The 277,076-nt window shown below is 42.3% G+C and overlaps 5 protein-coding genes across 13 annotated transcripts; 3 read left to right on the top strand and 2 right to left on the bottom strand.

The window, feature by feature from the left end:
- The first annotated feature begins 14,401 nt into the window (after nucleotides 1–14,401).
- Nucleotides 14,402–43,168, top strand: pou2f3 (POU class 2 homeobox 3). Its single transcript, XM_052039894.1, has 13 exons — nucleotides 14,402–14,534; nucleotides 14,767–14,837; nucleotides 26,283–26,317; nucleotides 28,969–29,004; nucleotides 29,607–29,712; nucleotides 31,125–31,216; nucleotides 31,889–32,083; nucleotides 33,066–33,207; nucleotides 35,907–36,052; nucleotides 36,752–36,913; nucleotides 38,727–38,793; nucleotides 39,367–39,475; nucleotides 40,147–43,168. The coding sequence occupies exons 2-13, from the start codon at nucleotides 14,771–14,773 to the stop codon at nucleotides 40,184–40,186; spliced, it is 1,197 nt and encodes a 398-aa protein (XP_051895854.1). The 5' UTR covers nucleotides 14,402–14,534; nucleotides 14,767–14,770; the 3' UTR covers nucleotides 40,187–43,168.
- A 567-nt stretch (nucleotides 43,169–43,735) lies between these two features.
- On the top strand, nucleotides 43,736–59,699 carry LOC127583714 (TLC domain-containing protein 5-like). Its single transcript, XM_052039987.1, has 4 exons — nucleotides 43,736–43,869; nucleotides 47,236–47,435; nucleotides 49,981–50,156; nucleotides 59,604–59,699. The coding sequence occupies exons 2-4, from the start codon at nucleotides 47,240–47,242 to the stop codon at nucleotides 59,607–59,609; spliced, it is 378 nt and encodes a 125-aa protein (XP_051895947.1). The 5' UTR covers nucleotides 43,736–43,869; nucleotides 47,236–47,239; the 3' UTR covers nucleotides 59,610–59,699.
- A 7,680-nt stretch (nucleotides 59,700–67,379) lies between these two features.
- LOC127583792 (rho guanine nucleotide exchange factor 12-like) lies at nucleotides 67,380–165,333 on the top strand. Of its 7 annotated transcripts, none has more exons than XM_052040146.1 (42): nucleotides 67,380–67,934; nucleotides 105,079–105,102; nucleotides 113,601–113,695; nucleotides 115,563–115,625; nucleotides 117,229–117,327; nucleotides 117,527–117,576; nucleotides 122,486–122,543; nucleotides 124,022–124,218; nucleotides 125,073–125,147; nucleotides 125,664–125,783; nucleotides 126,148–126,208; nucleotides 127,626–127,711; nucleotides 130,248–130,382; nucleotides 130,875–130,964; nucleotides 131,048–131,158; nucleotides 131,402–131,500; nucleotides 132,536–132,578; nucleotides 133,562–133,664; nucleotides 134,257–134,397; nucleotides 135,496–135,528; nucleotides 135,850–135,967; nucleotides 136,914–137,022; nucleotides 137,102–137,302; nucleotides 137,882–138,026; nucleotides 138,561–138,608; nucleotides 139,613–139,803; nucleotides 140,343–140,489; nucleotides 141,589–141,674; nucleotides 143,289–143,414; nucleotides 144,448–144,562; nucleotides 145,101–145,207; nucleotides 146,128–146,205; nucleotides 146,332–146,407; nucleotides 148,139–148,306; nucleotides 149,438–149,525; nucleotides 152,108–152,185; nucleotides 155,974–156,071; nucleotides 156,586–156,828; nucleotides 157,464–157,910; nucleotides 158,232–158,491; nucleotides 159,741–159,804; nucleotides 163,122–165,333. In XM_052040146.1, exons 1-42 carry the CDS (start codon nucleotides 67,903–67,905, stop codon nucleotides 163,130–163,132), a joined length of 4,719 nt encoding a protein of 1,572 aa, XP_051896106.1. In that variant the 5' UTR covers nucleotides 67,380–67,902; the 3' UTR covers nucleotides 163,133–165,333. The 7 variants fall into 7 exon arrangements, with proteins under 7 accessions (XP_051896106.1, XP_051896109.1, XP_051896105.1 ...); XM_052040145.1 differs by lacking the exon at nucleotides 67,380–67,934 and adding an exon at nucleotides 83,634–83,785 and having other exon boundaries at nucleotides 138,564–138,608; XM_052040144.1 differs by lacking the exon at nucleotides 67,380–67,934 and adding an exon at nucleotides 83,635–83,785.
- Nucleotides 165,334–165,480: 147 nt separating this feature from the next.
- Nucleotides 165,481–211,274, bottom strand: LOC127583580 (alpha-tectorin-like). Its single transcript, XM_052039702.1, is given in 26 exon segments — nucleotides 165,481–166,368; nucleotides 167,326–167,445; nucleotides 168,181–168,271; nucleotides 168,796–168,958; nucleotides 169,758–170,006; nucleotides 170,841–171,004; nucleotides 171,783–171,979; nucleotides 173,498–173,614; nucleotides 174,196–174,476; nucleotides 176,189–176,472; nucleotides 181,637–182,017; nucleotides 183,098–183,297; nucleotides 186,537–187,104; nucleotides 189,350–189,948; nucleotides 193,512–194,085; nucleotides 195,143–195,732; nucleotides 198,231–198,494; nucleotides 198,497–198,803; nucleotides 203,183–203,595; nucleotides 204,936–205,101; nucleotides 207,034–207,171; nucleotides 210,488–210,516; nucleotides 210,519–210,539; nucleotides 210,542–210,773; nucleotides 210,997–211,136; nucleotides 211,214–211,274. Coding segments are annotated over 26 exon segments (6,450 nt in total). The 3' UTR covers nucleotides 165,481–166,267.
- Nucleotides 211,275–222,666: 11,392 nt separating this feature from the next.
- On the bottom strand, nucleotides 222,667–273,562 carry tbcelb (tubulin folding cofactor E-like b). Of its 3 annotated transcripts, none has more exons than XM_052040152.1 (9): nucleotides 273,464–273,562; nucleotides 271,642–271,754; nucleotides 264,311–264,471; nucleotides 263,021–263,160; nucleotides 248,308–248,489; nucleotides 245,663–245,919; nucleotides 243,739–243,865; nucleotides 241,890–242,003; nucleotides 222,667–226,057 (listed from the first exon to the last, which is right to left on the bottom strand). In XM_052040152.1, exons 3-9 carry the CDS (start codon nucleotides 264,441–264,443, stop codon nucleotides 225,733–225,735), a joined length of 1,278 nt encoding a protein of 425 aa, XP_051896112.1. In that variant the 5' UTR covers nucleotides 264,444–264,471; nucleotides 271,642–271,754; nucleotides 273,464–273,562; the 3' UTR covers nucleotides 222,667–225,732. The 3 variants fall into 3 exon arrangements, with proteins under 3 accessions (XP_051896112.1, XP_051896115.1, XP_051896111.1); XM_052040155.1 differs by having other exon boundaries at nucleotides 271,642–271,873; nucleotides 273,464–273,539; XM_052040151.1 differs by having other exon boundaries at nucleotides 271,642–271,816; nucleotides 273,464–273,518.
- Between the last annotated feature and the right edge of the window lie 3,514 nt (nucleotides 273,563–277,076).

The following is a 277,076-nucleotide window of genomic DNA, read 5'->3' as shown; positions in this document are numbered from 1 at the left end:
AGGACAAAGCACTATCTGCTTTAAGTTGTGTTATTCTTCGGCAGTACCTCGTGATCAGGGATGGCTGGCTTCAACTCCAGTTCCAAGATGGCTGATGAGACCAATGTGGGGCACAAGACAGGAGTAGGCCATTTGATCCTTTAAGCCTACTCTGTATTTCAGTAAGAGCACTGGCTGATCTTCTACCCAACACCATTTACCTGTTCTTTCCCCATATCCCTGATTCCTTTTATCCAGAAACCTATTGAATGTAAGTGATGACTGGGTCGCAGCCCCGCATTGTTGTAAATGGTCTGCCCTTTTATTTTAAGACTGACCCCCAATCCCAGACTCCTTAGCCAGGGGAAGCCTCCTCCCTCTATCCATCCTGGTGAGCACTCCATGTAATGAAAGGTGAATGATGTCACCTCTCATTCTTTTAAAGCAGTGAATATGGGCTTAGCCTGCTCAATGTCCCCTCGTGTCAGAGCTGCAGACTCTGCTATGGGTGGGGCAGGTGGTGGGTAATTCAGGAGATGATGTGCTCCTTTAGCAGTTTACACTGGACTCAGTTTTCCTGCTGATGAGCTTCAGGTTCCTGTCTTAACAGGCAACACAGTGCCATGTTTTGGTGAAAGTGCCTGTTCCTGGATCAGTAATTGGTCCTGTTGTTCAAGCCCAGTCAAACTCTGCCTTGCCACAGCTGGCATGTGCTCCATGGGTGACAGTTCTTCAATTTGTCCTTGTCTGTCCATTTGAAGGTGGGTGTGGAATTTTCCTCATTGCAATCTTCTCCTGAATCAAACACTGTTGGCCACTCACACTCTGTAAATGAAAATGGCAAGGAAGGAGAACTGGCCCATTGATGCTCACCCCTTCACTGTCCAACTCACTCCCCTGCTCCCTTGTCCCTCTCTAGAGCCACATCAGAGGAGGGGGTAATTGTCTGGCCCTCACACCAGGATTTGCTCCATCTTCAGCTCTTACTGCTGATGAACCTCCTGCTCTGCACTAAACCACACAGGTGATGAGGCAACTGTGCCCAGGCAGTTTAGGTGGAGTTCAGCCACTGTTGCAGGCTCTGGAATGGTGAACAATCCTGGGCTGTGGGTAAAACAATGAGTGAATGAGGGAGGTGAGATGTGATAAGTCGAGTGAGTGAGGGAGAGGAACTAGGTGAATGTGAAAGTGAGTTAAGGCTGTAATAGAATGCAAATGGTAACAGCATAATTGTGGAGGAGGAAGGAAGCTTTCTAAATCTAGGCAAAGGAAAGTTCTTAGCCCAATAATAGGCAGAGAAAAGGGAGACCCCTGGGAGTAAATGGGAACCCACCAGCAGAGATGGATGGTGAGGTGAGTCAGTCAGAACATCAAGGAGTATGTGTGATTGAAGATGCCAGCAGAGGGAGGGTGGAATTGGTACATGTGACTGAGAATCCCAGCGTTGGTTCAGAAAGTTGATGTGATCCAATTGGTTTGGGAGCAGTAGGTAAACAAGGCCCAGGGGAAGGTAAGCAGATGATTTTAGTTCAAGGAAGTATCCAGTTGAGAGGTGATGAGGATTTTGCTTAACATCGCAAGTGGTGTGGGTGAGAAACAGTGTTGGTAAATGGACTTGGTGATAGATAGGACATGGGTTTATTGCTAGACTGCTGGGGGTTGGCCACAAATGTACTATGCGTTTATGAATTGAACTAATTGCTCAGCTTGCATTCAGCTGGAGTGAGAAGCCAGGGAGAGTGAGATTTCTCTGGTTCTCCTGCTATTGAAATTGAGGAAATTCTGACATCGATTGTGTAGTGTCGGACATCTCCAAGTAGAGATGTGATTGTGAAGATATGGGTTGTGGGTGATACCACTGGGTTTCTTCAAAAGGTGCGTGACACTCTGGCTGTAACACATGTTCTTGCCCCATGAAAAATGAGGTGGATCCAGGTGGAATGTAAAAGATCACTGGGGGGATGGAGAATTATCCATTGTTAAATTGGTGACACAGGACTGTGGCTAGAAAGAGCAGGAGAATTTGGGAGAGAATAGAAAAGAAGCTTCCAGGCAGAGAGACTTGCGAGAGAGCATTACCAGAGGAAATAGAGGGGAAGAAAAACTCAATGTTTTACATTTACTGTATTGGCAGTGAATTATTGAAATTAGGCAGAACCGTAGCTTGGGGAAAATATTGAGACAGTTGGCATCCCAAAAATTAGCAAACAGCAAAAGGCAGAACAACCTGAAATGATATAAGATGATAACACAGAGGAAGACAGGTAGCTGTGTCAGCAATCATTTTTAGGAAGGGAGGGTCTACCAGCTGATGGGGTGAGAAGGTTATAAAGTTGATGAAGTAATTATAAAGAGATAGGATTATTCATTGTTGACCATACAGCAACAATATTATGTATGTGGATGGATCTATTTGGCAGAAAAGGGCTATCAATGTCCTACAGATTTAATCAACAAGTTAGATAGTCTAAATCCAAAGATGTGAATACAAATCAACTCCCTGAGGTGTTTCAGGACAGTTTCCTCACACTTTATATGAGGCAGTAAATGAGCTGGCTCTTTTCCATTAAGACTTTGGCAATTTGCCAGCACTCATCAGTAACACTGAAGTTGATTTGCTGGGATGCATTATTCATATCATTGATGTCCACATTTGACAAGAGGTGGCTCCTGAGATATGGGAAGTAGTCCATCTTGATGAGAGATGTTGCAAATTTAGTCAATAAGAAAAAGAAAGCATATGTTAGGCTTAGAAAGCTGAAATCGGACAGGACCTTTGAGGAATATAAAAGAAGCAGGAGATCTAAAATGGGCCATGAAATATCCTTGGTGAGTAGGATTAAAGAGAATCCCAAGGCATTTTATACATGCATTTAAAAACAAGTCAGTAGGGAGAGAGTCAGACCACTCAAGAACAAAGGAAAGAAGTTATGCCTGGAGACAAGGGTGAGGTACTAAATGAGCACTTTGCATTGATATTCACCAAGGAGAAGGACTTAAAGAATAGCGAGATTGGGGAGGGGTGTTGTTCAGTTGTTCCCTGATGTCCTGGGGCATGTTCATATCAAGAATGTGGAGCCATTAGGGCTCTTGAAGAACATTAAGGTGGATAAGTCCCCAAGTCTTGATGGGATCTATCCCAAGTGTTTAAGAGAGGAGATTGCTGGGGCCTTGACAAAGATCTTTATATCCTCTTTAGCCACATTCAAGGACCTGAGGACTGGAGAAAAGCCAATGATGTTCCTCTGTTTAAGAAGGGCATGGAAGATCGCACAGATCCAGAGTGGAAGCAAGTCATCCTTGATGCTACGGGACTGCCTAAGAAGAAGAGCATTCACAAAGTTGGTAGCTGAGACAAAGCAAAGTCTACATGCAAAAATGGGTTGAAGATCTGGAGGTGGGAACAGAGACCTGGGAAATATTGACTGAGAATACAGCAATAGAAAAAAAGTGGGAGTGCAAGTGAGAATTGTATTGGGTGCGTGTGCTGAAGAATGTCAGGGGGATTCTCAAAACAACCATTGGAAATGCTGGAAACACTCAGGGCAGGCAGCCTCTGTGGAGAGAGAAACAGTTAAAATTTTTGGTCCACGACCTAAAATGAAAGCTCAATGAATTGAAAGCAAAGTTACCTGGTTTAGGAATTGTTTGGGAGCAGAACTGGAATTTGTGTTATCAAATTGGAAGGAACTTAGTTGCACAGAGATTGATGAATAGTGGCGAAAGGTCTTCAACCTAAAACATTAGCTCCATTTCTCTTTCTACAGATGCTGCCTGACCTGAATGTTTCTTGTATTGAATTTACAAGAAACATTGATAATTAAATGAGTGGCAAAACTGTGGCAAATGAATTTCCATACAGGCAAGTGTGAGGTCATCTATTTTGGAGCAAAATTTGTTAGATTGTGGAAGAAGGGGCTGAATCCCAGTAGACACAACTGGACAATGTACTGATAAATCTAGGTCCAGGGTTGGGCCTAAAATTAATAAAGAGAGATGAGAATGAATTTGTTCAGCACGTTCTTTTGCCTGACTGTGAAACATTAGGCACCGTGCTGAATCTCTGGAATTCTGTATAATTGGGGATATTAAAAGAAGAAGATAATTTTTTTTGAAAGATGAAGAAATTGAGGGCTCTGGGGAACTTGCACAGATGAGGCATGGGGCAGATCAGCCATGATCGTATTGAATGACGGTGCAGGCTTGAGAGTCCAAATGGCCTCCTGCTCCTGTTTTCTGATATCCGTATGATCTTGTGGGTGTTAATGTTGGCCAGTGTAGCAGATTTTCATGAAGCCCCATTGAGACAAGTCCAGCTTCCAGATGTGTCTTTGAATGTGGAAGATGCTGGAGAAATGGCATTTATTAGCATCTCTAGTTACAATTTAGTTATTACATTTACAACAAAATGTTTCAATTCACCACAACAGAGGGTCCAAGAGTAGGAGTCAATGCCTAGGGTGAGGTCAGCATCTCACTGGGTCATCTATGGATCAGTTGAGTATTTACAACAAAATGGTGCCTTTCACAGTCCATGTTCTTTAGGTGTTGGACACAAATTACCCAGGTTTTCTGGGTTGTATTTCATTGTTTTCATCTGAACAGCCCAAGAACCGATCATTTAGCCCTATAGTCCTGTGTATCGTTTATGTCCTCACATACCTCTCCTCACCCCTCTTTATGAGAACCCATTACCATATTGTTCTACTAACCCCTCCCCCGTGCAAATTTAGCTCCCCTAAATACATCAATGTCATTTGGTATTTAAACTTAAATAAGAGCAATTATACATGCATGAAAACTGAGCTGGCCAAAATGAACTAGGTTGCAGAATTGGTCAGTTGAAACGCAATGTCAGGCATTTGTAGGAATCCTTCAGAAAACAAAGAATAGATGCATTGCAACAAGAAGATAGATTCCAAGGGGAACATGCGCCATCTGTGGTTAACTACAAAGTTAAAGAATGACAGACTTAAAGATAAAGCATACAGTTGCACAAAGACAGTCGGTAGATCAAAAGGTTGGGCAGAATATTAAAAAAAAACAATGAATGACAAAGGTTAATAAGGGAAGAAAAATTAGAGTACAAGGTAAAGTGAGCTAGAAATGTAATAACTGTAGGAGTTTTTATGGATATTTTGAAAGTGTTAATTGAGTATTAGTCTGAAGGGAAGTGAGACTAGGGAATTAATGATGAAAAATATGGAGGCAGCAGATGAATTAAACAGAATTTGCATCGGTCTTAACTATGAAGGATATATGTAATATTCCATAAATTGCAGTGCATTGGGAATTGGAAGGGAGGGAAGTCTGGAAAATTACAATCGCCAGGGCAGTGGAACTAAGCAAATAGTTGGGGCTGTGGGCTGATAGCCCTACATCCTGATGGACATCATCATAGGGTCTTGAAGGAAGTGGCTGGTGCATTGCTTTCAATGTCTAAAGATTCCCATTTAATCAGAAAATGTAACTCCATTATTTAAAAAGGGAGGCAGACAGAAAATAGGAAATTGCAGACCAGTTAGCTTGACATCTGTCAGAGGGAAAATATGTAGCAGGGCACATAAAAATTAAAGCTAAAGGGAAAAGTCAACATGGTTTAGTGAAGGAGTTATTATGTTTGACCAATTTATTGGATTTCTTTGTAACATGCTCTGTGGATAGAGGAGAACTGGCAGATGTACTAAGAATCTTAGAAGGCATTTGATAAAGTGCTGCATCAAAAGTTATTGTGGGAAACAAAAGCTCATGATATCAGTGGGAAGATCCTGGCATGGATAGAAGATCGACTGGCTAACAAGAAGCAGAGAGTAGCCATAAATGCGTCTTTTTTGGCTGGCAAGATGTAAGTATGTCCAGCGGGGTTTGGTGTTGGGGCCTCAACTTTTACAATTTATGTAAATAACATGGAGAAGGGCCTGAAAGTGTGGGTGTGAAATTTGCTGATGACACAAAGGTAGGGAGTTGTGAAGTAAGATATGAAGAGGGCTTAAGGAGGCTCAAAGGTCGGTAGGTAGGTTAAGTGAGTGAACAAAGAGCTGGCAAATGGGGTACAATGTGGGAAAATGTGAAATTGTCCACTTTTGGCAAGAAATATAAAAAAGAAGCATATTGTCTAAATAGTGAGAGATTGTGGAGTTCTAAGATACAAATAGATTTGAGTGTCCCGGTGGAGGATTTACAAGATGCTGGTTTACAGGTACAGCAAACAATTAGGAAAGCCGTTATCATTTATAGGGGAATTAAATACAAAAGTAGGCAAATTATGTGCCACTTATGGTGAGGTCATATCTGGAGTACTGTGTACAGTATTGCTTTCATTATTTAATGAAGGATGTAAATGCATTGCAAGCAGTTCAGACTGATACCTGAAATGGACAAGCTGGGCTGCCCAGTCACTGGAGTTTAAAGAAGTGAGAGGAGACTTGATTGAAACATTTAAAAAAAACCCTGAGGGGTCTTGACAGGGTGGATGCAAAAAAAAGTCAAGAAGTCAAAAGCAGAGTTTATTGTCATCTGCACAAGTACACGTATGCAGAGATGCAACGAAAAACTTACTTGCAAACAGCATCACAGGCACATAGCATCTGATACACAACATTCACAAGAAAAACATACATTAAACATGATTTATACAAAATTAGAACAAATAAGTCCATTGTAGTGCAAAGCGGTCATAGTGTTGCTATACTGAGGTAGTGATTAGGGTTGTGCCGGTTGGTTCCAGAACCATTGAAGAATGGTTGAAGGGAAGTAGCCGTTCTTGAACCTGGTGGTGTGGGACTTCAGGCTTCTGTACCTCCTGCCCGATGCTAGCTGCAGGAAGATGGCATGACCTGGATGGTGGGATCTTTGAGGACAGATGTTGCCTTCTTGAGGCAGCACCTCCCGTAGATACTACCAGTGGTGGGGAGAGATGTGCCCTTGATGTATTGGGCTGAGTCCAAAAAGGATATCTTCTCTTGTGGGACAATCCAGAAGTAAGAATTGCTATTTAAAAATTAAGGGGTTGTCCACCTCAGGCAAAATTGAGGCAAATATCCTTTTCTTTGTGCGTTGAGAGTCTTTGGAACTCTCTTCCCCATAGGACAGTGGAGCATGGACTTTGATTATTTTTAAGGCAGTGGTAAATAGACTCTTGATGAACAAAGAGAAGGGGCAGGGTTGGTGAAAGGTTATGGGTGATGGGTAAGAATGCTCATGTGATGTTAGAATCAGATAAGCTGTGACCTTATTGAATAATAAAGTGGGCTCAAGGGGCTGAGTAGTCTCCTCCTGTTCTCAATCTGTGTGTTCATACCTCAATTGCCAGTGATTAAACGAGTACCACATTGTGACCGCACACTCAGTAGACATGAATCCCTTCAAATCCCAGTTGGATTTATTTATGATTATCTTAATTATGGTCCCTAGTTCTAGTCTCTACCATAAGTGAAAACATATTTTTACAACCCGTAGTCTTTTCCAGAGAAAAGATTCCCAGCCTGATGGGTTTTTCCTGATAAGTGGCATCCCTCTGTTCCGGTTTCACTCCAGTAAATCTTTTTGCTGCTCTTCTAGTACTCCACAAGACTATAAGGTATGGGAGCAGAATTAGGCCATTCAGTCCATTGAGTCCGCTCCGCTATTCAATCATGGCTGGCTTCTTTTTTTTTCACTCCTACAACATGAAGCCCAGAACTATTCACAGATTTCAAATGTGGTCTAACCACGCTCAATGCAGGTTTAACAAATTCTCTGCTTGCCTGTTCTAACTTCCCTACCTTTTAAATTACATTGCTCAAGAGATAGATCCAATTGGGGAATAAAAAACAACTTGAACCTTCAGAGGAGTCTTAGACAGTGTTAAGTATGAGGCTGTTTGAGAGATCCAGCCAGGTTCAGGCTCAAGTAATGTCCCTGAGTTATGTGATTTTAAAAAAAGTGCTGGCTGAAACAAGTTTAGACAAGAATTCAGCCAGATGCCCTGTCACTGTACACATCATTATAAATGGCAGCAATGTGCATGGAATTTGGGTTGGGAGAGGATGTAGAGAATAATATTTTTCTAGTTATTCCTTCACGGGACGTGGACTCACTGGCAATGCTAGCATTTGCTGTTCCTGAACTGAGGAATCAGTAAAGGGTTCACCACAGCAGTGGGTCTGAAGGCATATTTAGACTAGATTTCCTTCCCTGAATAAGAACAAGATGGGTTTTTATAACATTTCAGCCACTTCATGGATATCATTACTGAGATAATCTTTTTTTTAATTACTTGAATTTAAATTCTGTCTCTGCTATGGTGTGGTTCAAACTCAAGTCTCAGGGACAACAGTCCAAAACTCTGGATACTTCTCCAGTAACTTTATCACTCTGCAATAATACCGTATGATAATACAAGGGTGTGAGACTTGATTTACATGGATGTGAATGTTGTGCCTCTAATGCTATGTGCCTGTGATGCTGCTGCAAGTAGGTTTTTCATTGCATCTGTGCATACATATACTTGTGCATATGACAATAAACTTGACTTTGACTTTGAGACAGGAGAAATTGGGGGATTGTTCCCCTTAATAGAGGGAAAGTTGACGATTAATGGAGGCTTTTAAAATCTTAAAGGGGTTTTGTAGATTAAATGGGGAGATACCTTTTTTATCCACTGGCAGGAGAGTTGATTGGTAAAGAGGCCAGATTTAAAATTGATAAAAGTGTGAAAGGGGAGCTGAACATGTTTTTAAACACAGCAAGTTGTTGTGATGTGGAGTGCACTGTCTGAAATTGTGCTGAAGCAGATTTAATATCTTTCAAAAGGAATTGGTTAAATTGTTGAATTGAAAAATTTGCAAGTTTATAAGAGAAGGGGAGTGGGGCATTGAATAGTTCTTTTAAAGAGCTGGTATAGGTACAGTGGGCTGAATGGCCTCCCTTTGTGTTGTATTATTCTATGATTTGATCTCTTGCACATTTGAATTGGGTGAACTGAATTGTTGTGGCCCTGACTGTGGTATGTTGATATGTAGTTCACTGCAACGGACCTACAATCAATCCTAAAATGGGCACTGAGATCTTGCACCTTTCACCTCTGGCGATGGTTGATTCCATTCATTATCCTCAGCCTCGTCTATTAACTTCAACAGGTTAACTACAAAGCTGCTACTGATTGGGAGGGATGCAGAACGTTCACCTGCAGATTCTTGGGAGGTACTTTGTTAAACTTATTTTGGGACAGTCAGTTCCTCAACCAACTCTCGAAACTCTGTCCTAATATCTGGTGAACAAATTTTTTATTACAAATTTCTTCACAAATAGAGGATATCCCAACAACCTTAAATATACTCTGGTATAATCACAACAACCACATTAAATAAAATTCCACGAACAATGGATATTAAAGTTTCATTAAAAGAATGGTCAAGGAGCAAGTAGGTTGTTAATATAAAGCACAGAGATAAGGGTCCTAACCATCTAAGGTTTGCTACTTCAGTATCATCCTCAACTTTACTATTCTGCCTGATCCCTGTATCTCTTAATTCTGCCAAGAGTCCAAAATTCTATCAGTCTCAGTATTGGGTATATTAATAAAGGTGCAATGGCAGGTCTCTGTAATTGAAAATTCAAAAGAGTGTTGGATTTTCTTGTCATTTGTCCCTTATCCAAAGAGTGTGCATAGAAACTTCACCACTTACAAGTTCACTTACTATCACACATCATTTTCTCTTGGCAATATATTCCCAATCTTTCATCATCACTGAGTATGAATACTAGAACTCCACACCCAAAAGCACTAGGGGGGTATCTTCACCACCAGCACTGTAGTGGTCCTTCTCAAACATACCACCTTCATAAGGCTGGTTAGGATGGGCAATAGATGACAACCTTGCCAGCAATGACAACAAACCATCAAAGGCTTGTTAAAAGAAGGCCTACTTCTACACCCTCTAGCCAGTGGAAATCGCTCTCAGTGTCTGATCTCCTGTGTTCTCTAAGAATCCTGTGTTTCAATGAGCCAACATCTCAGTCCTGATGCAGGGTCTCAACCCAAAACATTGACATTTCCTTTCCTCCCACAGATGCTGCTCAGCCCGCTGAGTTCCTCCAGCAGTTTGTTTGTTGCTCCAGATCCTGCAGTCTCTTGTGATCTCATTTTTCTAAACTGCAGAGAAATTGACTTATTCAATTTATTCTCAAACACAACCCTTTTATCCCAGGAATCAATCAATTCATTGCACAAAGTCAAGAATATCTTTGTTTCGCTATGGTGTCCAAAATTGAACTCATGTATCTGGTCATGGTCAAATGTCCACACAACCAGCTAAGTGGTCCTTTATCCATAGAGACACAGCAAGAATTCTTTTCACTTGTATGGTGACTACCTTACAATAAAGGCAAAGACATTGTGTATCTTCATAATTGTCTGATTATACAAGGGTCCTCAAATCCCTCTGAAGACAAACATACAATAGCTTCTCATTATTTAAAAAAAAGTTCTTTTTTTCCCCACTGAAGGAATAACTATGTGTTTCTTTCTGACACGGCTGTAGTTCATCAGTACACTTGGATAGATTCAGTCCTCTGATCAAGTCATTGATGTAGATTGCAATTGAAAGATAATCAGTGTAAAGCAATAACTCAGTTTTTGTCCCCACAGAGGGAACACAGCTTGACTTGCTGAGCATTTCCAGCGTTATCTTTCCAGCACCTTGCTTTTAGAACGGAGTCCAACACTGATCTTTATGGCTCCTCAAAAGTAACAGCCATCCAGTCTAATATAGATCCATTTATTCCTAGTGTTTTATGTCATTTAATGATTAGCAATCCATTTATGCATAGTACCTGTGAGTATTTTGGGTATCAACATTTTATGTGGCACCTTATGAAAAGCCTTTAAAAAATCTGGACGTGTATGCTTGGGATTCCCCTTGTATACCTTGCAAGTTACATCCTCAAAAAAAACTCAAGATTTGCCGAACAAGACTTCCCTTTCACAAAACCATGTCGACTCTGTCCAATCATATGGTTTTCGAAATGCCCTGTTACCACTTCCTTAATAATGGTTTCCAGTATTTGTCCAGCAAGTTATGTTAAATGAATTAACCAATATTTCCCTATTTTCTCTCTCCCTCCTTTTTTTATAGCAGTGTCACGTGCTTTATTCCAATCCAGAAACTAGGGAATTTTGAAAATGCACCGAGCATCTCAGCAGTTATCTTTTTAGAGCTCCAGGAAGTAACCTACCAGGTTCTAGACATTTATTATTTTCTCCAGTACTACTTCTTCACTGAAATTCATTACATCAAGTTTCTCGTTTCCATTGAGCTCTTGGTCTCCCATCATTCACTCAGTTTTTACTGTGAAGATAGAGACAAATATTTAACATTTTAGGCATTTGCTTATTTCTCATCAATCAGGTTCCTAGGAATCCACATTTACCTATGCTGCTCTCTTCCTTTTTACACATTTGTTAGAAGCTCTTACAACATGTTTTTATATTTCTTGATAGTTTCTTCTCATATTCCATTTTGTCCCTCTACAAATTTTGGTCATCCTTTGCTTGTTTCTTAATTTTACCCAATGTTAATGCCTACTCTTAAAAGCAGCTTCTTCATTCAATCTAGTACTACTCCTAATACCCTTGGTTACCATGCGTGGATCACTTTTCCCAAGAAATTTTACTTCTCATTGGAAGTACATTTGCTGATAATTATGAAATATTTCTTTATATATTTTTCAGTGTTCATCCCTTGCCCCTTATACCTACATAATGAGCTTTATCTGAGCTGTGCTCTATTTCACACTTAAATACATTACTTTAAAATTTAGTCTAAAATTCCATCATAATACAGTCACTTTTTCACCATGTGACTCAATAATACTATCCCATTGAGCAAGACATAATCTAAAGTAGCCTGATTCTTGGTTAGTTCCATAACATATTGGTTTTAGACCTGTTTCGGAAGCATTCTATGAACTTGTTCTGCAATTGTTTTATTCACTTGATTTGTCTAGTGTATAATGATGATTAAAAGCCCTAAGATTATGGCTATACCATCATTATAAGTTCCTTCTGTCCTGATCCTTATCTAATAAATTATACCTGGAGTTAGCAACCCATAAACTATTTTCACTTATGTTGTCTCATTTCCACCAATAATAATTCTTCCCGATTTTCCAAGCCAAGACTGTTCCTCATGGCTGCCTTTAGCTTATCCTTTATTATCAGAGCTTCCAAGTGCCCTCTCTATTTCCTTTCCATTTCCCTCAAATATTTAACTCCTAATGAAACCATGTGACCTTGTCTCTGTAACAGCTATTATCGTCAAATCTAGTTATCTCTTTTGTGTCATTAATCTTGTTATGAATGATTTGTGCATTCAAGATAAGATCTTTATTAGTCACATGTACATCGAAACACACAGTGAAATACATCTTTTGCATAGTGATTTTGGGGGGCAGCCCGCAAGTGTCGCCACGCTTCTGGCGCCAATGTAGCATGCCCATAACTTCCTAACCTGTATGTCTTTGGAATGTGGGAGGAAACTGGAGCACCCAGAGGAAACCCACACAGACACGGGGAGAACGTACAAACTCTTTACAGTGGCCGGATTTGAACCCGGGTCTCTGGCACTGTAAAGCATTATGCTAACCACTATGCTACCGTGCCTGCTATCATCTCCAATTTTAACTATTGGTGCTGATTTGAACATATTAACTGATGGACTTTCAGTGTTTAAATCTCTAGCCCATCCTGGAATGCCCTACTTAGCATTTTCCAAATGTGCCCTTCTTCTTAGGATTGAACACGGCATAAATCCCACAAAGCTGGAGTGGAAATGAGGTGACTGATGAGGCAATGAGGAAACGGCAGAGCCTTCACCAGACGGAAAGTGACTGACAGAGCAGGCAGGTAGGTAAGTGATGCACTCCTGTTGTTCACACAGGACTTCTGTGCGATCCCAATACAAAGACTTGAGATTCTCAATACATTCTCAAATGCCCCCTTTTCACCTTGAACAGTCATGAGCCAGAGATTTCCAAGAGTCAGCGGGGATGTTGCATATTTTTCGGAGGCTTTAAGGACATCATTGAATCTTTTCCTCCGTTCATCTGGTAACCTCTTCCAGGGCCAGAGATCAGAATAATGTCTGTTTCTGAAATCTGGTGTTGGACATGTGAGTATTGGTTTATTATTGTCACATGTACTGAGATACAGTGAAAAGCTTTCATTTTACACAGCATCCAGACAGATCATGCCATACATAAGTACATGGAGGTAATAAAAAGAAAACAGAATTCAGGATGTGGAGCCTACTGAGTGTAATTATGCCCTTGATGCTGGAGACATGGGCCTAGGAGAGGACACTGATGTTGGTTTGGTTATCTTTCCAGTGGAGGATATTGTGGAGACAGCACTGGTAGCATCTTTCCATGCCGAAGGTGTTACCCAAATCAACCCACATCCCCCACCCCTGCAATGATGTGACTGTTCTACTTACAGATATAAACATCTCTGTTCAAACCTTCCAATCCTTTACGTTTTGTTTACTGCTCATCCATTTCATCGGAATTCTGGTCCCAGGAATGGTTTTCCAAGGGTTCAACCCCATATTTTGGCGGCAGTTCCCTTTGATCCCCGTGACTCCCACGCCACCCTTGGAATACACATTCTGATCTGCTGGTGCCAATTTACATTGACTCAGGTAACACCGAGTCGGCGCCGACTAGCAGCCCATTTCCACCAACCCTAAATTCATCACGTTTTTTTTCTAAATTCTCCCCAGATTCTCAACTCCCACCAGTGCGCTTTTATTTCGATTTATATAGTGGGTATTCTGAAGATCCCGAGAGTCAACATTTTGGCCGGGCGAGTGGTACAGGAACCAGAAACTTTTTTTTCCCAGCAGGTACCGAGGTCAGGACGTTGCAGGGACTGTTCCTGCCGCTTCGTGTGTCCCCTGTAACACCAACTGTTGCGCATCTGAGAAGCAGGCGAACCGCCCCTTCACTGCTGAGCGATGGGACATTGGACTCCGGTGTCTGCTGAGAATCTGGGCTTCCAGAGTTGAAGTCCTTTCCCAGGCAGCGTGGAAGGAACTTTTGCCAGTCCTGGTCCCAGGAATCGATGACTGTTGAGAGATGCAAGTGTGAAGCCGCCGTGCCTTCAATATTCTAGCTGGGTTAAAACTCACCCAGCAGCTGGGAGTGGTGGTTGGAATATAGTCCACTCCAAACACATGGCAGTACCTTCACGCAATTCTTAGTTGTAATGTTAAACGATAATCTCTGTTTATTCAGAACTGGTACTTGTTGAGTTAAACAAATGAGGGTGGATGGGTAGGCTGTTACTGTACTGCCTCCAAAGATATGCAAATATCTCTTTGTCTTGCACCTAAACTCACAGCGAGTTAGACTGTCGAAAGGCACTGAAACCCACCTGCACTGTCAAAGAGTCAAATCTGCTCAAATTGCATAGAACTCCGGGCTGCCTCTCGCCTCCTGCATGTCCTGAGGATTCGGGATCAGTAACCGGGTGACAGAGGTCATAGAGGGAAGAGGTCGGCCCCAGTCTCTGTGAGGTATTTGTTACTCGATAGTTCACTTATTAGGAAGGAAAACATCCCGTGCCATCTCCACACCTGGAAAAAAATTGGGCTGGGGATTGGGGCAGCGATCGGAGAGCAGTGCGAAAGAATTGTTGTCCATGTGATGGTGTTGCCCGTTTGATCAGGTTGAGTTTGCTGGCAAGCTGTTTTGTGCGTGTGTTTTTAAGCCGCACGTTTTATTAAAAGTCGTTTCCTTTCCTCGCAGTAAGATGAGTGTCGGGACGGATAAATCATCAGATGTCCGAGCCGGGGTGTCACGGCCTCAGGAACAAGCAGGTAAGCTTCCAATTGCAGAGCGTGGCGCTTAATAAGATGCCTTTGGTAAACTCGTGCGGTTAGTGCTGGAATGGGAGTCCGAGTTACAGGAGATATCTCAGCAGAAGGTATCCCGGAGAGAGAACGCCACGCCGTTAACCTATCGATGGGGCTTTAGTGCTGTGGAATGAATTCGGTGCAGCTGATTTCGTGGGCTGCCTTGTAAGAGATGTAATGACCTTTGCAGCTGTTCCTTCTGTAAGATCAGAGGGGCTGGAGTCTGAGAGTTTAGAAAATGCGGTTGTCAATATTTGCACTAATTTCACCCCTGCAGGTGATTGCGGAGTGAATGGCAGAAAGCGACGGCTCTTTGGTTCCCTCCTTGTAGCTCTCTCTATCCCAGTACCTTCTCCAGCCCAATTCCAAACTGGCGCTGGTACAGACGTAGTGGTATCTTCCACAATGCCAGCCTAGATTCGGGGAGCAGTCCCAGCCAGTTTTGAGCCTAATCCAGGTTCTGCTGTTGGGTTTTCCTGGAATTTGATGTTGGCAAAGATCCCAGCCAAGAAAGGGTTGATTGCACTGACTGGTTTGAGATGTCGGTATTTGGACCCGAGTTTTGAACAGAACTACTTGCCCAGATGAAGGGTCCTTGGCCTAAATGTTACCTCTGTTTCTCTCCTCACACATGCTGTTTGATCTCCTCTGAGCTTTGAGTATTCTCTGTTGTTCTTTTGTTTTGGATTTGCACTGGTGATAAGATGCAGTGTGTTGGACTGATTTCATGTCCAGCATGGCTCATTTTTTGCCACAGTCCCTGAAGGGTAAATAAGTAAAGTTAACTCTGACACTGGCTTCTAAATTTCCTACTTAATTGACAGTATTTCTGTCTTGGGCACAATTGGAGATTTAATCTTAAATTGCATTCAAAGTGACAAGTTTTCATGTTTTCCTGTTGAATTTCTGTGAAAACTCGTTTACCCATTGCCAAATGTAGAATCTGCATCTCTCCATTGCTGCTGTCTGACCTTTGCAGAGATGAGGAGTGTTGTTGAACAGAGAGGTACAAGAACCTAGTTTCCTGAAAGTGGCAACACAGATGGATTGGGTGGTGAAGAAGGCATATGGTATGCTTGCCTTCATTGGCCAAGACACTGAGTATAAGAGAAACGAAGGACTACAGATGCAGGAATCTAGATGTACAAGACTCTGATTACAAGAGTTGAGACGTCTTGTACAAAACGTTGCTTAGGCCGTGCTTGGAGTATTGTGTGCAGTTCTGCTCGCCACACCACAGAAAAGATGTGATTAATCTAGAGAGGATGCGGGAAAGATTCACGAGGACATTGTCAGGATTGGAGGCCATGAGTTATAAGGAGAGATTGGATAGGCTGCGTCTGTTTTCCCTGAAGCAAAGGAGGCTGAGAGGTGAAATGGTGGAGGTGTATAAAATTATGAGAGGGATAGATAGCTGAAGTTTGTTTTCCATGGCAGGGGTGTCTAAAGCTAGAGGGCATAGGTTTAAGGTGACAGGGAGGATCTTGAAAGGGAACCTGACAGATAAATTTTTCACACAAGGAATAGTTGGTGGAGAAACAAAGGACTGCAGCTACTGGAATCTAGATGAAAAACACGATGATGCTGGAGGAACTCAGCAGGCCAGGCAGCATCCGCGGAGAAATGCAGGCAATCGGTGTTTCGAGTCAGGACCCTTCTTCAGGACTGAAGATAGGAAAAGGGGAAGCCCAATATATAGGAGGGAAAAGCAGAGCAGTGATAGGTGGACAAAAGAGGGGAGGTGAGGTGGGCACAGGGTGGTGATAGGTAGATGCAGGTAAGAGATAGTGATAGGCAGGTGCAGGGGAGGAGGGGAGAGCAGATCCACTGGGGGATGGGTCAAAGGTAAGAAGAGAGAGGGAAAAAAAGGCTGGGAAGAGGAAAAAGAGAAGAAGCAGTGTGTGTGTGTGTGGGGGGGGGGGGGGGGGGGGGGGATGGGGATGGGGATTACCTAAAGTGGGATCTGGAATGAGCTGCTAGAGGAGGTGGTGGAGGCAGGAACAGTAACAGCTTTAAAAAGGCCTCTGGACAGATATTTGAATGAGCATGGCTTAAAGGAATATAGAATTAATGCAGGTAAATGAGATCAGTGTAGCTAAGCATGATGGAAAATGTTTCTTGGAAGTTAAATAAAAATTCTGATAAATAATTTAAACTTGCCTGTTAGCGCCCTTGCACCCAAAAGAAAAGGTTTGATTTGAGGAGCCTCCGAAGAACTGCAAAGTGCTGTCATTAGTGAGTCTTGCAATGATTGACTCAAATGTGGTTGTTGGCAGGCCTGACGTTGAGCATCTTTTGTCTCTATTTAAACAAGTGCAAATGACTGTGGAAACTTGTTCTGTGCTTAGAATTTCTCAAACATTTATTTTCAAGAATACTGCAGTTTTCAAAATGGTGCAAGTTAGCAGAAAGTTTAGCTCTATTTCTTTAATTTCCTGGTGATCTCCTGTGGTCCCTTCTTAATTCCAAGCGTTCAGTGCTTTATGCAGCAAATACAGCACCTTCACTTTTAAGTGTCTGCTGTAAGCATTATACAGGACGTATTGGTTTGTAAGGGTTTAAAAAGAGGATGTGAAACTCCTATAGGAGCCCAGTCTGTTGACCGCTCCCCTCCCCAGCTGCGTTTCAGCAGAAGCTGTGGTTGTAATATTGTCTGATCATTGTTCCTGTTATTTTGTTTGTTTTACCAACATGCCAGTACTACTTGCACAAATGATGTGAAGTTAAGTATTGGATAGTATTGTTACACTATGATACAGAGGGATGTGGGCCAAAGGCAGATAAATGGGACTTGCTCAGGTAGGCACCATGGTCAGCAGGGATGAATTGGGCTGAAGGCCCTGTTTCCATGTTCTATGACTCTATCAGCTTTGTCTTAGATTTTGATTGATTATGGCCAAGTATCTATTTTTGCCCAGTTTTTCTCTTGCATGCGTGGCTCATTGTGACCATGCTTCATACAAATGGGGGTTTAGGCTTGACGGCAGAAGGTCACAGAACCACTCTGTAGTTACCGAACAAGACGACATCAGCCCATAGAGTCCATACTGGCTCCCTGAAAATGCAATCTAGTTAATCCCACTCTGCAAACCCAACCACCTGCAAGTTCTTTCATTTCAGTACTAATCCAGATCCTTTTTGAACGCTACACTTGAATCTGCTTCCACTACTAACTCAGGCAGTGCTTTCCAGATCCATGCTGTGTTTTTTTAAAATCCCTCATCACTTTTGCTTCTTACCAATCACCTTCATTCTATGCACCCTCCATTAATCTATGACTCTGTAAGACATTTAGACGGTTATATTGAAAAGAAAAGGCTTAGAGGGATATGGGCCAAATGCACACAAGTGAAACTTACTCATATAGTTAGATTGTCAACATGGACAAGTTGGGCCAAAGGGCCTGCATCCATGCTGTATAACCTTATGACTCCATGAAATAGAGTATCTGTGGAGAGAAACTGTTCTATCCATGCCCTTCCATGATTTCAAGTGCCTTTCTCTGATGGTCTCATAACCAATTCCGTTCAAGGAGAACACCCCCAGCTTTTACAGTCTACAACAACTTGGGTTGAGACTGGGAGTTTGCAGTATTTGTGGGTTATAGAACACAGTGTGCGTAATCCAGGGACTGGAAGCACATTGGGTACTTGTTATTGGCAAAAAGGATAGCGGGAAGGCAATGGTCCAACACAGTCAGTCCAATCTGATCCCTTCCAATGGTCACATGCATGTTCACTGGATGATGTCAAGCTGGTGGACCCTTCCCTTGTTGCTACCTTTGCCAAGCTAAGTGCAGCACCTGTATTGCTATTGTTAGCATTGGCTGCTTCGGGACAGAATGCCTCTGGATCACATTTTTTTAATAAAGCTCCTATGAAATGCCTTGGAATGTTTAATATGTTAAACATTTACCTTTATTGGAATCCATCATAAAATTGAAGACTTGCGTCATTCCTTAATCACCTTGTTTCCAATGGGAGGAAAAATATTCAACAATAACAAAACTTCTATTGCTGGAAACATTCTGAATCCAGCCTGCAACTTATCCATAGGTATTTCCAGATGAATTAATCTTTTTCAGTTAGTTGCCCAAAGCAGTGGTGATGCAGTTTACAGACATTGCAGTGCAGAATTAGGTCATTCAATGCAACTGACCCATGGTTGGTGTTTCTGCTCCACTGAAGTCACTGAATAATCACAATAAGTCATTTCTTGGTACACAACAGACCCAGAACTGTCTGCAGTGCTCCAACTGCAGCCTCAATGTAACCCTGAATGAATTCATTATCAAAACATCCTCTGTTGCTATTTACTGTTGAGCAAAATTCTAATGGTGATCCTGGCAATAGTGCAACGAATGCTGAGGGATATATAGAGTCAAAGAGTAATACAGCATGGAAACAGGCCCGACTCATCCATTGCCAATCGAGAGGCCCATCTAAGCTAGTCCCATTTGCCTGCATTTTGCCCATATCCCTCTAAACCTTCCCTATCCATGCTGAATCTTTGCTGCTCAGACTGCAAGCATGCATTGGAAGAAGAGAATTTCCAGTGCTATTTTAAAACATGTTAATGACAACAAGCTGCTTGGCTGGAATCATCAGCTGGCCATGTTGGTGAATGATTTAACTGTCCACTGGAATGTGATTGAAAATCAGGGGGAAAAAACTGCAGATGCTGGAAATATGAAATAAAAACAGAAAATGCTAGAAACAGTCAGCAAGTCAGGAGAAAGAAACAGTCAATGTTTCATGGAGTCGTACAGCACGTACACCCTTTGGCCCAACTGGTCCATGCCGACCAAGGTGCCCCATCCAAGCTAGTCCCATTTGCGAGCGTTTGGCTCATAACCTTCTAAACCTTTCCAATCCATGTACCTGTCCAACTGTCTTTTAAAAGTTGTTATTGTACCCCTGCCTCAATCAATTCCTCTGGCAGCTGATTCCACATAGATACCAACCTTTGTGTAAAAAAAAAAGTTGCTCCTCATGTTCCTCTTAAATCTTTCCCCTCTCACCTTAATCCTATGCCCTCTAGTTCTTGATTCCCCAACTCTGGGGGGGGGGGGAGGGCCAAATGCATTCAGCCAATCTATGCCCCTGATGATTTTACACACCTCTATAAGATCACCTTTCATTGTCCTACACTCTAAGAAATAAAGTCCTAGCCTGTCCAACTTCTCCCTATAAATCAGTCTCTCAAGTCCTGGCAGCATCCTTGTAAATCTTTTCTGCACTCTTTCCAGTGTAGCAACATCTTTCCTATAGCAGGGTGACCAAAAGTGAGCATAATACTCCAAGTGCAGCCTCACCAGCATCCTGTACAAGTGCACCATGACCTCCCAACTTTTATACTCAATGCCCTGACTAATGAAGGCCAGCATGCCAAAAGCCGCCTTCACCACCCTGTCGATTTGTGACTCTACTTTCAGTGAACCATGTACTTGTACTCCAAGGACCTTCTGTTCTACAACACTCCCCAGGGCCCTGCCGTTCACTTTGAAAGCCCTGCCTGGATTTGACTTTCAGGTCAAAGACCCTTCCAACTTTCTCTGTTTTTATTGGGGGAATGTGATTTATTGCAAGGTAAAGGATTTGGTGAACTACCAGAGATGATCTCTGCAATAATCTATTATTCACGACCAAATAGCATCAATGCAACATTGCTTTTAAATGGGTGCTATATTGTTAAACAACTTCAGTTAAATCTGGTTCAGTCCTGTGTGACTCATGCCCGTGACCCAGATTTTATTATTTGTTCTATGACAGGATGTAGGTGTCATTGGTTAAGCCAACATTTATTGCCCACTTCCAATTACCCTTAAGATTTCTGATGTGCAGTCCTGAGGTGAAGGCACTTAAGGTTACTTCTCCCAAGCTCCAGGGGAAATTCAGGAATTTGATGATGCAGCAATTATGATGCATTTCCAAATCAGGATAGTGTGGGACTTCTAGGGGTATTTTTGGGTCTAGGGTTCCCATGTGCCTGGAGCCCATTTCCTATGTGCTGGTGAGTACAGGTTTGAACAATACTATCAAAGGAATCTTGGTGTATTGCATTTATGAAGTGTCAAGACGACCACTTGAATTGCCTAGGTATAGAAGGCTATGGGCCAAGTGTTGGAAGATGGGACGAGTACAGATGGGTGCCCACTGGGTGGCATGGATGTGGTGGGCAAAATGGCCTGTTTCCATGCTGTATGATTCTATGAATTATTGCAGTGCATTTTATGAATGATGCACATCGAAAGAAGATTTGGTGGCAAATATCAAAAGTGATTATCAGAGTGCTTAACATGGACTGTTTTGTTTTGATGTTATTAAGTATCTCGAACATTGATGGAACTATGTGTAATTTGTAGATGGTTGGAATGCACAGAGGAATCAGTGCAAGTGATGCTGTTATTGCTGAAGACTCAAACTCTGACTAGCTCTTGTAGTTGAACTAACAATATACAGCCACCATCACAGAAACTGGTCTCAGGAGGAGCTGAAGATGGATGAAACATTCAATAAGGAAGGTTGCAATCTGCATCTGCAACAGGTAGATTGGTGAGGAAAAGGCTGTAGTTTTCTTTTCGTGTATTGATTTGCTTGTCACCTGATGGTGATTCAGCCTGGCAACTAGGCCAAGTTAGTTGATGCTGGATAAGCCACCCTTGATGGAGGTGGAAGACCCCACCCAAACTTTGTGCCCCCTTTGCTCTGCTGCTTCAAGCGGCCAATATGGAAGTGTACTGATTTGTCAGCTGAAGGTGGGAAGTGAGTGTCAGTAGGTTTCCTTGCCCATGTTTGACCTTGTTGTTCAACTCATAGTTAAGTAATCTTGGAAGCACTCCATTTTAGCTACATAATATCGTGCTGTTACTCCTGGAGTATTAGTCCTCCCAGTAGAATGGGACGTGCCCAGGGATGGTGAAGGAGAAATCTGTACTGCTGGCTATAAGGTATGAATCCCTGCGATATCATGGGATAGATCTCTCATTTTAGGCATATTTCCAGATGTTTATGAGGAGGTCCTTTGTGGGTTCAACTGGGCTGGGTTTGCCTTTTGTAATGTCCAATTTGTGTGTGTAGGTTGATGGGTGAATTGAGCTATTGCATTATTATTATTTTAGGGCAGTTTGACACCGCTGTGTGACTGGGTAGGTCATTTCACTCTGTTGCAGGTGAGGAGTGATTATATAAACTGATCCAGGAAAAGAAGATAGATTTACCTAGATGAGCAAATTAGATTAGTTTTGTAAAATTCCTGCAATTTTTCTTCATTACCATAATTGACACGAGCCTTTCTCCAACCAGCCCCCACCACCACACTGTGTGATTTCTTTTAACTAACTGAGTTTAATGTTCCCAGCTTCTGTGGTGAAATTTGAATTTGTGTGCAGATTATTACAGCAGGTGTTTACAATACTACAGAAACTTAATCTGTGATCCAGTTTGTATTATTTATTCATTCACAGGATGTTTATATTTGCGATGCCAGCATTTATTGTCCATTCCCAATTCCAGGTGATAGCTGTGATCTATCATCATGGACCACGTGGGGTAACTCAGTGTTATCAAGAAGGATTTTGATTCTGTGACGTTGAAGTAAAAGTGATATGTTTCCAAATCAGGCCTTGTGTGACTGAGGGAAGATTAGAAGTGGTGGTGTTCCCATCCAGCTGCTGCCCTTGTCCTTCTGGATGGTGAAGGTCGTATGTTTGGAGGTGCTGTTGATGAAATCTTGGCGAGTTGTTGCAGATGTTGCACAATACAGACACAATGTGCTGCTGGTGGAGGGTTGAATACCTACCCCAATGCATGGGATCACATCAAGTAGGCTGCTGCTTCCTTGATGTTACTGAGCTGCCTGAGTGTTGCATTAATCCAGGTAAATGGGGAAAATTCCGTCATAGTCCAGAAATCGGCCTTTATAGATGTTGGAAAACTAGTGGGGACTTAGAAGGTGAGACACTGCAGAGACCTGGTCATGTAGCCACAATGTTAATATGCTGGTTCATTGAACAAAAACCATAAATGGTGAATCCCTGGAATATTGATGTTGAAGGATTCAAGAATTTTAGAGTTGCTGAATGTAAGAGGGAGGTAGTTAGATTTTCTCTTTTTAGCAGTAGTCATTGATTGGCAATTGAGTGCTGTGAATGTTTCTTGCAATTATCAGACCAGGCCCAAATATTCTCCAGGTTGTGCTTTTGTGAGCTAGGCTCCAGGTTGAGGATGGGAATATTTACTGACCCTCCCTGTTAAATGCCTTATTGTCCACTCTCGCATCTGATTGGATGTGGTGAGTTTCAGAGCCCTGTTCTAGATGCAGATTCCTTGCCAATACACTGTTGCTTTTTGTGTTTTAAATGTTGATTTCGCTGCATTATTGCTTCACTAGACTGGCGCTTAAGAAATGCCCTCTTGCTTTCATTTACACTTGGTGAATTTGGGTTCATTACCTGGTTTGAAGGTAGCGAAGAAGCAAGGTTTTAAAACTGAGGAATTGGAGGACGTCTTCAGTGTGGAGCGGAGACTCTGTGAATGGTATGGTGGTTGTGCCTACTAATGCAAAAATCTCTAAATCTGATCACGTTTATCTGTTTCCTTTTGAGGTTCCCCTCAGAAAGAAGCAGATGTTCAATGTGAAGGAGCAATAATTTATCTCCTGAGGAGGGAACTAGATGATCAAATAGTTTCCTTGACCTAATTTGACTTGAATCCATAAGAGCTTTTGGAGTATGGCTTCAATGTTAAGAACTGTCCATCTGGACTGGTGTAACAGGATGCTAATGGGGATGGTGATGATGATGAAGGTGTTGATAATGAAAAAGACTCTGCCTGGCTGAATTATCCCAACTAGGACACCAGCCCTGAAAAGTAAGGCACGGTTGAGTCGGGATCATCCAAATCTTGTGTTTGTTTGATGCCTCAGGCGTTGTAAATCAGGTGTGGCTGCTGGAGTTTTTACCGTTTGAGGAAAGGCACAGGAACCGGATCCTAAATACATTGTTTTTGCTGAACTGTTCATTATTTGCATATCTTCAGTTGGACTGGCTCTGTTCGTCAGTACTCTGAAAGCAGTTGTGAATAATATGGTGTAAGATACCATCTAGGTCAATTCAGCAGGAAAGCTGCATTCAGCATGGACAAAATGAGACTTTCAATCTCCAATTTGTTTTCTGAATATCTGTAGGTTAAACTATCCTATGATACATTCATCATCTGCTCCACAGGTGCTCTGTTCAAGAGCCAGAACATTCCAAGAATTTTAATTTCAGAAATAAACTTTATTCATAAAAATATGTACAAGGAATAGAGAAAAAAATTCTCCTGGTGAGCCCCTAACCCTCAAACGGCAGCAATTTTGTTTCTAAGCGTTTCTTGTCTGTAACCATTTAACTGGTATCGAATTGGGAATCAAAGTTGAAATCTTCTAGTCTGCGTGGTTAAGCATTGCACACCCACATGTACAGACAATATACATAATATACCCACTCACTCTGAAGCATGGAGAAGTTGCCATAAAGATGGGCCCTCGCTGATTTGCATTGCAAACTATTTCTCATACTAGAGCAGGAAGGATTTACATATTGGGGGAGGGGGAGGTTGCTCATGTATGAGCAAAGGGGAGCTCATTTGAAATTCAAATTGCATGCCCAACAGAACTACAGTGTGTGTGGAGAATTAAATAACATGGAAGCATAACAAAAGCTGCTACCTTCACCAACACTAAATCCTATCTCTGGATCACTTGTGCCTCCGGTGCACTGCACCTGTGCCTAGCAGTCCTGATGGACACAGGCTGATTCCTCACTCTTGCCTGTTCCTCGTAGCAGAGAATGTTTAGAATTGCAGTTGAAAATGTGTCTGTATCCAAAATTGTACGGGACAGTTTACCCCACCACAGATCTTAGGAAGCAAGATGGCATCCCATGTTCCCTTGGAAGGAGGACTATTTTCCTTCATTTTCCACCTCCTTGCTTCCCCTTCCCATCCCACTCTTCCCACCAAGTATGGGTTTTATGTTCTTGCTCTGCAATTTCTACAGTGGTCATAGAGTCGTACAGCATGGAAACTGGCCCTTCAGCCCAACTGGTCCATGCCGACCAAGATTCCCATCTAAGTTAGTCCCATTTGCCTGTGTTTGGCCCATATCCCTCTAAACCTTTCCTATCCATGTACCTGTCGAAGTGATTATAGGAATGCCAAAAGACCCTGGGTTAGTTGAAGGGTGTGGAATACTGTCATAGACTTGTGGAGTGTGTGTGTGTAGTGCTGAGTAGAAGAAGAAGGAAGTAAGGACTGAAAGGAGCAATGCAGAGGAGGAGAAAATCACCACATTTGGCAAGTATGTGTTCAAGGATGAAAGGAATTTGAACTAAGCTTTTGTCCTTTCAGTATTGAACAGCCCACCTACACTGTGCCCTGGCTCATGAGAAAATGGAAAATAGAACATAGAACAATTGCAGCACAATCAGGCCCTTCAGCCCACAAAGCTGTGCCGAACATGTCTCTACCCTAGAAATTTACTAGGCTTACCCATAGCCCTCTATTTTACTCAGCTCCATATACTTATCTAACAGTCTCTTGAAAGACCCTATCATATCAGCCTCCACCACCGGTTGCTGGCAGCCCATTCCACGCACTCACCACTCTCTGAGTAAAAAAAACTTACCCCTGACATCTCCTCTATATCTACTCCCCAGCACCTTTAAACCTATGTCCTCTTGTGGCCACCAATTCAGCCCTGGGGAAAAGCCTCTGACTATCTACCCTATCAGTACCTCTCATCATCTTATACACCTTCTATCAGGTCCCCCCTCATCCTCCGTCTCTCCAAGGAGAAAAGGCCGAGTTCCCCTCAACCTGCTTTCATAAGGCATGCTCCACATTCCGGGCAGCATCTTGTAAATCTCCTCTGCACCCTCTCTATGGCTTCCACATCTTTCCTGTAGTGAGGCGACCAGAAACTGAGCACAGTATCCAAGTGGGGTTGACCAGGGACCATATAGCTGCAAGGTTGGCCATTTGAGATGAATCTTTCATTGTTACTCGGTCTACATCCTGGAACTCCCTACACAAAAACATTGTGGAAGTTCCTTTGCCAGAGGGATCGCACAGGTTCCAGAAAGTGGCTCACCAACCCAAGGGCAGTTGGGGATAGAAAATAAATGCTGGCCCTCACCATGATTGGCCACATCCTAAGAGAATAAATAAAGAACAAAAGAAAATCATTTATTGGACAAGTATGAGCATGGCTCAAATCTGACTTCCAAAGGTTGTCTCTAATAGGTATTAATCATGCTGTAGATGTATGATGCTAACCTCCTCCAGTACCACTGTTATGAGTCTGCAATTCTTGCACTGCTACAGTAAAGTGACTGTTCTGAATATTCATGCTTTATTTTTATGTCAGGTGTTGAACAGAATGGCCTGGACTTTACTCGACAGGTGAGTGTTGGATCTGCTTGCACCAAATTCAATGAAGTTTGTTTTATATTTCAACTCATTAATCTATTTTTTCCCTTATTAACGATACTTTAAAGGTGCAAGCACTAGTATAATCACTGCAAACTATTTTACCATGGTGGGAATGTTAGGTTAGGTTCAGGTTTGGACCTGGATTAGGAATACTGGTTCTAGTTTAGTAATTAAGATTAGTGATGGAGTGGAGTTGGTGCTCAATTTGGTCAGGGTTAGAATACAGGCAAAATTGGGTTCAAGTTAAAAGCAAAAAATTCTGGAAATACTCAGCGGATCGGCAGCATCTTTGTGGGGAGAAACAGTTAACATTGCAGGTTGACCTTTTATTGATCTTTTGTAGGAGTGAGGTAGTTTTGCAGTAGGACTATAGTAGGTCTTCGGGTTTAGATTAAACTTTAAATTGCCAAAAAATGATTCTAGATTGGACATGTAAACCTATACTGTTAAACGGTGGGGATGGACTCCATAATCTCAGTTTCCTGTTCTATCATCAGCTGAGCTTTAAATCCCAGGACTAGTGTGACATTTAGAGCCTTACCCCAGCTCGCCCTCTCTATTAGCACTAAGATTACATGCACTTCTGAATCTCTGCTCTGGGCACCAACACTCTGCTTTAAACCAATCCACTTTCCTCCACTGCCTACTTCACCCCTTCCACCCACTCCCAAGCATAACTTCCAATTTTCCTGCCAGCAGAAACCCCAAATCCCCAAACTCTGCAGGAGCCTGTTCTGGCTCTTTGGGTCCAACACATCACATGTAAAAGAAAGAAAAACTGCTGGAAAATCTCAGCAAGTCAGGCAGCATCTGTGGAAAGTTTAGGCTCTATGACCTTTTATCAGAACCAAGATGTTGACTGTTTTTCTTTTCACAGTTGCAGTGTGATGTGCTGAGTTTTGTCAGCAGTTTTCCGTTTTTGTTTCAGATGTTAAGCATCTGAGCATCTCCTGCAGTTTTTGTTTTTTTTCCCTCATCACACGTATGTCCTTGTCTGCATCTATTAGTAACTTGCTTTATCTAAGCTTCAGTCTCCACACTGCTGTAATGGTTAGATGGAGTTTAACTCTATACCATATCCATGCTGCATCTCCCATGGGAGTGCTAGATTTGGTGTTGCAAGAGGTTTACTCTGTATTTCAAGTGCCCACCCTTCCCTGGTAACGTAAACACAAGTTTGCTCTACATCTAACTTGCATTGCATCACTCCAAAGTGAGAGTATTTGGTGCAGAAAGCAGATTAAATTTCAAAGCCTAGGCTCCGATGGTGACTAACACCAGGGAACAAACCTGCTAACAGACCAACTGGGATTAGGGATCATGGGATAATTGTTCTACACTGAATTTTATCTAGCAAAAGTCAGCACTTTCAGAATAGGTGAGCAGGAAATGGGGTTTAGTCATAGGTTCCACACTGATATCTCTCATGCTGTGCCCAATTAATTCGGAAAGTTTGGGTTATAAAATGCAAAATAACATTTGGACTATTTAATTACCTGAAGTCTCTTTGTGCTTGAGTTAGATGCCTCTGCCTATTTGTTGCTCACATGGCTAGTGTTTTGTTTTCTTTCTTTTAGAATCGCTTGTGTTGAATCATTTGCTATAGAACTCGAGAGGGAGGGGGTGGAGGGATGATCTCAGTCAGAGGTTTTAGTTAGTGCAGGAAATGAGTGCTCGTGGGAGTGGGAATTTGCATACAGAGGGAAGGTGGGGCCCAACCTACCCAGTCCAACCAGTTTGGTTTCTGGGTTTGTGACTACACATTCAGTGACATTTAACACCCTTGGTGCATCTTGAGCTTCAGCTACAAGTCGAGGGTGCAGACGCCTTTGCAGAAGTGCGTAGTGTTTGTGGGTGAAGTGGGGAGGGGTGCTGGGGTCTTGGGAGTAGCAAGGACAGTCAATTCTCAGAAATGCATTAAAATTCCACTTAGTATCTTGTGGAATGCAGCAGTATCGTAAAACTTCTTATATTCTGGTTACTTATTATAAACTATAATTTATAATTATAGTGCACAGAAAATGAAACAAAATTACTTTTAAACAAAGCATTTATCTTTACATGCATGTTTCCTTTGTCAAGTAGTAGGGGATCTGTGGGCCCTGTTGCCGAGTCCCTAGAGACACTCCCAATTTTCCAAACTTCCAAACTCTCCCTTGTAAACTGAGTCAAGATCTGGAGGCCAGTGGGAGTAGGGAATCATCTCCAAGTTATTGATTCTAGCATTAGAAATAAATTCTAATGGTGTCAACTGTTGGTCCCGAGCCAGGTGATTTGGGAAGAGAACAGGCTTCAGTCCTGGTGTGTGCTATGTTTGTAAGGCTGCAATGGGGATGTTTATATTTAGCTTCCATAACTGTGAATTAGGGAGGAGATGGGCTCCTGACCAGAGTGTGGAAGATCAGGAAGAAAATACTATGATTTTGACATCTGAGAATAAAGGTAGATTGGCTCCTGTTTTTTGGCATGCTGGATATTGGCATAATGTGCTCGGGCCCTCTCTGATGCTAAGGATGAATGTTGATGGGTTTCTGGTATCTGGACTGGTGTAGGTATTTAATGCATAAACAACATTTCTCTTATAGTCTGATGTTTGACGCCAGTTACCTTCTATTTTCTAGATCAAAACTGAGGACCAGAGAGAGTCGCCTCCACAGGTATCAGCAGAGATAGCTCACCATCGGCTGTGTACCACCTCCTTGATTGCACAGATGGCAGTGATATGTATTCAGACACCTGAAAGTAGCCTGTTACACATACCACCCGTCCACCAAGACATCTGTTGCTGCAAGGGATAGCACTTCAACTCGTGTATTTGCAGCCATTTCACAAAAATTTTCCTACAGGAGTATCTGTTTAAGGAAAATGTGTGATTGGATGCTGGAATTACCCTGCTGAGACGGCGAGTAGGATTGGATTGGGAGTGTTTGGAATGGAGTGCCTGAAGTTGCATTAGGAGCAGAGATCAGGAGGGCTGGGGCTGATGATTACATTGGGGGATGGGGTTTGGAAAGGAGCAGCAAGGGAGTCAAGGGATTACATTGTGGGCTGGAGGAATCGAATTGGGTGTGAGTGTTAATAAAACGTGGGATGTGTTTTGGGGGGAGGGGTGTGATATGACTGGATTCAATTCCAAGCACTGCATTGCCTAAGAATCTTGTTTGAGAAGTGAGTGGCTTTTCTGGGGAAGGATTTCTGAGTCAGAGCTGGGATGTTAAGAGAGATAAATCTGAGACTGATGAGTGTTTTGTTTGTTTAGGACCTGCAGCCACTTCACACCTTGCAGCAATTGGTGGTTGTACCTGGCCATCATCTGCAGACAGCAGCAACGTTCCTATTGCCTCAGACGCAGCAGAACCAACAAGGTGATCTATCGTCCTGCTCGCAGGGACTATACGTAACAGTATGTCACAGCTTGGTCCAGAGAAAGAGGGAGACTTGGCGGGATTGGGGCAGGTAGCACTAGACGAATACCAGGGTGGGTTGTGGTGGGCGGAGATTGAGAAAAGCCAGCTCCAGTGGGAGGGGGATGGTTAAAAACTATCCTGTCAGTGTTGGTTTTTGGAGATAGAGCAACAGTGCTCTGGAATAAAAACAGAAAATGTTGAAAGGACTCAGCAGGTCAGGCAGCATCTGTGGAAAGAGAAACAGAGTTAACATTTCAAGTTGAACAACCTGTTCTGTCGAAAGATTTTTGAATTGAAACATTTACTTACATCTCTTTCCACAGTGTTGCCTGACCTTTTGAGTGTTTCCAACATTTTCTGCTTTGGTTTCAGATTGCCTGTATCTGCAGTTTAAGATTTTCAAATGATAATTTGGTTTGGGTTGGGTGGGATCAAGCAATACATCTCCGGGTTGGAAGAGGTGGGGAGGGAGCAATGTGTTTGAGTTGGTGTAGGTAGAGAAATGACTTCCTGAGGGCAATAGAACGCTGGTCTGGATTGGGTTAACGAGAGCTGGTGGGATGCTTGAGTGGTCAGAGTAGGGGATTACATGAGGAGGTTGGATGAGAGGAGATTATGACTATCCCAGTCTGGTACAAGTGGTAAAGGAATGCTTGCCTGGATTGGGGTGTGTGACAGCAGAGGATGCCTGCTTCGCTTAGGTTGGATGGGGGCTGCTAGTGAAGGAACTCCTGAGGTGGGGAGTAGAGGAATATTTATCTGGATTGGTGGTAGTGCTGAGGGGCAGAGGGGGGAATTGGGAAGAGACACACTGCCTACATTGGGGTTGTGATGCGGCAGGAGCACTTGTTGTTTTGGGGAAGACCTATCCAGTTTGTGTTCAGAGGGAAGGTTTGAGGTGTTGATGGGAAAGAGGGGAACTTCTGCTGACCTTAGGGTGTTCTGAGTTGATGAGAATAGAATAACTGGCTACGTTGGTGAGGAGTGGATGGGGAGGGAAATGCCTGTCCAATTTGAGGCAGGAGAGGGCTAAGGGCCCCTTGGTGGGTGGGAAGGGGAATACGTTGGTGACTTTGGGAGGTTGGGGAGAGGGCCCAGGTCACTTGGATGGATTGTGTGAGAGCGAGTGTGATTGACGGAGAGGGACACCTGGAGGATGGGTTCAATTGGGTGTCTGATCAGTAAATAGCTCTGTCTCCAAAAACAAATTCTTAAGTGGATGCCACATCACATTTTCCATCAGCATTGACATTGAAATCCTGGTTGATTTTCCCTCTTTCTGATCCTTGAATATCCTATATTGTCTCTTTGTAAGAGGTTCGTAGTAATTTTGTGACATAGTCATTGCATCATTTGTTAATATATTTCAGGTTCTCTGCAGTCTCCAAACTTGCTCCCATTGTCTCAGCAATCACAGAGCTCCCTCTGTTCTCCTCAGCCTGGTGTTGGGCTCACTTCACAGGTTAGTGTGTCATCCAAAGTGTTCCATTAACATATAATCACAAAGCAACTTCTCATGTAGCTCTTACTCTCTTTAATAACTGGTAGAGTGAGTAAAGACTCCCCAGCTGATCTATAACTTAACAGCCAAAATTGTACCAGTGTGGAAGGTTATAGGAATATCACAGACCACAGTCTAGTCAGACATTGGTCTGTCTTTGCGGAATTGGTATCACGGGATTGAGATTTCAGCAACTGGAAACTTACTGATTATTGTTAAATATATTTATCTTTCCTAATAAACAAAAATGTCCCCTAACTGGGGATTGTGGTATCAGGCTAAGAGTCTGGTCATTTAGCACTGAACAGAGAATAAGTTTCTTCAGTCAAGACTTCTGTATCTTTGGAATTCTGTCCTCCCAGTGAACTATGGAAACACAGTTGCTGATTTACTTAGGTCTGACTCAAAAGGTTTTTGGGAATGATGTAATAAATGAATCAGATGGGAACATACTGTAGGTAGAATTGCAGCTGTCATCTTACTGAAAGGGACAAGGGGATTAGAGGGCTAAATGGTCTGCTCCTCCTCTGACTTATGGTGAGACCTTTGATTGAACAGTTTTTCTGGATAATTTAGTTCTCCAGAATGTTGTGCTCAAACCCATTAACTGAATTTATTTTCATAATTTAACAGGCAGTAATTCGATCAGGTCTCATGGGCTCGACCCTGGAGTCACATCTAGAAGCTCTTCCTCCCCACCAGGTCCCAAAGCACATTGCTCCAAAGCATATCCCCTCTGTGCAATCGGATGAACCCAATGACTTGGAGGAACTGGAACAGTTTGCAAAAACATTTAAGCAAAGACGAATTAAGCTGGGTTTCACTCAGGTAAGATAACAGGATCCAGCAGTTGTTGGGATTCTGTGTGGTGAAGGAGCTCTTTGTGCTTCTCTCCGTCTTTTAACTACAGTCCTGCAGCTTGTGGGGATCAGGAGAAAGTGGCGTTTCTGCAGATATCCATGCTTGGTGAGGAATGTTGGGCACATCCTAATGCCAGAGTCAACCAGCTGGCCAACCACTGACTATCCAGGTGGGCAGATCACACCCACACTGACCAGCTCTGAAACTTAAAACATTTAATTCTGTAATCAATAGCACTCTGTTAGTGTTGATGGCAAATCTGAATTGGATATGACAGTTCGGCAAATCCATCATTCTGTTGGGTGACATCTACAGGGAACTGCCCACCGCCTTGGATCATGTCAGTGACCATGGGTTATCTTCTGTACTGAGTCCTTTCAGAACCCAATGGTCATGTGATCAGCCAGGTAGAATGAACTGTGTGGGGATTTATTTCCTGTCTCAACCCATCGCAGCTTGCTCGTCTTATTTTATTTCGGGGAAAAGAAATAAAAGACTTGCATTTTTATGGTATCTTTCAAATTCCCTTTAGGACCTGCCAAGGTATTTTCCAGCCAATTAATCAATTTTGAACATGTAATTACAGAGGAAATACAGGGGACAAGCTGTGCACAGCAATCTTCCACAAACAGCTATGTGACAATTAGCAAATAATCTGTTTTAATAATGTTGGGTGATGAACATACATTGGCTAGGACATTGGGGGAAAAACACTTTTTCTTTTGTAAGCAGTTTCAAGGGATCTTTTTCATCAATCTGGGAGTGTAGATATGGTCTTGGTTTACCATTCGTCCAACTGGCAGCATCTTGGATGGTCCAACTTTTCTTTTGTCCTTCAGTAGAGTCTCAGCTGAGATATTATGCTTGATTCTCTGGCGATTCTTAAACTCTATCCTGAGTGAAAGTAAACAACAAGTTTGCATATCCCTAAATTCTTGTTTCTTTGCAGGGGGATGTCGGATTAGCGATGGGGAAACTCTATGGGAATGATTTTAGTCAAACTACGATCTCCCGATTTGAGGCTTTGAATCTGAGCTTCAAGAACATGTGCAAACTCAAGCCACTGCTGGAAAAATGGCTGAATGATGCAGGTATTCAGCTCAAATGAGTGTTCCTTCCCTTCCTGCCCCTCCCCAATGCAGCTGAAACTGTGCCTTTCATGCAGTCAGAAATAAGAACATCATCTTGTAACCCCATTCTCCCGTCATGCAGAGTGTAAGCAACAGACGCCCACTTGGTTGATTATTCCAAATGCATGTCCCACTGACTGACAAGTTATTCTTGGGTTAGGTAGTAAGATGCTTCTCACCAATGTGATCACTGAGTAAGGGGGCGGAAATTCAGTGATATTTAGGTTTTCCCTCATTCACCTAATAATCGATATCCCTTTTGATGTATCTCCCTTAACCACATGCCTTTTAAGTTGTGATTCAGAGTTTCCCTGATCTTTGAGAACTACGTTGAGACCCATGTTCTGTCCAAGGCATGGATATATTTTCTTGTCAGTTGATCAGTTTTAACAATGATGTACCCAACTTGCACCCATTATATGACAGTACTCACAAGATGCCCTCATTCTGCCAATGTGACCAGTCAATAGTCTGCCCCTGACGGAGGGTAAATTTACATCCACTCCCTGGTGTGATTCACTGAACAGCATGGGAACAGGCCCTTCAGCCCACAATGTCTGTGCCAACCATGATGCTAACCCAAACTAATCCCATCTGCCTACACAAGGTCTGTATCCCTCTTTTCTCTGACTATTCATGTGTCTGTCTAAATGCTTCTTAAGCATCATATGGGTGGCACAGTAGTGTAGTGGTTAGCGTAACGCTATTACAGCGCCAGAGACTTGGGTTCAATTTTGGCCACTGTCTGTAAAGCGTTTGTATATTCTCCCCATGTCTGCGTGGGTTTCCTCTGGGTGCTCCAGTTTCCTCCCACATTCCAAAGACATACGGGTTAGGAAGTGGTGGGCATGCTATGTTGGCACTGGAAGCTTGGCAACACTTGTGGGCTGCCCCCAGAATATTCTACGTAAAAGATGTATTTCACCGTGTGTTTCGATGTACACGTGACTAATAAAGAAATCTTATCTTGTATCTGCTTCTACATTCCCCCTGGCAGTGCGTTTCAGGCCCTAAACCTGCATTGTAAAGCTCCTTTAAACTTTCCCCCACCCCTACAACTGTTCCCTCAGGGAATCTCTAAAGCACACTTTAAAAGGAATGTGATTAAGGGACACACATCAGAAGGGATATAGGTTATTAAATGAATGAGAGAAAATCTGAATGTTACTGAATTTCTGCCTCCCTTGTCCAGTGATCTTTTGATATTTCTATCCTAGGTAAAAGACTGACCATTTACACTACCTGTGGCTGTCATATTTTTACATAGCCTTTAGCACAGCACAGGAACAAGCACTTCAGCCCACAATGTCTGTGCCAAACACAATGCTGATTTTAAACTAAATCCCTTCTGCCTCAATATGATCTATAATCCCTCCATCCCTGTATATTCATATGTCTATCTAACAGCCTCTTGAGCATCTCTATCGTATTTGTTTCCACCACTACTCCCGGCAGCCTGTCCCTGTGGGTCTGCTCTCACATCCTCCCCCTCACCTGCCTATCACTATCTCTTCCCTGCATCTACCTATCACCACCTTGTGCCCACCCCGCCTCCCCTCTTTTGTCCACCTATCACTGCTCTGCTTTTCCCTCCTATATATTGGGCTTCCCTTTTTTCTATCTTCAGCCCTGAAGAAGGGTTCTGACCCGAAACGTTGACTGCCTGCTTTTCTCCACGGATGCTGCCTGGCCTGCTGAGTTCCTCCAGCATCATCGTGTAATAACGAAGTAGTATTTATGTGTTCATGGACTGTTCAGAAATCAGGTGGTGGAGGGGAAGAAGCTGTTTCTGAGTCCTTGAGTGTGGGTCTTCAGGTTCCTGTAACTCCTCCCTGATGGTAGTAATGAGAAGAGGGCATGTCACAGATGGTGAGGGTCCTTAGTGATGGATGCAAATTTGGGCAGAGAAATGGCAGATGGAGTTTAATGTGGACAAGTGTGAGATGGAGCATTTTGGGAAGTTAAATGCAAGAGGAATGTATACAGTAAATGGCAGGATCCTTTGGAGCATTGATTTAAAGAAGGATCTTGGGGTGCAAGTCCATAGCTAACTGAAAGTGGAAACGCAAAAGGATAGGATGGTAAAGGCGGCATACAGCATGCTTGCCTTTCTCAGTCAGGGCACCGAGTATAAAAGCTGGCAAGTCATGCTGCTGCTGTGACTGCCTGCTTTTCTCCATGGATGCTGCCTGGCCTGCTGAGTTCCTCCAGCATCATCGTGTTTTTCATCTAGATTCCAGCATCTGCAGTCCTTTGTTTCACTACCTCATTATTCCTTTCTTTTTCACTATTATTTATGTAATAATTTTTGTAATTTTATGTCTGCACTGTACTGCTGCTGCAAAACAACAAATTTCATGTCATAAGACAGTGATAATAAATCTGATTCTGATCTATATCCTGGCTATATTCTTTGACAACCTTCCTCATTATCTGCAATTCCACCAATTTTTGTGTCATTTGCAAACTTACTAATCAGACCACCTACATCTTCATCCAAATCACTTTGTATGTTACAAACAAGAGGTACCACACTGATCCTTGCGGTTTCCCTCAAACAGATCCATGCTTTCTCTTGTCTTGCTTACATGCAGCGTGTATCTTGGATTGCTGTGTACATGCCATAATGAATCTCATTAACACAATATTTCTTTGGGTAGAAAATGTCCCCTCTGATTCTACACTGAACAGCCTAGCATCTCTGGCTCCCCAGATGATTGGGTTGGAGGGTCTAGGCCGCAAAAGGAAGAAGCGGACGAGCATTGAAACCAACATCCGCCTGACCCTGGAAAAGCGTTTCCATGAGGTGAGTTCAGTTCAACAATGTTAACCCTCTGTCTCAGTCCAGCTGACTAATACCAGTAATTGAATTTGTCAGACTTCACTCATTTCGCTGTTTATAGATAGAACTTGACAAACTTAGGAATGTGGCCTGTGATTTTTCATCCTTTCCCTCCAACTCCGCTACCTATTGTAGCCATTATTCCCATGTTTGTCTCTGTCTCTTTCTCTCTGTCCATCTCTCCACTATAACAGTTGAAACAGAAGGTGATCCATCATCTGTCTGGGACTGTATTTGGTGATTTAATCTTCATTCCCATCTTTCAGCCATGGTTGCATAACCTTCAATAACTTTGCCCAACAATAATATTATTGGTACTCAGTGGGTCAGGCAACATCTATGGAGGGAAATGGACAGTTGACGTTACGGGTCAAGACCCTTCATCTGGGCTGGGTCTCGTCCCGTAATGTTGTCTGTCCATTTCCCTCCATAGATGCTGCCTGACCCGTTGAGTTCCTCCCGCTTTTAGTGTATTGCCCCAGATACCGGCCTCTGCAGTTTTTTTTTGTGTCATCAATAATTTATCAGTTGTCATTAATCCTCCCTAGGACATCATTCATTACTCTTTCCATAATGTTTGCCCTCGTAGTTGCATTGCAATGCAGAATGTAGCTGCTCAATTCTGAAATGATCTAATTTTATGATTCTCGTGCTTCACATCAGAACTCTAAGCCCAGCTCGGAAGAAATTGTGATGATTGCAGAGCAGTTGTCAATGGAGAAAGAAGTTGTCCGTGTTTGGTTCTGCAATCGGCGTCAGAAGGAGAAGAGGATTAACTGCCCTGTTGCTCCATCCACCAAAACACCAATGTATAGCTCACGGCTGGTGAGTCTCACTGCCTCTAGGGCTATTATATATGGTTATCTTGTTGTCTATCATTCCTCCCCTCTTGGAGACTTTGTTTATGTTGGATACCCACCACAATCACAGTCCACTCTACCCTCCATCTTGATTAAATCTATAGAGGGTAGAATGGACTCTGATTGTGGCAGATAGAATGGGTATCCAACATATTGCCCTAATTAGTTGGGAGAATTGCCAACTAATTGCCCTAATTAATTGGGAGAATTGCCCTAATTAGTTGGAGAATCCTCTGATTGGTGCTTATGTTAGACTTGTCAGTTAAACTGCCAACATTTTTCCCAGCACGTTACAGTAGCCTGGAGTTGGAAATGGCACATCAACCTCTATAGGGCAAGGAACTGCATGGCCTTAACCGGTCAGACTGAAGGATTGTGGAATTCAGGGTGCCAGGACTGAACAAGGATGTACAAATTCAAATGGGTGAATTCAGGTTCACAGAGCAGAAGAAAGATTGAATTGAGACAGGGATAAATATACTAAGTTAATTTGTAAAGCTAGAGCTTGGATGAAGGTGACATGCTCCATGCAGCAGTTATAAACTTGGACAAAGTTTTTATTTTTGCTGGACTGCTGAGCACTCTGATTCCCCTCGTCTCCACGTTGGGTGATGTTATTAATGTTTATCTCTTCCTGGATACTCTCCCCCGCTTCCTAAATTCTGCTGCTACCAGGCACTTTGCAAAATATAAAACCTTTGAGTTTTATTTAAATTTATTTTTATTTAATAAACCCTGCAATGCCCCATTTCCATCTTCCCTTCTCCCCCTCAAACATGATGTGGTGTCTTACACCCATTACCAACTTTCCTGGAACTTCATGTTTGATTCATTGAAATTGCGTTTGCAGCTCAACCACAATACAAAACATCTTATTAATGACTCCATGTGATTTTTAAACTATCCCTCCGTATCCCTCTGAACTTGTCTGCAACCTTTAATGATGCCTTTGACCATCATCTCTCCTTGACTGACCACTCACTTTGTTTCATTATCTGGCAATGACTAGATAATGATAATCACTTAAAGCAAATTCATTTCCTGCACCTACACCAGCGGCTCCGACCAGCACCTGGATCCCTATGTTTTTCAACTATGTGCTGCCCCTTGAACATCATCCAAGCATTGTCGGTATCCACGTGAACTGATAACAGCAGTAGGAGCACAGTGATGAAATTATCAGTCTGGTAACTCAGAGGCCTGGACTAATAATCTAGACACTAGAGTTCATATCCCATCATGGAGATTCAGAATTTAAATTTTCCATAATTCTTACCCAGTCTGACAGATTTGAGACCCTCTGCAGCAACAATATAGTTGACTCTGAAATGGTCCAGCAAACGCTTTGTTCAGAACAACTGGCGATGGGCACGACACTGGCCCTGCCACTGATGCCTGCACACAAAAAAAGAAAAGAATAAATTTAAATAAAATGCCCAGCTCTACCTCCCACTTTCGCTCTTTGCTTCTTCGATTGACCTGTCTGTTTGACATCCAGCCCCGGATAAGTAGACATTTCTGTCTTAGTGAGTGGGTGGATTCTGGGCCCTGGGAGTTAGTGAATGTCAGGGGTATGGTTGGAGTTGGCAGGGTAGGGCAGCCAGGATATTGGCTGGTCCATCTGGAACCAAGGCACCTAGTTATTTGGGGTAGGCGGTCATCTCCACCAGGACCTTGAGTCAAATCCACTTAAGAATTCTTCTGATTAAATTGGCAACTTTCGTCACATAAGTCGCAGGTTAAATGTTGTTTACTGACTTGTGTATTTGTTTTTGTAGGTTTCCACCTCTGGATCCATTGACCCTCTGATCATGACACAGGTGCACAGTAGTATGAATGTGACGGGTAAGAACTGCACTGATACCATTGATTTATCAAACATCAGGGTCGGGAATCAACTGCATGGACACGTTGTGGGGGAAATGGAGATGTTGTGACAGAGGCTGGAAGGTGATGGGTAGAACCAGATGAGCACCAACCAGCCTCTGTCTCACCCCTCTCACTTCTATACGCTGGCTAACTCCCCTCCACACTCTCAGTCCTGATGCAGGGTTTTGTCCTGAAATTTTGACCATCCTTTTGCCTCCACAGATACTGTTTGACCCGCTGACTTCTTCGAGCAGATTACCTTCTGCTCCAGATTCCAGCATCTGCAGTCTTGTGTCTCCATTTTAACCTTGCACTTAGTTGAAGACTGAACATGATTTTTATTGTTTCTTTGTCACCCAGATGCTTCCAAAGTCAAATTCTGTTTTATCAATGAAAGGATCTAATTTGGGGTAATACATGCTAAATCCCAAGATTTGGCCCCTTCATTGTCATAGGTACATTTGCTGTGGAGTGACAAAGGGGACTCTGGTGTCCCTGAACTCTCCATATTAAGAGTGATTCTCTGTATTTTGTTGTTTACTTTTCCAGGAGTGTCTTCCTCCAGTATGACCAGCAGGCCTTCATCACCAGTCACATCATCCACTGAGAGTGCCCACACCTCAACAAGCAGCCAGTCTGGGCTCAGCACTACTCCAGGGTAAGGAACATGGGAAAGGTAACTGTTAATCCTGACATTTTGCCCCAATTTGGAGCAAGGCAAGTCTCCAAATTGACTTTGGAACTGGAAGTTACTTATGCCACTTCCATGATTTACAATAGCATTGGCTATTACACCCAGAGATTTTCTTGCTCTGTGTGTTGTGTTAATGCATTTGTTAACATTCCAGTGTTGTAAGCCAATCAGTGTGCCTGACTGCTTCATAATCATCTCTATTCCTAGGACTGTTGCAGCAGAGGGAGTTAACTGCCAATTGATTACAAAGCAGGAGCTAAGCAGCCAATGTGAGCATGCAAGGCAAATAGACCCTAGGTGGTGAGGGAGGCAACCAGGTAGAACCAAATTTCATAGATATTATTTTTGACTTCTCAAGTTTGTAGATGTTTTATATTTTTGTTCTGGGTTACAATCCCGCATTTAGGATTACCTCTTGAAACCACGAACAGACCACATGGTACACTGTAAACCCTTGTAGAAATGTGAACCATGGAAGGCTTGCAGCTGTCTCTCACCTCAATAACACAAGACACTTATCGCAGAGATTTTGGCTGGTCTCTGCAGATACCTTTTGACTTGGTTATCTTCTGATTCTGTGCCCAGAGACACCAAAGTGCTTGGTTAGCAACTAGCTATTTATTTTTGTTTTGCAGCTCACGATTCTGGTGGAATAGTCCCTCATTTCTTCACTGAAGGTTCTGGGATTTCACTTTCTGATCAGCCGCTTCTTCAGTCCTCAGTTACTGATATGCACTGTACAGGTGCACAGTGAGGATGGACAATGGAAAACAGGCATTTATCAGAGACAACATTTAATGCAAAAGTTTTTGAAATCTTGCAAAGAGAATACAAACATTGCAATTGAGCAACAATGGTCCAATGGATTGACTGATGTGCTGCCTTCAATGTGCTCTCTTCACTGCCAATCAAATCTAATGGAGCATTAAACTTCCACCTTCTGCCATTCTGATCTCTATCCATTGGATTGATTGGTGTCTCTTTTTGTGCACGTTGCAATAATGTTACCATGAATCTTTCACTGTATATGAGACCTGACTCCCTAGAAGTTAGGAAGCATTTACAGGCCCATTTATGTTCATGTCAGATGAATGTCGTTACACTTCCAATCAGAATTTACTATTCAGCATATCGCTGGCCTGTCTTTGTATGTGATTCCATTCTGATTGGCCAGTGGTTGTGTGGGGATCTGCATTCATGCTACTGGTCAAAAGAATAATGGGACTTGAATTTTTTTTGATGATTTCTGTGTTTGCTTAATATTAGGCCCTTTAATTGCATTAATGTATATATAATTCAAGATTGTGAGCAGCCAAAAGACATTTCTTTTAACCCTGTAATTCCTCTTTATAATGTCTGGGATTGTAGCTCACTACCCCTTAGACTGCTGATGAACCAACCCAGCACTGGCTAGCTCTGGGCCTTGGCATTATTGCAAGCCCTCTCCTCAACTAAACTCTGGTGCAACATATACAAACCTCAGAGTGTCTTAGTAATGGGTAACAACCAAAATCTGTCCAATGGTTTCTATATCTCCACAAAATTTATATGGTAGTATAATAATCCATTTGTTGATTAGAGGATTCAATACTTAATGCAGGCTCCTGCCTTGCAGGTTGTCCTAATGACCTTAAAGTAAAACAAAGATCATACAAATATCTGGTTTGACTTTATTAACTTCAATTGCAAGTTGTATTTTCCAATTCTACTTTCTCTGCTTCCCTCTGTTGGATATTGTGATTTCCCACCCAACATACCCATGTTAAGCATGTTCCAATAGTTAGTTTAATTAATTTGTCACATTATCCAGAGAAAGTGATGTTTATTATTACTACTCGGACTTTCTTCTTGTACACTCCACAGTTTTTATTAATTAATGTAGTAAATGTTACATTTCAGTTCACTGAAATTTGTGATTTCAGTGAAAATTGAAAAGGTACTTATTCTTGCCTTCACCAAAGTGCGTCACATTATCATATATAATCACTAAATTGTATCCATTCCATTGTGATTGAGGTTAAAATGATTGTAATAGATTTAATCCTAAATTACAATATATAGGCATCAAATCCTATACAACAGATTGTATATTACATCAACAGAAGTATAATATTCTGGGAATAGTTTGACTGAGTCAGTCTATTTAAGGAAACAATCAAGTGATGGAAGAGTGTTTTGGATCTCAGAACTCCAACAGATTGTACCTTGCTGTTCTTAGTAAAACAACAAGAATACAAAAGAGGGACTTGCATATGTATAAAACTTAAAATTTTTCAATATGCTTTACAGCCAATGGAGTATATTAATGTGCAGTCACTGTTGTAAGAGCAGAATCATGGCAGCTAATGCATATACACTAAGATCACACAAATATGATAAGCATATAATCTATGTTTTGTAAATGTTGACTGAGAGAGCTTGATAAGGACATCACAGCTGCTTGAGCTATATGATTGTTTTTTTACTTCACCTGAAATAGGAAAAGAGGCTGTATTTCACAATATTAAACTGCTCCAGCTGTGGTATTTGAGACCATAGTGCTCTGGTTCAGGTAAGTGTGCTGCCAGCTCAGCTATGTCTACAATAATGGATTTACTACTTTTTATTAACTGTGTCCGATTATTTCATTGGAGGCAGCATCAACTTCAGTTTAGCCTAGAGGCAATTTATAAGCTGGAAAGGAAGGAAATAGGTTAGTTTATTAATTTGATTGCTAGATTTTTTAAACAAAAATCCAATTTGAAAAAGTAAGGGTTCAAAAACATTAAGCAAAATATTGCTGATACTGGATATCTGATTTAAAAAAAAATAGAAATACTGGAAATAAACAAGAAATCAGAAGGCAGTTGATGGGAAAGTGAAGAAATTAGTAAAAAAAAACAAATTGTTAGAGGCAGCATCTGTGGAGAAAGAAACAAGTAACATTTCAGGTTGGTGCCTCTTCCAGCAGAACTACATGAAGTTTTAAGATAAAGCTTGGTACAGTTGAGAGAAGGAAACAAAGTGCAAAGGGGAGAAGAATAGGGGATTTTTTAATATAAAGTGAGAGGTAGTAGAGATTAATTGACAAAAGGGATGACAGTGCAAGCCCAAAGGTAATAGCCAGACCCATAGAATAACTTGTGACTTCCAGAGGAAATAGTTACATACTTAAGAGAATAGCATAATAGAATTTGGGGTGTTGAAACCTGGGGATAATGGGAATAGATTACAGCAGGGAGATACGGATGGGGCAAATAGAATTTCTTTGTTTTATGTCAGTCTCGGCTTGGAGGTTGGCTCCGACTTGCTATCTGGAACTGCACTGAAGGGCTGGTCTTCCTGAAATAAAACAAACCAAATCTAATCAATGTCAAAATAACACTCTATCCATTCCTTGTTTGTATTTATTTTTCTTCCCTCTGATTTCTATGTTATTTATGGCGTTGCTCTGTTGCTAAATCTCGTGAACTCTAGTCTTTCGAAGACTTTACATTGGGCAGATGTGTTTTAAATGCTAGGGCCGGATTTTAATCAAAGTCCATCACTGCTGGAAGGAGTTTAGAGAAATTGCAAACTAGTCGTGTATTTCAGCTCGAACTAGTGTTGATAGCCTCAAATATTTGTATCCAATTCCTTTTTAAATAATTTATGTACGAGGTGGGATTTTGTGAATGATGTGCGATAGTAGATAATCTGATTATTTATAAGACTCCGCCTCAGTGGTCGGGACACCTGCCTTCAACTTTGTACGTTTCGAGTAATAAAGTTTTTATCAAAGCTGACAATAAATGACAACTCGTAGTCTCGTCTCTACTTTCTTGGGTTTGACGTCAAACCGGATCAGAGTCGGATGTGGTTAAATAACAGGGTAACCCGCAAATGTAACCGCAGCTCCTCAAAACAGCCGGCTTCAACTCACAACCCCGCCCACTAGCTGCAGCCCTTCCACTGCAGACCCCCTGCCCTATGAACAAACGTCCTGATGAAGGGCCTCGGCTTGGACTGTTTATTTCCCTCCATGGATGCAGCCTGACCCGCTGAGTTCCTCCAGCACTTACTGTGTATTGCAGCAGATTCCAGCATCTGCAGAATTTCTTGTGTCTCCCTACTGCAAACGTCACGTCCCTGCAAACACCCACTACCCCGCCCCGATTTGTCCGGTCCTTACAAGCCCCAGCCCTTGCTTTATCCATACCCACTACCTTGTTTGTCCCTGTGGACAAGCACCGCCCCTACCTTCAAGCCCGCCCCTGCAGACCGACGGCCACCCGGCCAGTCCTCCAGCCGCAGGCTGCCTGCTGATGGCGCTGCACCCGGAGGCCGCTGGATCAGACGGCGACCGGCGCCAGCAGGAGAAGCAGGTGCCGCGAATGTCGGTGAGTCCGCGTCGGTACTAAAGGAAAGCAGACGGAGCGGGCGTCTGCGAGCAGCGGAGCCGCAACCATGGCAACTGCTGGCGGGGTGGGCGCTCAGGCGAATTGGGGGCGTGTTTGTGTCGTGCGAGGAGGGGCCCGGGTGGAGGGGGCGGGGCCCTCATCCCTGCAGTTGCCATGGTAACCGCTGCCTCCTGATGTCCGCTGGTGCTGATTCCTGGGTCTTCATGCGTTTTAAGGAGTGGATGGGGAATGTGCACCGGGGGTGGATCTGTGGAAGGTCGATGCCCTGCTAGAGAGGAGGAGTCAACGTTCTCAACAAGGGAAGGGGATTATGAGAGGCAACGACATGACCTGCAGAGGAGGGAAGTCAACAATGGTAGGGAAGGGGTCAGTAGTGGGGAGGAGAGGGACAGCAATGAGGGGAGGGTCAACAGGAATTGTTGTTGTGGCCAGGACAATGGGCAGGGGTTACACTTTGAACAAGAGAAGATTTGGGGCAATGGTATCATTTCGGACGGGTAGGTGCATTATTGGTGTTGGTTTATTATTGTCACTTGTACCGAGGTGCAGTGAAAAACTTGTCTTACAAACTGATCGTACAGGTCAATTCATTACACAGTGCAGTTACATTGGGTCAGTACAGAGTGCATTGAGGTAGTACAGGTAAAAACAATAGCAGTACAGAGTAAGGTGTCACAGCTACAGAGAAAGTGCAGTGCAATAAGGTGCAAGGTCACAACAAGGTAGATCGTGAGGTCATAGGGCATCTCATTGTATAAGGGAACCGTTCAATAGTCTTATCACAGTGGGGTAGAAGCTGTCCTTAAGTCTGGTGGTACGTGCCCTCAGGCACCTGTATCTTCTACCCGACGGAAGAGGAGAGGAGAGAAGAGAGAATGTCCCGGGTGGGTGGGGTCTTTGATTATGCTGGCTGCTACACCAAGACAACGAGAGGTAAAGACAGAGTCCAAGGAGGGGAGGCTGGTGTCCGTGATGCACTGGGCTCTGTCCACAACTCTCTGCAGCTTCCTGCAGTCCTGGGCAGAGCAGTTGCCGTACCAAGCTGTGATACATCCAGATAGGATGCTTTCTGTGGTGCATCGGTAAAAGTTGGTGAGAGTCAAAGGGGACAAACCAAATTTTTTTAGCCTCCTGAGGAAGTAGAGGCGCTGGTGAGCTTTCTTGGCCGTGGCATCTACGTGATTTGACCAGGACAGGCTGTTGGTGATGTTCACTTCCAGGAACTTGAAGCTCTCAACCCTCTCAACCTCAGCACCATGAGTTAGCTGGGCAAAGTTGAATCAAAGGTAATGTTTCCATATGGGAGAATGCTGAAATAAAAAGGCAATAAATACATTATAGTTGCTAACAGATAATGAGGAAATAGGTGAAATTTCTTAGCTCCGGATATAGTTAAAATGTGGATCTAACCACCACAGGAAGTGGTTGATGTAAGTAGCTTAGATACTTCCTAACACTAAGTATTGCAAAAGAGAAAAAAAATAGAAAAATGTATTGAATGCTGAGAGGGAATAGATACAATGAGAGGGAATTTATACAAATACCAACACAAAGTAGTTGGGCCAAATGGTGTGTTCTTTATTTCAAAGGATTGAGGAATCAGATAGAGGCAGAAGCTGTGCCAGAGACAGAGACAGGTTTTAATCCCATTCTGATTTTTAGTAAGTGTGACACTGCTAATTTAATAAGCAAGATTGACCCAGTAAAGTGTGTAAGCTGAGTGTTAGAATTGCTTCTAGTCTAAGCCCCAGAGCCAGTGATCACTAAATTACAACATACAGCAGATAAATGGGCATTAACACAAGGGTCTGATTTACACCAACCTGAAGTTAGAAACTGGGCTCAATGTCACCTCTTCTTTTATGGGAATCACAGGACACATGGATTAAAGGTTGTATAAAATCTGTTTCTTGTAGATGATGTATTTACAGTAATAAGGAAATGGAAGTTGTATTGGGGCTGAGGACTAATGACAGACTAATCAAGTTGTTTTCCTGAGAGCAGAAACAGCAAAGAATGCAGAACTCTAGAGGGAGTTCTCTATAGACTCTTGGCAATAGTGGTGCATAAATACAGAGATCAGAGAAGCTTGCAGTGAAGGTAAAGGTTTTATAACAGAAGATTTAAATTTTCATGAGGAGACAGTAGGTTGAAATAGCAATGAATTCCTTGAGATTTGCCAGGGCAGTTTTCAAAAACAACAGGGTTTAGAATAAACAAAATAATAGGCCAGATTAGTTTTCATAATATTGATCTTAAAATTAGAATGAGATCGTTAGGAGCAAAGCCAGGAAGTACTTACATAGGATAATCAGCATAGAAAGAGGTCATTTGGCCAATTACCTGTGTTGGTGTCTATACTCTACCTGAGTCTCCTTCCTTTCCACTTGCTTCATCTCATGTCTTTCTATTCCTTTTCTCTCATGTACTAATCTCGTTTTCTTTTGAAATCATCCAAATTATTAACCTCAACCACTTCTATTGGCAATGAGTTCCGCATTCTAGCTGCTCTGAGAGATATCTGATTTCCTATTGAATTCAATGGTTACTATCTTATTATACTTATGTCCCTAGTTTTGAATTGTCTCACAAATTTCCCCAAAAAAGATAACAGTGTCTAACAGATATACAGTAAAGATGGGTAAGTGGATTAAAGAATTATTTCAGCAGGAACTAATTGAATAGATATATCAGGAGCAAGGGGTGAAATGGCCTTCTCCTGTTCTTAATGATGTTATGCACCTCACAAGATTATCTGCTACAGTTCAAGAATGTAATGCAGCACTATCCTCCCAAGGTGAATCTAGGAATGGGCATTAATAACCAACCTTGCCAACAATGCACACACCTAGATATGTGGGATTGAGTTATGTGCTGTAACGTAATCAAGGAGTTCAGTTGACAGTGCTCAAGTGCTGTCCCTATAATTGTCTGGAGAGTACATTCACCATAATACCTGGAGTTGGAGGCTGCTGCTAGCGAGAGCTTTGTTGACTTTAGCAGGCCTCTGTCTTGAATAAAAATGAACTTTGAACATCAGTCTGAGAGGCTTTTCGTCACTCTCCTCAGCATACTACTGTTGTGGAACTGACCTTATGGGATTTATGAATCTGGATGAATCATTGTTAAATCTGAAACTAGTAAGAAAGTCAGTTTCTTAGCTGAGTGGGAGCCGACCTCTGAATTGGCATTGTCACTGCCTAGAAACTGGCTCCTGGTAGCTTTAATGACTCTAGTGGACCTGAATGCACATTGTGAACAAATCTCTTTCTAATCTCCACTGTGCCCCCAACCCAGCATCTGATTGTACCTGTGTACATGTAATAATATGTTCCTTCTTTCCAGTGAGATGGCTGCGCCCCTGCTCCTGGTGCTTTGCAGTTTGATTTGCTGGGTGTCACTTTACGTCTTCTTCTGTCAGCTAAACTGCCACCGCTGCTATGAGTGGAGCTGTCGCTTGGTAACCCTCGTACATGGCGTTCTCATTGTCTGTCTCTCTGGATACATTGGATTTGTAGATGGGCCTTGGCCCTTTAATCATCCAGGTGGGTTCTGGGAGATGATGCAGTTAGGAGGAAATTATTACAGTGTTATATTCTGAAATTATATTCTTAAATTAATTAGCTGGATGGAGTCAAACATGAGCTCTGAGCTGCTGACAGACTGGCAGTTCCAGAGACTGGTTTGTGATGGGCTTAATCTATACTACTTTTTTTGGTTTATATGACTCTTGAGCCAAGGGCATTTGCAGTCACTGCCTGACTGGTTTGCAAGATCTATACCCAGCCCTGCACTTGACTGCATCATATTTGCCTGTGCTAACCCTGGAGAGCAAAAATTAGGTTCCACATAAATCACTCAGAGATGATGCAGAGTCACGTTCTACCCTTGCTTTCTGAAATGGACTGACCCGGGGGTGACACTCTAATAATGTCTTTAAGCATGCTCACTTATAAATTAAGGTTGCAGTTAAGATATGCCAAATCCTGCTTCTAAGTTTCTGCTGTTGTTCACCTGTCTGTGAACAAAATGATTCATTTTTGTTCAATCTGTCAGGAGTTCCTCTGAGGAAGACCAAGAGCTGACAAACAGTTCAATCTCCAGAGTATGAACATAACTCACGTGCTTTGCTTTCTGAGGATGCTTAGTCAGTCTAATATTGCCAGCAATGCTAGGAGTATTGCCCAAGACAAGGGAATAACAGGCATAATCACAGTGCAGTGGGATAAAGAGCTCAAGCAACAAAGTAATTCAACATTTATGTTGCCATTTGTAGGACATATTTGACTGGGAATTATGCATTTGTTTATTCAAGGATGAATTTACCAATCTGTTGGAGATTTCTTCCTATTCCTCCTCCTTGAGAGAATGACCAAAGCTCTGTTGATGATCCTTGGGTGACTAAGTCATGATGTGTTGAGGTGACAATGTCAGAGTGTACGTGGGCTGTGTCAGGAGATGCAGTTTGTTTCCCGAGAATGCTTATTGCACACAGGGTGAGCAAGGAAAATTAAGTGTAACAGATTTTACAGTGGTGTGAGTGGAAGAGGTCAGAGTGTATGGGGGCAGTGTGAGGTGACAAGATCAGATCATATGAGGGCAGTGTGAGGGGACAAGGTCAGTCTATGTTGGAGCAGTGTGAGGTAATCCTGCCTTTGATTTTCCTTTGTTACAATGGGGTTTAACTTCACCTTGAGTGTTCCTGGATGGTAAATTGGTTTATTATTGTCACATTTACCAAGCTTCAGTGAAAAACTTTGTTTTGCATGCCAACCATACAGATCATTTTGTCACATCAGTACATTGAGGTAGTGTAAGGGAAAAGCAATAACATTGCAGAACGTAATGTTACAGTACAGGCAAGTGCAGCGTAAGTGCTGTGCAGGCAGACAATAATGTGCAAGGTAGATAGGTCAAGACTCCATCTTGTAGTACAAGAGGTCTATTCAATAGTCTTAAAACACTGGGATAGAAGTTGTCCTTGAGCTTGGTGGTACGTGCTTTCAGGCTTTCGTATCTTCTGTCCAAATGGGAAGAGGGAGAAAAGAGAATGTCCAGGGTAGGAAGGGTCTTTGATTATGTTGGTTGCTTTACCAAGGCGGCGAGAAGTGTAGACAGAGTCCATGGAGGGGAGGTTGGTTTTTGTGATGTGCTGAGCTGTTTCCACAACTCTCTGCAGTTTTTGCAGTCTCAGGCAGAACAGTTGCCATACCAACCTGTGATTCATCCAGATAGGATGCTTTCTGTGGTTAAAAATTGGTGAGGGTCAACGAGGACATGCCAAATTTCTTTAGCCTCCTGAGGAAGTAGAGGTGCTGGTGTACTTTCTTGACCATGGCATCTATGTGGTTAGACCAGGACAGGCTATTTGTGATGTTCACTCCTAGGAAGCTCTCAACCCTCTCGAACTCAGCAGCATTGATGTAAATAGGAGCATGTGCACTGCCCTGCTTCCTGAAGTCAATGACCAGCTCTTTTGCTTTGCTGACATTGAGGCAACAGTTGTTGTCATGACACCCTGCCACGAGGCTCTCCATATGCCTGACTAGAGGGGGGAGAAGAGAAATTGTCCAGTGTGGGAAGGACCTTCGATTATGTTGGCTGCTTTACTGAGACAACTGCTGCTTGGTCTCATCACTATAGGAATAGTTTCTCCCTCCAAATACTGCTGCAGTCACAGTGTTTTTCTCAAGATGCCCCTCATAGAAGCTCCATTGTGCATTGCTGCTGACCTTGGTGTTATAGTCCATTGGTTCAAAAGCCTCATCAGTTCTCAAAGGGCTGCAAGCTCTCCTCACAGTTCCGATGGAAGGTTATTGATGGAAACACAAATTCTGTTTCTCTCCCCAAAGACATTATTGAGTATTTCCAGCATTTTCACTTTTTAGTTCCAATTTCCAGCAAGCACATCATTTTTTGCTTATTTGTAGCTTAATTACAGGTGATATAAGGCTAATAAAAGGAACCAATTGTGATGAGAAAACACAAGTATTGGAAATATTGATTTTGTTTTGGAGAGTGTTGGTGAATGGAAATATATTGGTATTGAACCTGGAAGGGTTAAATGCAACCTGTATTTATATTTTTTAGGGTCTCCAAACACACAGCTCCAGACTCAAGTGCTGTGCCTGTCTCTGGGCTATTTTATATTTGACATGTGCTGGTGCATCTATTTCCAAACGGAAGGTCTGGTGATGTTGTCTCACCATAGCCTCAGTATCCTGGGCATCATCATGGTGTTAGCTTTGGAGCACTCAGCTACAGAGGTAAATGCAGTCATCTTCGGCAGTGAAATCACCAATCCGTTCCTCCAGACCCGCTGGTTTCTCCGAGAAGCTGGGTATTACCACACCTTGCTGGGAGACGTCGTGGACTTCCTCTTTGTTGTGCTGTTTTGCAGTGTGCGGATTGGGGTTGGGGCCAGGTTGCTGTACTGTGAACTTTCTTCCCCTGTGCCCCTCCCCATTGTGAAGCTGGGGGGAGTTGCCATGTACATGGTGTCCTGGGTGTTCATGGTGAGCATTGCCAGATTTGCCTGGAGGAAGAGTAGTCACAAATACAAGGCGTGGAGGGAGCGGAGCCGACTCAGTTTACACCCACAGATCAACGGACACACAAAGAAAGCTTGCTAGCTTGAGGAAGTGACGTTAACTGAACTCTGTCCTCGGCTATCCTGGTTCCCTGATTTATTTATAATTCTTGAACCCCCTGGGCAGGTGGGTTATTTTCTAAGTAACAGATGTGTGCAGGTCACCACTGAGTTGAAACCTTTTCTGAACTCAGGTACCATCAGAATTCTCAGTGGTGTCTGACTAGCACACTGTCTCTGCATCAGTTATAATGTCTACCTTGTGCCGAGCTCTGACTTTTACTGGCTATAGTGGTGGCATTTGTGGATCATAAAAACTTTGGTTGCATGGTAACCGGACACCTGGAATTCTGTTCCCCTGCCCCTCAGTTTATTACCTTTGGGTGCAGTCCTACAATGATGATTACCTTAGTGGAGTGCCATTAATCACATGCAGACCTAGACATTGAATGTTGGTAGGGGAATGTGGGGAGAGGCAGTATTTACAATGATCAGGAGCAGGAACCCTGGATGGTATTTTCCATTTCTACTCTGGAGGTACTTGAAGCCAGATATGATTTTCTGTGTCATCCATCTGTGATCAGTGAACTGAATCATCAGGTAGCCATTCTTGGGATTTGTCATTGACCATGGGGGAGAATCTCTATCCTTTTCAAATTTTCCAACAACTGCTCATCAGGAAATGGAAAAACTTGAAAGTCACTAATATCTAACTGGTCTAGAGCAAGGAGTAATGTACAGATGAGAAGCAGCTCTCCAAATGAGATTAGCTGTAAAGGAAGAGGACTGAAGGCATCTAGAAACAGGATGTGATTAATTGGTACAGTTTTCTCACACTCAGGGTAAAGGTTTGACCAAATGGCCTGTCCTGGACTGTGTATGATTCCCACTTGGGTTTGTTTGGAGAATTATTAGCCATTGTGATCAGGGGGAAGCTGTCAGTCCTGATTCTAATTCCACCACTTCAGGAAATGCCATTCTCCTGTTCAGTCACCATCCTTAATGTTGTTCATTAAAAGACTTTCCTGCCCTCTCTCTTGCATTTCTCCATTTGCATTGACCTTATTTCTTCCACTTTTAGATGAGAGGTTATCAACCTGAAACACTAATTCTGTTACTCTCTCCATAGATGCTGCCTGACCTGCTGAGTTTCCCAGCAGTTTCTGTTTCATTGCATCTCTTCCACTAGTTTTTATCTGGAATCATGCTCTGAGTTCTTTCAGAGGGTTAGCATAACTTACAAATGTTTATGGGAACCAGCCTTGTGTGATTTTGGTAAAGGAACATTAGATTCAGGGAATCCTCCAACCAGGGAGAAAACAACCAGATGCCATTTCAGTATTTGTCGGCTAGTGTTTAAGCTGATTGCTGTCCCTTTTGTTACTGCTTCATCCAATGGTGCATATACTCATTCATTATTTATCCCTGCAGATTCCATCATCATTTTAGTGACTTCTGTTAGATCTTCTTGTAAACCTCTCACCCAAAGAAAGCCTCCCATCTTTGGTAATATCATAACGAATTGTGCTGCGTCAAGTACATAGTAATAGTGGAGTCTATTTTGCCCCTCGAGAGAGTTATAGAGGAACAGGCAAAGACTGTTCAGCTCTTAGGCTGAAGGACACTTCTGTTCCAATGCAGACAGCTCATTTCATTGAAATGGAAGTAGGCCGTTCAGCCCACTGCCTGCTATGAAGAAAGCAGAATAGGCCATTCAGCCGCATAAGTCTGTTAGAGAGGCACAAGAGGAGTTAGTTCACTTCCCCAAGCCTATAAGAGAGCAGGGGTAGGCCCCTTAGTCCCTTGAGTGTGGCAGAGAAGCATAAGCAGGGCATTCAGGCTCTCAGGACAGTTGTACTGGAACATTAAGAATTCATCCCACACCTCAAACCTCTTCAACTGGATCAGGAAAAGGCTTTTTCACCCTTGGATTTGTGCAGTGGTTCTCACATTCTTTAACTGAAGTTCCAAAATTGTGCAGTTTACACAGCTCTAACTCATCCACAGTCTGGGACAAATTCATCATCACATCCTTGTTTTTGCATTGCTGCCCCATATATAAAAATTACAATTTCTTTCTCCTCTAATATCACTTTTTCAATCCTTAGTCAACCTTTTCTTCCTCACTTTTGAGAATTTTTATTTCTGATCTTTTCAGTTTCCCCAAATATGCCACCTCACATGTACCTATAGTGAAATGTACCTGCATCAGACTTGCTTCTCTTCTAACCGTAAACTGCATTTCCATCCTGTTATGGTGTTATCAACAACTACTGATGATATTCTTTCTATACAAGCACAAGACCAAGAAGGATTTCAGCACCGTCCCAAAGGCACAGCACCAGACCTGTCATTTTCAAAGCATCCATTTCCCTTCACCACCTTCCATCCTTAAGGCATTGCTCCATTTGTGATGTGAATTGCACACAAGGTGTCTTTGTAAAGTAATTTATTTAGTGACTATTTCAAACATTTTTGTAAATGTAAAACAAATTTCCTTTGTCTAAATCTCAGTAATTTCCTCAGGGATTAATAAAATTCCTGTCTTCAAGTTGAGTATCCTCAATGTGCTCAGAAATTTGCTGACGGCCCGACATACTTGTGCTCTCTGCACTATTGGTGCAGTGCACACAGTAAACAGCAGCAGTTGACTGCAAAGCTGGTAGTGCAGTTTTAGTTGGTTTCCAGCAGGTGGCAACATGTGTCCAGCCTCTCTTCGTTGGGAGCTGCTCAGCACAAGAGCCATTGTAAACCCATCAGTTTGGAGGTCGCTTTCATGTCCAAGAACAGTTCTTTCTGGCATCAAAAGGGGGCGGCAAATAGCAATAATGATAATGCATTGAAAATCTTGCAATTTTTTGATACCAGATTAAATGCTATAGAAAGTTAATATATCATTAAATAACAACAAAATAATTTAAAATTTAGTCATTTAACAATGGAAAAATGAATTTTGCTCAGGTCCAGACTGAGTTCTGAGCACCATTCACACCTGGGGTGGATGGTGAGAGGCAGCCAAATTTGGAGTTTGAAGCTCCCTGTAGAATGAAGGGCTTAAGTTGGAGCTCTATAGGGTGAGGGGCTCAGAGTGAAGCGCTCTACAAGGTAATTGTCACATGATGGAGATCAGCATAGGTTGAAGGGCTCAAGGTGGAGCACTGCAAAGGGTGAGGTGGGCTCAGCAAATTCAACCATACTGTATGTTAAAAGCAATGGAAGGGATGGGATCGCTTCTGATCACCAGGCACAGAAGAGGAAGGATGTAAGAGGAGGGCAGTAAACTCTTTATCGTGCATTACCACAGCTGATGACTGAAAGCAGGAAAATATTTGAGATAACTCTTGAGTACCTAGATAAAGCAGGGAAATGGCTTTTACTGAAATGTTAGACTTGCATCAGCATGAGTGTGATGGTCAGATGGTCTTGTTTGACCACAGTGATTGACGTGTCCTCAAGCTGAACTGCAGCAGGAATTACACACAATGCAGAAACAGGCCACTGGCTCAGCCAGTTCACGTTTACCCTCCTCCTGAGCAAATGGCTTGAATCACATTTACTTTATCTTTTCAATGCTCTTTCCTTCATCTACTCAAATCTAATCTCCCTGATAACCACTCCATGATTGAATCTGCCTCACCAGAAGCTCTAGTAGTGAATCCTAGCCCCACAATACGTTGAGAAGACATTTTTTCATGCCCTCTGTTGTACACTCTCATATCTAATCTAGTATCTTGGGCTCCTCAATCTTAAACCCATTACTGCTGGATACAGTCTGTATCTACAATATAAATGCTTGAAATTAGAATTGATCATTTTTCTTGTATGTAGCAGGATGAAATTTGCCCATTGTGAGTGCACTGGAGTACTGGAGTTCAGTTGCTGAACCACAGGATCACACATGATTCTAACAAAGGACATTCATCTTAAGCCTTTTCTGAAAGCAAAGCTAGGAGGCGTTCTCCTCTTGCCCCACTTCCCTTTCCTCTTCCACTCTAATGTTCCTCTCTCTTTCCAACTGTCTCATTCCTCCTCTCCATTCCTGTTCCTCCCATTTATCCCACTCCAATATTCCACCTTCCTACAATTCCTTTCATAATCCTCTCCCCATCTTCTCCACACCATGCCCCCCTTCATCCTATCCCGCTGAGCCCTCTCTACTCTACCATTTGCTTCTTCCCATGTACCCTTTCTTTGCTGCTACATTCCTATATCTGTCTCTCCCACTCTCTTTTCTGTAGTACACAACTGCATAATAAAAGAAATGTAACATCTTGGAATTATTGGAGTCTAGCTTTTCAACATAATGTGAAGATTTAAACTCAGCCAAAGTCTGGTCCTAGCTGAATCTCAAGGCTCCAGGCTCCTGAGGATAGAAGTGTCTGGTCCTCACTCAATCACAACACCTCATCTTCACTCAGTCATGGACTCTGGTCCTCACTAACACTCTGCAAAGTTCAAACACAGATCTTTCTGTTCGCAATTGGAGAATATCTCCGGAACCCCAGATGGTGCAAAGGAATGATCCATTCATCAATTGCGGCATAAATGGGGTGTTCATTAAAAAGGTGACAGAAACCTGCTGTAACAGCAGTGGCACTTAGTGGAAGTCAGTGGGAGGAGCATTTGGATACAATAAGTATGTTGTAAACCACATTCAAAATATACTTCATCACTTACCATCTTGAGTCTGACAGACGTTTCTACTGTTACGATTATACAAAACATAATCCTAAGCAACAAACAAATCCGATGCAGGTTTCAACCTGAAATGCTGACAATTCCTTCCCCCCCACAGATGCTGCTCAACCCACAGAGTTCCTCCAGTACATTGTTTGTTGCTGTAGATTCCAGCATCTGCAGTCTCTTGTGTCTCCATAATTCTAAGCATTTGTCTTTATGATATCTAAGGAATTGTAGGGCTGTTAAGCGTTGCATATTTTTCACCTGTTGCTTTCTGATTTAAAGGATAGGAAGAGGTGAGAGTTTCATTGTTTTTCTTGCAATTCCCTTGAACGAAGCCTCCTTAACTCTCTTTTTAAAATACATCAGGGCAACTAAAAAACAGAATTGTAAGCAGTAGAGCACTGGTGTCTCTGGCACCAGAATTCTTGTGGGGGTTGAACACTTGGGATCTCAAATATTCAGGGTTTCAAACCTCAGAACACCTGGGGTCTCAAACCGTAGGGGTCTTAGTCAGCAGAACATTTGAGGTCTAGAACATTCAGTGTTTCAGAACACCCAAGGTCTCAAGTATGTTGGGTCTCGGGCACTAGTGTGTCAAGTGGACAGATTACATGCTATGTACTGCAATAACAAAAAGGGGACAGGTTACATAAATTATTGAAAATTATTGTTTTATTTAATGTGTTCATTGGAATGATAAATTATATTCTGTTTCTGTACAGTAAAAAGAGAAAGTACAATTATACTTTGTATAATTGTATCTTCATTGATTTGTAACCTAACCTTTAACTTTCTATTTAAAATAGAATTGGATAAAAGCTTGAAGCAGAAACATTTGCAGAGCTGTGTAGATAAAGTAATAAATTTCCAATGAACTGGCACAAGCACAGTTTGCTAAATTGCCTGTGTCGTATGAGCTCATGCTTTAGTAGCAGTCCATCACACTGAATGAATCCAGACCGCAGCCACATCCTAATCCAGTGCCTAACTATCCATCAATCCCCAATGTTGACAGTGAGGACTGCCAAAACCAAAACTCCAGTGTTCAGTGGAAAGTTGTACCCAAAAGGAGAAGTGAAGGAATTCATCTCCCCCGCTCTTGGAGGAAGTGTTTGAGTTGCTATGCTTGAGGGAAGCAGGGGGTTAGGGGGTTGCAGCCCATCATCCTGGGTATGGGTGGGTAGAGAAGAAATGACCCCATTCTTGTACCCCTTCATGTTTTGGACAAGCTTCTTTCAGAGTTGTTAACATTTTGGAGGCATCAAGGTCGTGACTTTCTATTTAGTTCACTGTTACTGTTATGATTTCTGAATTCACGTTCTGTGCTTTTCCCCCCAAGTCCATTGGAGTGAGTTTTAGGACTGTCCCATTGAAAAGCCATCGAGAGAAATGGATAACTGGAAAGCATAAAAGTTCCAAGGACAGGCCTCAGAAGAAAGGCTGAACTATGCAACCTTAACTTTATTATTCTGTTGGCTTCACTGTCGTTCAGACATGGAGTCTTCAAGTGAATGAGTCACTGTTCCAAAGACAGGTTTTGACGTTTGTTATCTGAGGCAGATTCATTTTTGGATGCCAGATTATGTCAGTTTTTATGCCTCCAAGAACACAGGTGCAAGATGATAAGGTACAAACTACTGTGTGCCTCCATGGCAATCTTTACTGAACATTATTTGATTTAAAAAATGTAAAAATTAAATGCGGCATACTCCCTAAACGGGGAGTCTGTGTTCTTTCTTTGATAAAAATTAGTGCCAATAAGTTGGAAGTAGGCAGTTTTAGCAATAACCATCACATGAATGCACACATATTATGTTACGTTCAACCGATTCATTCACTGTCATCAGTAAATTACCAGATGTATGGCTCAGTGAGTTTGGAGAATAATTAAGTCATGCATTAAGGTGCTCCAGGTTCAATGATCATTTGAACCAGTACCTCATTATTTGTGAGGGAAAATCACCCAGCATCGCTTCTCCTTATCTTTTCTCAGTGATCCCTGGTGAAATGTGTGCATGTGTGAGCAAGGTTTGGCTGTGATAGAATCATAGAATCCTAGGTACAGAAGACTGGTTCAATCAATACTGGTGGTGGCTCTTTGAAATTGCCCTGCAATCAGTCCCTCTCCATAGCCTTGTCCTGAAACCTGCAATGATCCTGTGAAACTACGTCTATGACTGTCCTTTGAAAGTTCCTATGGAATCAGAATCCACCACAAATTCAGGTAGTCCACTTCTTAACAACCTCTGTGTGAAGGAATTTCCTCTAATTTTCCTTCCAAGTTCTGTTGCCAATTTTAGATAAAACATAGAACAACACAGCACTGGACAGGTCATTCAGCCCATGATGTTGTGCTGATCTTGATGCCAATTTATACTAAATGTCCTCTTCCTGTGTCTCATCCATATCCCTGAATTTCCTTCATATTAATGTGTCTATCTAGAAGCCTCTTAAACTCCACCAAACTGCCTGTTTCCACTACTACCCCTGGTAACCCATTCCAGGCATCTACCACTCTCTGCATAAAATCTTGCCCCTCACATCACCTTTAAACTTCCCCCCTCTAACCTTAAGATCATATCCTTTGACATTTCTACCCAGGGGAAAAGATTCTGACTGTCCAACCTATCTATGCCTCTCATAATTTTAAAAACCTCGATCAGGTCTCGCCTCAGCCTCTAACGCTCTAGGGAGAACAACCCAAGTTTGTCCAACCTTTCCTTATAGCCCATACCCTCTAATCCAGGCAGCATCATGGTAAACTTCTTCGGCACCCTCTCCACAGTCTCTACATCCTCCGTGCAGTCAGACTAAAGTTTTATATACTTGCAGCATGACATCCTTACTCTTATACCCAACAGCACTACCAATGAAGGCAAGCATGCCGTACGCCGCCTTTACCACCTTATCCACTTGCGTACCCACTTTCAGTGAACTATGACGGGCCCCGAGATCCCTCTGTACCTCGATGCTATTAAGGGGCCTACCATTAACTGTATACTTTCTCCTTTCATTTGACCTCCCAAAGTGCAACACTTCACACTTGCCCGGATTAAACTCCATCTGCAACTTCTCTGCCCCTATCTGCAACTGATCTATATCCCGTTGTATTCCTTGATAGTCCTTTACACTGTCCATAGCTTCTTCAATCTCGGTGTCATCTGCAAATTTGCTAATCCACCCGTCTACATTTTCATCCAAATCATTGATATATTTCACAAACAACAGAGGCCCCAGCACCGATCCTTGCAGAACACCATTGGTCATGGATCTCCAGCCAGAATTACAGCTTTCCATCCCTACTCACTGCCTTCTATGGACAAGTTCTGAATCCAAACTTGCAGTTCACCCTGGATCCCATGCATCTTTATCTTCTGAATTAACCTACCATGAGGGACCTTATCAAATGCCTTACTAAAGTCCATGTAGATAATGTCCCCTGCCTTACCCTCATCAAGCGCCTTTGTCGCCTCCTCAAAAAACTCAATCACATTTGTAAGGCGTGGCCTGCCCCACACAAACCCATGCTGACTGTCCCTAAGCAGGCCATGCGTTTCCAAATGCACATAAATCCTAATGCTCAGTATCCTCTCTAATAGCTTCCCTAACACTAACGTGAGGCTCACTACCCGGTAGTTACCTAGATTACCTCTATTTCCCTTCCAGTCCTCTGGAACCTTGCCTGTTGCTAATGAGGACACAAGGATCTTTTTCGAAGCTGCAGCAACCTCTTCACTTGCTTCTTTCATTATTCTGGCATATATGCCATTAGACCCTGGGGACTTATCCACCTTTTCATGAGACCCAGCACTACCTCCTCCTTAATCTCAAAATGTCCCAGCACACTGGCATGCCCCATTCTGCTTCACTATCCTCCAAATCCTTCTCCTTGGTGAATACTGACACAAAGTACTCTTTTAGTACCTCAGCCACGTGGGTGAATACTGACACAAAGTACTCTTTTAGTACCTCAGCCACGTGCTCTGACTCCAAGCACAAACTCCTTCGTTTATCCTTGAGTGGACTTACCCTCTCCTTACCCATCCAAGGTTCCCTTACCTTACCATCCTTGTCCTGAACTCTGATCAGCTGGTCTTTAAACAACTCCCACGTGTCAGATGTGGACTTGTCCGACAGCAGCTGCTCCCAGTCAATGCCCCTTAACTCCTGTCTTATCCTGTAATAATTTGCCCTCCCCCAATTTAGTAACTTCCCACAAGATCCAATTTTATCCTTACTCATAACTAGCTTAAAACGTAATGAGTTGTGGTCACTATTCCTTTTACAGCATCTGTTTACTGGCTCTTAAATATAAACAAACTACGAAGGTATAAGGTGTGAGCTGGCTATGGTAGATTGGGAAACTACATTTAAATATACGGTATGATTGGAAACAACACTAACATTCAACTAATTAACACAACAATATACTTCCCTGTAGGAATGAGAAACACAAAAGGAAAAGTGGCCCAGCTGTGGCTAACAAGCTGAAGAAAGTATTGGATCAAAGGAGAAGGTTTAAAATATTGCCAAAAACTGAAGAAAACCTGAGGATTGGGAAAATTTCAGAATTGAATGAAAAAGGACTATTATTTTGATAACAAAATGGAATGTAGAAGAGGATACTAATCTGGGAAATATGGATCCCTTGCAGATGGGAGAGGAGAAATTATATTGGGAAATACAGCAGTAGTAGAGAAATTACACATATGTCTGTCTTCGCTGAGAAAGACACAGAAAGCTTCCAGGGAATTGTGGAGAACAAGTCCAAAGTCAATGAGAAGCTGAAGAAAATTAGCATTATTATGAAAGTAGCATTGGAGAAATTAATGGAACTGAAAGACTATAAATTCCCAGCAGCTGAGGATCTACATCCTGAAGTTTTGAAGGAGGTGCTGAGGAGGTTCTGGATGCAGTCATTGTCATCTTCCAAATTTTCATAGGTTCTAGAGTGGTTCCCACAGATTACAAAGTGGCAAATTTAAGAAGGGAGGTTGAGAGAAAATGGGGAACTGTGGACCAGTTAGTCTGAGGTCATCAGACAGAAAATGCTATAATTAAGGAACTTAGAAAAATAGTAATAGGATTGGGCAGAGTCAGCATAGAGTTGTGAAAGGAGAACAATGTTTGAAAAATCTGTACATGTTTTTTGAGGTTGTAATTTGCAGAAAGTTAAGGGGAAACCAGTGGTGTATTTGGATTTTCAGAAGGCCTCCAATAAAGTGCCACATAATTGGTTATTAAACAAAATTAGAAATATGGGAATTGGAGGTAATATACTGGCACGGATCCAAGATTATTTAGGATGGAAAACAGGATGTAAATAAATGGTTCAATTTCTGACTAGGAGGCTGTTACTGGTAGGGTATTGCAGAGATCTGTGGTGGGCCATCATTGATTTAGATGAAGGGACCAAGGGTGATATCTCCAAGTTCAATGATTATATATCTGGGTGCCAGATGGGTTATGTGGAGACACGAGAGACTGCAGATGCTGGAAATCTCCTGGACTGGAAAGCTCTGTCTGCCGTGCCAGCCAGGATCACCCAGTGGCCAGCCATTTTAATTCTTCCTCCCATTCCCACAACGACATGTCTGTCCATTGCCTCCTCCACTGCCAGGTCAAGGCTAAACTCAAATTAGAGGAACAGGGCCTCATATTCCACCTGGGTAGTCTCCAGCCTGACGGCATGAACATCGAATTCTCTAACTTCTGGTAATCACTCCCCTCTGTCCCTTTCCCCCTTGTTTTGCCTCCCGATCCAACTGGCTCCCATCACCCTATCTCTTTCCCCTCCTCCACCCTCCCCATCTGCACATCATTTGCACATTCCTCCCACTGGTTCCCCCCCCCCCCGCCTCCTTTCCTTTATTCCATGTTCCACCGTCTTCACCTCTCAGATTTCATCTTTTTCAACCCTTTATCACTTCCACCTATCACCTCCCAACTTCTTACATCATTCCTACTCTCCTCACCCCCCTCACCTGCATCCACCTACCACCTGCCAGCTCTTGCTCCACCCCTTCCCCCCCACCTTTTTATACTGGCTGTCTCCCCTCTTTCCAGTCCAGATGAAGGGTCTCGACCTGAAACATCAACTGTCCATTTCCCTCCATAGATGCTGCCTGACCTGCTGATTTCCTCCAGCTCCTTTGTGTGTTGGGTTATGTGGAGGATGCACAGAGACTTCATTCAGATAGATAGGATGTGAATAGGCAAGAACGTAGCAGATAGAATCTAATGTGGTAATAATGGGAGTTAGAAAAAATAGAAAAGTGGACTATTTTTAAGTGGGGATAGATGAAAGGTGTTGTTAAAAGGGACCTGATTACATGAATCACTGAAAGTTAATATGCAGGTATTGCAAGCATTTAAAAAGGCAAATGATATGTTGGCCTTTATTGCAAAATGATTTAGGTTCTAGAGTAAAGCTTACTACAAATATATAGGGCCCTGGAGAGACCACACATGAAATATTGGGCAGAGGTTTGGCCAATAAAACTTAATTCTGAAAAATATGAGGTGATTCATGTGGGATATACACAGTGAAAGGTAAAACTCTAGGAAGTACTGAGGAACAGAGGGATCTTGGTGTACATGGCCATTGATTCCTGAAGGTAGTAACACAGGTAAGGTAGTTAAGAAGGCATGCAGGATACTTGCCTTCACTAGCTGGCATAGAATATAAGAGCAAGGAGGTTATGGCACAACTTAATAAAATATTAGTTAGGCTGCAGTTGGACTACTGTGTGCAATTTTGGTTGCCACACCATTGGAAGAATGTGAATGCACAGAGATGCTGCAGAGGAGATTCATCAGGATGTGGCCTGGGGTGGAGTGATTCAGCTATGAGGAGAGACAGGACAGGCTGGGTTTGTTTTCTTTGGAGTGGAGAAGGCTGAAGGGGAGGATCTGACTGAGGTGTACAACATTATAAGGTGTATAGATAGAGTAGATAGTGAGAAGGGTTTCCCTTAAAAAAGATATCTATGACCTAGGGCACTAGTTTAAGATAAGAGGTTGAAGACTTAGTGGGGATGTGAGGAAGAGTTTTTTTTCAGTTGAAATCTAGAATACACTGCCTGAGGGGATAGTGGAATTAGGTGCTCTCACAACATTTAAGAAGTATTTAGACGGGCACTTGAAATACCAAGGCATGGAAGGCTATGGGTTGAGTGCTGTAAAATGGGATTAGTATAGATAATACTTATTAGCTGGCATGGGCACGATGCACCCAAGGGCCTGTTTCCATGCTATTTGATTCTATAACCAGGGACTCTGTGGCTTTAATGTGTACTATATTCAAAACCACTGCTGTTCCCTTCCAAGACTTCTTTGACAGCATCTTCCAAAGCTGTAACTTCAACCACCTAGAACCTCAAGGACAGCAGATACATAAGAATGCCACCTCCCCCAGGTTTTTTTCTACAAGTGAATTCTATCCTGACTTAGGAATACATGGCTGTTCATTGTTTGATCTAAATCTTAGAATTCACTATACAAAGCACAGTGAGAGTTCTTCTCAGACCCTTGGGATCGAGGATGACCTGCTTCCATCCCAGGTCTGTGGGTTCCGAGGTGACAGATGTGGCCAATGTGGGAACTGTACACTCATCCACAGATGGGGCAGGTGAGTGGTGGCTTATAAGGTGCTGCACTCCTGCCACTTACATAGGACTTCTGTGAGCTCCAGGTACATGGACTTGAGGTCACCAATAGCATTCAAACGCTCCTTCTCCATTTCCAACAGTCATGGGCCAGAGATTCCCAGGAGTCAGGAGAGATTCCCTGGGAGGATTTGAGTGGATTCTTGAATCTTTTCGTCCAACCACTTGGTAATGTTTCCCATGACAGGGCTCAGGATACAGTGTCTATTTCAGGAGTATGATGTCAAGTGACACACACTTCCCAACTTAGCCAACTGATTGTAACTAGGGCCTCAGTGCTGGGGATGTTGGCCCAGGAGAGACACTGACATTGGTTCATTTGTCCTTTCAGTGATTTTGGAATATCTTGCAACACCCCAATGAGTCCTGGGAATCTCTGTCCTATGACTGTTCAAAGTGGAACCAGAGTAATTGGAATGTTATTGAGAACCTCAAGTCCGTGATATGTACACAGAAACCCATAAGCAGTAGAAGAAGTGGATCACCTGACAAACTACCACTCATCCAACTTGCCAAGCATTGGTAGTATTTTTCCAGTGTCTTGAGATGCCTGCTGTAGGTGGAAAATAAACAGGACAGGGATCACTGTTGACTTAATCTTCAAACTCCCTTTTCCTCAGTCAACCAAAGTCTGAAAGCACTGGTGAAGTTCATCATTGCTTTCACTGAGTGGTGCCTCCCAAATATGGGAAGAGGTTCACGTTGTCCAGTTCTCACCATTCACCTTTATTGTCAGAGGACAGTGTGATGCAGCGGGGACAGGTTAGTAGAGGGCGTTAGTCTTATGGATTTGGGTGAAAAGCCCTTCCTCTTGTATGTTTCATTGAAGGAGTTGACCGTGGCTCGGACTTCTGCCTCTGAGCATGCACAAATGCAAGATCTGCAATCTGCAGCTTGACTGCTGAGATTCGAGAGACTTTGATTCTGGAGTGCAGTCACCGGGGTAAAGTTTCCTGTTAGTTCTGAAGAGCATTTCAACTCCTGCAAGGTTTGTTGAAATTGAAGTGCAACATTTCAGCAACAACAATAGACTGCAACAGTTCAAGGAGGTGGCTCACTACCACCTTCTCCTGCTTAATTAGGACTGGACAATAAGTGCTGATCTTCCAGTGATGCCCACATCTTGTAAATTAGTAAACATAAACAAGAAAATCATTAGTCCTGTAGTGAATTTCTGGGAGACTCCGTGGCATTTTTCCTTCAGTCAGAAAAATTACTCTCTACCCCCCATGCTTTATCCAATTTTATGTCCAAGTTGCCACCGTCCCTTTTAATGTGCAATATCTACTGCACCGTTTTCACCAAGAAAGAATTCAATGAGGTCAGGTAGCCATGATTTGCCTCTAACGAATTTGTGCCAGCTGGCCATTGTAAACATATACTTCTCTAAGTGAGAAGTAATCTTGATTTGAAAATGGTCTCTCATATGACAACTGCCCCCCCCCCCCCCCACCTTAACACCACCACTACCAGTGCCTCAATTTTGTACTGACACCAGTTGACATGGTTTATTCATCCTTTCTGATGTAGATGCAGCATTTGCAGTTGGCACACTCTCTGGCCACTTGCCCACGCCCAAGTGTGATGCTGAAGTTCCTTTGGAGAAACCACTTAAACCAGCTGGAAGGGAGAATAGAGAATTTCACCCAGACTTGAAATTCTGGAAGTCAGAAATTGAATGATAATCTAAGGGAAGCTGATTCTCCCCCATTTGCTGCTGTTGATGAGTATTCATTGTAGCCCCAGTATGTCCATTGCTAGAAAATTCAGTGTATTTTTCTTCCCTCATATCCTGAACAGTTTGACTCCAGGCTGGGTAAAGTGACTCATTTCTTTGTGATTAAAGTGGCATACTGTGGCATTAGGCTCTTCATGGATGTCAGGTTCTGTTTTAGGGTTACATTCCTTGCAGGTTTTGGCTCCATATACAACAAATCTTTCATTTATATAGCACTATTAACAAAGGCTTCATTTTTGCACCAAATAATGAGATATTATGGCTGATGATACTTTTATGGGGCATCATAAAGGACAATTAATGAGATTTAGGGAAGGAATCAGGGCCAGGCAGCTGGGGGCATAGTCACCATTGGTTGACCGATTAAATTCAAGGATATATACTTAAATTGGAACAGGATGGGTTGAGGTAAAGAAAACAGAAAATACTAGAAATACTCAGTAGGTCAGGCCCCACATATGTGGGAAGAAAAACAGAGTTAATGTTTCAGGCCAAAAACCTCTGATGAAGAAACATTAGTTTTGTTGCTCTTCCCACAGGTGCAGCCTGACCTGCTGGTGTTTCAAGCATCTTCTGTTCTCATTTCAGATTTCTGGCATCTGTAGTTTGATGTTCACTGAGTGAGATAATGGTGAGACAGAACTGGGTAGTGCTAATGTACATGTGAGACTTAATTTTATTTACTGAGGAGCAAATCAAAACTAGTAGGTGGGCCAAGTAGGATCCGTGTAGACACCAGCGGTAAAGGTCCATAAATGGGAACAGAGAAGTTTTTGGAGCCAAAACCTGCAGGGAATGTGACCCCAAAATAGAGCCTGGTATCCATACAGAACCCAACACCACAGTAAGCCACTTCAATCACAAAGAAATAAGTCACTTTACCCAGCCTGGAGTCAAACCATTCAGGATATGAAAGAAGAAAAGTACACAATTTCTCAGCATTGGGGCTACAATGAAGACACACTAACAGCAGGAAACTGGGGAAAATGATTCTCTGGATACAGTTGGATAGAGAAGAATGGAATCAAGTAAAGGGAGTCACCATCCCCTGGGTAACAGAACAGTTTGGTCAACTTTGTCGAATGCTGTAGAGACGCGGAGTAAGATGAGGAGGGACAGATTACCATAATGAGGTTCAGGTGGAGTACCACTTGTGACCTTGATGTGGGCTGTGCAGTGGTGGAGTTGGAAGCCTGATTGGAGAAATTTACCCATGGCACTGCAGGAAAACGTTATGGACTTGGGTGGTGACACATATTCAAGGACTTGAGAAAGAAAGGGACCCATTGGCCTCTGTACAAGTCTTTGACTTTACCATAATTGACTTGCTTTCTGTCCCTTACCATTTGTGCTTTTACGTGAGGCAGAAAACTCACTGATCTCAGTAGCTCAAAAGGCATGGCAATAGCATTTGATGTCGTCTTGTTTCCTGTAATGGCTTCTGTCCAATATAAACATCCTTATTACTTTATGTCATACTTATAAATAGACTTGTTAATGTACAAGGAATCATTTAAGGGTTAAAGCTGGGGTACCAACTCTATGCATAGTCTTCAGATGGAGAAATGAGACAGCAGGGATAATGTAATGCGTAATTCAGTAGTTATTTTTAGAGCTATAATTTTTGAATGATATATCTATAAAGATATCTATTTAGAAATTGTCATGTATTAAAAAAAAATCCAGTGTTAACGTGTCAGGCTGAAATGACCAACCACCAGCCCCACCTCAGGGGCTTGTAGTACCTTTGTGGGAGTTACCGAATAACACCAGCAATTCCCATTATAAATGTGGGCAAAGTAAGTTACAATCCTCCAAAGTTCTGCGTGTATTTTAACCAGGAAGATCCCAGCTTTTGTATTCAGTTGGTATCCGTCCAGATCCAGAGCAGGGGTGGGACCAGGACCATGTGTGCTGCCCCCCATGTCTGAATAGCTGTCCTGGTTCCCCTCTGGGAACTGACACCAGGTCTGGACGGGGGCTGATCTCCAATTATTTTGTTCGATTCTCATACTTCCAGCAGGCCGCCTAAAGCCGACCTCCTCCCCATTTAAGGCCAGCTGCTGGGGGTTGGATCGGGCCGCGACCAGGAGTCCCTCGGAGGGGGCTGGATGAGCGGGGCAGTCGGCGGCTTTGCTGCCGGCTCCTGTCCTGGGATTACTTTGCGCGGAGGGAGCGGCGCAGGGCCGGGCGGAGCGGCGCAGTGGCGGCGGCGGAGGACGGAGCGGCCGGAGGTGAAGCGGTTCGAGCGAAGTAACAAAGTAACAACCGGAGCGGAACCGGGAGCCGATCCGGAGCGGGAGCGGGAACCGGAGCGGCGGCGAGGCAGAGCCGCCCTCGAAGTCACCCCCTTCCTTCCCTCCCCCGCCTCAGTCCACGGCCCGGCCGCATCCAGCGCAGCCCCGAGGATCAGCGACAACAGGAAGCGACCCCCCCCTCCTCCTCCCTCCCCGCACCGGATTGGATCCGGGAGTGAAGCGAGCGCCGGGCTCGGGATGGAGCCGGGAGAGTGAGGCAGGAGCGGGGGCGAGCGGAGGGCCGGCACCGACAACCCACCACAAGCCGGGGCCCCCCGAGCGGCGCAGGCCTGGCCCGGCGCACCGGGCCTAGGGCGACCGAGCCAGGCGGCTAGGGCCCAGAGTCCAGAGCGAGTGTCCAGTGCGGGAGTCCCCCGGGCGCGCAGAGCCTGCCCCCACCCCCCCCACAAACCCACCGCGGGTCGGATGTGACCCCCCACACCCCACTGACAGGAGGGCGAGACTGGATTGATCCCACATCGGCTTCGGTACCGAGACTGGATTGAAACCCGCACTGAAGATCGATATCATATCGATTTCGTACCGGATGATGAGACTAACTCGATACGTGATAGATGCAGCGCTGGAAAATAAGACTGAATCGATAAGCATCAACGCCTGATCAGTACTGCACTGGATAATGAGACTGAATCAATAACTAATCGATACCACAGTGGATAAAACTGAATTATAAGTATCAGGGTGGGTGAACTGAGAAGTGTCAATACCTGATCAATACTGTACAGGATACAGCAGGAGCTGTACTAACGGGAGCATTGGGGTCCGGGTTGAGGTTGGGCTCAGTTTCTGGAATGGGCTTTAGTCCTGGACGTGGCTGTGAACCCTGATAGCTGGTCTGAGGCTTTCCTGACCTGGGGCCGCGGCGGGACAAACTTGTCCAGGAGTCTGCATCGAGAAATTTTCAGTGTTTTTATTTGGTTTCAATTTCTCCGTGGATTATTGGTTATCGATCAGGTTTTGCGAAAGAAAATGAGAATTGGATAAATTGTAAGAACAGGAATCAGTGAGAGGAGCCAAATGAGCGTTACACCGTCCGGACTGAGTGAGAGGTAAGAAAGCAAAAGGGTAAAAGCTTACTATGAACAATAACCAGCTCAATGCAAAGCCCATCGGTGTGGGGATTAATGGAGGATGTATTGCTGGGGGAAGGGAGGAAATGTAGAATGGATGGGGCTTGAATGTATACCTGAACAACACATTTCATGTCGCATGTCAGCGATAATAAATCTGATTCAGAATAATATCTGGTTTTGTTAAGTGTATTATCGTGCTCTGTATGCGCTGTGTTCAAATTCTGGTGAAACTTTACGAAATCTAAAGGATTCAGAATATATTTACCATCATGGTACCAGAGATGGCTAGAGTTTGGTGGAGAGATGGGAAAAGCATGAGCTGTTGCTGGTGGAGACGAGATTAAGGGGGATTTGATAGGAGTTTCAGAATCATGAAGTATTTTGATAAAGTTAATAGGAGAAACTCCTTCTGACTGGCAAGGTTACTGGAAACCAGAGGATACAGTGGAATTGTCAAAGGAAAAGAGTGGCAATGAGTATTTTTTTAAATGTAAATTGTTAAGATCTTACCTCAAAGAGTAGTAGAAGCAGGCTCAATTGTAAGGTTCAAAAGAGAGTTGGATAGGTAGTTAAGGATAGAAATTAATAGGGCTCTGAGAAGAAGTAGGGGAGTGGGAGTAATTGGATAGCTCTTTCAAAGAGCTGGTATTAGAATGATGAACCGAATATGCTGTGCACTTTAATGAAGACTTACTTGCCCTAGTCCTACAGTCTGTTAACTTTTGCTTTTAATTATTTGTATTTTTCAAGTATAATCTACACCAACTCCATCTTTGTTTCAATGAGGTTGGGGCATGGTACCACAGTAATGCCTGGTAATAGAATTGCAAGTGCCCAGGTATTAAAGACTGCCACTCTAAATGTACTGAATTAAAGTACATCTTAATTATGGTGTTTCGTGTCAATGAGACAGTTATACGCATCATACAGTATCACCCACCATACGGGGTGAGGTGTTGGAGCCTTTAGAGAGAGTTTCTGATCCTTCTGTGGTCTCATCCTACCCTAACTCTGCAATTTTGAGCCCTGTAACTCTGAGATATCTTTACACATCCAATTATGGCCTCCTGAGTGCACTGAATTTAATTGCTCCACATTTGTGAGCCGTGTCTTTACCCACCGATGTCCAAAGCTCCCCTTGCCTCCCTTTCAAGACATATCAGCTTGATTTACTCAGCCCTAATATGGCATTTTGTGGGATGGTATCAGTATTTCATTTGTTAATGCTCCCATGAATTGCCCTTGGCTGTGTTGGCATTATTAAAGGCCACACATGTGGAAATTGTTGTAGGGTACCTGTTATACCGAACGAAAACTTCATTGGGTCTTTAATCAGGAATGTATGAGTCGTAGGTTGGAACATGTTCTAGTGGAGAAAGTTTAGGCTTCATAAACAGTGATGCATTTATGTGAAAATAAGGCGAATGTATCATGATCCTTCATTCTGTTGGGAAGTAATTTGAATAACCAGTAGACAAGTAAAAGTTTGCTGTCTACCAGTTTCTTTAAGTTGCAAAGAACAAACCATTCCTAGGTGTGTGTTTGTGCACCTCTGAACCAAACATCCATACAAAAGTTTGGCTTCCCCATCCATTGAGACTATGGCAAAACTAAACTACAAGAGAGCTGGATGATATTTTGTACCCATTCCCTAGTATATCTCTGCTTTGTAACTATTATTCCATCCAATGCATGAATCTCTTGCAGGGTTCATCACCACAGAGGGGTCACTTGTGGTAGCATGATGACCATGAGATGTGCCTGAGCACATAGAATTGTGTGAGCTGGTATAGATTGCGGCAATATTTTGAGGTCCATTCATGGCAGGTGGGACATCCTGAGGTCAGATTAGAAGGATTTTTTTTAATTCCTAAAAAGTTGTTTAAATTGAGATTTTTTTTTTGTTGAAATAAATGTCCACGTCGAACAAAGTGGGATATGGCAGATTCATCGGAAAACTTGTGTGGACAGATTGATGGAAGTTTGAATCTATTTGTAAAATACCATTTGCATTCCTGGACAGGAAGTTGGTTTTGGTTAACATGTGAATCAATCTGTATTCATTTGAAAGCAGACAATCAGAACGTCAACATAATGAGTGGAAAATAGAAATATGGAAATTCAATGTGTTGAGTGGCACAGATGCAGAGAATAAAAATAAATTATTGCTGTGAGTGATTAGTAATTATAGGTTTGTGTAGTTTGGCATTTAAAGGTGATGGGTGTGGAACACCAAGATGTTGCTTCGTGATGACACCTCTGCGTGGTAGGAAGTAGATTCATGTCTCTCGGATTGAGTGTTCCAATCACAGCATGAGCTGGGTCACATTCGGTTCATTGATTTCTGGGACACTAATAAAAACTTTTGGGGTGAGAATATGGTTAAGTGCATTGTCGTTGCAGTTTGTGAAGGAGCCGTGCAATGCCATTGCTTTGTGCAAGAAAGTTTTGCAAATTTGCTGCAGTGCTTGGTGACCGTGAGATGTGTCTGAGCTAGGCTACCACAAGTGATCCCTCTGTGGTGATGAACCCTGCAAGAGATTCAATGGGCAGAGAGCATTGCCATGTGATTTGAATTGGGGAGAATCTGTCTCTATAGTGGCCTGTTCTCCACAGGGTTAATCTATTGTTTTCTTTTGTGGATGAATGCAGGGATGTGTTGAGAGTAGAAATGCCACTATTTACTCTGCTGTTGTTTTTCAAGATTCAATTTTCACATATTCAAAGATGTCTTTTTGGTTGGATTCTCCCATTTGAACAATTCTCTTTTAGATTTTTTATGGACTGCTCAGTCATCACAGACAGAGAATTAAGAGGCTGCAACAACAGTCAGTATTCAGTGGTGTGCCAATTTTACACATCTGATGGAATAGAAAGACAGACATTTTGGTACTGTACCTACCCCACTTCAGAACTGCTTCCAAATGCTTTCTAGTCAGCTAACTGCTGTGAAGAGCAGTTATAGTTATTATACGGCTTTTGTGCACAACAATATTTTGCAGACAATGATAATGTGATTGACCAGTTATTCTGTTTTTGGTAATGTTGATTGAAGCAGTTCACTGCCCTACTCCTACTTCCCATAGAATCTTTTTGCAACCACCTGAACAAGCAGCAGGAGCATTATTTTTAAAGGACATGTCTCCGATTCACTTAGTATCACCCTATATTATGTGCTTAAAATATAGAATACCTTTCAATGTCAACCATGCCTCAGTAGGGTTTGAAGATTTGTTGGCTCAAATTCCATTTGAACCAACAGATTGGAGCTGACTCGCCTAGTACAATATTAGGATAGTTCTCTGCTATTGGAGGTGATATCGAACATGAGACATTAAATCAAGATCCTATATCTCCTCCTATGGCACTGTTTTGGAGAAGAGCATGAGAATTCTGTCCCAAGTATCTTGATCAGTATTTATCCCTCAAGCAACAGTATAATGCTGTTCGTTGAGCCTTAATGTTCATGTAGTAAACTCCTGGGTTTCTCACATTAGATAACATATCTTTATTAGTCACATGTACATCGAAACACAGTGAAATGTATCTTTTGCGTAGTGTGTTCTGGGGGCAGCCTGCAAGTGTCGCCATGCTTCCGATGCCAACATAGCATGCCCACAACTTCCTAACTTCCTTCCTTTGGCATTTCTTTCTACACTGACTTCCAGTGCTCCCAAGCCACTACCTTGGGAATGACATCCACCCATTTCTCAAGGCAGAGTTGATGACTTTTGGCAAAAATAGTTTTGACAGGTAGAAGAAAAGGGCAAATGGGTAATGTTTGTGATGTTTTAAAATTTAAAAAAAAATTTTAAATTAAATTTAAATTAAATTTTTAAATTTTATTTACAGCGTGGTAACAGGCCCTTCCGGCCCAATGAGTCTGCGCCGCCCATTTTAAACCCCAAATTACCCTACCCGTATGTCTTTAGAATGTGGGAGGAAACCGGAGCACCCGGCGGAAACCCACGCAGACACGGGAGAACATACAAACTCCTTACAGACAGCGACGGAAAACGAACCCCGATCGCTGGCACTGTAATAGCGTCGCACTAACTGCTACACTACCGTGCCTAGGCTTTAGATGCTTTTAGTTGGATGTATTGAACTTTGACATGTCCTGTGGTACTTGTAGTCGATTATAATTGCATGTCTTCTAAATCAGAATTGAGAATGGTAAAATTGAGCCAACCAGTCACTGCTTAGTAAGTACCATGTACAGAGATTGAGGGTATGTCATTTGTAAAGGGTACGTGCTACAGTCTTGGGAGGTTTCATAAGATGAAGGATGCTATTTAAATGTAATATGATGCTTTGCAGCCATGTGTGACTGAAGTATTCTGCATTGTGTACAGTTCTGCTTGCACACTACGGGAAGGATGTGGTAGAAGTAGAGTACAGAAGAGATTCACTGGGATGTCGCCTGGAATGGAGGACTGCAGTTATAAGGAGAGATTGGATAGGCTGGGTTTATTCTCACTGGAATGCAGGAAGCTGAGGGGTGACCTTTTGGAAGTTTGTTAAATTATGAGGGTCATAGGTATGACACATAATCAGAATCTTCTTCCCAGGGCAGAGGTCTAGAACTAGAGGGCACAGGTTTAAGGTGACTGGAGGGATAGGTTTTTTTTGCACAAGTTGGTGAATATCTAGAATGAGATGTCAAAGGAGGCAAATACAGTTACAATGTCTAATAGATGTTTGGACAGATATTTGGAAAGGAAAGGCATAGAGATGATATGGGCCTAATGCAGGTAAATGGATTAGTATAGATAGGTATCATGGATGAGCTGGGCCAAAAAGACCTGTTTCTGTGCTGAATTCTATGATTCCAAATATCTTGGGTCTTCAAATTCTATGATTCCAAATATCTTGGGTGTTCATATTGAAACTGTTTGAATCTTATTGGGTGTAAAATAATGATGTGCCTTCAACATATTCTCTAACTCTAATCTATGACATCCATCTTTAAGATACCCCTTAAAAACTAACAGCAGCTTCTAATAGACTCCTGACTTGAGCTCCTAACCTTTGCCATATCCTTGAGAAAAATATAAATCTTTCCTGTGTGGTGATGTTGCTGACTTTGGGTGTCAAGACTCTGCTATGGAGAGTGACTGGTTGTATAAGTAAATGTTAATGAGTTAACATGGTTGGCAGGAAAGGGAATACTAATTGGAATAGTGAGGATCTTGATGCTTGTAGCTGATTGAATGGGTTTGTGTTGTTAGTTATGTCATGCTGACAATTCTTTGTAGCTGGTTGTACATCTGCTGATTATTGGGAGAAAGACTGTGATGACTTGTCTATGAGGAATCATTTTGGGGGATATGAGTCAAATGTAGGCAAAAGGACTAGTGTAGGAAGGCACCTTGGTTGGCATGGATGAGTTGGGCTGAAGGCCCTGTTTCTGTGCTGTCTGACTCTGACTCTAATACTGACCCCACTATGTGCAAATAAAACTGGGGACCTGATCTAAATTCAGACTGCCACTAGCACCAAACATAATCGTGACTGACAAGGTGCGTGTGTGTATAGATGCTTCAATGCTTGCATGCCCCAGACAATATTGCATTGCATCCTGTTTCCTCAGTCTAGAGTAACTTATCTTACAGTACTAGTGACACCACATTTAGAGTATGGCGAATAATTGCTCTGTATTTCATTGGAGCCAATTCGGAGGAGGTTCACTAAGATGATTCTGAATATGGAGGAGTTGTCTTGTGAGGAAAGGTAAAGAAGGTTGGGACTATACTAATTGGACAGAACAAGAGGTGATCTTATTAAAGCATGTATGATATTTTGGGGGGTTGGACAGGATAATGGGAGATCCAGAGCCATGGGTCATGATCTCAAGAGGGAGGTGACTATTTTAAGGCTGAGATGAGAATACCTTTTTTCTCCCTGAGGGTTGTGTATCTTTGGAACTACCTGTCCTTGAGAGCTGTGGAGGCGGAGACCATTCATATATTTAACAGTGAGATGGATTTTTAATCAGTGAATCGAGGGCAACACACAAGATGCTGGAGGAACTCAGTGCATCAGCCAGCATCTATTGGAGGGAAATGGACAGTCCATGTTCTGGGTCGAGACCCTTCTTCTGGACTGAAAGATAGAGGGGAGATGGCCAGTATATATAAAAAGTGGAGGGAAGGAATGGAGCAAGAGTAATGGGGAAACGGTGGGAGACTAGAATTAAGGAATGTCATGCCATGATCCTTTTGAATAGTGGAGCAGGTTTAAGGGCCTGAATGGCCTACTCCTATTCCTACATTTTATTGTCTTATCCATTCCCTCAGTGTGATAAAACTGGATCCAGCCCTTTTGGGATCCAGCCCTTTTGGGATCCAGCCCTTTTGGGATCCAGCCCTTTTGGGATCCAGCCCTTTTGGGATCCAGCCCTTTTGGGATCCAGCCCTTTTGGGATCCAGCCCTTTTATAAGGGTCTGGCTGAGAAGTAGCTTGCAGAGGGACTTGCCGCTTAAGCACATGGGATTGCCTGACATTGCACTACTTAACCACTCGATATCTGGTAAATGTGTCACAAAATGTTTGGGCTTGCCAGTTTTAACAACCTCTCAGGCTCTGAAAATACACTTCTGTAAACTTGGAGTCTTAATCTTTTAGACTTTAATTATTGTTGAAGTTTTAAAAATTTAAATATATTTATTTGCCTCCTGTTTTTTCTTTCATTGGAATCTGTATCATTTCTTTCTTGTGCTTTTTGTACACTAATTAAAATACTTCTGACTGTATGACTTTTAGTGGAAGTATAAGAGGACACTGCAGATCCCCTAACTTTAATCTTCCAATATTATTTTTGATTTAGACTGTTCCTTTAGATTGAAGAATTACATATTTCACTCTGTTGTTAAAGACTGGTAGAGGGGAAAAAAAAACACTACTTTTTGCCAGTCACCTTAATGTCTGTCACTGAGAAAACGCCAGAGATTATGCTTGTTTCTAAACACCCTGAACATTTTCATTTGATCAGAGAGCGATGACATTGATTTGTAAGGAAGAAGTCATACTTTATAAACCTGAATTAAAGTTTTTGAATAGGAGACTGAAGTAGTGGACAGGGGATCACCTATGGACTTCTAAAAAGCTTTATTTAAACCCTCTGTAGATAATTCAAAGTGCATGGAATTGAAGACAGCTTATCAATCTGGTTTAGAAATTGAGCACCAGGCTAAAAAGAACAGGGATAAAAGGATAAAATTGGCAGGATGTGACCAATGATCTGCTAGGTTGATGAATACATGTTGGGGCCAAAATTTTGCGTTCTTATGATTGATTTAGATGTTATGGAAAACCATGTTTGCTGATGAGACAAAGATGGGTGGCATTTTAAGCAATGCAGATGGAAGCATTAAGTTACCAGTAGACATTAATAGATTAAGTGATGTGCAATACTGCAGAAAATAAATTTTGATGGAGGCAAGCATTAGTTTGTCCACTTTTGACCTAGAAAGAACAGAGTACTTTTTAAATAATGAAAAGTTAGAAGCTTTCCGTGTAGCTAACTACATAAAATGATCAAAGGCTATTGGATTCTTGGTTTATATTTAGGGGATAAAAGTTGTTAGAAGTTGTGCTTTAGCTATACAAAGACCCAGTTAGACCACACCTGTGAGCACACCTGTTAGACACGTGAGCAGTTGTGGAAACCACATCATAGGAGGGTCATAATAACTAAGGAGTCAATGCAGTGTAAGTTTTACCAATGATACCTGGGCACCAATGGCTAGATTACAATATTCCTTTATACAAACTGGGGTTATACTCTGAAATTTAAAAGTTCAGGGATAATTTAATTGAAAGTTTTATGAAATTAAATAGTTGAGTACAGTGGGACAGTTAGGAGAAATTTTAAAAACTGCTATTTCATTGGTTGGGCAGTTTAGGACTGGTCTTAAAAATTAGCACCAAACCTCAGGAGTAGAAAGGAAACATTGTTTTTGTTATGGAAGTTTAGAACTCTCTTCTGCAAATTGCACTTTTCCATCTAAGGCTTTTAGATATAGGGCACAAGTGAGTTGGATCACCTATAATCTCATTAAGTAGCAGAACTCGCTTGAAGGGCTGAACAGCCTGCCCCTCTAGGTTCCAGACTTTCACTTCCTGGTTCAGACTCTGGAGATCATTGGGATTCTTCAATGTGATTTGTTCAGAAGGCATACTGTGATTCTCGCTCCCGCTCTCTCCGTTATTGCAGGTCCAACATCTCCATAGTACTTTGAATTTCTAATTTAAATAATGCAATTCGAAACCCTAGTGCAGAATGCGGACAAGTGCAATGACTGCCAAATCCAGACCATTCAGTTCTTTTTGTATCGGGTTCATTTTAAATCTGTATTTAAAATGAACTTGATTATGAGAAAGGAACTGAATATATTCAAGTTATAAGTATTATTAGCATTACACCTGTTGCAGTTGTGTTTGAACCATGGATTGGCATATGGATCCTTGCCTAGAATCAATGCATTCTAAAGCAGCAAAATCAGACCTTTTATTTATTCATTTTGGGGATCTGGCAAACCCAGTGTTTGTTGCCCCACCCTAATTGCCCTTGAGAAAGTAGCAGTGAGCCAGTTTGCAGTCCGTCTGGTGAAGTACTCTCACAATATTGTTTGAAAGGGAGTGCTAGGATTTGGTGTTTGTACTATGAATTTTACTTGCTTCTTATCTGCCTTTGCCTTAATGTTCTTTGGATCTTATTGCATGCAGGCATAGGCTGTTTCATTTGCTGTTGCAAAGAGAATTTAACATTGTACAACTGTCAGTGAATGTCCCCATTTCTGATCTTTTGATGGAAATTAATTGAAGCAGCTGAAAATGGGTGGGCCTAGGATACTGCCCTGAAGAACTCCTGCAATGATATCGAGGAGCTCGGATGATTGACTCCAACAGCTACAACCATTGACAATTCCCTGTTGATGCCTATTGCCCGTTTTATCAGAGCCCTTGTTGTCATAGTCAAATGCTGTCTTGATGCTGAGGGCAGTCATTCTCATCTTGCTTTTGGAATTCAGCTGTTTGTCTCTGAGGTCTGGAGCTGAGTGGTCCTGGCAAAACCCAAACTGAGCATTGCTGAGAGGTTGATGAGGAAGTGCTGCTTGAGAGTATGATTGATAACATCTTCCATGACTTTGCTGATGATTGAGAGTAGACTTATAAGGCAGTAATTAGTCAGATTGGATATATCATGAATAAAAACTGAGTGCGGAAAATAGTCTGCAAGTCAGGCCACGTGTATGAGGAGAGTATTTCCAGCATTTTCTGTTTTTATTTTTCATTTTTTTATTTTCACTTGGGCATGTCTTGTTTTATGATCAGGACAGAGCTGTGCAATTTTCTACATTGTTTGGTAGGTGCTGGAACTGCTTGGCGAGCAGCACAGTTGGTCCTAGTGCACAGATTTTCAGGATCTGGGAAGTTGGCTGGCCCCATTACCCTTGGCTTTAACCAGGCCTCTTAGCCATTTCTTGTTCCCAAGTAGAATGAATCAGTTTGGCTGGATACTGACTTCTGTGATGATGGCGAGTGATCTCAGGTTGAAGCCAGGGTCGTTTGTGCACTCATGTTCCGGGCATCACAGTTGTGGAGGATAGGGATGCTTTTGGAGCTGCTTCTTCCCATTAGCTGTTTAATTATTTGCCACCAGTCACAAGTAGGTATAGCAGGACTACAGAGTTTTGATCTGATCTGATCTTATGATTGTGAAATTGTTTAGCCCTGTCTATTGTATTCAACCAGCCTGTACACAAAACACAAGAAAATAGGAGGAAGAGTTGGCCATGAGGCCCCTCAAACCTGCCCTGGCATTCAATATGTTCATTGCTGATTTTTCCCCATGTCTCAGCTTTCCTTCTGTACCAGTTCCATATAGCCCTCAATTCCCCATTCTTTCAGAAGTGTACTACTTCCTCTTTAAATACCAACCAGTGATTTAGCCTCCTCAATCATTCGCCTTAGACCTTTACAATGATTCACTGCCAATTGCAAGAAGAAATTCCTATGCACCTCAGTTTTAAATGCCTGCTTTTTCCTTTAGCTATTTCCCCTTATTTGAGACTATCCCACTAGTAGAACCTTCTCAGTATCTATGTTCCCATGCCCTCTCAGGATCTTGCATGTTTCAATAAGATCACCTGTCATTTGTCTAAACTCCGAAGAATACAGATCTGTAGTCCTGTGTTGCAACCTTATCAGGTTGGCAGCACATTGTTAGCTATGCCTTGTGCTGATCCTGATATGCCCTACTGAATTCTGCAGCCAGGGTTGATCCCTGGCTTGACAGTAATGGTGCAGAAAGAGATGTGTCAGGCCATTAAGTCACAGAAAGTGGCGGTGTACATTGCCTCATGAATGTTTTGAGCTTCTGGATTTGTTCTAATTCTCCACCACTTTGCGTGATTGTACTATCACACAACATAATGGAGTGTGACATCAGTGTGAAGATGTGACTTTGCCTTCATAAGGACTGTGTGATGGTAACCTCTACCAGTAACATCACAGACAGATGCATCTGCCACAAGTGAGTTGGTGAGGAGGAAGCCAAATAGGTTTATCCTGTCTGTTGGTTTACTTAATATCTGTTACAGACCCAGTCTGGTGGCAATGTCCTTCAAAACTGTCAGTTCAGACAGGGTGGTGTTGCTAAGACACTCTTTATGGGAGACATTGAAGTCCTCCATCTAGAATACATTTTCCCTTGCTGATTTCTGTGCTGCTTCTAAGTATTGTTTCACATGGGGTAGCACTGATTCAACAGCTGAGGGAAGGTGATAGGTGGTTTTATGAGTAGGAGATTTCCTTGCCCATGTTTGACCTGATATGGCATAATTGTGTCTGGATTCCATGTTGAGGGGGGTCCCAGGACTACAGCCTTGAATCCCCTCCAACCCCCCCTCCCCCAAGCCTGTATCCATACTGTTCTATCCGCTCTGGACAAGTGGGAGAGGAACATCACATTTCTTGTACAGAGCAGAACCTCTGGTCTGTTCCCTATCATTTCTTTCACACCAGGATCTGATGTTGGTTTTTGCTTATTCTTGTTGAATCTGCATTCAAATAATTAAGAACACTGGGTTAAATGTTGACTGTGTAGTGGACCAATCGCTTGTATTGCTGTTGACCTTTCAGAGACAACCTGAGGTGGAATGCATGTTGTTTTGGGACCCACTCGGGTGTGTTGTGCAGAACGCCCTGTCGCCTCGGGCAGGCTGTGTAAAAGCAGAGTCATTTACAGGGTCTGAACTACAGAAGCTGTTACAAGTCTGAACAAGGCTTGAATCAAGAGCAGTGATCTGTCTGCTGTTTTGGGGTGTAATCAAATCTGCAATTTCCACCGGCTGACAGCCCTTGAATTCCAGGATGAGTGGAAGTACCATTCTTTTAATAATTATGGCTGACAGAATTTTTAAAAAAACTATTTACATGATTTGCTTTTGAAATGTTGATTTTATCTCTGAGGAACTCCTGGACTGTTGAGGGAGGAGGGTCTGAATATTGCTGTCAAATATCCACTTTTTTAAAATATAAATAAAAGGTGTAAATCTTTGAGAAGAAGGAGCACTTTATTGTCATCACATTCCTTGACCAGGTTTACTGTCCTGAGCATTAACAATCATGAAGAGTATTTATAATTAAAAAGGCTTTTGTTTTAAGTTTTAAATTTCTGGCCTGGTTGTGTCTCCCTGTCTGATATTTTAGTCTGTTCGGGTTTAGATATTGTTGGTTTGGAGAGGTTGTGTAAGATTTTCTTTCAATGACAAGTGAGAGAGACAGACAGATTCATTGTATGAAGACATTGATCAAAGGTTCATCAAGCCTCATGAACTGGTGGGAGAGGTGCCAATTCTCAACCCTTCAAACCTCAAACTTTCCTCTGATCTCACTGACTGAGGAGTGTCGGTCTGTTTAAGCCCTCTGACCTGCCTGCCTGCTTTCTTGAAGCAAAGGTTGAAGCAGGATTTAACCTTGTGACCACCTGCGCTTCCCTTTGGTCTCACTGGCAGGTGGGGCTTTGCTTCTCTGATCCTTGACCTTCTCTCTTCTCACAGACTGCTACGCTCAAGCTTGAGCTTTGAGCCTCTTGTGTTTCGAGATGTTTGAAGCGTGTGGTGAGCATTGAAACCCGAGTGGTTTCCGGCTGGGAAGTCACTGAGATTTATTTTGAGGTTGAGAAACCCACAGCCTTCAGCTGAGAAATTGTGGCTTGATCAACTCTCAGAATAGCTGTACCTTTTCTAGCAGACGTGGTCTTGGGACAGTTGGCTCCCTGCACCTCCCTTCCTTCTGCCATTAAATGCTACGTCCTCATCCTTCACTCATTCTGTTACCTTCATTCCATCTTAGTCTCAAGACTCAACATTCTCTCTATTTATTTCTCTTTCCTGCTCCTTTGTGCACTCCATCTGTCTGCTTTCCTGTGCACCCTCTCCCTTGGCAGTCTCTTCCCCCTGCTGCTTCCTCTGCACCCCTGCACTTAACTTCCTCCACTCCCCCCCGTACATTTTGCTTGCAGTGGGTGATGGTCGCCTGGGTCTGTCTGGGCTCTTTTGCAGCCTTGCCACAGTCAGCCATGTATTCTAGATTTGGGAGAGTTTGCTAACCAAGGCTACATGCCCATTTTTTTTGTGGGTCCATGGTGTGTGTCTGTACAGAGATATCACGGGGTGGTTTTGGGTTGTCTTTGAAGTGGTAGGTGATGGAATGCTGACAATGTGTCTTTTAATTGCAGCTCAGTGCTTAAACACATGCATTGTTTCGTTGCTACAGCTTCATATTCTGTGCAGTAGATGAAACCTCTCCGCCTGTTAATTACTGAGAGGAGCTGGTGACTACCAGTCTGGGCGTGGACCCAGTCTCTCCCTGCATCAATTTTCTATAAATAGGTGTGTGGGCTGAGAGGGAGAGAGACCGGCCGGCCATGTAATTAGTGTGCCAGTACCAATGTGCTGGTCTTTCATTACAGGCTCATTCACCCTTTCATTGCTGTTTTGATGATTTCTCAAGCCCAGTCTCTCCTCCTGCTGGCCTAGGCTGATAAATCTATGCCGGTTTCTGATCTGCAACACAAAAAAATCTGCTTCAGACTCATCAGCCCCAGCTGCTTGAAAGAGGGAATGTGACATCAATAGCTTTCTATAAAATTTAAATATTGCAAAGTAAAATTGAATGAACTTCATGCCTCAAAACTGATTACATCAAGCTTGAAGTATGTTTATTATTATGGCTGTAGGGGATTTAAATTTAGTATATGCCAAGGTGAGCTATACCAGACTGATGAATGATGTATATTTCTAGATATTTTACATCCGGTACCACTGTACAATATTCCCTTGGCAGGGGTGAGGGCAATGTAAAATTCCAGTTTCGCTATCACAGCAAACACTCAGCCTTAAACTGAGAAATTGTGGCTTGATCATCTCTCAGAAAATACAGAATAAGCCTCCCTGACGTTGCCACCAACAGCACCTTGTACTTAAATGGAAATCAAAGAATTGCAGATGCTTGAAATCTGAAATAAAACCAGAAAATACTGGAAGCACTCAGAGGGTCAGGCAGCATCTGTGAAATGGGAAACAGTTAACATTTCAGGTTGAAGATCCTGTTCTTTGTATTTAAATAGGACATTTTGTTTAAAGCATTAAAATGATTCACAGGATTGTTACTAAAACAAAATTAATGCCAAGCCTGTAAGGAGCTAGAAAGGGTTTGTCAAAGACACAGGTTATCAGGAGCCTCTCCCAAAGGAGGAAAAAAAGACAAAAGTTGGAGCTGAAAATATTGCTGGCAACAGTGGATTGATTAAAGTTGGTGATGCAATAAACCTGGAATCAGAAGTGCGAATATTTTGTGGGGTGGGGGCTGTGAGACCAAGTAGACATTTGAAAATGGATGGGAATTTTAAAATTGAGGGATTTTTTCACTGGGAGCTATTGTAGGTCGAGAGGCTCATGGATGATGAATGATTTTGACTGGTGAGAGTTATGAAGTGGGTAGCAGAGCTATGGGTGAACCCTGAAAATGGGAGGCCAAATAGGAATGTAAAGGAATTGTGAAGCTTGACGGTACCAAAGAAATGGATGAGCATTTCGACAGCAGACTGGCTGCGATGAGCAAAGTTGGATGATGTTATAGAGCTGGTCAGTAAGTGAGCATGGTGATGACATGGAAGCCCACCATAGGGTTATGTACAGCCAGGTCCAGATTTGGATATTTTCGGGGGGATGGGATTTGTGGTGTGGAACAAAGACATGGAATTCTGATCTGTTGGAGCACAGGTTAGATACAGAACTTGAATACACCATCAGTAGAACGGTCCTCTGATGCAGACTTGCCATTCTGTGTCCCTTGGGGTGATATTGCTCAATCAGTAGCAAAATATCGGCCTGGATTGAGTTTACCTATAACTGGTGGTTCCACAGAGGTGTCCGTGGTGAGCTGGATGGCAGATGTTAGTACATCTGACCTTGGGCTGAGCTATTGGACTTTCCACTGAGCCTAGTGACAGAGTACCGATAAGTGAGGCAAAAGACTGGATGCAGTTGGCATCAACCCTGCATCCGGATTGCAGGCCTCAGAACCATTTCCCAATAACTCAAAAAAAGGTAAAGGAAGCTAAGTGGCTCCCTTATTTTACTTAATTTTAATTGTCATAATTTTAATGTGTTTCAATTAAATTTAACTTAATTTTTAAAATTAAAATTAGTAGAAATAAAATTATTTATCTTTTTGAGTAGCTTTTAAATGCCTCTGACTATCATGCTTGAGGAATGGAGCCTACAACAATTCACGGATCTGGAGGGTCATCTTGACTGCCTCTCTGTTTCCGCAACAGGTTTATGCACTCAGGATGATCTAGTCTATTACTGGCATATCAGTCACGGATGCCACTTTCCACAACTCGTGTTCACTTGTCCCCACACTTGTTTCATCTGGAGATCTTCATTTCTTCTCCAAGGAGAGAAGATGACAAACTTGGGCTCAAATGATTTCGAGGTGCCAAAAGTAAAACCAACAGTATCAAAGAAGATGAGGGATTTAAGTAGTTAAATAATGGGTCAGCAGTGATCTTATTAAATGGCAGAAAATCAGCTCTGAGGGACTGCAGGCTTGTTGGAAGAGGGGTTCAGAGAGAGCATGTGTCTTTTGGGGCCATTCAGAGGGAGCACTGGACTAGTGGGGGCAGTTCTGACAAAAATTATATTTCACAGGTGCTAAATAGCCCACATCTGTTCCTATAGCACAGTGAGTTGTGCCACTAAGTGTATTATCTATAGAGTGTGGACTTCAGTGACAAAGGAGATTATTTCATTTCAAATATTTAGTGGTTTAATTTAGTGGTAACAGTTTTGCTTAACCTGATAGGTTTCATTTGTAGTGATAATAAGTAGTTTAAAATGGTAAACAAGTCACCTGCCAAGTAATTAGATAAGCCAACTGGAACTGGTTAACTCAAGTCCTCTAACTTAATGTGGGAGAGTAGGGAACATAAATCTATGGGTTTTGCTAAGGTGCAGTGTGCTTTAGTACAGCATGCAGTGGCTACTGAGTGTGGACCTCTGAGTAAATGTAATGGTGCTGCTTTATGTTAAAAGGTGTTAAGCAACTAAATTCAGTTGATTACATAAATCAATTAAATTAAAACCAGCATGGCAGGGTAGCTGATGTGATGTCAGTGCTCTATGTGAGAGATGATTCAAGCTGTTGTGATCCATCGTTGCTTCATCTGCATTGTCTGGTAGCTCAAACTTCAGCTCGGAGTTGATGAACTGGAGACTGAGATTTAGGCACTGCAATGCATCAGGGAAAGGGTAAGTTATCTGGATACTTTGTTCCTGAAAGCACTCACACTACTTAGATTAAGTACTGCATTATTGGTTATTCGAGAGTGGAAGGAGGAAAGACCTGGTGGTCGTGGTTCATGTGAGGACCAAGAACATAAAGGATGAGGTTCTTCTGAAGCAGTATGAGCAGCTAAGGTCCACATTGAAAAGCAGAGCCAGAAAGGTATTAATTTCTGGATTCCTGGCTAAGTCACATGCAAATTAGCATCCAGTTAATAAGATCAGAGAGTTGAATATGTGGCTCAAGGACTGGTATGGGGGAAATGAGCTTCAGTTCATTGAGCACTGGCAGCAGTATTGTTGAAAGAGTGAGAGTTCTGTTGGGATGGGCTTCGGTTGAATCATGCTGGGACCTGTGTTCTAGCAAATCAAATATCGAGAGCTGCAGATAAAGATTTACATTAAGTTGTTGGATGGAGAATTCTGAAGAAGGGAAATTTGAAGTTGAAGAGAGAGAACAAGATTTTAATGCATGGTAGTGAAATGTGTAATACTAACCCTATAAGGAGAGATTAAACAGATGTTTTCAAGTTTGAGATGAGAAGAAATTTTAGGTGGCACAAGGGTGTAGCTAGGAAAGTTGCTGCCTCACAGCTCTTGTAACCCTGAGCTCTATTACTCTTAATGTGGTGTTTGCATGTTCTCCCTGTAACTGTATGGGTTTCCACTAGGGTGCTCCATTTTCCTCCCGTGTCCCAAGACATACAGGGTGGTAGGTGAATTGGTCATCGTAATTTACCCTATTGTGTAGGTGAGTGGTAGAATCTGGGGGACGTTGATTGGAATAAGGGAAGAAATCCAGATCTAACCCTGCTGAAAACTTGCTGGTTCAGAGAATACAGGCATCGGTGGTGCTCGACCCAAGATATAGCCCACAGTTACCATGGTCAGGCTGATGCTGTGGTTACTAGGCTTCTTTGTGTTACTATAATTTATGTAATATCTATGGAAGCACTTTTGGACAATTGAGAGTCAGTTGTATTCTGCACATAATCATTTGCCTTCTCTGCATAGTGCAATTCCATACCACCACTTGGCTCTCATTTAGTGTGCATTTTTCATGCAGTACCAAACTTTTTGTCATCAATAAGACCTCCAATATGAATATATGTAGTGCGGGGAACATGCATATTATGGACTGATGTCTGTTAACTGGTGGGAGACCACTTGATTGATGATGTGCACATGATATGTTGACAGTAATTTAGATGAGGGTCATTCTTGGCTCATTTGGTAGTGTTCTCAGCTCTTCAGTTGGAATTTTGTGGATTCAGTCTCTCCAGTGGTTACAAGACACAATCCATGTTCAGAATCCCAATGTTGTTTGGATTGTGAAAGATCCCATAACACTATTCAAAGATGAACAGGAGAGTTTTGTTTTCCATATCCTTGCCAATATTTACCCCTCAACCAACATCACTAAACAGGTTATTCTGGCTGTTGCTCACCTATTCATAATATCAATTATAGAATTGCAGAGTCATTGAAGCGGTACAGCACAGAAAGAGTCTGTCCAGTCCATCATGTAAGCACAGCTCTCTGCCAGAGTAACTTGCTAGTTCCATCCAGGCCCCTTGTCTGTACTTTGCAATTTTTTACTCTCCATATTTTCATCCATTTCCTTATTAAGAACATAAAACAACACAAGAACAGGCCCTCAACCTACAATGTATGTGCTGAAGATGATGCCAATTTAAATTGCACATCTATGTTCTCCACCCCCCCCCCCCCCATTCCCTCCCTGTTAATGTCTGTCTAAATGCTGCAACATTACTTCCTGACCTTTATACTCAGCACCCTGACTGAAAACAGGCATGCCATTTGCTTTCTTTACTACCCTGTCTTATTAACCACTTGTGTTGCCACTGTTGGGGAGCTATGGACTTGAATCCCAAGATACCTCTGTATATCAATGTTTCTAAGGGTCTTGCTATTCACTGTATACTTTGCTCGTGCATTTGACCTCATAAAGTGCAACACCTCACACTTGTCCAGATTAAATTCCATCTGCCATTTCTCTGCCCACACTTTCAACTGGTCTATATATTGCTGAAACCTTTGACAACCTTCTTCACTATCCACAGCTCTGACAATATTTGTGTTATCTGCAAACTTTCTAATCAGCCCACCCACGTTTTCATCCAAATCATTTATAGATATCGCAAACAAAGGTTCCAGCACCGATACCAGTGGTGTTCCACAAGGAACAGACCTCCAGTCAGAATAACGCCCCTTCACTGCTACTCTCTGACTTCTATGGCCAGGCCAATTTTGAATCTAATCTACCAAGTCTCCATTGAATCCCATGTGCCTTAATCTTCTGGATCAGCTAACCATGATGGACCTTCTGAAAAGCTTTACTAAAGTCGATGCATACAACATCTGCTGCCCTATCCTCAACCCATGTTTGTCACCTCCTCAGAGAAAAACTCAATCAAATTTGTAAGACGTGACCTCTCCAGTTCAAAGTCATACTGACTGTCCCTATTAAGTCTATGCTTTTCCAGATGCAAGTAGATCCTATCCCAAAGAATTTTCACCAGTAATTTACCTACCGCTGATCTAAGGTTCACTGGCCTATAATTTCATGGTTTGAAGGCCACAGTGGAACCTGCCTCCATCACATTTGCAGGCAGTGCGTGGTTGGAATTTAGAATACACCATGTAAAGATTTTTTTCCTCTGGTCTGTCTTAATTGTCTCCCTTTATTTTATACCCATGACCTCCAAATCCTTGAACCTTCCACCAATGGGTTACTGTCCTCTCTGTTCAGACCACTTGTCATTTTATGTACTTCTATTAAATCTTCCCACAGCTAAAGAAAACAGCCCCAGTGTTTTTAATTCATCCTCATAACTGTGATACCTCATTCTAGAAACCATTCTTGTAAATCTTTTCTGGATCCTCCCTAATGCCTTCACATCCTCCCTATAATGAAGTTAGCAAAATTGAACACAATAACTTAGGTGCTGTTGAACCAGTGTTTTAGAGATTTAGTTTGTCTTCCCTCTTATACTCGATGCCTCTTTTGATAAAATCCAAAATTGTGTATGACTTATTAACTACTTTCTTAACCTGACGTGTACCCCCAGATCCCTCTGCTCCCTTTTAGAACCATGTCATTTATTTTATATTGCCTCTCCATTCTTTCTGCCAAAATGCATCACCTTGCATTTCTTCACATTGAACTTCATCTGCCACATGTCTACCCATTCCACCAATCTGCTTACTCCTGTTGCAATTTATTACTATCCACTTTGCAGTTCATAATACTGCTGAGTTTTGCCATCTGTAAATTTACAAATCATGGCTTGCAGCTTCCAAGTCTACAGATGAAAATACAGGTTTTTAAAAAAAAGCAATGGAGCTGGGTAACATTGTTATTCACCTCCGTTCTGAAAGACAGCCATTCACCGTGGTCTTCTGTCTGTTACATCGCTATCTTTCTGTCCAGGCTATCAATGAACACAAGCTTCAACTTTATTGTGGAACCACATCAAAAACATCCTGGAAGTTCATGTACACCACATCAACTGTCAACAACTCTAGTTCTCACTGGTATTTGTAATCTGATACTTGTCACAAGCAGCCATTTTTTACTTTCTCTTCAGTATGACTTTCTTCATCCATGGAGTTTTGCATGTGTTTGTTCTTTCTTTGCTCTCCTGGGATTGTGCTTCAATTGTACCTGAACCATCTCTTCCTTAAGGGCAATCTGTTGTTCTGCTGCAGTTTTGCTTGTCATCTTTTTATGTTTGCATGGTAAATTAAATTTAGTTACGTCATTCCAGTTCAGACCCAGACCTGAAATGTTAATTGCTTCTCTCCTCACAGATGCTGCCTGACCTGCTGAGTGTTTCCAGTGTTTTGTTTTTATTTCAGATTTCCAGCATCCACAGTTCTTGATTTTCATTATTACATTTCCATTTTCACTGAGCTAATCTAGCGTGAACTCTTTTTTTTGTTCCCCATTTCATTTTTCTTTTTTCCCTCAATCTGATTTTTTTGTCTCTGACTCTATTTGCTTGTACACTCTGGCAGTCATTGCCTTGCACCATTGCCCCCTCACCTGAACCTCTACCTTCTGTTTGCAGCTTAGCTTTTCTCCCTTCTGATCCTACCTTCCAGCTTCACCCCCTGGCCAAAGCAGTTTAAACTCTTCCCCAATGGCACCAGCAAACTCCACCCCCACCAAACTATTGGTTCCATTCCTGTTGAGATGCAACCCATTTGGCTTGTAGATACCCCATCACCACTGAAACAGATGAACTTCCTCAGTGATTGAAAGCCCTCCCTTCTATACCATCTCTCCAGCCACACATTCATCTGCTTTTTCTTGTTTAAGGCACTAACACTTGTCACTAGTAGCAAAATTATGGGGAAATAATTCTTGGGGAATTTGTCCTTTAAGAATCTCCAGGTGAAATAAGCAACCAGCTAGCTCTCCAACTCTTGGACTGCCAGCCACGTTTTGTGACTGGTTAAAGTGACTTTATGCTGAACATGCAGGAGGTACTAAGACCGATGTTCTGTAAGATTTTAACATTTTATGTGCAAGTGTGTTTCAAGTTATTTTCTGAGCAAAGGTGTATAATTTTTCCCCAAAATAGGTCTGGATGGCAGGATGGTTGTTGTTTGGATCACCAGGTGGTGACAGAATGAATCCAATGTTTGAAACTAGATTCATCCATAAAAATGGGGGTGCTTGATTTGTAGTAGCTGATCAGATAACTGCATCCAAGTGAGACACAACTAATGAGAACAGCAAACTGTATCCATAGCAAAAACGTGTCTGTTTTTGCTCTTCATTTGTTATGATTTGTTAAATTTATGCTTAGATGATTTCCACAAAGAGTCTGCAGCATGAACAGCCTTTTGTCCACATTTGTGCCAGGCAGAATCTCAAAGGCAGTGTTTAGAGATGAGAATTTCCAGGAGTTGTCCTGGGGCAGGCAGCCAGACTGGGACAGACTTGGTCTGAAGGCCAGACCTGTGAGGATGTTCACATTTGGGTGAATTTGGAAGTGTTATCCACTTTTTAATAGAATGTTAAACTGAGGACTTGGATACTGTATGGTAATTGTTGGTGGCAGGGAATTTATGGGGTTCTGATTGTAGCACCAGCTTTACCACAAGCATATTGGAGGCTAATTCTAGTTTTGCCAGGTGAGGAACAATGAGGGGATTTATGATCTTGCTGTCCGTCATTCCGGCAGCCCCTCTAATTGGTCAATGAGTGTTTACTGCTTTTGTTTGGCAATGACGGAATAATTGTTGGCATCTCTTCAGTACTTGGCTTATAATTAAACAGAAATCCAGCTAATGGCAGACTTGTTACCATCCATACAGTAAATGACAGTCTGCTGAGTGCAGCTTACACAACGTCCACCCCTCTTCCATAGTTGTCTGGTTGGGTGGGGATAGAACAGACTTAAGATGCAATTGGATTAACCTTTCTTCTTGCTCTATAAAAGATACAGAATATTCAAGCTTTAAGGTTCAGTGAAGAGTTCTGCTCTCAGTGAAATTTGTAAGGCTTAAAGTTCGTTTGAGCAGGTCCCATCACTTGTGCCAATAACATGCATCACGTGCAGGCAGTGAGTGGACAGTTTCACATGCCTCTTCTATGTAGTTTGAGGGATTAGAAGAGGAGTCTGCCGAATGCACATGGATGGTAGTGTTGGGGCTGGGACGTGGATGGGAAGAGGAACTGAAGACTGACAGGCATGGAGGTGGGGGAGCATTTACTTGCTGGGTCCATGCTTGTACCGTTGTTGCTCAAGAATACAATTTAGTCTGCTGAAAAGAGGTAGACTTGCATTGATGTGCTTGCCTTTTTACTTTAATGATGTTGCTGGAGGCATAAATATTTTGAGATTCTTTGGGGGAGGGTTGGAATTGTAGGCTCTAAGTCCTTGCAAATTGTTGCTACTGCACCATGTTATTTGAATGAGAAGCAAAACATGATTGCCACCACGTCAGTGAATGGGGGTTAATGTGAACCCAATTTTTGTTCCATTCTTCAGTGTGCTGTTTACCAGTTCTAACCAAGGATAGAATCACTGTGATTTGGTGAATCCAAGTGGCTGAGCCAGAGAGATTGTGAAGTGGTGCAACGAGGCTGTGGAGGTTGCTGTCTTGTTAAATGAATAGTTTTCAGTTGGGTGTGATATTGCTACAATGGAGGGTTACAGGCTGGATATTACAGGGATGAGGTTACCCTCTTAGCAAAGACAGACGTAGTGTGGCTGTCTGTGTTTCTGTCTGATAATCAGTTCAATTTTTGGAACTTTCTGGTCCATTTTACTCAGACCCATATCAGAGCATCAATCTGTCTTTATCACTATAGATTTATTTCTTACTTGGCCAACTGGTCTGATGTTGACCACAGGACTGTCCTCCACTGGATGGATCAGCCTTGGCAAAAGCTGTTATTCATTTTTTTCTCTGCTCTATGCTGGTTTTGTCACTAAAGGAACAATGATGTAGAGATTTGTTGGTTGGTTCCCTTTCTGATAGACCTGCTTGTATGTTTGCTCTGCTGACTCTACCTTGCAGGGCAGTTACTGACCTCCTCTTTAGTTTGCCACTGGTGACATTGGGAACAAATATTTGCCAGCGATTGACACAAGTGTAAGCAGGAACATATTGTCAAAAATGGTATAACTTGTGCTTGAAGCAGAACCATTTTAATAAGGTGTATAATGTTAACGTGGGCTCTAGCAGTAAGGAGTCGGATGAGGATAGTAAAGATGTGTAAGTCATATTAGGTCCTATAAGCAGCAATGGAAGCCACTTGTGATGCTTGTTGATCCAACCATTTTTAGTACAGTGGATAATCATTCCTTTTCACTCAGGGGCTGATGATTAAGAACTTCATTTTCTAATTAATTAATAGCAATAGGTTGTGAGACCACACAATATGTGAATATGTTGGAACTTCTTACAATATTGTCTGCCATTGTGCTTTTTTTTTTGTAGTTGTGAACAGGTTCCTACTACTACTGAAGATTAGTTTCATTCACTCAGGAAATTTGGAGACTATTTGGAACATTGCAGCAAGGAAGATTGAGGAAAGTTTTGGTACAAAGGCAGCCTTGTTCTCACTTCAGTGAGAATGGTTCTCTTGTAGATCCATTGGTTAATGCCACAGCTTGCATGCCTTGGAGAAAGTTCATAATGGAAATGAATTTCTGTGGGCAGCCTACTTTGGGAAGGGTACTCCAAAGTCCCTCCTGATTAGTGGAGTTGGAGGCTTTGAGATTGAAAATAGCCACATATAGGGGTATGCAATGTTCCCTGCATTTTTTATTTTGCAGTCGTCATTGAAGATTATGTGCACTGCTTCTAGATGGAATCCACGCTTTGATTTGGGGAGCAGCTGTTTGGCCACTGGTTGAGGAAGACAATGCCCATGGCTTTCCCTGAGGACCCCTCTGCATTTACCACTTTCAGACTTGTCTCTGTTCTTGAAGGTGTTGCAATTACACCATTTCTGTGGTCCTCTGGAGATTACAGAGAAAAAGATTCAATGAAGTGCTCAAAGCCTCTGAAGAAAGGTAACATCCCCACTGAATTCCAGGAATCTCTGGCCCATGACCGCAGAAGGAGCATTTCGAGAAACTTGAGGCATCAGGAACACACAGGCTATGGATAAGTGGCAGAAAAAGTGGACTACCTTACAAACTTACCCTGTCAGGCACCTCCTCCCCCATTTGTGAAAAAGTCTGTGGTTCCTACATTGGTCTCACTAGCCACCTCAGAACCCACAAATTGGGCACGAAAGTCACTTTCAATTCCAAGAGATGTATTTGTGAGTAGAAATGATCTTAATCCTCAAATGAGTTCTGCAAAGCCTCTCTAATTTTCAGCTGCCCTATTTATCATTTGGTTGTCCCCAACGATAATGAAATGGGTGCTGGTTTAATCTATACATTAAAGCTCATACACACTGTATTGTGCCCCGCTTTATGGGGTGAACTTTGTTATGATCTGTATATAACAGGTAGATGCATCATATTTTCATTATTAATAGGAATTATTTACTTTTAAAGAAGGATTCTACCCTGTTACTGCACAACCAAGCAGTGATATCAAAACATGCCTGAAACACTTAGCAGGTCAAACAGTATCTTTGGAAAGACAAACTGAGTTGAGGTTTCAGATCAATGACACTTCATCAGAACTGGGAGGAGAGAAAATTAGTATCCAGTTGCAGGGAAGGTGGGGAGAGGATGAATAGGGGAGAGTATGAATAGGACAAAGGGAATATCTCTGATAGGATGAGGTCAAGATTGCCCTGGGGATAAGCTATAGAGTCATACACAGTGGAAACAGGCCCTTTGGGCCAACATCCATGCTGACTGTGTTGCCCAGTGAGCTAGTCCCATCTGCCCATATTTGGCCCATAGCCCCCTAAACCTCTTCTATCCATGTACTTATCTAGATGGCTTTTAAATATTGCTAATGTGTCCACCTCAACCACTATTTCTGGCAGATCATTCCAAATACACACCACCCTTTGCGTGAAGAAGCTGGCCTTGATGTCCCTTTTAAATTTCTTGCCTCTGATCTTAAATCTATGCCCTCTTGTTTTTTTAGCACCCCCTCCCTGGATAAAAGACTGCTTTCACCCTGTCTGTGCTCTTCATGATCTTGTATACCTCCTATCAGGTTACTCCTCAATCTCCTACATTACAGGGAATAAAGTTCTAGTCTATGCAACCTTTCCTTGTAACCCAGGCCCCCAAGTCCAGGCTACATCCTGGTAAATCTTTTCTTCACTCTATCTAGTTTAATAACATCTTTTCTATAACAGGGTGACCAAAAATGCACAATACAAGGAGTGTGGCCTCATCAATGTCTTGTATAACTGCAACGTAACTTCCTAACTCCTATACTCAATGCCCTGATGATAATGGCCAGTGTGCCAAATGCTGCCTTCACCACCTTATCTACCTGTGATGCTGCTTTCAATGAACTATGCACGTCCACTCCTAGGTTCCTCTGTTTCATAACACTCCCCAGGGTCCTACCGTTCAATGTACAAGTCCTACTCTGGTCTGATCTCCCAAAGTGCAATACCTTGCATTTATCTGGAATGAAAGCCACGTCCAAATTGTTAATATAAATTACATCAAAGGTCCCAGCACCTACACCTGTGGCACATCACTATACACACGTCTCAAGTCTGAGAAACATCCCTCAATCACCACCCTCTGCTCCCTACCACTGAGCCAATTATGAATCCAATCCACTATCTCCCCCTGGATCCCATGCGATTTAAGCTTCCAGACTAGACCTTGTCAAAGGCCTTGCTGAAGTCCATATAGACAACATCCACTACCCTACCCTCATCTACCTTCCTGATTTACCTCTTGGAACTTCAAGAGATTTGTCTGGCACAATTTCCCATGCACAAAGCTGTGCTGTAAATGAGGCTATCTGGTTCATGGGTTAATGATACCAGTTAAGGACAGAGAACATGGTCCTTTGTTCGTAAAAGCTATGAAGTGAGGGCGGTTAGAAAGTGAGATCGCAGAGATGGAAATGTAAAAGTTGCAAAATGCAGGGCTGTGGGACCTACCCAGCAGGTCAGGCTCTACTAATGGAGAGAGAAAATCTGAGTCAATATCACAGATGGAAGAACAAGCCAATTCTGACACGGACAGAGAAAGTAAGTTACCTAAAGTTGTAGAATTCTATATTGAGCCCAGAAGGGTGCAATGTGCCAGATGGAAGATGAAGTGCTGTTCCTCAAGTCTTGTGAAAGTGCAGGAGGCTTCAGACAACTCGGAGTGCAACGGGAAGCCCAGAGTCATCCCTGTGGAGTGAATGCAGGTGATCCACAAAGCAGTCAGCGAGCCAAGCAGTGGTGCTCAGTCAGATTTCGTGGGAAATTTGTTTAGAATTTGGACAGTTACCAATCCTTTTTTCTGCATGTTTTGGAGAAAAAAGAGAGTTCATTGTGATTGTTAATCTAATAGCCTTAGACACAGAACTGCTATTTTATGCCATGCAAGTTTTTTTTGTGTGTAAATAAGAGGAAAAGGGGAAGAGAGTTGGTGGTCATGCATTGTAAGTGGGAGGGGTTTTCTGGTGTGTGTAATTATTATTATTTAGGAATTTTGGAAAGAGGTTTCCAAATGTTTTGTGCAGAGACAGTGAAGCATTGATTTATTTTCCAAGAACATGCCTGTATTTTCCTAACTCACTGTGACTAATGTAATAGATAGCATAGCAACATAACATAAATCTGTGAACAATTGTTTTCAATATCACAGTATAAACATAGAGGCCTGTATTTATCCCTTCTCGTTTTTTCTCGCTTTTTCTATATCTGTGTCTGTCTCTTCCAGACAGCCTGTCTTCTAATTTTTTTTTAAATAAGTTATTTAAAGTAAGTTTCAGGCTGCTTATTGGCTGATATAATTTACTGTTGATCAAGGTGGAATCATGCATTTGAGCAAAGGGATTTTGATTAGTAGGAGACTATAGGCTGTACAAGAGGAAAGACAAAATGTTGTAGATCATCCCACAGCTTCTCCACTACCTATACAAATCCTTCTGCCTTGTTCCTCCACCTTGCCTCCAATAGCAACTGAGAGGAACTCATGAGCATTGTCAGCAAGGTTCAGACCATCTATTCAGCTTCTTCCCAGTTTTCCCCAAGCTCGCCAACCCTAACAGTCCTCTAGTTTCTTTGTATCTCAGCACTGAATTACAGCCTGTCTTCACTTTCTCTCCTATAGTCCCTCAATTTCTCTCTGCACTTAAATTATCTGAGACCATTGATTGATCCCTTCATTATTGAGATGAAGCAGTGGTTGAGAAAATTAAGCAGCCCACGGGTACTGTGGCAAATGGAGGAACAAAAACTGGACACTTGGGATTTGAGAGTGGTATCTTAATAATGGTGAAAGATTTTTCCAGGGGTGGTCAAAGAGGTTGTGGGTTGAAAGTGAAAGGGCATGTATGGGATACACCTTTTGCCTATGGTTTGGGCAATCAGAAGGAATAAAGAGGCCACCTGAATTGATGAGATTTAAAGGTGACAAGCAAGTTAAATGGAGGAAGGATCAGAGGGTAGTGAGCTTAGCGGTGAGTTAAGATGAACTAATTTTGATGAAGAGATTGCATTCCAGCCACACGACTTCCTCATTCATGCAAATTTCAGAATTTAAAATATCCCTCAATTGCAGTTAAGTAATTCTGTGAATTTCTATCTAAAATCAAAACCAAAATGACCAATTGGGGAATAAATTTGCACACTCACCTGCTGACTAGAAGGCAAACATAATGATGAACTTGATTTTAAAAGAATTTGAGAAGAGGAGAAAAGAAGTCTTACTGAAATCATATAGTCTGGGAAAGACCTACCTTGAATGTATCGCGTCTCCTTACCTAAGGGAGGATGTACTTGCAAAAGGAGGAGTGCATCAGAGATGGATTCCTGGGATGGTGGGTGAAGGCAGTTGTCCTTTGAGGAGAGATTAAGTAGACATGGCTGTGCTCTCTAGAGTTCAGTAGAACGAGAGAGATCACTGAAATGTTTAAAAAAAAAAGTCTTGTAACGTTTGACAAGGTAGACGTTTCCCTGGCTGTGGTGTCAAGAAGCAGGAGTCATCTCTCAAAGTAAAGGGATGGCTGTTCAGGACAGGGATGAGGAAAAATTTCTTCATCCAAAAGTTCCTGAATCTTTGGAATTCAGTACCCAAGAGGGGTGTGGAGGCTCAATCACTGAGTGTATTCAAAACTTAAATCAAATTTTTTTTTGAAACTAACATAATCGATGGTAAAAGATCAGCCTTGATCTTATTGAACAGTAGAGCAGGCATGAGGAACCTATGGCCTCTTCTACTTCAGTTTCTTATATCCTAATCAAATAATTCTAAACCATCAATCTTTATTAATATTACATTAATATCAGCTTAGTGTGTGTAAAAAAAAAAAAAAAAAAAAAAAAAAAAAAATTGAACTAACCCTGGATCAAGTGCTGTAGCAATAGAAATGCTGGACTTGACAAGTGAGGGAGTCCTGGAGTTATTGAAGAGTCTGGGAGTCTCGGATCCAATGAAGAGCCTCATGTTAGTGGAAGAGAAACCCTTGGAATCTTTTTCATTCTCTGGATGGAGGTATCACTGGCAAATCCAGCCTTTATTGCCCATGGCCAGAAATGCTTTTGAGGCTGGGGTGATGAAATGGTGTCTTGAACTGCTGCAATCCATGTGATGAATATACTCCCAAAGTGGAGAGGATGTTCTAATATTTTGACCAGTTAGTGAAATATTTCCAAGGCATCGTACTGAGAGACTTGGAGATAAATTTGCAGGTGGTGATGATCCCATGTGGTTGTTGGTAGGTTTGCAGGTTCTGGGTGGTCTTGCAAGGAAATCTTGGCAAGTTGTAGATGTATTACAGCTACACTGTGCTGATATAGGAGAGAATGAATGTTTAAAATGATGGACAGGTGTCAGTCAAGTGATCTACTTTGGATGCTGAGTGTTGTGGCTGTAGTTATGTAGGCAAATGAATGGTATTTCCTAATGTACTGTGAAGGGTATTGGAAAGGATGTGAAGAGTTAGGTGAGCTATAATATATAGCAGAAAATGCTGGAATATTCGGACTCCTACTTAATTTTATAGCCACAGCATTTGAGTCTGGTCCACTTACAAGTGATTTACAGCTGTTGTAGGTTAGGATTTGATGGTGCTAATGTTTTTCAGTATCAAGAGAAGGTGGTTAGATTGTTTTAGATTATTGCCTTGTTAAGCCAAACTCTAATGTTGCTCAGGTTTTGCTGCATGTGGGCAGGTGTTGTTGCTACGTTATCTGAGGAGTGATTGGAGCTGCAAGCTGAGCAATCATTGGCACTGAGCTTCTAATTGGGCATGGGACTCTACCCCATGGAATCCCTGCAGCAGTGCACTTGAGGCTGAGATTGATCTCTGGCAAACAACCATTTTGTTCTAGGTATGACTCCAACTGCAGGACAGTTTTCTCACTAATCTCAGTGCCTTCAGTTTTGCTAGGGCTGTTGCATGCCACATTGTGTTAAATTCTGCCTTGATGTCAAAGACAGTTATACTCAGCTCTTCTGTGGAATTCAACTCTTTTCCATACTTGGACTAAAGTTGTAATGAGGCCTAGTGCTGAATAGTTCTGATGGAATCCCAAGCTGAGCTCTGGTGGACAGGTTATTTGTGTGTGCAGCTTGCTTGGCCTGTCAGCTTTGGTGATGAAGAATAAACTAATGGGGCAGTAATTGGTCAATTTAGATGTATCCTGGCTTCAGTGGAAAGAACAAAACTGGGCAGTTTGCCACTGTCAAGTAGATGCTAGCATTCTAACTTTAGTGGAACAGTTTGGCTGGAGATGTGGTTCTGGAGTACATGTCTTCAGCACTTAAGCATGCTATTAGTATCCAGAGTCCTGCTGTATTTTGCTATGTTCAGTCTTATCTTGTATAGAGTGACTGGAATTGCTTGAAGATTAGTATCTTTGGTGAGTGTGATTATGTACATATGAACATACGAATTAGAAGCAGGACTACTTGGTTACTAGAGTAGGCTTCACTATTCAACAGGATCATGGCTGATCTGATTATAACCCCAATTTCACTTTTCAACCTCCCCCGGTAACCTTTCACCCCTTCAAGAATCTATCTACTTCTGGCTGAAAAATATTCAAAGACTCTGCTTCTGCTGACCTTTTTGAGGAAGAGTGTCAAGACGAATGACCCAGCCCCCAAATGGAAAAAAAAATTCATTTCTGTATGACTCTATTCCTGCTAAAGGTTATTTAGGCTGTAGGCCAGTTCCCCCAGTTTTGGCACATTATTCAGTGTTGGTGAGGAGAAGCTTTCAGTGTTGCCTGAGCTGTGAGTGCTTTTATCGTATTCAGGATGCAAGGTGAATGCCCAGTGGTCCATTTCATTTATTCTTGTTGTGGCAATAAAACAGCTGTGTTAGGCCATTTCAGAAGAGAAGTGAGTCAACCACACTAGTGTGGATCTGCAGTCAAAGATAGGTCTGACTGGGTAAGGAAGACAAACGTCTGAGAAGTCTGCATGGCAATCTGGCAGTTTCGTGACCAACACAACTAAGTTCACCTTTATTCCAGTTTTGCTCAGATAACTAGATTTTAAATCCTAGTATATTCTGTTGGGTTTCAAATTCATTCCTCCAGTTTGTTAGACCATCAAGTTGAGAACACTAGAGGAGGGGGGCCACTGAGGAGTTTGCAAACAAGGAAGAAAATCTCACTAGGATGGAGGTGGGATGGTTTGTTTGCTCTGGAGTTGTGGCACTTACTAGTGATTGGGTGTCCAGCAAATTTTGAAGGTTTTTTGGCAATACATTGAACAGCCCTGCAGAGCAATAGAATGAATTGCAGTTTGCCCCTTTTGGAAAATTGTATTTTATCAGTGAGTGTGCTTTGCAATATGCGCTTTTAATCCTTGTGCTTCGTTACCACCCCCAGTCATATGATAACATGTATCCCCATTATTGGCCATTCTTAATAGAGAGTTGCTAATTCATACCATCGAGGACATAAATCTCCATTTAAATATTACCCCGAAATGCTTCAGATGTTTGTTTATGTTGATTCCTAGTTCCTGAAGTTCCAAAAAATAATTCTGTAGAGTTTCTTTCTGAATTTCTATCTGTCCAATGCAAACTACTGCAAATGTTGGGAATTTGAAATAAAACAAAGTGAAATAAAACAAAAAGCTAGAAGGTAATGCAGGATTTATGGAGAGCGAAACAATGTTAAAATTTTAGGCTGATAACTTTTTATCAGAACACCCAATGACTTTACATTTGAGGAGTGGCTTTTGATGTGTAATACTAATTCTGTTTCTCTCCACACATGCTACCTGACCTGCTGAGCATTTACATCAGAGAGAAGCATTCTTTGTTGTAGGGGAGAAATATTCTTTGATTTACAGGAATATCTAGATTTAAACCCTTTTCAGTTTTTCCCCATCAAAAGACCGAAACATTTTCTTGAACAAATTTAATTCGGTTTTCCATGAACACAGATTCTCTTTTGCTTTAGTTGGGCGTATGTTGGTTACAGCAGTGTGGTTTATAATAAATGATTCTCTTTTATAACAATTTTAATGTGTGAGTTGCCATAAGTAAGGCATTGTCGAATGGCAGAGTAATCTGTCTTTTCAAGACATGAGGAATTGGAGTACTCCAGACAAGGTGGGGCACGACAACATGAGGAATGGAGGTTGGGGGGGGGGGGCGGGTGGTGGGGGGGGAACAAAACCACACAAGACTTTGTCTCTTAAAATATAAATTATGTTCTTCACTATTGGGAAGTGTGTATTTTTGAATTCCACATTTTAGTTTTAAAAACTTGTTTTTCAGTATCTTTTCCTATTGCTTGCTTTCCTTTGTTTTTCACTTCTCTCCTCTCCCTTTTTCTTTCTGTCTGCCTTGTTCTTTCTCTCCCAGTCCCAAAACTAGAAGCTGATGAAGAACAAGGAATTTGGAAATTCATATACAGAAAAGGCCTAAAACTAGTGGACAGAAAGACCACTGGAATAAAAGCAGAAAATGCTAGAAATACTCAGCGCGCTAGCTAACTTTTGTGGAGAGAGAAATTGAGATAACCTTTCAGATTAATGAATTTTCTTCAGAACTGGGCATTTGCATTAAGGGTTACATAGCAAAGGCAGAAAAATGGTGATTGGTTGATGGTAGACGAGGGGCTGAATAGCATTCTCCAGTTCCTTATTTGTGCTGTTCCCACTATCATGCTCTCACTTCGCCATTTGCATTCTCTGTGACGTGTCTATGTGGCTTATGATTTCTGTCTCTTGTATTTTTTTTAATTCTTCATGCTTGCCTGGTCTTTAAATTTTCTCCATATTCACTTTTTTCATATGCACACACACTCTTCTGTTGCACTCCCTACTCTCCCCAGTAATAGTTGAATAATAGTGAATAGTGCATCAAGACTTTCACCAGCTATCACAGAAATAGAAGATGCATAAGACAGGATTGCAGACCTGAACCATGAACCCTCCACCCCCCACCCCCACACAATTGCTCCCCAAAGCAATTAGTACTTCTGGTATTTTCATGCCCACTGCAGTATTTTTGCTTCCAATTTTTGTTACTACATTAGTGCTTATGGGGTTGTGGTGATTTGTTGCATAAAGCTGATGCAGTGGCAGTGACTGTGAATGCCTGTTTGTAAAGCACGTTGGGACTTACCAAGCTCTTGACAAGATATTGCCCTTTTAAGATATGAGTGGAGAAGCTATGTGAGATTGCTTGGTGAGGCGTGTGTGCGAGATCAGCACTGTCTCCGTCATTATTGGCACACGAATAGCTTAGAATGAAGGCAGGGAGCAGGCTGCCATGGACTCCCTTTAACCTGCTCTGAATCTACACCATGAAGAGCCTCTGGTTGGGTGTCACCACACACTGAGCCAGCCAAAGAATATGTTAGGATGGAAATCGCTAGGTCTGATTGATGATCAGGTAAAAGGTGCAGGTCCAGCCGTTTATTCTCTGATGCAGGCAAGAAATGTCTGTTGGCTTCACTTAATATCTGTTTTTGAGTGCCTTCTGGTGGGGGTGATTTAATTAACAGATCTGTTTATCAAATGTTTGACCTATTTCATATCATGATCTCTCTTTCCCAACTCTCGGTAGATGCAAACGTTACTGACTTATCTCTCTGCCTCTTAAGCAATTATAGGTGAGTTATAGCCTAGCCTATTTTTGCCCATATTGCTGTATCTGTAGGCATACAATGATAAGAATCACACACTGCCTTACAACAATATTTAGTTAAACTTTTGTGCTATTTTACCAAAGATTCTCTAACTGACTGTTAATCCTTTGAAATTTCAGGATAATTTTCCAGCAATGGTAATTTTTCCAAATACCTTATTCTAGACCTTTTGGGTCCATTTTTTGTGATTTTTTTTTTTAAAAACAAAAAATAAATAGTTTCCAGGAAAATTGGTAAACCTGCAATATAAATAAAAGGCTGTCGCCCTTGTGGTTTTGTTTGTGTCGGATTTTGGACTGCAGGACTCAATTGTGCAGCCTGAGGGTGGGGCCACATTTATCGTGCCTTTGCAGATTCCTTTCCCTGCCCTAACTATCTGCTCAACTCAGTTACTGGCAGTTTAGGCAGCCGTTATGACTTTCATTCCCTAACATGTTTACTCAATGGTTTCTTATTTTTTTATTAAAAATATTTAGATTTTATATCAACTAATCAGGATTTTCACCTTCTGTGTTTATGTTGAGCTTATAATTACAGTGCCTCCAGTAGTCAATGTTGTTGTGACTCTGTGTATTAATATTCCACACTCTTGAGTATGAAGCACTTTCCATCTTTCAAAGCTGGCTTCGGTATGTATTTTCTGTCAGATTAATGAAGGATTTATTTGCAGCCAATCTCGGTGCAACTTCATATTGCAGTCAGTGCACAGAAAGCAATAGCTGTATCTCCTAGGTCCCTCAGGCAGGATGTTTCAATGTGGGAAGTGGAATAGGCCAGATCGGTGAGGAGAGGAAATCATCATTTTAGATTTTTTTTATCACCTTTCATGCCGAACTTCCCACAGTGGGTCCCTTTGTCTTTAACTGTCACTGGGCTGTGGTTCCACAGGCAATGAATGCAGGTTCAGAGGCATAAGGTTTATCAACAACGATTGCAACCAGGATCTACTCTCAAACATTGCAGTAGTGGTTCTATAGATGCCAGTGGATTTCAGTTTTTCGATGTAGAGGTATTACATAGTTTTTCCACAGGAAACTAGGCCAGTTATGCTTCAGACGAGTTCTCACTCACCCGATTTGATTTTTTTTTTATCTCCCGACTGGCATTATCTCTCCATCATTTGTTTCACTTAAAATGCATCAGTGCCATTTGCCACAACTACTCCTCTGGTAGGAAGTTTCACATTCTAACCACTGTCTAGTAAAGATGTTTCTCCTGAATACCCTATTGGCATTACCAGTGACACATTGTATATGTGATCCCTATTTCTGGGCATTCCCATAAGTGGAAACAACTTCTCTACATCTTGAGAAACGAATACAAAAACAGGGACATTGGTATGACCACTTTGAGTACAGTGTACAGCAAGGGTCTCCTTGTGGAAAGAAGGATGTTAATGTGTTGGAAGCAGTCCAGGTTGGGTTTACTGGATGAATACCTAGAATAGGTGGATTATCTTATGAGTCAAGACTCCTTAAGATCTTGTGTTTCCCCTCTGAATATTCTAAACTCCAGATTTGAGTTGAGAAGATTCAGTGAGGAAACATAAGATCCTATGGGGCCCTTGACAGGGTAGATGTGCAGAGATTGTTTCCTCTTGTGGGAAACTTGAAAGCTTGTGGAGACCATTTAAAAATAAGGGGTCAATGTGTTTAAGATAGATAAAGTGAAGTTTTTTTTTCTCTTGAGGGTGGTGGGTCTTTGGATGATGGCAGCAGATTCTTTGGATGTTTTAAGGGAGAGGTAGATAGATAAGCAAGGGGAGGGTGAAAGTTTGCTCCAGGGCTGAGGCAAATCAGGGCATTGAGTATAACAGTTGGGAAATCATTCTACAACTGTATAAAACTTATGTTTGCCACATTTAGAGTATTATGTGCCATTCTGGATTGCCTGGATTGGAGTGTATTAGCTATGAGGAGTGGTTGGACAAACTTGCATCATTTTCTCTGGAGCACTGGAGGCTAACGCAAAACCTGATAGAAGTATGTATTAAAAAATGTATGGGAGGTATGGATAGGTTAGATAGTCTTTTTACCCCGGGGTGGAAATGTCAAATATTAGAGTGCATGGGCTTAAAGTGAGAGGAAGAAAATTTTTAAAGGAGATGTGCAAGGCAAGTTTTTTTTTTACACAGGGACTGGTAGGTGGCTGGAATGTAGTGTCAGGAGAGGTGGTGGAAGCGGATACAATAGCAACATTTACGAGGCATTTAGACAGACACAAGAACAGGCAGGGAATGGAGGGATAAGGACCATGTGCAGACAGATGGGATTACTTTAGATTGGCATCCTAGTCAGCATAGGTAAGTGGGCTGAAGGGTCTATTTTTATGCCGTACTGCTCTGTTTTAAGTTGTATTAACCATGATCTTAAATGGCTGACCAGGCTTGAGGGGCAAAGTGGCTGACTGCTGCTCCCAGTTCATGTTGTAGTGTAATGATATACTCTATCAAACTCAGTCTTGAAGGTCAACCCTTCTCATTTCTAGGAAACAGTGACTCAGCCTGTTAAATCTTTCTTGATAGGTATAACCTCCAGGTTCTGCTACCATTTTAGTAAATCTCTTTATGCACCTTTTCCAGTGCTTCTGCATCATTCTTTTTGAAAAGTGGAGTCCAGGTGATTGAATAGTACCGCACCAGGAGAAATGCGACAGTTCTCAAAGTAGAAAAGTCATTCTGTCTGGATTACAAATGGAAGTAAAATGGGAAATTGTTGGGCTGTGAGTCTTTCAGCCCTTCTAAATTTGGGGATTGGTGTGTGAGGAACAAAGCCTAGCACATCTTGCACTTCTATTGTGGAAAAGTGGAGAAAAGGATAGATAAACTCAACTACAGACCAGTCAGCCTCCTCCTGGTGATGGGGCAACTCTTACAGCTAATCATGCAAAACAAAATTATTTTTCGATGAAGCAAGGGCAAATTTATTGACACTGATTTGATGATGGAAAATTTAAGTTTCTGTAATTTGAATTTTTAAAGTGCTCAATGGTTGAAGAGGCTTACTTGTGGTCTTTGGAAAGGCGTTTGATAAAATGTATTACATTGACCTTTTAGTCAAATTGAAACCCATGGGATAAGAGGACAGTGGTAGTGCAGATGCAAAATTGGCAAATAAATAGAAAGCAGAGAATTATTATGAGTAATTAGTTGTTTTTAGAGTGGAAGTGGTGCTTCAATGTAGTTATATCAGTACCACTGATCTTTTCAGCATTAGTGTCCTGCACTTGCATTATACAGGATACGGTTTCAATATTTGCAGATTCAGCAAAATCTGGATATCGACAATGACATGTATTGTAGAAGGCTTCAGCAAGACTGGCAAAATAGGCTAATACATGGCAGATGAAATTTAATACTGAGAAGTTCAAAATGGTAGAAAGATTGTTCATATGTCTGTCTAAAGGGTACCATTTCAAAATTGGTGCAGGTACAGAGGTCTGTGACTGTATGTGTACAGGGTGACAGAACAAGTGGAGGAAGCTATAATAAAGTGTACAGGGTCATTAGTTCAATTATTTAAAACCATTGAGTACCTAGTAAGGAAGTTATGGAAACCTTTAGTTTTGTGAAATATTTTGACCATTGTACTTTTAGGAAGTGTGTGCTTACAGTGCACAGCAGATTTGTTAGAGACTATGGCTGATAGACTTCAATTACGTAGAGAGGCTGGAGAATTGGTCACTCTTCAAAAAGCAGAGAAGGTCAAGAATTGAAAATCATAATACATTTTGATAAATAGAGATTTACTTCCAGCAGAACAGGAATCAATAACTAGAGAGAGACATTTAAGAGTGGCAGAGTGCTGCAGCTGTTAATGCTGCAACCTCACTGCTTCAGGGACCCAAGTTTGATGTTGACGTTGGCTCCTCTCTGTGTGGAGTGCACATGCTTTTCTGATGAATGTATGGTTTCCACCAGGTGCTTGGTTTCCTCCCACATTCCAAGGACAAGATAGTAGGTTAATTGGCTACTGTAAAATGCCCCCCTCCCTGCCCAATATAGTTAAGTGGCAAAATAACCAATGTAGAATTGGTGGCCAAGTGAGGTGCAGGGCTACTGGGAAATGAGGGGAGAATAGGCTGATGGGATAGTTTTGTTGGGAGCTCCCATGGACCCTATGGGCTGAATGACCTCTTTCTGTGCCATAATAAGTGTTTGGCCAAGGAATCTGAGCAAAGATGCAGAGCTGCTTCTGTTGCAACAAGTTTTTGTGATCCAGATTGTTCTGCTGCAAGAACTGGTGGAAGCAGATTTGATAATTTAAAAGGCATTGGATTAATACTTGAAGGAAAAATTGCCAGGCCTAGGGTGATTGGGATTAATTAGATAACTTTTTTGGGGGGTGGGGGGGAAAGAAACACTGGCACAAGCGCAATAGATTGGTCTTATGTATTTATTATAGGCTGCAGTGTTAAGTGAATGGATTTGAATGGGATTGGTCAAGTTTCTCTGTGAACATGCTGAGCTCTGTCTAACTTGGGCTGCTTTCTTTAATTCCAGGTTTCCCATCAGAAGACTTCCCAGGTAAGAGCTCTCGACACAATGGGTGAAAGTGATTGGCCATCTCAGACTGTCCAGGCAGTAATTAGAAGGCTTAACAACTTGTACGTATGATTAGAATTCTCTCTGAGATCCCTGTCCCAGTCCCCTTCCCTGTCTTCTCTTGCCTCCTGTGTGGTTTTTGCCCTATTAGAAGACCAGAAATAATAAAAAGGGAATTAAAGGAGAAAACAATAGTTGGAAAATTATGGCATATGTGACACAGCTAAGGAAATTGGAAAAGTCGGGAATGAACTTACCTAATGTTCCAGATAATTCTTCAATATTCAATAAGCACAGTCCCCGAAGACGTTTTCTTTTCAAATTTACTCAGTCAGGCGTTAGATAATTTTCTTTGATTCTGATTGTGGTTATTGCGGATGAGGCTGTGGTTATTGCGGATGAGGCTGGGGTTAGTTATCATTGAGGTGGCGGTAATAGGCCTTTCCCTTGAACTACTGTGCTCCATGTGGCTTCACTCAGTGCTGTTAGATATGGACTTTAAGATTTTGACTTGGGGACAATGAAGGTATGCTGATATGTCCAGGTTGGACTGTGGCTTGGAGAACTTCATGATGAGGTTGAAGGATGCAAAGGATTTTTAAGAAGTAGAGATTTGCAGTTTCAGATACAGAAATTGGAAGTAGCAAGACCAGGAGATGTACCCTAGTTTTTACAAACAATAGCTATAGAATTCATTTTAGTACGTGTCTGAGTGAGCAGAGCTCCTGCAGAATCTAATTCATGATATTATCTAGGACAAAGCAGCCTACTTGATTGGCAATGCATGTACCACATTCACTGTTCGTTCCTCCTGTCGTTGTGCTGGAGTATCTCCCATCTACAAAATGTTCTGCAGTAACTCACCAAAGCTTTTCATCATTGTCCACCTAACCCATGATCTCTACTAGCTTGAATGAAAGAGCAGCAGACTCATGTCAACACTACTGTCTGAGTTTGTACCCAAATCCCACTCTATTTTTGGTTTAGAAATGTATTGCCTTTCCTCCATTGCTGAGTCAAAATCCAGGAAATCTCTACTCAACAGCACTATGGGAGAACTTCCATCATGTGGATTGCAGGAATTTACCACAACTGTCCTGGGGATGTTGGGATTGTCACTAAATGCTTGCTTTGTCAATGAATTTTTTTAAAAAAGAGCTTGAAACCCATACAGATTATTGATTTGGCAACTTTTAGATGTGTCTAGTTTTGAATGTTGTAGGAGGAGACTGCTTGAGATGATCCCAGAGTTCAGAAATTTTGTTTACAGAAAGACCAGAGAAATTGAGTTCTTTAGAAAAATATTTTTTGTAGAGATATGACACTGTTCAAATTTGAAAGGTTTTGATAAGATTAAATCACTAATATTTTATGCATTTCCCATATTGTTTCTGCTGTGGTGAAAATAGTTGTACACAGGAAGTGAAGCCATGTAGGATCTATCGTGTTCTACAGGCCTTTTTACATTTGCTGTATTTGGTAGTTTATAGGTCATCTGAATCTGCAGGAATAGAATAAAAATCAAAGTATAGCTAAAGCTATGAAGGTTTATAAGAATCTAAAAGAACATAGGGTCAGCAGGAGGTCATTTGCCCTCTTCCATCTTTTATTTGAACTGTAACTGATCTGTAGCTCAATTTGTTTTCCTCATCTTGCTCCTCATCTCTTAACATTCTTGCCAAACAAAAATCTATCAAACTTGGTCTTAAAAGTGCCTGTTGACTCCTGGCATCCACAGCCTTTTCAGGAAGGGAATTCCAGATTTCTCGTTATCATTTGTTTCTGAACTTCCTGGGCCTAGTTTTAAGGTTCTGTCACCTTGCACTGGATTCCTCCACCAGAAAGACATCTTTCTGTTCATCTTACTCGATGCTTAAAACAAATAAAACATCCCATTTGAATTGAATCTTCTCTACTTGGGGGAATAGAAGAAAAGTTTATGCACCCTGGTAGCACTTTGGTGAATTTGCAATATACCTCTTTCATGGCAGTATTTCTGCTCCAAGGTGTAATGCCCAGGATTGTGTGCACTCCTCCAGAAGGGTATCTAACTTTGGACAACTTGGGCTTAAATCCTCCTTTGAATTCTTGAAACTTGAGATCAGATTTGTATTCCATTAGCTTTTCAGTTATATATATTTTTTGTATCTGTGCATGTGAACCCTGAAATCACTTTGCCCCTCCTCTTAATCCTGATTTCTCACAATTTAAACAATAGTGTAATTTGCCTTTCCCAGACCCAAGATTCATAGCTTCAAAGTTCCCCTCATTGAACTTGCCATAGTTTTGCTTATTTATTTTGTATCTGTCAGTTTAAAACTTCCTGTTTCCTTCCATACTGCTTAACTGGCCTCCAGAAGTTGTATCCATGGCCATCTAGTCTTTCCATAAACTTATATTTATATATACTTAAAAGCTTGAGACCCTGGAACAGATCCTGAGAGGATCTGACACCTTCTGCCATTTGACATTGTCATAATTTTCCCATTCAAAACCTTAGTTTTAGCAAAGGTACTTGTAATTTTCTTTCCCGTCTTTGCACCCTGGGGTAGAAGCTATCGTATCCTGGAGATTTTTATTGCTTGGGCTAAATTCATAGGTGGAGGGGATCTTCTGTGGAATGGTGAGTTGAGCAAGCTTGCCTTTGGAGCCATTGCGTTCAAGCAGTGGGACCCTGGAGCATTCTTCTGCTGGCAAGTCCATTCCTGGCTGGTTGAGTCCCAGTGTAGTGCAGAGTAGCAATGCCCTGCCCTATGAATTATCTTGATGGTGTGAGGCCCACCCTTGGACTCATCCATTGTCGGATCTGTTGTTTGAATGGATTTTTGTGAAGGTCACAGACATTCAAAGATGGCTATTAAAATAATATTATGAAAATATATAATTAAAAAAATTGTAACACTGAACACTTAAAAAACAAAAACATAATTCGGCTTGATTAAATCGAATAAAAATGACATTGTCTTGTTTTTCTCATTCTCTCTGCCACCGTTTTGTCCAACTGAAATCTGTGGGCCCTCTTCAACTTGGCAAAGTAGGCAAATTCCCTAGCATGAGAGGTGGAAGATCTGTGGAAATCTGTGCTGTCCGTTGAGGAGTCTATAGGTATCCTGGGATCAGTGAATAGTTGCACTTAAAAGCGTAGAGCTTCTTGCTAGTTAAATAGCAAAATCCGAATGGACCTGACAGTTTTTAAGGGGAAGATCCAGCCCATTGAGATTCTTTCTGAGATTTATTCCCCATGTATTTTGTCCTCTACCTTTGTAAACAGTATTTCCTTTTTGTACATTACATTCTTATTTGCACCAGTTTTTAAAAGAGCCTCATTCCCCACTTCCGTCTCCACTTCCTTTTCAATATACTTATAAAATAAATCTGATCTGTCGATTTTGCAGTCTTTTCAAATTTCTGTTTAAATGACCTTTTATTTCATGCCGATTTTGCAGTCTTTTCAAATTTCTGTTTAAATGACCTTTTATTTCATGCCATTTATTTCTTTCTCTCCTTTAATGGATACGTGATAAAATGATTTGGTAGAGTCAGAGTTTTGTGGGGGAAAGAAAAATGTTTGTTGGGAATGAAACTAGCTGGATAGTTGAGGACAAAATGGTGGATGTGATGCATTTGGATTTTTAACAGGTATTTGATAAGGTATCAAGCGAGAGGGTTCTATACAGGAATTAAACTCATGGAATGAGTCTTAGTTAATTAGCAATGATTGAGGATTAGTAAAGGATGGAAAATTAAAGGAGCAATAAATAGACCGTCTTCAAATTTACAGGATTAATTGGTGTGCTGTAAAAATCAATGGTTAAGGCTCAACCATATATAATCCCTTTCATTGACTTAAACAAGGGGACATTGTAATGCACTCAATTTTTCTGATGGTACAAAACAAGGTAATTGGGTAATCTGGGCAGGGGAAGCTAAATGTTTACCAAGAGAAGCAGACAGGTTAAGTGAAAGATAGAGTATAATGCAGCAGGAAGAATGGAAAGCAAAATAATTTTTAAAGGTGAGAAATGAATACCGGTTTGCAGCAGAATTTGTTTTTCTGTATACCAAGAATCTCAAAAATGAACTGGCAGATGCAATTGGGAAGGCAAATGATATGTTAGTCTGCACTGGAAGGAACTTGTAGTATAAGAATAGGAGGTCTTTTTGTTATTACTTAAGGCTTTGGTGGACTCATTTTGGTCTCCATACCTAAACAATGCATAGTTCTTAGACAAGTTTGGAAAGAGATGGAGTGTATGTATGTTGAAATATACATACATCACAGGGTGCATGTTGAAATGCTGTTTTGCATTGCTGAAATGAAGAGAGATTTCTTCACGTACATTGTTCATCTTCAAATTGCTTCACTCTGGATGACAGTGCTCAGTAGTATATGCTCGAAGCTGAGATCAGAAGATTTTTGAACATGGAGATTTGTGTGTTCAGTTATAATTTTATTGAATGGTGGAAAAGGCTCAAGGAAAATTATTGCCTACTGTTTCTCGTGTTCTTTGGGAGAACTATAAAGAACAACAATCTGTTGAATCTCAACTTAGCAGTTTTTGTGTGAACCATTATGTTTAACTTGGTAGTCACTTTTTTCCATTTGTTCATCTTGTTGCTTAATGGGAAGGTGTTGTCTGTACCTTTTTTGGAGATTAAAAAAAATAGCTTTGCATTGTGTCTCTTTGGGGAACAATTCCCACTATTTTGGTTTTCTAATTAACAGTCTACTACAGTAATCATATTTCACATTCTCTTGAATTTTGCCTTACTAAAATTTAAAACCTCATTAGTCACCACCACCTCTTCTCCCTTTCAAATCTAATATTGTTCAGACATATTTTGGTAAGTATTTGTAAAATGTTCACTTATCAAATTATTGATTTAATTCTGGCAATTTATCATAAAATCCAGTGTTTCTCTTTCCTTGTCAACACTAAAACATAGTTCTAGAAAACAGTTTCTAATAATATTCTTTGGAAATCCATCGGCATCGTTGTCCTACTTCTCCCAGTGTATGAAAATTAAATATTTCCAATATAGCCACACTTTTTCTTTTGCATGCTTCCCTGATCTTGATATTTATAAATCTCTCCCACAAATCACTGTTAGATCTGCAAACAACTCTCACCAGAGTCTTGCATGCTTTGTCATTCCTTAATTCAAACCATGTTATTTCCACTGTCTGGTTGTCTTTGTTGAAATTCCTCCTGTCCTTTGCAAAATTGTGTCTTCTATTAGTATTGTTACTCTCCCTCCTTACCAATTCCCTGTTGTCTCTTCAAAAAAAAATGTGTAGCCAGGAAAATTTAACTCTTAATCAAGCTATGATCTGAAATGTTGACTGCAACATGCTCTTTATTTGCTTTATTTAGTGTGCTGCTGACATTTTGAACATACTGATGTCTGTGAAGTTTCTCCAACCTGTAGTCCCAATGCTGTTCTGACATTTTTTATAATTGTTGAGATATTATTTTTCCACCAGATCACCTTTCCACAGACACACACTTTTATTGGTTTAAGGCCTTTTCTACGGTCCTTGATCTTTCTATTAAGACTTTGGTCCCAGTCCAACAATCCTGCCTTTCCTGTCTCAATGCCAAAGAACAGGAACCTCCTTCCCACACCAGTCTTCAACCTTGCATTTGCATTCCTGATCTCTCTTTCTATGTCAGTGAGCATCATGATTTTTAATGGCCTTTTTAACTCCTAACTTCTCATTTCGCACCCCCCACCTCTGGATTTGTAATGCTGTTTGTCCAAAAGATTTCTTTCCTTCAAAGAATCATAGAATGGTACACCACAGGATTAAAAAAAAATGACCCATTTGAGTTTGTCTTTTTTTCTCTGCTCTTGCATCCTTGAATTTTTCCTCCTTGTATATTAATTTACCTTTTTTGAAGTCTATGTTGAAACTGTAACTATTACCCTTTTAAGCATCATGGCCCTTGCACCTTATTTGTCTACCTGCACTGCACTTTCTCTGTAACTTGCACTATATTCTGTATTCTGTAATTGTTTTTCTTTTTGTACTATCTTGACATACTTGGGTTTGGAATTGTCAGTCGGGATGGCATGCAAAACAAAGCTTTTCACTGTATCTTGGTACATGTGACAATGATAAACCAATTACCAGTGTTCCAAATCCTAAGCATTGGGTAAAGAAGCCATTACTGTTTATCACCTCTGCCAGTCGCCTTTTGCCAACCACTCTCCAAGTATGCAGCAGGCCACTCACTTCAGACCAATTCCGACCTCGTCATCAAACTTGCAGACAAGGGAGGAGCTCTAGTTGTCTGGTGCACTGTGATCTCTACCTTGCAGAGGCCAGATGCCAGCTTTCTGACCCCACCTCATACCTTCCTCTGGACCATGACCCCACTAACGAATGCCAGGCCATCATCTCCCAGACCATTACAGATCTCATCACGTGAGGAAACTGCCCCACCACAGCCTTCAACTTCAGTGTCCTAACCCTGCACTAACTGCTACCTCTTGCCCAAGATCCACAAACAGGACTGCCCTGTCTGTCTGCTCATTGATTGTATCTGTTCTTGCCCCGCTGAACTCATTTCTTCATATCTGGACTCCATTCTGTATCCCCTTGTCCAGTCCCTTTCCAGTTGTATCTGGGACACCTCTCGTGCCCTCTACCTAATCAGCTCACCTTTACCATTGGGAAGGTCTTGGGACCCTCCATTTCTTTCTTGAGCAAAGACCCAGCCAATTCCTCTCCACTAACATCCTCATTCTATTGACAGAACTTGTCCTTGCCCTCAACAACTTTTTCTAGATTGAAGGGATAGCCATGGGAACTCACATGGGCCCTAGCCATGCCTATCTTTTTGTTGGTTAAGTGAAACAGTCCTTGTTCCAAGCCTATTCCAGAATACTCGCACCCCCACCCAGACTCCCTTTGCTACATGGACTATATCAGTGCTGCTGCCACATGCAGAACTCATCAATTTTATCAACCAACTTCCACCTTTCCCTCAAATTCACCTGAATGATCTCTGACTACCTGACTTGCCACTGACATCTATAAGCGCATTACCTCAACTATACCTCCTCCCACTTTGCCTCCTGTAAGGATGTTATCCTTTTTTCTCAATTTCTCCATCTGTCACATCTTTTCTCAAGGTGAGGCCTTCTACTTGGGCTTTGAAATGTCCTCCTTCTGGAATCATGGCTTCCCTTCTGCCGTAGTTGATGGAGCCCTCAAAAGCATTTCCTTTATTTCCCACTGCTCTCACCCCACCTCTCCCCAGACAGAATAGCAATAGAGTTCCTGTACCAGCCTTTGTATCCAAAACATCGTCCTCCACATTTCTGCCAGCTCCAGCGTGATTCCAACACCAGTCACGTCTTCCCCTCTGTCCCCACCTCACCACCACCCCGCGCGCGCGCGCACACAAACTGCTTTTCACAGTGACCACTCTGTTTGTGACTCCCTGGTCGGCTTGTTCTGGCCCTGGCATTTTCCTTGCAACCATAGGTAACACCTGTTCTTTCACCTCCTCCCTTGGCACTATTCAGGGACCTAAACACCCTTTCCAGGTGAGGCAGAGGTTCACTGTACTACTTCCAACTTGGTCTACTACATTAGGTACTTCAAAGTGTAGACTAGGCAACCGTTTTGCAGAGCACCTGTGCTCTGTCTGCATCGGCCATCTTGAGCATGTCATTTTAACTCTCCTTCCCACTCCCACATTGTTCTATCTGTCTTCGGCCTCTTCCATTGCTACGGAGGTACCAAATAAAAATAAGAAGAAAAGCACTTGGGTAGCTTACAACCCAGTGGGTATATACATTAAAATTTTCATTTCAGGTAAGTCATACCTCTGGTGTCTCTCCCCACTCTCACTCACCTGCCTGCCTAATTTTCTTCTCCCTTTGTTCACGTCACCCATCTCCCCCTCATGCCACCACCCCCCCAACCTTGTTCTATCTGCCCAACATTTGCTGAGCATCTGGTTCCATCTATCACATAGGAGTCTCTAATGTGTGCACACACACGCACTTTACTGCTAGGTAGTAGCGATTTTCCCTCTTCCCCCGCAGCCCTCATGCAGGATCTTGACCCGAAATGTCGACTTGCAGCTTTTGCCTCCACGGATGCTACTTGACTCACTGAGTTCTTCCAGTTTTCTGTTTCAGATTCCAGCATTTGCGTTTTCTTTTGCCTTCACCATAAATGTTTGCTCTCTATTGGGAAGACAAAAGCCATTGGTTTCAACCCTTGCTGCCTGTTCTGTGTGCAAAGATTCCATACTTCTCCCTGGCAGCTGTCTCAGTTTGATGCAGACAAAGATAGGAGAGGGTGTGGGTGATTTTCCTGAACAGAAGAATGTGTGATTATACCACAGAACAACATCTGGAATGGGGGTGTACAGGTTATGTAAAGGCTGAATAGGTGTTGGGTATGCTGTATATCTGTACTAGGATTGGACTGTCAGTACATGAACTGTTCTTTGTTACAGGCAAGGAAGCATATTGAACAAGGACCTGTCACCTGATAAAAAGCATGACAAAAAAAACTCGGAAAAATCTCCTCTATACGAGTTTGATCCAACAGGTAAGACATTTATGGGATCGTGGGGTTATTTTCCAGGTGAGGCAGAGATTCACTGCATCTCTTCCAGCCTTCAAATGATTAGAGGTTGGTCACAAACTAGTGTGTAGCTTGTGTGATGGTAAACTGTACAGATCACAGCCTTGCAACATTAAATTCTCTCACTTGCTGCCTTTTTACTGTTAAGTAATGACTTGCATTACCTGAATGCTCATCCGCAATAGATTCAGGTGTTGCTCACATTTTCTTTCTGCTTCAGATGCAGTGAGTTGATAAGTGCATGCTACTACACTACTTCACTGCTTTGGTGCTCAGTGTATAGACTCTGGTTAGGAAGTTTTGCAGAACTTCCTGGATGGATTACTCTTTCTCAACAAATGGGTCACAGTCCTGGCAATGTTTAGTGCTCCACTGCTGGAGGGAATTGTGCTGAGCTTTAATGGAATGTGCGTGTATCCATTAGCACCTCTTCCCCTGGGTTTTCTCTATCTCTGCAGGCTGCTGGAAAATTGGGTGTTTCATTACAGAAGCAGCCATGGACTGACTTGTACAAAGTGAGATTCTGTTTCTGGGCCTCTGGATGCAGACAGCATCTGGTGTTCCAAGGGTCAATGGTGAAATGTGAAAGTTGGTCATGCATTCACAGAATTCTCCCCTACACTGGTAGACTCCCCAACTGATAAGGCAAACTGATCTTGCCCAAGATGACGTGAGATAAGTAAGATATTATACTGAGGCATTCAATCAGCACAAATCAAGCTGGGATCAGTTATTTCAGCCTGGATGAAGGGTTGTGAGGTGCATGGTGAGTACAGGGTTTGGAGAGTGGGGATTTTGATCTGTTCAGGAACTTCCTTGCATCTTATCCCCATAATTGTTGATTGATTCCTGGTGACAATAAGTTCTATTGTGCATCAATGGGATTTCCTTTCTGTGACTGTCCAACAGTTTGTGACACGATTCACCATGTAAATAGTGGAGATGGGATTCAGAGGCAAGTTGGAATTGAGCACCACTTGGTCTGAAGAGCTTTACTGAGGCAGATGGGCTGGAGGTGATATTGTAGAATGAAAGATGCTGAAGGAAAGAGGAATGCAGGTAGCTCCTACTCCCTGTTATTTAGAGCAGAATGGTTGAGCACACTTGTTCAGTAAACTGTTCCATCTTGGTTCAGGCTGTTTTTCTCTCACATTTGTCCCAAAAATATCAAGTAGCTGATGTTAACCTCACAATTTGAGATGTGGATGGTTGAAATACTTGATAAAGTCAGCTTTTCCCAAATGGAGCTTGAATTGTTGGAGTAGTGATGGGGTCTTCCGATGGGCGAGAGCTATGTGGCAGGATCTGAGTTCCTACAGCCTTTGATAAGACAGCCTTTCTGTATGGTTTTATTGATGCTTGCAGTTGACTCTCCGCTCTTGCTTTGTGCAGTCACGGCATTCTTGTGGATTCCCAAATCTGCCTTTCACGGTTAGTTTATCCAGCAAAACCAGCCGATAACCAAATTGTTGTTTAACTCCTGGATTAACAGTTAGTTGGTCCGTATGATGTGACTAAATTGTATTGGAATGTACCTGTCTAGTCTGCTGGGGCACTGGGGGATGTGTTGCATCAATGTGTCACCTATGCTCCCAGCTTTTTGTTAATACAATTCTTTCCATTTCTTAACCTTCCATGTACATTAACCCAATTTGTCACAGCTCCTCTTGTGTATGTACTCTGTAACAAAAACAAAAGTTTGTAACTTTGATGTGTGTGTATATTTGTATAACATTATCTGTGAGAAAAGCTGTGAATCTACATGTTTCCATACACTTCCCCACCCCACCCCCCCCACCCTTTCTTCTCTTTTTTTTCTGCTGTTATGCAGAGAGCTCGTCCAAACAAAAGAAGCCCAGGTTCAATTGTGATGAGCATAAACACGGGTCCTATGGTAAGCTGTGCGGCAGTCTGAGCTTTGGCTGTTAGTTTGCTTGGTGCCGCTGACTGACTCTTCGTGCTTGTGAGGGAAGCTGCTTTGCCATCTGATAGTGGGTTGGGTGGGAGGATGTGTTTCAATTGCCCAATCGCCAGTGCCCACAGAACCCCAACCCTTTTTTCCAGATGTTGTAAAATTATTGGCCAGACTTGCCTCTGGGACATTAAATTCAGATTCTAAATCTACTTACTCAGTCAAGTCACTGGATTCTCAGGAAAAACCAACTTGCATGTACTTGGTGACATTTCATAACTTGTACAAGTCTTCGATGTGTTGGGATAACACATGAAAGTGGAGTTCTTGTAGCTGTTCAGCTATGCTCTCGTTGGTAGCAGAGCAGGCTTCATGGGCTATGAGGCCTAATCCCACTCCTATTTATTTTGTGCTCTTATCAATTCTTTCATAGTTGATCCAAACCAGTTCCTGTGTGTAATCCTTTCAGTGTTTAACCCTAACCATGTGCTTCTGGCTTACTGCAACTTGTACTTGTGCTACCAGCGTAGCAGTGCCTTTCTACCCACGGTGTCAGTGCATTGCAGAGGTGCTCCTGCGCCAACTCTCTCCCTGAACCACTGGGCTGTACTTTTCCAGACATAAATGCAGCTGTGCTTCTCTCACCTTTCCAAAGCTTATGTGAATACTTGGCCTGTGAAATGTTTAGGGAGGCTTTGTTACAATGAAAGGTCTGGCTATGTTTGAATTGTTGATTCTTATAGTAGATTTCATCACAGGATAAAAGGTCATTTCGCATAGTTTTTGTCTGTTCCAGTGTCTCATTGCATTAGAAGTTTACTCTTTGATTTTTCTGAAGATTCTGATCTCTGTAGTTGGTCTATTCTGAAGGTTGAATTATTGGTCAATTCTTATTGCTGTCCTATTCAGAACTGTTTTAGTGGACTGTTTATACAATATAGTTTCGATCCCATTGAGTGAAATTGATTAAAAACAGTTCACTTCTCTGAATTAAGACAGAAAATGGTGCAAGTATTCAGCATGTCAGGCAGCATCAATGGAGAAAGGAATGGAGTTAATGTTTCATTATTATTTTGAGCACTTTCTATTTTTCAGGTTAGCAGCATCTGCAGTATTTTGTTTTTGGGTAGGTTCCCCTGAGTTCCAAGCCTTAAATACCTGATTGGCAAAGTTGGAGGCCCCAGGACCGTTTTTTTTTTAAACTTGGTGCAACAGCAAGCAACACGCAACACTAAACAGGCAGCTCCTTTTGCATTTTTCCTTTTTCCCCCATCAAAATCAATTGATACTGTGAGGCATAAAATGGAAAGCTGATTGCATGTTTTATACTATGCAATTTAAATTAAAATTTGCCCCTGTCATTTCCTCACCATCATCCATGTGTGTACTTGTATATTCACTGTGCTATCCAGACAGGGTGATTAGCTCCTCCTTTGGGATGGGAAGGGCATGGTGGAAGAAGTGGGGGTTGGGTTGCCTTTTCATTGGATATGTCGCATTTGAACCTTTCCTGGCTTCCTTTCTCTTGTATTTTGGTAAGTTACTGACTGACGGACTGATCCCTGTTCATTTTCTTTGTGACCAGGCCTAGTTCAGCGCTGTGTCATAATCCAGAGAGATGAAAATGGGTTCGGCCTGACGGTCAGTGGGGATAATCCTGTGTTTGTCCAGTCCGTTAAAGAAGGTAATTTTATACACTTATTCTGCTATTTAATGTTTGGTGATTTCTCTGGTTATTTTGGAGTAACTTTTATTTTCTGTCCCATTCTGTTAAATTACATGTAGAAATGTCAATAAAACATTTGGTTTTGTGTGCAACGAGTTGGAGTATCTCCTATTTGGTTCCACTTCTGGCTCTAACTCTCCATGTGTTTGTTTTACAGATGGAGCAGCCGTACGTGCAGGTGTACAGCAGGGCGACAGAATCATTAAGGTGAAGTACAGCTTTCATTGGCATCAGTGATTTACAAGTCGAGTTGTTCTGAGTGAGCACGGTGTGCCAGTGGGAATTAATAATATTCACCAGGTTAAAGTTGATGATTACCAGAAGCCGAATTTGTGGTTTGCTGCTCACTGATGGCCCTTCCATTCGGGTGCCTGTGAACACCATCCAGGTGATAAATGCCCAGCAGATGCACGAGATGTTATCATTTGGTTATCTAATTGTTACAATTACTGTAAACGTCAAGTGATGAGTGTGACCATGCATCCTGCTGTGATTATTATCATTTCACACATTATGCTCTTATACTTTTCACTCACATTATTTCAACCAGTATTTAACACTTTTATGTAAGGTGGTTAATTGTATCTGTAAATCTTTGGTGTATTGGAAAACTTTCACACAAAACTTTATCAGATGTTTTCCAAATATCCAAGTGAGCTATCTTGGAAATTTCTACCAACTACTTTGTCTGTAAGAACATCAGAAAATGGAATTTGTCAGGCAATGTGTTCCCTTTCTAAATTCATGCTGGTTCTCCTCACGAAGTTATTGAGGTTGCCAGTGTTCTTCAAGCAGAGGGCTGATTATTGATCTGAAAACAAAATGCAGGAAATACTCAGCAGTTCAGGTAGCATTTGAAAAGAGAGGACGAGTGTTAAAATTTCAAGTCACTGATTAATGTCTTGTTATCGATGGTTAGTTGAGACGGCTTCCTTTATTGCCAACCTGCCTTAACCTTAGCTTTCTGGGCCTCTCCCTTGGTGGAGGGTGGTGAGGAAATACCCTCTACTTCTGAGTGAACTTTGGTATTGGTTTATTATTTTCCACTTGTACAGAGGTACAGTGAAAAGCTTGTCTTACAAACCGATCGTACAGATTAATTCATTACAGAGTGCAGGTACATTGAGTTACTACAAAGTGCATTGATGTAGTACAGGTAAAAAAAACAGTAACAGTACAGAGTAAAGTGTCACAGCTACAGAGAGAGTGCAGTGCAATAAGGTGCAAGGTCACAACAAGGTAGATCATGAGGTCATAGTTCATCTCATTGTATAAGGGAACCGTCCAATAGTCTTATCACAGTGGGGTAGAAGTTGTCCTTAAGTCTGGTGGTATGTGCCCTTAGGCACCCGTATCTTCTACCTGATGGAAGAGGAGAGAAGAGAGAATGTCCCGGGTGGGTGGGGTCTTTGATTATGTTGGCTGCTACACCGAGACAACGAGAGGTAAAGACAGAGTCCAAGGAGGGGAGGCTGGTGTCCATGATGTGCTGGGCTGTGTCCACAACTGTCTGCAGCTTCTTGTGGTCCTGGGCAGAGCAGTTGCCATACCAAGCCATGATACATCCAGGTAGGATGCTTTCTATAGTGCATCGATAAAAGTTGGTGAGAGTCAAAGGGGACAAACCAAATTTCTTTAGCCTCCTGAAGAAGTAGAGGTGCTGGTGAGCTTTCTTGGCTGTGGCATCTACATGATTTGACCAGGACAAGCTGTTGGTGATGTTCACACCCAGGAACTTGAAGCTTTCAACCCTCTCGACCTCAGCACCATTGATGTAGACAGGTGCATGTACACTGCCCCCTTTTCTGAAGTCAATGACCAGCTCTTTTGTTGACATTGAGGGCAAGGTTGTTGTCATGACACCATTCCACTAAACTCTCTATCTCCTTCTTGTACTCCAACTCATCACTTTGAGATATGGCCTACAATGGTGGTATCATCTGCAAACTTGTAGATGGAGTTAGAGCAGAATCTGGCCACACAGTCCTGAATGTATGGGGAGTAGAGTAGAGGGCTGAGGACGCAGCCTTGTGGGGCACCAGTGTTGAGAATAATCGTGCCGGAGGTATTGCTGCCTATCCTCACTGATTTTGGTCTGTTTGTTAGAAAGTCAAGGATCCAGTTACAGAGGGAGGTGTTGAGTCCTAGGTCTCGTAGTTTGGTGACAAGCTTGCTTGGAATTATTGTATTGAAGGCAGAGCTGTAGTCAATAAACAATAGTCTAACGTATGTGTCTTTACTGTCCAGATGCTCCAGAGCTGAGTGTAGGGTCAGGGAGATGGCACCTGCTGTAGACCAGTTTCGCCAATAGGTGAATTGCAATGGGTCCAGGTTGTCTGGTAGGCTGGAGTTGACCAACCTCTCAAAGCACTTCACGATGGATGTCAGAGCTGCTGGTTGGTAGTCTTTGAGGCGTGTTACCTTGCTTTTCTTTGGTACTGGGATGATAGTGGTCCTCTTAAAATAGGAGGGAACCTGAGATTGAAGCAGGGAGAGGTTGAATATGTCTGCAAGTACTTCTGCCAGCTGATCAACACAAGATCTGAGCACGCAGCCCGGGACACCATCTGGGCCAGGTGCTTTCCTCGTGTTCACTCTCCGGAAGACTGATCTTGCGTCCTCCACTGTGATCACAGGTTCAGCTGCGTTGGCTGTCAGGGTGGATGGTGACAATCCACTTCCCTTTTGTTCAAAATGCACATAGAATGCATTAAGTTCATCAGGAAGGAACGCGCTGTTGTTAGCTATGCAGCCCGACTTCGTCTTCTAGCCTGTTGTGGCATGTAAGCCCTGCCATAACTGGTGGCTGGTCAGGGACTCTATTTTGAGTTGGTATTGCCTCTTGGCATCCCTGATAGCTTTCAGAAGGTCATATCTCGATTTCTTGTACAGATCAGGATCACCAGATTTGTGTGCAGCAGTCCTCTCCAGTAGGTAGTGGATCTCCTGGTTCATCCATGGTTTCCTGTTTGGGAACACCCGTATTGTCGTCTTTGGTACACAGTCCTCCACACACTTGCTGATAAAGTCCGTGATGGTGGTGACATACTCATCAAGGCTGGCCGCTGAGTCTTTGAACATGGACCAGTCCACTGTCTAAAAGCAGTCACGTAGGAGCTCATCTGCTTCCTCAGACCAGCACTGCATGACTCGCCGTACCGGATCCTCCCGTTTCAGTTTCTGTTTGTATGCAGGGAGCAGGAGCACAGCCTGGTGGTCTGATTTCCCAAAGTGCAGACGAGGGGTGGCTCGGAAGGCATCTTTGGTTGTATAGCAGTGGTCAAGGGTGTTGGCACCCCTGGTGGAGCAGGAGATGTGCTGGTAGTATTTTGATAACACACTCTTGTGGTTGGCCTGATTGAAGTCCCCTGCGATGATGAAGAGGGTCTCGGGGTATCCTGTCTCAAGGTTGTTGACTACAGAGTATAGCTCATTGAGTGCAGGCTTCATGTCTGTCTGTGGTGGGATGTAGACTGCCATCAAGATAGCTGAAGTGAACTCCCTTGGCAGGTAGAATGGTCGGCACTTCACCGTTAGATATTCCAGGCTGGATGAGCAGGAGCTCACCAGGACCGTCACGTTGGAGCACCACAAGTTATTGATTAAGAAGCAGACTCCTCCGCCTTTAACTTTGCCTGAGGACTCTGTATGGTCCATTCGATGAGTTGAGAAGCTGTCAGGTTGAATAGCAGAGTCAGGTGAGGCAGGTGTGAGCCATGTTTTAGTGAAGCAAGGTACACAACAGTCCTTCAGTTCTCTTTGGTAGGTCAGTCTTGCCCTTAGTTCATCAACTTTGTTCTCAATGCACTGGACGTTAGCTAGTAGTATGCTGGGGAGGGGGGTCTTGTAACCACGCTGTTTCAGCCTTGTCTGCAGCCCAGCCCTCTTGCCACGTTTCTGAGATACGCGGCGGCGACTCTTCATTCTTGAAGTGGAGCCACCAGGTAAGTTATTGTTTAGGATCAGTCCTGTATGACCTGGAGTGGATTCCCCTGGACTGGATGGTAAGTATCTTCTCCTTGCTGGACTTTGAAGACCTGGAGCGGATTCACCTGGACTGGTAGGTAAGTGATTGCCAGTGAACAGACTTGGAAGACCTGGAGTGGATCCCCCTGGACTGGGAGGTAAGCTTGGAAGACCTGGAGTGGATTCTACTGTCTTGTGAGGTAAGTTGTTGCTTCCACACAGGTTTAAGCCTCTTGAAGAGGAGTGAGCTTCCTCAGCAGGTAAGTGGGGTCGTTGAGGTGGGCCTCAGCGTTGGGACTCTGCCTCGGGTGCTCTGTCGGGAACTGTCCCTTGCTGTGAGATGGGATTCATCCTGCCTTCCTCCCCTACACAACCCAGTTTCCCAAATTCTTGATGTGTGATGAGGTGGTCTCCTGTCTGGTCGTCTTGCTTTCTCTCTCTTGACTTTAGTAGCTTTTCTGGAATCCCTTGTTCTGTGTTTTACTTATTTTCTGGAGCAGTTCCGCAATCAGTCTTTTTGTTCTTCTACTGGAGAGGCATTACAGAATATCTAATCCAGCTTTCAATCATTTATCTTAGAGCTTTGTAGACATAATAGGATTTTGATCGTCAAGATAATTATCTTTTCCGTTAACATTTTTCTCGGCAAATTGCAGTCAGTTTAAGATTTTATTTTACTTGTAATTTCCTTTAGTTCCGATAACCTTTCTCAAATAATCATATTTATTAAGGTCTAAGTACATTCATTATTGTGTTGCGTTGTATCAGTATGCTCTGCAGATATTGGTGCAGAGCTTAGCTCTGCTGTCACACAGCTCCAAGGATGCAAGCTTGATCCTACATGCTACCTGTGTGGAGTTACATGATTTCCCATGACTATAGGGCTTTCCCTCAGGTGGTCTAATTTCCTCCCACATTCCAAGGGCACACTGACTTGTAGGTTAATTGGGTGCTGTTAATATAGGTGGATGGCAGAAAAATCGGGGAGAGTTGATGGGCATGTGAAAGAGTTCAGGTTAGGGGGTAACAATTGGGTGAATTCAGTTGATGGGATTACTCTGAGAGCTGGCATAGACTCAAGGTGCAGAGTGCCACCTTTCTATATTGTGAGGAATATGAAATGTGTCAATGATGGTGTTTTTATTTGCAGGTTAATGGAACGTTGGTCACTCATTCAAACCATGTGGAGGTGGTTCGATTAATTAAATGTAAGTGAAATATTGGCTAATGAAAAGTCGTCTTAAAAATTGAGTACTTTCACCAGCCATCCGATTGGATGCAGAATTGAGCTACACAACATGTGCATCTATTAGCAAAAACAGATTGCGTGACACTAGGTGAAGGTATCTCACTGGCAGAATGCAATCATTGAGAAGCCTACCAAATGAAAGAGAAACATTGTTCCTCTTGGAAGGTCATACAGCATTTGTACATCACCATGTGCCCCTCTTCTAGCTATGTGTTGCAGTAATATGTGAGGGACATACTGTACACCTTTAAAATTCCATGTGTATATTAGTGCCTGTGATATTGCATGGTGACATTTTTCAGCCTGTCGGTTGCCAGATATGATGAGCCCTAGCTGCAGTGAAAGAGAGAACTGTTAAAATAGCATCATATTATTGCGACATACTTCTTCTGAATTATGCCACAAAGTCAACTGACCAGACGGACAGATGCAATGCCCCATCTAAAAAGGTGGCACGGCTACCAGTAAAATGTTTCTTTAGGTATTACCCCATTGGATAGTGCAGTGCTGTTTGTGCCCTGCCCCTGCTTACGGTGGAGCACTCTCTCAGACCTGCCCCTTCTAACAGTGTTGTGTTTTCTCAGCTCTGCCATGAAACTTTGACATGGATTACTTGCTCATGCCCTGGAGAAGCATCTGAACTCAGCAGCACACCGGAGGGCTGAGGTGTAAGTTACTGAACTATGCTGGCAAACGGACTGCAAAGTCCACAGTGTCTGTGTGACTCAAGTCCTGATGACCTGCCTTCACCATATACTCAGTAACAAAGCTTGCATTTGAGCTGCAGTTCCCTGCCTTTGCAGATTTTTAAGATTACTGGCAGTGGTTGCAGATTTCCAGAAGTTACAGCTGTCATACCAGGGCTCTGTGCCTTGGCCTAATCCTGGTTCTGATGTAAGGAAGTAGTTAAGACCACAGTCACTTTGTCAGAAGTTCCTTAGTGAAGCAGCTGCAGAATTAGTGGTTAAACCGTTGGGTGGTTTTGTGATAAGGCAGTGGGGGTGTTTCTTTAAGATTAACTTTACCCGTTGTTCATTGAGTAGTTGCTGAGCCTCGCCTTTCATCGCTGGTCAGAAAGAAATGTTTGTATTCTACAATGTCTTATAGAACTCAGAATATCTATAAGTTTTTACATCCATTGAAGTACATTTGAAGTGTAGTCAATATTGTAATATAAGAAACAGCCAATTTGTGCACAGCAAAGGTGCCCAAATGTTGATCATATAATGACTAGGTAATCTGTTTCTTATCTGTAGAGGTGACTTTGCCTTAAGAGTTGTCTAGATTACAAAACAATTCAACAACAGAATTGGCAAGGGCTCTTGGATCATCTAAGGTGCTCAATTGTCACAGCAGCCTTGGACTGGCTGAAGTTGAATCTGTTTTAGTTTGTAACTACTGCTGGAGATGTGTACACTGTGTTTTACTTTCTTTTAGCTGGGTCGTATGTGGCTCTCACAGTCCTAGGCCGTCCCCCTGGCTCTCCCCAGGTTCCACTGACTTCTACAGATGGAGATGCTGGGGGTTTTTTCTTCCCTGGACAGCAAAGTCAGATGTCCCCAAATCCAACTTTCTCTCACCATTCTTCAAGCAGCAGTTGCCCAGAGAGGATCACAAGCCCCATGCCCGTGGCGGTGAGTGTGCAAAGCTTTATTCTAATTCCATAGATGGCTGATTTGTAGTGCCACAGAAATTGCTTTCTCTCAGAACTGAAAAGCATTGGCTCCCTCTGGTATCAATCTGTCTTTAGATTCCTGCAGGGTTTGTGCTGTATTGAGTAAACTCTCAGATCTGCTTGTTCTTTAAGTGGCAGAATTCCAAGCACCTTTGTGTGAATGGAACTCTATTCCTGACACAGGTTGTTGTTAATTAACATGGGAGAGGGGTCATGTGGTCGTTAAACCCACAATCCTCCTCGCTTGCCTCTTGTGCAATATTGATAAAAACATGAATGATGTTTTCTTTCCCTCTAGTGGTGGAAATGGTACATCACCACTCAAGTAGTTGGTGGTTTGCAAAATTGAAGTCTCAGTGAGTGGGGTTGACATGCCCCTGGACCATCATTCCTCTGCCAGAGTACGGAATGTGTACAGTTCCTAAAGGGCACGTGCATGAATTGTCACATTTCAAGGTCTATTTTAGTTAGGCCTGAACTTTGAGCTGCTTCAAAAGAGCCAATGTCAAGCTTTGTCTCCCTCTTCCAATGAGTGTAGATCTGCATCTCTCTCTCTCTCTCTCTCTCAGCATTTCTCCCTCTGACTCTTCCCGGTGTCTCCCCATGCTCTCTAAATCTGTCCCCTCCAACTCTCCATACTGTGGTTCTCCCTCTTTTCCTCCCCCCACCCCCACACATCCTTGTATTTCTGTTTCTTCACTTGCCTTTGCTAATTGTACTGTCTCCCATTTTAATATAAATTGGATTCCTGAGTGCTGTGAAGCACTGAGTGACCAGAATGGAGTCTGACTTTCACCTGTGTTCCTTCCACAGGAAGACAACATTGTACACAACCAGAAGGTTGAAATTCTGAGGAACATGCTGGGCACCGAGTTACGACAGCTAGAGGTATGTTGGATGGTATAAGCCGCATCTTGTAGTTTAATGGGAAAGTTGATGAAAATGGAAGCCTGCTTCCCCCATTTGAAATGTAAAAATTTAGCAATCCCATGGAATTTGACATTCACTCACTGAACTGGTGATTTTGGTCAGAAGTCATTCTCACCTTGTGCCTTTCAAGTGTAGGTTCTAATACTGGCCTCAAATACTCCTTGGCCAGGTACGTAATGGATTATTTATCAAATAAAGTTTCCCTCACGTTGTCCCATTGCAATTGCAAGGCCAGTCACATTGTTGTCTCTGTGTGAGTTGTCAGTTTATTGCCAGCTGTGAGTAATTCGGCACTCTGGCATCTGCTGGAACTGGTGGGGACTCTTCATTTGTGTGAGCATTAATGATTTGACCAGTGCATTAATTTATCCCAGATGGGGTAAATAGACACAGAGGAATGTATCGCCTTCCAAAGGGCCTGATTTGTTAACTCAATTTTCAGACTAAGCTTGATGATTTTGTTTTTGAAAACAGCAACTTAAAGAGAAGTACTCAAGGAACCCATCGCCACAGCTGCTTCGAGATCAGCAGGAGGTGGAGAAACACATTCAGCAACTCCAGGAACAACTTGGCAAAGCGACAGGCTCCTTACAGGTAAGGCCTCTTTGTCCAGACTCTAAAGTAGGAACCACTTGTTAACAACCACTCGACCATCTTCTGTAGTGAGAAACCTTTGTGAGCTTATTACCTCTTGTGCTAGGATCCATGCTTTGGCTTAAGCATCTTGTCCTTGCTTTATAACAAGAGTAGGCTCTTGTTCATAAGGGTTTTCTAAATACACTAGGGTGTACTACCATAATTCACATCATTGCAACCAATCCAATCCCTCAGCCTCTACTTTCACAGTACACTGAAAACCATGTCCCTACTTTGATGTCATCTTCCCCCATTCCCCCCCCTCCCCCCCACTCCTGTTCTAAATTTTCAAAGTGCTTTATTTTAATTTTATTTCCTTCAGGATGGCTCGACTTCAGTTCGACACTCGGAAGCATTAGCTATTGTTGAAAGACTGACTGAAGGTGAGGACTAAAATTTTGCGTAATGCTCAACTTATAAATGACTGTCAAATCAACTCAATCCTGTTCCCACACACCCTTCGCTTCCTGATCTAAATCCCTAACTGGGACATGTATGGATCCTAGGGAACTGAGGTGTATTCCGGTGGCTGTAATGGAGTGCAGGCTGAAAACACCAAGCATGGTGTTCACCATGGTGAGATACTAGGATGCGAGATTCTTATTACAGAAGCAAAATGTTGATTTTCTTGTGAACAAGTTTATTTTTGTGCTGGTAGTCATGTTATCTTGCAGTGTTTTAAGCCAACCCTCGATTGATCCTTTGAACTTTACCTCAGCAAAGTAGGGAACGTTGGAAATCCTTATTTCTTATTTGTAACAATGCATGCTGTTTCATTTTCTTTCTCAACATCACCCTGTAATACCACCTTCTTTCTACTCCCTTCCCCACCTCACCACCCAACCCCCCCCCCCCCCCCCCCACACCCCCCCAAAGATCCCAGATGCCTCCTCAGGTCCTCCCCCTTTCCTACTCCGCATCCTTCCCATCCTCCTCTATGCCCCCAATATTCCTCCTCCCTTTTCCAGCTTCCCAGCTGTCCCCTGCTGCTCCTCTTGCATTTTCTTGATTTATAGTTTTATTTTGTTGCAGGGTTTTTTTTGAATGGGGTGTTCAGTAAATTTATAGTTGTGTAAGAAGTGGAGGAGCTACCCTGCTCATCAAATTCAATCCCATTATTTTGCTCAGTCCCTGTATCCTTTAATAATCCTCCTGTTTATCTCTTCTTTAGTTCAATTTCAAAAGAGTTGTTGGACTGTTGCTCTAGAATTTTGAGAGCCAGTCCCACATCTGACAATCCTCCCAGTGTTTTATAACCTCCTTTAATTTTGATGTTTTATTTTGTAAATCTCTGCCTTCTGCATTGCCATTTACCTACTGCTCTCTTAGTAACTTCTTTTGGTAATGAAATGCACTTGCTCTGATGGTAAATCACCGAATTGTTACGGAGCATGAGACCATTCAGCTCATCAGATCTGCCAGCCCCCATTAAAGAAATACTTGTATACTGCCCTGTCCCAATCCACAAGCTCTTTCGCAGTAGCCCAGCAAATTTTAATCTAAACTCAGTCAATTCCCATTCCAAATCTAGAGAGTGGAAAGAACTGGTATTCATCTGGAACCTGTGAATAACTGTTTGATGTAGTATTTTCTATTGAGGAACATGGGTAGTACTAGGTTATGCTCAGTTGCTGCAGATTCTACTGCTGAATTATTTCAAGTTTGATACCACTATTTAGGATCAATTAAGCCGGTTATGTATCGAACTGCATTCTTCAGGTAGCCAAGGAGAAGGGGATTGCCAGGTGATTGCTTATTTGCGGTTCTCGGTCTTCTGATTCATTCTTGTTAATTCCTCAGATGCGGGTGACTGGGAGCATGACCTTCCATCACAGAGTGAGAACACAGGATCTGATAGAAGCCGCGTTTCATTTAGCCGTGCGGAGGTGAGCAGTGCTGGACCAGGGTCCCAATAAATTTGCAATCTTCCCTCGGTGTTAGATCAATTAATGTTCTACAATTCTTACCATTCAATGAAATGTTATTTTAATTTTCCCTTGACCTAGCATTTTGTAAGACTGATTGTGGTTGAAACGTGCAACTTGTACTGCTCGGCAGTCACTCAAATCCTCCACTTTCCCAATGTAACAAAATTGCACATCAGTCAAGCACCAAACAGTTTTAGAAAACTTTGGACTTTAGAAATATCTTACTGAGTTAAAATTCAATAGAATAAAATTTGAAGTTCATTTTTCTCCCAAGTCTTGCCCCTGATCCTTTGCCAATTGTGGCTTAATTGGTGGAACCCTCAGTGTTATGCCAAAAGGTGTGTTTTCAAACTCCATACCAGCAACCTGAGCTCAAGAATCTTAGCTGAATACTTCAGTGTGATACTGAGGCAGTGCTATACTGGCAAAGGTGCCACCTTCTAGATGTGATGTTAAACTAAGACCATATCTGCATTCTCAAGTGAATGTAAAAGATCCTGTGGCAATGAAGAATTGGGAACCAATTAATGCTAATAAAGTCATAGTTAACAAAAAAATTAGACAATTGGTTGTTATCACATAGAACAGTACAGTACAGCCCTGAAGCAGGTCCTTCAGTCCATGATGTTCTGAACTAATTAAACTAGTAATTAAATGCCTAACTAAACTAATCCCTTCTACCTATACAATGTCATAGAGTCAGAGTCATGCAGCATGGAAACAGGCCCTTCGTCCCAACTTGTCCATGCCAACCACGGTGCCCAACGAGCTAGTCTCATTTGGCCCATTACTCTCCAAACCCCTCCTATCCATGCACTTATCCAAATGTCTTTTAAATGTTATTATTGCACCTGCCCCAACCACTTCCTCTGGCAGCTCATTCCATATTCTATCCCTCCATTCTCTGCACGTTCATGTTCCTATCTAAGAGCCTCTTAAACGCCTCTATTGTATTTGCCTCCACCACTACCCCTGACGGTGCCTTCCAGATACCTACCACTCTGTGTAAAAAAAAACTTGTCCTGCACATCTCCTTTGAACTTGCCCCCCCTCACCTTAAGTGCATGCACTCTAGTATCACCTTGCTATTTTGCAGGAGATTGCTATATGCAAATCGGCTAGTGCTTTCTACCACATAACTACACTTCAAAACGAGTTAATTGTCCCTGAAAGGCCCGATATAAATGGCTTCTTCTGAAATTTGAAATGCCCATATTTTAGCCAATGTGTCTTCTGAACAGTGGTTTTGGGAGGTTATTTATTGACCCAGAGTTTCTAGGGGTTGGTGAACCATTTGCTAACCTCCTCTTAAGAAGATGCTCTAGCAAGAGCAAACTAGAAGAAAAAATTCAACTGTAGCCCAATTAACAAGATCCTGTACAGCTTTAGTGACTTCCAATTGCAACTTCCATAGAAATGTTTGGGCAGCCAGTTAGTTATACCATGCCTCCAGACTAAAGATACTTGCAAAACTGTCAAACAGCCTGATATTCACAATCAAATTCTATATAAATAAAAATAAAGGAGTGTTAAAAGTTTTTGAAAGTTATTTTAAATCATTGAAAACAAACTCAAGAAAACAGTTAAGTTTATTTGGATCAGCTGTAAGTTGCCTCTGGCTTGCCTACCAGCCTTTCCTCTCCATTAAAATGAAAGGAGTTGCTGAAGCTGCTAGTATTGTGCACAGGTGTTGAAGTCGCAAACCTCATAGCTGATGGCTGCTTTCATTCCAAATGTGTCCTGATGCTGGTCTGCTAGTGGTGGACTGCTGACTTCCTGGAATTTCCCAGCAGCTGATTGGAAAATCTATCCATTGATCCTAGTGTAGGTTCCAATGTAAAGTTCAGATAGTTTGAATTACATTAATTTAAATGTATTATATTATATCTTCTAGAGTTTTTTTGGCTGGTTGTCAGTAGCCTTGTGGTTAAGGGCATCACCTGTTTTTCACTGGGTAATAATCCGTTTGGAGTCAAAACAACTGTCACTGCAACTCCCAGTCCGGAGGCTTGAACACATTTTGGCTGAAATTCTTGAGCAATTCTGATGAGACATTAAACCTGAGGTTAGGCCTTTTGTGAGGATATAATATGCACTGACATCATTTCAAAGATGTGAATGGGATTTATTCTCTTTTTTTTACAAGAAGACGTTTATTTACATAACTTTCATCAGAATATTTTCATGGTTCTCAAATTAAAATATTGCCATCCCTTGTCCGGGATGTACTCCAGCCCTTGTGGCACCTTGGTGTTATCACATTACTATTTGTTGGTTCCTACTATCACCGAATTGGCTGCCTTGTTTCCTAGATTAAGGCATTCTGAACAGCAGCCTCCTGTGCCTTAACATTTCAATGATTCTATGGTTCTTAAACTGAGATTGTACTTCAAAAAGTAATTGATTAGATGACGCCCACTGAGGCATCTAGAGGCTGTGAAAGGTGCTTATTATATGCTGTATCTTTATAGAATCCTTGCGTTTCTTTTTACAGTCTACAATAAGCAGCCCGTCTCCCCCATGTGATGGCCTCTTTCACCGAGACTCTCTGAATAGCAGCCCCAAGATCTCCCCAAAAGATGCTGGCAGTTTCTGTGAGAGTATGGAAGTCGATGAGAACCAGGACTGGGTATGGCGTATTTCTGACCATCAGGCAGGACTTTCATTTGTTTCCCAGGAGGTCATGAATTCTTTGACCTTTTTGTCAATTGTAGTAAACAATTACTGTTCTGCTGTCACTGCAAATTTTCTGAAACATTTTCAGCAAATCCCTGGAGGTACTGAGCATTTTGTTCTTGTTACATGATGTGAAGGATATTGCAAGAGTGTTGTGTGCGCTGTCAGGAAGCAGTAGCATTGTAGATGAGGATTTAAAGGTGAGACACCCCAACTTGATCAGCAGAAAGTGGTCCTGCACCAGCCAGGGCAGCAGTAGAGTGACCGTAACACATCACAGGGCAATGCCCTCTCCTGCGCAAGCGAACACAAATAATCTGAAGGATAATGTGATGGAAGGAAGCTGGAGCTGCAGGAAGTGCAGGAGCTGGTGTCAGTGTGAAATATTTGATTATGGTTTTTGTAATGATCTGACTGACTGATCTTTGTTTCTTTCCACCTGAAGGATTCACTGTCCTCAGGGCTCAGCCCCCCGCGAGTTGCAGTGCAGATAATCGGTGCTGAGGATGATGATTTTGATACCGAGGCTGAACAGGTAAGTGTCCATTGTCGGAGTTAATTTGACTGCAGATAGTGTGAACCTACCTAGATCTTAATCCCCATCTGCTCACTTTACAGATTGATGTCCAGTGCAGCTGTTTCCAAAGCATTGATCTGGTGAAATCCCGTCCTGCACATTTGGTTGCCTTTTTACATCATGTCGTGTCACAGTTTGAGGCGGCTCCATTGGTAAGGATCATGGACTATGGTGAGAGATAAAGTCGTTGGATAGGGTCAGCAATAAGGATGGGGCCTGATGGTGAAGATTGATGCTGGTGTTCATATATAGGGATGACCATTGGCATTTGGGAAGGGTCAGATTCTAGTATGAGTGCTGGCAGTGATGAAAAGGGCTTTTTCTCTAGTGATTGGGCAGGAGATAGGCTGTGCTGGTAATTGCTGTCAATAATTAGTGGTTTATTTTCTACCCAGCTCTGCTACCTCTACGCCGATCTCTACAATCACACAAATTCTAAGGATCATCGACGGATGTTTCTAGAGTTTTGCCACCTTTTCCTGGAGAAGGGTTCGGTGAGTCAGGCAATGCAATAACTGCTGCAGCTTTTTCTGTATCTTGGAATTGTCTGGACTTCTGACACAGCGATTCTGTGCTATCTGGAACAACTTGAATATTACTATATGTCCTAATATAGTTCATAGGATGTTTAGAATTTGTCTTTTACTTGTCCCTTTATAATCTAAAGGATGAGTAGGATTCTCCCTGTGACTTTCCTTGGATGTATATAACCCATGTACAACTCTATATATGGGGCTTAAGATAAATATTGGTTTTGGTGGTATACCTTCAGTTGTATAATTGTTGTTCATTACTTGTTGAGATGGAGATCTTCCAATATACTGAGCAGAGGCCAATTTTAAACCAAATTGTTCTGGGGTTAATATCAGCTTCACATCCTGTAATGGTTGCTTGTTGAAATCTATTTCTAACTGGAAGTTCCTCTGGTGAAATAAAAAATAGACAACAGAAATCATGCATGTAATGGAGATTGAAGCCCACCTTGCAATCTTGTTGGTTCTCTTTCTCCTTTAGGCATTGTGCCTGGTCTCAGAAACTGAGGTAAAGATCCCTTTTCCCTGAGTATCCATAGAAACCCAGAATTTCCCATCTCTGCTTGTTTGTTATTCCATTTGCTCTGGGAAGGTACTCTTCTTGAGAGAATTGGAACAGTTTTTTCCTCTGTTGGAGGCATTGAGAGTCAGCAGTATCAATTGTGTATTAACTGGACTAGAGGGGTGGGGTTTGGATTGCGACTCTGAGAGCAGGAGGGTGGGAAGGCCGTGACCCTGGACAATTGAGGAGGGCAGGAACAATACAAATTACACTTTGAAGTTCTGTTGTTTCCTTATTCCCTGAACTAAATGTGTAGTAAACAATGAACAGCGGATAGAGTATTGGTCTGAGATTCACTACTGTGGATGCAAAGGAATGTGTGTCTGTGGCAATTAATGATTCAAGCCTAAATGTTGTTTGCATCTTGCTGTTTATGCCACTTTGCTCATTACGCACTTTTTGGTTTACTTGTTGCATTTCTGTTCTTTTCCCAGAATCTCCGAGTTCAGGTACCAGAATGGATCAGTGTAGAGCTAGGTAAGTCCCCAAAACCAAAACATTTCCAAACCTATGCTTGGGAAGCCCAGGTACATTCACTACTTTGAATGCCTGAATATAGAAAAAAATAAGAATTCCATTTATTGATGCATAAAATAACAATCCAGGTTTCTCCAACTCTAAAATGAGATTCCTGCATGTTTTGGCACTGTTGCTCATTCTTTGGTATCCAGTACCACATGGCACCAGCGCTATGTACAGGTTGCTCTGTAGCAACTTGCCAAATTTTCTTCAGCACGTCCCAAGCCTGTGTCTTCCAACGCCCAAAGGAATACGGTCTTCAGATACATGGGGATGTTGCCTCCTAAAAGTTACAGACCTGGAGATAAATTAATTTGTTCTTTAGCACCACTGGATCAAAGTCGTAAGCAACCAACCTATCAGTAGTGTGGAAGCATCTGCACCATATGGACTTCTCTGAATCCGAGAGAATGCTTGTGACTACCTTCTGAAGCACAGCTAAAGGTGGATACTAAATGCTGTCATTGCCAGTAATGGCTGCATCCCGTCTGTCAAATACCTTGATAGCCTTTTGACATCTTACTGTTGTCAAAAGGCCATTAAACTGTTCTTAAAAGTCTTGGATAATCAGATACATTTGAAAGAAGCTCAATCTTAAATAATTATAGAAAAAAATCCAAAAAAAAATTAAAAGGTTCTAGAAATTAATTTAAAAACAAGATTTAAAAGAAAACTTGCCAGGCATAAAGCTGAGGGACTGGTGTGAGTGCCTCTATCTCTTCCTCAAGCACATTTGTGCTACACCACCAGAAAATGGCATCAGACCTCCTAGCTTGTAGGTGGTTTTCATGTTTCAATGCGCAGGAGTGTAGGTCAGAGATGAGCTCACCTGCGCTTCTGTCTGCAATTGCTGACCAGATTTGGTTCTGGTGATGTGGAGCTCACTGCCTGAATGAGATATAAATGCATCACCATAATTGTTCTCTGTTCAATCCTTTCAGAACGTAGAAAAGGAGATCTGTCTGAGGAAATGCAGCGTAGCTGTGTGCAGGGGATGCAGGACAGTGTCCTGCCTGATGTTCAGACGCACCTGGAAGATTTCAGGTAAACACAGTTAGTCACATTGTCATTATTAGCTGCTGGTGCAGATCATAAGCAGCAGACCCATGCAGTATAATGGAAACAACCTGCCCAAGAGGAAATGATAAGCCACCATCAACCCCATTCCCCTTCACTGTCCCTTCAAGGTTCCTTGCAGTTTTGGAGCAAATATTTGCAGGCAACAATGTTTCCTTGTCTCATTTTTAAAAGTCTGCCAGGGGAAAGAATATTACTGCCAGCCTCTGTCCCTGTTCACAACATTGTGCTACCATTCCATCCATCTGATTCCTGCAGTTTTGTTGGGAATGTTTGTATACAGTGTTGTTTCCTTGTCCCTTGTTTGATCCCCTCCTGCCTGGATCCTTCACTCTATTGTTCACCTATGGTTTGCATTCCAAGCCTTTGCACTCCATGTTATTGTACCAGAATGAGGGTATGAGTTTGACTAATTGTAAAAATGTTATTTACTTGAGCAATAACGATGTATTCGCCTCTCTTTTCACCTTTCCTTTGGGATTTTACAGTGGGGTTGGCTGGTTCAAAGCTGTTTCTGAGAGTGTAGTTCTAGTACTAATCTATACCTGCATCTCAACAGGCAAAAACGTAATATGGGAATGACAATCGGAGAGAATGAATTGGCAAAGTTGGATGCAGAGCGAATCCGAGACCGTGTGGCAGCAGAGCAGAAGGAACGGGTGTGTGCAGAGCACCTGTTACAGAAGATCGACGAGGTCCTGTAAGTAGCATTTTAAAATCCAGCATTCAAGTGATTGATGTTACTGGGTGTCAATCTCAGATTGTCTGGTAACAAGCAGACTGAGCTCTGGGACGGCAGCTAAGTATGGATATTGACAAAGTTCTATGAGATCAGACAGAATTGATGACTGTTACGAGGCCATGCTGTGATCAGCTCAGACTTCAAGCTTTCAGTTCACTATCTGGATTAATGAATTATGCTAAGTACCCCACAATTACTTTCTGGGTTTTTCTTCCTCCCATTTTAAAGAACAGCATTGCAATTCCAATTTTCCAATTTGGAGGCAGTATTTGGAAAGCTTTGGAAGATCGTGATGAATGTACCTGCAGTCTTTGTGCTGCTTCCTTTCCTTACCCTGAGGAGGGACTCGGGTCCTTGAGATTTTTCAATGTTACGAACCATTATTTTTTCCTCTGCCATTTTTAATGCATTTTAAATCTGTTTAAACTCCCTCATTTGACATTCTGATTCCAATTTCTTGCTGATATTTTGCCCTCCCTCTATTATGAAAACATATACAAAATCCTCATTTTGGTCAGCCACTTCCTCCAGCCCATTATAGTCTTGCCTGCAATAATGACATTTCCCCCATTCGCCATCATTTTCTCTCCTCTACAATTTCTTCTGAATACATTGTGCCTGGGATTGCTAAGCCCTTCTTTAAACTATGTCTATTATTGCCACTGTATCATAATCCCTTGTGGCAACTTACATGTATCTGGTTGTGACTCTTATTTATCATGCCATGTGCATTTATGCCCATACATTCCAAACTTGCCTCAGCCCTCTGGCTGAACCCTTCTATCTCTCTTTGCCCCTACATTGCACTTACACGCCTTGTTACCCCTCCGAATTATTGTAATTCAGTTTCCCCATACCCCTTCCCAATTACCTTAAAACCTCCTTAACAGCATTATTTAACCTACACTTCCCACATATGTCTAAGCTTTTTAGGGGCAATCTGTCCATCAAACTGGGACTTGTAATGCTCAGTTGCAGTTGATTAATTCGACCTGCTGGACTTTCCGTGTTTGCTCATGTTGTTGGATCACTCACAATTTTTGTTTTGCTTTTTAGTGCGACCTTGTCCCCTTCTGAGGAAGAAAAGAGGTAAGTTTCATAGTTTCCTGCTCATTAGCTCCATAACATCCAAACTGACTTCTGCTCTCTGTGCACACACTGTATTTTCAATATTTCCATTGTTCCTTTCATTGCAAGTTGTAATCACTGAAAATAGTTTTCAGCTAAATTGAATGATTTCTGAGCCTTTGCTCAGTGCAGCGGAAGCCATTCTCCCCAATGTCAGCTAATGAACTCAGCCCTTTTCCTGGTGCTCACAAATTTGTGTCCTGTGTCCTTGAGCAATGGTATTTCTTCCTGGTAACTGATACAGACTCCTCCATTCCCACTCTCTCTCTCTTTCTATGGCAGTAATTCTGTTGCGGATGTGATCCTCCTCTATATGAAGCAGCTTGGAGTGAAAATGAAGGAACTGAGGAACCTGGACAGAGATCGCAGGTTACGAGTCGCATTCTTCCCAAAGAAGAAGGTTTGTGTTTATGCATTTACACGTTGTTTATTTGAGGTTGGGGGATGGGGTTGATTACTTCAATGCAGAGTGAATATTTGAAGTAGGTTACCTCACCCTGCATGTTGCCAGACTTCTTGCTAGAGATCTACTGATCTAGATAAATGGAGATTATTCCATTACGTACATGACTAGTACATGTTAAAAAGACTTTGGAGAATTAGGAGATGCTTCACTTGCCATAGAATACCCAACCGCTGACTTGCTTGTGTACTGAAGTGTGGCTGGTTGAGTTAAGTTTTTGTTCAGTGGTGATCTCCCCCAAAGAGTAAATGATGGGTAATTCAATGATTCTAATGTCGTTGACCATAAGGGGAAAATAGAACCAGGATGATTTTCCACTTTGTCAGCTGATGCCAGTCTCTGTTTAGGATCATTTGGATAGAGGTGATGCTAATTCTTAGAGTATGTGTCTTCAGGCACTACATCCAGGACATTGTTGAGGCCCATAGCTTATAGCATTGTTGGAGCACATATCCAGATGTTTATCGATATTCCCTAGAGTGAATCAAAATGGCTACAGCTCTGTGATACTGAAGTTAGTAATAAAAATGGAAAGGAGAGAACTATTCCCAAATTAATGGGAATTGGAGTCTTTTAATTGAGGTGGGGTTGATTCTGGTTTCAGATGGGGCTGGGAGTTTGGTTCTGCAAGTGTCTGGCTTTGGGGGAGGAAAGCTGGTGTTTTTATTTGGTTTCATTTTGGAATGGTGTATAGAGATATTCTTGCTGCTCTTTTAAGCCAGAAGAGAACATGGGAATGTTCCACACTTGATTTTGGTTCAGAGATGACAGATTGTGGGGTATTTGTGAATGGTGTTTGCTGATTGGTTGTTGCTGGTTCACTGAGCTGGAGTCTGATTCTGCTTATGGTCTCATTCTGACTTTAATTTTGCACAATAAACAGCCAAGTATAAAGAAAGAAAAGGAAACTGTGAAAGATGATGAGAAAAAGAAACGTTTCCAGAGCATTCTGGACCCTATCCGTCGCACAAGCAAACAGGATCGCAATGCAAGTAAGTGTGAACTGAAATTATTTTGTTTAAAATGTAGGATCAAAGTGTCTGGAGACTGATTACTGACATCTTTGTTCAGTTGAAAAGGCTAAGTTACTGCACCAGAGGCAAATGGGACCATACATCCGATCAGCTTCTCACTCTGACCACAGCGAGAGATCAAAATCTATTCAGTTTTTCAGCGAGGGAAGTGAGGCAAGCTATCAGCCGGTGGTGATCGGCTCACCAGGAGCAGCTACGGCCAGCACTGTCCATGATGGGATCTCGGAGTGTGACACAGGTACACAGGAAATGCACTGCAATTCATTGTTACCCAGCACGAGAGAATAATTGGTGCACCACGACTGTATCGGTAGCCTTGCCTTCCACTGCCTCTGCTCCTGCTGTCAACTTCTTCCTATTGCTTTGTGTGTGTGTGTGTGTGTCTCTCTCTCTCTCGCTCTACTCTCCTTTCCCTTTCTTACCCCTTTCTGCTACATGTTCCTCATTCTCCCTCTTTCCTCGTCCTCTCTTTCCCCTAACCCCCCCCCCCCCCGTTCCTGCTTTTTTACCTGTCTGACCCAATTTCCTCCCCTCCACCCCATTGATCTCTCTCATCTGCCATCATCAACCAGCTTGGCCTTGGCTTCATTTGACTCTTGCTCTGCCATACCTCTCCCATTCCTTTTCCCATTTTGCTCTCTCATTCTGCTTCACTGTTTCTTCTTCATATAGTCTCCAGTAACAGACAAAGTCAACATTTAAAAATGTGTTTTGAGGTGGTTGAAGGGAAGTGGGAACAGAGTAGCATATTTTCATAGTTTAATTTGTATACAATTCTTTTGGTCTTTCAGCCTCTAATTTCCTCTATCCTTCCCAGATTCTGCTTTTGCAACACCTGCAACGTTCAAGATGTTGACAGACAATTCATTAATAGGGGATTCCAGCATTTCTACACCAAAGTCGGCCTTCGAGCTTCCATCCACCCTTGATCAGGTGATGGAGGAGGATAGAGAGTCAGAGAAGTGAGTAACTCTGGTCAGTGTTGGCAAAGTAGCGGAACAAAGTGGATCTGATCAAATGAAGCAGGACTCAAAGCAAGTGACTCCTTGTATATCTCACACCATATGTTTAGAGGAGATGAGTTCTGTTGGAGAACGTGGTTATGGGCTGATTGTATTGCATTAAATGCTGTTGGTTGTGGGGTAATTGCACTACTCTGTGGACAATTGTACCATGATCTTTGTTTCCTGCTGTCTAATTTTTAAATGTTTAATACCAGAGGGCATGCATTTAAGGAGAGGGGTGGTAAGTTCAAAGGAGATGTGCAGGGCAAATTTTTCTACACAGTGGTGCCTGAAATGCACTGCCAGGGTTGGTGGTGGAGGCAGATACAATAGAGGCATTCAAGAGGCTCTTAGATGCATGAATGCGCAGGAAATGGAGGGAAATAAACATTGAGTAGGCGGAAGGGATTAGTTTAGTTAGTTCGGCACAACATCGTGGGCCGAAGGGCCTGTTCCTGTGCTGTACTGTTCTAATTTTCTGTTGCCTTTCAGAAGTCTTGAGACTGCTACACCCCCGTGTACTCCTAAACCAGGTCGCCGGTGAGTTCCCAATGAATCTGAGTTTGCTAAAATGGGCAATGTAAAGATATGATTGTAGGTGTGGACCTGCCACCATAATATCTCCAGCTGTAGAAAAATGGCGAATCTAGCCCCTCTGCAGATGTTGACTCTTCTCACACATCTCCTTTCAACTGGTTAGAATAACATTATTTTGATGTTATTCTAACCAGTTGAATAACATTATTGAGACCAATACTTGGGCAGAGGTCTATCAGCTATGCAAAACTATGATACAGAACTGATGGATACTAGCCTATTTGTAACACCAGGGTACTAATGTGTTATTATTGATGTCAGATGTAGTAATTGCAGTGGCAGATCTGTCACTGCATAATGCTGCAGTGCAGTACTAGTGAATAACTATTCAGTTTAGAACAGATCTGTCATCATAACAGTGAGTTACTGTACTAGGTGCTGATCTTTCACTGAGATGCAGTACTGTTGGACATCAATCTATCAATATATCACTGAAATACTGCACTAGTGGGTTCTGATCTGTCACTATAACATTGAGGTAAAAGTATTGATGGCTACCATTCTGAAACTATAGCACCAGCTTAGTGCCCATCAGTAATGGTGTAGGATCATTCAAAGAATGAGCATAATATGAAAAGCATTTTCATAATGTGTATTGTTTAGTTAGGATTTCTCCTATGATGTTGCCACCAGTATTGTAAATACAACAAGGCATCATCTGCAAGTTAATGTCCCAAGTTCTTTCTGTCAAGTTGCAGGAAGATTTGGTGGGGCATCTGATCTCTGTATGCTGGTAGTGCAAGCATATTGGACCAAATGGCTTTTCCTGTGCATCATGAAACAAAAGAAGCCATTCAACCCAATATGTTGCTCTACTCTTTTGGGGTGGAAAGCCAACTGAATTAGAGCGATTACTCAATGTTTCACCTACCCCTGCAGTCCTCTGGCCAATCATTGTATACTTCAGTCAGGAGCTTTCAGTAATATTTTTGGTCCTGTTTCCCCAGAGCGGATGGGCATGGCTATGGAGCATGGACAGAGGCTGGTTCTCAGACACACCCCCTGAGCCAGACAGAGGAAGATCAAATGCACTTGTCGGATGTGGAGCAAGACCCAGCCAACTGGCAGCAGCTGGTTAGTCGGGATGTCCTGTCTGGCCTGAAACCACATGAGATCAAGAGGCAGGAAGTTATTAACGGTAAGGTAACAGATAGTGAAGGGTCAAGAATGTTAAGGGTGGAGAGGACTGTTTTGATGGGGACCTTAGAGAGTGGGAGGATGCCAGAGATTGATGGGGTATGTAAGAGTGGACTCAGAGGAATGTTAGAAGCATTTGAGATTGTGAAAATGCCAGGAGATTCACAGTGCGATAGGAAGTGTCTGGCGAATCTCAGGGAAAATAGGCAGTATGTTGAGGATCTTGGGAAGAATGGGAAGCTCCGGGCAATCCCAAAGAGGATGTGAACTGTGGAGGTGAGGTGGTGGGACTGGTGTCAGGATGACAACAAATCTAGGGGCCTACTAAGATCAGCCACACATACAGGTAGTGCAGAGGATGACTGCCTTCATGCCAGGTGGCATCAGGGGTCATATAGTGCAGAGTATATTCCTGTGTATTGTTCATTTTCAGTGCAGTTTTTGGGAATGCATATGTGGAAGTTTACTGAGTGCTGATTCTAATCTTCAGTGTTTCTCACAAGTCATAACTTTGTCTTGTCCTCTGATAACTTTGTACAGAACTTTTCCACACGGAGCGTGCTCACATTCGAATGCTGAAGGTTCTAGATGTGATCTTTTACCAGAAGATGATGCGAGATGGCAGCATACCCACAACTGATGTGAGAAACATATTCTCCAACCTTGAGGAAGTCCTGCAGCTTCATGGTAACTGTTGAAATAACTGCTTTAGGGCCCAGCATTCAAGGGAGTAAAGTTGTTGAAGTAGGGGGATTGATGGTCTAGATGGTTCTGATGTTTAAGTTACTGGATGACTATCCAGAGGCCTGCAATATTGAGATGGGAATTCAGATCCTACCTAAACAGCTGGGGAATGTAAAATCAATCAGTCAGATAAATCTGGAATCAAAATGCTAGTCTTAATAATGTCCTGAACTCCCAGATTTAATAATGTCCTTCAGAGTAGGAAGTCTACCATTTATTATATGGTTTGGTCAAATATGTCTCCAGACTCACCCTTTTAAGTGCCCTCTAAATTGCCCAACGTGCCCCTCAGATCAAGGGATGTGAATGTTGGCCTGGCCAACAGTGTTCACATTCTGCAAACCACTGTTTTAGTAAGTGGAAATGAAAACATCTTTGGATTTTAGCATTATTCCAATTACTGAGCTGTGTGAGGCCCCCAAGCTACAACTGATTGGGCAGGAGCCCAAACATAAGGACAGTGCACTGTAATGATTGAGACAAGGAATGTGCAGCTCTGGGCCAGCTCTGTGATAGAAAGTGTTATTGCTGATAGTGGAAGATAAGGATGTGGAATTTCCAGTTAATACTGACAAATGTAGAATTGATCATCTTAGTGCAGAGAAGTTTAACAGGAGATTTTCATTGACATTGTTAAAATAGGTTTCAGTAAACTAAGGAAAAGCTTGAGTGATAGAAGGTCAATAATCAGAGAAGACAGATTTAAGGCAATTTACCCAAAATGTGGGGAGAAGAGGATAATTTATTTTGTATGGAGTTTTTGTGATCTGGAATGCACAGCCTGAAATGCTGGTGACAGCAGATCCAATAATAACTTTCAGAAGAGAACTGAATGAATAAATTTTTTAGAAGGAAATAGCCGAGATGAATGGGACTAATTGGTAGCTCTTACAAAAAAAAGCATGACGACACGAGCTACGGGCTGAATGGCTTCCTTTCTTTCCTACCATAGGATTCCATGATCTACTGCTCTGGATTAATTTAGCACAGGGTGATAATGAAGTAAATGTGATTCTAAAGGTAGATTTGCTTTTTCCCCCAGTTTCATTAAACGAACAGATGAGAAAAGTCTGGAAAAGAAATGAAAACTTTGTGGTTGATCAGATTGGAGAGGACTTGCTAAGCTGGGTGAGTGTCCATGTATAAATTGTATGGAATTAATGAGAAGAGGATGCTTGGGATGGATCTTCCTCTGAAAAGGCAGAGAGTGTGGGCAACAAATCCTGTAGTGCAACTTCAATTTTAGGACATTGTGGGAAATCAATGCACATCCATTAAAATTATATTTATTGAGGTGACTGGGATCAAAAAGAAAACCTCCTGTGACAAGTTATTAAAATGCAGGTTATAGCTTCTGCAGGCCAAACATCACATCCCGGACAAAGCTGCAGGATCCCTCTGGACGGTCTTCTCAGCCTAGTTTATCTTCACTGCTTCATAAATGGCACGGAGGGAGGAATGCAAAGCTTATAATTGCTTCGACAGCAGGGTAACTAGTAGGGTGTGGAAATAGTGCTGGGTTCTTAACTAGTTGCAGTCCATATTGATCACTTGTATAAAGGAACTAATTTTAATGTAGCCACGTTGATGATGCAAAGATAGGAAAGTTGTGAAGAGGGCACACTCTCTGCAGGGACATTGGTAGGTTAAGTAATAAGGCAAAATTTGTCTGGAGTACAATATGGGGAAGTACAAGGTTATCCACTTTGGTAGGAAGAAGAGAAAAGTAGAATATTGCTTGTGAGGAGAGAAACTACAGAATGCTGCAGTACAGAGGGATCTGGGTGTCCTCTCATGTGAAACTGGTTCAGCCAGTAATTGAGATAGAAAATGGAATGTTGTACTTCATTGCAAAGGGTGTGGATAACAGAATCAGAGGTCCTACTACAACTGCAGAGTATTGATGATGAGACCATAGTTTTGGTCTCCTTATTCAAGGATGGATCTACTTGAAATGGCTGTAGTTCAGAAAAGCTTGATTCCTGGGACAAGGGGGTTGAAGAGAAGTTGAGCAGATTGGGTCTGTTCATTGGAGATTAGCAAGGTAGGTGCTGAGATGTTTTCCAGTTGGAACTAGGAAGTATAGTTTCAGAATAAGGGGTTGCCAATCTCAGACGAGAGAAGAGGAATTTCTTCTCTTAAAGCATTGTGAACCTTTGGAATTGCCTGTGCTGGAGCAGTGTATGGACTGAATTGTTGAATCAGTTCAAGGCTGAGATTGTTGGTCTATGGGGGTGTCAAGAGTTATGGGAAATGGGAAGGAAAGTGGAGCTGAGTCCAAGATTGGATGACAAAGCAGACGAGAGGGGCAACATGACCTACTCACATTTGCAAAGTTTGTGTTCAAGGACTTGACAGCTTACACCAGGATCCAGCAAATAATCGGGTATAAAACATACAACCATCTCAAGTAGAAGAAACACAGTTACCTCTCCTTGTCTTTCATTGGCACTCACTGTTGATTAGTCACCATTGTTAATCACATTGGTCAGGGTTCATTATTGATAACTGAACAGAGTGAGCCCTGTTCGCTTCCCCACAGATATGTTTTCCGATTTTTTTTTATATAGTTTCCAGCATCTGCAACTTTTTTGATTTTTCATAACCAGCCCTATCAACACTGACTGAAACTGGCGAGTGGCACATCTTATGACCCCTCAAAGCCTCCTTGTCATTTACCAGGTGGCACAGATAGTAGAGTTGCTTGGCACACATCTGAGTAATTCCTATTTTCTTTCTCAGTTCAGCTGTTCTGAAGAGGAGAAGTTTAAACGAGCTGCAGCTACTTTCTGCAGCAATCAGCCCTTTGCTTTGGAACTGATCAAATCAAAGCAGAAGAAAGATTCAAGATTCCAGGCAATCATTCAGGTGAGAAGTCTCAAATTCTGAGTTTCTTCCAAGTTATTACATATCTTACATGAATAACCAGTAAAGATGTTAATGCGATGCATCCAGTCCCAGTACCAAACCGCAGAGGTACAGATCAAATTAGATGGAGAATAAAGGATCTGTACATGTTCCCTTCAAATACGCTCAGGGCAGGTACAGCATGGTTTAGGTATATTTTAAAGGAAGTTTTATACTGTCACTGTCTAATATTTTGGAGCATACTTGCATACCTATTACAACTCAAAGTCAGCACATCCGGTCCATCCTGATTCCCAGCAGATAATCCATTAGTCCCATTCACCCTCTCCTTATTTCACCGTATTGCTGCAACAACTTCTCCCTGACATGCCACCTACTCCCCTTTAATTCTTTTGCCACTTAAAGGGTAACTTGCAGAAGCCAGTTAACATACCAGCACATCTTTCAGATGTAGGAGGAAACAGAAGCATCTGGGAAAACGTGCAAACTTCACCTATGGAGCAGCCAAGATTGCAATCAAACTCGGGTCTCTGGAGCTGTGAGGCAGCAGCGTTAGCAGCTGTGTCACTGTGCCACCCCGTACACTATGGGTTAGAAACAGAATAAAGCTTGCTCAATGCTGTCCCAATGTGCTCCCCTCTCTCCTCATTTAACCTGTTTTCTCTGTACCTCCTACTTCTACCTTGCAGGCATTACACTAGGGGAGAGAGGTGTTGTCATTGCAGATTGTGGGATATTGAGAGGGGTGCTGATGATCTTATCAAATTATTTTGTATAGAAAGTATGTACAACAGTGATTTACACAGGACCAAAAACTGCACAGTGAATGTATAGACAGATGGGAAGTTCTCTTCTGGGTGTTATTTATCCTTGTTGTGAATGTAGTTTTCTATCAAATGGCGAGAGATTCCAAATGTAGATGGAATCAGAATCTGGTGACAGAAGGCATTTGCAATGTTGCACATAGTTTGAGAAACTGGGTATGTTGCATGAGGTGGAAGATTTATTTTAGTTACAAGCTGATATTTTGCAGGAGGCACAGAGTAATCCACAGTGCAGGAGGCTGCAACTTAAGGACATCATCCCAACTGAGATGCAGCGTCTGACCAAATACCCACTACTCCTGGAGAACATTGCTAAAAATACAGGTAGGACCAGTCTAGACTTGAGCACATACAGAATCCAAGGAATCATTAAAATAGAACTGCCAGATTGTGCACAAAAATGTTATTAAAAAAAGGCCGAGAGTGATGTGAACAGAGGCGAAGGCAATGGGAGAAACTTGGGGAGATAACCTTGTAATTATGTATGTTTCATTACAATCCCCATGTTTCACGAGGTATATATTGTGAGCATGAGAATAAGACGTGTACGGGAAGCATTACCAATAGCATGTAATGCGTATTAGAAGTTGAGCAGGTACACTGCCTGAAGTGGTATCAAAAAGTCTCCACTGCTGGGAGTCTTGCCAGTAAACTTCTAAAGACACCATCAGAATCTCTCTTCTAGTTATGTGTGTTTGAGAAGAGATCCTCCCCTAATTGGCACACAAGTAACTGTAACACTGGAAAAACAGGTTATGTATTTATTTCATTTTACAAGTGCTTTAATTTAGAGCTTGCTCTGTTTTCTCTGGAGGAGGATAAAATTATTTTTCCGTACTGAAACAAGTCGTCTTGTTCTTAGATCCAGAACAGCACGAAGAGAAGAAGAAAGTGAAACAGGCAGCAGAATGCTGCCGTCAGATCCTGAACTTTGTGAATCAGGCTGTGAAGGAAGCTGAAAATAAGCAGGTGAGTGTTTGAGGTGAGGACTCTGTACATGAGCCCTTACCATGCACCGATATGTTGGCTTGAGTGGGGAAGACTCTGTGCAATAACCCTTGCCCTTTGAACATAATAGATTGAGTGGTTGCCAGGTGTACAATAAGTGAATCCTAAGCAAAATACTGCAGATACCAGAAACCTGAAATAAAGAACAAGTTTGCAGTCTGCTCTTCTAAAGGGTGTGAATTTCCTAGAGCTGAAGATCTATCAGATAGAGATCTTCTTTCATTACCCTTTCCTTGGTAAACATGTAATTGATACAGAGAAAACTATTCATCTGTTTTGTGATAATACATTTTTTAAAAAGTATATTTTTTGATTGCTAATGGACTTTATTAAGGGCACATATAGTGTGCTGATACTGGATGAGTGCAGCTGTTTCTTCCCTATTCATTGACCGCTTAATTCATTGTTTCTTTGCATCACTGTCAGCCCTTTTTATTGACTGGCACCAACATTCACCCAGACAGGTAAAGGGGTTGGAAGGAAAAATAACCCAAGGCTTGTTATACCTGAGACAGTAAATAGTAATTCCTCATACAAAAATTATTTATTTATTTTTTAAAAGCTAGATTTTCCCCAGTTGATTTATTTCAAATCATCCCCTTGCCACCCACCCCTACCTCTCTCCACCTGTTTTGCAACTGGATTATTTAGATGCACCAGAAACCTTGTACGTTGACGATGGGGTAACTGAGTTATACAGGACAGAGGGAACTGATATGGCAACCTGAGATTCATGAAGCCTCTTGCTTATCAAAGAGCCAAAGGCTATCATTGAAACACAAAGTGTAGGTGCTCAGGACATCAGCAACTTGAAATGCTTTCTGTTCTGTGATCGGTCTGGTATTTCCTTATGAAAGTTAATGGATTCTTTCTTGTGTCAGCGGTTGGAAGATTATCAGCGGCGCCTGGATCTATCTAGCCTGAAGCAGTCAGATTATCCGCTGATTGAGGAGTTCCGGGTAAGTGATTTAATGGAAAAATATCAAAGCCCTTCATTATCAAAGTTCAGATGAGAAATGATTAATAAAACATTGCAGAGACCCATTTTGCATTGAGCACAATTTGTAATTACATTTTTGTTTAAGAATCTGGATCTTACAAAGCGGATCATGATACACGAAGGGCCTCTGACTTGGCGGGTGAATAAAGATAAGACAATCGGTGAGTGAAAAGCTCCATCAGAAGATGAACTGGTAGCTACTGACCTTTTGAAGGGTGAAAACAGATGAGTTTTATTTGGGAACTGGCTTTGTGTTCTGCTGTGAGTTTATCTTGCACACTGTTTCCTGATCACTTTACACCCTGCACACCTGAATGTCTTATAGAAAGTATTCAGGTGTCAAGTAAAGAATGATTCTTATCTTTTATTTGTAATGTGTTGCTGCTGCACTGTGAACTAGGGTACAACACTTATTTCATCAATGAAGCATCTCTTTTGGGTGTTTATAGTTTTGGGTCGGCGCAATAAATGTTCCTGTTCCAAGAATTTGTGGTACAAGTTTGAGTCTCAGATACTGTACAGGATTCATATTTCTCATGTATTTACATTACTGGATCTTGTGTCTCTGGTATTTAGGTGCTAGTTTTTGTCTCGGTACTTCAATATAGGGTTCTCATCTGTCTAGTATTTACGTAAAGGAGTCAGAACTCTGATATTTACAGTATAGGATTCTTGTCCCATGGGTATTTACAGCACAGGTTCTTCTCTTGAATACTTAACAGTTCTGGTTCTTGTATTTTGGATGAATTTTGTCTTTTGGATGATTCTTGTGTAGATTTTAGTCACACAGATATTTGCAGTAGGCATGCCTTTCTTGGGGATTCATAGATCAGGTTACTGTCTCCCAAGTGTGGTGCAGGTTTTTGTTTCTAAGGAGTTTACAGATTTGATTTTTGTCTTGGATATTCACAGTACTGGTTCTTGTATTTGCAGTGGTGTAAATATCTGACGATAAGAAGCTCTACAGTGCAGGACTCCTTGCTGTCTAGTGTTTGTGATGCTTGTTCTTCATTTTCTTGTATTTGGTCATTGGACATTTGTAGGAGCTAGAGGTTTAACCAGCATATCCATACAGTGCATTCCCACATTACAGCAATTCAAGTCATGAAAGTTCACCGTTGGGGAATTCACAAGTCACTACCAAAAATTTGAGATACAAAATAAAAAGATGTACGACTAATGGAATTAATATGAGGAAAAAAATTAAATACTAAATGTGGGGGGAAAAACACCCACAAGTTTAGTCAATTATTTCAAGGGCTTGTGTTGCAGACAGTCGTGAGACTTTGACTGTTTTCTAGAAATGCAACGTGGGTTACGTTTTTAATGATTTGTGATGGGAAAAGATTAAGTGCTCCAGTGTGAATGGATGGACAGCTACTAGCTGCATCTGATGCTATGTTAAGTACACACTGGAGCTACAAAATATTAGGAAGATTGTGGCAGGGCTTCTGCCTCATTCTGTTCTGAGGCTGTTTTTAATAAGTGATGCTGTGCATTTCACAAAGCTCTTGACCTGCTTTCAATCACTTTACTGACTGCAGCATCAGAAAGAAACTATTTGATTTTTCTCCAAACCATGCTTTTGTATTGGTTTGTGAATTTTTCTTTCATGGTTTGTAATGTTATGCAGTTACCCAGAATTCTGTTTCCATTTTTCAATCAGAAGTGGGACTTTGAACTAGATTTGACGGTTTGCCTTTAAATGCTGGACATCTACTCCAGTGTGGAATCTTACCTTAACCCCCACCTAGAAACCTACTGGACTTGACTGCTGTGTGTTATAGATTTCCAGCAAAATGCAGGGATTCACAAGAAGCCAAGCAATTTACACTGAGTGCATCTCACTGAGAATGTATGGATACTTACTCTGTTCTTTTGTATCAACACAGATCTCTACACACTTCTGTTGGAGGACATTTTGGTTCTATCTCAGAAACAGGATGAACGGTTGGTGTTGAAGTGTCACAGTAAAAATCTTGCTGCCAATGCTGACACCAAACACACCTTCAGCCCCATTATCAAACTCTCGGCTGTGCTTGTGAGAGAAGTTGCTACAGGTCAGTTGCTTGCACAATAATGATCAGATGGTACAGGGTGGAAAGAAATTTAAAAAATTAAAACTTGAGGCTGAGGAGATGGAAAGGATTGCCATAAGTAAAGCAACTGAGAGTGGATATTGGTCATCCTAATTCATTCATCAGCAGTGCCCAAGTGCCATCTTATATTGGCTGCATGCCATCAATGAGATGTGACAGTGTGGCCTATTCTCACTCTGATTGTGAGGCCAGTTGCAGTGACTACAGTAGTATTCTTTTGAGTGTTGAAGATTAAGGGGTGATCTGATTATGGGCTTCACTGTTAAAGGGTTTGTTCAGGTAAATGGTGTAATTTTTTTCCTACTGGGGTGGGGGGAGAGAAGAGTCGTTGTTCAGACCAAGGGAACCAGATTTTAATATCAGAGCTAAGCTGTTCACTTGGCACAAAGGGTATAGGAATTTGGGTTTCTGTCTCCTGAACAACTTTTGAGGCTGAAAAATGCTATGATGCTGGAGGAACTCAGCAGGCCAGGCAGCATCCATGGAGAAAAGCAGACAGTCAACATTTTGAGTTATGACCCTTCTTCAGGACTGAAGATAGGAAATGGGAAAGTCCAATATATAGGAAGGAAAAGCAGAGCAGTGATAGGTGGACAAAAGAGGGGAGGCGGGGTGGGCAGCAGGTGGTGATAGGTAGATGCAGGTAAGAGATGGTGATAGGCAGGTGCAGGGGAGGAGGGGAGAGCAGTTCCACCAGGGGATGGGTCAAAGGTAAGGAGGAAAAAAGGGGGGTAGAAAAAGACAGAGGCTAGGAAAGGGGAAAAAAAGAGGCGTGGTTGGGGGTTCTTCAGGACTGAAGATAGGAAAAGTATTGAGACTGTGTGGGGTGATGGTCTTGAAATCACTAAAAGTTTAGTTACCTATTGGTATATGAGGTAATGGAATCAAGCAAGGTAGATCTAATTCGGATATGGATCAGACTTGATCAAACTGAACGTGGAGTATGCACGTGTAGCTGAATGTGTGGATGTCTTCAGGGCATAGGCCTCCTGGAGTGTAAGGTTCAGAGTTTGCTGCAAGGAAATGAAAATTATAAATTGAGTATTTAGTGTTCTTGTTTGTTCACTAATTATCAAGTCCTGCCAATTTCAGATAACAAAGCTTTCTTCGTCATCTCAACGTCAGCTGATGGTGCACAGATCTATGAGCTGGTGGCTCAGACGGTGTCGGAACGGAAAACGTAAGAGCATGCAACATATTTGGAAACATGAGATTGCAGGATTAATTTTTGCTTTTTAATTTTTGGACTGTTGACTGTCTAGATGGGGGGAAATTTGCAAGGGAAATGCAGATCATTGTGAGGTAGTGTATTTTTTCTGGAAAAAAGTAAAGTAACCCCCAAATGCTAAGATTCTTAACAGAGAGATCTCAATTCCATGTGGAAAAAGCCATAAAGATAAAATGGGATCCTTGTCCTTATACCCAAAGTTGGGGTCTAAAAGTTAGAAGCACAAAGGTGATGCAGAATTTTTAATAAACTTGGATTCAGCCACAGTTTGAGTTACTTCATGGTTTAGCTTCTTTGTTACATAAAATATTTTAGTGCAACTAAAAGTACGCTTCATGATCCTGTTGATCTAGTGATACCAGTGAAAAGCTGAGTATCGTCTCCATCTAGGTCACAGAATCACCTCGTGTAGGTACTGGTAAAAGTTGCTGCCACGTAATCAGTGTCCTAGCCAGTCGAAAGGCCTGATCCATAATGAGCAGCTGAGAGCACTTCCTTTGGGTATGAGTTTACTTCAGCCATTTGTTATCTCGGCAGCAGAGTTCCATGTTTATCTTCCTCACGGACCTGTGCCATCCTATGTTCAGTCCCATCAATGTAGCTCTCTACCACTTTCTTCTTGGTTATCGAGCCTTCCCTTTCCTCTCTTCCTGCTCCTACCTGACCTCACTTGCGCAAGGCTCCATTTCACCAAGTGAATGCTCTCAGTGATCCAACAAACCATGCACTTTGGGTAATTATTGCAACTTTGGGCACATTCTGAGAGCAGTGAGGCACAAGGCATTTGGAGCAGAATTTGTAGTAGGAGGTGCTTGTTACAGAGCTACAGCAATAATAGTGCATTCTGTACCCAAAGCCTTAAAAGCAGTTTTAGAAGCTGTATGTATCCAAAGGTCCTTAAGTGAGTTAATGCTTTTATGTTCAACAATGGAAGACTGTAAAAAGGGAAGATGAGCAGCCAGAATTCATAGTTCAATTCAGATTCAATGAATTAAGACAAAACAGAATTTGGATTTGTAGGGAGTATCAACAATTTAGACATATTTCAAGGGCAGTAATCTCAGGATTACTCCAGATGCTTTGAGGTTTAAAAGTGAAATAAAGAGTTGGAAGCTTGACTGGAGTGATGGGGAAGGGTGGGGGGGGGGGGGGGGGGGTTGCAGAGAAGGTTCAGATCCCTGTGACTTTGAAACCAATTCAGGTGCTAGACTTCTGAAAGTAGTTGGGGCCAACGAGACTACTGAGTGCATGGAAGAGGTTTTAAGTTAATAAATTATAATTGTGCTAATTTACCCAAAGGACAAAATATAGAAAAGTAAGAATGCAAAAAGGACAAAGTGTAGGAAATCTAAAATGAGAAAAATAGTAAGTCTTTAAGCTCTGGTTACTGAATCATACAATGCAGAAGGACGTCATTCCATCCATTGTACATCTGCCACCTTTTTGAAAGAGCAATCCAATTAGTTCCAGTCCCCAATCTGAGAACTCTGCAATTTTTCCCCTTTATACAATTCCCTTTTGGAAGTCACTCACTAGATTTCCTTCCACCATCCTTTGGGCAGATAACAAATTGTAAAAAGAAAACTTCTAATCTCTCCTCTGGTTTTCTTGCCTGGAAAGGAGAGATTAAAGTATTGCAATAGAACTGGTGAGTTGGAGGCAAAATTGTCATTAAATGACATTAGTGGAGATGTTACAGGGAGTAGGACAGGACTGGGGGCTGAAGATTCGTGGCTACAATTTTTTGGGGGGGAATAGAGTGGAATGGCAGTTCCCTTACAGCATTAGAACCGGGATGGTGTTAAACCTGAGTCAATTTCTTAGTTTAAAAAAATGGGAAGGAATTATATTACAGCATGTCAAAACATAGGAAGGAAATGGGAATAGTATAGATGGGTACTTAATGGTAGGTGTGGACATGATGCACTGAAGGACCTGTTCCTGTTCTGTATGACTTGATAACTCTGGGGTAAAGGAATGAATAAGTACACAAATTCGAGAACAATGTGGACAATTATATATGGATGACGTGATTTATCCAACGTGATCAACTATGAAGAGGCTGTTATTGAATTGAGGTCATTGGCGGATCAGGGCAGGTAAAAGTTATAACAGAAAAATATGATAAGCAGTTACATTTTTAGAAGCACTAACTCACAAAACATTAAAAGGAGAGAATGGGCTAAACTTTCAAATGAGTACAAGTTTTGAGAAGGTCGTATTGGGCTCTCTTGAAAGTTGACTCTAGCGAAAATCTTATCTTAATGTGATGTTATCCACAAACCTTTTTTTTGATGAATAAATGCATTGGAAATGCAAAACTATTGCCTTTATTAGAATTTGGGACTGAATTCCCAGCTCCTAGTAACAGGAAAATGGTTAAATATTGAACAAAACAAACGTGGACAGTATATGGAAACAAATCTATTAGAATGGCCTCTTCCTGTGCCTTTAAAATAAGTAATTTAAGGCTGAGTTTGGGGTGGAATTTTAAAATGCCATTTATCACTGATTCTTTTCCATCACATTTACAGGTGGCAGTATTTAATCACACAGACTTCAGGATCAATAAAAGCACCAAGCCACCATGTGGCCCCTGAACCACCTACTGAGTAAGTATTTCTCCTGCATGTGGCATGTTACTGAATATTAATCAAATATATTTTAAAATATGGATTTTTCCATAAGTGCACACCATAAATATTTTGCAGATGAAGAGCAGATCTGTTACTTCCTTGATCTAGGTGGTGATGTAGCTTCTCGATAAGATATCTTTATTAGTCACCTGTACATCGAAACACACAGTGAAATACATCTTTTTGTGTAGAGTGTTCTGGGAACAGCCCGCAAGTGTCGCCATGCTTCCGGCACCAACATAGCATGCCCACAACTTCCTAACCCATACATTTTTTTTGGAATGTGGGAGGAAACCGGACCACCTGGAGGAAACCCACGCAGACACGGGGAGAACGTACAAATTCCTTACAGACAGCGGCTGGAATTGAACATGGGTCGCTGGTGCGGTAATAGCATTACGCTAACCGCTACACTACTGTGCCTGCCCTTTACACTACTGTGCCTGCTACAGAGCTATTTTTATGGAGCATTAATATTAAAACAAAGGCCAACAATCTATTTCCATTTGAGAGTTGGGCTTTGGTCCTTTGGTCTAATGGTGTAACAGAGGCAGCTGGATACATTTTGTGAATCTGCACAGATTAGTGCTTGGTTCTCAGTGACATGTCAAGAAAGAATGCTGATAATTCCATTCTGCTCCAACTGTTTCCACACTAAGGAATCTCATATGGCCCCACAACCCTTATCTTCCAGAAAACTTTGGAAGGATATTGGGACTCTGCAACATGACATACGTCATGCTTGATGTATGTCACTTTGGGACGTCATGTTACAGCTGTACAAAATGTTGGTTAGGCTGCACTTGGAGTATTGTGTGCAGTTCTGGTAGCTGCACTATAGGAAGGATGTGATCAAGCTAGAGAGGACGCAGAAAAAATTCTTGAAGATGTTGCCTGGATCGGAGGGCTTGAGTTATTAGGAGATACTGGAAAGGCTGGGTCTGTTTTCCCTGGAACAAAGGAGGCTAAGAGGTGAAATGATGGAGAGATATGAAATTATGAGAGATGTAGATGGAGTAGATAGCCATTGTCTGTTTCCCATAGTAGAGGTGTGTAAGATTAGATGTAATAGGTTTAAGGTGATCTGAGGGCTGAATTTTTCAGAGGAGGTGGGGGAGGCAGGAACGGTAGCGACATTTAAGAGGAATCTTGGCAGGTACTTGAATGAGCCGGGCATAGAGGAACATGGAATCAATGTAGGCAAGTGGGATTAGTATAGATAGGCATGTTGGTTGGCATAGATGCTGTGGGCCGAAAGGCCTGTTTCTCTGCCATTCAACTCTATAATTCTATATCGATGGATTGTGTGAGTAATCAAAACTTGGCAAATGGTGTTTAGTAAGATAAGCTTTCTTTATTAGTCACATGTACATTGAAACACAGTGAAATGCATCTTTGCGCAGTGTTCTGGGGACAGCCCGCAATGCTTCCGGCACCAACGTAGCATGCCCACAACTTCCATACCCGTATGTCTGTGGAATGTGGGAGGAAACCGGAGCACCTGGAGGAAACCCACGCAGACACAGAGAACGTACAAACTCAATACAAACAGCAGCCAGAATTGAACCCAGGTTGCTGGCGTTATAATAGCACTACACTAACCGTGTGGGGAAACTGAAGTCATACGCTTCAGCAAGAGGAATCTAATGTAGACTATTATCTAAATGGAGAGAGGTTGCAGATTTGTTGAGTATGAAGGGATCTACATAGAGCATGGAACAGTCCAGCTCAGGAACAGGCCCTTTGCCCACCAGAATTAGAATCAGGTTTATTATCACTGACATATGTCGTGAAATTTGTTGTTCTGCGGTAGCAGTACAGTGCAAGACCTAAAAATTACTATAAGTTACAAAAATAGTGGAAAAGAGGAATAACGAGGTAGTGTTACTGGGTTCATGGACCATTCGGGAATCTGATGGCAGAGGGGAAGTAGCTATTCTTGAAACGTTGAATGTGGGTCTTCAGGATCCTGTACCACCTCCCCGCTGGTAGTAACATGAAGAGGGCATGTCCTGGATGGTCAGAGTCCTTGATGACGGATGTTGCCTTCCTGAGGCACCGTCTCTTGATGCCAATTTAAACTAATCCCATCTGCCTGAACATGGTCCATGTCCCTCTGTTCCCTGCCCGTTTAAATGCCTCTTAAACATCGCTATCCTATCTGCTTCTACCACCTGCCCTGGCAGCACATTCCAAGCACCTACCATTCTATTATACTCATTGCCCCAATTAATGAAGGCAAGCATGCCATATGCCTTCTTTACCTATCCACGTGTTTGCCACTTCCAGGAGCTATGGACTTGCACCCCAAGATCCCTCTGTACATCAATGTTCCTAAGGGTTCTGACATTTACTGTATCCTTTTACATTTGCAGATGAGTGCAGCCAGTCTGCAGATGACATCAAAATTGGAGGTATAGTGGTCAGTAAAAGTTGTCGAAGGTTACACTGAATGGCAGGACCCTGGGGAGTGTTATTGAACAGCAAGACCTTGGGGTGCAAGGACATGATTCCCTGAAAGTGACGACAAAGGTAGACAGTGGTAAAGGAGGCATATGGTATGCATGCCTTCATTGGCCGAGGCATTGAGTATAAGAGTTGGGATGGTGTGTTAGTGTTGTACAAATCAGTGATTAGGCTGCAATTGAGTATTGTGTGCAGTTCTGGTCGCCACGCTATAATTACCATGGGTGTGATTAAGCTAGAGACGGTACAAAGAAGATTCGCAGGAATGCAGCCTGCACTGGTGGGCTTGAGTTATAAGGAGGGACTGGATAGGCTGTCATTGTTTTCCCTGGAACCAAGAAGGCTGAGAGGTGAGCTTATAGAGATCTATAAAATCATGAGGGACATAGGGTAGATAGCCACAGTCTTTTTCCCAGTCCAAAACTAGAGGGGGCATTGGTTTAAGGTGAGAAGGGAAAGATTTAAAGGGCTTCTGAGGGGTAAGTTTTTCCATAGAGAGGGTGGTGGGTATATGGAACAAGCTGCCAGAGGAGGTGGTAGAGGCAGGTACAATTACAACATAAAGACATTTGGACAGGTATATGGATAGGAAAAGTTTAGAGGGATATGGGTCAAACGCGGGCAAATGGGATTAACTCAGGTAGACATCTTGGTTGGCATGAACGAGTTGGGTTGTAGGGCCTGTTTCCATACAGTATAACTCTGAGTCTATGAATTTGACCTCCCAAAATGCAACACCTTGCACGTTTGTGGATTATGCCATTTCTCTGCCCAAATTTCCAACAGATCTATGTCCTGCTGTATCATTTGACAACCTTCCTCATTATCCACAACTCCACCAATTTTCGTGTTGCCTGCAAACTTACTAATTAGACTACATTTTTATCCAGATCATATATCGTAAATAAGAGTTCCCAGCATTGATTCTTGTGGAAAACCACTGGTCAGAAAAACTCCCTTCCACCATTATCCTCTACCGTCTACATCCAAGCCAATCTTTTTATCCAACTTTACCGATCTTCGTGGATCTCATGTGACTTAATCTTCTGCTCCAGCCTACCATGACGGACCTAAAAGTGATATCTTTTAATCACTTTTACTAATTAATAATGTTTGATGTGCTGAAGATAATCTGCATTAGAGATGTCATATAAATGTATCTGCTTTTAGAAAGAAGTGCACTAGCCTACATCTAGGAATACTGGGCAACCTCTTTCAAAACTAACACCAGCCTGCTGTGATTTCCCCCCCCCCCCCCCCCCCCCATAATAAATTTAATGATTGCATATTTAACACAGGAGTGAGCAAGAGGATGAGGAGAATCTGAGCACAATCCAACCAGGTGGATCAAGCAAAGTCCCAGGAAGGATGTCGAGCAGCGGTGATTCAACACAAGGTACCAAAATGTATCAAGGATTAATGTATTCCTGAGATATCTGAATTCATACAAGGCTGTTGATGGGCTTGGCTCTTGAATCAATAGCATGTGTTTATGAATGTGTTATTCGAAGTGTTTTATGGGAGCATTTTGCAGGTCTGATCTGCTTCCTGCTGTAGATCATCATTCAGTTTGGAAATGGTTCTGATTCCTTATTTCTTGTCTTCCTGGAATTCTCCATAGAATTTATCATTTTCAAAGGGTGAGAGACAATTTGAGCCTCTTGTGTGGAGAGGTGTTGGGGATGTTGGCTGAGTCACGAAGAGGTTGCCATGGATGTAGATATGGCTCTAAGTCAACTAAAAGCAAGTGATGTTTCAAAAGTCATCCTGATCATCGGTATCCTAATAATATGTCCATGCGGTATGCTTACAGATGTTATCCTAAAATCAGATTGTCATCAGGAACATAGCCACAGGATAAAGCTGGAATAATTTTGAATGGTCTGAGTAATGACTGATCTCTGTCACAGGTAAAGAGATTGATGACCCACTGGCTGTGAATATCTCAGCATCCAACAAACAGAAACATAGTGCAATCATCTCTGCGCAGGAAACAGAGGGGCAGCCCAGGTACATACAGGACTTTAACAGTCTCCGAAGACCGACTGCAGGGCGGCCTCCCTATAGAAGCACTGAGCTGCACTATTCAAGTCAGGCTCGCAGTTCAGTCTCATCATTTCCTTATTCAAGAGCAGAGTCTGCACTAATAAACCGTAAGTAAATATCATTCATCCCTTCGGGATGTAGGTGTGATAGGGGGGAATGACTGCATGTCACGGGTTTAACTTGGACCCTTTCCAGTGGTGGGACATTGCAGGTGCCTCAATTCCCATGTTTGCTGGTTTAAACAGAACAGTACAGCACAGGAACAGGCCCTTTGGACCATGATTGCCGAACTAATTAAACTAGTAATTAAACGCTGAACTAAACTACTCCCTTCTGCCTACACAATGTCCATATCCCTTCACTCATGTGCCTATCGAACAGCCTCTTAAATGCCTGTATCGTATTTGCCTCCACTACCACACCTGACAGCGTACTCCAGACACCCACCATTCTCTGTGCTTTTTAAAAAAAAAAGCTTGCCCCACACATCTCTTTTAAACTTACCCTCTTCCTCAACTGCCTGCCCTCTAGTATTAGACATTTCGACCCTGGTTTGCTGAATTTTTTTTCAGCGAGAGCTCCTTTCAGGGTGATTTGTCCTTGGCCAACTCTCAACCACAGCTGCCCTCTGTCACATTGGCAGGTGTTTAAAGGTAAATAATGCTTGTAACTGAAAATATTTCTTGATCACTGCAAAGTCACTAGCATTTCATTTACTGCAGCATTCTCTACCTCTCCTTAGTTCACTCCTTGAAGCAACTGCTGTCAGTTCAGATGCTGGGTTCAGAAGATGATGCCAGCGATGGAGCTTCTATTCAGCACCTTCCGGAAGAGGACAGTTTATCACTAAAGCAGGGGACAGATGGGCCATCCGACAGCACAACGTGTTGTCAAGGTGAGACGCCCAACAAGGCACTGCAGCATCAGCTAGAGATAGCCAATGGGACACTGGAAGAAGTGGAGGCTGAAACAAGAGTTAGTGAAAGGACTAAACTTTCCCGTCAGTTGACACTGGAAGCAGGTCACGAACGTATCACAACTGAAGGACACGGACCAGACTCGGTAGCAGATGATGGTGGAGATAGGTTCTACGATGCTCCAGAAGATCATTCAGATGAGCATCGATCACAAGGGAACAGTCCAAGTCCAAACAGAGAAGAGGAGGCTAAGTCACAAGCCCGTGCATCAGGTTAGTTACAGACATGAGATGCTCGCCCAGTTGGTATCCCTTCTCCATAGATCTGTGGTGTTCCCATCAGGGATTTTGTTTCTCAAATTGTTCTCCCTTCATGGCTCTTGAGACTAATTACTTAGTAGTTTTCTACACCATGAATGCATTGGTTGAATTGTCTTGACTTCCAGCAAGCGTGCATTACTTAGAATAAGGTATTGATTTATGTAGTTATAAAGTGCGACTCTGAGTTCTTTTCTGTTTTTAAGAAATGTTCTTCAGGCTGAGGTCCTCAGAAGAATCACTAACTTTTATTAAAATCTTTGTTCATCTTGGCAGGGAACTTTCTAACCCTGGATGACTTTCCACAGACTGAAGGGAGCTCCACTGATGAAATAGATATGTCTACAATTCCGCCTGATTATTCTGTGGATTGTATCACCCAAAGCACTGAGGCGAGGGAGAGCAACAGTACAACTGATCCTTGTAATACTGAAGGGTCAGAGGCAGGAATTAGACAGCTGCTTCCTTCATCACATGTGCGCAACCAAATCCTCCAATTCATACATAGTATCGAGTCTGATCTGAAATATTTAAAGGTAATATGCTTATTTGAGATCTACCCAGTCAACATGGTGTCTGTCCAGTGTATCTGATCTTTGGTGTGACATTCTGTTACACCCCATCCCAAGGTTTATTCAATTCCTGTGATGGGGCTGTGAATTTTCTCTTTGTCAGTGTAGTTTAGAAAATTAGCCTATGTTATCTGCAATTAACTGGTACTGTTAGGAGGTGAGAGGTGGTTATGATCTCTCTGGGAGAAACTCTGCATAAATGTCTGAGTTGGTTGAAAGCTTCAGTGGAGCAGAGTGCTTTTGTTTTAATCTGTGACTGTTCTTTTTCTGCTGTCTTAAGTTTGATTTTCCCTCTTTTTCTCGACCAGTGAAGACTGGGGCTATGACCTAACAGAGGTCTTCAAAATAGTTCAAGGATTTGTAACATGGTTACAGAGGTGTTTCTCTGACTGAGAGACAAGAACTAGTGGTCATAAAAATACAGTAGGGAATTTAGGGAAAGTGGTAAGAATGTGGAAATTGCTACAACTTGCAGTAGTTGAGATAAATGGAATAAATACACTCATGGGGAAACTGTTAAACACACAAGGGAGAAAGGAATCGATAGCTGGGCTGACGGACTGAGATGTAGATTAGGAGGAACTTGGGCAGAAGTTAAACGTGGGCCATTGAACCAGATATCCTTTTCTATTCTGTATAATTATCCACTAGGCCTTGAGCTGCTGGGAATCTGCTTCGTTGGTGCAGTCAGAGTTACTGGAGCTGCAGGTGTCTCCATAGACGTGGGTTTTCCAGGCCTAGGGTATGAGTGATATCCAAATATGGCAGTTCAATGCACCCAATCCGAGTTGCTTTTCCCTGCACTTAAATTCACTACCTGTTTCCTTCACATCATTAAAGTGACAAAATGAAACCCGGTATTTCCTGCTAACCAAATGAATATGCTGCTTGAAATTAAGAATTGAGAGCAAACACATGGAGACCACATAATCCTTGTAATGTATGTGTGCAGTTGCCCCACAAGCAGAGTCACACCCTGTGAGAGAGCAGTTAAAGGCAAAAAACTTCCACAAGGGCTGAGGGAAACTGTAAAGAGCCTCAGTGAATGCTACTTCCCTTTTCAAATGGTCACTAGTGCTGGAGCAGACTTGTTCTACTGTAATTTGGAATGTGAACAGGAGGGGAAATAGAGGTAAATTGGGCTGCACCTTGCAGCCTTACTAACGGAAGGCAGTCATTGTGTTTGAACCCAGTCTTTGACCATGTATTTCAGGAGGTGGAGCTGGAATGTTACAGTCAGCATGTCCTGGAGTCCACAGCTTCACATGAGCCAACAGGTAAGTGTCTGATTTCATTGTCCCATTTAGGCCATGTTACTCGGACTCTAGAGCGCAGACCCTCAACAGAAAGCAAACGATTGCAGTCCACGTGGATTGTATAGAGGGGATACTTTGCAACTATGAGCTACCAATTGTCTTGATTCAGGAGCCATTCCTTTAGATAAGAAAAATTATATCTGTCATTTTGCTGTTTAAGAAAGGTGAGTAGGGAAACCAGGGAACTTTAGTATATACAGTATGATGCTGGAATCTGAAACAAAACAAAAACTGGAAGAACTCAGCCACATCAAACAACATCTGGGGTAGGAGAAACCAGTTAATGTTTGGGGTCAAGGACCCTTCCCAGAAGATGATTACCTGATAAATCTGACTGAGGTGTTTTTTTTGGATGTGACTGAAATAATTGATGGGTAATATCAATGAATGTTTTCTTCTGCAGTCTTTACATTGGATTATATGGCATGGTAACGGGTCATGCAATCCATTCAAACCTTTCTGGTATTTATATTCTACTTGACCCTCTTCCTGTTTGTTCTCGTCTAAGTCTTTTAGTGTAACCCACATTTCCCTTCTCCCTTCTGTTCTGGCTTCTTAAATATAAAAGTTTAACTTCTTTACCACTCTTTGGTTAAGGAACTTTTTGGTAATTATTTTCTTCCTGGTAAGTCTCTAATTATGCTTCTCTCTTCCACCCCACCCCCAATTCCTCCTTCCCACCCATAGTGCAGACATGCTCCTTGTAACCTCTATCAAAATCTTTCAATTTTTAAGCCTGTTATTAGATCCCCCTCAGTCATCTTTTCTTGAGAAACAGAATTCATGTTCATGCTTTGTTGATGTGTATACTTTTGCATTTTTGTTATTATCCTGGTATGTATTCACTGCACCTTCTCCATTGCATCTGTATTCTTTGGATAATATGGGATCCGAACTCTGTGGTCTAAACAAGGTTCAATATATGTTTAGTTTAACTTTTCACTTCTGTCACTCTAAGAATTAAACCCTCATGCTTGGTTTGCCTTGCTAATGTGTGGCACAACCTTTAATGATTGGTGTATTTGGACTCCAAGATCCCCTTGTTCCTCTGCCTGACCTAGATTTGCATATTTTGGTAAGCAACCTTCCTGCAAAATGTAATACTTGATTGAGTTTCATTTCCCATGTTTCACTAACTCTACAGGTTTATTAATAGAGTCATACGGCACAAATGGGCTCTTCAGCCCACCATGTCCATGCCGACCATCCATTGAGTACCTATCTATTAACAATCCCACTTACCAGCCCTTGGAGCATAGCCTTCTATGGTTTGGATATTCAAATGCTCGTTTAGATACTAAAATATTGTAAGAGTTCTTGCCTTTACCACCTATTCAGGCAGAATGTTCCAGATTCCAATCATCCTCTAGGTGAAAAAACTCCTCCGATCTCCCCTAAACCTCTGACTCCTCAGCTTAAACTTACACCCTCTAGAGATCAAAGGTTGAACTGAAGTCCATGTATATGACATCAGCCATACTACCCTCATCAATATGTTTTGCTACCTCTTTGAAAAATTCAATCAAGTTGGTCAGACAGGATACCCCTGTAACAAACATGTGCTGATAAGTTTTGATTAATCCCTGCCTTATTAAATCTTTGACGACCACAGGTGAATGCCAGATAACTGGAGGGCTGCAAATGTGATTTTTTTTATTCAAGATGGCCAGTAGGTAATTACCGACCTGTGAGTCTAATGTCAGTGTAGGGAAGTTATTGAAATAAAAGTTCTGAGGGACAGGACTTAAAATCCAATGTCGGAAGTTCTATACCCTGGAATGTTGACCTGTCAATCCAGCTGTTTTCTCCCCAACCATGTTTCTGTGATAGCAGCAATATCATATTCCCATGTACTGATCAGCTCTCTAACTTCAGCTGCCTTACTAGTCAGATTCCTTGCATTAAAATAAATGTAATTTAGCCTTTCATTCCTCTCAAGTGCCCATGCCTTATCCTGCCCATGTCTGCTCTGTTTTCTATTTATTTTAAATTGTTCCCTTCTCCCCCACCCCCTGCAACTGTACATCCAATGCATTCCATACCTCTGCCAAATTAGTTTAACCCTCTCCAACTGCATCAGCAAACCTCCCCACAAGGACTTGGGGCTGTTCTGGTTCAGGTGCAACCTGTCCAGTTGGTGCAGGTTCCACCTTCCCCAGAAACAGTCTCAGTGGTACAGAAATTTTAAAGTTCTCTCTCCTACACCTCCTGTTAGCTACACATTTATCAATCCCATCCTTCTCTTCCTACAGACACTAGCAAGTGGAAGTAATCCAGAGATTACAACCTTGGGGGTCCTGCTCTTTCATCTGCGAACTAACTCCATAAATTCATGTCGCAGGATCTTGTCTTATGCTGTTAGTACCAATGTGGACTACAACCTCTGGCTGTTCTACCCTCTGCCTTTCAGAGTGCCCTGCAGCTGTTCTGTGATATCATTGATTGCAGCAGCAGGGCTTGTGTCTTGTCTGTTCGCCTCACTACTGAGGATCTTGCCACTATTACCCTTCGTTTTTCTCCTTCCTCCTTGTGCAGCTGAGCCACCCATGGTGTTGTGATGTGGCTGTACTTGGATGCATTCACCCCCCACACTCTACATCATGGAGAAACAGTTCTGAAGCGAGGTGCACTCTTGAGATTTCCCTGCCTACTTCTCTTTCTCTGCCTGCCTTCCTATGATTTGTAGTATTCCTCCTCAATATTGACAATCCCCTCAAATTTTCTTTTCAATTCCAGAGTCTAAATTGTTGATAGAAATTGTGAGCATTGGTTCCAACACTGATCCTTGTGGAATACCCCTCCTCATACTGTTACTCTCTCTTCCTAGTCTCTGCTTTCTGCCCTGTAGCCAACAGGTAATCTATCCTGCTACTCGTAGCATAACTTTGCATTCTCTGACATTTGTTTGTGTATTATGGGGTACTTTATATTTAAAAAAAACAGTTTCAATGTCTTTATGGATCCAGTGATGATCAAAGCTGTAATGAGTTCCTCCAGCAGATTTTTGCTCCAAGTTCCAGCATCTGCAGTCTTTGTGTCTCTGTAATAAATACTGATGGGAGGGAATATGATTGGAACATGTTAATTTTAACTTCCTCCACCACCCAGTAATTAATTCTGTAAAGTCCTTTTCATGAAAAGGATAATGGAATTGTGGAATAAATTATGATATTGTCAGAATGGATGGATCAAGTGATGGGTTTGGGGGAAATAGTGAGAAAGGTGGGTGAACATGAACTATATTACAGACTGTGAAACGATTTCTGTTCTCTCAACAGGAGACAGTTAATGTAGTTTGTTCAAAAGCAGAATCAAGCCAGGCTTGGTGATGGAACATATGGGTGCTTGGAGATGACCCCTTGAAGCTCCTGCTAGCTCTGGACTTTAGAGACATTTGTGGAACTGATTGTTTGTTCAAATGCCGCTGATTTCTGGGTCATTTTTGGGATGGTGTATCAGTGAGTCCTGCCTGTATTGGTGTGTCTTGCCGGTTACGGATGCATCCCAGTTTGGTTGATGCAATCATCCTCCCTCATTTGCGCACATCTCTTTCAATTATAGAACTGATCTCGCTCTCCACATCTCCTAAAACCAAATGTACAGAAATTCAGCAGAAAATCAGCTTAGAGTTTGATGAAATCGAGATGTATTTATTTGTATTCACTTGCTATGATAAATGCAATCGTTTTGTTATAATTTTTATTTTCATAGCCTGTATTAAGCTGATTTGCAAATGGAGATTAAGATCTGGTTAATGCATGGAATCCATGTGCTGGGTTCCAACACTGGGGACAGTGGAATAGACAGCTCGGGTGTACAAGAGATTTACCATGCAATCAGGGTAAGAGAGTTACTACACTGCTGGGGTGTGAGGGTTACCACACAGGGTGTGAGAGAGAATTAGTGTGTGTTTGTGTCTGTGTGTGTCTTGCTTGTACTGCTGGGGTATGAGGCAGTAACTACACAGGTGATGAAAGAAAATTAGTTGCTCCGTTGGGTAAGAGGGTTAATGCACAAGGTGAGAGATGCTTCATAGGGTGAGTCAGTTACTGGACTACTTGGATTTGAGTGAATGTGAGAGAAAGAGTTAGTGCTCAGTATGTGTGAGAGAGAACGCTAGTGCACAGAGAATGCAAGGGAGAGCAGGTGTATGGAGTGTGAAAGAGAGATGGGGCAGGCAGTGTGCATGAGATTAAGGAGTCAGTGCACAGACTGCAGGACTGACAGCACAGCTGGGCTGTGAGAGGATGCGTGTTATTACACAGTTCATTACTACAGCAAAGCTCCTGATAGTTAAGCCAGGTTCAAGATCCACATTATATCTGCTGTTATTATCCTAATCAGATGTAGAATCAGGGTTGTGGACCAAAGCTGCTTTGTAGCAAAACCTCCACTCAGAGCAAAGTATCAGGTGCAGGGACAGGTTAGTGTTTCTGTCCAGAGAACCACTAACTCTCTAACTTGTCTTTCCTCTGGGCATGCAGTGTGTTTGCAACATACAGTTTCATATTCTTTGTACATTAAGTACTTGGCAAACACATTCATTCCTCACATCCCCATCGCCAGGGCTGTTGCATCATATTTTCTCAGATGCTTATCTCTCACTGATACTATGGTGTTGGAACAATTTGGTCACAAAATAGCAGAGCAGGCTTCTGACACAAGATGTTGGAAAAGTTGTGATGGGCACTGGGTCTGGCCAACTCCTTTTTCTGCCAGAATTTTTGTTAATATAAACAATTGATTTGCATTTAGAGTATGACCTCCTGGGAGCAGTTCCTCCATGCCACAAGTAACCCCTCCTTTCAATCATGTGGCTGCCTATATTCCACTTTATAGAAATGGTGGCTGTAACCAAATCTATCTGGTAGCTGCTGTGCCCAATTATAATTCCTGTCCCTTATAAACAGATCTCAATGTTACACAGGGCTGGGAGGAGAAGCTTCATTTTGGTGACGCCCATCAGTTGTGAATAAGCTGGAAATCACCGTTACCTAGTTGCTGTTTGGTACAGATGGTAAAGTGAACATAAGACCTGTTAACAAGACACAGACACCCTCCCAGTGGCTGTCAGTTCTAACTCTGACTAAAGCAGATACTTTCAGCTCTCCAGTAAATTTTCCCCACACCACTCTTGCTTCAGAGATGATGCTGATTTGGTGCGAGTGCATGTCCTAACTTTGCATATTGCCCCTGACATATGTACAGATCCGCTATAGCTCCTGTTGTTGCCCTGTACATCACCCTGCGCAACACACTAACCCTGCTGCCTCCCCTAATCTATAGTTTTATTTGTCTCAAGTTTATGACATATTTCAATTTGGTTTTATCTAACTTTGTAAAATAGCATCTCGTTTAAGATTTAGCAATGACATTATGTTACTTGAAAAAAAAACAAATATAATTCTGTTTCTGGGATCTGGGTTTTAAAGAAATGTTTCATTATAATTAAATTGTTTCAGTATAATTAAAAAGCTGTGGCGGAAAGAGTTGCATTTTGTTATCTTTGACCTAATTTGTGATATGTGAGTTCTGAGTCTGACCACCTGCTCAAAGCTGTGGCTGAGCTGGTCACTGTATCGGTGTTACTTAAACAAGTGTCTCAGGCACCAGATCTTCCTGGGGTGTGGATTCCGTGGGCACAGATTCAGGGGAGTGAATGGGTTCTACTTGCCCCAGTTTTACTGGCATTTTGTTCTACTGATACTGACTTTCACTGGAATCAGGTTCAGGAGACACTGACTCTCACTGAGGGATGAGTTCCACAGGCACAGTCTTTTTTTAGCTCTAAGCTTTGGCAATTATTGTATCCCTGCAAGCACCATAGTTATGATGAGGCATTTTTCCTCTAGCCGGTCATTACTTTGGAATGTGCAGCAGGCAAGCAAGTTTGATTTGAATCCAAATGGTTTTAATATAAATCCTTGGAGCTGCAGTAATCCTTTCACAGAGCAAATCCTGAAATCACTTTGAGAAGGTATATCACCAAAAAGGATGGATCAGGATTTGTGAAGAGAGATCACCTAGGAAGAATGTCTGGTATTTAGCATGTGGGGGAAGGTTGCATGCCATTACTGGGCATGGAGCTAAGATCTTAATTTTTGATTAGTTGTGAGGTTCAATGAGTTGAAGATGGTTTGAATCAGAATGAGCCTTAATTCTATTGACAACAAATCCTTTATTTCAATGTTTGCCATCCTAAACAGTCAAAGGCTGAAATCCTAAAACTCACACCAGTCCTGGCAAGTTCCAATTGTTTTTAAAAAAAAATGCATTACAATCCTGATATTACAGTATTTCACTACCAAAGCATTTAATTAAATAAAATTGATCCCCCAAAAAAGAAATTGCAGTTGTTTCTTTAATTCTGCTCAATCCCACTGCAATCTTGCTCCCAAGTCCGACTGCTCCATCATCATTCCTGCTACAGTTTCAGGTTCTGTGTGTTTACCAATAACCAGCTAAAGATCTGAGTGATCACCAGAAGTTGAGGCAGTATGGTTGGCTCACTGGAAGCACTTAGAGCTAGAGAGGGAGAAAAGTGTAAGGAGTTAAATCAGCCAAGTTAAAACTTTAATTTCTTGTCACCCTGAGATGAGCCTTTGTTTAATGAACAGCCCCAGCAGCTAGGTACTCTTGCTGTCTTAATGCTGCATTGTCACCCCAGATGGGGGTGTCTCAGTGTTACCATTTGGTGTTATATTTCACTTGCATCAGTGTTATCAGCAATGTCTTAATATCACGGTGTTATGGTCACACTTCTTTCACCAGAGTGTTACTGGGGCTTCCAGCCTAACCACAGAGGCTCTGATTTTTTTTCAAAGAACAACAGTGAAAGATAATACATTTGGCTTTTTCATTAAATTCATTAGCCCTGGATTAGGAGGTTTTTAAACTTATGTGGGTATGATTGCAAAGGCCAGCACTTACTGGTCATCCCTAATTACCCTTGAGAAAATGGCGATGAGCCATTGTCTTGTACCCCCATAGTCCTGGTGAAGATACTCTGATGGCAGTTGAAGATTTTTCCAGGATTTAGACCCAGTAACAATGAAGGAATGATTTTATATTTCCAAAGCAGGATGGTGTACGTGTTGGAAAGGTACCAGCATATGGTGATGTTCCTGTGCATGTGCCCTTTTTTGGGATGATCTAGATATTTATAGAAACCAGATCCATTCATCAGGAAGATAATCCTAAGGATCCCATCCTGCCATTGACCAATAAGGTGCCGAACCCAGGCTCTAGTTTGCAGGCTATCACAGAAAACCTAACAGGACAATCTATTTTGATGTTGTCTGCTTTTGCCTGCAATGGGACTGGGTACTTCCAGACATTGCCCCCCCACCCCCCCACCCTATTCTCAGCAAACACCCTGTGCCCCGAATCCAGGATAGGATCTGGGAGATGGCAGGTACTCTTATTTCCAGAACTTCAATCTTACCAAATATTTTGGCTATCAATGATTTCTCGCCAGCTTACCGCGGCAGTGCTTTCCATCCCAATGCAAGAATCCAGTGATGCAGCTACACACAGCCCGCTCCCCACGACTTGTACAAATCTGTTCACAGCCACCATTGTCCACCTCGCACCAATCAGCTGCTGCAAAACAGGAAATGTACAGCCACCACACGAGTGGGTGGCAAGGGTTTTGTTTACATTGCTCAGAACCAGGCATTATCCTCCCATCTTGTCACTCACACCTGTGTACACAATGTGGATGGATGGAGAGCTCTATAAACAGGTGGCAATACCTAAAGCCTGATATTCAGCCATCAGTACAGGCCAAAAACACCACATTGTAAATGCAACATAGTTCCCTACTCCTGCCCAAGCATTACATGGTTAAATCATCGATTACACCTTTATATGTCCCTGATTCAACAATTCCAATGCATTGCTTGATAACTTTGCCCATCTCTAAACCTGAGCACATCCAAAACTCTGCTGCCTGTATCTGAACTCTCACCATCACCCATGGTTGCTGGCTACATTGGCTCGCCATCCACTTTAGTTTTCAAATATGTCCATGGCCTGGTCCCTCTGACAACTGTAATGTCCTCCAGCCTTGTAACCTTCAGATATCTCTATTTCTGGACCTTAAGTTTTAATTGTTCTAGTAATGGTGTCCTTGTTCTTAGTAATGTCAAGGCTCAAATTCACTAGGTCACCCTCTGCCCATTTCTCTCTCAGTCTTAATGCCTCTCTGTTTTCCCCTTTCCCTTTCTTATTGTTGTTTCTATCCTTTCAGTTAAGGAAGTTTCATACCATTGCAACATCAGAAGCTTTACAAATGGCCCCAGGCACAAAATACACATCCCCTGCCATGCAACTAACCTCTTCTCCTGATGGGTCCAACAGAGAGAATCTGCTCTTTTGTGAGTTGCCCATTGTTGTCAGCAAGTCTCCTGCTGTGAGTGGGACACGTCTACAGGAACCAACATTGAAAGATTCAGTCAATATATGTACCTACTTGATCAGAAATCTAACAAATGTAACAGAGTTACTTCCAACTTTGTTTGTGCTTGACCTCGTATGTACTTTGATATTTCTTTGATGTTAACACCTTGTCTGTTACTGTTCAACCTCTGATATCCCACCCCACTATGTGCTATTCTCTCACACAATTATATCAAATACATTGTAATATGTCCCAGCAAAGTTACCATGACCATGTTTCCTCACTATTCGCCCTCCCTATAAAACCTGAAAGTATAGCCAAGATAGAGAACTCAATTTATGAAGCATTGTTGGGTGTATAAGGGTGAAGTACATTCATAGTCAAACATTACAGACCAAAGGGTTTTGATGTGTGAATGACAGTAAATTAGACCACAATAATGAGAGGTTTCTCTGTCTGCACAATTCCTCATTTTGGTTTGGAATACAGAGGGTTTGAAGTATATTTGGTGTTACTGATAGTCAGGGTTTGGTATGATTCTTATTACTCACAACTCTGCAGTTATTGATATCTGAATCGCACAATGACACATCACAGTGTAGATGAATCTCTTCATAATCCCCAATAAACTTGAACACAATGATATGGAAGCGGCAGGTGAGAGACACGCCATTCTCCTCCATCTCTATGGTGCTGTCCTTTGAGTTTGGACACCTGCTCAAAGCAAGAACTGAGAGGTCATTCTTTGTGGATGACAAGGTTAGACTGTAACCACTGTAAGGGAGGGAGCACTGGACCAAAATCTGGATCTACACTACAGGGGGTCTGGAGTCTGTAGCTGATCCCCCAAAGGGAATGTGATGGAACCTGGAGCCACCTAGCCCCATCCCCGGTGAGTAGAATCTATAGGTATACCTTTACAGGAAGGATGCACACCCTTGGAGAGTATGAGGGAGCATCTTCAAACAAATAGGGTGGTGGGTTGGGGGAGAGGGGTGAGGCAGTTATGTAGATTGTGGGAAGTGAACGTCTCAAAACTCTGCCTTGACAGCGAGCAGAGGCTAATTCAGGGCAAGTGAGCATCAGGCAAGGATGTAGGAGGAGGATTTCTGGTGACTTTGGAAGGTGGATTTGAGAAGTGAATGTGGAAGGGTGGAGAGTGCTAGGCATGCAGCAGAAGATTTGAGGAGGGCCCACTGGGGCTGGTGATGGAAAGGGAAGCTCACTGCACTGAGCCATGAGCAGCTGCAGTTCCCCACCAATTCCTCAGGGGATTTAGGGATGAGTAATTACAGCTGCCTTTGCCAATGATGCCCAAGTCCTAAATTAACAAAATAACATTGAGAAAGGTTCTGCATGACCCACCATGCCCACTAAGTTGGTAAGAATCTGTCAATGGATCCTGGGATTGGGAATATGTAAACACAAATGTCACAGCCGATTATAGTTTTTGTACACGTACAAGGACAAGATATCTCACCACAAAGATTTGGGAAAAAGAATTCACACTAACCCTTGCTCTATTATCATGTAGCGTAGTCGGTCCTTTGGATTGCGAGATGGAGTAGCCCAGCACCGATTGGTGATCAGAATGAGCTGGGTAGAATCTGCTCCTTCGACAAACACCCCAATGTACAGGACATCCCGGGTAGTGAGTGTGACCTCGCCTTCTCGATATGGAAACTTGTAGGACGAGTTTTTATACAGAGCCATTTTAGTGATGAAACTACCTTCTTTGGTTGGGAGAGTGAGGTTGACAACACTGAGGTAAACAAACAGCATCACTTAACATTCAGAGGAACACAATTATTCTACATTTCCCAAGCGTGAACTTGTTTCTGTCCCTTGACTGCACTAGGAAAGCCCAGGTAAGTAATTTTTTTTTAAAATTGCCAGTCCTACACTCCAGCCAAAGATCTCTGTTGTTCAGCCTCCCTACAGAAAAACATGGCCAAGATAGAGAGCTCAATCCATGAAGCACTGTCGGATGAAATAGGGTGGAGTACCTTTGGAGTTAAACAGTGCAGAGGGATTTTAATGAGTCAGTCATAGTAAATTAAACTTTAAATAGTTAGGAGTTTCTATATCTGCAAGTTTAAGGTGAAATTGCAAACCAGTTCTTGAATTTACAATTGGCAAACAGGAAATCAAGTACTTAGTTATTATATTAAGAATGAGATTCAAATAATAAAATTGCTTTTTTGTACTGATGCAATTTCAATAACATTTCTGCGAACTGTGAACAAATTTGGGTTTGTCAATTGAAGATAAATATTGGGTGTTCAAAGTGTGTAATACAGAACAAAGTGTTCAATGTCAGTTGTTTGTTGTGCACCTGTTGATTGGCACACCTCTTAGACTAGTCTACACGAATAAAACAACCAATAAGGATCAAGAGAAACTTCACCGAGAGAAAATGGCGATTGATTAACTAGAATTAACAGACTCCAGAACCCATTGTCCCCAATCTCCTTTGTTTCCCCTTGTGTTTCCCAATCACCATTTACCAGACCCTCCACAAAATACAGGAGAGAGGACAACCAATCAGGATCATAGAAAGGCAGTGCCTGAATGTTTGACCCAAGACACTGTTTACCTTAGCATTGGCCTTACAACAGTTTCTAGAGAAACCCTCAGGTCGAGTTCATAGGCACAGGAGAACTCAACATTGATGACTCTGTCCCGAGTGATCACCGTCCCTGTGTTGTTCAGGCTCTCGATCCAGACAGTGTTTGTGTACATTATGTGGGTTTCATTTGTCTGTGGAGAGGAAAATAGCAATAACTACAGCACAGTCACCTTCAGACAAGGCTGTTCAAACCGAAAGAAATAATCTGAACTTCTGCTCTTATCATTTGATATTTCTCACTGGGTAAATGTACCTGGCACTCCCACAATAACTAGTCCGTCTCTTACTCGAACCCAGGTTGGTGCCATACTGAAGAAAGTGTTCATACATGTACTTGTGCATATGAAAATAATCTCTACTTTGACTTTACTGTCTAACTGAACACACTACCTACTCCAGAGGAATTGCTCCCCTTCACCCTGACATTTTGTTGTGTACTTTGCAAGATAATTTACTTCTCCAGGCTAAACTCCTCTCTCCTTCTGGTCACCATCACTCACTCCATCTTTTGCCTCTACAGTAAGCAGGTGTGCCCCTGGGTAACCCAGCTATAGGTAACTGCCCTTCAGTTTGTGCCCAAGTTTGGCAAAACTCAGACTTGCTCATGCGTTTTGTTCTTGCTTATGTTCACTTATTTTTATTAATAAAGATAGATGTTCTACAAACAAACCTCCAATCCCAACCCCAGCACGTTTTCACAGAGGCCCTTAGGATGTGCAGTCCCTCCCTGGGAATTCTTGGGATGTTTACTGTAGCTGCACAGAGTTGAGACAAAGTCATTGACAAAAGCAATTGGTGCTTCAGATGAAAGTGGAACAGAGAAAATACAATGGGGGCCAAGTGCAGGGAGCTGTGACAATATGAACAGAATTCAATATAGATCATGCACTGCAGGTAACAAATATTCACCTTCATGATATTCCCACAATTCCGGTTAGTATTATTGATGTGAAATGCAATAAAATCATCTCCCTCTGAGCCCAAGCAGCGGTTATCATTAACACGAACATCCTCGCGCTCAAACCCCAGCTGGTAGAGTCGGCACTTGGAAATATAAACCTCCATCTGGGAATATTTGCACACTACATCTGCCTGGACAATGTCATCTGCAATGGAAAGTGGAGAGAACCACAGGGTTTAAAGACTAACAACTGCTCAAGGAGGAAGACCATAGTCTACATTGCACACCACCATTTAACCAAAAACCCAGCCCATGCATCCTTCATATTTAGAGCTAATTTATCAATCTACAAGGGGGTACACATCTCTGAACAGAAGGGTATTCACAAGCATTTCATTCATCCAAAGACCTGTGAGTGTGTGGAGCTCGCTGCTGCATTGAAAGTTGATGCAATGAACGTGCTGGAGTTTGTAAGAATGGATGGTGATTCTCTGGGAAAGCTGGATAGAAACTGATAGAGAAAAGAATGGAAGAATATATTGACAGGGCTAAGTATCTTTTTCGTAGAAGCAAAGTACTGCAGATGCTGGAAATCTGAAATAATGCAGCAAATCGTGGAAATACTCAGACCATCCAACATCGGAGGGAGGAACAGAGTTTCTCAAACTGAAACATTAACGATTCTGCCTCCACCGATGCCATCTAACTGAATGAGGATTTTAAACATTTTCTGTTTTCTCTGTGCAAACTGGCAGCTGTTTAAATACAATAATAGCGATTGAATTATTTTTAAACAGGTGTGAAACGTTTTGTGATATTCTCAGAACACAAGGCCGTTTAATTGTTTTTTTTCCCATAAATATCCTTGACAGTGTGGAACAGCGAAAGCCCTGTTTATTTCAGTGTTGGGGTCTTTGCTGTTGCAGAAGATCCAGAGTCTGATGCTTAGCTGAAATAAAAATGTAAACACTCAGGAAGTCAGGCAGCATCTGTGGAGAAGGAAACAGAGTTAATGTTTCACGTTGCAGACCATCAGAAATGCTGAGCCTGTTTCTATCTCCACAGATATTGTCTGATCTGCTAAGTGTTTCTAGCCTTTTCTGATTTTAAGATTTCCAGCATCTGCAGTTCTTTGATTTTCAGTTTCATGTTTAATTATCAGTTTCAGTTTTAACCCACCAGCTAAAAGCGTAGGTAAATATTCCAACAGGTCAAATTCAGATCATTGAAGTCCATCAGACAATCTTTTCCTGAGGGAATCAGTTCTCCGAGATCTCCAATTCTTTTATAGTGTTTCCTCCTTTATGACAGCAGATTACATCAATATAACCCAGCCAGCATTCACCAGCATCTTCACGCCAGGGAACCTGGTGTGAATTAGACCAGAGAAGCACTGATCTGTCCCAGCAAATTTGACACTTTCACCACAATGCAACTTACCCCAGTGCGGTACCAATACATTGCAGGAACCAGACACCTTCACTGCACAGCATAACTTGCCCGGAGCAATCCATCCCAGGAAACTGGAAACTTCCCCATATTGCCGCTCACTTTCACACAGTGATTACTTGACAAGGAAGGTTCCAAAAACGGACAAGGAAACTCGGGAACAGCATCCATGGGAATTTCCTTTGGTTAAACATTTCCTACACTGTTCCTGCACACTACGGGCAAGGAGGGTCACCTACTCGAGGTTTCGTTTAGACACCCAGTGTTACCGCACATTTACCACTGTCGGGGCTGTGTTCCTCTGGGCAGCCACACAGGTCTCCGTTACCCTGTCGGCACAAACTGTAGTTGGTGCAAATGCCTCCAGCACAAGGGTCATCGATCAATTCTGCTAAAAGGAGACAGACGTAAATGATTAACCCTTAAACTTAGCACACAGACCAGTCCTTTTCTGATCTTTGAAACACCAGTCCTGACAGACCCATTCACCCAGTCAAAAGCACTACAGGGAGTTTAGATTCTCAAACTCCCAACCCAAGGGGAGATCAAGGTCCTGAACCACCCCACCACCCAGCAAAGGGAGATCAAAGCCCCAAACCCCCACCCCAGGGGCAGATCAGGCCCTGAAACCAACCCCAGGGAGAGATCAGGGTCTTGAACCACACCACTCCCCAATGAGGACAGAGTGCCAAACCCACCCCAGGGGAAGATCAGAGCCCTGTACCCCACCTCAGGGGCAGATCAGAGCCCTGTACCCCACCCCAGGGGCAGATCAGAGCCCTGAAGCCCACCCCAGGGGACCAGAACCCTGTACCCCACCCCCGGGGGAGATCAGAGTCCCAACTCATTCCCCAGTAGAGACTGTAGTCCTGAATCCATACCCGAAGGGGAAGTTAAAAAAAGGAACCCCCCAACCCTGGCCTCAGATCTGAACCCTGACCCTGGCCTCCAACGTTACCGGCTTCTCCTTACAGCAGTTTTCCCGCCGAATCCATTCAGTGCTCAGGATGCCCAGTGAGCGACAGGCCTCTCCATAAGCTGCCAGCGAACTACAGATTTGCGATCTCTTGTCCCAGTAACAAGCATCCAATCCACACGACTCATAAAATGGCACCGGGTTGATGAATCCATAACACGGCTGGAAGAAACCTTTCATTTCCGTAAGTTTCAGGCAACTTCCTTCATTCTGTAGCCGGATGATGTCCTGATTATCACAGTTAAGTGATAGGACGGTGTACTGCTCTTCATCACAGCTGTGAGAGGGACATGTGCATTCAGCCTCCACAGAGACAAGACCACCGGCAGGTAACTTGAACCCCTCCACCCTTCACATGCTCTTTGAAGACAACATGAATCTCCAAAACATGGGAGAAGTTCCAGAATCTTGAGATCTTTTGCTTGAACTGGGATGAGGAATTTCAGAAGAAATTCCAGGGAACTGATCTCCGTGCTGAGATTCCCTTCCAAAAATCTCATCCTGTCACAGTGGTGGGGTTGTGGAATGAGGGGGAGCAGAGGCAGTGATTGGTGGGGGGGGGGGGAGTTGGAATAAAGCCCACACTGGGATGTGTAGATGGAAGGAGGATTCTGAAATGAAAATACTCTGGATGGAAAACCAATGGCAGTCTGGGTAACAGGCACAAGAGACTTGATGGAATTTATGCTGGGGCCAAGCTTGCTGTGAACTGTGTCAGAAAAGCTACACTTCGAAATGATGAAAGTGTGGGCAAGTGTTTCAGGGTTGGTCACTGGGATTGGTGCTGGATAAGATGGGGGGGGGGGGGTGCTTGAAACAGAGCTCAGGAGATGTGGATAATGAAGGCTGACATCTCCTGAGCTCTGTTTCAAGTCCCCCATCTCATCCAGCACCAATCCCATGCTATTCCGCCCATTCGGCTTGGCTCCATCTCCTATTTACTTCACCCAATGACCAACTCTGAAACTCTTGCCCACATTTTCATCATTTTGCTACAGAGCAGATACTCCTGGGGGCTACGTTGCAAACTTCAAGGAAGTTGTTTCACCATCATGAACCTCGAAAAGGTTTGGTTTAATCTACAACTTGACGTTACAGGGAGTCAGACAGCAATGATCGTGGAGTCAAATGGACTGATGAACTTGGTATCGTACTTAAAGTGGAAACTATGTTTATAGCTGACATCACAGAGAGGAAACAGGAAGATGAGGAATAGGCAGAGACCAAAGATAAAACGTTGGGTTAAATAGAAGGCAGCCATACACTGGAGACATAGAACAAGCAGGAGAGGAGCCACAGTGACTGTAAGGGAGGCCAAGGGACAGAGGAAGCTGGGGCAGGTAGTTATTGTTCATGCATACAGCTTGTCCACATGACTGTAATCGGTCCCTCAAACTATTTGTCCGTGAGGTTACAAGATGAATACTGCAGTGTGTTCTAAAGTTGATTGTTGACCATTTCCTATAATACATCAGGAATCCACTAACTTTCACCACCGCCGCCCCCCACCGCCCATCACAGCCCCATTATTTAGGGCTATTGGATACAAGTCAGATTCTGAACCTAACTACAAGAGAAAAGGTCCCCTTTTTTTGTCTCATCTAATCAACACATCTTTTGAGAACAGAAGGAAGAGGAAAATGTTGATGAAATAAAGTAACTGTAGGAATTAGTTGGGGGGTAGGAAATTCAGAAAACCAGGGAGACAATTCTGTAAGTGAAAGAACAAAAATGCACATGTAATCGTACAGCATTACAGGTAAGAGGATGGAATACTAAATCCAGGCCACAGAATACTCTCTCAAGAAGAGCCCATCAACAAAGGGTCTTTAACCTCTGCCAGAGTCTCTGAGTCCCTTGTTGCCTGGAAGGTGCCCACCTGCTTTATACACCGGACTGACATTGGAAACTTTGACAGGGTCAGACTTCGGGAGCAGACCCTATTCAGTCCCCATATATCTATGTATCCTAGACAGAAAAGGGCTTTACCTGTTCTGCATGCCATTGGTTTTCCAGCTCTTTGCCAGCTCCAAGACGGTTTGTGCCGGTTTTCCTTGTGAACTTAGGTCATCATCATTGGGATTTCCGTTAAAGTTTCCACACAGACCACACACCTTGTTCTGCAGGCGTTCTCCCATCCTGATGGACAGCAAGTTAAACCAGTTGTATTGGATCTGAATACCTTGAATGGTATCAATGATCAGGAATCCTTCAGCTGTGGAGATCTTTGTCAGCCCTGTGACAACAGGAATGGTGACTGGGGTTCCATTCACCTGACAAACAGAACAATGTTAGTCACAATTACAGGAATATTTTCCACTTTCCTTTTTCAAAGTCAAAGTTTATTGTCATATGTACAGGTATATGAATGCACAGGTGCAACGAAAAACTTACTTGCAACAGCATCAAAGGCACATGGCATCAGATACACAACATTCACAAGAAAAACATAAATTATACAAAAATTCATTAAAATACACTGCAGTTACTTGACCACTGGACTCCAGCAACACCACCCAAACCCAAGGACAATAACAACAACACTACAGCATTATTATAGCATCCAAGTTCAAGTTTATTGTTGCCTTAGACACACATACACAGGGTATGAATGCCATGAAAATTGGCTTTTTGCAGCAGCAGCACAGTGCACTATAAACATGACAAACAAAAATTAACGAACTTAAATTAATTTAACTTACACATGCACAAAAATAAACAACAAAACATAATGACATTAGTTCCCCTTAAGTCACACTTCTTCCTCATTGGATAGATCACTGCTGTTTCATGATCACTGGATCTAACTCCTGGAAGTCCCCCTCTAACCAGGACGGTGGGAGTAACTTCACCAGAAGGACTGCAATGGTTTAAGGAAGTGGCTCACCCTCCACCCTCGAGAACTATTAGGGATGGGCAGTAAGTGCTGGCCTTGCCAGTGATGCACACTTCCCAAAAATGAATTTAAATATTGCCTGTTCCCAGGGCACCATATACAGCTTGGAGAAAGTTCCTTCAAAGTATTTTAACAAGATCATAATGGCAAATTTAAGAAACAGCCGTTGGTGAAAACTCCACAAACATTTTATACCAGGTCACTATGCAGCAGTGACCCCAGAAGGGAACATCAGTAAATGCAGATACGTCAACAACATTTAAAAGGCACTTGGACAGATTTGTAGAGATATGGGCCAAACGTGAGCAAATTGGACTGGCTTAGATGGCATCTTGGTTAGCATGGACCAGTTTGGGCAAAGGGCCTGTTTCTGTGTTGTACAAGACTCTAGATCACAAATAAAATTTAGTGGACATTTTTAGTAGCTATACTATATCAAAGCAAGAAAATTGATTACATAATGGAGAGACTGACAGTGCAAAACAAGAGAAATTGGGGCACATAGTGAGGTCCAGAACAGAGAGTGAGAGTGAAAGTGGTCAAGAGAGAATGAATGAGAGAACATGACCTTGTGAGAACGTAGATAATTGAGAATGTGAGAATGATTAAGTATCATTAAACTGGAGAGGATATTGTTAAACCGGAGAGAGTGCAGAGAAGATTTACAAGGATGCTGCCAGGACTTGAAGGCCTGAGTTATAGAGAGAGATTGGGCAGTCTAGGACTTTATTCCTTGGAGCATAGGAGATTGAGGGGCAACCTTATAGAGGTGTATAAAATCATGAGGGGCGTAGATAGGGTGAATGCACATGATCTTTTTTCCCTGGGGAAGGGGAAAGTAAAACTAGAGGGCATAGGTTTAAGATGAGACGTGAAAGATTTAAAAGGGACCTGAGGGTCAACTTCTTCATGCAGGTGGTGCGTATATGGAACGAGCTGCCAGAGGAATTGGTTGAGGCAGGTACAGTAGCAATATTCAAAAGACAACATGTGAGAATCTGGAGGAATTCAGCAGTCAGGCAGACCTATGGACACTTGATGTTTCAGGTCGAGACCCTTCGTCTGGACTCAAACTCAAAGGTCTGGATCCGAAACATCGACTGTCCATTTTCCTCCATAGATGCTGCCTGACCCACTGAGTTCCTGCAGCAAGTTGTGTCTTGCTCCAGATTCCAGCAGTCGCTTGTGTCATCATTGAAAAGATATTTGAATACGTACATGGATAGGAGGGGTTTAGAAGGATATGGGCTAAATGCAGGCAAATGGGACTAGTTCAGTGGGCACCATGGATGGCATGAATGAGTTGCGCTGAAGGAACTGTTTCCATGCTGTATTATTCTATGGCTCTTTGACCAAGTACTTTTGAAGAGTAACCACCAGTTGTAATGTAGGAAATATGGCAGTCATAAGTGGGACAGTGTTGGTAAGGTTAATGTTCTAAAGCATGTAGATATCAAGAGAGAGGATGTGTTGGAGTGGTTAGAAAATATTAGGACAGATAAGTCCCCAGGGCCTGACGGAATATTCCCCAGGCTGCTCCGCGAGGTGAGGGAGGAGATTGCTGAACCATTAGCTAGGATCTTTGAGTCCTCATTGTCCACGGGAATGGTACCGGAGGATTGGAGGGCGGCAAATGTTGTCCCCTTATTCAAAAAAGGAAGTAGGGATAGTCCAGCGAATTATAGACCAGTGAGACTTACATCTGTGGTGGGCAAGCTGTTTGAAAAGATTCTTAGAGATAGGATCCATGGGCATTTAGAGAATCATGGTCTGATCAGGGACAGCCAGCATGGCTTTGTGAAGGGAAAATCATGTCTCACAAGCCTGATAGGATTCTTTGAGGAGGTGACCAGGAAGATCGATGAGGGTAGTGTAGTAGATGTGGCCTACATGGATTTTAGTAAGGCATTTGACAAGGTTCCACATGGTAGGCTTCTTCAGAAGATCAGAAGGCATGGGATCCAGGTAAGCTTGGCCGTGTGGATCCAGAATTGGCTTGCATGTAGAAAGCAGAGGGTTGTGGTGGAGGGAGTGCATTCAGATTGGAGGGCTGTGACTAGCGGTGTCCCACGTGGATCGGTTCTGGGACCTCTACTTTTCGTGATTTTTATTAATGACTTGGATGAGGTGGTAGAAGGGTGGGTTGGCAAGTTTGAAGACCACACAAAGTTTGGTGGTGTTGTGGATAGTGTGGAGGACTGTCGAAGATTGCAGAGGGACATTGATAGGATGCAGAGCTGGGCTGAGAAGTGGCAGATGGCGTTCAATCCGGAGAAATGTGAGGTGGTATGTTTTGGAAGGACAAACTCCAAGAGTACAAGGTTAATGGCAGGATTCTGGGGAGTGTGGAGGAGCAGAGGGATCTGGGGGTGCATATCCACAGATCCCTGAAAGTTGCCTCACAGGTGGATAGGGTGGTTAAGGAAGCTTATGGGGTGTTAGCTTTCATAAGTCGTGGGATCGAGTTTAAGAGCCGCGAGGTAGTGATGCAGCTCTACAAAACTCTGGTAAAACCACACAGAGTACTGTGTCCAGTTCTGGTCGCCTCATTATAGGAAGGATGTGGAAGTGTTGGAAAGGGTGTAGAGGAGATTTACCAGGATGTTGCCTGGTTTAGAAAGTATGGATTATGAGTAGAGACTAAGGGAGCTAGGGCTTTACTCTTTGGAGAGGAGGAGGATAAGAGGAATAGGTAGAGTAGACATCCAGCACCTCTTTCCCAGGGCACCAATGCTCAATACAAGAGGGCATGGCTTTAAAGTAATGGGTGGGAAGTTCAAGGGAGATATCAGAGGGAGATTTTTTTACCCAGAGAGTGGTTGGGGCATGGAATGCGCTGCCTGGGGGCAGTGGTGGAGGCAGGTACATTGGTCAAATTCAAGATATTGCTAGATAAGCATATGGAGGAATTAAAATAGAGGATATGTTGGGGGAAGGGGTTAGATAGTCTTAGGCGAGGTTTAAAGGTCAGCACAACATTGTGGGCTGAAGGGCCTGTATTGTGCTGTACTGTTCTATGATTCTATAAATGTGATACTCCAATAACCGGTTTTAGTATGTTGATTAACGAATTATTGGCAATTAAGTGTTATTGGCAAGGGTATACCATGAGATCTTTTACATTTGGTCGTCACATGTGACTGTATGGTGCTCCCTAGGACAGATGGTCTAGATTTTCTGATCAAGTCTCCATAATGGGGCTTGATCTCACCTGACCTGGAGGCGAGGGGGCTGCCAACCGAGCCGTAGCTGAAAGCAAGGATGAACACCAGGAAAAGGATGAATGTGACACATTAATTAATGTGTAGGGGTGAATAACCAGGGCAAAAATAAGAATGAACCTTGGAGAGGTGGAGAAAAAAAAGAGATTGTTCCTCAAAGAAGCCAGCAGCTCCACACGGAACTACCATCATCTCTCTCCATAACTGTGATGAAGTTTGAGATTCCCGTGCAAGTGTGCGTGAATGAAATCCACACATCTGTACAACTGACTGCTGCTGTCAAGCCATAGTTCTCCAATGATGGACTCCTTATGTCAGAGACATCCACAATCAAGTTTATTTTTATAGGCAGACATACCCAGGGTATAAATGCCATGAAAATTAACTTTTTTTGCAGACAGCAGCAGTGCTTACAAACATGACAACATAAGTTCACATAAACTTCAATTAACATAAATTATACATAACCTGCACAACAAAATAAACACAATGACATTGGTGCAAGTTAAGAGACAGAAGAAAAGAAATATAGTTGGAGGTAGTATTAGGGTTTTTCAGGTCAGTTCAAGAACCAATGACACTGGGGAAGAAGTGGTTGTTGAACCTTGAGGCGTGGGCACTCATTAAAGCTTTGACAGCCAGATCAGCTGGGTGAGGGGTGATGGTGGTCAGGCTGGCAAAGTACCTCCCTGGCATTTACTGCAGGAAGGTGCAGTGTCTCACTGATCAGCTTGGAGCTGGCTTTGTTCACCAAGTTCTCATTGAATGACCTGTTTTGGTAGATTTAGTGGGTGGGCGGGCAAACAATGAGCATGGGCAGCAAACATCTCCGAGCAAATTGGTCAATAAAAATTGCCAAGAAGAAAATGGATGTGATATAGAATCAATGCAAAAGAACAATGAATGTGGAAGAAAATTAACCTGACAGAAACAATGAATAGAAGAGAGAATAAATGTAAAAGAAGAAAGTCTAAATTTGAGACAAGAAAGTATGAGGAGCTGAAGGGTGTGAATAATGAAAGTGAGGATGATATGTGAGAGAAACAATTGTATCAGAAACAATGACCAGGAAAGAAGGAACAACACTGGGTATGAGAGAACGAGAGCGAGAGCACGAATGAATGAATGTGGGAGTGAAGGAATCTGCAAGGGAATGACCACCAGTGGTTGAAAATCAAAAACCTGCAGATGTTGGAAACCTGAAATAAAAATAGGAAACACTCTCTAAACACTCAACAGGTCGGGCAGCATCTGTGGAAAGAGAAACAATGTGTCAGACTGAAGATCCTTCATCACAGGTTTCAGAACATGGGTACTCACCTGGACAACATTTCCTGAGATAAGGATCTGTTCCTCATTGATATAAAGATAAACTGGGGAGATCAGTGTCATGTTAGGCAAACTCCATTTGTCAAAGTTTACGATTAGTTGGAATGAGATGTCTGGAAGCTTGTGACAGATTGTGGAGAGGACAAAGGAGCAGGCAGCAGGAAATCGCAGGAAAGCTCCGTCAAATGTCTGGAATATACCTCCGCCAGCAGCGATGCAGTGGGAGCTCTTCTTACTGTAACAGCCTCTGATCCCATTGTGAAGCGAACACGATTCCTCGCTCTTGCACTGACGGGAGTCACACTGCACCATGTTGCGACCCATGCAGCGACAGTGTTTGGAGCAGTTTGTGTTCCAGAAGAACTGCCCTGGCTGAGGACGACAGAAAGGTTTTCAGAGAAACCACAGCCCAACTCCAGGAACACACAGAACCTGGATCAGCTTCAGCATCCAAAGATATACAAAACAGAATGCACCATGCTGATCCTGCTTATGAGAGGGGTAAAGTCAGCAGAGGAAAGGCATTGCTAATAATTCTTGGCTTAACCTCACTGTGGTTCGTAAAACTATGAGGGGCATAGACAGGGTAGATAGTTACAGTCTTTTTAACCAGGGTCTAAAACTAGAGGGCACGGATTTAAGATGAGAGGGGAAAGATTTAGAGGGGAAAGATTTAAAGGGGACCTGAAGGCGAAGTTTTCCACACAGAGGTTCATGATAACATTAGATTTCTTTATTAATCACATGTATATTGAAACACACAGTGAAATGCATCTTTTGCGTAGAGTGTTCTGGGGGCAGCCCACAAGTGTTGCCACGCTTCTGGCACCAACATAACATGCACACGCTGACATGAAGTGAGCTGCCGGGGAGGTGGTAGAGGTGGGTACAATTATGACGTTTAAAAGACATTTGGATGGGTACATGGATAGAAGGATATGGACCAACTGTAGGCAAATGGGACTAGCTCAGTTTGGCACCTTGGTCGGCATGGATGAGTTGTGCCGAAGGGCCTGGTGACATGCTGTCCAAGTCTATGACTCAATGAACCAGGTGTAGGAGCAGGAGGACATTTCTGTCTTTGAACCTGTTCCACCCTCAACTACATAACATAGATTAATTTCATTTACCTCTCTTAGGTACATAACTCTAAGTATTCTTACCCAAAAAGAATATGTCCTGAAATTATCATTTGACTTCCAACATAAAGAGTTTTTGTCGTGTTGGGGTTGGAGCTTGACACTGCTATTACACTCTGTGTGAGGACATTTCTCAACCACCTCTGAGCAGACTGGCTCTAATTTTGTAAGTTATGATCCCCCCACTCCTCCATTCTGGACGATCTTAAGGTAAAAAAAATAGTTTATCTCCACCCATTCCATCAGCTAATTCAATGAACACTGATGAAGGTAAGAAACATGGGTCCACTTTCAGAGGGGCTTCCCAAGTTACCTCATAGTATTTGTCCTCAGCCACACAGCCACAGTCCTGGGGCAGGATACACGTTCTTCCATTGAGCAGGAAGCCATCGTTACACTGACAGCCCTCCACACAGTAATGGTTACAGTCCTGGTGGGTTTTGAAAGTGGAACACCGGGGCTGGCACACTGACATACAGCTCTCGTAGTGGCTGTTTGCAGGACAAGTGATCACTGTGTGAAAGAAGATCAAACAGAAATCCTTTACCAAAAAACAGGTTTGCTATTTTAATAGCATTTCCTTAATAGCATTAAACAAAGTTAATAGCATTAACTTTGTTTAATGTTAGAGGCAGTGAAATATTTCTACAATATTAATTAACATACATTAATCAATTATGAAGCACTATTACTTATGGACTATAGGGTATTGTATAAATGTTTTATCAGTTTCATATCCCCATTGATTCATTATGTGAAATGTATTGAGACCAAAAATATGGAGAAATAATTTCAATCAACCACCGTAAAGACCAGGACCCTTGGGCGAAAACCCCTATGATTAGGTTGCAAAGTTAAGGCATTAGAATTTGTTGGCCATAACTTGGCCCAAAGCTGTGAAATGTCCAACAGCAGGCTGGAGAAAATATCATGGTAACAAATGATTATCGTATCTCACTCTCCTTCAGCAGGGTTGAGCAACCTCCCATCCCGACTCTGTGGATCCAACACAAGTAACCCAGTCATCCAGGAGCAGTAAATGAATTAACCACAAGTCAAAAGTGCACATCTACCTTCATCTAGTAATGATGACAGGCACCACATAACTCAACAAGAGCACTTAGGAAACAGGAGAGAGAATCTCACTATTCGACAACAGTGTAGGAGTAACCTGGCTGCCCTATAACAGTGCAAAGTAGTCAATCCAGAATAAATTCCAATCCAATATTTGATTTCTGTCCCATCTTTTTTCTGCTTTTCCAATAACAGAGCAAAATATTTTCAATCAATTCAATAATAGTTTAAAAAAATTATTATGGAGAAAGCAATCAAAAGTCATGGCGTTGGAGAGCTTATGGAGTCAGAAAGTCACATGGAGTGTGTAAGCGGTTGGCAATAAAAATCTGGTATCATCAAAAGTGACCTTAAGCTGTTGTCTGAATCTAGTGAATTGTCCAAGTCTCATTAGTTATAGTATTGATTTGACGGCTAAGTTCTTGGCTCTCTTGGAGTTCTTTAAGGAGGTAACCAAGAGGATAGAGGGTAGGGCAGTGGATGTTGTCTATATGGACTCTAGCAAGGCCTTTGGCAAGGTCCCTCATGGCAGGCTAGTCTGGAAGGTTAGATCGCATTGGATCCAGGGGCAGATAGCTGATTGGATTCATAATTGACTCAGTGCTAGGAAGCAGAGGGTGATGGTCAAGGGTTGTTTCTTGGACTGGAGGTCTGTGTCTGGTGGTGTGCCACAAGGGTCTATGCTGGGACCTTCGTTGTTTGTAATTTATATAAATGATTTGGATGTGAAAGCACACGGCATGATTGGTAAGGTTGCAGATGCTACTAAAATAGCTGGTGTTGTAGACAGGGTAGAAGGTTATGAAAAATTACAGAGGGATCTTGATCAGCTAGGTATGTGGGCTAAGAATTGGAAAGTGGCTTTCAATCCAGACAAAATTTGGGAGATCAAACCGGGGTAGGACTTGTACAGTGAGTGGTAGGTCCCTGGGGAGTGTTGTGGAACAGAGGGACCTAGGAGTGCAAGTGCAGAGTTTGCTGAAAGTGGTGTCTCAGGCAGATAGGGTGGTAAAGGAGGCATTTGGCACACTGGCCTTCATCAGTCAGGGCATTGAGCATACGAGTTGGGAAGTTATGTTGCAGTTATATAAGACATTGGCGAGGCCACACTTGGAATATTGTGTACAGTTTTGGTCACCCTGTTATAGGAAAGATGTTATTTAAACTAGAAAGAGAGCAGAAAAGATTTGCCAGGATGTCGCCTGGACTTGGGGGCCCAAGTTACAAGGAGAGGTTGCATAAACTAGGACTTTATTCCCTGTAATGTAGGAGGTTGAGGGGCAACCTGATAGAGGTATACAAGATCATGAGGGGCATAGACAGGGTGAAAGCACATAGTCTTTTCCTCAAGGAGAAGGTGCTAAAAACAAGAGGGCATAGGTTTAAGATCAGAGACGAGAGATTTAAAAGGGACATCGGGGGCAGCTTCTTCATGCAAAGGGTGGTGCGTATTTGGAATGAGCTGCCCGAAACAGTGGTTGAGGAGGGCATATTAGCAACATTTAAAAGCCATCTAGATAAGTACATGGATAGGTGAGGTTTAGAGGGCTCTGGGCCAAACATGGGCAGATAGGGCGAGCTCACTGGGCAACACAGTTGGCATGGACGAGTTGGGCTGAAGGGCCTGTTTCCATGCTGTATGACTCTAATAACTGTGCAGAACACCTCTTCTTGGTCCGGTCATAATTGACAGGAATTACAGGCGATGTCTGTACCATCCAAGATCAGGTAAAAGTACCCAGTGTATAAACGCAGTGTAAACAGATGAATGGCGCAAGTGATTTTTGATCAGCTTGGTACTTAGGCTAAGGATTGTGCTCGATTGTTTCTATCTCACCATGCAATGCAATCTAACTCATAATCCAGGTCCAATGACTGCTTACAGTAACTTCCCAACTCAATACATTGAGAATTATTGTAAATAATAACTCTGCAAGAAGTGGATGGTAACTCCTTACCAGTTGCAAACAGCACCCCATCTGGTCACAACATACTGTTCCAGTGAAGGGTCTCCAATCTGAAACATTTTTCTTGCCACAGATGCTGGCTGACCTGGCAAGTGTTTCTATCATTTTGTGTTTTTATTACAGCTAATAGCATCGTCGAGGATGCCTGCCTCGCCGGCCATTCCCTTTTCACTCTTCTACCTCCTTGGAGAAGATACAGGAGGTTGAAATCCCGGATGACCAAACAGCTTCTTCCCCACAGCTATCATCCTCGGACTCTTAATTCTACCTCTCTCGGTTATTCCGTTATTGTCAGTTTAGCATTTCTTTTTGCACTACTTAAGTTTGGCTTCAACCGTTGTACCATTTTCTTGTTTGGTACTCGTTGTATTCATTATTACCATGTACACTGTGAGCTTCACACCAGCAAGGAATTTCATTGCACCCTGGTGTTTATGACAATAAACTAATCAGAATCCGAATCCCTGCAAGCAGTTGCAATTTAAGATACTGTGCAGAGTGATGCAAATATACCGTGTCAATAGCATGTCACAGCTTTAATACAAGATTTCCCCTCCACCCTTCACTCGTCCCCACACACAGGGGACACCGGAGACTGGAGCATCGCCGCCCTCTGGCGGCAGGTCTGTGCATAAACCGCAGTGGTTCACATTGTCATGAACGTTGGGATTTGACCAGTGAGGAGTTGGAGACGAGTGTTCCGGGACTTACAGCAGCCGGTGATGTTTCTCCAGCCCTGCATCCGCACGCCCTGAGCCTGGCAGGTGCTGCCGTAGTTCTGCAGCCAGTTGCAGGCCGTCTCCCTGCTGCCGCGGTCGATGCACGAGTCGAAGATGCAGTTGTGGTAGAAGAAGGTGGGGTTGACCCTGCCGTGGCAGCGGCTGAAGAGGTTGTCCTTGGACACGATCAGGGCGCAGAGCTGCACCGTCTCCACGGGCAGGCTCAGCACCCGGTCACACGACGGGCAGCTGCGGCTGCAGCCCGGCCGGCAGAAGGAGGTCCCGCCCAGCACCCAGCTGCTGACGAACTCCAGCAGGCTGCCTGCACTCCTACCCTCGGGGGTCTGCAGCTCATCCCCCGGGTCGCCGTTGAACTGGCCGCACAGACCGCGGGTAGCGTTGGCAAAGGCCCGGGGCACCGTCACCGTCAGCAGGGTGCCCCAGTCGTACATCACCTTGAGCCCGAAGTCAGTCTCCAGGACCAAGTAGAGACCGAAGGAGTAGAGGTAGACCTGACCCCCGACCAGCTTGAGGGGAAGGTAGAGCCGCTCCTCGTTGACCTGGGGAAGGGACGGAATGGTGCATCAGGACCGGAGACTGAAGGTGTTCCCCACCCCTCCCCCTGCTGAGACTGTTGATAGTTTGCCGCTTGGGACAGGAGTGCTGGAATCTGCAGCAACAAACCAACTGCTGGGTCAACTCAGCGGGTCGAGCAGCCTCTGTGCAGGGAAAGGAAGTGTTGACGATTCGGGTCGAGATCTTGCCTCAGTTCCAAGATCGAGAGGGGAGGTGGCCAGTACATGGGGGGGGGGGGGGAAGAAGGAGGGGAGATGGGCCAGCGGGGGGCTGAAGAGGGATGACGGGCAGATGGAGCCAGGAGGGGGAGGGGGTTGGGGAGACACGGGCAGGTGGGTGATAGGTGAAAGCAGACAAGGAAGTGGGTAGCAGATGGAGCGGGGGGGGGGGGCTAGTGATGGGGGGGGGGTGAAGGTGGAGACAAGAAGCTGGAGGGTGAACATCCACTGTTGGTACCATTGGGTAGTAGACTGCCCAGACGGGACACGGGATGCTATGTAGTGAGGTGGCCCGTCTGTCCTCGGCCTTCTCCACTGCCAGGGTGAGGCCTGTTGCAAACCAGAGGAGCAACCCCCCCACCCCACCCCACCCCACCCCCAATCCCACCTGGGTATCTACAACTCAATGGTACCAAGTGGATTTTCCAGTTTCAGGTAACCCTTTTACCTCCTGTGTTCCCCTCTCCCCTTCCGATCCACCTCTGGTCCTCGCACTTTTGTTCCCATTCCCCACAACACCCATTCTCCTCCCCCTCCTGGCTCCATCCACCCACTACCCACACACACTTCACCCACTGGATCCCTTCCCTGACCTGCCCTTTACCTCTCCCTTAATAGTTCCCATTAATCACCTTCTTTACTAACTCGATTCCAGCACGGGTAGCCTGTGTTCCTGCCTATCATCCACCTGCCTGTGTCTCAGCTCCACCCCTCCCTCTCCCCCATCATCGCTCGCCCCTCCTCAGTCCACCAATCACCCACTGGCCCGCGTCTCATTCCCCCTGCCTTTTATACAGACCACCTTCCCTCTGCACACTCAGTCCTGGTGCAGAGTCTCGACCCAAAACGTCGACAGTTCCTGCCCCACCCCCCACAGATGCTGCTCGACCTGTTGATTTCCTCCAGCAGTTTGTTTTTTGCTCCAGTAACACAGGAAGTGGCCATTCAGCCCATCAGACCCATGTTAGTGGAACTGCTGGGAGCCCCCAGCCACCTCCCCCAGGTTAAATGTTTTTTCAGTTCTCTCTTCTTCCCTACATTTTACTGAGGACATGCCGAGAGGGAGGAAAGGTGGTTTAATGTCAACCCTTTCTGACCACACCCTGCCCGTTACATGGGAACACCACCCCCTCCAGGTTATACAAACCCACACACATCATCCTTAGTTTTTATTCATTCAAGGGATTGTGGGCTGAGCCAGCGTTTAACTGCCCATTCCTGATTACCCTCGAGAAGGTGGCAGTGAGCTGTCTTCCTGAACCTCTTGACGTGTGGGTTTACACCCAATGCTATTGGGGAGGGAGTTCCAGAATTTTGACCCAGCGACGGTGAAGAAACGGCGATAACTTCCAAGTCAGGATGGTGTGCGGCTTGGAGGGCAGCTACCAGGTGGTGGTGGTCCCCAGGCTTTTGCTGCCTTTGTCCTTTGAGCTAGCAGAGGTCGTGGGTTGGGAAGGTGCCGTCTTGGAAAATGGTCGCCGTTTCTTCATCACCACTGGGTCTAAATCCTGGGACCCATCCCCGGCCGCACTGTGGAAACTCCTTCACCAGAAGGACGGGAGCAAGTCAGGAAGGTGGTCACCCCTTCACCATCAGGAATGGGCTAGAATGCCAGCCACACCCACGTCCTAAATAACAGTTTTAAAAAAAACTGCTCCATGTGCTGGAAAGTTTGACAAGTTCACCTCTCCCGAATCGCCCAGTGTGTTGATTAGCTACATCGCCGGACCGTGTTTGATCCTCTCCAGGATCAAATTGTTATCCGACTCTGGAGAGATATGGGCTGAACATAGGAAATTGGAACTAGCTGAGTGGGCAACGTGGTCAGCACAGACTGGTCGGGCCGAAGGGCCTGTATCCATGCTGTATGACTGTAAGAGCTCCCTGTAAAGCCGTCTCACTAACTCCCCTCCCATTGCATTTACCCCCCAATCCCAGTCATCACCCCAATCCTCAGAGCCCTCACCTACCGCCCTTCCTCCTCAGGCACACCCCCTTCCCCCGTGCTCACCATCACCGTGTGTTTGTAGCTCTTGGACACGCTGATGTTGTAACCGTACACTCTGACCTCCACCTCCCGCAGCCACAGAGCGAGCGACGTGTTGCGATCTTCGTTCCTAGCTTGGACCAGGTAGTGGGGCAGGTGAGGGGAGTCCGCCGCTACCGTGCTGATGACTTGGCTGCAGGTGCTCTGCAGCTCGTAAGCGAGTGTGTCGAAGGTGTAATAGTGGCTATACCCGGACACCACGCACACCGCCTCTGAGCGGGGCAAACAGTAGAACAACTCGGCCTCATCTGAGCAGAACTCATCGACTCGGCAGGAGCCGCTCTCACAGTACACCGTGTTGTCGGAACCGTTGCAGAAGCAGCGGGTGTGGCACTCGCTGTCTGCCCAGAAGGTTTCATTCGTACCGACCTCAACGCCCTCATAGACGCAGCCGCACTGGATCTTTGCGATGCACCGCCCATCCTTCAGGACGAACCCTTGGTCACACTGACAGCCTTCCACACAGGGCAGGTGGCAGTCCATATCTTGCCGCAGGGATTGGCAGGTCACTGGGCAGGCGGACGTGCACTCAGCAAAGTGACTGTTCTCGGGGCACGGCAGAGCTGAGGAACACAAGAGGCGGGCGGTTAAAGGAGACCTGGTCTTCCACTGCTTTGATCTGAAGGTTGGGTGGATGGGAGCGTTGCCCAGCGTCTGCCGCTGTCCTGCTGGGAATCACAGTCAGTCGGCAGATTGAGAAGCATCTGCCACTAGTTTAGACCGACCTTGAGGGCCCAGAGTCAATGGCAGGTTGTTTGGCACTGGGCTTTGTCCCCTCCGCTGCCTGGCCTGGGCACAGTGTACAGCCAAGCTGAAGCAGAAACCACAAGGTGGGAGCAGTGCTCCCTCTCCATTGTAGGGGAGCAACAGATCATCAGGTGCTGGGATATAACATTAACCCCTCCAGCCATTCATAGCCAATCCAACCCCTCCCAGGCATTCAATTTTCCCCCCAAACCCAATCCCACCGTCACTGTAGGTACAACAATCTCAAATGTACCATTGTTTAAGATGAAACACCAAATATTGATCAAAATCAGAGGACACATCCAAACCATCCTGACCACGATTATATCATCAATCTGGACCAGTGTGGCATTGCCAGACCCAATCTAAATCCAAAATATTTTATCAGAATATACACCCAACCCAAACCCAGCAGCAAGGACCAAGAGATCTGCACTAAAGCACCCTTCCTGCATAAACCTCATCAATTGGACCTTTCAAGGCATTGACCAATAGATCTTTATTTGGCAGTGTCAGTGATATGGAGCAAATTTGGACGAATGGTCAGCCATAATCATACTGAAGGCCTGAGTGGGTACAAAGGATTTAAAAGAGGCTCCTGTTCCTATGATCCTTGGTCTGCCCTTCCCTTTCAGATGAAGGCACAAGAGATTGCAAGTGCTGGAATCTGGAGCAACAAACAATCTGCTGGAGGAACTTGGGTAGTCTCCCTACCCAGTGAAAGCTATGCTTGCAACAAAGATTCACGAGATTGATTGCTAAGAGGAGGAGAGGTTGTGCAGAATGGGCTTTATGTTCTTTGAAGTTTAGAAAAGTGAGAGAGAAGCTCATTGCAATTATCAAACTCTATGAGGTGTTCACAGGGTGGATGCTGAGAGGTGGTTTCTTTGTCAAGAGTGCAACTAGCAGTCATTGTATCTGAATGAGGATAAGTCATTTAGGACTGAGGTAAGATTTCTTCATTTAGTGTTATGAAGCTTTGTTCAGAGTACTGTGCATGTTCATTCAACAATTATTAACTAGACAGATGTCATAAGATTGTTGTCCATTAGGGATATCAAGTGATATGGAAATATGGCAGAAAACTGAAGTTCAGGTGGAAACAAAATCACCCGTGATGTTATTGGGTGGGGAGCAGTGATGAGGGTCTGTATAGGGAAGCAGTGTTTGGGAGTCTTTGGTACTGTTGTACTTGACAAATGACCCATGGTCTGAGATACAGGGAAAAGTGAAATGGGATTGTGAACATTCTCCTTGCAAATGGGGAAAGCAGTTTTAGTCCTCCAGTGGTATTCACGTCAACTAGAAGGCAAGGGCTAGAGAGGACCACCCACAAATGATTAAAGCAGAATTATGATCCATGCTTCAGATGCCTCAAAACAGTAACACACAAACAGTAATCACAATTCAAGAGGTATGTTGTAAGCAACCACTGTATAGAGGGTGAGGTTGCAAAGCTGTTGTAACTAGAGCAAGGGGAGCCCAAACTGCAATCCTTTGCACCTACTTTCCTTGCTTCATACATTCAACCACTTGTGCTCACTGGAAGTCACCCAGGGAATAACCCAGAGGTTACTTCACACAGTGCTGTAGCCCTGAAGGCTGCATCATAACTGGAGAAAGTTAGAGAGTTTAAGCAAATACTGAGGCAGCAAAGAGAGCGAGAGAGCGATATTGGTGATGGAGTAGGGCAGGAAAGAACAAGTGATGACTCATCATACAGATCTGGGAAGTGGGGGAGAGAGGAAAGATTAAACAATGAAAGGGATAATGGGGCAAGGCAAAAGGGGGTGAAAATAGGACAACAAAAATGGTTCCAGGGAGGTATAAACAGCAGCATCAGTAGCACGAGATGCTGTCTGAAAACACTGGGGTAATGGTTATGATCTGAAATTGTTTAACTTGATGTTATGGCTGGACGTTGCTAATTAGGAGAGAGAGAGATTCCTTTATTACAACAATGTACGAGATGGAGGACAGAGAGGTAAACATGGGAGGGGAGTAGGGAGAGGTAAAGAGAAGCTCAATCAGACACACTGCAGAGGCAATGGGAGAAGATAACTGTGGGTCAAAGACAGGGTTCAAGCCCAAGGACTTCATTCAACGATGGCCTATGCATAGGGCAAGGTCTGTGCAGGGGCAACCTTCCGATTCCATATCCCACCCACTGCTCACCGCTCCTACCACCTCCCAACATTCTCTATCAATTAGCACAACACCACACTACCTCTTCATACACTTCACATAGCTGGAAACCTCACACTCATTATCTCACAGCTTACACATTGCCAGCTATCTGACCACAGCTGGCAAATTTCAACACTTTGCCTGCACGACACAGACTCACTCTCCACTTTCTTTCAGGACAATGTGACATATGGAGTACAGAATACTGGTCATAAATGGAGTGCAAATTATTGTGACTGAGGTCATAGAAAATGGCAATATCCTTATGTACCACTTACAAGCTGGAGATGGTGCAAACATATTTCCCCTCTCCCATCACAATCCAGTCCTGTGCCTCACCTTTACAGCTGGAGACTACAAAACACACCATTTTGGCTTAACCCTCCTAGGCATCAGCTCAGGTACCAACACTATTTTATTCATTGGCTTGGGGATAGGATCTGTGCTTTGTGAATAAGTGAACACAAGTGATCTGCAACTAGGGAAAGGGGAAAGGAGAGGCCCTGGCACCAGTTCTCTGCCTGGCAAGTCCTCAGATCATCACACTGAATGCCCTGCAAGAGTAGACCCATGGTCAGTCAGCCCTCCCTCTGTCAGAGTGCATCCCTGAATGTAATCAGAGGATTATTTGGATGACTAATTTAGAGGGGTATCTGAATGTGTGAAATTATTTATAGGCAATCAAAGTACAAAAATTCTATCAAATCAAAATAGAATTCATGTATCTAAGGCAGGAATATAGGCCAGAACAGCACAGTCAAGAGGTGAAGGATGATTCACATCTGCAGATACTCTGAAATGGATTGTACATTATTACTTGCACTGGCAACAGGATGATGAAATCTTGAGCTCACGGGGTATTGAGTAGAACAATACAACTGCCAATGGTTATGGAATGGTGAAATGTTACTGTCACTGGGCATGGGGCTGTACAATGCTATCAAACTGTGTATAGCACGGTATAAGGCTACAGACTCTGGATATTACATGATATAATGTTATAAAATTGGATCCAGTGCCACCCTTACTGGTTGTATGCTGTTATTATGGGATGTATAGCATGGTACAGATACTAGATGGTGCATTGGTACCTGAATGTGGGTACTATGGTACTACAAACAATGGATACTGGATGGTACAATGATACAGTGACTAGGTACCAGATGGAACTCATTTCCTCTGAGCAACTTACGGCAAAAGGTGCTGCTTCTCCAGTTAGCCAGCATGACCTCAGCACCAGTGCAGGCATCTGCATAAGCCTGCAGGGAGCTGCAAAGAGCAGAGATGTTACCGCCATTTAAACACATGGTATAGAGGCAACTTCTGAAGAAGGGTGATGGATTGACAACTTCATGGCAGTTGAGGAAAGAACTGTTATTGGGATCATTGATTATCCCACATAAAGAGATTCCTTGATACAGAATTAAATCCTCATTTGTGCACACAGTATAAAGCTCTTCACACTGCCCGTTACATGTCATATCATCAGCAAATGTCTTCCAATTATCCACAAATTCTGCTGTGTTTTCTGTTACTTTCCCATTAGCTTTTCGGAAGTCGTCAGTAGGATTCCCATTGAAATATCCACAGAGCCCACAGGTGTTGTTGTAATAAGTAGTGGAGAGTGTTACATTTATTCGATCCTCACTCGAATACAGGATTTGGAAACTGTTGTCCAGTTCCACCATGGTGTCATTTCCAGTCCTGTAGATCTTCAGTTTTCCAGATGAATGCATAAAAGGCAAGGAAATCGCAAAAGCATTCACCTAGCGGAACAAAATGAGTTACACTCCAGTAACAAGAAATTCAGGAAGTATTCTTGCTGAACAGACTAAAGCTGGTTTGTTGTACTCAGACTCACTTTGTTCACTGAAACTCCGATACAACTCAGTGTACAATGCTTATATATTCTTTACTCTGATAACCCCCACTCACTCATTGATTCCTCAATATATCAGTCATTGTTTGCAGAATATAGACTTTTTAGTTCCATTCACTCCAGCTCTCTGATGTACCTTCATTATATGACAATCTGAAAAATCCTTACTGGAACATTCTGATACAACTAGACTTTACTGTAACATTCCAATAGTCTCCTCGCTACAATATATCCTGATAAAGATTTCAATGTAATGCTCTGATACTCCCTTCACTGCAACTACATCTTCACTGAACCATTCAGGTCATACTGTATCTCATACTTCACACTGTCAACTCTGATATTGCCCGTGTAACAATCTACCCCACATCTCAATGCATCATTCTGATCTATTCCTCATGCCTCAATGTAACATTCTGCAACACCCTTCACTATAACACATTCACGCGTCTTGAATGGTATATGCTAACACCCGAATACAATTCACACATTCCCTTGGAACACTTCAGAACATTTACTTATTAGTAAAAAGTGATGTTTGTCAGGCATATCAGGTAGATGTGTCAGAGAATGTTATATTGTGAATTACACCAAGGAACTTGCGATGAATACCGTGGGCTTCATCGCTGAGTGATCGTTACAATGAGCGTTCTAGGTTAGTCCCGCGAGGACTGAGGGTTGTATCAGATTGTGTAAAAGGTTATATGAAGTGGTGCACCAACGAGAGACACGGATGAATGTGCAGAGCTATGCTGAGAGTTTATATCAGTGTTACAGTGATGTAGTGAGTTAAACCAGGAGCGAGGTTTATATCAGACTCTTTCACTTTGAGAGTATGGAGTATATTAGTATTTTTTGTGAAGACCTATTTTAGATTACTGTGTTGGATAAGGAAGATTGTTATTGTGAGATTAAGAGATATAGGATTATGGAATACTTCTTACCTTGATAACGTTGTCGCTGCCTTCAATTTTTATTTCATAGTCAGGGAATTTTACAGTCAGCGATTTTATCCAAGAACCGTTTACCATTTTCTTTCTTCCGAGTTTGACTTCAAAGTGAGACAGGTTGTAATTGTTTGACCCACAGATTTTGAGCAACGTGTAAGCATATTCATCACGGAAATCGAAGGAAGCGCCGTCGAAGGTTTGAAGTCCATTACTGCGTGAGACTGTGCACACTGCGGCTCGCTTGGGATAACACCCGAGAACTCCCTGCTCGACCAGGCAGAATTCCCCTTCCGAGCAAGTCTCGTTCATACACAGAACTTCTCCGCGGCTCTGACACAGGCAGCGCACGGTGCAGTCATCCACTGCCCAGAACTTTGTTTGGGAGAAATAGTAGCGGCCCTGGAACTCACAGCCGCACTCCTCCAGCGGTACACAGCTATTTCCACTCAGTACATAGTCCTCATCACACTGACATCCCTCGGTGCAGGGCCGGCTGCAGTACAAGGGCGAAATCAAGTCAGTGCAGGTGGCTGGACAACTGCTGGTACACACCTCATAGTGGCTCCTCTCTGCACAGGACAAGGCTGAAGGAGAGAGACAGAATGATTTTCTTCTAAACTAATGACCGCCCACCTGAACTCGCAGTCCCAGTTTAAACCAGCGTTAAGTGACCAATCGAAGACCACGTGGAGTTACAAAACATCTTCGATCAATCGCAGGTGGAAGTATTTAGACAATGACCGTAGCACTAGGTGAGTCTGTGCATTCCCCTCGTACAATAATGATTGGGGGGGGGGGGTGAAATTATGGTCATGGCACCGAAAACCAGAGCCGCGGTGGTTTGGAGAACAACTGTTAGACAGTGATCGACATTTCCCCTCACCCCTCTCTTCCATTTCACGGAGTGGCCACGCTTTCCTGCAGTGACCCATCGAGTCGTCCGCAGACACCGTCAGCCCGCTCCCAGGACGCACGGAAAAGAGCAGTAAGACAGGGAGTGGTTGGTGGGAATGGAAGAGCAGACCAGCGATTCACGGAGGGAGTGATCCCTTCAAAATGCTGACAGGTAGTGGGGTGGGGAGAGAAAGGCAGGTGTGTCTGGTGGCGGGCTCCCGTTGAAGGGGCAGATACTAAGCATGGAGGTTGGTGGGGTGCAAATCAAGAATCAGGGGATCTGTATCCTTGCTCTGTCTGAGAGGGAAGTGGGTGAGAGAAATATACGAGATGTGGCCAAGGGCTCTGTGATTATGATGGAGGGGGAAGTCGTGGTTCAGGAACAGAGGCACCCGTGTGGAAGATCCCGCCTTGAGCAAATATGATGGAGCCGGGGGAACGGGAACACTGGGATGGAGTACAGAAGACAGGGTGGGACCAAAAGCAGAGGAGAGAGCTGTGGATGTTTGTAGCCACCGTATCTCCTGTGATGTAGGCAGGGAGATCCAGTAAAGGGAAGAGGCAGTGAGAGGAACCTGTGAGAGCAGGGTAGGAGCTGGCAGCAAATTAGAAGGACATCATCAAGCTCTGCATGAGTGCAGGGAGCGGCACCAACAGAGTCGTCAGTGAACTGGACAAAGAATTGAGAGATGAGGCTCGAAAGAAAGTCCCACGCTATAAAAAGAGAAAGGGAAGTCAAAGATGAAAGAGGAAGCCTGGAAACAGGAAACATTAACAACGGATAACCCAAATTTTAGGAAAAGCAAATTAACTTTTGAACACCTTCACTGGATGCCCACTGTGAGAACACGTGTTTTCCCTATGTTCCCGCTGTATGTCACAGTGCCAAAACAACAAATTGCTGGAGGAACTCAGTGGGTCAGGCAGCATCTGTGGAGGGAAACGGACCATCGATGTTTCGGGTCGAAACCCTTCATCTGGACTGGTCAATTCCAGATGAAGCCCCGTCTCTATTTTACTGTGCCATTCATTTTGATGCCAGTTTGTGCGTTGTCCAACTCTCCAACAATAGCTGGTGGGTTCTTCAGCCATTTAGCGACATAAAAAATAGGAGCAGGAGGCGGCCATCTGGCCCGTCGACCCTGCTCCTCCATTCAATAAGATCATGGCTGATCTGGCTGTGGACTCAACTCCCTTTTCCCATAACCCTTAATTCCCTTACTTTGCAAACATCTATCTGTGTCTTAAATATATTTAGTGAGGTAGCCTCTGCTGCTTCCCTGGGCAGAGAATTCCACAGATTCACTGCTCTCTGGGAAAAGCAGTTCCCCCTCATGTCCATCCTAAATCTATTCCCCCCAAAACTTGAGGCTATGTTCCCTAGTTCTAGTCTCACCCACCAGTGGAAACAACCTTCCTGCCTCTATATTATCCGTTTCATAATTTTATATGTTTCTATAAGATCCCCTCTCATTCTTCTGAATTCCAACAAGTATAGTCCCAGGCAACTCAGTCTCTCCTCATAGGTTAACCCCCTCATCTCCAGAATCAACCTGCTGAACCTCCTCTGCGCCACCTCCAAAGCCAGTATATCCTTCCTCAAGTAAGGAGACCAGAACTGCACGCAGTACTCCAGGTGTGGCCTCACCAGTACCCTGTACAGTTGCAGCATAAACTCCCTGCTCTTAAATTGAATCCCTCCAGCAATGAAGGCCAACATTCCATTTGCCTTCTTGATAACCTGTTGCACCTGCAAACCAACCTTTTGAGATTCATGCACAAGCACTCCTAAGTTCCTCTGCACAACAGCATGCTGCAATCTTTCACCATTTAAATAACAATCCCTTTTCTCAGTAAAGTTTTCAGTCATTGGACTTGACTCTCACACTCTAACTAACACGGGATTAGAATGGACAAACGGGAAAGATTCAAAAGGGACCGGAAGGGCAACTTCCTTACACAGGTGGTGCGTATATGGAACGAGCTGCCAGAGAAAGTGGTTCAGGCAGGTACAATAACATTTAAAAGACACTTGGACAGGTACATGGATAGGAAAGGTTTAAAGGGATATGGGCCAACCGTGGACAAATGAGATGGGAATCATGGACCAGTTGGGTTGAAGTGCTCTGTGACTCTAACAAAGGGAAAGACGTGGACACTGGGCGGGAAGTTTCACGAGTCTCCTTACCACAGAAGGTGCGAGAGCGCCAGGGTCCAATGGTGATTCCTACAGCCTGACAGCTGAGAGCATACGCCTGGATAGCCTGGCAGAGAGTGGTGATGTTGTCCCGGTTCGCGCACATGTCGTACACGCAGCTGACCACGAAGCTGGTGGGATCGACCACAGTGCGGCAGTCCCGGAACGGCCCGTCCGTCTTGTTCATGATGCCACAGTAATCGGGTCTGTAGTAGAAGGACTCGGTGTGCGGGTCGCCACACGCTGCAGTTGTCCCCCACAGTCGTGCTGACAGTTCCAGTCCGGGTCGGCTGCTCTCCAGCCGGTGCCCAGCTCCGCCAGCGAGTCCGAGGGGCTTCCTTCGGGGAGCAGGTTGTCGTCGGCCGGGTTGTTGTTGAAGTTCCCGCAGAGGCCACACGTGTTGTTGAGGTAGGAGCTGGGCAGCGAGATGGAAGCGTAATGTTCCCCGTCGAAGGTGAGCAGCAAACCAAAATCCGTCTCCACCGCCGTGGCCACCCCGCTCTGATAAACTTTAATCGCCCCCATCTCCAAATGCACGGGCAACGTGGCGACCAGACCATCCACCTGTAGCACAGCGACCAGAAGGTCATCCCTACGGGACAGTCCCGGCCACCTCCTGCCTCCTCTCTCCCATCCCGCTCCCTCTCACTTCCCCACACCCCCAGCTCCTCTCCCCAGTATGCTAACTCAGCTCCTGGTCGCTCAGCAACGCCCCCCACCCAAGTGGGAAGTTAATATATTCTTAACGGAGACTAAAGGGTGGTGAGGAACAGGGCGGTGGGTCTGGGTGGGGAGAACCGACACGCAGGATGCCAGGAGGTAGAGCACTTGTTGTCTATGTGGGTGGGCATTTTTCACAGGTATAAATGGGAACTTGATGTCGGCATAGACATGATGGGCCGAAGTGCCTGTTTCTGTGCTTTATGACTAAGTGTCCTTATCCCCGTTTATTGACGATATTCCATACAATCCCACGGGTCAATGCCCTTGGAAGACGAGCTTCCCCAAGGTCGCAAGAGCTTCAACAGTCAAGTGTAATCACGTCAACAACTTTATACTCAGACTCAACTCCTGTACTCAATGTCCTGACCAATAAAGGCAAGTGGAAGGTGGCCGTTCAGCCTGTCTAGTTCAAGTCGCCTTTCTGTAGAACAATCCGGTACTATTCCCACAGCCACGCGAGTTAGTTCCCTTCAAATCCTGGTGCAATTTTCTCCTCAAATCATCCACCCTCTGCTTCCACCACTTCCTGGGCAGTAAGTTTCAGGCCATTTCCTTTTTGCTGCATGAACAAGCTCTTCCTTGCACCTACCTGTATCTCTTTCCCCACACTATGAATTTGTGTTCACCAGAGCTTGCATCACCAGTGAATGCGAACAGTTCTTTCAGAGTCTACCTTATCTAAACCTGTCGTAATCTTTTTCACTTCTGTCAACATCCCCTTCTTAATTCGGAGGGAATAACCGCAGTGTCTCCATCTGAACCTTGTAGTCACCATCCCTCATTCTTGAATCAAATAGAACCCTTTGTCCTGAAACATTAACTCTGTTTCTCCTCCCACAGATGCTGCCTGACCTGCTGAGTGTTTCCAGCATTTTCTCATTTTGTTTCAGATCTCCGGCATCTGCAGGCTTTATTTCTATTGTTCCTCATCCCTGGGACTATGCTGGAGAATCTGCTCTGCAACCTCTCCTGGACCCTCACGTCCTTTCTAACATGTGGTGACCAGAACTAAATGCAAATGAAAAAGCAAATAAAAATACTGCAGGTCTTAGAAATCTGAAATAAAAACAGAAAATGTTGGAAAAGATCAGATATTATCTGTGGACAGAGAAACAAGGGAACTGGATACAATATGTAGTTGTGGCCTAACCAGACCTTTATAAAGGCTCAGTATAATCTCCCCTCTTGTGCTCAATACATCCATTTGTGAAGCCAGAAGTTCTATGTGCTCTACAAACTACTCTCTCAATACATCTCGACATCTTTGAGGATCTGTGCCCATGAATGCCCAGGTCTTTCTGTCCCTGCACACCCTTTAGATTTGTTTATTTGCCTTTGTCATACCTTCTGCTAAAATGCAAAACCTTGCATCTCTCTGCATTAAACTCCATCAGCCACTTGTCTGCCCATTCTGGTAACATTTGTTCAATTACAGTCAATTGGTATCTTCACTGTTCTGCATGACTGGTATGCAATACAAGTTTTTCCACTCTACCCCGGTACAAGTGACAATAATAAACCAGTACATCCATGCAGATACCATTGGCAAATTTTGCTCTATTCCTACATCCAAGTCATTTATATACATAAGGGGAGATACCACTGCTTACCACCCTCCAGTCTGGAAACCAACTATTTACCATGGGTCACTCTTCTTAAGCTTATTTTTATCCAAAATGACACCAACCCTCCTGGTCCATGAGTCTCAATTTTACTAATTAGCCTTGTGTATTTTTTTTTAATTAGAGTCATACAGCATGGAAACAGGCCCTTTGGCAAGCCATGTCCATCTCACCCATCGAGTATCCATCCACACTAATCACATTTTCCAGCACTCATCCTGTAGCCTTCTAAGCTGTGGCATTGCAAGTGCTCATTCAAATACTTGTTACATGTTGTGAAAGTAACTGTCTCCACCAACCCCTCAGGCAGTGCATTTTAGATTTAACCAGCATCCGGGTGAAAGAATTCTTGCTCAAATCCCCTTACATTACCCTAAGCCTATGCTCTCTGGTCATAAACATCTCTGCCAAGGGGAGAAAAATCACAATTTACCCCATCTATGACCTTTAGAATACCTCAGTCAGGCCCTCTCTTGGCATTCTCTGCTTCAAAGAACACAAATACAACCCATCCAGTCTCTCCTCCCAGCTAAACCCCCCCCAATCCCAGGCAATTTGCTGGTGAATCTCTTCTGTTCCATCTCCAGTGCAATCACATCCCCCCTCATGTGGTGACCAGATCTGCACACAGTATTGTAACTGTGGCATCACCATTGTTGTGCTCTCACTTCCCTGCTCTCAAATTATTTAATGAATGTGGGTATCCCATGTGCCTTCCTAGCCCTTTTATTCACCTGTGCTGTGGTCTTGAGGAATCCTTGGACATGAACACCAAGGTCCTCAGTACTTCCCAGGAACCTACCATTCATTATGGGAATCTTCACCTTATTTTCCTCCCATATGCATCACTTCACATCATTCAGGATTAAATTCCATTTGTCATTGCTGAAGATGATCTCAACACCACCACCAATCTTTATGTCATCTGCAAACTTACTAATCATACCCCTTATGTTTAGATCCAGATTGGTCATGTGCATAATAAAGGCAAGGGTCCTGGCACCAATCCACTGGTCACAGGCTACCAGTTGCAAAAAAAACAACCCTTCACCATCACACACTGTCTCCTGGTACCACACTAACTTTGGATCCAATTTGCTAAATTGCACTGGATCCCATGGGCATCATCTTTTGAACCAATCTCCCATGTGGGACCTTGTCAGAGGCCTTACTGTAGTCTGCATAGACTACATCAACCACTCAACCCAGATCAGCACAAGTAGTTGCCTTCCTGAAAAATTCAATCAAGTTAGTCGGAAGAACTTCCCTAAACAAAACTATCCCTGATCAATACGTGCCTCTCCATGTGCAGATTAATCTTGTCCCTCAGAATTATTTCCAATACTTTCCCTACCATTAGTGTAGTTTTTCAATCATTTTCATTAAATCAATGTAGATTACATCCACTGCATTCCCTGCACAACCTTCTCTGTAATATCGCCTAAAAACAAGTCAAACTTGATCTGCCTTTTACAATTCCATGCTGTTCCCCCCATCACTTCAAATTCTCTACAATAATTTTTTTTCCAATCTTTTTATTAGTTTTCAAATTAATACAGATTAATATATAACATCAATGTTTCTGCAATAATTTGAGTAAGGTTTCTAAAATGTCCCTCCTTATCCTGATGTTAAACTGCCTGTCATGTAGTTACTGTGCTAGGATCGCCTGATTGATTCCTGGCGGAGTTTAACTCCCTTTGCTCGCTGGACGTTCTCTTCTGCTCAGAGTTCATGGCAATGACATCAATGTAAAGGAAGCTGCACCCAACCTTCAGTGGGAAAGTCATGCTGTAGAATGAGACAACCATGTGATCACACCACCCTAATGCACAGGAGCCCATATCAGTAAGAAAGCAGAAAATGCCAGAAATACTCAGCAAGTCAGGTAGCAGGACAGAGAAACAGAGCTCGTGTTTCAGGTTGGTGACCCTTCCTCACAACTGGTTTGACCTGCTGAGTATTTCCAGCATCTTTTGTTTTTGTTTCAGACTGCCAACATCTGCAATATTTTGCTCATCCATTCCACCCACTCCTTTCTGTACGATTTTGTGATGGGCCGAATTTTCATGCGGGTTCTCTCAATCATTCGCCAGAACCTTTTCCGTGATTGGTCATGGAGAAATGGTGTTAAGTATTGCCCTGGGATCTCCCACCAACTCATTGTGTAATTAGGTAGAGAAGGTATTTCATTGGCTCCTTGTGGTAAGGTTCTGCACTCTGTGTGTGCCTCTCCTCACTGGAACCAGGCTTAAGAACAACAGCAACAATTGCTGGAGATCAGAAATGGTGAAAGATCATCGAACTGAAACTGTTTCTCTCTCCACAGACGCTGCCTGACTTGCTGAGTGTTTACAGCATTATCTGCTTTTATTTCAGATTTCCAACAATTGCAGGGTTTTTTTTATTGCTTTTGGATTATGGTTAACAGAAGTGCATCAATGAGACTCATTGACTTGAAAAACTAACTCTCTCCACAGATACCTCCTGACATTTGCCAGCAATTAGTGTTTAATTCCTCTGGACAGGGTTATCATTTCCCCACCTTTCCAACAAGTTTTTTTTGCTGAGATTTGATTTTGAAATCAGCGAACTCACCAGGACCTGTCCCGACTTTCCTCTGGGAATGACGATGCTGTGAGCGTAAATGTTCAGCTTGATGTTTCTCAGCCAAGATACAGCGGTCCCCACCCGGTTCTCGTTCTTGGACTCGATGCTGAAACTGGGCAGATTCTCCAACTCCCAACATGGTTTGGAGAGGATGTAGGAGCACGTTCCCTGGAAATGGTACAGGAACCCATCGAAGGTGTGGTAGTGGGGGTCTCCAAACACCACACACGAGGCGGTCTGAGTGGGGACACAGCGGTAAACACCGTCCACAGAGTGACACTGCTCAAACTGCCCACACGACAGGTTCTGACAGTGAATGGCATTCCCTAAATCCAGACAGCGGCATTTCGTTTGACATTTATCATCCAACCAAAATATATCCCCGCGGCGGAAAAACTGACCTGGAATAGAAGGAAGCCAATCAGAAGGATGCAGTAATGTGGCAACTGACCACTTCTGTTACTGAGCTCAGCACGGTCACTGGGTCGGACAGCGTGTGCTGGAACGGGCTGGAACATTTCCACCGATGGGGCACCTGGGAGAAATGGGCTCTGGTAACATTGCTCCGAGTTACAGGATTCAGCACAAGCACTTGGGAACAAAAGAGCGTGGTAACACTCAGTGGATTTTCCAGATCAGAACACACCACCGAGTCCAGGGAGCAACCTCTCCAAGCTCGGTGGTGCAAGCAGATCTGGAACATGGTTTAAGTTTAAACAAGATTCATGTGCAAACACCACTACAATATTGCTTTTTCTTGTTAGTAAGTTATATTTGCAAATGGTGGAAATATAATCGAGGGCTCGGTGGACCCATTACTCGTTTATCAGTTATTTAGAATATAGAACACAACAGCGCAGTACAGGCCCTTCGGCCCACAATGTTGTGCCAACATTTTATCCTGCTCTAAGATCTGTCTAGCCCTTCCCTCCCACATAGCCCTCCATTTCTCCATCATTCATGTGTCTAAGGGTCTCTTAAATATCCCTAATGTATCTGTCCCCACCACCTCTGCCGGCAGTGCATTCCATGCACCCACCACCCTCTGTGTAAAAAAAACTTACCCCTGACATCCCCCTTATACCTTCCTCTAATCACCTTAAAATTATGTCCCCTCGTGTTAGCCATTGTCGCCCTGGGAAAAAGTCTCTGACTGTCCACTCGATCTATGCTTCTTATCATCTTGTACACCTCTATCAAGTCATCTCTCATCCTCCTTCTGTCCAAAGAGAAAAGCCCTAGCTCACTCAACCTATCCTCATAAGACATGCTCTCCAATCCAGGCAACATCCTGGTAAATCTCCTCTGCACCCTTTCTAAAGCTTCCACATCCTCCTTATAATGAGGCGACCAGAACTGAACACAATACTCCAAGTGTGGCCTAACCAGAGTGCTATAGAGCTGCAACATCACCTCACAGCTCTTGAACTCAATACCCTGACTAATGAAGGCCAACACTCCATACGCCTCCTTAACAAACCTATCGACCTGCGTGGCAACCTTGAGGGATCTATGGACCTGGACCCCAAGATCCCACTGATAAATATTTATCATATTTTCTTACTATATAGAAGGAAGCCATTCAGCCCATTGAATCTATGCTGGCTCTCAGAGCAATGCCCTCAGTCTTAATTCCCCCACTTATTTTCCCTGCTCGGTGAGGCAATCCAGATATTTGGTCCAGCCTCTCACTGGGAGCGCAATGTGAGAGTCCCACTGAGTTGGTAGTCTCCATCCTTACCGTTCATGCTGCATCCGCTCGATGGGTCAATCGCCTCGCCGTCTATCTTAAAGATCCAGCGGCCCGGGAAGTTCACATTACTGGTCTGTTCAATATTCAGCATCTCAGAGGTTCTGGAAGTTGGCAGGCTGAAGAAATGACTGAGATCCCCCCCATTGAATCCGGCCTGTGCACCACCGGAGGGGAGACAACAATGGTTAATGCAGCACGGACACAAGCGGTCAGCAGTAGCTGAACTGCAAGCCTTTGAGAGCCACAGCCGAAACCGTGCTTTCAAGTTAAAATTGATTCTAAGTAGAGGAGAAATCACGATTAAATATCCTGTGCACAGCCAGCCCCAGCGCCCCGCACACTGAATTTCCCGGCTCCTCAACCCCGCTCTCCCACTGGAAACCACAGCAGCACCAGCCTCCCTTACAGTGAAGGTAGGAAGCTACCAAAAATCAACCCTCAAGCGCCAGCCACTTGAGCAATGAGTTCCAGTGCCCTTGCTCTTTCCACGTAGTCCCAGAAATGTTTCCCCGTATTTACCCAATTTCCTCTGGAAATAGTTATTGGGTCTGTTTCCACTGCTCAGTGAGGCGCTGAACTCCAGATCACAACTACTGACTTCATTAAAATCCTCAGGTCGCTCTGATTCTTTTGCCAAGTACCTTAAATCTTTGGTTAACGACCCTTTGTCAATGGAAGATGCAAACTTGTTTCTCCATCGAAGTCATTCATAAAATTGAATCCACGATCAAATATCCTCTTGAATCAGGATAACACGTTTATCCACAGAAATATTCTCCTACCTGCTTCTTTTCCAACATAACATCATTTCAGCCCATCTAAGGTCTTGCCATCTTTCCAAAACTCCTTTTGAAAGAATTGAAGACAACACTCTCTCTAATTATGCCTCCATTTGGAAAGCCAAGGACACCACACCTTTTTAAAAATACTTTCTCAGCTTGTCCTGGCATCTCCAAACCTCGAGATCTCTTCTGTTCCTGCATCACTTTTTTTAAAACATCTTGATTCAGATATTGACCCTTTCCTGTTTTCCCAACTTGAATGTATCATTTACACTACTCCAGAAATCTTCAGTGTGTCAGCCTATTTCACCAGTCAGTGCTTCCTGAAATCTATATCATCTTGGTTCATTTACCAGATTTGTGAAATTTGCAAAATTTGAAACAATGCACAGAGTATCAGTTTCCAAAATAATAAATATCCAAGTGAGGAAGGTACCTAATACCCATCTACTGAATACACCCCACCCAGACCATAAGATATAGGAGCAGAATTAGGTGATTCAGCCCATGGAATGTGGTCCATCATTCAGTCTTGGCTGATTTTCTTTCAATCCCATTCTCCTGCCTTCTCCCAGTAACCCTTAACCCCCTTACCAATCAAGAACCTATCAATCTCTGCCTTAAATACACACAATGACTTGGTCTCCACAGCCCTCTGTGGCAACGAATTCCACAGATTCACCACCTGCTGGCTGAAGAAATTCCTCCTCATCTCAGTTTTAAAGGGACTTCCCTTTATTCTGAGGCTGTGCCTTTACCCTGTCTTAAAAGCACCACCTGTACAAGAATATTGTAGATGCTGGCAATCTGAAATAAAAACAGAAAATGCTATAAATACTTGGCAGAACAGGCAGCATCTGTGGAGTGAGAAACAAAGTTAACATTTCAGTTGATGACCTTTCTAATAAATGATCATTGATGTAAATGTTGACTCCTTTTCCATAGGTGCAGTCTGACCTGCTGAGTATCTCCAGTATGTTCCCTTCACATTACACACTACCTTCCATCTATTAACTATTTTTTTCTTATCCACACTACAACCTCCTTATAATCAAATAGGTTTGAATTCTGTCCATGTCTATTATCTTGCACTTAATCAAACATCTTTGAGAGTCTAGGTGAACAACAACTATTACATATCTCTTTAACCCTCTCTTTTTATTTGTGTTTCCAGATTTATATTAGAATTCAGCTACTTTAACTTTACTCAAATCCCTGCAACCTATTTTCTTGTCAACAAAGTCTGAAATGCTATTGTTAAATGTTAGATGTTCATTTAAAAGTAGGAAATGGGGAAATCTAACCTGTGCTGCTGAGCCACCAACTCCGGTCAGTGGGTCACCTCCACTTGCAGTTCCTGTTGTCCAGGAGATGTCGGCATAGTTAAACATGGCAAAGGAGTTTCTTTCATCTGTGATCAGCACACACTGAAAGGTGTTCATCTGTTGAGGGATAACAGGGTGAGAGAGAAGTGACGTGCTCACAAATCCAGCCTTAGCAAAAGGCTGATTATAAGAACATGAGATAGAGAAGCAGATGTAGACCATTCAGCCCATCATGCTTACTGCCCCATTTAATAAGATCATTGCTGATCTTTTATATTAGTGCTGTTTTCCTGCACTCACCCTTGGCTCTTTAATATCAAAAAATTTAACGATCTTTGATTTAATCCTCCACAGTCCTCTTGGGTAGAGAATTCCAGAGACTCACCACACTCTGGGGGAAGATTTCTTCTCATCTGTCCTTAAAGGTCAATCCCTCATTATGTGACTGTAACCCCTGGTTGTGGACATCCCAGTCAGGAGAAACATCATCCCTATCGCTATCCTGTCAAGCCACAGAAGAATTTTGCATGTTTCAACAAGACCACATCTCTATTTTCTGAACCTAGTTTGCTTAATCTCTCATTTGTCAAACGCATCATCCCCGAAATCAATCTGGTGAACCTTTACTGCATTCTGTCACATGCACATCCCCCTTTGGGTGTGGAGACCAGACCTAGCACAAAACTTCACACGTGGTCTTACCCAGGCCCAGTGATGTTGGAGCTTGATGACCCTACTCTGGTACTCAAATCTTCATGGAGTAACGGCCAACATACCATTTGCCTCCCTAGTTGGGGGTGGCTGTACCTGCATGTTAAATTTCAATGCTTCTTATACAAGGAAACTCAGGTCCCTCTGAAGACCAACAACTTTTAATCAGTCACCATGTTAAAAATACTGTTTCTACTGGTGAACAATCCCATATTTTCCATATCATTTTCCATGTGCTCACCCATTCACGTAACCTGTCTATCTCCCCTGAAGCTTGTCTGCTTCCACTTCACAATCAGCACTACTACACAACTTTGTGTCATCAGCAAACCAGGATATATCATGCTTGATCCCTTCAAATCATTGATGCAGATTATGGGCAGGTGGGACCCAGTACTGATCCCTGCAGCACTGCCCCCCTCCCCCCCACTCACCTACAGCCTCCCAACCCTGAAATGACCAGTTTATTCCTACTGTCTGCTTTCTGCTCATTAACCAGTCTTCAAGCCACACTCCAGTATATTACCCACTGTGCTGGTGATTCAAGTTTTAATTAATAATTTCTTGTGTGACACTTTCTAAAATACAACCATACCAACTAGTTCTCTCTTAGCTATTCTGCTGGTCACAGCCTCCAAAAACTCTAATCTGACAAATCCATGTTGACTCTTCCCATTCTGAAAATTATTTTCTAACTGCTCTCTTTTCCTGAATAATAGGTTACAGTACCGACCTCTTGTATGATAGATAAACTCTTGACCTCACAATCTACCTCGACATGGCTCTTGAACCTTATTGTCTACCTGCACTGTGCTCTCTGTAACTGTAATACTATATTCTGCATTCTGTTATTGCTTTTCTCTTGTACTACCTCAATGTACTGGTGTGATGAAATGATTTGTAAAGATGGCTTACAAAAACTTTTTTTTCCCCATTATATCCCAGTACATGTGACAATAATAAACCAATATCAGCATTTTTGCACCTACTGATGTCAGGCGATCTGATCAGCAGTTCCCCATATTCTTGCTCCTTCCATTCTTAAATAAATTGCTACCCACAGTCTGAGAGAACCATTCTAGAATCTGTGGAATTTTGGAAGATGACAGACAGCTCATCCCCCATCTCCATAACCACCTCCTTTAAAACCCTGGATTCAGGTCATCAGGACTTGCCACCTTTCCATCTCATTAACCCCGTGAAGTTTGCAAAGCTTGCAATGCCAGGGCAGATGTGATTGATCACCATTTACCGCACTGTGGTAACGTTAAGAATTAGTCAATAAATAATCATGTCGAAAGGGAACCCACAGCACACCCGGGACCTGCTTGCCCAGGAGGTTGGGCAGTAGGTGACAATAAGCATCTGTGGGAACCGGTAAGAAAGTGGTCAAAGCAATGGTTAATCGACAATGTTAGAGTTGGAGTATGGTGTTCAGTCTGGTCACCTTATTATAGAATGTGGAAGCTTTAGAGAGAGTGCAGAGGAGATTTACCAGGATGCTGCCTGGATTGGAGAGCATGTCTTATGAGGATAGGTTGAGTGCCATTAGGGCTTTTCTCTTGGAGGATGGGAGGTAACTTGATAGAGTTGTGCAAGATGATGAGGCATAGATCGAGTGGACAGTCAGAGACTCTTTCCCAGGGTGAAAATGGCTAACACGAAGGGGCATAATTTTAAGGTGACTGGAGGAAGATATAGGGGAATGTCAAAGTTAAGTTTTCTTACACACAGAGTGGTGGGTGCGTGGAACATACTGCCAGCAGAGGTTGTGGGTCAGATACATCAGGACATTTAAGAGACTCTTAGATAGCCACATGAATGATAGAGAAATGGAGGGCTACGTGGGAGGGAAGGATTAGATAGCTCTTAGAGCAGGATAAAGTTTCGGCACAACATAGTGGGCTGAGGGCCTGTACTGTGCTGTAATGTTCTATGTTCTTTGTTGTGATGCAGCCTAACAGCCCTGGCTGTGTCCCATGTGAATTACAGCATGGTGGGGTGATTCTGTCCGATATCAGTGGAACTCAGTCCCTGAGCGAGCAAAAGCCTCACTCAGTACTCAGTTGTCAAAATTGGCGTGGGATGAACCCCACTTTCCACAGGGTTGCCCCCTGCCTTACATGCTTTTTAGCCCCTCAACATCTGGTGACCGCCTTCCTACCTCCAGAGCTATCTCCCCTCCCAATCCATAGGGATATCTTGGAGACACCAGAGAATGCAGATGCTGGAATTTGGTGCTGGGGGAGCTCAAGCAGGTTGAGCAGTGTCTGTGTGAATAAAGGAACTGGTCAACGTTTTGGGTCAAAACCCTGCATCAGGACTGAGAGGAGAGGGGAGGCCTTTTCCAACCGCACCCAACTCATGAGGTTCATCCACCTGCACTCAGCAGCTAACCACTGCAACCAAAGGATGACCCCACCCGTACAGTAACTGGCACCTTGGTTATCCCTCTAACCCTATGGTTCCCCCTTCCACTGATAGGAGAGCTGCTCCTTTGTGTATGAAGATCTATGTCTGACCAAGTAAGTGAAACAAAAGCGGCAGAGTACTGGACATCTGAAACAAAACCAGAAAGTGCTGGACACACTCAGCAGGTCAGGGAGGAGAAGCAAGGACTCTCTGCCAGGGGTGAACCATCGACTCTTGTGTCTCTTTGCACGATGCTGCCCGACCTGGTGGAATGTTCCCAGCATTTTCTGCCAGGCCGAGTCACTGTTACCGGTGTGGTTGAACTGCCTCCATAGAAGTGACTTTGTCCCAGGTGGCGATGAGACCCAGGTGGCTGAGAATGAAGCCTGGTCCTTGAAGTTCTTCCTGATATCCTTAGTGGCTCTCTGCAGGATGCTCTGTTCAACACTCTCCCTGTAATAAACATTGCCCTTGATCCCGTTATGAACATCCGCCCAGAATGGAGCAATGAACGAGCGACCATCCGAGAGAGGGAACGCCTCAGGAGTGAACTGACTGACTTGTACGTTGAAGGATATCACTCCATTGTTATTCACCTGGTAGATAGGACACAGTATTCATTAAGCACTTTCTCTCCACACAAGAACTTGAGGTATATATCACTGGTCTCAATGGAGCTGTTCCAGTCGATTAAACTCATTGTCACACTTAAAGCGTCAAGAGTTTGACCAACATCTTCTAAAATGCAGTTTGCAAACATTTAAGCCAACACAATGTGTTAGCAGTGGTGAGGAAGAGGCATATCACCCGGTTACTCACGTGCAGTGACCTCTGTCCCACTGCGAAAAATGGGAAAGTGATTAACAGAGGAATTTCGGGGGAGCCCCCGTCATCCACCTTGGGGGTTTCGCTGTCCATGTTTCGGCTTCCAAATGGATACAACAGCTCTAAGCACAGCACTGGAAAAGAGAGAGGTTTATGGAAGGGGTGAACATTAACACTCAAAGCACCGGGCAACACTCCCAAAAGCACTGACCTCCATTGCAGGCCACGGTCAGAATGCTGTAAATCCGCACAAACAGAGTACCGGGACTCATGATCCTGCAACAGAATAAGGATGGATGTTATAACTTGCTTCATTGTCAAAGTAATTACTCTGCCGAGCAGCAAACCCTTTCTGGCCTCTGCGCGGTAATGTTGTCTATATGGACTTTAGCGAGGCCTTTAACAAGGTCGCCCATGGTAGGCTGGTCCAGGGGGTTGGATCACATGGGATTCAGGGCGGGCTAGCCAATTGGATACAAAATTGGCTTGATAGTAGGAGTCAGAGGGTGGCGCAAGTGGGTTGTTTTTCAGACTGGAGGCTGTGACCAGTGGTGTGCTGCAGGGAATGGTGCTGGGTCCCCTGTTTTTGTCACTGATATTAATGATTTGGATGAGAATGAGGGTGGCGTGGTTAGTAAGTTTGTGGACAGTGAAGAAGATTATCTTAAGATTACAATGGGATCTTGATCAAATGGACCAGTGGGCCAAGGAATGGCAGATGGCATTTAATTCAGATAAATGCAAGGTGTTGCATTATGGTAAGACAATCCAGGGCAGGACTTGCACAGTAAATGGTAGAGTCCTGGAGAGTGTAGTAGAACAGGGAGACCTAGGGGTGCGGGTACATTGTTCCTTGAAAGTGGCAACGCAGGTAGACGGTAGTGAAGAAGGCATTTGGCACACTTGCCTTCATCGGTCAGGATCCTGAGTGCAGGAGTTGGGACGTCATGTTACAGCTGTACAAGGCATTGCTAAGGCCACATTTGGGGTACTGTGTTACTGGAAATGGAGGGTTTGAACTATAAGGAGAGGCTGGATAAGCCAGGACTTTTTTTTCCTTGGTGGGTAGGAGGCTGACCTTATAGAGATTTATAAAATCATGAGGGCCATAGATAAGGTGAATGGCCATAGTCCTTTCCTCTGGGTGGGGGAGTCCAAAACTAGAGGGTATAGGTTTAAAGCGAGTGGGGAAGCATTTAAAAGGCACTTGAGGGGCAACTTTTTCACATAGAGGGTGGTTCGATATGGAACGAGCTGCCAGAGAAAGTGGTAGAAGCAAATACAATTACAACATTTTAAGGACAATAGGACAGGTACATGGATAGGAAAGGTTTAGAGGGATATGAACCAAATGAATGCAAATGGGACTAAGTCAGTTAGGCAACTTGGCTGGCATGGATGAGTTGGGCCGAAGGGCCAGTTTTCCATGCTGTATAGCTCTATGACTCTTTGACCCTGCCATCATAGCTCTGAGCTTAGTTTCCCCTCAGTTTCCCTCTCTTTTTCCAGTGATTAGAGCTCACTTCCTGCTCTGAGGAACACCTCTCCACTCAACTATGCATCCAGCCAGGTTCAGTTCCATGCTCCTAATCCAGCTGAGATTAAGAATAGGCACCATCCCTTTCCCCTTTCCAATACACTCACCTGTCCTGCAGTTTTTGTCAATTACCATTCAATCAAACTCCTTTTCCTGCCAAGATCCCTGAACATATGATTATATTCCAACCCTGCACCCATCATCCCAAAATCAGACTGCAGAGATTACAATTGTGACCAAAATACATTATCACTATTTCTTTTGGGCTGCTGTCTCTGGCTCACACGTTTGCCGCCCTGTTCTATTCCAAACTTGGTTTCAGATTTCAGTTCATCCCACCTACCTCAGACTTCAAAAAACAGTGCCAGGCCCCAACATTGGCCTTTGCTTCCTACACCTCCCTTAAAAGCTCTCTAGAGAGTCACTACTTGGACAAAATCATGGGGCCACATGAAACTCTCCTGTCCCCAATTTGTTAGGAGGTCAGTGGTTCAAGAATGAACCTCACCACTGTCCTCTCAAGGGCATTTAGGGATGGGAATTAAATGTTGTCCTCTCCAGTAATGGAAAAATACATGGTAATAAATAAATGTACATTTACTAATTCAAGATAAACTGCGATTCAGCAGTTATGCCATGCCATATTACATTTCCAGAGACTGAGAGAGTTGAACCTACCCTTCCAGGCCATGATCTGGCCAAATCCTTATTGATCTCAACAGGTTGGAATCTTTTGTTGGCCCCAGAGTTTCTCTATTTCAAGTGGTTGGATCATGATATCATCGAGCAATGTCCATGGACAACTCATCTCCAAATTCTGGATCAGATTCAGCTACTAAAACATCTTAAAACAGCTGACTTTGGCCACATTACTTTCATTATGAAAAAAAAACATAGTTACAGAATAATTGCTCAGGTGATCAGCTGTAACATTGCCTCCTTTAACTGGGCTTCTCTTATCTCTGTTCTCTGTCTACCTTACAGACGGCTTCAAAGTCATCTTGGGGATGGTACAAAAATTGGTAGGGGAGTCTTCTTCTGTTGGGATCACATTGTAGAATGCTGAACGGTAGAAAGAGGATAATTGCAGGAATAACAGATCCATATGAAGTGTACCTCTAATTATCCAAATACTTATTGGGGTAAATGATTGTGAAGAGCAAAGAAGGGGACAATTTCTATGATGTCCTGGACCTCTTTCTTGATATGAATGTTCTTAGTCCAAGAAAACAGTGTATTGGGATGTGCCAAGTGATTTGTGATTTAGAAATTCTCCAGCAGCAGCAGCTTGGAAATAAAAACTGAAAATGAGATGTACCAAAGTTAAGGGTACACCTATTTCAAAGAGGTCAAAAAGGCATCATAAAAATATTAGCAATGTATTAAATGAAAATATTAAAATGGGAAATGAATTGGCTGCAGAATACAGAGGGGAAAAGAGTAAGGTAGCAAAACCTAAAGTTTGTAAGGTAAGACAAATTAGACTTGATAAAGAGGCAAAGGGAAATATGGACTCCAATACAAAAGAAAATGAAGCAAAGATAAAATTAAATGGAAGAGTAATAAAATTAAGGTTATGAAATGTATAAAGAAAGACCGTTGAAACATATAGAGGGAAACAGTAAATAATTTCTAAACAGATAAAAGGGAAAGGAATTGGATAGGTTGAGATAAAAGGGAAGTCTTCTAGGAGATGGAGTAATGTGAGGTAATGAGTAATGGAGTAATGGAGTAATATGATTAATTGGTTTCATTACCACTAAAGTGAAACCAGGGTGTGATAGTGGGAATGGGAAGCTGGTGGAATGGTTGTAAACAAAGTAATATTGAAAAATGTTGGAACTTGATGCAGAAATAGCATAATATTCTCTGCATCATAAATCACTGCAGAAAATGTGAAACTGCAGAAAGTGGGTGGGAAGTTCAAGGGAGACATCAGAGGGAGGTTTTTCCACCCAGAGAGTGGTTGGTGCATGGAACGCACTGCCTGGGGTGATGGTGGGGGCTGATACATTGGTCAAGTTCAAGAGATTGTTAGATAAGCGTATGGAGGAATTTAAGATAGAGGGATATGTGGGAGGAAGGGGTTAGATAGTCTTGAGTGGTTTGAAGGTTGGCACAACATGGTGGGCCGAAGGGCCTGTATTGTTCTATGGTTAAAACAGCACAAGTATTGGCAAACATGCCTGGAAATGCAGGTTATAATTCTGGGAGACTGAAAATGTAGTAAACCTATCCTAAACTGAAAAGAAAACCCAATAAAACAGAGCAATAAACTAAAGTCTATGATCTGTGGTTGGCAAACTTCAAGAGAGGATAAAATTAATGCTTGTCCAGAAAGACATGGGTTGTCAGTGCACCAAGAATTATTGAGGTGGTATATTTTGAGAGAAGGATAAGGTAAGTTAATACAATGCTAAATCTTTTATAGGACTAGAATTACTTAGGGACTCACCTACAGAGATCTTTAAAAGTAAGAGGTCAACCTGATCTTCTGCAAATTTAAGAAATAATGCACAAGATTAAATCTGCACAAATCATTGGATAGAAAAACTAAAACTTTAATGAATAATATTATGTTATGTTTAGAGCAAAAGAGGCCATAGCCTCGTAATGGAACATGTTAAGGGGAGATCTTATAGACACATCCAAATTGAGTGATTTTGTTTAAAATAAATTGGGAACACATTTCCACTGATGGATGATTTGGCAGCTAGAAAGGATCAGTTTAAGTTGATAACCAAAAGAAGAGAAGAACATTACTTTTAACTACAACTCTAGTAGGAAAAGTGGCTTACAAAACTGGTTTTTGCAAGTGGAATTACCAGTTTTAAAAGGGGAACTAAACAGATATTTGAAACAAATCAAGATGCAGTCTCAGGGGAAAGGGAAGTGAAACAGGATATGTGGCTGATTCTTTCTAATAAATGTTGGTGTTCCACAAGTACCTTTTGATATTTTTACATATCCTGACTCAGTAACTAACCACCCCTTATTGTTCAACGATTTAGAGAGTGCATTGAGCAGCCAATCATATTATATGTCTTGTACTAATCATTCTACAACAGTTCAGTGACATCATACACTGACCACTGACTGAAATACATGGAATAGATTAACCTTGTTTTCCGAGTTGGGGATATATGGACCATCTCATTGTAGATCACTAGGTCTGAGATACATGGACCATCTTGCTTCTGTTCACTAGGACTGTGATTGGTGGACCATCTCCCTGCTGCTTACTTACACCAGGGTATATGGATAATCCCACTACAGATTAGCAGGATTTGTGTATACAAGTCATCTCAGTCTTGTTTACTGGGTCTTGGGTGTCTGGAGTATCTCAATTCAATTCACTGGAACTTTGATACATGGACAATCTCTCCTCTGTTCATTAGGATTGGGGTACATGGACTATCTTATCCTATATAGCCGGTACTGGTATATAGATTAGCTAATTCCTCTTTATTGGGTTTGGAGTTATGGACCATCTCACTCACAGTACTGCAGAATCACAGAATGCTTACAGCTCAGAAGGCGCTCATTTGGTGTATGGAGTCCATACTGGCTCTATGAGAACAATCTGTCTAGTTTTTCCAACAAACTGACAAGAGTTTTTCCCCCATTGCCTTCAAATTTCTCCTTCCTATTTATGCATTCCCATTTGGAACAAATTCCCAGTGGAATCAGTTCCTGACAGTATATTCCAGACACTCTCTACGTAAACACATTTCTCCCTTCTTTTTACCACTTTTTGTCTCTTGGTTCTTGACCCATCTGCCAAAGGGAACACTTTCTCTCTGTCACTGTCGATACCCTTCATGATTTTAAATACCTTTATCAGATCTGCTTGCAATGTTCAAGGAGAGCAGCCCCAGCTTCTGCAGTCTATCCACATAATGAAAGTCACCCATCCCTGCATCCATTATAGTAAATCTTCCCCAGAGCCTTTAGATCTTTCCTACAATGTGGCTCCCAGAACAGGACACAATACGCCTGGTGTGATCGGACTAAGGCTTTACTAAGGTTCATCTTGATTTCCTTGCTTTTGTACTCTAAGCCTCTATTTATAAAGCCCCAGATTCCATGTACTTGTTAAAACCACTTTCTCAGCCTGCCCTGCCACTTTCAACAAACTGTGCCGATGTCCCTCAGATCTCCATTCTTGTATTGAGAATTGTGCTTTCCACTTTATTTTGTCTCTTCTCATTCTTATGAAAATGCAATACTTCCCAGCACGGAATTTCACCACCTGCCTTCTTTCTGACCATTCCACTACCGCAGCCGAGTATAAATGAGAACTCAAGTCCAAATCGTTAATATATTTCAATAGTAGTAGTAACCCTGATACAAACTGCATGTTTTATATGATCTCCGCTGTAGATTTCCATCCAGTCTCAGAAGCATCCTCTCACTCTACACTCCTTCCTGTTACTTGGTTAGTTTTCTATCCACGCTGTCACATTCTGCTTTTTATTCCACAGGGTCTTGACGACAAGCCCCTTACGTGGCACTTCACCAAATGCCTCTCGGAAGTCCATTCACTACACCAACTGCACTTCCCTGGTCAGCCCTGCCTGTTACTTCAGCAAGAACTCTTAACGAGTTAGTTGGACAGGATATGCCCTTTACACATTCACACTGGCTTTCGCGAATCATTTCGCACTTGTCCAAACTGACTGGGAATGGACATTTCAAGCATCTCACAATGGTTCTCTGGGACGAGGGCACATGAACGCTCCCCTGGTCTGGTAACTATCGTAAGTGCTTTTGGGTCTTGAACTCCGGCGACTGACGAGAAGCGGATCCACGATAAAATAAGTGGTTGGAAGTTACCTTAACGTCCAATTGTAATTTATCCAATACTGATAGATATTTAGGAATATAAAGCCGAAAGAACTGCGCGTTTCTGCGGTCGAAAGGTGGCTTGTATCATCTCGAACTTCACAAGGTACGTTTAATTAGCGGCGTGGAAGGCGAGGAGGGGGCGAGAGTACGGTACCTGATCTCAGCCGGAGCGCACGTCCTGCAGCCTCGATTCATCCGTTGCGGTGGCACAGGGTGAAACTGGAACAGGCAGAGTTTAAAATCGGACAATTTAGCTAATTATTCCAGATTGCCAAATAAATCCCTGAAGCCCGAAGGCAAGGCGCTGAAATGAAAAGCTTCCTTTCAGTTTGATTGCCAGCTGACGATACGGTGCTGGTGACTTCCAGCGGGGTTTGTATGAGGGTCCGGGTTGTAACGCGAGCTCCAGGGCCTCGTTCAAAGTTTTCTGTAGACAAAAGCATTCCCTTTTTTCCCCCCTCAGACGTGGGTCTGGTTTCGTAATTTGCATTTCCTCGCTGACAGAAATTGGTCGCGGAAATTCCATCTTGATCAAAGAATTGGTGATAAGGACGAAATAGTTCCCAGGTGGAGAGAGGATTCACAACAGAAGACTTCAATCTGAGGGAGATAGAATTTCCACTGCCAGGAAAGAGAATCTCTACAATTGTGCACCAGGACAGGTACCTCAGCACACACACAACCTCCTTTCTCTTAACAAATCCCTTCGTAAACAAACATTCCCCACAGTTTAATTTATGCACCCCAGCTATCCGAGGCTGCAGCAGTCCAGTCCCTGGTGGTACAGGACGCTGCAGAACCAACCTTCCTTGCAACCAACAGAAGAGACTGCAGATGCTGGAGGAACTGTAGGAGGAAAGGAATAGTCAACGTTCAGGGTCGAAACCCTGCATTAGACAGTCCTCCAGCAGACTGTTTGTCGCCCCAGTGGTACAGGGCGCTTCAGAACCAACCTTCCCTTCATCAGGACGGCGCCACCTTCACCGTCCTCAGCTGAACAGCAGCTTTACCTGGGGTGGTTGTATCCCCCATCCCACTACCCCCTGCTACCATCAGCCTCCAACTCGCTACCTCCACCCGCCCTACTAACTCCATTGTAGCCGATTCAATCCACGTGCTGAGCGTGATCGCTGTTCTTGCTATTTACAATCCTGCTGATTAAACTGCTGTTCCTTAATAACTCCAGTGGTGCTGGAAAAGGCATATCCATTTGGGAATGTCACTACACATCGTAACCCCAGCTTCAATGCTAATTCTAGCTCGCATGAGATGCGGCTCTTTCTATCAGTTCTAATCTTTATGGTAATAAAGGGTTAACTATGCCAATTCTAAAAATTGTTTAAGTTGCACTTCCGTTGTCTCTGACCATGTTGGTGTAACCACGCCTTAGTTTGCCAGTTCTGCCGATAACCCTACTGTTCGTGTAATTCTGACCACAAACCTGCTCATACTACAAACTCTAACAAGGCTGCTTGATTGCACTGCAGCTGCTTCTGATAACTTCACGTTGGCGAAGATATCTTGTTGTCGGCCTCTAATCCTCCTGGTGAATATATCACTTCCACTTTTGCCTGAGAGTTTGCATGAAGAACCACTGGCATCGGGTTCTTGAACCGACCTGAAAAACCCTGACTCCACCTCGGACTGTGTTTCTTTTTTCTCTCTCAACTTGCACTGGCGTTGTTATGTTTGTTGTCGTGTGAATTATGTATATTTTATGTTAATTTAAGTTTTTGTTAACTTATCTTTGTCATGTCTATAATGTGTGTAGCTGCTGCAAAACGCTCATTTTCATGGCATTTACACCCTGTGTATATCTGCATCTGACAATAAACTCGAACGTTTCTTTTACCTAAATGCAATCCCATAGATGAGGCTGATGTGTTGGTGGGAAGTTGTTCCACCTTTTGTCCTATCGTGCTCTATCTAATGATGTTGGTTTCAACACCAGATCTGATCCCTTTAATCCGGTAGTTGTTCCTGCTCCAACTACGTACACCGTTTCTCTGCCCACTCTAATCCCAATCTTTGCGTTAACTCTCATTCTATTCCTGAGATTCCTCTGCTAACGCTAATCATTTCGTAAAACTGGTATGTCTGGTTAAGCAAAACCTCCTCATCGGATTACCCTTGTTTAGAACGAGTACTATTAATAATAACACGCTTCACCCACAAACTCATTTGCAATGAGTAGATTGCGGTTTGACTATAGAGATTGACTATTGAGATTTGCACGTTGACTTCGTGCCGTGTTTGAACAAAGATGTATTTCAGACTATTGCAACGTCAGTTTTGTTTTGGATTTAATTGCATTTTCTCCTTTGTCTTTTACACATTGGATTTTTAAAAAAAAATCTGAAGGTACACTCTTTCAGGACGCCCAGTGGACTGAGCACTGAGAAACGGAAGGGGAATGGAATGGGAGTGAGGGAGGGGGCTCTGCGGGGAACGAGCAATGGGAAGACCAGCTTTTGATTGAAGTGGTGAGCGTGGACCCAAACCTCCTGGACAATCGCCTCAGTGTCAAAAAGAGATGATCTTCACACATTTCATTCCGGAAATTTCTTTCTCATGAGTACCCATTTTGCAAAGGGGTACTTAATCTATGATTTTTTTTTGATTTAAAAAAAACTCTCTAACTCAAACCTACGTCAGATGGTGGGGACGGTTTTGGTTCTACCCTGACACTTTAGGGGGACGTGGTTTGAATTCAACAATGGCAAATTGTGAAAGTGACAATTCTGGTAACTTGTAGATAGGCAGTGGGGATTGACAAGTGCCAGATTGCAGTCAAAAGAAAATCTGTGTTCAAGAAATACAATTTACATTCCCCGCTTGATCTGTGTTTAATCCACGCGGTCTTGCTTACCCGATGGTCTCTCTGTGGTCCGCACTGACACAGGCCATTCACTGGTTTACATCAGCCTTCCTGTTCCATACAGGTCTCCTTCTATTCCCAGTTCCTTGTACCCCAACACAATATTATTCTCCGCAACGCAATTGTTGAAGTTGTGCCCAAACTTGGAGCTGTAGGGGCTATTTTCAGATCACAACTGAAGACTGGATTGAAATGGAATTCCGCCTGGTAGGCGTGGCCCTTACCTCCCCCTTCAATGCCAACCATCTCAGTTGCCATCTACCCAACCAAAAGCACACGGCGATCTCCCTGCATCCTCACCCTGAGCAGTCTTCACCCCCTAACTCACATTCTTCTTCCCAACCTCCTTTCTCCGTGATTTCAACCCAGCTATAGCAGGAGATGGCGGAAGAACGGCCCATGATACTGTGCACCGCAAGAGTTGGAAAGGGCCTGTGTCCATCGTTTGGGCATTCCTGATCCAAGGTGTGCTCAGTTGCTTCATCTAGTGTTCCACATTTTCCACGAGCCCCTCGTCGTACTTTAATGATGAAATTACATTTCTTACCCGTAGTCTTGGAATTACAATACGTGGAAACCTCTTCTCTGACTCTGCTGTGGTAAGTGCTCTCTTTTGTATCTGAAATTCTGACTATTTTCTCTGACTTGGGATGGGGATAGGAAAGTAAATTAATTTTTAAAAAGTTTCAAAAATTGTACGACTGTTATTATTCTTTACCCAGTTCCTGTGTCCCCAATGGAGATTGAAATTACATTCCGAGGTTGCAGATTGTACAGTTGTTTCTCTGCATCGTTGGAGCACTGCAGAAGGGAATCAGACCTGTGCACCAGGATTAGAGCCTTTTGATCAACTTCCGACTACAGTCTGGCGCTTGTCAATACTTTTCCCCACTGCCTATCCACAAGTTACCAGAATTGTCACATTCACTTTCACAGTTTATGCTTTACAATAAAAAATCTGCGGAGCCTGTGCCAGATTTCCGGTTTAGGTGGAGAACTGAGAATTATAAGCATAGACAAGAGCTGGATGTGACCTTTATTTTCGGCCTGCCACCCGACCAGACCCGATCTCAGCAGTGGCTCATGCTTCCTAAATGGGAACCAAAATCTCTGGCACCAAAATGTGGCACAAAACAAAAACGTTCAGTAACACCCTCGGCTGACCGTTGCCAAACTGGACTACGTTGGCTGTTGCACAATGCAACACAAGAACGTAAGAAATAGGGGCAGGAATAGGCTATTTGGCCCGTAGAGCCTGCTCTGCCATTCGATAAGATCATGGCTGAACTGGCCGTGGACTCAGATCCACCTACCTGCCTTTTCCCCATAACTCTTAATTCCCCTACCATACAAAAATCTATGTGTCTTACATATATTTAATGAGGTAGCCTCTACTGCTTCCCTGGGCAGAGAATTCCACAGATTCACTGCTCTCTGGGAAAAGCAGTTTCTCCTCATCTCCGCCCTAAATCTATTCCCCCCGAATCTTGAGGCTATGTCCCCTAGTTCTGGTCTCACCTACCAGTGGAAATAACTTTCCTGCTCTATCTTATCTATCTCTTTCATAATTTCATATGTTTCTATAAGATCCCCTCTCATTCTTCTGAATTCCAGTGAGTATAGTCTCAGGCAACTCAATCTCTCCTCATAGGCTTACCCCCTCATCTCCTGTATCAACCCGGTGAACCTCCTCTGCATCACCCCCAAAGCCAGTATATCCTTCCTCAAGTAAGACCAGAACTGCACGCAGTACTCCAGGTGCAGCCTCACCAGTACCCTGTACAGTTGCAGCAGAACCTCCCTGCTCTTAAATTCAATCCCTCCAGCAATGAAGGCCAACATTCCATTTGCCTTCTTGATAACCTGTTGCACCTGCAAACCAACCTTCTGAGATTCATGCACAAGCACTCCAAAGTCGCTCTGCACAACATGCTGCAATCTTTCACCATTTAAATAATAATCTGATCTTCTATTTTTCCTTGCAAAGTGGATGACCTTGCATTTACCAACATTGCACTCCATCTGCCAGACCCTTGCCCACTCACTTAACCTATCTATATCTCTCTGCAGACTCTTCGCATCCTCTGCACAATTTGCTTTTCCACTCAATTTAGTATCATCAGCAAACTTAGACACACTACACTCAGTCCCCTCTTCCAAATCATCAATGTGGCACTCTCACCAGTTCTAGGATTTGCCAGTCCAAGGTCCTCTGGAAATAGTTCTGCAGGTTCTAATTAACTTAGCAAGGGCTAATTTAGGATAGAGGATTGTATGAGTGAATGTGTTAATATTTTCTTCCTCAGCAATAGAAATACACTAACTGGATCTACACTGAGAGGAACATTGGTTTGTATAATCACAAAACTAAGGTAGAAATGATCACTAACAATTTTTGGTATTGAAACTGAGCATTTTATTGGCCATGATAATTCATTAAGCTTTACAGTACTTAAAATATTCCCTATATTTTTTGTCAATAATTATCATTATATGCTAACTCCCTTACTAAAATAAAAATTTACATGCAGTACAGTTGAGATTGACTCAGTAATGCAGAGTTTGATTCATTAAGGGAAAGCTTTAGATAAATATATCAGATACAGAATGAATCAACATGATTGATCAACATGCAGGTTCTAACATGACATGAGATGGCAACATAAAATACTGGGACCGCTGAAGAGGGGCAGCAAGAAAGTAGCAATAAAGGCATCTTAAAGAGGCAGAGCAGTAAATATGTTACTAAAAGGCGCATGTGGTATGGCTGTTACTAACCCCTCAAAATCAGGGCACCCAACTTTGAACAAGTAACATCTATGTGGGACCAAAATTTTAAATAATCAAATTACAAATTTTACACAGTAAAAGAAAAATGGTGCAGCCTTCATAATTACATTCCCTCTTGTGGTACAGCAATAAGAACAATGGGGATTGATTTAAAGATGGATGCACCTTTATCCACCATTTTAAAAATTCATTTACTGGCTGTGGGTATCATTGTCAACGCTGACACTTAGAGCCCATTTTTACTTGCTCTTGAGAAGACGGTAGTCATCCCCCTTAACATTCCACCAGCCACAAGTAACATTGAGCTTTACCTGGGCAGATATGTTAGGCTATTCATTAACACCACTTTTGCAGAGGTCAGTCCCACATTGTGTCAGTGCATACTCTGCATGGTTTATCTCCTGTGCCAAAACTGGGATGTGCCCATAAATCTCTAGGTAACTTTAAATTAACTGATTCTTTAAAATGCAGACATCTTCCTTCATCTTCACTTTTTGCCAAGAGATAAAATAGTATACAGGGGGGCACAAGTCAGCTATTACCTCTGAATGAGTACTAACTGGACACAGTCACTGACCTCTACAGCTTGTTGGACATCTCAGAGTGAGATTTAGATTTTCCTCACCATCATCACCCTTTCCTCAATATTCATCTGGTTATTGCATTACAGCAGAAATCCTCAACATATATAAATTTGCACACAAAAGCAATCTGAGTTTACAGATCAATTCACCTTCAGAGTCCCATGTTAACTAACATCTAACATGAAATAATTGCAAACATCATTCAGAGAGTAAAGCCCTAATCAGATAAACTGGCTTCCTGATTTCGCACATTATTAATGTAGAGTAACAAATAAATCATCTAGGCTACAGAATGAAAAGTACTGACACAATTCAATATTTGCAGATGTGCCAGTATGAAACTTTACACTGGGACAAGTTTCTTGCAAACTGTAGGCAACTGGTGATTACACACCTTGGATGTAACTTTTCTTTGAATGCAGCAAATTGCCACATGCTAACATATTCAGCTTACTCTTATAGAGGACAAACAATAAGCCCCTTTTCGTGTTAATGCCTGCTTAGGCCACATTTTGAGTTGGCTCTACACGAGCCTCAGTCCAGAATGTAAATCAATTTCTTCCATTGCAGCATAAAATTGCACACTTTTGACAAATGGTTGCATGGAAGTATCAATGCATTAACATCTTCCCAAAGGAGACAAGGAATGCATTAGAAACCATGGGAGGAAATTAACCCTGAGATGGGATTGTTCACACAGCAATCACACTCAGACAATTAGATTACAGGTGCACGCCATGAATCATTAAACTCAACAGGATTACAAAAAAAAACAATATAATTTAGTTCTATGAACAATACATTAAACATATGCACAAATTGGAAAATCCAACATGAAGCATGTTGCAGGAATCTAACATCTCCTGGTTGAAAATAACAATGTGACACTACACGAGATATTCATCTTTCAAATAATTTGATACTTTTGATATATTACTGCCCACATTAGTAATTGTGATAAATATACACACATTTACATATATGTGAGTGTGCGCACTGCACAGTCAGCTCACTGAATGGAATGCAGAAGCCACATACTGCACATATACAACTGTTAAAGTGCTGTGATAGTGCATATGGAGTGTGTGGCCAGTGTGCAAAGACATTCAATGTGCAGGATTATATTCAAGGTGCTGACTATGCAGTTTAGTGCTCATTGCCTATGACATAAACAACTCAATCAGGACTGAACCAGATATTCTAAGTGCTAACGAATGGATTCTGCTAAACTGATTTGTCATTGCTTCAAAAAATCATAATGCTGTCATTGTGATATTAAAACTATCATACTGTGGAGGACATTTGCCTCATCTTGTCTAGACCAGCTCCCTGAAGAGCAATCCAACTTATCCCACTTCTCTGTCCTTTCCCCACTGCCCTGTATTTTTTTTTTCCTTTTTAAATATATATCCATTTCCCTTCTGAAAGTTGTTGCTGAAATACATAATGCTGTGATTGTTTAACAATCTGTGTTTTAAGGATAATATCTTTCTGATGTCAAGAGGGTGAGTGATGCAAATGAAACTATGGCATGGTTTTATCCAGTGTTGACTATGAGCAAGAACAGTTTGTGCTCTGAGCTTTATCCCAGCTTTCTATTATCCATAGAGCTGTTTACAATAAATTGTATTGCATGACACTGATGACTTATGTTCACAAAACCTTGAGTGATTGGTAATTAAACAAACTCACACAAAGGCTGTAACCCCAGATTTGTGTTACCTCACTCAATGTCTGCTTTCATTTGATACATTGCACAGTAAAGTAATTAGTGATACTTTACACCATTGTATTCAATAATCACATCATACCACGCCCCTAATGACCAAAGATTGATGGCGATCTCAGGCTCTGTTATTACTGGGTTGTCTCAAACAGGTTTCTCTTATGTCCATCATAGAAACGTTCTTCCGTTACTGGCAGGAACTTTGATCTTTTTTGTGAACTAGTTTCAGCATTAATCAGTACCTATACATGGATCATTAACCCTTTAACAGTTACAATTGTGAAAACGTACTGTAACCCAGCAACACTTTCATTAGCAAACAAAATATTGTGTAAAAAGTGCAAAGATTGTGAGTAAATTCACAAGACTATTTTGTTTTTGGTTCTACATGAATCTCATCTCCATCTCGAATGCTAAACGAGTGAAGAGCACGTGTGCTGAATCTCATTTCTTCTGGTCCAAAAGTTTTTACCATGTCTTGGTCAATGTAATACAAGCGCATATTATTGGTTGACAACTGCACGACAGTCCGAAGTTGTTTCTTCAGATCAGCCACAGTCTGATCGAGACGAATATTCATCACTTCAACTTTACCTTCAAAGTGAACTTCTACCTTGGCACGACTCTGGGGTCGGAGGTCAACCACAGCCAATGGTTCCAACACACCATATTGTGTTACCAGTTCATGATATCTGGAAAATAAATGGACCACCATTATTATCAGATGGTCAGACCAAATACTAGTGCTGACTATGAGTGAGCAAAATGGAGGTAATGTTACAGGATGCTGATGACTTTCCCTCAGAACTGGCCAATTTTGCCATCAGCTGGAAAGGCTGCTTATCTTAAACGGTTGAATCTAATGTTAAGTCCTGAGAGCTGTGAAGAGTCTCATCAGTAGATGAGACACTTCACACGCTATTCCTGAAGCTTACACTGATCAACCAGAACCCAATGTAAGAGGCCAAAGACAGAGAGATTAGAGAAGGATAGAGAACTAAAGGGATTGGTAGATGGAAGCTCAGGATAATCCTTGTAGACTAAATGGTTGTAAAGTGATCATCGAATCTAGTTTTGTTTTCAGTGTAGAGACCACATTAATTCTGTTCTCTCCACAGTTGCTGGCTGACCAGCTATTTCTTATTTCATCAACTAGTTTCCAGGATCTCACATTGCCAGCACACTGTTTTGCTCTCTGTTGTGCTCAGTCTTCATTTTACAGATCCTTCAGATCACCTTCAATTAACCACTCTCTCTCAGCTGGTGCTGGTATCAACACCACTTCTATCATTCAGTTTTTCTTGGTCTCCATGCTAACACATCTCAATCGCAAGTGTTTCTCCGCAGCTTAAGACAAATCAACTTTTCCTGATTCTCATGAATTGACCAAAAACATTGACCATGTTTTTCTCACCACAGCTGCTGCCTAACCTGCTGAGTATTTCCAGTATTTTCTGTTTTTCTTCTCCCAGATTTCCAGTTTCTGCACTTTTTTTTGCTTTTAGAAAAGGACACCCTAATAGGATGAGATGAAGAGCTCATGTGGAGAGTAAACATTGGCTAAACCCCATTCTGTGCTGTGAAGTCAATGCAAATCTACAATTCTGTTCTGTATTTGGATAATGAAAGACAAGTTCTTACACTTTTCTTCTATCTACTTTTCACAATTCAGCATAAGAAATAGAAGCAGGAATAAGTTATTCAGCCCTTGTGTTTGGTCCAACATTCATTAAGGATATGGCTGATCTTTCAAGTCAGAATCACTGTTTGCTGCACTGATGCTGTATCGCTCAATATCCAAAATAATCCCAACAAAGCAACATTTCGCTTTTCATTCCCTAACTTGAACCCAATCAACACTTAGACTAATAGAATAACTGATTCACTACAACTCAACAATGTCGCTCTGCTATTGCCACTTTATTGTACCCCATGGAAACTCATATGCAAAAACAATTAGTGTATTCAAAATGATATATCTGAAATCAATTTGTCCAACTCATTTTTATCCTTCTGATGTTTTTTCCTTTCACTTCTTGTATGTTCCTTTTGCTGTCTTATCTACTTAGTTTCTGCATGCCCTGCACATTAGTTAAATGCTCCCTCGCAGCAATTGTGACTTGCTCATCCAACCTCAGATCTTCTCATCACCTGAAAAATTTGAACTCATCTCTTCTAGACATCGTTTCAGCCATGCAAATAAATGTCACATTATATCCATGCTTACAAATGCTGAGAGCAATCAGAGAATTCTACGCTCAAGATCTTGTTCTTCAATCTATCACTTGAAGTTTGAAGCTCCCTTTTTAGTATTCAGAATCTCTTGGTTTTAAGCTGAACTTGGGAGTACTTTCTTAGATCCTGTGTGACCTCGCGAGGACTTCTACCACTTTGCACTAATAGCATCACAGTAATTGGCATGGTAGCGTAGCGGTTAGCGCAACGCTATTACAGCACCAGCGATCGGGGTTCGATTCCCGTCGCTGTCTGTAAGGAGTTTGTACGTTCTCTCGTGTCTGCGTGGGTTTCCTCCGGGTGCTCTGGTTTCCTCCCACATTGCAAAGACGTACGGGTAGGTTAATTTGGGTTTAAAATGGGTGGCATGGACTCGTTGGGCCAGAAGGGCCTGTTACTATGCTGTAAATAAAATTTAAAAAAATTTATATATACGATTTCTTACTGCTCTATTTCTTTCTTCAAAATTACATGTCCACTATTCTGGGAGTTACTGATGCAGCATATAGAGATGGGTCTTATGTACACAATTAAGATCGATATATCAGATTGCTAGCTGGAACTGGAAATTTAAATGACGTGAACAGGCAGCATAAGATTGGAAGATCAGATGTTCTGGACTAGTGGACAATGAAAAGGTTTGCCCTTCAAGGAATGGTAAGGGACACCATTTCTTTCAAGCTGTTACTTAAACACGAAGGTAGCAGCTATAACGCTTGAAAGGAACATAGAATAATAATAGTAGTAAAGTGCAAGTTAGGTGGATGTGTAAAAATTGTGAATGCTAACTAAATGAAAGCACAATACTTGGTACCTAAACCTAGATCATAAGGTGACTTCAACTTAAAATGCAATTCAAAACATGAAATCAGGTTTCATCACAAGATGTAAAGAATTTAAGAGAATGGTGCTGATCTGATCTCACTGAAAACATGCATTAGCTTTAAGCATCCTATCTAAGGAAAGTCATATTAACCCTGGGAGAAAATCTGTAGACTCTTCACTATGATGCCACCTGGACTGAAAGGTTGAAATTATGGAGACTCTAGGCAATTTTTTTTAAAGAAATAAGAAAAAGGAAAAGGGTAATATGATTATGGCTTTAAAACAATACACAAGTCAACTGCGTAGGTTAGAATATCTCTTTTCTTCCACTAGGGATTGATGGACAAGGGAAGAGAGTCTTGGAATTTGAGCTAAATTGAAGCAAATCCAGGTAAGAAAAAATTCGCACAAAGATTGACAATATGGAATGCAGTGCTTCATAATCTAAGTAAACTGCAGAATTTTAAGAGGAGTAGATTCTAGACAATTAAGAAATACGCAGAATCAATATAATATGGCTGCTCAGGCATCTTAGAAAACAGCACTCTGCGCAGCACCTGAGCACTTCACCGTTGAGAATTAGCCCAAAAGGCCCCACATTAGCAATCATACCAATGTCTTCTTGAGACTCTTACTACACACACAGCTAGAAAAGGAGTCAGCACCTCAGCAGAATCGAGCAAGATTAGTTCAATATAGAATGCAAAAACAAATTGATTTACCAATTATGAAAGGAATATCATTTTAGTAATAAGTTTGTAATTATCCAGATAACAGCTCAAATGTTGATTATTTCCTGTGTGTTTTAAAGAATAAGTGTGAGAATGAAACACTGTCCCTGGAGTATTTGAAGCTGTCCCTATCAACAAATAAGGCAATATGAGCAGATCATGGGAGAGTTAGGCTCATACAAAGCTGGAACAGAAAGCTGTTGTTTGGAAGGGACATTCCAGCACCTGAAAGTGTCTCTGGAGATCTGAACTTGACCGGCTTCACTTTCACTCCAGCAGCACTGCACTAACAGAGTTGCTCCCAGTTAGAACCATTTGTAGTTCTGCACAATATGAGCTTTCTTCCCAACTCAAAATGGAGATAATCAGAAGCTGAAATGATACCTTAAGCAAGGAACGCTTTCCAATTCTGTTAATCAAATCCACTTTGTCGCCTGGCTGATTGCCACTTTCCCAGCCTGCTCGCTCTACACCAAAATCCCCAAATGTGCAATGATTCCATTTGCACATGCATAAAGATTCTGAAAGCACACTTTAAGAGACTGATTCAGTGAGGACAGAAGAATCATAAAATGCAAGTGTTTCAAAGTTTAGAAATACAATTGAATCATATAAAACATCCAGATTTTGAGCAACAAAAAACCCTGAATCAAAGCAGGAATTAAACAATCAATTTGAATATCAACATCAAAACCAAAAAAAAACCCAGAAGTACTTTTAACACACTATACTTTGAAGTTTGCAGAGAGAGCAATGGCATCTAAATCATAGGGCAATGTGTGAAATACAGAATTCATTGTATGAGGTTTCCTTACCAGTGGAATAAGAGCCTACCCTGCTTGACAGAGAATACAAATGTATTACCAAGGACTAATAGGTCAGTAAACTGGGCTCCAGCATTATCTTGGCCTTTTCCCTCTAGGTTTAATGCAAAGCACTGGAGGCAAGTGATGAAGAGTTTTCTTTCAGCAGGGATCAGGGCATAATTACTTTTTGGCAAAAACAGAACATACCATTCAGCAGAATAAATGCTTCCTTAGTAAAGTTATTCCCTCTTGCCCACTGTCATACTGCAGGCCTCAACCTTTTCTCTTCAGAAAGGGATCCAATTGTATATCAAACCCATTTGTTCTGATATTTTACTATCCACACTTGTTAGCATGTTGCAATGCTATTACCTTTTAGTAAAGGATCAGCCAAATGATCCTCATTCTGCTTTTATAGTTTTGACTTGTGGCTCCTGATAACTGAACCATTCACTAATATAAATAATTCAATTGCTTTCATGATCGCAATAAGCTTGTGACGCAACTATCCTATTTTCTCCCCAACAGTGGAATGGCTATGCAATGATCTTACATTATGATCCCCCCTAAATATTTATGACATAAAGCATCAAAAAGCTAACAACATTCACTGGGGTCATGTCATCTGTGGTGTATAGTCAGTCAGGTTAAAGCAATGCAAATATTCAATAGAATCATTGGCATTTCCTTTGATTGGGAATGGGGCAAATTCAGTAAAACTTCCTTCTCAGAAGTGGTCCTTAATGGATTGCTTCAGTAGACAAGTTAATTTCAAGAGCTTTTACTGTGCAAGAGTAGATGATCTAAGAATGAACATTAAGGCATAACAATACATTTTTTTTTGTTCAGGACACACACAAGGATAGACCAAGTTCCAATTGAGTCTGCAAAGCTCCTGGTCCTCTACCTGCCAGACTACTGACGTCCCTAGTTTGAGTACACCATTTAACTGATCTGACCACAAAGGCAATGTGGAATTGAAAACTGATTTACACTGGAGATAGAAGTTGGAAAATGTAAATGTGCAGAACCAAATTGCCCCTAAATACAACAATTGGAATAATTTAAGATGCCGAAGAATAAGGGAAAGAATGAAAGAATGGGAGAGCAAAGGCACTGTTAGGTTGGCAAAATGAGTAATCCATTTCAGGTACTCATTTGGAAAGATATTAAATGTTAGATTATGATTACAAATTACCAGACATGGCAAACTATGACAGAGTGCTGAACTAAGTGACAGGCAGAGTTCATCAAGAAATATTAATTTGGGTGCTAAGAGAAAAAGTAAAAAGAAATACATGCACAAATGGTAAAAATCCGTGCAGGGTAAAAGAACAGATAACAGATCTAGGGATGGAGCTACATGGATCTTTAAAAGGAAATGGAATTCTGGAAATCATTAAAAAAATTAAATATACTAATTTTAAGATTAAATGCTGGAAGACCTGCTTGGGGATAAAACCACAGGGAGGGACAGGGCATTTACTAGGAGGATGATAAGGTACTGAGCAAAACTGGTTTTGCCTGTAGTTTAGAAGAGAACTGCTAGAAAGGTTAGTGCATTCCTGATTTCTGCACCTGGGCTTTGCAGTGCAGAGGTCAGTAATATGCTAGAACATGACCTCCAGATTCTTCAGAAAAACATCAAATAGTACAGAGGACAGGGAAAAATGGATAGATTCTATACCAGTGGAATGGATGAAAAAGGATGTAGGAGTACACTTAAGGAGGAATAAAGAGGGCAAAAAGGGACCATGAGATACCTTATTTGCCAAGGATAAAGGTAAAAGAGAATCCTAAAAGTGCAGGGAGCAGGTAGTTGGGTGACCATCAGGAAAAGTAAAAGAATAGACAGGGAGTGCAGGATTCCCCTGTAGCCATTCCCCTCACCAAGAAGTGTTATTCTTTTGGATGCTGTTGGGGGTGGGAAACAGCCTTTCAAAGAAGAGCAGCAGCAGCCAGGTCTGTGGCACAACGACTGGCTCTGATGCACAACAGGGTAGGGTGGAGACGAGAAGGGCTGTAGTGTTGGAGACTCGACAGTTCAGAGGACAGACAGGAGACACTGTGGCCATGAATGGGACTCCAGGATGGTGTGTTGCCCCCAGGTGCCGGGATCAAGAATGTCTCCAAGTGGTTGCAGAACATTCTCAAGGGGCAGGGTGAACATCCGGATGCGATGTACACATTGGTACCAAGTGACATAGGTAGAAGAGGGTGATGAGGTCCTGCAGAGTGAATATAGAGAGTTAGGCAGAAAGTTTAAAAAGCAGGATTTCAAGGATTGTAATCTTTGGACTATTCCCAATGCTATGAGCTACTGACAATAGGAATAGGAGGATAGGGCAGATGAATAAGTGGCTGAGGAGCTGGTTCAGGAGGGAGAAGATTCAGATTCTTGGACCACTGGATCTCTTCTGGGGCAGAGGGGACTTGTACAAAAGGAAAGGATTGCATCTGAACTGCATGGGGGCGGGGCAGGAAATACCCTGGTAGGGAGATTTGCTAGAGCTTCTTGGGAGGGTTTAAACTAGTCTGGGAGGGGAGTAGGTCCCAAAGTAGTAGTGTGGCAGATGAGAAAGTTAGGGCAAATATTGAAGTTAAAGCAAGTCCAGTAAGCAAGGACAGGACAGGGTGCTGATGAAGGGTCTGACAGACTCAACTGCATTTGGGGCAAGGCTAAATTTGATGGCATTAGATATGAACTTACAATGGTTGATTGGGAGAGGCTGTTACAGGTAAAGGGACATCTGGCAAGTGGAGGCTCTTAGAAATGAGACAGGGAGAGTTCAGGGCCAACATGTTCCTGTTAGAGTGAAGGGCAAGGCTGGCGGGATTAATGAACCCTGGCTGAAGAGGGATATTGAGGCTCTGGTCAGGAAAAAGGAGGCATATTTCAGGTATGTGCAGTTGGGATCAAAAAATTCCATGAATATAAGGGATGAAAGGGTACAATTAAGGACAAAATCAGGAGGGTAAAAAGGGGACAAGATATTTTTGGCAGAGAAGGTAAAGAAGAATCCCAAAAGATTCTCTGAGTACACCAAGAGCAAAGGGGTAAATAGGGAAAGAATAGGTCCCTTTAAGGATCAGTATGGTCACCGATGTGTGGTGCCAAGTATGGGCAAGTAGTCTTAAATGAATACTTCTCATCTGTATTTACTGTGGGGAAGGTCATGGAAGCTAGGGAATGTGGGATAGAGAACAGTGATGTTCCGAAGCATATTGGTATTACAAAAGGAGGTATTGACAATGTTGGGGCGCATAAAGGTAGATAAATCCCCATGGCCTTGGAAAGTGTATCCCAGGAAATTGTGGGAAGCAAGGGAAGAAGTTGCAGGGGCCTTGGCAGGGGTTTTATTTTGTACCTTCCTTAGCCACAGGTGAGATACTAGAAGATTGGAGGGTGGTTAATGTTGCAGCCCTTCTTAAATAAAGGCACAAGGACAAGCCAGGGAATTACAGGCTAGTGAGTCCAACATCAGTGGTGGGAAAGTTACTGAAGGGGTACACAGAGACAGGATCTATCTGCATTTGGAAAGGCAAGGACTTATTAGGGTAGTCAGCATGGCTTTATGCATGGGAAGTAGTCTCTCTCAAATTTGATGACTTTTTTGTTTGAAGAGGATACCAAGAAGGTTGACTAGGGCAGAGCAGCAGACATGGTCTACATGGACTTTAGCAAGGCCTTTGATAAGGTTCCGCACGGTAGGCTAATCCAGAAGGATATAACACATGGGATTGAAGGTGATATAGTAAATTGGATACAAAATTGGCTTGGTGGTATGAAACAGAGGGCTGTTTATCAGTTTGCAGGCTTGTGACCAGTGTTATGGCTCAGGGATCAATGCCTGGGTCCTGTTGATTGTCATCTATATTAACTATTTGGATAATAATGTAGGTGGATACAACGGTATTTCACCAGATTTTTGGGACATTGAATATTTTAACCACAATTTATTTACAGAAACATATCTATATTGGTTAGAAGGGAACTGAATAAGTAAATGGAAAATAACACAAAAATGATATTTGGAAATGGTAGGGAAATGGAAAATACTGATGCACGATAGACACCACATAGTTGTAATCAGGAAAATGGCTTCTTCTGTGCTGTTTTTCAAGACACTATACATACTGTGGCCAAAGACAACTTTCTCTTTTGTAACTTTTTATACAATATTCAAGTCCTGGTTATTTTCCTTAACTAATCATTTTACTTTAAGGTTAAGTCTCACTTCTACGTTTACATCTGGCAGATCTCATGATTACTCAAGCTTTTTTGTTCCACAAGAAATACAGCTCACGCTTATAGCTATCAAACATCAAATGTTTAATAAAGCAGCTTTTCACTGAGAAGTCATCCTAACCACTGCAGCCTATTTAACATGCATTTACAAGTAAAGCCCAAGATAAATTGTAAGTCACATTCCAAAAGTTAAATGTCAGTCAGAAGATGATGACATTAGTATTTTACAATGAATCGTTTCTTTGTGCAGCTTACAAATAGCCAGTAGCTGCAAATGTCAGGATACATTACTTCAACCAATTACAGTGCAATTCTACACAATGACAAAGCAAATAATGAGGTGCAGACTTTATTAAAGGATCGGGCATAATCTGCACCATAAAAAAGAAACAATGAAACTGGGGATCTCTTATTAAAGGCTTTATTTTCTTGAGTTTAAGGATACTTAGAAATTGTTGAGAGATACTGGTTACTCAATACAAGGTCCAGTTATCGTTCTCAAGTTATACAGCAGTTCTGCAGTGATTGTAACCTGAACTACATTGTTTTATTACTCTCTATCTGCATCATTCAGGCTGCAGTTAACATATGAGGTAAGAAGCAAAATAAAATCTGTTCATCTATTTAAAATTCAAGCTAGGTTAACATTTTCAGCTTCTAGTTCATTCCTTCAAAATCAATCTTAACTGTGGTTAGCGTTTGACCTGTTCAAATTTGATCAGACTCTCATTGCTTGGAAGATGCTCCCTTACTGTCAGATTAACAATTAATATTGACTTGTTACTCACTGTACTTCCCAGTAATATAAAATAGATGGACTGGTACAGTGTAGATCACATTTCTCTAGTTACAACTGCAGGATCTTTATTAGTGCTTTGAGTTCAGTGAACACCTATGGTTAAACTCAAGTCTAGATATGCTTATATAATTGGTTTATGTTTCGTAAATAATTCAAGTGGTAGGATGCTGCTACCAGATGCACATTGTGCTTGCTCCCCTTTTCCTATTTTCTCCATCTCAAAACACCTGGAAATGTTTAGTTGATCCACAAGGCTGTAAGCCCTCAAGTTGAATTTTTAAAGCATAATTTCCAACTATATTAACCACATCACTTCAAAGTAGTTCTTGGATTTGTTATTAAATGGGCAAATGTACCAAATTTATTCATTTAATAATCTTTAATTCTGAGGGACAGACTGCTGCTTTCCTGGAGTGATCACACTCAGAGTAAACTGCAGACTGCTGATGCCATGTGAAATGATGCCACTAAGGCTAGAAGTAGACTCCTCTACATTCATAGCCATGTTGTTTAAGCTCCTTGGCACTTCCCTTATAACTGTTGGAGAGAGGAAAGTAGTTTTCTTCTCCATGAAGTCTGCATTTCAGTCATCCTCAGGAGGGCTGGGAAAGGGCTTGTCTCTCCTGAGCTGCCCTGCCATGTTATCTGTTGCTGCCTACAGATACTGGGAGCTTCATCAAGTGCAGACCCCTCTAACTCACTATCCAACCCATGGAGAGAGACTGTCTGAACTGATGCCTGAGAGTGAGTGATGAGGTGTGTGATGGTGCAGCCCCAGGAGGATTGTCTTCCTCAGATATCTCCAGTGCAAGAGCATCCTGTTGCTGAGAAGGACCTAAAAAAGAAAAGGAACAAGTGTTAGGATGAAAAGCAGCAGCTTGTCATTTGTGAGAATGCAGCTTGAAAATATGAAGATTGTGGTACATTTGCTGAGGTGAACAAATGTGTTAACTGGACATTCATTCCACTGAGATAATACTCCTTTCTGAATACTCATGATTTTGTTGGGGCCCAGTGATCTCCCAACCCTTATGCTCTAATTTCTATAACAGTGCCCAATTGTGACCCTGTTTCACATCTGATGATGAAATCCTCATCCATATCTTTGTTAGTTTGACTAATCTAATGCTCTCCCTGCTAATCTTCTGACTTCTACCCTATATAACCTGACTATCCTAGATTTTGTCCATATCTTGCTCCACTTTGCTGACAACCTACCTCCCAGTCTGAGAACATCTTGCTTCTGAAATCCTCAGACTTATTTCTATCCCTTCATGACCTGCATCATTCCACTCCTCCATCTCTGCAACCATGTCTTTTATATCTCTTGCACATTCTCAGTTACAATTTGTTCACTGCTAGGGGCTGTGACTCCTGCTGCCTGGGCTCCAAGATTTGGAATTTTGTTCCCTAAACTGTACTGATTCTTTACCTCTCTCTTCAAGCTGCTTCATAAAAGCTTTGATCACGTGATACCTTTATCTGTGGAATGGTGTCAATTCTTGTGTTTGTTATTGTTCCTGTATGTTGAAGATGAGAAGAATGGTAGGAGCACTTCACAGACTGTGCAAATGAACACAGCTGAAGAATTTGAGAGAGGGAGGAAAGGAATATTTTAGGGCATTTACAATGAGAAGGAAATTTAATAGTGTGCTCTTGTGTTTGTACAGGAAAGACGCAATAGAAAGAGGGAATTGTTCAGACATGAGGGAAAGGTGAAAGAAGTGCTAGGGGTGATATCACGAAGAGGTGGTGAAGACTTGCACTCACCATTGCTTCTCATGAGCTCAATGAAACCAGGTTCCGATGATGCTGCTGCAGCCTCGAACCACTCAGACATTTTCATCCAGGCTTGCTTCATTCTGGTATTTGAATGCATTACATGTTCTGGAGAGCATGTGCTCCCTCCTCCTCGCCACTTCCTCAAGGAGGATATTGCCCTTCAATCCATCTGTGTCTTCAAAAAGCCTTTCACAGTTCTTCAGTGAGAACCATAGGCTGGAGATGCAATCTCACTCTTAGAGGTGCATCCATGCTTTATGGAATCCAGCCTCAAAAGTTGGGCCACAAGTTAAATGGACAAGACGGGTGGGTTGCATGATTCATACCACAAGAAAGGGCAGACCAACAAACATTGTGAAATAAGGCCTGGGAGTCATGATGAAAAAGTTACACCCAATATACACCCAGAATTAAAATCATGTTATTAAAATTCAGTCAGACATTCCAGTTCTATGGAGGCAGTCATATGATCAAAGGGAGTGATGCCATCAACATATCTGGAAGCACAATCCACGTCTGAGAATGAGCAGTGATGGGCTGCACATAGAAAAGGAAGAGTAAAGTCAAAGGTGAATTAAAGAAAAACAAATTCTGTTAAAGTCAAGTCACCTTTGCCAAATTTGATTGGAGGTACTTCATGTAAAAAGAGAAAGTTTGTTGATTATACAGACTTTTAAAAAGATCTGCATGCAATTTTCTGCATGGATTAAAGGGCCACAGTGAATACTAATTTCATGAAGGGATTGACAGCAGAAAATAGTTAACTGTTCTTTTCAGCTGGAGATTGACAATACAGTGGTGATCTCTGAGATCAGTGTTGGGGGCATTGCTCCTTTTGATACATAGCAATAAGCTGAACCTGGGTATATGGAGCATGCTTTCAAAGAAATCAGAAGAAATATAGTATTCAACTGGAAAAGAGGGCAAGGGAATGGCAGATGGAATTTAACTCAGACAAGTGCAAAGTGATGCATTTTGGCAAGTTAAATCAGGGCATGCACAGTGAATGGCAGAGCCCTGTGGAGTGCTGTTGAACAGAGACACCGTGGGGTACAAGCGCACGGATCCCTGAAAGTGGCAACACAGGTATACAGGGTGGTGAAGGTGTATGGCATGCTTGTCTTCATTGGTAGAGGCATTGAGTACAAGGGTTGGGAGGTCATGTTCAGTTGTACAAAATGTTGGTTAGGCATTAGAATATTGAGGGCAATTCTGCTCACCACACTACAGGAAAGATGTGATTAAGCTGCAGACGGTGCAGAAAGTATTCCCTGGAGAGGAGGGCTTGAGTTATAGGGAGAGACTGGATAGGCTGGGTCTGCTTTCCGTGGAGCAAAAGAGGCTGAGAAGCAACATGAGAGGTATATGAAATTATGAGAGGCATAGAAAGGGGAAACAGCCTGTTCTGTTTCTGATTGTAGGCGTGTCTAAAATTACAGAGCATAAGTTTAACACGACAGGGAAGAGGTTTAAAGTGATCTTTGGAATAAATTTTTCACACAAAGAGTAATTGGCATTGGGAATGGCTGCCAGAGGAGGTGGTGGAGGCATGAACAGCATTTAAGAGGAATCTGGACAGATACTTGAATGAACAAGGCAGAGGGGTATAAAGTTAATACAGGTAAGTGAGATTAGTATAGATAGGCACGATGGTTGGCATTGACTTGGTGGGCCAAAAGGCCTGATTCTAAGCTGTACAATTCTGACTCTATAGTAATTGTTACATTGACAAACAAAAACAGAGCTGCACCTTACCATTTCAATTTCGTTTTTTTTTCTCTTTTGTTTCTTACTAAAGGCTTTTAAAGTAATTGTTACATTGATAATTTTGGTTTGCACCCTATCATAGATATCTGCTCTCTCTGCTCCTCCCAACTCTAAACCTTCCCCCCACCAACCCAATTCAAAATGTGATTGCTTTCGCACTTTTCAAGTTCTGGTGAAATGTTTCTCTCCGCATGAATACTGGTTGACTTGCTGGATGGTTCCAGCATCTTCTGTTTTGTTAAGATGAAGGGGAGATTTGGTAGAGGTATTCAAAATCATGAAGGGTTTTGTTAAAGGATAAATAATTATAAAGTACTGCCAATAGCAGAAGGGTCAGTTCCTAAGAACAAAGATTTAAGGTAAATGGCCAAAGGCCAGAAACAATATTGGAGAAAATGCAAGTTGAGAGTTGCTGCAATCTGGAATGCACTGCTTGAAAGAATAATGGAAACAGATTCAATAGTAACTTTCTCAAAAATAGGTAAAAATGTTAACACTTACAGAGCTATGGAAAAGAAAAATGGCATTAGATAGCTCCTTCAAAGAGCTAAGCTAGGAACAATGGGTCAAATGGCCTCCTTCCTTGTTTTCATGATTGGGCAACTGCAGATAACCATGCCATTACTGGAGGAACCACCTCGCAGAGCTGGTGGAACTAGGCTTAAAATCTGAGATTTAATGTCAGATAGCTAAACTGCAGAGGTGGTTAAGATGATCAATTTTACAGGGATGAGCCATCAAGGAAATGTGATGAAAGGGGGAAAGGAAATTAAACCATCTCAAAACTGGATTAAAGACCTCAATCTCAAGCTCATAGCAGACTGCTTCAGATTATAACCAGTGTTGTCGTGGTGCTGTGAGCAGGGAAGAAACTGGATTCAAGGGTCACATGAAAGGGTTCTGAAGAAAAAGAGCTTGAAGCTGGAAAGCAATGCAGACGGACTTTAGAGATGAAAGGACAGTTAGAGATAGCTGGTTGTTGAGAATGAGACTAGTTGAGGCAGAGACTTCTTTTCTCCAGTAGGTGGGAGAGAAGAGCTATCAATAAAGAGCAGCATCTTGAGAGAAGATGACCAATATCAATGGCTGAGCATTAGTCTGGAAAAGACAACAGGGTGTTCAGCATGGAGCAGAGTGAGGGGACAAGAGAAAGCTGCAGAAGTTGTGGGGGAGTCAAGAAGAGCTGGTGTCAGTACTTGGGGAAAATGCATGAGCGATCTCAATCTCTGAGTTATAAGCATAAGAGTCCTTCACATCATTGAGGAGGTGAAGCCAGAAGCAGAAGAGGGGTATCTGACAAGTTAGTCAAAGTAAAAACATTACATCCTGATTGCCCAGCACTTCAGGATGATGCATTGGGAGGAAACAAACTTAGGGGTGTGGTTAACAGAGAACTACAAAAGACTTCAGCAAGACAGAGGATGGCAGGATAATGATCGCAGGAATTTAATACAAAGAAATGTGAGGCAATGGAGAAGATTGAGGAGTCATAAAAGGGTGCATGCTGAGAGCATGTTTCCCATTTTTGGGGAAATCGAGAACTGAAGCTGTAGTTTCCAAATAAGGGGTTATGAATTTGGGATGAAGATGAGTTTTAATTCTTTTGTTAGAGGGTCTCAAATCTTTGGAATTCTCTATAGCTGTGGAGGCCAAGTCATTGAATATATTCAAGGCAGAGATAGTCAAGGGCTCTGGGGAAACAGCTGAAACCATGATCAGATCATCCATGATCCAACTGAATTAAGTAGCAGGCTTGGGTGGTGGGGTGGGGCACATTCTATTTGTTGTGCAAAACATTTGTTGTCTAAGACCAAGAGATGCACTGACTGCAAATACATATGCCCTTAAAAGGTAAAGTGTAAACAGATGAACAATTAAAAAGAGAGGGTAAAGTAGAAAAGTTATTAGAGCAGGTAACTTGGATTCCTCAGGAATGGAAACTACAGTGATTAATAGATTTAGGATACTGTTACCATTTCCATTGGAGCAGAGAAGGCAGAAGATCTAAAAGGAGCTTTTTAAAATTATGAAGCAGTTTGAAAATTAAAAGGCCTTCTCTTAGTGGGGAATCAAATGGGTGGTCATTCATTTAAAATATTTGTTACAAGTTAGTTCAAATATTTTTACTCAAATTTTGTAAAAGGTTCTGCTAAAGGGAAAATATTTGAGGCAGATGATGAAACAGAACAGTGGGAATAAACAGACCAATGGGATTCATTTTTGGAGGTGCCAAATATACAATTGGTATTCTTCTATGCTTTGAAACTTTTTTGATTCTAAGATTTGGTTTATAGAGGAGACTTGATACTAATCAGCATTCGAAAATGGTCCAGATGTAGACAAGACCAACTATATACAACAGCATTGATAGATGAAATGATAAATTTGTCAGAAGCAGCTGAGGAGTAGTTTTCTATACAGCCAACACTTCCATAAGTCATCTTGGACTGAGAGCTAAAGAAGAAGTTTAATGATGCAATCTGAGAGCCAGGGATGAAGGATGTGGATGGCAAGGAAAATAAGGTAGTAGTTAACAGCTTCATCACCGATCAAAGACTGCGGAGAAAGCGAAAGGCTGGGGCTGTTTGTAGATGAGGGTGGGAGAAGATTAAAATACTGTGGGTATTTCAAGGTTTTCTGACAATCACATTCAGAAATGGTGAGTGGGATTGTATATTTTACCATGCCTGAAGGTTTACAGAAATTGGTCAAAATATTTTGGGTTGTTTAGTTATTTTGAGAAGAACAATCAGATTAAGACTGAACATACCGTAAGACGAAGAATTGAGGCTCAAGAAAGTGGAATAAATTGCATTTGTTTTGGAGTTAAAACTCCTATTGTGTACTTCAGCCCTCTGGTTCATTCAATTTCTTATGGCTATCTTGAAGATATGGCTTGTCACATGATTAAACTAATTTCCATCACCAAGTAGGAAACATGCAAAGTTTACAGTATTCTTTTCTTTCACCTTACATTTTTACCAATCAACATCTTACTAAAGGTTACTATTCCATTTTTGTGTTCTAGAATTGCCTGGATTGGTATCAATGCCTGAATTCCTGGGGTAAAATTGTTGACAGGAAAACAGACCGTCTAATTTGGATAAGGAATTAAACGTACAAATTGCAAAGAATTGAGTTTTCAATCTGGACAAACTTACAAATGAAAAGGCCAAAATTCTTCTCAATGCCACAGTGCAAGTTACAGCATATCTATTTTGTTATATTTTCATACCTATAAAAAGGTAGGTTTTGAAGCAACAAGGAAAGTAATAAGAGGTATTAGAGAAAGGGTGTCAGGGAGTAGAATCTTGAATACATATCACTTGCCTTTCTGGTAAATCTTCATCTGGCTGATTCAAGTAGTAACGTATGAAAAATCGTTCCGCATCTATCCTTTCTCCTGCAACTTTACTCCCATTTAATAGAATAATAGATGGTAACCTGTTTAGAAAAAGGAAGTGAAAGTCTATCTTCAAATTGGTTTTAATGAATTAATGTACCATCAGAAACAAACAGATGACTTTGCCCAAAAATGAAAAGGTTTGTAATAAAAAGACAAAGAGGAAGGAATTGAAACTATTCTCCTCTTAATAAGCTCGAGTTCATCCAAAATTCTGCCTCTTATCTTTACTTTTACTAAGTCCCATTCCCCAATCAGCCATGCTGTCTAATCTATATTAGTTCCTGTTCTGGGAATGTTCACTTTTAAAAATTTTGATCCTAGTTTTCAAATCCAACCATGGCCTTGTTCCACCCTCTCTCTAACCTAGTCCAGTACTACAATCCTCAGGTCTCTGCACTCTTCCAATTCCACTTTTCATATTTCCAATTTTAATCACTCCCTCACTGGCGGCCATGCCTTCAGTTGCTCTGGAACTCCTTCCCTAGAGGTGTCAGTTTTTTTCTACCTCAAGGATAGTTCTTAAAACCTGAATTTTTAATCAAGCTTTTGGTCGTCTGTCTTCATAAACCTTTGATAGCTTGATCAGATTTTGTTAGATAATACTCTCATGAAGCAGCTCAGGTTATTTTATAACATTGAAGGTATTGTATAAATGCAAGCTGCTGCTGTATAATCCTTAAATTCCTTTAAGGATGAATTAGACAGCTGCTTAACAAATTAAGGATAGTGAAAATGACAAAGCAACAGGAATATGGGATGATTGTTCTGTAAAGAGGCAAAATACAGACTGCTGAGCTGACAGTGGTCAATTTCTTGCTGGACGATTTTAAAGACAGACAGACTTGCTCTTTAGAGCTTCCAACCATCCCAATGCATTTTAAGTCCAAGGACTTTTGAATTGTAGTCCATTATAACGTAGGAAAACACGACAGCCAATTTGCACAAGTCTCTGCAAGAGTAATGTGATAATGATCAGACAAATTAAGCAATGCTGATTGATGAATAAATAATGGCCAGGATACCAGGGCAATTTCTCCTGCCCTTCTTCAAAATAGTGCCATGGGATCTTTTACAATGACTTGATAGAGCAAATGGGGCCATGGTTTAACCATAAACCACATCTCTGACATTGCAGTACTCCTCAGTACTACACTGAAGTGTCAGCCCCGATTTTTGAGCTCACATCTCTGGAATGAGTTTTAAACATCGTCTGATTTACAAGAAATGGTGCTACCCGTACAGCCAAAGCCGAGATTGATGGGATTATGGTGGGATAAGGATGCAGCATTTTTGCTCAGGTGCGCAGAGATAAATGATATGTGAAAGTGGTGGTTCAGGAGGAAGGGAAAGGCAGAATTTACATTTAAAACCATGTCAGGACTGAACAGTGACATTGACAATTGTAAACTATAAACTACACGTTAAGCTCTGAGTTATATAAGCAAAGCAAATTTTAAGCTGCTTAAAGTGAAACTGTCCTGACCCCAAGGGAATTGACTAACAGACATAAACCAATAAATCATTCCAATAGAGCCAAATGTTTAGAATGATCTTAACACTGCAAGAATGGATGTGTGCAGCCACAGTAAAATAACCCCCTCTAACCCAAAGTATCATACTACCAGCCTAATTCAAGCCTTCCTTCATAGCTGACATCAAAGGGGTATCCTCCACAGACCAACCAGAATGCAAAACTTGCCACATAAGCTTTTCCACTCCCACAGGCTCAGGCACAACACCACCAACCCAAAGCATATTCTCGAGATTGATTACCTAGCTATGACGAGCTTGCGTCGTTCCTCCTCAGAATAACTCTGCAGTAATGGAATTCCCAGAAGCCTCACTTCCTCCAGTTTAGGAAATGCTTTGAGTTTATCAATGTCATCCCATGAGCTTAGTCCTATTGAATAACAGTGCTTTATTAGCATCAGCAGTTAACATTTGAGCATTCTTTTGCTTAAATAACCAAATTTTACACCAGATTTCAAATTGACTGCTATCTACTCGTGGCAAGAAAGAGAAATTCTGCCTGGATGTAATCCACATTAAAGATATAATGAGGAAAATAATGGTATCTTTTGGAGGCAGATCTTTTGAATTAGATGAACTGCAACCTAGAACATTATACAATCAGTGCAGACACTCCATACTAGTTGGTCAACATTTTCAAAGCTTTCTTTAGAAAAGAAAAACAAAAATAAAAGTGCATGGAATCAAGGTACCTGTGACATAGGTTGGTAATTGGTTGCAGGATAGGACACTGAAATTTGGGATAAAGGGAATGTTCTTCAATTAATGGAAGTGGCAAGTGGAGGTTAGTTCAAAGGATCTATTACTGTCAGCTTTTCACCAGATACGCTAATGACTTGGAAGGTATGAGAGCTGCATACACAAGAAAGCAGAAAATTTTAGAGAGAGAATAACTGTGCAAACTTGAGCAGGAAGTTACAAAAGGACAAAGTGAATGAGCGTGCAAAACTGTGGAAGTAGAGTTCAAAGTGGGCAAGGCTTGATCTGATGAGGAGTTCTGTGTTGTAACATTCTGCACATGTTGAAATTAACTGACAGAGACAGGGAGAGTAAGTCCTGAAATAGTTAGGTCAATCCTGAGTGACTAACTGAAGGAAATAACACAGCAAAGAAATATATCATATGAATTTAAGGATATACATTTTGTATATGGCTTTTCAGAAGGTGTGTCAAAGTGCCCCCGAGGAGACTTGTTATGAAGGAGACAGCAAACTGTATTAATGGAGTGTTAATGTGTACATTGATAGATAATCAAGTGACAAAAAACATTTTTTGAGTGGGTGGGATAAATTGCTCAAGGAGTTGTACTGAGAATGCTTTTCCCTTAAATCAACAGATCCAGATGCGGCCACAAGAAGGAGCATACTTAGTTCATGCAGGTGGAGAAAGCAGCCAATGAATTGCACAGATAAGTGAAAAGGGGGAAAAATGAATTGGTAAATTTTGAGGAAAAGAACAATAAAAGGAAGTACAAACTAAAAACAATTCAGTTAGGAAATAGAGTGGGCTAATAGTGCAGATGGAGGAACTGATAAGGAGAAATGAAACCCTAATAACAAAATGACATAGGATGGCACAGTTACTGGATGAATAAAGGGTGAATTTCGATTTACTCTTGCTGAGGATTATTAGAAGATGCACTGTTTTAACCACAATTGGTTTGGAGCCAGATGCTACCATATCATTTTAAAAGAGTTCAAGAAAATTACATTAGAACAGATCACTCCAATAACATAGCTTGCTTGCAGTGGTGAGGGTTCCATGGGCTAAATCACCTACGTTAATGTATAGCTAAGTACATAGAAACTTCTCAGAGGAAAATCCATAGAATTTAGTTTTCCAGGAAAATAGACAATATATTCAATGCTGATCTGTTATGATAGATGAAACTTTATTTTTACCTGTGAAATCTTCTCTTCAGTCAATGGAATCTCCCATCAAAAAACAAGAATACTGTAGCAATGATCAGATCTACAGCTAATAATGCCCAATCCAATATTGTGTAAAACTGACAAGTTGTCTCAAAACATTCTAAGAGAGACAGGAATGAAACTCCTAATAAATATATGCATTACGTGCACACCAGTCTGAAGTTCTCTGAAATTTCAGTTTGCAAAAAACTTATTAAATTTGTATTCTAAGCACAGTGGTGTGAAATAATCCATACCTGAATTGTGAAGATTTATTGATCGGAGATTTTGGAAAAGTCGTGCCAAAGTTGCCTGTGAATCCACGATGCTGACTAGAGGGTTGTTTGCCAAGATTAATGTGTCCAGACCTGGGAACATTTGTCCCAGTTTGTGTATCTCTGCCCAGTCGGTGAGATTATTGTCAGTAATATGCAGGAGTCGAAGTGACGGGTAGGAACAGGGCGATAGCAGAACTGTCCTGTAGTCATTAAAGCACAAGAAGAGCTCCTCTAACCTGCATTTGAGAGGGAATAGGAGGAATGCAAGAGAACAAAAATAAGAATATAGCCAAAGCAAGGAACAGACCAAAAAAGGAAGTACAGATGGAGAAAGTGTTTCATAACTACAGACATTCTAGAAATTTACTCAAGTTGAAATAGCTGATACAGCTCTTGTGAATGGTCTTTATAAAACCAGGATTTTCACTAAGTTGGTAGACCTCATTCATTTTACACAAAACTGAATTACAAATTCACACTTTTCATATCATGTCTGTGGGACATTCATTTAAATAAGTAGATGATAAATTCCATCCCACTAGAATCCTGGAATTATTCTTTAAACATATAGGCATTTCATGCAGTAAAATCAAAACTAAGTGTAGAAATAAAATGATGGGATGAGAGCTAAAGGGCTTTTTCTTTTCCTATTTGGGTATTATTGCTACATTAGTAAAGCATTTTGAAAAAAAATAGAATTCTCCTTTTAAATGCTGAATCCATTTCACTATACATTATATGCAGTTATTAAGAACATGCATTAAAAATATAACATCTGGGAACAGGCTGTTGGTGCTTACAGTAACAGCACAGCTGAGGGCTACTGTTGGAACCCATAGCAGGATATTCACTACACAGGAACAAATTAACAAATTGTAGTGAAACAGGAATAGATTAAAAAGCACAGGCATATAACAAATATCCTACATCACTGTACTAAAAGGCATACAGATACATGAATCAGGCAAGGTCATGTTACACTCCCAAATCTAAGCAGTCATTCAAACACAATTATATATCACAGGTCTTATCTGCATACAAAACCTGTAGCAACTCAATCATCCCTCTTTGCAGAGCTAGGAGAATTATTTCTCTTCAATCTCCACTCCATTCAATTAGCACTGAGTGGAGATTGAAGCAAGTGCTTGACTTAATACAAATGCACTGTTCCACAAAGGACAAAATATGATAGTGTGCAGTGCTAATCTCTCCAATACATTGCTCAAACACCAGGCGCTTGTTGGAGGAATCATTTATGCGCCTTGTAATATTGGAAGCAATCTGGGAGCTCATCCATCTTCCTATTCAAGTTTGACATACATGATGGAGAGACAGCGAAGAAAAGGGGTAAAGCAAACTAAACTATTCCTTCAAACAAAAGGTCAAAAAGCATAAAAGACATTACAACTGATAGGAGAACAGTTTCACATGGAAGCAATTTTTCTTACAGACAATTGGAAGATTAAAAATACCAAATAATTAAAAACATTCAATAAATCAGATTGATGACGACATTTGATATCAAACACATTTACCACCTGACTGAGGGCACAGACAACACTTTGTTGTGGAAAAATTCAACTCGGAGTTTGTAGCTGGCCAAAAGAAATGTACGAAATGCAGAACTGTTCCCAGCCATTTCATCATCTTAACCATTCATATACAATATTACTAAGATTTGAAGTTTGAATGTACGCTTGCTAGCTGAACATGCAGGGTTGGCAAAGTCTTATCTTGCACTGTGAAGATTAACTGCCAAAGTTTTTGTATGCAACTCATCATTTACATATAACAATAACTTTCCAATTAATGTTCAGAAAAAAAGGTAAGAAAGAGGATACTGGCAGCACACAAGCATACTTCATGTTATTACAAATATTGTATCCACAGTGGATCATATTGTAACAGCTAGAGACTCCATTGGGCTCAGTTAGAAATCTCTGGTCATTCACCAGTTAAAAAATCTGGAGCAAATTCAACATCTAAAAGTTGTTGGAAGTGAGGTTTTATGTATTTGTTTTCAGTTTATAAAAACTCTGTGCAGAGGTTTACAAGCACTATACATTAGAATCTGCACAAAGTAAAACAAATCAAAGAAAAATCTGTACATTTCTCTGCAGCCAACAAATCAGAATCAGAGAAACATTTCTTGCATTGACATATAGTTACTTTTTTAAAACAACACTGACATCCAGTGGTGAAGTACTATACTTCAAATTATTATCAATTATAAATGAGTAAACTTCAACTGAACCATCATCTGTAATTAAATTGAGACAGAGAGCAGGATGGAGGACGGGGGAAGCATGCAGGCAGAGGAAGAAGAGTGCAGGTAGGGAATTGATGACTGGATGAGGGTAGATTTGAGGGCTGAGGAGAGGCACAAAGAGATTCATACATAAAAAGTACAAACTTTTGCATCTCAATTCAAGGCTACATTACGTCCCTGCAGGAGAATGAAAATAAGAACACAAAAGCAAAGGTTGTGATGAATGAAGAGCTAAATAATAGTTAAATATTTTTTTAACTTGACTCTTCAGTTAGAAAAGCAGAGAAGAAACTGCAATGAATGGGAGAGTAGTAGAATATACAAGGATAAATGTACAGTAATCCAGAGTTCCTACCCTGGTAACTCCTGCAGAAATATGTGAATGGTTTCCCATGAAAGCTTGGTATTGTTGAGGACGAGTCTCTGTATTCGGGAGAAGGAGGCAGCACATGTCGAGTCTAACCTGGCCTCAGTCAGCGGATTCGAGGTGAGATTCAGAAAAGTCAGATTGGCGAGATTTGACACAATTTTACTGATCTGCAAATGAAAACGGGCAGATTAGCAGAATATGGTGTCAGAAGCATAAACTGACCAGCGGCTAATTTATTGTAATTAGAAGTAAAATATATCCCATAATTTACTAATCTAAGAATGATTTGGACAGCTTCAAGCAACACTTTTTTTTTGCCATTACTGCTTCCCTTGAGGGTGGATACTACCTGGCCCATAACATCAGCAAAAGGATAAAATACACATTGGTTCTGCACTTCTTGTTCGTGCCTGTGACTACCCACATTACAGTAAGGAATTTGCACTCTTTGCTTTCTTCTTTTGGGGAGTTGTATTTTAGGTCTGCCAGATCAATCTGTGAAAAAGAGATTTTCTTGCACAGTAGGTGCCACAAATAGACATTCCAATTCCACAGCCCAACCAATAGCTCGTTCTCAAGCTCTGTTGTCCCACTGTTCAAGCTTGTTATCTTTATACTTTCTATTCCTGCATTGTTCTCAAAGGTGGCGCCTGATCATTCAAACTCTTCTTCTCACAATCTCCATTCAATATGTGTACCTTTCCACCTCATCCCTTTGCTTTAATATGACTTCAACCCTGCTCGCAGAAGCAAACTATGCTAGCCAAAAGCAACCACTGGCAACCTTTGTGATTGAGTGCACTGTGCTACTTCCATAATATGAAACATATTCCTTCTCCACTGGCTCATCTGTGGCACAGTCTGAACTGATTTCCATTCATAACTGTTCAATCAAGGCTGGTACATCTGCAGTACTTGGCTCTGGCCTCTCCACAGAATTAAGGAAGTGTGTTTCAAAGCACCCACCTTTGTCCCTAATATTTTCCTTGACAGAAGAAACATTGAAAAGTTAAATATTAGGAGCTTGTCAGCCCACTATGTTCATGCCAGTCGAAAAAGACTTAACTGAATCCCATTGTCTGGAACTGGTTTGTAGCTCTTAGGTTAAAGTTCTTCAAGTATATGTCCAAGGACTCTTCAAATGTGATGAGGGCATCTGCCTCTCCTACCCTTTCAGGTTGTAAGTTCCAGATTCCTACCACCCTCCAGGTGAAGCAGCTTTTTCAACTCCTAATCCTTCAACCAACTGCCAGAAATCTGACCACAAATTTATTCTTAATGTATACCCTGCACTACTTTGAGATCTAAAGTACACTTCCAACAACATGACAAACCCTTTTTGTTCTTTACTTCAATCCATATAGACTCATTTGATGACCCTTCAAAAAAATCCCTTTTTCTTATGCTGTGATTAGTTACTTGACCAATATGACTACACCTCTTTTATAATCCTGTCTGGACCAGTAATCAGGTACTTTAAACTGCCATTCCTGTCCCTCTTTAAGCCAGGTTTCACTTGCAGCTAAAATACCATACTTCCATATGTCTGCCCAAACCTTCAGATTGCCTGACTTATCCGCTACATGCTGAGCATTTCGTTACCATTAAGCAGAACCAGGTTTTCTTTTCTATGCCTTACATTTCCAGTTCAGCTTTTCTCCAGTTGGCTTCCTGTTTCCCCTGCCAAGATAATTTACACTTACAGGCACAGCATCACTTTTCACAGTTATATAAACGACATCCAATTCAAATGCTATAGTGCTGTTCTCACAGCACAGCAATGATCACCTTTTAGGTCAACAAAACCTTTAGCCAGAGCCTTGAAACACCTTGGCTTAAAACCCTGGATCTCTCCCAAATTCATTCTACGTTACTTCATTGACTACAAATACTTAAAAAACCTACTAATTAAATGATGCAACTGGAGAGTATTTAGACTACCAAACATGCTTTGCCATTCAGTTAAATCATAGGTGACCTGTACCCTAGTTCTGTTAATCAAAGCTCCCAAAATGCCAAAGTCTGTGAATCTCAGTTTTGAAATTTGCAATATTGGGGCCTCAGAGATTTTTGTATCCTCTCTAGCCACAGAAGAGGTCCCAGAGGACTGGAGAGTAGTCGATGTTGTTCCTTTTTTTAAAAAAAGGGAAATGTGGATAATCCAGCAAATTATAGGCCAGTGAAGCTTGCATTAGTGGTAGGGAAGCTATTGGAGAAGATTCTAAGGGATAGCATTTACGTGCATTTGGAAAAGCATGAGCTTATTAGGGATAGTCAGCATGGCTTTGAGAGAGGCAGGTCATGGCTTAGGAATTTGACTTAGTTTTATTGAGTAGGTGACGAAGATAACGAGGAGAATAGGGCAGCGAATGTTGTTTATGCGGACTTTAGTAAGGCATTTGACCAGGTCCCTCATGGACCTTGAGGGACCTTGTCAAATGCCTTACTGAAGTCCAGAAGATTAAGACACATGGGATCTGTAGTGACTTGGTAGATCAGATTTGTAATTGGCTTGGCCAGAGGAGACAGATGATATTGGTGGATAGGTGTTTCTCTGACTGGAGGTCTGTGATACAGAAATCAGTGCTGAGGACCTCTGTTGTTTGTGATATATTTGGACAAAAAAGTAGATGGGCTGATTAGTAAGTTTGCAGACAACAAAAAAATTAGTGGAGTTGTAGATAGTGAGGAAGGTTGTCAAATGATACAGCAGAATATAGATCAATTGGAGGTATGGGTGGAGAAATGGCAGATGGAGTTTAATCTGGACAAGTGTGACTTGTTGCACATTGGTAGGTCAAATGCAAGGGAAAATATACAGTAAAAGGCAGGACCCTTAGGAGCATTGATGTACAGAGTGATCTTCCGACGCAAGTCCTTTGCTCCATGAAAGTGGCAAGACAAGTAGATAGGGTGTTTTTATTTAAGGTTACATCCATTGTTTTAGATGCTATCACCTCATAGAGGTCAAATGTGACACACATTCTATATCCTTCCTAAACGTTAAGTGAATGTGTTCCAATTGACAACTGACAAATGCGTACACATTTAGATCTTAATGAAATGCAAGGAGGTTGTTTGGTTCCCAGCAAATGGGGAATTTCTGCAAAAGACTACTGGTTTGTCCAGTGAACACTGATTGCTGAATTCCTGTTATCAAGAGCAAAACGTGTTTATGATTGCACATCCCCTCTTACAAATGATACATACTGAATGGAAATCAGGGCCAGATAGATCCTCCATTTTAGTTCTGATTACTGGAACAGAATTTCTCAGATTCTTTCTCACCCGAAATTGTAATGAGCTTTATCCATCTTATCTCTCCCAAGAGGTTACTTGGCTTTGGACAAGTGGAGAGTATGTACGTCATGATACGCAATGTTTCGAATATATGTATAAGTTAGATGGGCTGCAGGGTCTTTACTTGCACCCCATTGGGTGGAGTCAAAACAAAACAAAGGAAGACTGGATGTCAGTCATTTCAACACAAGGACACTGATCCAAAAAACTCCAAGTTATGTGAAGGACTCAAAATCTTCAGTAATTTAAATGATGCTATTTCCTCTGTCAGGAATGGGGACATTTTCTGATGGTTGCACTGATCAATTCTATTCACAACTCTAAGTAATGAATCAATCTGTGTCTGCATCAAGCAAGATCTGGCATGAACTGTTAACCAGCAAGTAACATTCATGCCACATGTGTCAGCAATGACCATTCCAACAAGTGAAAATAACTATTTCCCTATGACATTTAGCTGCATTACTAGCAAATTCCACAATCAATTACATCCTCAAGGTCACCACTGACCAGAAACTGAGATAGACTAGTCACATAAATACTTTAGCTGCAGTTAAGTGATTAGAGTCAGAGTATGCTACGCCTCATTTCCCGACTCCCTAGCGTTTCCACTGCCTACAAGGTATCTCAGGAAGATCAGGGAATGATCTCCTTTTGCTTGAATAAGTGCAGCCCAACAAAGATCAACACTATGCAGGGCAAAGCTGCTTGCCTTATTAACCCCCCCCAGTGTAAATATTCACTCCTTCCATCATAAAAGTACTGCAGGAACAGAGTGAAGACAACAAAACACACCAGCATCCAGTCTCTTTGCCATCTTCAACTGCACCTCTCAAACCAGCAAGCTTTACCATCTAGGAGAGTAGACTTTTTGAAACATTATGGTTACCATTAAATTCAGACATCATTCCGACTTGGAAATATATTGGTCTTTATTTAGCATCACTGGATTAAAAATCCTGAAACTCTCCACTCAATACAATTGTGAAAGAACCTTCCTCAGTGGTTCACAGTAGCAGTTTACCACCATCTGCTCAAGGCCAATTAGGAAGAGTAATAATTAGTGGCTTACCAGTAATGGTGTGCAGTGAGAGAGTAAAAATCTGCAAGCTTTTTTCATGCACTATCACAATACTCACCCAATTACAAGCTCTTCTCCTTTATGCTCAGCTACCAACATAGAGCATTTGCTCTCAGATTTCACCTCGAGGGTAGATGTGCAATTAAGAGGGTCAGCAATGAGACACACATTTCATTAATTCACAAAAAAATCAAGGGGGTTTATGTACTTAAAAAGGAAAATCTCAAGGCAATGGGGAAAAAAATGGGGGAGTGCAGCAAATGTGATATGATGATAAAGATGAGATAGGCAGAAAATCTTTGTTCTGTGTTACTCGAGTATACTGTCATATTGCATAGTTGGAATGCTTTTATTTCAGCATACGTAGATCGCAGACTTTATTGATCCCTACCAAGCTGGTGATTTGTGTGGGAAGCAATTAAAAAATGTTACTGGCTCATTGAAACCAGCTAAGATGTTCTATGGGATATGGATTATGCAGTTCTGTGATGCTAAAGAGGATGAGAGTGTTTTAGTCAAGCAGCAATGATGATGAATGACATGTGCATGGGAGGCTTCTCAAGATAACAACAGCCACAGATCTGAGGCACTACATTATTATGAGGCTCAATCCTGCATTAATTATCTAGATCACTAGACATTATGGTATTTAGTTAGCACAGAAAATTAAAACAAATTTGAATAAAATGTGGTCTGTTTGATACATTTCATATTAGAGTTTCATAAACTTCTTATTCTTACACGAGGCTGGCAATAAAATAGGAACAATTAAGTACATTTACAAATCTGTTCTTTCCTTTATTGGTGTTGCAAAGTTCAATTTCAAATGGGAAACAATATAATAGAGTTGGGATAGTGACAGAAAAAGTCAAGTAACAATCAAGAATCAGGATACTCACTGGAAGAGGTCTAATGATGAAAGATCATTGATCAAAACGTTAACTCTCTCCATAGATATTTGCTAAGTATTTCAAACAGTTTTAAAAAAAATTTCACATTTACAGCATCTGCAGGTTTTTTTTTGCTTTGGGGAGAGGACTAACTTCAGTGGATTCAAAAGGACAGGTCGAGGTGGATTGGAAGGCAAAATAGCAATTAAACAGCAGGAGGATGCAGAAACTTGAAGAGGACTCAGATCAAGGATGGATTAGATACATGTAGGAAGAGCAGACAAAACTTTGAGATGAGTAATGGTACAGAAACCAAAATAAATCAGCAGGATAAGATAAAAATATCACAAGATGGTAAAGAACCAACCTGAATACCCAAAGTGCAAATAATTTGAAAAGTGAGAAGGGCAAAGACACCTAGAAGTTCCCTGAGCCTATAAAAAAAACTAAAAATTAAGGAAGATTGGTGCATCTAGGGTACAAAAGGAGATCTCCTATTGGAGGCAGAAGGCATAGCTAGGATATTAAATAAGTACATTGTCTCAGTCTTAACTGAAGAAGAGGAAACTGTTGATAATCACAACACTGAGAGTAGAAACAACTTGACTTAATGAAAATAAGCAAAGCTATTTTAAAGCCTATCCCTTCACACAGTAGAAAAATTACATCAATTCTGGACAGCACACACATAAGTTACCCAAGGGAACTAAGTGGAAATTGAAGAGGCTCTTCTCATAAACTTCAAATTCTCTTTAGATATGAGAGAAGTACAGAGGATTGAAGTAGGGCTTCTAAAATAGGATCTATACAAACACAGTCAGTTAATGGAACATTAAGGAAATTTTTAGGGAATCACCCAAGACCAAATTAACTGTCACTTCAAAAATATGGGTTACTATATTATAGCCAGCAGAGATTTGGCAAAGAGAAACTATAGATGACCAAATCAATGAGTTTACTGATGAAGCAACAGAGAGGGTTGTAGAAGGTAGCATGGTTGCTTCCGTAGATTATGGACCTTAAAATAATGTTTGAAAGATATCACTATGTAGTCCATGAAATTAAAGTGGGAGTGACAGCATGAATGGGAAGCTGGCAGGAAAGAAATATCAAACAGAGAAGTGGTAGTGAATGGCTGTTTATTAGATAGGACTGCAGTATACAGTAGTGATCTAGTCTAATGAAAGCATGCTATTTCCAATGAATATTAATGATATGCACTTTGATTATACTGGGCCTAATTTTTTTTTCAGTCTGTAGATCACACAAAACTTGGGATTACGGTGAACAGCAAAGAGCACTGCAGTACAATTCACGAGCACAAAGATTGACTGCTAAATTGGACAGATGCATAGTGGATTAAACTTAATGTCAAGGAGTGTGAAGTGATGCATTTTTGGCAATATAAACTACAAAGGTAATTGGCAAAGAACGAAAGGGGAGATGAGGAAAAATTTTCTTGTGCAGCAGGCTGAATTATCTGAATTACACTGTCTGAAAGGGTGAAGGAAGCAGATTCAATAGTAATTTTCAAAATACAGATGGGTATATACTTAAAAAGGAAAACAATTCTTGGGTCCTGTGCCAATACTGAACCACCCAACCTGTTAATTGGTTGCCAACCAAATACTTGCCAATGGCTTACTTCTCATCTACCAAACAACAATTTGCCAGACAATTTTAAAGATCCATTTATTTGCTCCGATCACATGTATTAATATTGTCCCCTGTTTTATGGTAAAGACATTCCTGGAATTCAGGTAGTTCACATCCACAACAGATTGTCCTTTATTAATTTCCCATAATGCTTTTAATCCTGTTTACCCTGTAGATACAAAGCTTAAGGATGTGGTTTGATAGCTCAGCTCTATCCTCTATTTTGAAAATGGGCTTTACATTGTTATTTTCCAACCCTCTGGGATTTGGCCTGGTTCCAATCTGAGAAACAACCATAATAGGAACTACTCTGGCAAGGAGCCTCATCTGCTGAGCTCAATCTCCTCAGCACGCCCTTCCACAGTGAATTTTTTTAAAATGCAAAAATTCTAGCAATTCTCCCAGTTTCTTCCAGGAACATTGCTGTAAAACAACAGGAATTTCTCTTTGGACACTTCTTTCACAAGCTTGTTTTTTCAGTTATACAATCCCTTGCTAATCTTTAAACTTTTGGCTTGTAGTCCACTCAGCTCCAGACTCTTTTGGCCCAAAAGTTGAACGAGAACAGAATTCCAAAAGTGAGATGAGAAAACCCACCTTGGTAAAACTGAAATCAATGAAAATCAAAGGGAAAAGTCTACAAAGGCTGGAGTCATCACAAGCCAAAAGGAAGATACACAATAAATGGAAGCTGGAGAAGGCTATTTGGGCCCTTTTGCCTGCTCCACTGATGGTTGCAGAATAAGCAGTGCGTCAGCAGGAGGGCTGTACTAAAGACATCTTCAGCTGTTTTAGTGGGCCAAATTTTCCAGTCAGCAGCAATCTTCCAGCAAGAACTTCGCAAGCCTTAGCAGCAAGACTATCTTTTCATGATGCCTTCTGCAAAGTAAAACCATCATCTGGGGCTTGATGGAGGAAGTGGGTAGGATAAGACTTGTATATGAAGCCCTGAAAAGAAACTTGACAATTGATGAAACTCAGTGGTTGTAAAAGGTATTTGGAAGATAGTAAATGGAAAAATTAAAACAAAAGAAACAGTAAATTAACTAGGAGTTACTTTGGTCCCATGCCATCATTCCTCTCCATTGAAATGAATGGAGGTGTTTTTTTTGGAGCATGTCCAAGCTAGCACAGGTTGCTCAGATGTAGTTGCTGGGGATCTGCCAGAAACTCTGGCCTCCACGCAAGGTGAGTTCAGGGAGTTAGGTGCTAAGTTAAAAGACAGGACCTCCAGGGTGGTGACCTCAGGATTGCTATCTGTGCCACATGCTAGTGAGGCAAGAAATAGGCAGTTTAACATGTGGACATGTGGCTAAGGAGATGGTGCAGGAGGGAGGGCTTCAGATTTTTGGATCATTGGGCTCTCTTCCAGGGCAGGTGGGACCTGTACAAACAGGATGGTTTGCTAGTGCTGCTCAGGGAGGTTTCAACTAGAGTTGCGGGAGGGGTGGGGGGTGGGGGTAGCGGTGGGAACCAGAATGGTAGGACAGCAAGTGGAGGTGGAGTGGCTGCGGGGACAGTAGATGTTAAGCCTACAAGCAAACACTTTACTGGTTGATGAGCATGGTGAGACTAATGTCTTGGGATGTGTCTGTTTCAATGCAAGGTGTATTGTAGGTAAGGGAGATGAACTTAAAGCATGGATCAGCACGTGGAATTATGATGTAGCCATTAGTGAGACTTGGTTGCAGGAGGAGGAGGACTGGCAGCTTAATGATCCTGGGTTCCGATGTTTTAGACATGATAAAGAGGGAGGTATTAAAGGGGGAGGGGTGGCATTACTCATCAGGGAAAATGTCACAGCAGTGCTCAGGGAGGACACACTGGCAGGCTCATCTACTGAGGCAATATGGGTGGAACTGAGGAATAAGAAAGGGATGACCGTGTTAATGGGACTCTTATTGACCTCCCAATAGTCAGCAGGATTTAGAGGAAGAAATTTGTAGAGAAATAGCAGACAGCTGTGGGAAATAAAGTTGTGATAGTAGGTGATTTTAACTTTCCATATATTGACTGGGACTCCCATACTGTAAAGGGATTGGATGGGATTGAGTTTGTCAAATATGTTCAGGAAAGTTTCCTTAATCAATATGTAGAGGTGCCAACTAGAGAGAGCACAATATTGGATCTCCTCTTAGGGAACGAGACAGGGCAGGTGACAGAAGTGAGTGACTGGGAACACTTTGGATCTAGTGATCATAATTCCATTAGTTTCAAGATAATTATGGAGAAGGTTGGGACTGGTCCTCGGACTGAGATTCTAAATTGGAGTAAGGCCAATTTTGATGGCATCAGAAGAGATCTGGCAGGCATGGATTGGGATAGGCTGTTTTCTGGCAAAGAGATGCTTGGTAAGTGGGAGGTTTTCAAAAGTGAAATATTGAGAGTACAGAATCTGTATATTCCTGTTAGAATAAAGGGCAAGACTAACAGGTTTAAAGAACCTTAGTTATTGAGGGATTTTGAGGCCCTGGTAAAAAAAAAGGTGGCACATGTCAGGTATAGGCAGTTAAGATCAAACGAGGCGCTTGAGGATTATAAGAAATGTAAGCGAACACTTGAGAGAAATCAGGAGGGCAAAAAGAAGACATGAGGTTGCTCTGGCAGACAAGGTGAAAGAAAATCCCAGGGTTTCTATAGCTATATTAAGAGCAAAAGGGTAGCAAGCGACAAAATTGGTCCTCTTGATGATAAGCGTGGTCATCTATGCATGGAGCCGCAAGAGATGGGGGAGACCTTAAACAAATTTTTTGCATCCGTATTTACTCTGGAGACAGATACAGAGACCACAGAACTGAGGCAAAAGAGTAGCAAGGTCATGGACCGTATCCAGATTACAGAAGAGGAAGTGCTGGCTATCTTAAGGCGAATTAAGGTGGATAAATCCCCAGAGCCTGACAAGGTGTCCCCTTGGACCTTGTGGGAGGCTAGTTCAGAAATTGCAGGGGCCCTGGCAGAGATATCTAAAACATCCTTAGCCATGGGTGAGGTGCCAGAGGACTAGAGGATAGCTAATGTTGTTCCGTTGTTCAAGAAAGGCTCTAAGAATTAGCCGGGAAATTATAGGTCAGTGAGCCTGATGTCAGTCGTGGGTAAGCGTTTGACAAGGTTCCACATGGTAGGCTTCTTCAGAAGGTCAGAGGGCATGGGATCCAGGGAGGCCTAGCTGTGTGGATTCAGAATTGGCTTGCCTGTAGAAAGCAGAGGGTTGTGGTGGAGGGAGTGCATTCAGATTGGAGGTCTGTGACTAGCGGTGTCCCACAAGCTTTGGTCCTGGGATCTCTACTTTTCATAATATTTATTAATGACTTGGATGAGGGGGTAGAAGGGTGGGTTAGCAAGTTTGCAGACGACACAAAGGTCGGTGTTGTGGATAGTGTGGAGGACTGTCGAAGATCGAAGAGGAATATTGATAGGATGCTGAGCTGGGCTGAGAAGTGGCAGAAGGAGTTCAATCCAGAGAAGTGTGAGGTGGTACACTTTGGAAGGACAAACTCCAAGGCAGAATACAAGGTTAATGGCAGGATTCTGGGTGGTGTGGAGGAGCAGAGGGATCTGGGGGGTGCATATCCACAGATCACTGAAAGTTGCCTCACAGGTGGGTAGGGTAGTTAAGAAAGCTTATGGGATGTTAGCTTTCATAAGTCGTGGGATCGAGTTTAAGAGCCGCAAGGTAATGATGCAGCTCTACAAAACTCTGGTAAAACCACACTTGGAGTACTGTGTCCAATTCTGGTCGCCTCATTATAGGAAGGACGTGGAAACATTGGAAAGGGTGCAGAGGAGAGTTACCAGGATGCTGCCTGGTTTGGAGAGTATGGATTATGAGGAGAGACTAAGGGAGCTAGGGCTTTACTCTTTGGAGAGGAGGACGATGAGGGGAGACATGATAGAGGTATACAAAATATTAAGAGGAACAGATAGAGTAGACAGCCAGCACCTCTTTCCCAGGGCACCAATGCTCAATACAAGAGGGCATGGCTTTAAAGTAATGGGTGGGAAGTTCAAGGGAGATATCAGAGGGAGTTTTTTTACCCAGAGAGTGGCTGGGGCATGGAATGCGCTGTCTGGGGTAGTGGTGGAGGCAGATACGTTGGTCAAGTTCAAGAGATTGTTAGATAAGCATATGGAGGAATTTAAAATAGGGGGATATGTTGGGGGAAGGGGTTAGTCTTAGGTGTGGTTTAAAGGTTGGCACAACATGGTGGGCTGAAGGGCCTGTATTGTGCTGTATTGTTCTATGGTAAATTATTGGAAGGTAATTTAAGGGACAGGATACAAGGATTTGGATAGACTGGGCCTGATTAGGGATAGTCAACATGGCTTTGTGCATAGTAGGTCAAGGCTAACCAATCTTACAGAAATTTTCGAGGTGGTTACCAAGGATGTCGATGAGGAAAGGCTGTGGATGTTGTCTACATGGACTTTAGCAAGGCCTTTGACAAAGTCCTGCATGGGAGGCTGCTCCAGAAGGTTAAGTCGCTTGGCATTCAGGATGAAGTAGCCAACTGGATTCAACATTGGCTTAGTGGGAGAAGCCAGAGAGTGGTAGTAGATGGTTGTCTCTCTGATTGGAGGCCTGTGACTGGTGGTGTGCCACAGGGATTGGTGCTGGGTCCGTTCTTGTTTATTATCATTCTAAATCATTAATATAAATAATGTGGTAAACTGGATCAGCAAGTGACACCATCAGCAGATAACATCAATATTGGGGGAGTAGTGGACAGTGAGGAAGGATATCAAAACTTGCAGCATGACCTTGACCAGCAAGGAAAATGGGCTGAGAAATGGCTTATGGAATTTAATGCAGACAAGTGTTGCACTCTGGGAGGACAAACCAGGGTAAGACTTGCACAGTGAATGGTAGAGCTCTGAGGTGTGCGGTAGGACAAGGAACCTGGGAATACAGATCCACAGTTATTTGAAAGTGGTGTTACAGGTAGATAGAGTCATAAAGAGAGCTTTTGGCACTTTGACCTTCATAAATCAGGGCACTGAACACAGGAGTTGGGATGCATGTTGTACAAGATGTTGATGAAGCTGAATTTAGAGAATTATGTGCATTTCTGGTCACCTACCTACAGGAAAGATATCAGTAAGCTTGAAATAGTGCAGAGAAAGTTTACAAGAATGTTTCCAGGACTTGAGGACCTGAGTCACAGGGAAAGGTTGAATAGTTAGGACTTTATTCCCCAGAGCACAGGAGAATGAGGGGAGATCTTATAGAGGTACACAAAATTATGAGGGGTATAGATAGGGTGAATGCAATCCAGGCTTTTCCCCCCCCTCAGGTTGGGCAAGACTAGAACTAGAGGACATAGGTTTAGGGTGAAAGATGAAATATTTAAGTGGAATCTGAGGGGAAACTTCTTCACTCAGAGGGTGGTGCAAGTGTGGAATGAGCTGCCAGTGGAAGTGGTAGATGCGGGTTCAATTGGAACATTTAAGAGAAGTTTGGATAGGTACATGGATGGGAGGGGTTTGATCCAGGCGTAGGTTGATGGGACTAGGTAGAAGATCAGGTCGGCATGTACTGGATGGACCGAAGGACCCGTTTCTGGGCTGTAGTACTCTATGACTCTATGACTGACTTCAGTCCAGTAGTGGAATGCAACTGGAGAATCAGCATCATATACCTGTTAACTCACGTACATCTGTGTAGAAGTCCCAAACTTGCTGTGACTCACAAAGGGAAAGACCAGCAGTTCTACATGGAACTAATAACACTTCTTTACAAGACCTAGGCCATTAATTTTCTTCTCCCAATCATTAGCCAAAAATGGGCATGATTAACAAAACTATACGTTGATTCCATTCACAACTTCTCAAACATTTCCACCATGCACCAAGATCTGGTATGGGTTGATGTGGCAAATAACATGTAGAGTCTCTATAACATGTAGACTATTCCCAACAACAAGTGTCTAACCACTTCCCCTTGATGCTCAATAACATTATCAGTATAAGGTCATCCATCATCAAATTGCTGATTGAGGGTCAGTGGTGGTGGAATTATTTACTGATAGAAAATTAACTCGACCAGTCAGGCAGTAGTAGTGACATTTACACTGACATCCAGGTCTTGGAGCAAGTTATATCATGTGTGGCTATATGTCAGTCTTGTCCCCTGGAAAACATTGGATGGGGCTATACTTAACGATGCATTTTATATTTGACTTTTGTTTTTGCACTTGTCTAAATATGGTGGCCCTGTACCCCAAAGACTTTCCATCAGTTTCAAGGCACGTCAGGAGTCTGACAGAATATTCTTCACTTGTCTCAACACCATCCAGAACAAAGTAGCCTGCATAACGCATGCACAATCCACCATGCTAAATATTCACTTCCTCCACCACATGCACACTGTGACATCTGTAAAATGGACCAGGTCAAATAAGGGTCAGCAATAAATGTTACCTTTACTACTACACCCTGAATCCCATAATGATACTCAACATCAACTCACAATGGCGAGAGCTATTCCCTGACCAGATTTACTTTCTTCTCAACTGATCTGTATGCATTGCTAACCTAATGCCTATGTCCTAAAAGTGATTAGCAGTGGTACACCTTTAATTTTCAGATACTACAAAGTTTTTGAAAAGACTTGGGAACCTCATCTGGGATTTTCCTCATTATTCTGAATTTTCAGTTCCTCTTCAGTTTAATAATATTATGTTTGTATAGACTGAGGAAAATATATGAAACCTTTCTATAATCTTGGTGCCAAATTAAAAATCTTATAGAAAACATGCCAGGTGCCTAAACATTTCAGTCATTGGTACTCCATACTTGTAGTAGAGTCTGAATACCTTTCAATGCTAAAATCTTTTTGCATGTGTTGGTACAGGCATTTTGCTCGACTGTAGTGAATACCTCAATGCAGGCAATAATATATTTCTGCTAGTTATGGAGTAGCCAAGAGACCAGCTGCTAGGAGCAAGAAAGAATGAAAAGACTGATACAACGAAAGCCTAATTTTCAATACAACACATCAGCAAGTCCCTTTATTCATTTCCAAAATTTGCTCTTGCCTTATATATTGCTCTCCATTTGCTATTCTTTGAAAGATTGCTCTGCAGGGGTAACAAAGACTTTAAGTTTATCTCTGAGCTCCTTGATATTTGAGCAAGTTTACATTGTATGTAGTTGAGTCATATAAAATGGTAGGTTCAATTTTTAATCAGATTGTTCAATGACCTGAAATACAATGCTGAAAGAATTACTAAGACTGGCTTCACCACCTGTACCTGAAGTGAAAAATCTCAAAGTTCCTATTTGCCTGACACTGTGATTTCTGCTGGAAAGGGTTTGTGTGAACATAAGAAGATAGACCTGAGAATATTTGTGATGCAACTATGTAGTCAAATTGTTGGACAACAACAGTTACTGAGAGAAGTGCGAGATGAAAACAGTTCTGAAGAAAGATTCGCACCCAAAAAGTTAACTTGCTGATTCTCTCCTGAAATGCTGATTGATCTTGATCATGTTTCCATAATTTTCTGTTTTGTATGGTAACTACTACCCTGGAACTACATGCCATCAACAAGTCAATGCCTGTAAAAGGAGGGAAACAGGGAAAACTGATGCAGAAAAATTTAGTTATGTGATAAATGAAATGGGAAAAAACGGATCAATTTCAGGAATAAAGCTTTTAAGTGTTCTAATACCTTGTTAGTGAAATGGTGTACGAATGACACAGCAGCGCTTAGAATTGGTGTGTAGAACCTACCATTTGTACTTTGCAATTCTTGGTTCATAACCTATTTACCTCGTACCAGTCTTGTAGATTGTTATCGGATAAGTCGAGTTCAGAAACATGCGAGCAGAAGGCAGCAATGTCACTTTCCTCTCCAGCTGTGTTAATTCCACAACCATCCAGCACGAGGATAGCTGGAAGGTTTAGACGTGCTAAAGGAAACATATGATCTGCTTAATTCTGAACAAAGAAGAATGTAAAAGACCAGCTGTAACCGATAATTATTTTGCATTTTCATTCGCAATATTTTCCCCCATACAGACAAAAAATGAGAATGAGGACATTGCTCTGTTAATGATCAACTTGTGTCTTTTCAGATACCAGTCTGCACGCAAGGAAATCATTCCTTACTTCAAGACCACAATAAATTCAGGCAACCCAAGTACACAAGGACCAATACACCTGCAAGCAAGAATTCGGACAGATTTATGTTAACTTGTACTTCAGAGTCAATTCATCAATTTAGTATATTAAAATGTTGAATTTGCTAAATAATGGCCAGTTACAGGCATTTTTGATCATGAGAAGCTTAATAATATACATCAACTGTACTGTAGGTTTATGAATTAAAGCCCTCCTAGGTTATCTCATATATACCAGTACTACCATGAGGTTCAGAATTTGACCTCCAAGTCTCCGATGAATCATCATCACTGACAATGTTTCCACTAGCATTAACAAAATCTCTAACCAACACCGAACTGCTACTAAACATCATGGAGAGAAAAATCACTGTTAAGATTGGTAAACTTTTTTTTGAGCAGGACTAAAAATAATTAGAAATGTGCTTAACATACTTTGGATTTACGCATCTAAAACTTAAAGATGATAATTGCTGGGCCATCCCCCGTGTTATAGCTACAAAGGTATGGATTTCTTCATAAAATTGGTTGAAGATTCAACCTTGGTGATCTACCCATCTACCAGCAAAACACACGCAAAATGCAGAACCTGAAACATCGACTGTTTATTTCCCTCCACAGATGCTGCCTGACCTGCTGAGTTCCTCCAGCATTGTGTGTGTTGTTCTAGATTCCAACACCTGCAGAATCTCTTGTGTGGCAGAAAAATACATTAAAAAAAGTCAAACTTGTGCTCTGAAGTTTATCAGACCCTTGATGCATAAATACACATAGGATTAACAGTTCGAAAGCTTCCGACACTTTAAAAATGTGTGAGCAATCTCATGGGCTTACTCTTCATCACCACCATTTAATTTCAGGATCTCAGAAGTAATAAATGGGTCATACTCAGTAAGAAAACAAGAGCTGAGTTTTGGAGAAAATATAAAGGCTCACGCACCTTTCACAGGTGAGCCCTGGGGCCCAGCGGAGATGTGGATGCCAATACCCATTCCTCGTCGATACGGGAAGTTTTCTGGGCTGTACTTCTCACAAATAACCTCAACAAAACTACGTCCACGTGTGTCACTCATCTTCCAATCGTCAAGAGCAGTCTGCAGACTGTAGAGACAAAAAAGCTTGTTGGTTAAGTTACTTCTAAGTTTATTAGTGGAATAGAAGCAAAGTATTAAAATAAGACCAAGTTGTGCTTAATCCATGTTTGTACTTGTTGGGTTGGGCACATAAAGCACCCAGAACAATGATGGAAATTATACAATTTATTGAAGTTGTTAGAAATTATGGAAGATTGTCTAACCCAAGCCGCAATGCTGAATGTCTTTTCTCTTTTGCATTCTGCAGGATATGTTCGGGTGTAAGTGAATATTGGAATTTCATTTCATTAAGTAAACAGAAATAATTTATTAACATCAATTAATTATTTCACTCAGAGTCTAGAAGAAAGTAAAAAAAAAATTAAAAGTCTTAAGACAATTAATTCCAATCAGCTCATTCATTTGTATTTCTAACATTTTGAACAACTATTCTTTATCATGCATTTCACCACATCTACATGGCCATGTCTCTATTATGGGATGTTTTCATGTATTCAACATGCTATAAAATCTCCCACAAAAGAAAGTTTGCACGCTGAAGAATCCTTCATTTCAGTAGAATGCTGCAGCACAAAATATATTAGTTTTGAGAACAACTATACCTTTGCAAATAATTAGGTACGAACAGGGGCAATGGATATACTTGGACCCTGAGAGTGGAAGTCCCACAGAGCAAAAGCAACTGATTAATGAGCAAACCTACATCAATGACAAAATACCTAACAACCCAGGCAAATCTAGACCTTCAACACTGGGGAAAAAAAGATGTTATTGGCGAATCTAATAGATTATGAGATGCTTAAGTAGATAAAAACAAAATCAATAGTGAAAATCTAAAGATAGGAAATGCTAGCAATACAGATCATTAACACTTCAAACATCTTTAACCTTTCAGACAAGATGATTTTTAAATTACAAAATGTAGAAGAATTTTACTTCTGTGGAAATAATGAGGTACTGGTAATTTTTTTCCCCAAAAAGCTGAACAAGGTAAAGAACTTGCATTTATATAGTGCCTGTCATGTCTTCAAGATGTTCTAAACTATTTTAGAGACTGGCATTCTTTGGTGGGCCAAGGCCACCAAATTAATATTAAGGCATTTAGTTTCCAATTATTTGACAAGAGGACTGGCAGGTCATCAAATAAAAATTGAGAAAATGCCCCATTTAGAAGTTTTTGAATTCCATAAACCAAATCAATTGAATTTGACATTTTTCTATCTGTTGCTAAAGCCACCAGTTAAAAATAGGAAGTTAACAGATTCACTTAAATCTATCTTTACACACAAATCTTCATTATAAGGAAAATACAGTTGATAACTACACTCATACAGAAATGCGTAAACATGGCTATTTGATTTTCCCAACTGCCCATTTATAAATTGTGTTCAAATCTTCAGAAAATGTTCAGAAATATATTTTTGAGATATTGGGTGGGATAACCAGATAACAAAAGTAGTATTAAGGAGGTTAACACCTTAAAGTGGATAAACGACAGTCCTAAATGTAATATATCCCAAGATGTTTAAAAAAAATACACAGGAGGGAATTATAGAGCCTCTGACAATTATCTTTCTACCATCCCTGTCTACAGCAGGGTTGCCAGAGGATTAAAGCACTTTTAATATTGCACTGTTGTTCAAACAAAAGAGTAATTAGAGCCCAATTAAAGTTCAGATTTTTGGAATCAATGTTGGGGGAAATACAAACCTTCATTTAAGGCATAGATTAGTTAAGCATAGTCAATGGTATTATTCACTGTGCCAAATACTAGCATAGCAAGAAATAGGAAGATAGTACAGTTGAATGCATGGCTAAAGAGCTGGTCTAGGAGGGTGGGCTTCAGATACCTGGATCATTGGACTCTCTTCCAGGGCAGGTGGGACCTGTTAAAGGAGGACAGGTTGCCCCTAAACTGGAGGGGTACCATATCCTTGCAGGAAGGTTTACTAGGGAGGGTTTAAACTAGTGTGGCAGGGGGCTGTGAATCAGCACAGCAGGTGGAGAGATTGAGAAGGTAGAGGTTAAGCCAAGCAAGTCTAATAGGAAGAACAGGCAGGACCAGGTTAATGAACACAGTGGGACTGATGGCCTGAAGTGTACATTTTAATGGAAGTAGTATAAGAGGTATGGCAGATGACCTTAGAGCCTGGATTAATACATGGAACTACAATATTGTAGGCATTATAGAAACTGGGTTGAGAGAAGGGCAAGACTGACAGTTCATCATTCCAGGGATTAGATGTTTTGGAGGTGATAGAGAGGGATGCAAGAGAGGTGGGGGCATTGCATTACTGATTAGGGAGAATGTCACAGCTGCACTTAGAAAGGACATCATGGAGGGCTAATCCAGCGAGGCCATATGAACAGTAATAAGAACAGTGCAATCACCATGATGCAGTTAATCTATAGGCCTCTAATTAGCCAGTGGGAGATAGAGGAATAGATAAGTAGGCAGATCATGAAAAGGTGCAAAAACAACAGGGTTATTGTAGTGGTTGATTTTAAATTCCCTAATATTGGTTAGAACTCTCTTAGTTCCAGGGTCTTAGAGGGGGCAGAATTGGTAGGTGCATCCAGGAAGATTTCTTGAAACAATTTATAGACAGTCCAGGGAAGGGTCTGTACAAGACCTTGTACTGGGGTATGAGCTGGGCCAAGGTTTTGAAGTCCTTGAAGTTTCAGTGAAGGAGCATTTTTGGAACAGTGACCATAATTCTATAAGTTTTAAGATAGTCATGGGTAAGGATAAGACTGATGCTCAGGTGAAAGTGCTAAATTGAGGGAAGGCTAATTACATAGTATTAAAGCTTGAACTAGGGAAAGTAGATTGAGAGAGGTTGTTATCCATATCTGACATGTGGGAGTCTTTTGAAGGGATAGCTGGTTAGAGTTCAGGACCTGTGAGGATGAAAGACAAGGATGGCAAGGTTCAGAACCTTGAATGATAAGGGATACTGTAAGTTTAGTCAAAAAGAAAAGGACACATATTCAAGGTTTAGGAAGCTGAAATCAAACTAGGCCCTTGAGGAATATAAAGTAGGCAGAAAAGAACTTAAACAAGGAATTAAGAGGACTCAACGGGGCCATGGAATGTCCTTGACAAGGAGGATAAGGGAGAATCCCAGGATTCTTATATGTATATTGGGAGCAAGGGAGTAGCTAGGGAAAGGGCGGGCCCACTCAAGGGCAGAGGAAATTTACGCATGGAGCCAGATGAAGTGGGAGAGGTCCTTAATGAGTACTTTACATTGGTATTCACCAATGATATGCACACCAATGATGGTAAGATCAGAGGGATATGTTGATATTCTAGGGCATGTTGATATTAAGGAAGCAGTGGTGTTGGGCGTCTTGAAAAACATCAAGATGGATAAATCCCCAGGGCGTGATGGAATCTATCCCAGGATACTGAGGGAGGCAAGGGAGGAGACTGCTGGGGTTTTGACAGAGACCTTTGTATCCTCTTTAACCACAAGTGAGGTCTGAGAAGAATGGAGAATAGCCAATGTTGTTCCTTTGTTTAATGAACAGCGAGAGGGATAATCCAGGAAATTATGGGCCCATGAACCTGACATCAGTGATAGGGAAATTATTGAAGATTCTTCGGAAGAGGATTTATTCACGTTTGGAAGAGCATAGATTTATTAGAGAGAGGCAACATGGCTTTGTGTGAGGGATGTCCTATCTCACAAATTTAATCCAGTTTTTATTTTGAGGAGGTGATGAAGATGATTGATGGGTGTAGGGCAGTGGATGTTGTCCATATGAACTTTAGTAAAGCATTTGATAAGGTCCATCATGACAGAAGATTAAGTTGCAGGGGATCCAGAGTGAGTTGGTAAATTGGATACAAAATTGGCTTGGTCATTGAAAGCAGCGGGTAATGGTGGAGGTCTATGAACAATGGTGTTCCGCAAGGATCAGTGTTGGGGACCTCGTTTGTAATGTGTGTTAATGATTTGAATGAAAATACAGGAGGTCTGATTGGAAAGTTTGCAGACAATATGAAAATTAGTCGAGTAGTGGATAGTGAGGAAGGTTGTCAAAGGATACAACAGGATATAGATCAGTTGGAGATATGGGTGGAGAAATGGCAGATGGAGTTTAATCCGGACAAGAGTGAAGAGCTGCATTTTGCAAGAGGGAAGCATTCGGTGAATAAGAGTACTGATGTTCAAATGGATCTTGGGATGCAAATCAATCTCTCCCTGAAAGTGGCAACACAAGTGGATATGGTGGTAAAGAAGGTGTATGGAATACTTGCCATTATTGGCCAGGACATTGAGTATAAATGTAGGCAAGTCATGTTGTAGCTGTATAAAACCTTAATTAGGGTACTTGGAGTTGTGTATGCAGTTCTGGTCGCCACACTATAGAAAGTACATGGAGGCTTTGGAAAGGCACAGAAGAAGTTCACCAGAATTGGAGTGTTTAAGGAGAACGTGGAGAAACTTAGAGGGGTGACCTGATAGAAGTTTATAAAATTATGAGAGGCATGGATGGGTAAATAGTCAGAGTCCTTTGCCCCCAGGGTGGAATTGTCAAATAGTAGAGGGCACAGGTTTAAGGTGAGAGGGGGAAGGTTTAAAGGAGATGTGCAAAGCAAGTATTTTTTTTATATAAAACAGAGTGGTAGGTGCCTGGAACACAACTCCCAAGGGAGGTGGTAGAAGCAGATATGATAGCAACACTTAAGAGGCATTTATACAGACACATGAACAGGCAGGGAATTGAAGGATATCGACCATGTGCAAGCAGATAGAATTCGTTGGATTGGTGTCATGGTTGGCACAGACTTTGTAGATCTAATGGCCTGTTCCTATGCTATATATTCCATGTTCTATGGAATTGTTAAGGGAAGGTTGAATTTTTTTAAAGGCGCTATCAAGGAGGTTTTGATGAAGGAAATGAATCTTACGTGGTTTACATGGATTTTGGCAAGGCTTCTCAAGCTTTTGACAAAGTCCTGCATGGCAAGCTGGGCAAGAGTGGCAAATTTGATCTAAAACTGTCTCAATGTCAGTCAGCAAAGGTAATGATTGATGGTATTTTGGATGGCTGTTACCAGTAGGATTCCATAAAGTTCAGGATATGATTCCTTGCTTTTTGTTGTATGTATGAATAATTTAGACTTGCATCCAGCAGCCCTGATAAAGCAATTTGTAGACGATATAAATTTAGCTGTGAGGTTAACTTCAAATGCAGGAGGATATAAATAACCTGGTCAGTTGGGCAGCAAAGTGGCACATGGAATTTTATGCAAAATGTAAAGCATTTGGTGATGTACAGCTAGAAAACAGTAGAATATACAATAAATAGAAACCAATACAGAAATGTGAAGTATATGCCCTTGGATCCTCAAAGGTAGCAGTTGAGATGGATATATGGTTGAAAAGTCATGCACAATGTAGATCAAGCTATAGGCTGAAAATACTGCAACAACTGGGAATCTCTCTTGCACCCAGGAACAACTGGTACCTACTGTAACATCCAAGTATAATCTGGAGGAATGCCATTGCTGGGCTCTGGGCAGCATCCTCATAGCGAGGACAACTGGAGTAGGAGGTGGTGGTTAAAGAATGAAAAAGTTGTTTAAAGAAAAAGGAAATCCATCTCTGGATGGCTGACAAAATAACCCCTGCAAACAGCAGCTCCTTAATAGTCAGGAGCAGGCCTTGCAATTGGAAACTTAATACTTCACGTAAAATTTCCAAAGCAGCAGATAATTTTTCATAATACAGATATTTTACTGGAAGAAATTTTTAGATATTGAACTGATTTTAAAGACTGCTGTGGAACAGGTAAAGTATCCCTGAAGGGCATTTTAAAGAATCTTCTTTAAAAAAAAGCTTTTAAAAAGAATTATACAGTTGAAAACAAACAATGTGGCAAACAGAACCAGTTGGTGGGCAAAGTGACTTGAATTCAGCAAAATCTATAATCCTCAAATGATGCTGGCCAGCATCCAAACTACAACTAAGAATTATATTCTAATATGAACAGTAAGTAACAATAGAAATAAAAGAGCACAAAATAGGTGAAAGTATTTCATGGTAAACCCTTCCCAATAGCCTACAACAGTTGAGGAAATACTGACTGAATCCAACTGCTTAAAAACCAAAGGTCTGAAGTGCAAGCTCTTATTCCTAGCCCAAGAGCGACCACACAAAGGGAAATTTTAATGTGGGAACTTTTTTTTTACAGAGGAGATGTAAAATATTAACCTATGATTGTAATGTTCAGAGACCAATCAAACTGATAGATTTTTACTAATGATAATCTTAAAACTGTCGAGTCTACAGATTCTCTCCGGAATGGAATCTAACAGGCAGAACGGTCAGGTCTCCAAAGGCAACCAGAGCACAACAAAAAAAGGACTCAGCAGTTAAATGAACCTTCCTTGGCAGAGCACACTATTTAACCCAAAGAGAGGATGTGCTTCTCAAACAGATTTTGGAAGTGTTAATCCCCCATTCATCTCAACTTCCAGTTCTTGTTACAAGAAACCATTCTTGTAATCCCACGGTGCACAACCTTTTTTCACATCACACAATATTCTTGTTTGACATCTTGAACAGTTTGATCAGCAAACCCATTTTCTTCATTAGCACTTCACTTAATTTCCAAACTTCCCTCAAAGTCTTGCCATCCTCTTTCCTTATCACCAATTCACACATGTGGATTGCACAATACCTAACAATCAGCCATATAAAAAGCCTTTACTTGCATTTAGCCATTAATGATCAATGGTGATAGACTTGAATCCTTTCTGCTTTTTCTCAGTTCAAGTACAATTTTTACTTTCATTTTTTTCTATCAGTAAATAGTGCCATTATTGGTATAAATCCAGCTCTCCTGAACAACTTAGAGCCTTTGTCCAACAGACTGCAAAGTCAACTGCTCCGAGAACTGAGAACAGAGCAAGATCCATTCAATGTCAGATGAGCTCCATACCATTACAGTTTTATGTACTCTATGTGTGATCTCTGCTTCCTTTCTCTACACTTCAATGTATCAAAGATCAAAACCAGTTTCTGGAGAAGAGTACCTCCAGTATAAAATGTGAATATACTTAAGTTTGAAAAGAACTTGACATTAGGCATCTTGTTTTTTCAGCTGCTCTAAGTATTTGGAGACGATTTGCAAACTAAATCAAGTGGAGAATCCAAAATACCTGGTGGAAAATCCAATTAGACGATGGGCAAATCTTTATCTCCAATTGACTCCGCTTCCTTCTGCACTATGGGTTGTACCTTTGCCTCTGAGAACAAGTCTGCAGCTCTTGCACTGGAAGAGACAGATTCAGGTACAGATGACAGCAGCATCGTAACCACACCTGTCAGCACAGCCTATGGTACCACCAAAGGAATAAACTAAGCAAGGCAAAGCAGTGTGGAAAGAAGACACTGTCAAAAAAAGACAGATAGGTTATGGCAGAGCTGAGAAGTGATTATTTTGCATCAGTCTATTTTTTGGTAGATGATGCTCAATGTTCCAAATAGGATTGGGTCTGTATTATTATTAAAATTATTAAAGAGTATTGTAATGTGGACAGGGTTAGAAACTAACACTTGATGTGACTCTTGGTTCACATATCCACCCAAAGTTGATTAAAGGTACAGGATAAAGATAACTTTGTTGAGACTCGTGCCCACATCTTCAATAAATGGATGGGCAATGGGATAGATCCCTTAAACCGGCAAATGGCTTTTCCAAAACAAAGCCAATCATGAACCAAGGAGCTTCAAGTTTATTAGTTTGATATCCTCTCTAATGAAAATACTAGAAAGGATTTAAAAATATGATCTCTATGGTCACTGGGGCTTGGGGTTAAGGAAACTTAGAAACACAATAAGAGAACTGCTGGGATTCGAGGGCCTGAGTAAAAGGGAGAGGTAGGGCAGGCTTGGACTTTATTCCTTGGAGCGTAGGAGATTGAAGGGTGATCTTATAGAGGGGTATAAAATCACGAGGGGCATAGAGTGAATGCACTCAGTCTTTATCTGAGGGAAAGGGAACTAAAAACTAGAGGGCATGGGTTTAAGATGAGAGGGAAAAGATTCAACAGGAACTTGAGGGGCAACTTCTTCACACAAAGGGTAGTGTGTGTATATGGAAAGAACTGCCAGAGGAAGTGGTTGATGCAGGTACAATAACAACATTTGAAAGACATTTGGATAAGTACATGGATAGAAGGGGTTTAGAGGGATAAGGACCAAATGCAGGCAATAGTTTGGTGGGCACCATGGTCAGCACGGACAAGTTGGGCTGAAGGGTCTGTTTCCGTGCTGTATTACTCTATGGCAATTGACTTGAAACAAAAAGCTCAAAAGAATTAGAAATTTTCAGGACATCACAGAAAAGGGAAATCCTACACGGTCTTGGGGTATTGATAAGGACGCAATCAATCTCAGTCTTAAGGCTGTGTTTTGATCGCCAACCCCAGATACTCTTCCACAGCATACCCAACCCCACTTTCAAATGTGCAGGTGTCCACCAACCCCTTTGCCTTCCTACTCACCTTCTTCCCATCTCTTGTCCTCTCCACAAACCATCCCCTCCCACATCGTCCATCCTTATGCACTCCACTCTATTTGCCCACCTTCTGCCTCCTTGTTCGCCCCCCTGCCTTCTCCTCTCCATCCTTGATGTCCCCAATGATCAGCATCTACTTTGACCCTTGTTTCCCCGAATAGCTCCGCCCAGCGTCGACCTCCTCCTCTCTCTCTTAACCCTTCCTCGCCCCTTTGATTTCTCCTCGACCTTCTTCCATTGCCCTCTCCCGGCTCATTCCCCCCCCCCCCCCCCGGTAACAACTTGACACCTTCCTCCTCTGCTCTCTTCGGGCCTGTGCCGTGGCCCGGCCTCTGCGCCCTGCTCCCTCCGGGCTGTGGTGTCACCAGCGTGCCCACCCCATCCCCGGCGCGGTGCCGGGAGTTGCCCCCACTCGCCCTCAGCCGCCGGTGTAGAGCCGCTCCAGGCCTCCCCTCACTCACCCTCCCGCCTCCGCTCCACGTCTGTTTTGCTGCCGACAGCGGCCGCGAGAGCGCGCCTCCCGAGAGCGCGCCTGCGGAGCTGACGTCACAACATCTTTCAGGAAACACGTGATTTGCGTAAACAGCAGCGGCACGTGACTAGCCCGCGGCATCACCATAGCAACAGAGGCCTAGGCACAGACTGGATACTGGGCGGCGGAAGATTGGGGGTGGGGGCTTTCCCGGGCTGCCAGCGCTGGGTCTATCGCGCATCTTTTCATTGAACCCTGTCCTGGTGACTAAAGAGGAGGCCCCCTCCTCTTTACCCACTAACTGCCTCCACAAAGCAGTTGCATTGTGCACAGACTGATCCCTGGAACCTGCAGAAATATACACCCATGGTAACCGGTTGTACTAAACAGAGAGTGATGCCCTTCCAGTTGTTTTAAGTAGACAGATCAATGATAGTCCCCACAGACTGACCTCGCAAAGAGTCACATTGTCTGGAAGCTGACCTTGCAATGGGCATGTTGTCTGCAGACTGACTTTGAAATCTGCAAACTAACCTTGCAATTGTTTGTTCATGAGGTGTGGATGTGGCTGACACTACCAGCATTTACTGTCCATCCTTAATTGCCCCTGAATTTATGAAGTAGGTCAGGGCTCACAGATGTGCCAATACATATAAAGGTGGCAGATTTATTTCCATGAAGAACATCTCTGAACCAGATGAGGTTTTGTGACAAACTTTCTTTCTACTAATTTCAGGTTTATATGCTATGGTGCATTTTGAACGTGCTTCTAGCTATAAGTAACTGAATCACAATAGTGTGGACAGTGGATTATGTTCTCGACAGTGCATCAAATGGCTTTGCAATTTACAGGAGACAATTAATTTAAAATGTTAACTATTTTACTTCTTCCACAGATGCTGCCCAACCTAACGAGTACAGAGTTTTGTTTTTGTTTCAGATTTCTGGTAACCACAGTACCTTGCTTTTGCAATGAACCAAATCTCCTGCAAACTGAATTTACAATGGTTTGCATTATCCACAGACTGACATCACATAGGATCATATTATCAATGAGCTTGTTACCTTTACAAAGTCCTTGGTGAATGGGCTGAGCTTCAGTTTTCAGAATATTTTTGAATATAGTAGTGCAGGAAACAAAGATAATATTAGGCATTGGGATTTATTTCTAGGAGGATTGAATTGAAAATAAAATGTACAGCAAACATGTGCCAAAGATTGGTCAAACCACATTTGGAAAAGAGGAGCAGATAAGCTCTTAAAAAAGAATTTACAAGGTCGACACCAAAACTGTGAGGTTGCATCTGTCTATGGGTGGACAGGCTAACTGGTTATTCTTATGAAACAAAGCAGCCAAGTGTTGACCTATCAGGGATCTTTAAAATAGTGAAAGACTTTAATGGACATGGAGAAAAATAAAACTAATGGCCATCAATATAGGATAATCAACAGGGAATTCAGAAGAAAATGTTCACCCAGAAAGTGGTGAGAATGTGGAACTAGCTATCCAAGGGAGAAGTTGAGATCAAATAGTTGAGCCTGCCACACTGTCACTATTCATTACATTCTAATACTATACAACCTCATTCCCTGCCTCTGGATTCACAGATTTTGATTTTAATTCTTTCTGTTGACCCTTCATAAATTTAAGTTAATCCAAAACTCTGTGGTCTGATGTATATTGGCTCCTATTGCTCAAATTTAAAATTCACATTGTTTAAATTTCATGGCCTTACCCTCCCACAAAATGTTCCATCCTTGCAACCCTTCCTTTTGAATTCTCCATTTGTATAATTCTCACCCTTTACCCAAGCCATTCCATCCAAGAGCAGATCAGATTCTAGCTATCCATTATTAAGTGGTTCACCTCCTGATGCCCAAAGTCTGCCATCCATCATCCGTGTTAGGATCATGTTTTCCACCTGCCTCGATAAATGTAGCACCAACAATATTAAAGATGCTTGATACCATACAGGACAAAGCATTGATTCATTCCATCATCTGTGTATTTGGCTGTAGTGTTTTCCAATACAAAATGCATTGCAGTTACTTGCTCAACCACTGTCAGTACCTCTGAAACCTGTGATCTTTACTTCTGGGACACAATTGCTACAGGTGCATTAGAATATCACCATCTGCAGGTTCTTCTCCAAGCTGCACACTGTCTTGAATTGGGAAATATATCAATGTTCCTTCTTCACACCTGAAACTCCCTAATCCTAACCATGTGGGAGCACCTTCACCAGAAGGACTTCAGTGGTTCAAGATGGCTCACTATCACCTTCCAAAGGGAAATTAGAAATGGGCAATAAATCCTGACCTTGTCATATGGATCCATATTCTGAAAAAATGAATAAAAAATAATGTAACCATATAATTAGACCAGAATTATACAGTGCAGAACCATTAATCTTTGGTAGAGCTCTCCAGCTCTTTCCCCAGAGCCTCGTATTTTTCCCCTTTCAAGCATTTAACTGATTTTCTTTTCAATTTTATTATTGACTCTCCATCCTACATCCTTTCAAGCAGTGCATTCCAAATCTCAACGATGCACCATGTAAAATAACCTCAACTCGAATGTCTCAACATTGAGGAAATCTACCATCATTAGTTATTCGCCTCTACAGTACTCTGCTTAGCCAACTTTACATTCCCATTTGAGACACAAGACTGCAGATGCTGGAAGGGTCGAGACCCAAAATGTCGACTGTCCATCTCCCTCTACAGATGCTGCTCAACCTGCTGAGTTTCTCCAGCATTTTGTTTGTTGCTTTACATTCTCACTGCTCCTTTAATTCAATGGACAACAGTTCTGCTAACTATTTTACATCAGCCTTTTTCCATGTTAACATTACTTTGTTGCTGTAGCTTACACACACACATACACCCATAATTGCCTCCACTCTGGAACCAAAGTCAACCTGTCATTAAGGTGGAATATGCAGGTGATACTTGCATATGCCCATATTTGGCCATTGCTCCAAGTTATTGACTCATTCACTGAACAATACAATAGAATGGTCCTCATGCATCCATAAAAGGTTCTTATTAACCTGCTCCCACTGCAAATACTGCCCCCAATAATAAAGTTATTGCAAGGCATTCTCCTCAACCATCTCCTCCCAGCAAGAAATGATAAACCTTTTCACCACAACAATGAAGAATTTTTGGAGGCTCAGTCACTGAGTAGATTCAGGACAGACATAAAGAAAGTTTTGGACATTAAGAAAATCAAGCGATATGTGATTATTGTGGAAATAGCGTTGAGGTAAAAGATTATTGAATGGCAGAGCAGGTGTAAGGAACCAAATGGGCTGCCCCTGCTTTTATTTAATTTTTTTTATTATCCCTATCCCATAGCTGTTCAAAATGGAGAAGGAGCACTGGGGATGGCATTGAGAATCTCGAGTCCCTTGTGGAATCATACAAAAGCCTAGTGTAAATGGTGGAAGGAGCACATTACTTCCAAACTACCCAGCTTTCAGTCCATCAAGCGCCTCTTGCTGCACTTGTGACAGTGTTTGGGGTTCCATATTGACCCAACTGCCATTTCAGAATTCACAGAGCTGTGGATTCTGAAGTGGCAGTAAATTATCCTGGAC

The sequence above is a fragment of the Pristis pectinata genome, chromosome 27 (genome assembly GCF_009764475.1).
Source record: "Pristis pectinata isolate sPriPec2 chromosome 27, sPriPec2.1.pri, whole genome shotgun sequence".
Lineage (NCBI taxonomy): Eukaryota > Metazoa > Chordata > Chondrichthyes > Rhinopristiformes > Pristidae > Pristis > Pristis pectinata.
This window is presented reverse-complemented; position numbering and strand designations above follow the sequence as displayed.

Bases quoted from the DNA above. Each gene is read 5' to 3' on its own strand.
- pou2f3 (XM_052039894.1), top strand. From the start codon at position 14,771: ATGAGTGTCGGGACGGATAAATCATCAGATGTCCGAGCCGGGGTGTCA. The intron at 31,217-31,888 runs GTTAGTGTGTCA...ATAATTTAACAG, and splicing joins GTGTTGGGCTCACTTCACAG to GCAGTAATTCGATCAGGTCT. The intron at 32,084-33,065 runs GTAAGATAACAG...GTTTCTTTGCAG, and splicing joins TTAAGCTGGGTTTCACTCAG to GGGGATGTCGGATTAGCGAT.
- LOC127583714 (XM_052039987.1), top strand. From the start codon at position 47,240: ATGGCTGCGCCCCTGCTCCTGGTGCTTTGCAGTTTGATTTGCTGGGTG. The intron at 47,436-49,980 runs GTGGGTTCTGGG...TATATTTTTTAG, and splicing joins TTGGCCCTTTAATCATCCAG to GGTCTCCAAACACACAGCTC.
- LOC127583792 (XM_052040144.1), top strand. From the start codon at position 83,739: ATGAACTGGAGACTGAGATTTAGGCACTGCAATGCATCAGGGAAAGG. The intron at 133,665-134,256 runs GTAAACACAGTT...GCATCTCAACAG, and splicing joins ACGCACCTGGAAGATTTCAG to GCAAAAACGTAATATGGGAA. The intron at 137,023-137,101 runs GTAAGTGTGAAC...ATCTTTGTTCAG, and splicing joins CAAACAGGATCGCAATGCAA to TTGAAAAGGCTAAGTTACTG.
- tbcelb (XM_052040152.1), bottom strand. From the start codon at position 264,443: ATGAGTGACACACGTGGACGTAGTTTTGTTGAGGTTATTTGTGAGAAG. The intron at 263,161-264,310 runs GTGCGTGAGCCT...TGTTTCCTTTAG, and splicing joins CCAGGGCTCACCTGTGAAAG to CACGTCTAAACCTTCCAGCT. The intron at 243,866-245,662 runs GTATGGATTATT...GTTATTCAATAG, and splicing joins AATAAATCTTCACAATTCAG to GACTAAGCTCATGGGATGAC.